At 48.1% G+C, this 243793-nt stretch overlaps 1 protein-coding gene and 1 pseudogene across 1 annotated transcript; one reads left to right on the forward strand and one right to left on the reverse strand.

Moving 5' to 3' along the window:
• The first annotated feature begins 44 nt into the window (after positions 1-44).
• On the forward strand, positions 45-6542 carry LOC142257688 (ephrin-A3-like; annotated as a pseudogene).
• An 87214-nt stretch (positions 6543-93756) lies between these two features.
• LOC142257689 (ephrin-A3-like) lies at positions 93757-228140 on the reverse strand. The gene is made up of 5 exons (XM_075329824.1): positions 228053-228140; positions 99219-99632; positions 98447-98512; positions 98271-98348; positions 93757-93994 (listed from the first exon to the last, which is right to left on the reverse strand). Exons 1-5 carry the CDS (start codon positions 228138-228140, stop codon positions 93873-93875), a joined length of 768 nt encoding a protein of 255 aa, XP_075185939.1. The 3' UTR covers positions 93757-93872.
• Between the last annotated feature and the right edge of the window lie 15653 nt (positions 228141-243793).

Raw genomic sequence — 243793 nt, forward strand, 5'->3', positions numbered from 1 at the left:
GTCAGAAGCTTTTCAGCAGACTCTATCTGGCTTCTGGTGTAAAGATGGTGTGGTGTTTGGGGATCAGGATATCCCGGGGGTCGGCTCCTGCGGGGAAGCTAAAGGGGTCCCTGCTCTGCGGGGTGGCTCGGCTGATGGGACTAATGGCTTTTTTTTTTTCGTTCCAGTTTGCGGCGCAATGACTACACGGTTCAGGTGAATGTTAACGACTACCTTGACATTTACTGCCCACATTATAACGATACGATGGCAGATCACCGGATGGAGCAGTATATCCTGTACATGGTGAATTATGAGGGCTACCACTCCTGCAACACCAGCCATGGCTTCAAGCGCTGGGAATGTAACCGGCCGCACTCCCCACACAGCCCCATCAAGTTCTCGGAGAAGTTTCAGCGGTACAGCGCCTTTTCTCTGGGGTACGAGTTCCACGCGGGACACAACTACTACTACATCTGTAGTATCTACAACTGAGAAGTGATCATTGGCGCTGCTCAAATAAACCCTATTTTCCTCTATTGTTCTCTGTCCGGTGGATGGACATCCCCGGTCCCCTTACAGGATCCCTCCTGCTGATACTCAGTTGAACCCTTCAGTTGTTCCTCCTGGTATTTTAGTCTTAATTTTTACATTGCACCCATTCTTATTGTTTTTTTTTCTTTTTCCAGCAACACCAACCCACAACCACCGGCACTCGTGCCTGAAGATGAAAGTGTCCGTGTGCAGCGCAACCAGTAAGTGTTTAAAACCTGGGACCTGGGGGGATGGTGATTGCTTACTGTTGTCAGGACTACGTCAGGCGCGTGGTAATGGTGTAGTCCTTCCCCCGCAGCGGCTCATTCTGGAGAGAAGCACGCTCCCACCCTGCCCCAATTCACGATAGGACCAGAGGTGAAGATTGAAGACCTAGGTGATTCTGCTCACCAGGGCTGTGGAGTTGGAGTCGTGGAGTCGGAGCTAATTTTGATGGAGTCGGAGCCGGAGTCGGAGCTAATTTTGATGGAGCCGAAGTCGCAGCTCATTTTGATGGAGTCGGAGTCGGTATAAAATGAACCGGCTCCGACTCCTAGAATATATAATAAATTGGGCACAGTAATGCAATGCAGAATGTGTTGAATATTTTTTCATAGGAATTTGGGAAAGTTATGAAATGTCCTATAAATGGCTGTTCTGTTCCTGATCTAAGGCTACATTCACACACAGCGTTTTTGCTGCGTTTTTTGAGGATACATTTGTCAGCTGCAAAAGCAGATCAGCTTTTTAAAAAACTGCATCACCTGAAAGGTTTTTGAGGATCCTCACAAAACGCTGTGTCTGAATGTCCTATCTTGTCACCCATTGCCTTTGCTGGGATGCCCAGAGTCACTGCATTTCACTCAATTATTTTGCCATCAATATTCGATGTTTGTAAAGAAGAAATAAATTGTTAGCAAGACACTGGCAGTAACAGATAGTAAAGCTCATCACAGCAGCCAGCTTCTCCAGGCCTTAGTGGAAAAAGTTCTGCAAGATTACCAACTCAAAAAAGAACAGGTTCTTGCTATTGTAAAGGACAATGGTTCAAACTTGATAAGTACAATTAAACTGATGAATGAGAGTAATGAACAACAGCTAGAAGAAAATTTAGGATTTAGTATGTGTGAGATGGAGCCACAGCGCTGCTCATGTAACGGAGGAACAAACAGATATTACAACAGAAGAACAGCAAAATGATACTTTAGGATTAGATGATCTTGTTGAAGCTGCTTCAAAACACTTTCCTATTCATCACATGCGCTGTGTTGTGCACACGCTGCAGCTGGCAATGAAAGAGTCTGCAAGACCGGGACCCCGGTTTCACACATCCGGCTTTTCACCGGTTTGGCGGATGCGGCGCACTCCAGTACAGTGTATACAGTACAGTGGCAGCGCGACAAACGCCGGTCACATGCTGTCATGTGACCCGGAAGTTGTGGTGTTGCCACTGTACTGTATCGTACTATACTGGCGTGCGCCGCATCCGCCAAACTGGTGAAAAGCCGGATGTGTGAAACTGGGCGGACATGCTGGAAATCTAATTGGAAAAGTGAGGAAGTTGGTTATTGCCGGCAGAACCCCTAAAATTGATTCCATCTTGAAGAAATGTGCTGGGAAAGGGGCAATTGTTGATCAAGCCACTCGGTGAGGCAGCACTTATTTAATGACTGAGCGATTGCTTGAACTAAAATCATTTCTTATAGATATGGTAAACCCTCAAGTAACCTTAAATGAAGGTCATTGGACACAGGTGGCTAAATTGAAGGAATTGCTTAATCACCCATTTACCGTGACTAAAAAATTACAAGCTGAGGATTGAACTCCTGGCATTTTCATATGGGAGTGGAAGAACTTGCTATTTTGCCTGTCCCAAAGAGGAGGTTTAATCGCAGATGGCATTTCTGCTTCAATGAAACGGAGAGATACACAGCTATTGGAAAATAAAATTCTTCTGACAGCTGTTTATGTGGACCCAAGTCTTCGTATACTGCTTGATGATCAACAGCTTACTAAAGGAAAAGAAGCTTTGAGTGAGGTAGCAGTTAGGATGAGCGGCTACAGGACTGCCAGGTGCAAGAGGACTTGGGTCCTGACAGTGCTACTGCTGCCATATCTTCATCCTCATCATAGTATCATAGTATCATAGTTTTTAAGGTTGAAGGGAGACTCTAAGTCCATCTAGTTCAACCTGTAGCCTAACATGTTGATCCAGAGGAAGACAAAAAAACCCCAATGTGGCAAACAAGTTCCAATGGGGAAAAAATTTCCTTCCTGACTCCACATCCGGCAATCAGACTAGTTCCCTGGATCAATACCCTGTCATAAAATCTAATATACATAACTGGTAATATTAAATTTTTCAAGAAAGGCGTCCAGGCTCTGCTTAAATGTTAGTAGTGAATCACTCATTACAACATCATGCGGCAGAGAGTTCCACAGTCTCACTGCTCGTACAGTAAAGAATCCTCGTCTGTGAATATGATTAAACCTTCTTTCCTCAAGACGTAGCGGATGCCCCCGTGTTCCAGTCGCAGGCCTAGGTGTAAAAAGATCTTTGGAAAGGTCTCTACTGTCCCCTCATATATTTATACATTGTGATTAGATCCCCCCTAAGCCTTCGTTTTTCCAAACTAAATAACCCCAAGTTTAATAACCTGTCTTGGTATTGCAGCCCACCCATTCCTCTAATAATCTTGGTCGCTCTTCTCTGCACCCTCTCCAGTTCAGCTATGTCCTTCTTATATATCGGTGACCAGAATTGTACACAGTATTCTAAGTGCGGTCGCACTAGTGACTTGTACAGAGGTAGAACTATATTTTTTTCATGAACACGTATACCTCTTTTAATACATCCCATTATTTTATTAGCCCTGGCAGCAGCTGCCTGACACTGTCCACTAAAGTGAAGTTTACCATCCACCCATACACCCAAGTCTTTTTCTGTGTCTGTTTTACCCAGTGTTCTACAATTAAGTACATAATCATAAATGTTATTTCCTCTACCCAAGTGCATGACCTTACATTTATCTACATTAAACTTCAATTGCCACTTCTCAGCCCAATCCTCCAATTTACATAAATCTCCCTGTAATATAAAATTATCCTCCTCTGTATTGATTACCCTGCAGAGTTTAGTATCATCTGCAAATATTGAAATTCTACTCCGCATGCCCCCAACAAGGTAATTTATAAATATGTTGAAAAGAAGCGGGCCCAATACTGACCCCTGTGGTACCCCACTATGAACTGAGACCCAGTCCAAGTACGTACCATTAATAACCACCCTTTGTTTCCTATCACTGAGCCAGTTTTTAACCCAGTTACACATATTTTCCCCTATCCCCATTATTCTCATTTTATGTACCAACCTTTTGTGTGACACCGTATCAAAAGCTTTTGAAAAGTCCATATACACAACATCCACTGCATTTCCCTGGTCCAGGCTTGAACTTACCTCTTCATAGAAGCTGATCAAATTAGTTTGACAGGATCGATCCCTCATAAACCCATGTTGATACTCTGTCATAAGGTTATTTTTCTTGAGATACTCCAGTATAGCATCTCTCAACAAACCCTCAAGGATTTTACCAACCGTAGAGGCTAAACTTACCGGCCTATAATTTCCCGGCTCAGTTTTTGTCCCCTTTTTGAATATTGGCACCACATTTGCTATGCGCCAGTCCTGCGGTACCGACCCTGTTATTAAGGAATCTGAGAAGATGAGGAGTTTAACTTTGAGAAGTATTTGGATGACATGAAGCAGCAAAGTGTTGCCGGAAGGAAAAAGATTTCCCTCCGTCTCCTATAGCAGCAGATTGGCCAGATTTCAGTAAAATGTTTCACTTGCTCTCAAAGAAATAGAAAAATTCAACTGTTCATCAAAACTGACTGTGCATGAGGCAATTCCTTTATACCCGGAAATTGTTAGAGATGTTGCCCATGTGGTTATTGCTTTGCCTCCAACCCAAGTTACTGTAGAGAGGATGTTCTCTAGCCTTAATAGGTCAGATCAGGTCATCTGTGAAGGAGGATCTGATGGAGGCAATTCTATGTCTTACAACAAATTCATAGACTACACAAATGTTATTTACTATGTTTTTGTTGAAAACTGTTTTTTGCCACCTACATAGTGTTATATATATATATATATATATCTATATATATATATATATATATAGATATATATATATAGATAATGCACTATGTAAGTGGCAAAAAACATTTTTCATCAAAAACATACTAAATATTTAGCATAATGCTCATATTTAAGTGAAAAATATATTGTAGTATAATGTGAACATCAGACATTTAATCATTTTTATGATACAATAATCAAGATATTTAGATAGAACATAAAATATATTTATTGTAATACAACTTTAGAACACAAACTAATAAATTGTAAATATGTAATATATATAATATATAATTATACAGTGTGTGTGTATATATATTACACAAGATATATATGTAGTCTACTGTATATTACATATTGTATTACATATTTACAATTTATTAGTTTTTTGTGTTCTAAAGTTGTATCCAATAAATATATTTTATGTTCTATTAAAATATCTTGATTATTGTATCATAAAAATTAAATGTCTGATGATCACATACACATGTTGATGTCCTACAATAAATTTTTCACCTAACTATAAGCAATATATGTAGGAGTCGGAGTGGTGGAGTCTGAGTCGGTGCAAGGGAAATTGAAGAGTCTGAGTCGAAGGTTTAGCTTACCGACTGCACAGCCCTGCTGCTCACTCGTGGTGCGCTGTCTCCCCCTGCAGGATGGTCGACTCATAGCAGTTTCTCACACTTCACATGCTGGTGTCCGGATCATATTCTACAGGAGGTGCCCATAGATGCAGATCGGTAGTTGATGACCCGCAGAGTGGTCTCGTGCCTCATCCATGACAGGCCATCACACCCATCAAATATGGTAGTCTGCAGGCACCTGCTACTTGTGCCCGATGTCGTCCCGAAAGATTCGGAAATTGCAGCCAAGTGTTTGACTGGATTAGTGATTGAGCTCTGACTACCCGGGACTAAGACACCAGCTTCATTGCTGCTGTTGGAACGTAGATTGGATTGTTCCTGGCCGGCCAGATAATCACACGAGTTGCTTCCCTTCATCGTGTTTAGCTGTTATTGCCGCCCGCACGACGGTGTCACAGGGCGACTCTGAGCTTAATGTTTTTGGGCTCCCGAAGACACTGCTGCTCCTGTCATAAATATAAACCTCCTTGGGTGTTGTGTAAGTAAACCCTTGTCTAATGTGCATCTTGTAGGCGGCCGCCATGTATATTGTGACCTACATACTGGACGGTCACCTCCATCTGCTGTCTCCTCTTGGCTTAAATGTACTTTTGTGTTCAAGGGACATGTTGTTCAGTCTCGCTAGTCCCCTCTGGTGTTTAAGTCCTCTGCAGACATCACATGGACGATCCCACTCGTCTACCTTCACTCTCCACCTTCCTACATCAATCACCTTTTTCACGCTCTACATCCCCTGACTGACTCGGCCCATGCCCTCCGCCTACCTCTGACTATGACCTCGACCCCTACCCTCCACCCATATCTCCTCGGACTGCAACCGGGGCCCTTGCCCTTTGCCCGCATCTTGGACTGGGACTCTGGCCCTTGCCCTTTGCCCGCATCTTGGACTGATACTCTGGTCCGTACCCTCTGGCCGCCTCTTGGACTGGGACTCTGGTCCGTGCCCTCTGCCCGCCTCTTGGACTGGGACTCTGGTCCGTGACCTCTGCCCGCCTCTTGGACTGGGACTCTGGTCCGTGCCCTCTGCCCGCCTCTTGGACTGCCACTTGAGCCCATTTCTGCTTTACTGTTGGACACCAGATCTTGCTTTCCTCCATTCACCTTTTCCCTCCTGTATTTCAGGTAACTTTAATCCAGAGATCCCCAAGTTGGAGAAGAGCATTAGTGGGACGAGCCCGTAGCGAGAACACTTACATTTGACGGTGGCCGTCTCTCTGCTCCTAATGACTCTCTTGGCGTCTTAGTTTTCTTGTTTCAGGCTGAACACCTCGGAGAAATGAATGCAATCTCCACATTCAGAACTCTGTAAGGACTGTGCAGGTTGGGGAGCGGCTGATGGGAGGAGGAGCAGCGTCCTTAGGCTATGTGCGCACACTGCGTCTTTTTGACGCTGCGTTTTTGTGCGTTTTTGGCCGCTAAAAACACACAAAAACGCTGCGTTTTGCTGCGTTTTTGATCTCTGCGTTTTGCTGCGTTTTTTTATCAGTGAACAAAAAAAAAAAGGTCTGATGTCATTTCCTTCTTCAATGTGTTCTTCATTCTCCACTAGTGTATGCAGAAGAGCAGACAGCTGCAGAACTACAAGGCTCAGCATGCTCCATCCAGGACTGAATGCTTGAGGGATTGAGGGAGAGTCAGGGGGAGCAGACCTACAAGGCTCAGCATCCTCCATCCAATAGTAAACAACAAAGAGCCAGCACCAATGTGCACTAAGGCATCAAATATTCCAAACTGCATTATAAAAATTTTTTTGAGATTTTTGGCAAAAAATTGCAATTTCTTGAGCTGCTTCGCCACGTCACGGCAAATCTCATTTGAAGCAGTCCTACACTAAAATATTTTTATAAAATGTGCCATGCGGCCTCACATATAAATAGCAGAACTGCTCTCAGCAGCACTCACCTGGTCTATTGCAGTCCCGTACCCATGACTGAGTCATGGCTGTGGGCGGGACAGGTCCAAGCAAATGCTGCATGAAGTATATATAGCCTGTGGACAAAGCCTGATGACCCAATGTGAACAGTCACCAAACGCCAAAATCTATACAGATGGAATACATCCCAAATTGGGGTGCATAGCAAGGTGGAGGTCAACCACCGACCAATTCAACAAAGAAACAACAAAGAGCCAGCACCAATGTGCACTAAGGCATCAAATATTCCAAACTGCATTATAAAAATTTTTTTGAGATTTTTGGCAAAAAATTGCAATTTCTTGAGCTGCTTCGCCACGTCACGGCAAATCTCATTTGAAGCAGTCCTACACTAAAATATTTTTATAAAATGTGCCATGCGGCCTCACATATAAATAGCAGAACTGCTCTCAGCAGCACTCACCTGGTCTATTGCAGTCCCGTACCCATGACTGAGTCATGGCTGTGGGCGGGACAGGTCCAAGCAAATGCTGCATGAAGTATATATAGCCACAGGCTATATATATACTTCATGCAGCATTTGCTTGGACCTGTCCCGCCCACAGCCATGACTCAGTCATGGGTACGGGACTGCAATAGACCAGGTGAGTGCTGCTGAGAGCAGTTCTGCTATTTATATGTGAGGCCGCATGGCACATTTTATAAAAATATTTTAGTGTAGGACTGCTTCAAATGAGATTTGCCGTGACGTGGCGAAGCAGCTCAAGAAATTGCAATTTTTTGCCAAAAATCTCAAAAAAAAAAAAAATTTTATAATGCAGTTTGGAATATTTGATGCCTTAGTGCACATTGGTGCTGGCGCTTTGTTGTTTCTTTGTTGAATTGGTCGGTGGTTGACCTCCACCTTGCTATGCACCCCAATTTGGGATGTATTCCATCTGTATAGATTTTGGCGTTTGGTGACTGTTCACATTGGGTCATCAGGCTTTGTCCACAGGCTATATATATACTTCATGCAGCATTTGCTTGGACCTGTCCCGCCCACAGCCATGACTCAGTCATGGGTACGGGACTGCAATAGACCAGGTGAGTGCTGCTGAGAGCAGTTCTGCTATTTATATGTGAGGCCGCATGGCACATTTTATAAAAATATTTTAGTGTAGGACTGCTTCAAATGAGATTTGCCGTGACGTGGCGAAGCAGCTCAAGAAATTGCAATTTTTTGCCAAAAATCTCAAAAAAAAAAATTTTTATAATGCAGTTTGGAATATTTGATGCCTTAGTGCACATTGGTGCTGGCGCTTTGTTGTTTCTTTGTTGAATTGGTCGGTGGTTGACCTCCACCTTGCTATGCACCCCAATTTGGGATGTATTCCATCTGTATAGATTTTGGCGTTTGGTGACTGTTCACATTGGGTCATCAGGCTTTGTCCACAGGCTATATATATACTTCATGCAGCATTTGCTTGGACCTGTCCCGCCCACAGCCATGACTCAGTCATGGGTACGGGACTGCAATAGACCAGGTGAGTGCTGCTGAGAGCAGTTCTGCTATTTATATGTGAGGCCGCATGGCACATTTTATAAAAATATTTTAGTGTAGGACTGCTTCAAATGATATTTGCCGTGACGTGGCGAAGCAGCTCAAGAAATTGCAATTTTTTGCCAAAAATCTCAAAAAAAAATTTTTATAATGCAGTTTGGAATATTTGATGCCTTAGTGCACATTGGTGCTGGCGCTTTGTTGTTTCTTTGTTGAATTGGTCGGTGGTTGACCTCCACCTTGCTATGCACCCCAATTTGGGATGTATTCCATCTGTATAGATTTTGGCGTTTGGTGACTGTTCACATTGGGTCATCAGGCTTTGTCCACAGGCTATATATATACTTCATGCAGCATTTGCTTGGACCTGTCCCGCCCACAGCCATGACTCAGTCATGGGTACGGGACTGCAATAGACCAGGTGAGTGCTGCTGAGAGCAGTTCTGCTATTTATATGTGAGGCCGCATGGCACATTTTATAAAAATATTTTAGTGTAGGACTGCTTCAAATGAGATTTGCCGTGACGTGGCGAAGCAGCTCAAGAAATTGCAATTTTTTGCCAAAAATCTCAAAAAAAAAATTTTTTATAATGCAGTTTGGAATATTTGATGCCTTAGTGCACATTGGTGCTGGCGCTTTGTTGTTTCTTTGTTGAATTGGTCGGTGGTTGACCTCCACCTTGCTATGCACCCCAATTTGGGATGTATTCCATCTGTATAGATTTTGGCGTTTGGTGACTGTTCACATTGGGTCATCAGGCTTTGTCCACAGGCTATATATATACTTCATGCAGCATTTGCTTGGACCTGTCCCGCCCACAGCCATGACTCAGTCATGGGTACGGGACTGCAATAGACCAGGTGAGTGCTGCTGAGAGCAGTTCTGCTATTTATATGTGAGGCCGCATGGCACATTTTATAAAAATATTTTAGTGTAGGACTGCTTCAAATGAGATTTGCCGTGACGTGGCGAAGCAGCTCAAGAAATTGCAATTTTTTGCCAAAAATCTCAAAAAAAAAATTTTTATAATGCAGTTTGGAATATTTGATGCCTTAGTGCACATTGGTGCTGGCGCTTTGTTGTTTCTTTGTTGAATTGGTCGGTGGTTGACCTCCACCTTGCTATGCACCCCAATTTGGGATGTATTCCATCTGTATAGATTTTGGCGTTTGGTGACTGTTCACATTGGGTCATCAGGCTTTGTCCACAGGCTATATATATACTTCATGCAGCATTTGCTTGGACCTGTCCCGCCCACAGCCATGACTCAGTCATGGGTACGGGACTGCAATAGACCAGGTGAGTGCTGCTGAGAGCAGTTCTGCTATTTATATGTGAGGCCGCATGGCACATTTTATAAAAATATTTTAGTGTAGGACTGCTTCAAATGAGATTTGCCGTGACGTGGCGAAGCAGCTCAAGAAATTGCAATTTTTTGCCAAAAATCTCAAAAAAAAAAAAAAAAAAATTTTTATAATGCAGTTTGGAATATTTGATGCCTTAGTGCACATTGGTGCTGGCGCTTTGTTGTTTCTTTGTTGAATTGGTCGGTGGTTGACCTCCACCTTGCTATGCACCCCAATTTGGGATGTATTCCATCTGTATAGATTTTGGCGTTTGGTGACTGTTCACATTGGGTCATCAGGCTTTGTCCACAGGCTATATATATACTTCATGCAGCATTTGCTTGGACCTGTCCCGCCCACAGCCATGACTCAGTCATGGGTACGGGACTGCAATAGACCAGGTGAGTGCTGCTGAGAGCAGTTCTGCTATTTATATGTGAGGCCGCATGGCACATTTTATAAAAATATTTTAGTGTAGGACTGCTTCAAATGAGATTTGCCGTGACGTGGCGAAGCAGCTCAAGAAATTGCAATTTTTTGCCAAAAATCTCAAAAAAAAAAAAAATTTTTATAATGCAGTTTGGAATATTTGATGCCTTAGTGCACATTGGTGCTGGCGCTTTGTTGTTTCTTTGTTGAATTGGTCGGTGGTTGACCTCCACCTTGCTATGCACCCCAATTTGGGATGTATTCCATCTGTATAGATTTTGGCGTTTGGTGACTGTTCACATTGGGTCATCAGGCTTTGTCCACAGGCTATATATATACTTCATGCAGCATTTGCTTGGACCTGTCCCGCCCACAGCCATGACTCAGTCATGGGTACGGGACTGCAATAGACCAGGTGAGTGCTGCTGAGAGCAGTTCTGCTATTTATATGTGAGGCCGCATGGCACATTTTATAAAAATATTTTAGTGTAGGACTGCTTCAAATGAGATTTGCCGTGACGTGGCGAAGCAGCTCAAGAAATTGCAATTTTTTGCCAAAAATCTCAAAAAAAAAAATTTTTATAATGCAGTTTGGAATATTTGATGCCTTAGTGCACATTGGTGCTGGCGCTTTGTTGTTTCTTTGTTGAATTGGTCGGTGGTTGACCTCCACCTTGCTATGCACCCCAATTTGGGATGTATTCCATCTGTATAGATTTTGGCGTTTGGTGACTGTTCACATTGGGTCATCAGGCTTTGTCCACAGGCTATATATATACTTCATGCAGCATTTGCTTGGACCTGTCCCGCCCACAGCCATGACTCAGTCATGGGTACGGGACTGCAATAGACCAGGTGAGTGCTGCTGAGAGCAGTTCTGCTATTTATATGTGAGGCCGCATGGCACATTTTATAAAAATATTTTAGTGTAGGACTGCTTCAAATGAGATTTGCCGTGACGTGGCGAAGCAGCTCAAGAAATTGCAATTTTTTGCCAAAAATCTCAAAAAAAAAAATTTTTATAATGCAGTTTGGAATATTTGATGCCTTAGTGCACATTGGTGCTGGCGCTTTGTTGTTTCTTTGTTGAATTGGTCGGTGGTTGACCTCCACCTTGCTATGCACCCCAATTTGGGATGTATTCCATCTGTATAGATTTTGGCGTTTGGTGACTGTTCACATTGGGTCATCAGGCTTTGTCCACAGGCTATATATATACTTCATGCAGCATTTGCTTGGACCTGTCCCGCCCACAGCCATGACTCAGTCATGGGTACGGGACTGCAATAGACCAGGTGAGTGCTGCTGAGAGCAGTTCTGCTATTTATATGTGAGGCCGCATGGCACATTTTATAAAAATATTTTAGTGTAGGACTGCTTCAAATGAGATTTGCCGTGACGTGGCGAAGCAGCTCAAGAAATTGCAATTTTTTGCCAAAAATCTCAAAAAAAACTTTTTATAATGCAGTTTGGAATATTTGATGCCTTAGTGCACATTGGTGCTGGCGCTTTGTTGTTTCTTTGTTGAATTGGTCGGTGGTTGACCTCCACCTTGCTATGCACCCCAATTTGGGATGTATTCCATCTGTATAGATTTTGGCGTTTGGTGACTGTTCACATTGGGTCATCAGGCTTTGTCCACAGGCTATATATATACTTCATGCAGCATTTGCTTGGACCTGTCCCGCCCACAGCCATGACTCAGTCATGGGTACGGGACTGCAATAGACCAGGTGAGTGCTGCTGAGAGCAGTTCTGCTATTTATATGTGAGGCCGCATGGCACATTTTATAAAAATATTTTAGTGTAGGACTGCTTCAAATGAGATTTGCCGTGACGTGGCGAAGCAGCTCAAGAAATTGCAATTTTTTGCCAAAAATCTCAAAAAAAAATTTTTATAATGCAGTTTGGAATATTTGATGCCTTAGTGCACATTGGTGCTGGCGCTTTGTTGTTTCTTTGTTGAATTGGTCGGTGGTTGACCTCCACCTTGCTATGCACCCCAATTTGGGATGTATTCCATCTGTATAGATTTTGGCGTTTGGTGACTGTTCACATTGGGTCATCAGGCTTTGTCCACAGGCTATATATATACTTCATGCAGCATTTGCTTGGACCTGTCCCGCCCACAGCCATGACTCAGTCATGGGTACGGGACTGCAATAGACCAGGTGAGTGCTGCTGAGAGCAGTTCTGCTATTTATATGTGAGGCCGCATGGCACATTTTATAAAAATATTTTAGTGTAGGACTGCTTCAAATGAGATTTGCCGTGACGTGGCGAAGCAGCTCAAGAAATTGCAATTTTTTGCCAAAAATCTCAAAAAAAAAATTTTTATAATGCAGTTTGGAATATTTGATGCCTTAGTGCACATTGGTGCTGGCGCTTTGTTGTTTCTTTGTTGAATTGGTCGGTGGTTGACCTCCACCTTGCTATGCACCCCAATTTGGGATGTATTCCATCTGTATAGATTTTGGCGTTTGGTGACTGTTCACATTGGGTCATCAGGCTTTGTCCACAGGCTATATATATACTTCATGCAGCATTTGCTTGGACCTGTCCCGCCCACAGCCATGACTCAGTCATGGGTACGGGACTGCAATAGACCAGGTGAGTGCTGCTGAGAGCAGTTCTGCTATTTATATGTGAGGCCGCATGGCACATTTTATAAAAATATTTTAGTGTAGGACTGCTTCAAATGAGATTTGCCGTGACGTGGCGAAGCAGCTCAAGAAATTGCAATTTTTTGCCAAAAATCTCAAAAAAAATTTTTATAATGCAGTTTGGAATATTTGATGCCTTAGTGCACATTGGTGCTGGCGCTTTGTTGTTTCTTTGTTGAATTGGTCGGTGGTTGACCTCCACCTTGCTATGCACCCCAATTTGGGATGTATTCCATCTGTATAGATTTTGGCGTTTGGTGACTGTTCACATTGGGTCATCAGGCTTTGTCCACAGGCTATATATATACTTCATGCAGCATTTGCTTGGACCTGTCCCGCCCACAGCCATGACTCAGTCATGGGTACGGGACTGCAATAGACCAGGTGAGTGCTGCTGAGAGCAGTTCTGCTATTTATATGTGAGGCCGCATGGCACATTTTATAAAAATATTTTAGTGTAGGACTGCTTCAAATGAGATTTGCCGTGACGTGGCGAAGCAGCTCAAGAAATTGCAATTTTTTGCCAAAAATCTCAAAAAAAAATTTTTATAATGCAGTTTGGAATATTTGATGCCTTAGTGCACATTGGTGCTGGCGCTTTGTTGTTTCTTTGTTGAATTGGTCGGTGGTTGACCTCCACCTTGCTATGCACCCCAATTTGGGATGTATTCCATCTGTATAGATTTTGGCGTTTGGTGACTGTTCACATTGGGTCATCAGGCTTTGTCCACAGGCTATATATATACTTCATGCAGCATTTGCTTGGACCTGTCCCGCCCACAGCCATGACTCAGTCATGGGTACGGGACTGCAATAGACCAGGTGAGTGCTGCTGAGAGCAGTTCTGCTATTTATATGTGAGGCCGCATGGCACATTTTATAAAAATATTTTAGTGTAGGACTGCTTCAAATGAGATTTGCCGTGACGTGGCGAAGCAGCTCAAGAAATTGCAATTTTTTGCCAAAAATCTCAAAAAAAATTTTTATAATGCAGTTTGGAATATTTGATGCCTTAGTGCACATTGGTGCTGGCGCTTTGTTGTTTCTCCATCCAATAGTGTATGCAGGAGAGCAGACAGCAGCTGTCGAACTACAAGGCTCAGCATCCTCCTTCCAGGACTGTATGCAGGATTTCTTTGCCCCCCCAAACAAAAAAAATGACGTGGGCTTCGCCATATTTTTGTATGCTAGCCGGGTACAGCAGGCAGGTACGGGCTGCCCCCAACCCCCAGCTGCCTATTTGTACCTGGCTGGGAACCAAAAATATAGGGAAGCCCTTTTTTTTAAATTATTTCATGAATTTCATGAAATAATTTTAAAAAAAAATGACGTGAGCTTCGTCCAATTTTTGAGTCCAGCCGGGTACAACTAGGCAGCTGGGGATTGGAATCCACAGTGCAGGGTGCCCATGCTTTCTGGGCACCCCCGCTGTGAATTGCAGTCCCGCAGCCACCCCATAAAATGGCGCTTTCATAGAAGCGCCATCTTCTGGCGCTGTATCCAACTCTTCCAGCTGCCCTGAAGCCGGGTGGCTAGCTAGGTAATAATGGAGTTAGGGCTAGCTGTATATTATCAGCTAGCCCTAAGCCCGAAATTCATGGTGTCACGCCAATATTAGACATGGCCACCATGAATTTCTAGTAAAGATAAAAAAAAACCACAACACAGAAAAATATTTTTATTAGAAATAAAACACAACACAATTAGTGACTCCATCTTTATTGAAATAAAGAACCCCCCTCCGCAGTAATCCTGGGACAGGGTCCCGCGCCGTCCAATCCGGATCCAATATCATCTGATCGGTTTGCTGGAAGGCAAAGCGATCAGATGATGTGTCAGGATCAAGTGCCTGAATCACATCACACATCAGCTGATTCTATAAAAGCCGATTATACAATCAGCTGATGCATCGGTGCAAAAAAAAATAATACTCACTTATGTCCTGATTACCGGCAGCTCCTGCAGTGATGGGGCGGGAGTCTGATCCCGTCCGATCGCTGCAGCAGCTGCCGGTAATCAGGGATGAAGTCTCCTGACGCATCCGCTGATACCGGCCGGGCGCCCGCGTCACCGCGATACTTACGATCAGCTGATGCGTCAGGTGACTGCATCAGGTGATCCATCGCCAGGTCCTGCATCCATCGGAGGTTTCCCGGCCGTCTGCACACAGCCGGAGCGGGGCTGGCGATACCGTGAGAGGAGCTGGGAGCGGGCATGGCACCGGGAAGCTGCAATCAGGTGAGTATAACTTTTTTTTTTTTTTTTCTACTTTTAACTTTTGTTTTCGCAGCCGCTTCCACCTCCTGCCCGAACATGGCGCCGCACGGCAGCATACATGCACAGGACGGGACGTGGAAGTGGCGGTGACGGTACCGAGAGGATTCACGCTTCTGCATTTACTGACAGAAGGAATCCTCTTCCTGTACATGTCACTTTACTACCCACCTCCTGCGTTTATAGCTGCGTTTTTGGTCTTAGAAACGCACCAAAACGCAGCTATTTGCGTTTCTCATTGCGTCTTTCAACATCCCATTGAACTCAATGGATGAAAAGCGCAGTGAAAAACGCGGGAATAAATGACATGCTGCGTTTTTGTGGCACCACAAAAACGCAGCTGAAAAAAAACAGATGTGTGCGGACAGCAAAAATGAAAACTCATAGACTTTGCTGGGGAAGCCAAGTCATGCAGTTTTCTGAGCAAAAACGCACCCGAAAAACGCGCAAAAACGCCGCGAAAAACGCACTGTGCGCACATAACCTTAATCTCATTTATTTTTATTTTTTTTTTAACAAAAATCTTTTTTTTTTTATTAAGGGTACTTTCACACTTGCGTTTATTTCCTTCCGTTACAATCCGCCCTTTTGGAAAACAGCGGAATCCGTTAACGGATTCCGCTGTTTCCCATAGACTTGTATAGGTGACGGATTGTACCAAAAGGACCTGCGTTGCTTCCGCTGGGCGACGCTCCGTTGCTTCCGCCCAGCGGGAGGAACGCAGCATGTAACTTTGTTTTGAGCAGCGGAATCCTCTGGATTTCACTGCGCATGCTCTTTTTTTTTTTTTTTTTAAATCAAACTTTATTTTGGCTCGCGGTGGCCGAACGTTCAGCTGAGCGCCCGGCCATCGGCAAGCGACAGCGCTCAGCTGAGCGACCGGCCGCCAGCATGCCCGGCCGCCGGCAAGTCACAGCGCTCAGCTGAGCGCCCGCCCGCCGGCATGCCCGGGCGCCGGCAAGTGACAGTGCTCAGCTGAGCGCCCGCCCGCCGGCATGCCCGGGCGCCGGCAAGTGACAGCGCTCAGCTGATCACCCGGCGGTCGGCTGCAGGGAGCGATCAGCTGATCACCCGGCGGCAGGCTACTGGGAGCGATCAGCTGATCACCCGGCGGCCGGCAAGTGACAGCGCTCAGCTGATCACCGGCGGTCGGCTGCAGGGAGCGATCAGCTGATCACCCGGCGGCCGGCTACTGGGAGCGATCAGCTGATCACCCGGCGGCCGGCTGCAGATCAGCTGATCGTTCACAATAGTCTGCCGCTGGTAAAACTGTAAAAAAAAAAAAAATCAAAACGGATTGCGTTGTTTTGCAGCATCCGTTGCATCCGCTGTGCCACTATATGCAACACATCCGTTGCATCCGTTACACAATGCAATGCAACGGATACCGTTCAACGCAAGTGTGAAACTAGCCTTAGACTGAACCTGCGGCACTAAAATCACAACCCTGACACTTGTGGACACTATCGAGGTCTTGTGATTTCTTGAATAATATCATTGAGCAGACAGGACCAAGGAGCTGCTGCCTAGAGCTTGTGATCCACAGGGCCCTGCTCTGCCCCGGCCCACAACATACAACTGGCGGCCACACCTATGGGCTGTTATTACTTGAGTGCTGTAACGCTCCCCGGGTCCTCTGCTCCACTTCCCGGCTCACCTGCCACGCTCCCCGCTCTCCAGCCTCCATCGCCCGCGCTTCCCTGGCCTCCTGGTCCCCGCTCCCGGCGCCCGTCGGCTTCCCAGCCCCAGCCCGGCTCTGCTGCGTCCTCCTCTCAGCTTCCTGCCCTGGCTTCTGGCACCCGGGCCGCGCGCATGCGCATTAGGGCGCGCGCGCGGTCACTGACCCTTTCTTAAAGGGCCAGTGTCCACTGACAGGAAATGAAGCACACAGGTACGGGGTATAAAGGGGTGCAATGTCCAAGGGGGCGGGGCCTGATCTTCGTGTTTCCCAAGCTAGGAGTCAGGTCTCCTTGTGTTCCTGTGAGATACTTACCTCTCTCTCTTCTAGAGCCGATCCTGCATTGCCATCCGGTCCTGCCGTATCCCGAACCCCGAACGCTGCCTATCTGCCATCCTGACAGTCTGCACCTTCTCTGTTCCCTGCGGTGACCCGTCATCTCGCTCCAACGGTTCCGGACCCCGCCTGACATCATCCCGGCTTCCGAACCTGAGCTCCGTCACCCGGACCACCATCAGTGACCCCGTGGTTCCAGGGACTTCTCCATTGTGCTCTTGTGCGCGGACTGTTCTGCTACCTATAGTGCTCCGGCTACCGGACTCCTTTCCCTCATCGGGGAGTTCGGCCCAGTGGATCCACCTTCTGGGTCTGCCCATCCACCTGGCCCTAACAGTAAGATCAGGCCATGGATCCCGCCGAAGCACTAGCGGCCTTGCATGAGGAATTCCAACGCCAGCGTGAAGTCCAGACCCGCATGCTGAACTTTATGACTTCCGTGGACGCCCGCTTGAACACGCTACAAGCATCGGTCACATCTTCAGCACCTCCGGCCTCCACTAGTCAATCCACGGCTCCCGCTCCCGTGGCAGCCTCCTCGGATGCTTCCAGACTTCGTTTGGCCTCACCACCCCGTTACGCCGGAGATCCCAAGACCTGCAGGGGGTTTATAAACCAATGCTCCCTCCATTTCACGCAGCTGCCGCATTTGTTTGCCTCCGACCAAGCCAAGGTCGCCTTCATAATGTCTCACCTAGAGGGCGAGGCACTGGCGTGGATGAACCCCTTGTGGGAGAAGGAGGACCCTATGACCAAGAACCTCCAGGAGTTCCTGCAGGCTTTTCGCGGCACCTTTGACGAGCCCGGACGCGCCTCCGCGTCTGCTTCATCTCTTTTCCGGTTACGTCAGGGAACTCTGACGGTGGATCAATACGCCATCCGTTTCCGCACCTTGGCTTCGGAACTCGGGTGGAATAACGAGGCCCTAACCGCCGCCTTCTGGGAAGGACTCTCGGGTCGAATCAAAGATGAGCTGGCTGGTCGTGACGTACCGTCCACCCTGGACGCCCTGATTACCCTAGCGACTCGAGTGGACATTCGCTTTCAGGAGCGGTCCAAAGAGGTGTCCCGTGAGAGACGCCCGGTACGGCATTCCTCTCCTCCGCAGAAGTCCGCCGTACTCCAGTCAACGGCATCTGATGTCTCCGTCCATGAGCCCATGCAGGTCGACCGTGTGCGACAGTCTGAACAACGTCGAGCAGAGCGGCTCGCCAAGGGTCTCTGCTTCTACTGCGGAGAGGGCACACACCTGCTACGCTCCTGTCCAGAAAGGCCGGGAAACTCCAAAGCCTAGGGTCGGTAGGAGAGGCCACCCTAGGTGCTGGGACTCTCTCAGACCCGGTTACATGGACTGTGCAAGTGACAACGGGAGAGACGCGGTTCACGGCTGAGGCGTACCTCGATTCTGGGGCAGCAGGCCACGGTGGACAAGTACCAGGTGCCTGTTACTCCGCTCGACAAACCCCTTGTGATTGCCTCTGTGGATGGGAGACCCCTCTCTGACACCATCTCCTGGATCACCAGGCCGGTTGAATTGCGTATCGGTGCTCTGCACACCGAGAACATCACTCTCTACGTCCTCCCACACATGTCACATCAAATCCTGCTGGGCCTTCCTTGGTTACGGACACACGAACCTTCAGTCAGCTGGGGCACTGGTGAAATCACTCGATGGGGCTCTTCTTGCCATGAGAACTGTCTGAAGACCATACAACCCATCGGGCGACCTCCGGTTCCAGAGTCCCTACCGGGACTACCCTCAGCCTATTGGTCCTTCGCGGACGTCTTTGATAAGAAGGAGTCAGAGGTACTTCCGCCACATCGTCCTTACGATTGTGCCATTGACCTGCTCCCGGGAACTACACCACCTCGAGGACGGATATATCCACTGTCTCCAGCCGAAACAAGGGCCATGTCTTCTTACATCACAGAGAGCCTGGCAAGGGGATTCATTCGGAGATCCTCCTCTCCTGCTGGAGCAGGCTTCTTCTTCGTAAAGAAGAAAGAGGGCGACTTACGCCCATGCATAGACTACCGGGGATTGAATCAAATCACCGTAAAAAACAAGTATCCCCTGCCGCTCATCCCCGAATTGTTTGATCGGCTCAGAGGAGCTCGCGTGTTCACCAAGTTGGATCTTCGGGGTGCCTACAACCTGGTCCGTATCCGCTCGGGGGACGAATGGAAGACCGCGTTTAACACTCGCGATGGGCACTATGAATACTGCGTGATGCCCTTCGGCCTGTGTAACGCACCAGCAGTCTTCCAAGAATTAGTGAACGACGTGTTCCGGGACCTTCTCTACGTCTGTGTGGTGGTATATCTGGATGACATCCTTGTCTTCTCTCCGGACCTTCAGACCCACCGAGAGAACGTTCAACTGGTTCTACAAAGACTGAGAGAGAATCGTCTGTACGCCAAGTACGAGAAGTGTGTCTTCGAACAGTCTTCTCTCCCCTTCCTGGGTTACATCATCTCCGATACCGGACTGCAGATGGATCCAAAGAAGGTCTCCTCCATTCTCAACTGGCCTCCTCCTTCTGGACTGAAGGCAATCCAACGCTTTCTGGGATTCGCCAACTATTACCGCCAGTTCATCCCTCATTTCTCTGCTCTGACTGCTCCTCTCTCCGCCTTGACCAAGAAGGGGGCTAATCCAAAAGACTGGTCACCTGCGGCCGACGCCGCGTTTGGCTCCCTAAAGCGGGCCTTTGCCTCCTCTCCTGTACTCCACCGACCGGAGTTAAACCGCCAGTTCACCTTGGAGGTGGATGCCTCCTCCTCGGGAGCCGGAGCAGTGCTCATGCAGAAGTCCTCCTCCGGGAAGATGGTGACTTGCGGTTTCTTCTCCAAGAGCTTCTCAGCGCCTGAACGCAATTACACCATCAGTGACCGAGAACTATTGGCAGTCAAACTGGCTCTGGAGGAATGGCGTTATCTTCTGGAAGGAGCAGTGTACCCCGTTATAATTTACACGGACCACAAGAACCTGGAATACCTGCGGTCTGCTCAGCGACTGAACCCACGGCAAGCCAGGTGGTCCTTATTCTTTGCCCGGTTCGATTTCCAGCTCCATTTCCGACCCGCGAACAAGAACGTACGCGCTGATGCCTTGTCTAGGTCTTTTATGCCCATGGAGCAGGAAGAGGAGACATCCCAACCCATCATCTGTCCAAGTAAGATTATTCCGGTGGCTCCTGTCACCCTGGCCCAGATACCGCCCGGGAAGACCTATGTCTCTGAGACTGACAGGCAAAAAGTGTTACACTGGGGCCATGCCTCGAAAACAGCCGGTCATGCTGGCCAGAAAAGAACTTGGAGTGCGATTGTACGTCATTATTGGTGGCCATCCCTTCGCACGGACGTCGCCTCTTTTGTCTCTGCCTGCTCCTCTTGTGCCAGGAACAAGACGCCCAAACACCTGCCATATGGCCGTCTTCTGCCTCTGCCTATACCCTCAGTTCCCTGGCAACACATTGCGATGGACTTTATTACGGACTTGCCATTGTCCTCCGGACACACAGTCATATGGGTCGTGGTGGATCGGTTCTCTAAAATGGACCATTTCGTCCCTATGGCTGGACTGCCCTCTGCCCAGGAACTCGCGGACGCCTATATACATCACATCTTCCGCTTGCATGGCTTTCCATCACACATTGTGTCCGACAGAGGAACTCAGTTTACCTCCCGCTTCTGCAGGGCTCTCTGCAAGCATCTGGGAGTAACCCTGGACTTTTCTTCAGCCTACCATCCTCAGTCGAACGGCCAATTGGAACGGGTCAATCAGATTTTGACCTCTTTCTTACGTCACTACGTCAACGCCCATCATGACGATTGGTCCACGCTTCTTCCTTGGGCTGAATTCTCCCATAATCACCACGTCAGTGAGTCCTCCTCCAGTTCTCCCTTCCATGTCGTCTACGGACTTCAGCCTTCGGTCCCATTGCCTGTATCCTCTTCCTCGGATGTCCCTGCTGCTGATGCGGTAGTCCGTGACTTTATAACCATTTGGGACTCAGTTAAGGCGTCCCTTGCACGTGCATCCCTGCGGATGAAGAGACACGCAGACAAGAGACGTCTGGATCCTCCGTGTTTCTCCCCCGGAGATCTCGTCTGGCTTGCTTCCAAGTACGTCCGATTGAAGTTACCATCTTACAAGCTGGGTCCTCGCTACATCGGACCGTTTAAAGTCCTCGGCAAGATCAATGAGGTCTCCTACAAACTGCAGCTCCCGGCCACGATGAGGATACCCAACTCCTTCCACGTCTCTCTGCTCAAGCCGGTTGTCCTTGGTCCCTTCTCCGCTGCTGCCAGTCCGGCTCCTCCTCCTATTGCTGATGACGACATCTATGCGGTAAGGGATATCGTGGCCATGAAGACCGTACGGGGTCGACAGTTCTTTCTGGTGGACTGGGCAGGGTATGGTCCTGAGGATAGGTCCTGGGAGCCCAGAGAGAATGTGGGTACTCCTCTGATCCGTGCCTTCCTGTCCCGGTTGCGGGGAGGGGGGCGTGGGGGGGGGGTACTGTCACGCTCCCCGGGTCCTCTGCTCCGCTTCCCGGCTCACCTGCCACGCTCCCCGCTCTCCAGCCTCCATCGCCCGCGCTTCCCAGGCCTCCTGGTCCCCGCTCCCGGCGCCCGTCGGCTTCCCAGCCCCAGCCCGGCTCTGCTGCGTCCTCCTCTCAGCTTCCTGCCCTGGCTTCTGGCACCCGGGCCGCGCGCATGCGCATTAGGGCGCGCGCGCGGTCACTGACCCTTTCTTAAAGGGCCAGTGTCCACTGACAGGAAATGAAGCACACAGGTACGGGGTATAAAGGGGTGCAATGTCCAAGGGGGCGGGGCCTGATCTTCGTGTTTCCCAAGCTAGGAGTCAGGTCTCCTTGTGTTCCTGTGAGATACTTACCTCTCTCTCTTCTAGAGCCGATCCTGCATTGCCATCCGGTCCTGCCGTATCCCGAACCCCGAACGCTGCCTATCTGCCATCCTGACAGTCCGCACCTTCTCTGTTCCCTGCGGTGACCCGTCATATCGCTCCAACGGTTCCGGACCCCGCCTGACATCATCCCGGCTTCCGAACCTGAGCTCCGTCACCCGGACCACCATCAGTGACCCCGTGGTTCCAGGGACTTCTCCATTGTGCTCTTGTGCGCGGACTGTTCTGCTACCTATAGTGCTCCGGCTACCGGACTCCTTTCCCTCATCGGGGAGTTCGAACCAGTGGATCCACCTTCTGGGTCTGCCCATCCACCTGGCCCTAACAAGTGCCTATGCCCGTTAGGTTCCTGCGAGGATAGGATGCACGCCGAGTGCAGGACCTTGGGGTGACAACAGACCATCGTTTTAGTGAGCCTTACAATCCCCTGAGTTGGTTTTTTCCATTCCTCCTGGACATGTTGCACTTTGGTTCTTTTCTGGATGTCCTTGTGATATCTTGCCCAGATTACCGCCAGCCTCATGGATTTTCCTGGCCAAGTGCATTGAGCACAGTAGCAGAACCCTTTACCAAATGTTTGGCTCTAACACTTTCTGGTGCCATATTGTGTACTTTTCCTTCCCAAGGTCCTCAGACACCTTATATCAATAAGCCAACCTGATTCAATGGATGATAAAACTGCAAAACACCGGAAGAGGTGGAAGTACCAAACCTGCAGTGATGGCCACTGTTCCTTCTGGATGTCCAGGCTCAGAATTAGGATTAGCTTCCAGGCTTCTGTGGGTCCAGGACTAGCAATGGACAGTCATTAAACCAATGTTCCCTATGTGAGATGTAGCAGAGCCTGGACGCAGCAGACAGAGCGCCCTCAGCTGGTCACAGCTCCACGACAACTGTCCCACAACTCTACAGAGATGAGAGGAAATTGCACTAAATTACCCCAGACCCCTCCACCGGGGACATCCACTGCTCGAAAGTCAATACCCTGGGAATTCTTGATGGACAGCTAGGGAACCAGCGCATCCGTAATACAGCAGGACCCCACTGTACAGAGCCGAACGGGGAGAGCAGCATGCAGGAGACAGAATGGCGTTGTAAATACATATCTATCTATATTTTATGTATACCATCCCTGTGATGACGTATACATTGTCCCTTCTGACTGAACTGTAAATTCAAATGTTGTCTTCTATGAAGGCAAGTCTCCACCTATGCAATGCACAGACACTTTGAGAATAAATATCAGACTGACCTTTTTATGAACGGCATCGGCTGTGATTTTCATATAATGCTGTAAACCTAGAAAATGAATAAAAGAATAAACCTGACTAGTCACTTGTACTTGCAGGGGAGGGTGAGGAACAAGGTGCAAGTACCAGCCCGACATCAACCCTGTCCTCACCCGTAGCTCAATGTTGGCTTATACCCAACACCTCAACGGTCTCCGCTCACCTCTCATCGGGAATACCCAATACTTCCCTGGTCCCCGCTCACCTCTCGTCGGAATACCCAACACCTCCACGGTGCCCGCTCGTCGGGAATACCCATCATGGCCACGGCTCTCGTCGGAAATACCAAACACCTTCACGGCCACGGCTCTCCTCTCGTCGGGAATACCCAACACTTCCACTGCTACGGCTCTCCTCTCGTCGGGAATACCCAACACCTCGACTGCCACCATGCCTCCACTGTATTCTTCTTGCCATATCCATGGTCCCCGTGTCCCTCTCGCCTAGAACACCCGACACATGCGAGGTCCCCCTGCTCCACTCGCCTAGAACACCCGACACATGCGAGGTCCCCCTGCTCCACTCGCCTAGAACACCCCACACATGCGAGGTCCCTCTGCTCATGTGCAATACATGACATCTATTATCCCAGCACCTTTGTTCGTCTAGGGTACACAACACTTCAATGGGAGCATGGATGGTTCTTGCACCCCTCTCACCTGCCATAACACTTAGGGTAAATCTATATATTGTGTTCCTTTTTCCTGTAATGACTTCTGGTGTAAATCTATGTATTCCTCTATCCTATAATGTCACAAATTTGAGGTAAACAGATGGTCCTCATGTTGCACTGCCTTTCACACCTGTACACAACCTCTGCCTGCGCTCTCGCTCCCAGGTCAGGAATTTCAATGCTGCCTCCTTCCACCCACAGTCTGGGAAAATCTGATGCCCTCACTTCTCTTAAAAAGCTGATAAACTGCGCCCTTCATTCACCTCAGTATGTTCGGGACCTGCATGATCTCTGTCTACTGCAGCAGTAGCTGAAGTGACCAGTAGAGGGCACCATGATCAGTCTACTGCAGGAGGTGTCACCAGCAGAGGGCACCATAATCTGTCTACTGCATACCGTGTTTCCCCGAAAATAAGACGTCCCCCGAAAATAAGACATAGCAGGAGTATTCAGGGATGCTTTAATATAAGACATCCCCTTAAAATAAGACATAGCTGAGGTCAATAATGAAGTGTCATGCAGCGGTGAAAGAGTTAAAGACACTGCAGGACACTTCATTATAGGCAGCGGACACCCCCAGAAGAGAGAAGAAAGAAGACCCCCGATCATACTCACAAGACGCCGACCGGGAGCAGGTGAGCGCATCAAGGTCCTGCAGCGGCGGAACACACACACACACGCACATAAGAACAGACACACACACATCAGATCACACTCACTCTCACACACACATCAGATCGCATCCACACACTCACAACATCCAGCGATATCGCTTGCTTCTCGGCGGCGATACTCTGCGTGCAGTGACCTTCCAAGACCTGCAGGAGGATCACATGGCCGGAAGCATGTGGTATCTCTGGATGTTGTGATTGTGTAAGCGTGTATGTGCGATATCGTCAATGTGTGTGTAAGTGTATGCGATCGGATGTGTGCGTGTATGCTGTCTGATGTGTGAGTGTGTGAGTGTATGCGATCGGATCGGTGAGTGTCGGCAGAGGAGCACGGCGTGCAGTACAGCTGCTGGGATCGTGGGGTGGGTGGGAAGAAGTGGGGTGGGTGGGTGTTTGTGTGTGAGTGAGTGTGACCTGATGTGTGTGTTTGTGAGATCTGATGTCAGCCAGACGCAGGGGAGCACAGCTGCAGAGAGATCACAGGGAGAAGTGTGTGTGTATGTGTGTGTGTGTGTGAGAGAGATCTGATGTCAGCCAGACGCAGGGGAGCACAGCTGCAGAGAGATCACAGGGAGAAGTGTGTGGGTGTGATCTGATGTCAGCCAGACGCAGGGGAGCACAGCTGCAGAGAGATCACAGGGAGAAGTGTGTGCGTGTGATATGATGTCTGGAGGGAGATCACAGGCAGAAGTGTGTGTGTGTGTGTGTGTGATCTGATGTCAGCCAGACGCAGGGGAGCACAGCTGCAGGGAGATCACAGGCAGAAGTGTGTGTGTGTGTGTGTGTGTGTGTGATCTGATGTCAGCCAGACGCAGGGGAGCACAGCTGCAGAGAGATTACAGGGAGAAGTGTGTGCGTGTGATCTGATGTCAGCCAGACGGAGGGGAGCACAGCTGCAGGGAGATCACAGGGAGAAGTGTGTGGGTGTGATCTGATGTCAGCCAGACGCAGGGGAGCACAGCTGCAGGGAGATCACAGGGAGAAGTGTGTGTGTGTGTGTGTGTGTGTGTGTGTGAGAGAGATCTGATGTCAGCCAGACGCAGGGGAGCACAGCTGCAGAGAGATCACAGGGAGAAGTGTGTGGGTGTGATCTGATGTCAGCCAGACGCAGGGGAGCACAGCTGCAGAGAGATCACAGGGAGAAGTGTGTGTGTGATCTGATGTCAGCCAGACGCAGGGGAGCACAGCTGCAGAGAGATCACAGGGAGAAGTGTGTGCGTGTGATCTGATGTCAGCCAGACGCAGGGGAGCACAGCTGCAGAGAGATCACAGGGAGAAGTGTGTGCGTGTGATCTGATGTCAGCCAGACGCAGGGGAGCACAGCTGCAGGGAGATCACAGGCAGAAGTGTGTGTGTGTGTGTGTGTGTGTGTGAGAGATCTGATGTCAGCCAGACGCAGGGGAGCACAGCTGCAGGGAGATCACAGGCAGAAGTGTGTGTGTGTGTGTGTGTGTGTGTGTGTGTGTGTGTGTGATCTGATGTCAGCCTGACGCAGGGGAGCACAGCTGCAGAGAGACCACAGGGAGAAGTGTGTGTGTGTGTGTGTGTGTGTGTGATCTGATGTCAGCCAGACGCAGGGGAGCACAGCTGCAGAGAGATCACAGGGAGAAAAGTGTGTGTGTGTGTGTGTGTGTGTGTGTGTGAGAGATCTGATGTCAGCCAGACGCAGGTGTGAGGAAAGAGTTAACCTTTTTCACTGCCTTAGAAAAATAATGGAAATTCATTCTCCCTGGCAATATCAAACCAGACTTATTTGCGTAATAAACTGTGAGACCAACCTCAAGGACGCAGAATGTTTTGACTTAGAGACGACTGAAAAACATCTTGTTAGGCTAGTTTCACACTACGTCTTTTTAACATCCGTTGAAAACGTTTTTTTAGCGAAAGTACGGATCCTGCTTTTACAGCAAATAACGTATGCAAACGCATATGTTATTTTGCAGGATCCTGCACTGGATGTTTAGGGGCGGGCATTGGAGTCATGTGATCGGGAGTGAGGGGAACTAGACTGGGAGCCGGCTTCTGACAGCTGCAGACGCTGGTAACCAAGGTAAACATCGGCCTTGGATACCCGATATTTATCTTGGTTACGAGTGTCTACAGCTGCTAGGAGCAGGGCTGTCTGCACACGTAACCAACGTAAACATCGGGTAACTAAGAGAAGTGGTTACGCGATATTTACCTTGGTTACGAGTGTCCGCAGCTCTCAGGTGGGGGAGAGGGAGGGAGGGAGGAAGGGGGAAAGACAGATAGAGAGAGAGAGGGTGAAGGAGGGAGGAGGAGAGAGAGACAGATCACGCGAGACTGGTTCTGGGCATGCTCAGTACTTTCTGGGCATGCTCAGTACAAAAGCAGGATCCTGTCTATCAGCACGCCAGCGTTCATCTGTGTTCGCGTGCGTTATAGTGCGGATCCGGTGACTTGCAGTATTTTGACGCAGCTCAAAAACGCTACAAGTAGCGTTTTTGAAACATGTTAAAAAACTGCAAGTCACCGGATCCGCACTATAACGCACGCAAACGCAGGTGAACGCAGGTGGACGCGAGTCCATTGCAAATGCATTGAAATGAAAGCGCATTTGCACTGGATCCGTACTTCCGCTAAAATAACGTTTTCAACGGATGTTAAAAAGACGTAGTGTGAAACCAGCCTTATTGGAGTATAAGTCATTATATTAATTTCTCTTGCTGGGAATATGCAATCCACGCCTTAATGAATGTAGATTAATGAATATGTATGTTGCATAGTTACGCCCTAATCAACTTTGTATAACTTTGAAATGTAAACAAAATAATACAGTCTTTCTATTCGGAGCCGCACGTCTCCTAGCCTTTACGTGTATAACGGTGTCTGCCTGTTTTCATTGAAGGCTAAAGGGAGGGCAGAGGGGGGTCACCGGTACCCTCTCTGCATTCGGACATCGCTGGCAATAGCTGTGACCGTTAGGTCAACCTAACATTATCTGGCGCCCGAAAAGCAGGGACCCGTGTTTCTAATCCCAGGACGCAGTGGACTGTCTTGCCATTCAGAGGAGGAGGTGACCAGACGTGGGGACCAGAAACACCTGGCCAGGTAAGAGTTGAAGCTTATTCTTCTCTTTATGCTCCCCACATCTGATCTCCCCTCTCCTCAACACGCAAAATGGTACACTGTGAGTAGATACTGGGTTATTGGCGGGTTTCCACTGAACTCTGAGAGAGCCTTGCCAGCAGATGTTTTCTGTGCCTTGTTTGGTTGTTTGTTTCTCTGTGTTTCTCTGCCTCTCCGTGTGTCGCGTGTCTGCTCTCCTGCTTTGCTTCTGTGCTGTTGTCTTTGCTGGTTGTTATAGATCCCATACATCAGTGAGTGTTGAAAGGGAATAGTGTACCTGCTCTGTCCAATGGATGTGATATTCACTGCCCTAGTGTTAGTGGGAATAGCCCTGTTTGCCATTGCTATCGGATATAGAGTGTATCTCTGTTACAAGAAGGGTAACCCAGCACCATTCAACATTCTCAGCCCCCTCTGAAGTTAGGACACCACCTTTCAGTAGGAATACAAAAGGAGTTAGTCTCTAGGTATCTCCAGGAAAGGTGGTTCTAGACCTCACCTTAGGTAGGAATACAAAAGGAGTTAGTCTCTGAGTATCTCCAGGATAGGTGGGTTTAGTCCAAAGGACGTTCAAGGGTCTAAAAGCTGAAGAAGATAGACGAAGAATGGGGCAAGGAATATCAAAAGACAGAAGAGCTGGATGCACCCTGCAACATCTCATTACGTGTTATCATGGCAAGAGGACAGCCAGTCAGTCCAAGGAAGTTTTTTTAAGACATTTGGATTGAAGGGGAAGGATCAATTGGACCCCAACAAATGGGACACAATAACAGCTACTAGAGCAGGAGTGATAGCAGATAAATCATGGACTGAACTAGTCAGAACTCTTTCTGACATGGCAAAAACAGCCCACGATCAAGGTTGGATATATCATGAAGAATCAGACACATGGGAAGAAGCTGGGAAGAAGGCTAGTAAGGAACAGCAGCTTCCTCCGTACCTGTCAGCTACTTCTGGAACAGCTCCAAAAATAGCAGGATCCCCAGGATGGACCTGCACAAACTGTAGCCAACAAAATCCGGACTGGAGTGAAAGATGTCTAGCCTGTGGAGCCCCACAGCACAAGCTACAAGCCACAGCACCAGTGCCTCTTTATTCCGTAGTGGAAAGAAGAGTCCTGATAAGACTCAATCTCTTCTGCGCCCAGGAGCAAAGAACTAAGGGCACAATGGGACCAGTGCATCAAGGTCCTGTGGAGAATGTCAGCTCATTTTACTACAGATTGATGCAGTCATTCGCGGATGAAGGGCTGGACTTACAAGCGGGTGCAATACATCGCCTGATGGTAAGAGCCTTCATGGATGGAATACATGCATCTCTGGCAGAAAGATTGAAAGCGTGCTGCCCAGAATGGAGAAACATGGAAGATATAGATCTTCTAGTCAACAAAGCAAGTGGCTTAGAAACCGACGCAAAGGATAAAAGGAGCAACAAGAAAGTTGTCATAGCAGCAGTGGACGGTCAGCCAGAAGGTACAAGAAGGAAGGCACCGACATGCTACTATTGTGGAGTCAGAGGACATGTGATCAGAGACTGTAGAAAGAAGAAGAGGGACACTCAAAACCAACCCGAGAGTCAGGAGGAGAAGACTGCCTGACTTGCGGCAGCACGGGATAGGGATGCCAGAGGTCCATTTATACACGTCCCCCTTCACATTGGCAACAAGGAAATAAGAGCTTTAGTGGACTCAGGAGCCTATCGCTCCGTACTCCCCAAGAATCTGGTGCCTGAAGGATCCATCTCCTCTGAAGCTACTGTAGTATCCGGAGTTGATGGACAAGCCCAGATAATCTCAATAATACATCCACTGAAGGTGAAACTGGGACCATACATGTTCGTGTCTAAATTCTTAGTGTCCCCCCTGGGTGGAGATGCCCTAGTGGGAGCAGATCTACTATCAAGACTGCAAGCTCAGATTGTCTACAATGAAGATGGATCTGCTATCCTGCAAATTCCAGAAGATATCCCAGAAGAAATCCTGTGCACTCTCCAGATGATAGAAGATCAACCAGAATCTGATGTTACACGTAAAGTAAACACGGATCCAATACTTCTACAAGTTCCTGCAAAACTCTGGTCCACATCAAAAACTGACCTCGGCACACTACCCGTGCCCATAGTAAAAGTTTCAGTCAAGCCTGGAATTACGCCACCGCAGCTGAGACAATCCCCCCTCCCGCTACCTCTCGTAGTACATCTACCAGTACGTGGATGATTTACTACTGTGCTGCCCTAGTGAAGACGAATGCTTACCTTTCTGGCAGAAGTAGGATGCAAAGCGAGCAGAGATAAATGCAGATGGTGGATTCCCAATGCGTCACTACTCATGCAACAGCTGTATGATTGCACAAAGAATGTTCCTTTTTCCCTTACAGAAGAAGCACGACAAAACTTTCAAAAGCTCAAGGAACTAGTGATTGATGCACCTGCTCTGGCACTACCAAACTATGATCTCACCTTTAATCTGTTCGTAGCAGAGCTTCAAGGATTTGCCGTAGGAGTACTCACCCAGAAGACGGACAAACATCACATAATCGGGTACTACTCCTCTCAACTTGACAACGTCACAAAAGCAGCACCAACCTGTGTCCGTGCTGTTACAGCAGTTTCAAACATACTGAAGAAAGCATCTGAAATCTCACTCGATTTCCCGACTACCATCCTTACCAGCCATGACATCTGTGCTGTTCTCAATCAAGTGCAGCTGAAACACCTCTCCATGGCAAGACAAGTCAGACTCCAGTGCACGCTGTTGCTACCCCCAAACAACATCTCATTTGCTCGAGTTACAAGTCTAAACCTTGCTGATCTGCTGATCTTTACAAGTTTAGAGGGGGGGACAGAAGAGAGGACAGAAGAGAGTGACAAACGTACCAGCGCACCATTTGATCATGATTGTCAGGAACTCATTGAACATGAGGCAAAGCCCCTGCACAATATTCAGGCAACACCGCTTACAAATCCAGACTTTGAACTTTTTGTGGATGGTAGCAGATACGCTGATGAAGCAGGCAAGTTCCACACCGGATTTGCAGTGGTGACTCTATATGCAGTCCTAGCCAAACAACCGCTACCTCCACGCATATCTGCTCAAGAAGCAGAACTTCTTGCTCTCATCTGGGCAATTGAGTTTCTGGAAGAACGAACAGCGAACATCTACACGGACTCAGCCTATGCACACGGCATTGTGCACGATTTTGGCACTATCTGGCAGACAAGAGGATTCCTCACAGCAACAGGAAATCCCATCAGGCATGGAGCCTCAGTGAAGAAAATAATGGAAGTAGCCTTGATACCAAAACAGCTAGCAATCATAAAGGTTGCTGCCCACACCAAGGCTCAAACACCCGAGGCAAGGGGAAATCGCTTGGCCGATCAAACAGCAAAACAAGCCGCCTTACTCCCTTTGAAGGAGACGGAAACAGTGTCAACGACGGAGGAAGAAATGCAGAACCTCTTTGAGACACAAGAAAACGCCTCTGAGGAAGAAAAGGCCGGATGGCGGGAGAAGGGGGCAGAAAAGGTGGAGGGGATTTGGCGCCTAAACGGACTTCCCGTCCTGCCACGCAGTTGGTTCCCTGCCATTTTCCAAGTACTCCACTACCCCACACACGGTAGCACAAAGTCAATCATGAACCAGATGCAACCATATTGGGTAGCCCCCGGCTTCAGACAATACGCCTCCCAGAGAATAAAGGATTGTCACATCTGTCAACAACACAATCCAGGCCAGCTAACTAAAACCCCGCAAAGACACATGCCAAAGACGTTTGCCCCATTTCAAAGAGTACAAATAGACTATATACAGTTGCCAAAACATGGCATCTACGAGTTTGTACTTGTCTGTGTAGACCTCTTCTCAGGATGGCCAGAGGCCTACCCTGTCAGCTCAGCCACGGCCCGAATTACAGCAAAGAAATTGGCCTGTGAGCTGGTGCCTCGGTTTGGACTCCCTGAAGTCATAGAGTCAGACCGAGGTACTCATTTCACTGGACAAGTTTTCCAGAACACCTGTGCCCTGTTAAGCATTCAGTCAGCCTTACACACGCCTTACCACCCACAGTCATCAGGGAAAGTGGAAAGGTTAAATGGGACTCTAAAGCTCAAACTAGCCAAGGCAGTGGAGGAGACTGGTAGACCATGGACAGAATGTCTCCCCATAGCTCTTTACTCTGTAAGGACCACCCCGCAGGGAAAGCACAGGCTCTCACCCTTTGAAATACTCTTTGGTAGTGCACCCAGATTAGGATGCTACTTCCCGCAGGAGTTACACCTGCAATGTGATAGCCTAACGTCTTATGTTGTTTCCCTGCAGAAGAGACTAACTGAAACCCACCAAAGGGTCTACTCTTCTCTACCTGATCCTGATGCCGTTCCAGGAACCCACTCTCTAAAGCCTGGTGACCGGGTCTACCTAAAGAAGCACGTGAGAAAGACCCTTGAGCCACGATTCGAAGGGCCTTTGACTGTCCAGCTGACCACTCCAACCTCCGTCAAACTTGAGGGGAGATCGATATGGGTCCATGCCAGCCACTGCAAGAAGGCCTAATACTGCTGATAAGTATTTCTATGTGTACTCCCTTTTTGGGGCCTTCTACACCACGGCAGAATTCATTTGAGACCCATCATGAAGTGTTGGCTGAAAACCTTGAGATCACAGACTGCTGGATATGTACACACGCACTTGTGACAGCCTCTTCCATGCGATACTTAGCCATACCAGTCCCAATAAACGAAGTGTTTCAATGGGGAGGCTGTTACAACAGACTATCAGTCAATGACACCAAGTGTTACTCTGTTTACTAGTTGCTTATGTAGTGTTCAAGTTGCTAATGGCTTTGTTTTCCCACTGCTTGAAGCAATGTAGATACAATGATTATTCAGCACCCGTATGAAATCACTAATATGCCTTTTTTCTCTTCTCTACTCTTTCCTCTAGAAATCACCTTGGCGTATCATGATGAGACTCCTATCGAGAGGCATGCAGGCAGTCCTGGGTGACGGATGTGAGACGACACTCCCTGAGCAACCCGCGACTCAGAAAGTATCTGGAGACTAGCCTGCTCGCTCTATAGTCCACAGCTTCTCGATGGCCCCCTGTCCATCAATCACGCCAATAGGGGGGATTGTGAGGAAAGAGTTAACCTTTTTCACTGTCTTAGAAAAATAATGGAAATTCATTCTCCCTGGCAATATCAAACCAGACTTATTTGCGTAATAAACTGTGAGACCAACCTCAAGGACACAATGTTTTGACTTAGAGACGACTGAAAAACATCTTGTTATTGGAGTATAAGTCATTATATTAATTTCTCTTGCTGGGAATATGCAATCCACGCCTTAATGAATGTAGATTAATGAATATGTATGTTGCATAGTTACGCCCTAATCAACTTTGTATAACTTTGAAATGTAAACAAAATAATACAGTCTTTCTATTCGGAGCCGCACGTCTCCTAGCCTTTACGTGTATAACGGTGTCTGCCTGTTTTCATTGAAGGCTAAAGGGAGGGCAGAGGGGGGTCACCGGTACCCTCTCTGCATTCGGACATCGCTGGCAATAGCTGTGACCGTTAGGTCAACCTAACACAGGGGAGCACAGCTGCAGAGAGATCACAGGGAGAAAAGTGTGTGTGTGTGTGTGTGTGTGTGTGAGAGATCTGATGTCAGCCAGACGCAGGGGAACACAGCTGCAGAGAGATCACAGGGAGAAAAGTGTATGTGTGTGTGTGTGTGATCTGATGTCAGCCAGACGCAGGGGAGCACAGCTGCAGGGAGATCAGGGAGAAGTGTGTGTGTGTGTGTGTGTGTGTGTGTGTGTGTGTGTGAGAGAGACCTGATGTCAGCCAGACGCAGGGGAGCACAGCTGCAGAGAGATCACAGGGAGAAGTGTGTGTGTGTGTGTGTGAGAGAGATCTGATGTCAGCCAGACGCAGGGGAGCACAGCTGCAGGGAGATCACAGGCAGAAGTGTGTGTGTGTGTGTGTGTGTGTGTGAGAGATCTGATGTCAGCCAGACGCAGGGGAACACAGCTGCAGAGAGATCACAGGGAGAAAAGTGTATGTGTGTGTGTGTGTGATCTGATGTCAGCCAGACGCAGGGGAGCACAGCTGCAGAGAGATCACAGGGAGAAGTGTGTGTGTGTGTGTGTGTGTGTGTGTGTGAGAGAGACCTGATGTCAGCCAGACGCAGGGGAGCACAGCTGCAGAGAGATCACAGGGAGAAGTGTGTGTGTGTGTGTGTGAGAGAGATCTGATGTCAGCCAGACGCAGGGGAGCACAGCTGCAGGGAGATCACAGGCAGAAGTGTGTGTGTGTGTGAGTGAGTGTGTGTGTGTGTGTGTGTGTGTGTGTGTGTGATCTGATGTCAGCCAGACGCAGGGGAGCACAGCTGCAGAGAGATCACAGGGAGAAAAGTGTGTGTGTGTGTGTTGTGAGAGATCTGATGTCAGTCAGACGCAGGGGAGCACAGCTGCAGAGAGATCACAGGGAGAAAAGTGTGTGTGTGTGTGTGTGGCGCCCCTGACCTGGTCAGGCACCACTGAGTACTGCACCCATGCTGGGGACAGTACAATACAGGTTATCCAGAAGGCTGACCGAGGTGTGACTACACAGGCGCATAGTGATCAGGTCTCACACATGTACCTTTGAGAGGACCCCTGGGGATCCCAGGAGGGGGCAAAGCCTTCACCTCCACTTGAGGAGTGGAGGGGGCGAAGCCTCCATCTCCACTCAAGGGGTGTGGTAGAGAGCCTGGTTGCTAGGTGGCGTAGGCAGGCACAAGGGGAAAAGAGGAGGAGGAGTAAAGAGTCTGAAGCAGAGTGTGGAGGAGTGAGGAGCATGGAAGTGGAGCTCAGACAGGAGCAGCAGTGCAGGTCCCACGAGTGAGCCAGTTTAGTGCAGCAGTCCAGGGAGAGCAGACGTCAGGAGCAGACCCCTGGGGCTGTTGCAGTCTAACAGCGTCCGCGCAGTGACTACCGACGGGGGAGAACGGTCACCTGGTAGTGCTGCCCGAACACCACACACAGCTGGAGAGAGAGCAGTGTAGTGGAAAGTAAGGAGACTGTCAGGGAGTACCAGGCCCAAACGGGCGGCAGATCCCGGTGCGGGGATAGATCCACCTTTCCTTGCTAAACCTGCCGGTGTGGGGCCCTCAAAGCCCACGCCACAACACCACAAAAGCCGCAGCCACGTAGCCACAGTTAGGGCCCATAGTTCACAGGAGGCAAGCAGCTGGAGTGATCTGGTCCAGGCGACAAGCAAACAGCAAACAAACGAGGGGAGCAGTTACTTCCCTGGGTGACCCCCATAGGGACTAAAAGTCGGGGTTACCACAAACCACAGAAGGGCTAAGGAAGGCGAGTCGGTAGCCACCCTCATCAGTCAGCCTGAAGGACACCTGGTTCCAGCCTGGTTCATCCCAGCTACGCCCGGGTTACTCACCCTGCCATCAACAGTGAGTAAAACCCCTGAAAGACATTCTGCTTGTGTGGAGTTATTCTGCGCCTTGTGGTTCTACACACCTACACAGGGCCCTGGGGCTTGCCTCACTCTCAGGAGGCTATTACAACTGGCTGCACCCACCATCAGCCCCAGGCATCCCTTAATCTGCAGTGGCGGTCCCCACTGACCGCAATTCTGAGAGTGGCGTCACGACAATCCTAAATAGAAGATCTCCTACCTGTGACGAGATCCAGCTGCGTGGAGTCCCTGAAGGTAATGCACCGACACAGCACTTGTGGGGCTTCACATCTGGCGTCACGAACAGGATAAGGACTAGACCTGTTCAGACAGGTGACCATGTGCCTGGGCGGTCCGCTTGAAAAATTGGAAGGCCGCCATATTGCCACCATGAAAAGCGCGCTGAAAAACAACAGCAGCCCGCGCTGGGAGAAGTTACCGCTCACGAAGAGGTGTGGCTACCCAGAGATCCCCTGCAGAGTCCTGACCTCGCAAGTGAAGAGAGCGGAGGCGTTCAGAGACGTCGGGACAGAAAGGGAGCCAGAAGCCTGCTGCTGGAAGAGGCAGAGCAGAAACTGAAGAGCCTGCTACTGGAGGCAGCGACGAGTCCACTGCTGGGAAATCGTGCAGAAGAAGGCGCAGAGGAAATGGCGTCTGAACGCAGAAACCCAGAACCAGGCTCCGCTGCCTGGTGGTATCGGGAGCTTGCCCAGTTCTGCGACCGACTGGAGACCCGGGTCGTGGAGCAGATCAGAGAGGAACGCATGGAGCTTCTGGAGATGGCTGCCGCGGTGCAGGCCTATGAGGAAAAAGCTGCGCGACGAGTGCCAGACCGAGCGGCGACGACTCAGACCCCGATGGTGCCACCGATGGGTGAGTCCAGTGTTGCCCCTGCCAGCGCGAGTGCCCCGACCCCTGCTGCCACGCCCGCGGTCCCTGAAGAGGCGCCCGGCGCGGCGACGCTGGACCAGGCCGCAGCAGCGATGCCCTGCCCGGCCCGCCAAGCCCAGGCCGCCGCAGCGATGCCCTGCCCGGCCCGCAAAGATCCGGCTGCCACCGCGACCCTCATCCACACCGCAGGCGAGGTGCTGAACCAGGCCGCAGCCACGCCAGGTGCGGCCCGCCAAGCTCCGATCGCTGCAGCGACGCCCAGCCCAGCCTGCACAGATTCCATCGCAGCTGCGACGCCAATTCAGGCCGCCGCAGCGATGCCCTGCCCGGCCCGCCAAGAACCGGCCACAGTAGCGATGCCCGCTAAGACTGCGACAGCGACGCTGATCCAGGCCGCCGCCATGCAGGGCGCGGCCCGCCAAGACCAGGCCGCCGCCATGTCGGGCGCGGCCCGCCAAGACCAGGCCGCCGCCATGTCAGGCGCGGCCCGCCAAGACAAGAATGTACCTCTGTTTACCCCGGCCTGCAAGGCCAGAGCAGACACCGCTCCCCAGTCTAAGGAAGTCCCTGCTAGGAGGTCCCTGATAGGAGAGGACCCCGAATACTGGAAGCTGAAGGCTGACCTAGAGGCCCAGTTCCCACAGGAGATGGTGGATCGGTACCTGCTCCCTCCGCACACCCCCAAGGCGACTTCTGCAGTAACCACGCCAAAGAGTCCTCCGCCAGGGCCTGCTGATGACCACCCATCCCCGGCGCTGCCACAACAGGAGTGCTCAGAAGAACTAAGGGGGAGGGGAGGCCAGGAAGCTGAGGAGCTGACCCCGGAGCCATCAGCAGTGGATCCATGCCCAGAGCCAGAGATGCTGCCGTATTCCCGCTGGGATGAAGAGGAAGATTTGTCCAGAAACCTCACCTGGGAGCCTGCAGGCAGTGAAGTAACAGCCCAGCAGAATCCAGCCCGTAGGACACGGCGCCGTAGCAGAACCAAGCTTTCCCCTGCACCGCAGTCTCCAGAGCAGAAAGACGAAGTCATGGCCAGAGACTTGGAAGAGAAACGGTTCCTGAGAAGGGCCAAATCCCAGGTTAGAGGTCCACTTTGTCGTGGTGTAGTAGAAGACTTCAGCTTGAAATCAGGATATGGCTTCATAGTAGCTCCTGGTATGAAGGAAGGCATCTTTGTTAACAGAAGAGACGTTAGAGCTCATTTGCCCAGAGGACATCCAGGAAGGAACCTACGGACAGGAGATTCAGTGGAATTCACCATGCACCAAGGAGAACGAGGATGGTATGCACTGGATGTTACACCATGTTCCAGCAATCCTTACAGTGAACCTGCTGTCTCAACAGAAAAAGAAACAGATACAGAAAAAGAAACAGATACAGAAGAAGAAAGGAAAGATAAAGGACCCACTGATGAGACTACCTCCGATGATGAGAGAAATGAAGAAAACAACAGGTGCCGCAGCCCTACAGGCCCAAGCCCTGGTAAGGAGGAATCTGCGTAAAGTAAAGAAAGAAGTACAGCAAGTTACAGTTTTGACCAGTTTGCAACGTTTATAAGTTTAAGCATGTGCCCACATGAACTAATGTGAGAAACCCATGAACCTTAAGGCTATGAACTGGCTATAGCCACAAACTCTCACAGTGTACATAGTTACCCCAGAGGTACCACCACCAGAGCCAGCCTGTTTAGGGGCTTGGCTCACCTGCAACCAGGGAGCACGTCCGTTTATGGGGCCTTGGCTCGCCTGCAACCAGGGAGCATGCCTGTTTATGGGGCCTGGCTCTCCACCACAAAGAGGGTACCTGGTCAGCACCAACTGTGGAGGCTGCCTCTACATCCTGCCAGAAGAGGCTGAAGGCGCGGCTCCACCAGGCCAGGTATACCCTGAAACCACCAGCCCATGAAAGCCGCCTCTACATCCTGCCAGAAGTGGCTGAAGGCGCGGCCAACGTGAGAGGGTTTTGGGTGGGTTAACGGACTTGTGGGTGGAGGGTGGTGATGTATGGTACCTGGTGGTTTTAAAAGTTTTACCATGTTTTACTGTTTTATGCATTTTAAAATGTTGTCTTGCAGCCCGAGGACGTGCTGGTGATAACTAAGGGGGAATGTGGCGCCCCTGACCTGGTCAGGCACCACTGAGTACTGCACCCATGCTGGGGACAGTACAATACAGGTAATCCAGAAGGCTGACCGAGGTGTGACTACACAGGCGCATAGTGATCAGGTCTCACACATGTACCTTTGAGAGGACCCCTGGGGATCCCAGGAGGGGGCAAAGCCTTCACCTCCACTTGAGGAGTGGAGGGGGCGAAGCCTCCATCTCCACTCAAGGGGTGTGGTAGAGAGCCTGGTTGCTAGGTGGCGTAGGCAGGCACAAGGGGAAAAGAGGAGGAGGAGTAAAGAGTCTGAAGCAGAGTGTGGAGGAGTGAGGAGCATGGAAGTGGAGCTCAGACAGGAGCAGCAGTGCAGGTCCCACGAGTGAGCCAGTTTAGTGCAGCAGTCCAGGGAGAGCAGACGTCAGGAGCAGACCCCTGGGGCTGTTGCAGTCTAACAGCGTCCGCGCAGTGACTACCGACGGGGGAGAACGGTCACCTGGTAGTGCTGCCCGAACACCACACACAGCTGGAGAGAGAGCAGTGTAGTGGAAAGTAAGGAGACTGTCAGGGAGTACCAGGCCCAAACGGGCGGCAGATCCCGGTGCGGGGATAGATCCACCTTTCCTTGCTAAACCTGCCGGTGTGGGGCCCTCAAAGCCCACGCCACAACACCACAAAATCCGCAGCCACGTAGCCACAGTTAGGGCCCATAGTTCACAGGAGGCAAGCAGCTGGAGTGATCTGGTCCAGGCGACAAGCAAACGGCAAACAAACGAGGGGAGCAGTTACTTCCCTGGGTGACCCCCATAGGGACTAAAAGTCGGGGTTACCACAAACCACAGAAGGGCTAAGGAAGGCGAGTCGGTAGCCACCCTCATCAGTCAGCCTGAAGGACACCTGGTTCCAGCCTGGTTCATCCCAGCTACGCCCGGGTTACTCACCCTGCCATCAACAGTGAGTAAAACCCCTGAAAGACATTCTGCTTGTGTGGAGTTATTCTGCGCCTTGTGGTTCTACACACCTACACAGGGCCCTGGGGCTTGCCTCACTCTCAGGAGGCTATTACAACTGGCTGCACCCACCATCAGCCCCAGGCATCCCTTAATCTGCAGTGGCGGTCCCCACTGACCGCAATTCTGAGAGTGGCGTCACGACAATCCTAAATAGAAGATCTCCTACCTGTGACGAGATCCAGCTGCGTGGAGACCCTGAAGGTAATGCACCGACACAGCACTTGTGGGGCTTCACATGTGTGTGTGTGTGTGTGAGAGATCTGATGTCAACCAGACGCAGGGGAACACAGCTGCAGAGAGATCACAGGGAGAAAAGTGTGTGTGTGTGTGTGTGAGAGATCTGATGTCAGCCAGACGCAGGGGAGCACAGCTGCAGAGAGATCACAGGGAGAAAAGTGTGTGGGTGTGTGTGAGAGAGATCTGATGTCAGCCAGACGCAGGGGAGCACAGCTGCAGGGAGGTGTGTGTGTGTGTGTGTGTGTGTGAGAGAGATCTGATGTCAGCCAGACGCAGGGGAGCACAGCTGCAGGGAGGTGTGTGTGTGTGTGTGTGTGTGTGTGTGTGTGAGAGATCGGATGTCAGCCAGACGCAGGGGAACACAGCTGCAGAGAGATCACAGGGAGAAAAGTGTGTGTGTGTGTGTGAGAGAGATCTGATGTCAGCCAGACGCAGGGGAGCACAGCTGCAAGGAGGTGTGTGTGTGTGTGTGTGTTCGTTCTGATGTCAGCCAGACGCAGGGGAGGCGTGCAGCATATCTGATGGGAGATCACAGAAGGATCTGGGAGCCATACAGACGCCCTGGGCTGGTAAGTATGATGATCCTGGGATGGGAGGGGTCTGCTTTATGTGGGGGATAAACTTACCCCCAACCATGTCTCCTCGAGAATAACACACCCCCCTGAAAATAAGACATAGTGCTTTTTTGAGGGCAAAAAAAAAATATAGGACAGTGTGTCTTATTTTCGGGGAAACGGTAGTAGCTAATATCACCAGCAGAGGGCACAGTTATCTGTCTACTGTAGCAGTAGCTGATATCACCAGCAGAGGGCACAATGATCTGTCTACTGTAGCAGTAGCTGATATCACCAGCAGAGGGCACAATGATCGGTCTACTGTAGCAGTAGGTGTCACCAGCAGGGCGCACCATTCTAGCTGATATCGCCAGCAGAGGGCAACATGATCTCAGTTTACTAGAGCAGGAGCTGTTGTTTCCAGAAGAGGGATCATGATTTTGGTCTACTGCAGCAATAGGTGTCACCAGTAGAGGGCACCATGAAATGTCTACTGCAGTCGTAGCTGAAGTCACCAGCAGAGGACACCTTGTCTCCTGAATCAGTACCTGTTGTAGCCAGCAGAGGGCATCATGCTCTAAGTCTGCTGCAGCAGTAGGTGTCACCAGCAGAGGTCACCAAAATATCAGTCTACTGCAGCAGTAGCTAAACTCACTGGAGAGGGCATCATAATCTTTCTACTGCAGCAGTAGCAGATCTCACTAGCAGAGGGCACTATATTATCAGTCAACTGCAGTCGTAGCTGAAGTCACTGGCAGAGGGCACCATGATGTCAGTCTACTGGAACAATAGATGTCACTAGCAGAGGGCACCATGATTGACGTCTGCTGAAGCAGTAGGTGTCACAAATAGAGGGCACCATGATATGTCTACTGTAGCAGTACCTGTTGTAGTGAAGAGGGCACCATGACCTTAGTTGTTCTTTGCTTACTGCAGCAATAGGTTTCACCAGCAGAGGGCACCATGATGTCTGTCTGTTCAAGCAGGAGGTATTACCAGCAGAGGGCATCATGATCAGTCTACTGCGGCAGTAGGTGTCACCAGCAGAGGGCACCATGATCTGTCTGCTGCAGCAGTAGGTGTCACCAGCAGAGGGCTTCATGATCTGCCTCCTGCAGCAATAGGTGTCACCAGCAGAGGGCACCATGATCTCAGTCTACTGTAGCAGTAGGTGTCACCATGCCAGTCAATGCAGCGTCACTAGCGTGTACGCGTCCCGGTTACAGACATGTCTAGTGCGCATGACCAGAAGTGTCGGGACTTTCAGGTCAGCGTTCACCACGGACACAGGTACGCATGTCACCGCTGGTGACGCTGCATCCTTTTTCTAAAGATCTCTTTATGCTACTAGATATGGGGACGATTAGACAGGGATTAGTAATATGCACAGAACTGGTCGTGGTTCTGGGTGCATATTGGACCTGACAGGTTCCCTTTTTAAAACACAAATTTATATTTTATTATATATTAGAATATATAAGTAAAAAAAAAGAAATTTTCATATTGTCAGTCCAAAACAAAATGTGCTTATTCCGTAGAACAGTTCCCCAAATAGCGACAGCCGCCACTATGGGAAAAAGCTCAAGCAAGGTTAAGTTGGAAACCCAGCCTAAGGCATGCCAGGAATCTGGCCATCGTTCAGCACACCACTGGTCATCAAAAATCACTCCAAAACCAAGTGACCCAGAGGCATCAGAGAAAAGGGATAGCTCCTCATTAGTTATTTCCTCCTCCTGAAAGCATGTATGACCGTTGTACTGAGAGATAAACTCAGTCCAAACAATCAAATCAGCGCGCAGCGGTGCCGAGATCTGAATCCGGTGGTGGGGGAGCCTGACACCCCTGGTGGCGAGGGCCAGGCGTCGAGAAAAAATACGTCCCATAGGCATGACACGGCATGCAAACACCAGAAGGCCCAGTAAAGATTGCATTTGGCATAAAGTAACGCTACGAACTGAACGAAAACCCTTGAGCAATGAAAGTAATGCAGAAACTTTGTCAGATGGGAGGCGAAAAATCATGGCCTCAGAATCGATTTCAATCCCCAAGAAGGATTGCGTTGAAACCGGATCAACTGTTTTTCCTTGTGATAAGGGGACGCCAAATTTTTCCATGAGCCGGCAGAAATTATCCAACAAAAATTGACAGTGTGAGGAATCACCTGGTCCTTCAAAAAGAAAATCATCCAAGTAGTGAGTGATGGAATGGGAGCCAGACTCCCATCTCACCACCCACTCCAAAAATGAACTGAAAAGTTCAAAATAATAGCAGGAAATCGAACAGCCCATGGGCAGGCACGTGTCGTAATAATAAGAGCCATCAACAAACCATCCCAGTAAATGGTGACAGTCGGGGTGAACGGGGAGGAGGCGAAAGGCCGACTCAATGTCAGATTTTGCCAACAACGCGCCCCTTCCGGCCTGTCGAACTAGCGAAACCGCTCTATCAAAAGACACGTAAGTCACGGTGGCATCCGCATCAGATATGCCATCATTCACTGATGATCCTTTGGGGTAGGACAAATGCTGAATCAGGCGAAATTTGCCCGGTTCCTTTTTGGGAACAACACCCAAAGGAGAAACCCTCAAGTTGAAAAAGGGGGGTGAAGAAAATGGGCCTCGAATCCTGCCTTCTGACAATTCGCTTTCCAACTTCTGTAGTAACACATCATGAAACTCAGTAGCCGATTTTAGGTTCTGAGCAAACGAGGGGTCCCTAAAAAAATTAAAAGGGATGAAAAAAACGAAAGTAAAACCAAAACGCAGCTGGGCCGCCGCCTCTTTATTGGGGTACTGGTCGAGCCACGGCCCCATCGCGAGGACGCTCACTGGCGTCCTTATCCGGCATGCTGGATGTTTTTGCAGGCAATTTTGCGGATGGACGGGTACACTTGGCTGCAGTATGAGGTCCACCTCAGGCGGAGCACTCGTGCTTGAATTTACAGAGGCCAAAGAAACGACAGTGGCCTTCATTGAATGACCAGCACGTGCCGGGTCTACGAACGGCCACTGAGCCGGAGCCGGCGGTGGTGCTAGGGGCCGCTGAATGAAAGGGCTGATAAGCCTTCTGGGCCAGCATCAGTCGCAGCCATGTGTCCGTGGCTTTGACCCCCCAGCCTAGCTGGGGTTGGAGGGCTAAACGACGACGAAAATCTTCGTCGTAACGCCACCAGGCAGATCCCCCGTGCGACTTGTAAGAATTGTATATGGTGTCGAGATAAATGAACATCTCGGAACAGCGCTCGGGGTGCTTCTGACCCATTACGCATCCCATAACACAAAATGCTTGCAGCCAGTTGTTAATAGACCTGGCTACTTTTGGCCTCCTTTCAAAAGGACGATCCGCCGATCGCCGCTCTTTATCAACTGTATGTTGATCGGTGGAAACCAAGGACCATATATCAATATAGTCATTGGCCCATATTTTTTGAACAGTCTCCTCGCTCAAGTGGGATCCCAAAGGGGTAACGCCGCAGAAGAAAGCGTCTCTGTGAATATCCGCTCGAGGAGGGGGGGGGAAGGAGGGAGGGGGGTGGGTCAGGTTGTTTTGAAATTTGAGTATTAAATGAAGGGTTAACTAGTATTTTTCCCCCCGCCGCAGGCTGTAAATTTGCTAAAAGTGCTTTAAGGGTGTAAAAACATTAAAATTAATACATCTAGTTATCAAATATTTTATAGTAGGACATATAAGTTCACAGTTCTGTTTATGTTGGAGGACATAGGTTATTAATTAAGTTTTTATAAGGAATAAGTATTAAAATATCCATATTGAATATACTTGAGTACTGACATGGAAGGATATATATAAATCTTCTAGAAGCTTCTAGAAGATTATGTCATATGGAACTATATTCAACTAAAACACCCTATATGGACTGAACAGTTGGTATATAACACACGATGGAGGGGGCTACTCGCTCGCTCCTGCACGTCGCCTGCTGTCAGAATGCTTCCAGGCTGCAAGATGAACACATGCTGACTTGCCATTCAGAACCCAAAGAGAGATGGGTGAAGATTTCCCATTGATCAGTATGGACTAAATGAACTCTCTTTGCGTAAGCTAACAAAGTATATTATTTTTCCTTTCTGTAACTGAACCCTGGCAACCATTTTTAAATAGATAAAATACATTTATTTTTTACATTTTTGAAGTCCTTTCTTTCATGCGCTTTTACGTATTTGAAGAAAAATATATTTAAGAGTATATTTTTAACAAAGGGCTGCTGACATACCCGCACCATCCCCCCATGCCCCAGAGTAGTGGTACTCACCAGCATCTTGAATAGGGGCGACATAAGGCTCCAGCGGTGGATCAACGAATTCCACGGGCTGTGAACGTGCTGTGGGAGGACCCGACTCCCTCTGCGGGTGATGGTGACGTCGGCGATGATGCCCATGAGGCACGACGGAGGTGTCAGAAGAATCTGATGAGGCGGAAGGAGAGCGCCACCTCGATGAGCGAGAGCGGCGGCTCCTCTGAGAGGACCTGGAACGGCGGGAATGGCTATGTGTTCCATGCGACCTAGCAGGGCGCTCGTATCGCTCGGGGGTGTGCGATGACGCAGATGAATGTGTTGCTGAGCGTTCGCGGCGGCCGCGGCGGCTACGACCGCGGGCCAGAGCTTCAGCATTCATCTGTTCCAGGGCAATCATGGGGGCCTGTGACGTGTGGACTAGTGGGAACAGATCAGATGGGGGGTGGGCAGACACAGCTGGCTGCACACCCGCAGATCCCTGCATCATGGGTGGCAAGACCAGCATCTGGTGTGTGCTGAAGGGCTTATTACTGCCCCAGCACATAAAGCAGGTTGGCTTGAAACAATATTTGCCTGCACTGTTTGTGAAGGCTGGGTGGGAGGGGGAGGAGGCAGTGGGGGCACAGCGTCTGCAGTCTCCTCTATGGATGAGGAGCTGCAGCTGTGATGTCCTCCCATAGTTGGTGGCAAGTGGAATAGTGGTGGTTCAGGGTGGGGGGGGTTAACAGCTGCCGACCGCGGGTCCGCGTTACCGGAGGGACAGAGTCGGCGTGCGGCAGCCGCGGTCAGGAGCTGGGAGGAAGTGGGCGAAGCTTGTCGCGAGGCGCGCGTACGAGTGCGCATGCCCCGTGACGTCACTGTGGATGGACTCAGGCGCTCCGGCGGGCGTGTACGCCGAGCGGATCGCCTGCCGCCAGAGATAACCGCCCGAGCCTCAGGAGGGAGAGGACGCATCTCAGCTAGGATGGAGGTAAGCCATGCGTCCCCTTCCCTCCCGATCCTGTCCCTGATCGCAGCGGCAAGCGCGTCGGCCATCTCTCACCAGAGGCTGCTGTGTCCGGGGTACCAGCAGCACAGCAGCTTCAAGGTCTCACGGATGAGGAGAGACCGAAACCAGGAAATAGGGGGATTTTATATGGGAAACTGGAGGAGGAGAAAACACTGGGATTGGACACGGACAAGGGGGCGGACGGTTCGGGCATGGGAAGGAGGAATTAACCCCTTCAGACCGGGCTCAGCAGTCAGGGTGCATCCAGCTCAATATTACTGATATGCCCCACAGATTCATATGTTCATGGCAGTAATGCAGATTCCATTTTTCACATATTCACTCTTGCATATAGCTATTGGATTTTTCAAGTCAGTATTCACACAGCAGTTTCTGCTATTTCATGTATTCCCCTTACATAGTCACTGGTGTGCATACCTTATCTCCCCATAGTGATGTTTTTTTAGGTTTTTGCACCCAGTTCAGACTTAGAATGGTGTTCCAAACGTTATTCCTATTTGTTAGTATTTTTTCGTTTGTGAACCCTCCCCAACCACACCTATTGCCAATCCATATCATACTGTCACGCTCTCCGGGTCCCCTGCTCTGCTCCCCGGCTCACCTGCCATGCTCCCCGGCTTCCCTGCTTCGCTCCCCGGCTCCTCTGTCAGACATCCCCCGCTCCACGGTCTCCAGCCTCCATCACCTGCTGTCCCCAGGCGGCCCGGTCCCCGCTCCCGGCGCCCGTCGGCAGCCCTGCTCCAGGCCGGCTCCCCTGCTTCCTATACACCGCTCCCTGCCCTGGCTTCTGGCATCCGGGCCTCGCGCATGCGCATTAGGGCGCGCGCGCGGTCATTGACTCTCTCTTAAAGGGCCAGCGTCCACTGACAGGAAATTGAACACACAGGTACAGGGTATAAAGGGGTTTAATGTCCAAGTGGGCGGGGCCTGTTCTTCGTGTTTCCTAAGCTAGGAGTCAGGTCTCCTTGTGTCTCTGTGATATACTTACCTATCTCTCTTCTAGAGCCGCTCCTGCCTCGCCATCCGGTCCTGCCGATTCCCGAACCCCGAACGCTGACTATCTGCCATCCCGTCAGTCCGTACCATCTCTGATCCCTGTGGTGACCCGTCCTCTCGCTCCATCGGTTCCGGACTCTGCCTGACAACATCTCGGCCTCCGAACCTGAGCTCCGTCACCCGGACTACCATCAGTGACTCCGTGGTCCCAAGGACTTCTCCATTCCACTCTTTTGCACGGACTGTCCTGCTACCCGTAGTGCTCCGGCTACCTGACCCCTTGCCTTCATTAAGGTGTTCGGCCCAGTGGATCCACCTCCTATGGCCCTAACAGTAAGAACAGGCCATGGATCCCGCCCAAGCACTAGCGGCCTTGCAGGAGGAACTCACACGCCAGCGTGAGACCCAGACCCGCATGCTGAACTTCATGTCTTCTGTGGACGCCCGCCTGAACACGCTGCAAGCGTCGGTCACATCTTCGGCATCTCGAGCTTCCACTGTACAATCCACGGCCACAGCTCCCGTGGCAGCCTCCTCGGATGCTTCCAGACTTCGTTTGGCCTCACCACCCCGGTACGCTGGAGATCCCAAGACCTGCAGGGGTTTCATCAATCAATGCTCTCTCCATTTCAAGCAACTGCCGCACTTGTTTGCCTCCGACCAAGCCAAGGTCGCGTTCATGATGTCCCATCTAGAGGGTGAGGCGCTGGCCTGGATGAACCCCTTGTGGGAGAAGGAGGATCCGGTGACCACCAACATCCAGGAGTTCCTGCAGGCATTTCGTGGCACCTTTGACGAGCCCGGACGCGCCTCCGCGTCTGCCTCATCTCTCCTCCGGCTACGTCAGGGGACTCTGACGGTGGGTCAATATGCCATCCGTTTTCGCACCTTAGCTTCGGAACTCGGGTGGAACAATGAGACTCTAACCGCCGCCTTCTGGGAAGGCCTCTCGGGTCGTATCAAAGATGAGCTGGCTGGTCGTGATGTGCCGTCCACCCTGGATGCCCTGATTGCCCTAGCGACTCGAGTGGATCTACGTTTTCAGGAACGATCCAAAGAGGTGGTCCGTGAGAGACGTCCGATACGGCATTCCTCTCCTCCGCAGAAGCCCGCCGTACTTCAGTCAACGTCATCTGGTGTCTCCGTCCACGAGCCCATGCAGATCGACCGTTTGCGGCAGTCTGAACAACGCCGAGCAGAACGGCTCGCCAAGGGTCTCTGCTTCTACTGCGGAGAGGGCACACACCTTCTACGCTCCTGTCCAGAGAGGCCGGGAAACTCCAAAGCCTAGGGTTGGTAGGAGAGGCCACCCTAGGTGCTGGGATTCTCTCAGACCCGGTTACGTGGACTGTTCAGGTGACAACTGGAGAGACGCGGTTCACGGCCGAGGCGTACCTCGATTCCGGGGCAGCAGGCAATTTCATCCAGCAGGCCACGGTGGACAAGTACCAGGTGCCTGTTACTCCACTCGACAAACCCCTAGTGATTGCCTCTGTGGATGGGAGACCCCTCTCTGACACCATCTCGTGGATCACCAAGCCGGTGGAACTGCGTATCGGTGCCCTGCACACCGAGAACATCGCTCTCTATGTCCTCCCACACATGTCCCATCAAATCCTGCTGGGACTCCCCTGGTTACGGACACACGAACCCTCAGTCAGCTGGGGTACTGGTGAAATCACCTGATGGGACTCCTCTTGCCACGAGAACTGTCTGAAGACTATTCAACCCATCCGACGACCTCCGGTTCCAGAGTCCCTACCGGGACTGCCCTCGGCCTATTGGTCCTTCGCGGACGTCTTTGATAAAAAGGAGTCAGAGGTACTGCCGCCACATCGTCCTTACGATTGTGCCATCGACCTGCTCCTGGAAACTACACCACCTCGAGGATGGATATATCCGCTGTCTCCTGCCGAAACAAGGGCCATGTCTACCTACATCACAGAGAACCTGGCAAGGGGATTCATTCGGAGATCCTCCTCTCCTGCTGGAGCAGGCTTCTTCTTCGTTAAGAAGAAAGAGGGCGACCTACGTCCATGCATTGACTACCGGGGATTGAACCAAATCACCGTGAAAAATAAATACCCCCTGCCGCTCATCCGCGAATTGTTTGATCGGCTTAGAGGAGCGCGTGTGTTTACCAAGTTGGATCTTCGGGGTGCCTACAACCTGGTCCGCATCCGCTCTGGGGACGAATGTAAGACCGCGTTCAATACTCGCGATGGGCACTATGAATACTGTGTGATGCCCTTCGGCCTGTGTAACGCACCAGCAGTCTTTCAGGAATTGGTGAACGACGTGTTCCGGGACCTTCTCTACATCTGTGTGGTGGTGTATCTAGATGACATCCTGGTCTTTTCTCCGGACCTCCAGACCCACAGAGAGAATGTGCAGCTGGTACTACGAAGACTGAGGGAAAATCGTCTGTACGCCAAGTACGAGAAGTGTGTCTTCGAGCAGTCTTCTCTTCCCTTCCTGGGTTACGTAATCTCCGATACCGGACTGCAGATGGATCCGGAGAAGGTCTCTTCCATTCTCAACTGGCCCCCTCCTTCTGGACTGAAGGCAATCCAACGCTTTCTGGGATTCGCTAACTATTACCGTCAGTTCATTCCTCACTTCTCGGCTCTGACTGCACCTCTCTCCGCCTTGACCAAGAAGGGGGCTAATCCAAAGGACTGGTCACCTGCGGCCGACGCCGCGTTTGGCTCTCTGAAGCAGGCATTTGCTTCCTCCCCTGTGCTCCACCGTCCGGAGTTAAACCGACAGTTCACCTTGGAGGTGGATGCCTCCTCCTCGGGAGCCGGAGCAGTGCTCATGCAGAAGTCCTCCTCCGGGAAGATGGTGACTTGTGTTTTTTTCTCCAAGAGCTTCTCAGCGCCTGAACGCAACTACACCATCGGTGACCGAGAGCTATTGGCAGTCAAACTGGCTCTGGAGGAATGGCGCTACCTTCTGGAGGGAGCAGTGTACCCTGTGATCATCTACACGGACCACAAGAACCTGGAATACCTGCGGTCCGCTCAGCGACTGAACCCACGGCAAGCCAGGTGGTCCTTGTTCTTTGCCAGGTTCGATTTCCAGCTCCATTTCCGACCTGCGGACAAGAATGTACGAGCAGATGCCTTGTCCAGGTCATTCATGCCCATGGAGCAGGAGGAGGAGACATCCCAGCCCTAACGTCTTATGTTGTTTCCCTGCAGAAGAGACTAACTGAAACCCACCAAAGGGTCTACTCTTCTCTACCTGATCCTGATGCCGTTCCAGGAACCCACTCTCTAAAGCCTGGTGACCGGGTCTACCTAAAGAAGCACGTGAGAAAGACCCTTGAGCCACGATTCGAAGGGCCTTTGACTGTCCAGCTGACCACTCCAACCTCCGTCAAACTTGAGGGGAGATCGATATGGGTCCATGCCAGCCACTGCAAGAAGGCCTAATACTGCTGATAAGTATTTCTATGTGTACTCCCTTTTTGGGGCCTTCTACACCACGGCAGAATTCATTTGAGACCCATCATGAAGTGTTGGCTGAAAACCTTGAGATCACAGACTGCTGGATATGTACACACGCACTTGTGACAGCCTCTTCCATGCGATACTTAGCCATACCAGTCCCAATAAACGAAGTGTTTCAATGGGGAGGCTGTTACAACAGACTATCAGTCAATGACACCAAGTGTTACTCTGTTTACTAGTTGCTTATGTAGTGTTCAAGTTGCTAATGGCTTTGTTTTCCCACTGCTTGAAGCAATGTAGATACAATGATTATTCAGCACCCGTATGAAATCACTAATATGCCTTTTTTCTCTTCTCTACTCTTTCCTCTAGAAATCACCTTGGCGTATCATGATGAGACTCCTATCGAGAGGCATGCAGGCAGTCCTGGGTGACGGATGTGAGACGACACTCCCTGAGCAACCCGCGACTCAGAAAGTATCTGGAGACTAGCCTGCTCGCTCTATAGTCCACAGCTTCTCGATGGCCCCCTGTCCATCAATCACGCCAATAGGGGGGATTGTGAGGAAAGAGTTAACCTTTTTCACTGTCTTAGAAAAATAATGGAAATTCATTCTCCCTGGCAATATCAAACCAGACTTATTTGCGTAATAAACTGTGAGACCAACCTCAAGGACACAATGTTTTGACTTAGAGACGACTGAAAAACATCTTGTTATTGGAGTATAAGTCATTATATTAATTTCTCTTGCTGGGAATATGCAATCCACGCCTTAATGAATGTAGATTAATGAATATGTATGTTGCATAGTTACGCCCTAATCAACTTTGTATAACTTTGAAATGTAAACAAAATAATACAGTCTTTCTATTCGGAGCCGCACGTCTCCTAGCCTTTACGTGTATAACGGTGTCTGCCTGTTTTCATTGAAGGCTAAAGGGAGGGCAGAGGGGGGTCACCGGTACCCTCTCTGCATTCGGACATCGCTGGCAATAGCTGTGACCGTTAGGTCAACCTAACACAGGGGAGCACAGCTGCAGAGAGATCACAGGGAGAAAAGTGTGTGTGTGTGTGTGTGTGTGTGTGAGAGATCTGATGTCAGCCAGACGCAGGGGAACACAGCTGCAGAGAGATCACAGGGAGAAAAGTGTATGTGTGTGTGTGTGTGATCTGATGTCAGCCAGACGCAGGGGAGCACAGCTGCAGGGAGATCAGGGAGAAGTGTGTGTGTGTGTGTGTGTGTGTGTGTGTGTGTGTGTGAGAGAGACCTGATGTCAGCCAGACGCAGGGGAGCACAGCTGCAGAGAGATCACAGGGAGAAGTGTGTGTGTGTGTGTGTGAGAGAGATCTGATGTCAGCCAGACGCAGGGGAGCACAGCTGCAGGGAGATCACAGGCAGAAGTGTGTGTGTGTGTGTGTGTGTGTGTGAGAGATCTGATGTCAGCCAGACGCAGGGGAACACAGCTGCAGAGAGATCACAGGGAGAAAAGTGTATGTGTGTGTGTGTGTGATCTGATGTCAGCCAGACGCAGGGGAGCACAGCTGCAGAGAGATCACAGGGAGAAGTGTGTGTGTGTGTGTGTGTGTGTGTGTGTGAGAGAGACCTGATGTCAGCCAGACGCAGGGGAGCACAGCTGCAGAGAGATCACAGGGAGAAGTGTGTGTGTGTGTGTGTGAGAGAGATCTGATGTCAGCCAGACGCAGGGGAGCACAGCTGCAGGGAGATCACAGGCAGAAGTGTGTGTGTGTGTGAGTGAGTGTGTGTGTGTGTGTGTGTGTGTGTGTGTGTGATCTGATGTCAGCCAGACGCAGGGGAGCACAGCTGCAGAGAGATCACAGGGAGAAAAGTGTGTGTGTGTGTGTGTGAGAGATCTGATGTCAGTCAGACGCAGGGGAGCACAGCTGCAGAGAGATCACAGGGAGAAAAGTGTGTGTGTGTGTGTGTGGCGCCCCTGACCTGGTCAGGCACCACTGAGTACTGCACCCATGCTGGGGACAGTACAATACAGGTTATCCAGAAGGCTGACCGAGGTGTGACTACACAGGCGCATAGTGATCAGGTCTCACACATGTACCTTTGAGAGGACCCCTGGGGATCCCAGGAGGGGGCAAAGCCTTCACCTCCACTTGAGGAGTGGAGGGGGCGAAGCCTCCATCTCCACTCAAGGGGTGTGGTAGAGAGCCTGGTTGCTAGGTGGCGTAGGCAGGCACAAGGGGAAAAGAGGAGGAGGAGTAAAGAGTCTGAAGCAGAGTGTGGAGGAGTGAGGAGCATGGAAGTGGAGCTCAGACAGGAGCAGCAGTGCAGGTCCCACGAGTGAGCCAGTTTAGTGCAGCAGTCCAGGGAGAGCAGACGTCAGGAGCAGACCCCTGGGGCTGTTGCAGTCTAACAGCGTCCGCGCAGTGACTACCGACGGGGGAGAACGGTCACCTGGTAGTGCTGCCCGAACACCACACACAGCTGGAGAGAGAGCAGTGTAGTGGAAAGTAAGGAGACTGTCAGGGAGTACCAGGCCCAAACGGGCGGCAGATCCCGGTGCGGGGATAGATCCACCTTTCCTTGCTAAACCTGCCGGTGTGGGGCCCTCAAAGCCCACGCCACAACACCACAAAAGCCGCAGCCACGTAGCCACAGTTAGGGCCCATAGTTCACAGGAGGCAAGCAGCTGGAGTGATCTGGTCCAGGCGACAAGCAAACAGCAAACAAACGAGGGGAGCAGTTACTTCCCTGGGTGACCCCCATAGGGACTAAAAGTCGGGGTTACCACAAACCACAGAAGGGCTAAGGAAGGCGAGTCGGTAGCCACCCTCATCAGTCAGCCTGAAGGACACCTGGTTCCAGCCTGGTTCATCCCAGCTACGCCCGGGTTACTCACCCTGCCATCAACAGTGAGTAAAACCCCTGAAAGACATTCTGCTTGTGTGGAGTTATTCTGCGCCTTGTGGTTCTACACACCTACACAGGGCCCTGGGGCTTGCCTCACTCTCAGGAGGCTATTACAACTGGCTGCACCCACCATCAGCCCCAGGCATCCCTTAATCTGCAGTGGCGGTCCCCACTGACCGCAATTCTGAGAGTGGCGTCACGACAATCCTAAATAGAAGATCTCCTACCTGTGACGAGATCCAGCTGCGTGGAGTCCCTGAAGGTAATGCACCGACACAGCACTTGTGGGGCTTCACATCTGGCGTCACGAACAGGATAAGGACTAGACCTGTTCAGACAGGTGACCATGTGCCTGGGCGGTCCGCTTGAAAAATTGGAAGCGCCGCCATATTGCCACCATGAAAAGCGCGCTGAAAAACAACAGCAGCCCGCGCTGGGAGAAGTTACCGCTCACGAAGAGGTGTGGCTACCCAGAGATCCCCTGCAGAGTCCTGACCTCGCAAGTGAAGAGAGCGGAGGCGTTCAGAGACGTCGGGACAGAAAGGGAGCCAGAAGCCTGCTGCTGGAAGAGGCAGAGCAGAAACTGAAGAGCCTGCTACTGGAGGCAGCGACGAGTCCACTGCTGGGAAATCGTGCAGAAGAAGGCGCAGAGGAAATGGCGTCTGAACGCAGAAACCCAGAACCAGGCTCCGCTGCCTGGTGGTATCGGGAGCTTGCCCAGTTCTGCGACCGACTGGAGACCCGGGTCGTGGAGCAGATCAGAGAGGAACGCATGGAGCTTCTGGAGATGGCTGCCGCGGTGCAGGCCTATGAGGAAAAAGCTGCGCGACGAGTGCCAGACCGAGCGGCGACGACTCAGACCCCGATGGTGCCACCGATGGGTGAGTCCAGTGTTGCCCCTGCCAGCGCGAGTGCCCCGACCCCTGCTGCCACGCCCGCGGTCCCTGAAGAGGCGCCCGGCGCGGCGACGCTGGACCAGGCCGCAGCAGCGATGCCCTGCCCGGCCCGCCAAGCCCAGGCCGCCGCAGCGATGCCCTGCCCGGCCCGCAAAGATCCGGCTGCCACCGCGACCCTCATCCACACCGCAGGCGAGGTGCTGAACCAGGCCGCAGCCACGCCAGGTGCGGCCCGCCAAGCTCCGATCGCTGCAGCGACGCCCAGCCCAGCCTGCACAGATTCCATCGCAGCTGCGACGCCAATTCAGGCCGCCGCAGCGATGCCCTGCCCGGCCCGCCAAGAACCGGCCACAGTAGCGATGCCCGCTAAGACTGCGACAGCGACGCTGATCCAGGCCGCCGCCATGCAGGGCGCGGCCCGCCAAGACCAGGCCGCCGCCATGTCGGGCGCGGCCCGCCAAGACCAGGCCGCCGCCATGTCAGGCGCGGCCCGCCAAGACAAGAATGTACCTCTGTTTACCCCGGCCTGCAAGGCCAGAGCAGACACCGCTCCCCAGTCTAAGGAAGTCCCTGCTAGGAGGTCCCTGATAGGAGAGGACCCCGAATACTGGAAGCTGAAGGCTGACCTAGAGGCCCAGTTCCCACAGGAGATGGTGGATCGGTACCTGCTCCCTCCGCACACCCCCAAGGCGACTTCTGCAGTAACCACGCCAAAGAGTCCTCCGCCAGGGCCTGCTGATGACCACCCATCCCCGGCGCTGCCACAACAGGAGTGCTCAGAAGAACTAAGGGGGAGGGGAGGCCAGGAAGCTGAGGAGCTGACCCCGGAGCCATCAGCAGTGGATCCATGCCCAGAGCCAGAGATGCTGCCGTATTCCCGCTGGGATGAAGAGGAAGATTTGTCCAGAAACCTCACCTGGGAGCCTGCAGGCAGTGAAGTAACAGCCCAGCAGAATCCAGCCCGTAGGACACGGCGCCGTAGCAGAACCAAGCTTTCCCCTGCACCGCAGTCTCCAGAGCAGAAAGACGAAGTCATGGCCAGAGACTTGGAAGAGAAACGGTTCCTGAGAAGGGCCAAATCCCAGGTTAGAGGTCCACTTTGTCGTGGTGTAGTAGAAGACTTCAGCTTGAAATCAGGATATGGCTTCATAGTAGCTCCTGGTATGAAGGAAGGCATCTTTGTTAACAGAAGAGACGTTAGAGCTCATTTGCCCAGAGGACATCCAGGAAGGAACCTACGGACAGGAGATTCAGTGGAATTCACCATGCACCAAGGAGAACGAGGATGGTATGCACTGGATGTTACACCATGTTCCAGCAATCCTTACAGTGAACCTGCTGTCTCAACAGAAAAAGAAACAGATACAGAAAAAGAAACAGATACAGAAGAAGAAAGGAAAGATAAAGGACCCACTGATGAGACTACCTCCGATGATGAGAGAAATGAAGAAAACAACAGGTGCCGCAGCCCTACAGGCCCAAGCCCTGGTAAGGAGGAATCTGCGTAAAGTAAAGAAAGAAGTACAGCAAGTTACAGTTTTGACCAGTTTGCAACGTTTATAAGTTTAAGCATGTGCCCACATGAACTAATGTGAGAAACCCATGAACCTTAAGGCTATGAACTGGCTATAGCCACAAACTCTCGCAGTGTACATAGTTACCCCAGAGGTACCACCACCAGAGCCAGCCTGTTTAGGGGCTTGGCTCACCTGCAACCAGGGAGCACGTCCGTTTATGGGGCCTTGGCTCGCCTGCAACCAGGGAGCATGCCTGTTTATGGGGCCTGGCTCTCCACCACAAAGAGGGTACCTGGTCAGCACCAACTGTGGAGGCTGCCTCTACATCCTGCCAGAAGAGGCTGAAGGCGCGGCTCCACCAGGCCAGGTATACCCTGAAACCACCAGCCCATGAAAGCCGCCTCTACATCCTGCCAGAAGTGGCTGAAGGCGCGGCCAACGTGAGAGGGTTTTGGGTGGGTTAACGGACTTGTGGGTGGAGGGTGGTGATGTATGGTACCTGGTGGTTTTAAAAGTTTTACCATGTTTTACTGTTTTATGCATTTTAAAATGTTGTCTTGCAGCCCGAGGACGTGCTGGTGATAACTAAGGGGGAATGTGGCGCCCCTGACCTGGTCAGGCACCACTGAGTACTGCACCCATGCTGGGGACAGTACAATACAGGTAATCCAGAAGGCTGACCGAGGTGTGACTACACAGGCGCATAGTGATCAGGTCTCACACATGTACCTTTGAGAGGACCCCTGGGGATCCCAGGAGGGGGCAAAGCCTTCACCTCCACTTGAGGAGTGGAGGGGGCGAAGCCTCCATCTCCACTCAAGGGGTGTGGTAGAGAGCCTGGTTGCTAGGTGGCGTAGGCAGGCACAAGGGGAAAAGAGGAGGAGGAGTAAAGAGTCTGAAGCAGAGTGTGGAGGAGTGAGGAGCATGGAAGTGGAGCTCAGACAGGAGCAGCAGTGCAGGTCCCACGAGTGAGCCAGTTTAGTGCAGCAGTCCAGGGAGAGCAGACGTCAGGAGCAGACCCCTGGGGCTGTTGCAGTCTAACAGCGTCCGCGCAGTGACTACCGACGGGGGAGAACGGTCACCTGGTAGTGCTGCCCGAACACCACACACAGCTGGAGAGAGAGCAGTGTAGTGGAAAGTAAGGAGACTGTCAGGGAGTACCAGGCCCAAACGGGCGGCAGATCCCGGTGCGGGGATAGATCCACCTTTCCTTGCTAAACCTGCCGGTGTGGGGCCCTCAAAGCCCACGCCACAACACCACAAAATCCGCAGCCACGTAGCCACAGTTAGGGCCCATAGTTCACAGGAGGCAAGCAGCTGGAGTGATCTGGTCCAGGCGACAAGCAAACGGCAAACAAACGAGGGGAGCAGTTACTTCCCTGGGTGACCCCCATAGGGACTAAAAGTCGGGGTTACCACAAACCACAGAAGGGCTAAGGAAGGCGAGTCGGTAGCCACCCTCATCAGTCAGCCTGAAGGACACCTGGTTCCAGCCTGGTTCATCCCAGCTACGCCCGGGTTACTCACCCTGCCATCAACAGTGAGTAAAACCCCTGAAAGACATTCTGCTTGTGTGGAGTTATTCTGCGCCTTGTGGTTCTACACACCTACACAGGGCCCTGGGGCTTGCCTCACTCTCAGGAGGCTATTACAACTGGCTGCACCCACCATCAGCCCCAGGCATCCCTTAATCTGCAGTGGCGGTCCCCACTGACCGCAATTCTGAGAGTGGCGTCACGACAATCCTAAATAGAAGATCTCCTACCTGTGACGAGATCCAGCTGCGTGGAGACCCTGAAGGTAATGCACCGACACAGCACTTGTGGGGCTTCACATGTGTGTGTGTGTGTGTGAGAGATCTGATGTCAACCAGACGCAGGGGAACACAGCTGCAGAGAGATCACAGGGAGAAAAGTGTGTGTGTGTGTGTGTGAGAGATCTGATGTCAGCCAGACGCAGGGGAGCACAGCTGCAGAGAGATCACAGGGAGAAAAGTGTGTGGGTGTGTGTGAGAGAGATCTGATGTCAGCCAGACGCAGGGGAGCACAGCTGCAGGGAGGTGTGTGTGTGTGTGTGTGTGTGTGTGTGAGAGATCGGATGTCAGCCAGACGCAGGGGAACACAGCTGCAGAGAGATCACAGGGAGAAAAGTGTGTGTGTGTGTGTGAGAGAGATCTGATGTCAGCCAGACGCAGGGGAGCACAGCTGCAAGGAGGTGTGTGTGTGTGTGTGTGTGTGTGTGTGTTCGTTCTGATGTCAGCCAGACGCAGGGGAGGCGTGCAGCATATCTGATGGGAGATCACAGAAGGATCTGGGAGCCATACAGACGCCCTGGGCTGGTAAGTATGATGATCCTGGGATGGGAGGGGTCTGCTTTATGTGGGGGATAAACTTACCCCCAACCATGTCTCCTCGAGAATAACACACCCCCCTGAAAATAAGACATAGTGCTTTTTTGAGGGCAAAAAAAAAATATAGGACAGTGTGTCTTATTTTCGGGGAAACGGTAGTAGCTAATATCACCAGCAGAGGGCACAGTTATCTGTCTACTGTAGCAGTAGCTGATATCACCAGCAGAGGGCACAATGATCTGTCTACTGTAGCAGTAGCTGATATCACCAGCAGAGGGCACAATGATCGGTCTACTGTAGCAGTAGGTGTCACCAGCAGGGCGCACCATTCTAGCTGATATCGCCAGCAGAGGGCAACATGATCTCAGTTTACTAGAGCAGGAGCTGTTGTTTCCAGAAGAGGGATCATGATTTTGGTCTACTGCAGCAATAGGTGTCACCAGTAGAGGGCACCATGAAATGTCTACTGCAGTCGTAGCTGAAGTCACCAGCAGAGGACACCTTGTCTCCTGAATCAGTACCTGTTGTAGCCAGCAGAGGGCATCATGCTCTAAGTCTGCTGCAGCAGTAGGTGTCACCAGCAGAGGTCACCAAAATATCAGTCTACTGCAGCAGTAGCTAAACTCACTGGAGAGGGCATCATAATCTTTCTACTGCAGCAGTAGCAGATCTCACTAGCAGAGGGCACTATATTATCAGTCAACTGCAGTCGTAGCTGAAGTCACTGGCAGAGGGCACCATGATGTCAGTCTACTGGAACAATAGATGTCACTAGCAGAGGGCACCATGATTGACGTCTGCTGAAGCAGTAGGTGTCACAAATAGAGGGCACCATGATATGTCTACTGTAGCAGTACCTGTTGTAGTGAAGAGGGCACCATGACCTTAGTTGTTCTTTGCTTACTGCAGCAATAGGTTTCACCAGCAGAGGGCACCATGATGTCTGTCTGTTCAAGCAGGAGGTATTACCAGCAGAGGGCATCATGATCAGTCTACTGCGGCAGTAGGTGTCACCAGCAGAGGGCACCATGATCTGTCTGCTGCAGCAGTAGGTGTCACCAGCAGAGGGCTTCATGATCTGCCTCCTGCAGCAATAGGTGTCACCAGCAGAGGGCACCATGATCTCAGTCTACTGTAGCAGTAGGTGTCACCATGCCAGTCAATGCAGCGTCACTAGCGTGTACGCGTCCCGGTTACAGACATGTCTAGTGCGCATGACCAGAAGTGTCGGGACTTTCAGGTCAGCGTTCACCACGGACACAGGTACGCATGTCACCGCTGGTGACGCTGCATCCTTTTTCTAAAGATCTCTTTATGCTACTAGATATGGGGACGATTAGACAGGGATTAGTAATATGCACAGAACTGGTCGTGGTTCTGGGTGCATATTGGACCTGACAGGTTCCCTTTTTAAAACACAAATTTATATTTTATTATATATTAGAATATATAAGTAAAAAAAAAGAAATTTTCATATTGTCAGTCCAAAACAAAATGTGCTTATTCCGTAGAACAGTTCCCCAAATAGCGACAGCCGCCACTATGGGAAAAAGCTCAAGCAAGGTTAAGTTGGAAACCCAGCCTAAGGCATGCCAGGAATCTGGCCATCGTTCAGCACACCACTGGTCATCAAAAATCACTCCAAAACCAAGTGACCCAGAGGCATCAGAGAAAAGGGATAGCTCCTCATTAGTTATTTCCTCCTCCTGAAAGCATGTATGACCGTTGTACTGAGAGATAAACTCAGTCCAAACAATCAAATCAGCGCGCAGCGGTGCCGAGATCTGAATCCGGTGGTGGGGGAGCCTGACACCCCTGGTGGCGAGGGCCAGGCGTCGAGAAAAAATACGTCCCATAGGCATGACACGGCATGCAAACACCAGAAGGCCCAGTAAAGATTGCATTTGGCATAAAGTAACGCTACGAACTGAACGAAAACCCTTGAGCAATGAAAGTAATGCAGAAACTTTGTCAGATGGGAGGCGAAAAATCATGGCCTCAGAATCGATTTCAATCCCCAAGAAGGATTGCGTTGAAACCGGATCAACTGTTTTTCCTTGTGATAAGGGGACGCCAAATTTTTCCATGAGCCGGCAGAAATTATCCAACAAAAATTGACAGTGTGAGGAATCACCTGGTCCTTCAAAAAGAAAATCATCCAAGTAGTGAGTGATGGAATGGGAGCCAGACTCCCATCTCACCACCCACTCCAAAAATGAACTGAAAAGTTCAAAATAATAGCAGGAAATCGAACAGCCCATGGGCAGGCACGTGTCGTAATAATAAGAGCCATCAACAAACCATCCCAGTAAATGGTGACAGTCGGGGTGAACGGGGAGGAGGCGAAAGGCCGACTCAATGTCAGATTTTGCCAACAACGCGCCCCTTCCGGCCTGTCGAACTAGCGAAACCGCTCTATCAAAAGACACGTAAGTCACGGTGGCATCCGCATCAGATATGCCATCATTCACTGATGATCCTTTGGGGTAGGACAAATGCTGAATCAGGCGAAATTTGCCCGGTTCCTTTTTGGGAACAACACCCAAAGGAGAAACCCTCAAGTTGAAAAAGGGGGGTGAAGAAAATGGGCCTCGAATCCTGCCTTCTGACAATTCGCTTTCCAACTTCTGTAGTAACACATCATGAAACTCAGTAGCCGATTTTAGGTTCTGAGCAAACGAGGGGTCCCTAAAAAAATTAAAAGGGATGAAAAAAACGAAAGTAAAACCAAAACGCAGCTGGGCCGCCGCCTCTTTATTGGGGTACTGGTCGAGCCACGGCCCCATCGCGAGGACGCTCACTGGCGTCCTTATCCGGCATGCTGGATGTTTTTGCAGGCAATTTTGCGGATGGACGGGTACACTTGGCTGCGGTATGAGGTCCACCTCAGGCGGAGCACTCGTGCTTGAATTTACAGAGGCCAAAGAAACGACAGTGGCCTTCATTGAATGACCAGCACGTGCCGGGTCTACGAACGGCCACTGAGCCGGAGCCGGCGGTGGTGCTAGGGGCCGCTGAATGAAAGGGCTGATAAGCCTTCTGGGCCAGCATCAGTCGCAGCCATGTGTCCGTGGCTTTGACCCCCCAGCCTAGCTGGGGTTGGAGGGCTAAACGACGACGAAAATCTTCGTCGTAACGCCACCAGGCAGATCCCCCGTGCGACTTGTAAGAATTGTATATGGTGTCGAGATAAATGAACATCTCGGAACAGCGCTCGGGGTGCTTCTGACCCATTACGCATCCCATAACACAAAATGCTTGCAGCCAGTTGTTAATAGACCTGGCTACTTTTGGCCTCCTTTCAAAAGGACGATCCGCCGATCGCCGCTCTTTATCAACTGTATGTTGATCGGTGGAAACCAAGGACCATATATCAATATAGTCATTGGCCCATATTTTTTGAACAGTCTCCTCGCTCAAGTGGGATCCCAAAGGGGTAACGCCGCAGAAGAAAGCGTCTCTGTGAATATCCGCTCGAGGAGGGGGGGGGAAGGAGGGAGGGGGGTGGGTCAGGTTGTTTTGAAATTTGAGTATTAAATGAAGGGTTAACTAGTATTTTTCCCCCCGCCGCAGGCTGTAAATTTGCTAAAAGTGCTTTAAGGGTGTAAAAACATTAAAATTAATACATCTAGTTATCAAATATTTTATAGTAGGACATATAAGTTCACAGTTCTGTTTATGTTGGAGGACATAGGTTATTAATTAAGTTTTTATAAGGAATAAGTATTAAAATATCCATATTGAATATACTTGAGTACTGACATGGAAGGATATATATAAATCTTCTAGAAGCTTCTAGAAGATTATGTCATATGGAACTATATTCAACTAAAACACCCTATATGGACTGAACAGTTGGTATATAACACACGATGGAGGGGGCTACTCGCTCGCTCCTGCACGTCGCCTGCTGTCAGAATGCTTCCAGGCTGCAAGATGAACACATGCTGACTTGCCATTCAGAACCCAAAGAGAGATGGGTGAAGATTTCCCATTGATCAGTATGGACTAAATGAACTCTCTTTGCGTAAGCTAACAAAGTATATTATTTTTCCTTTCTGTAACTGAACCCTGGCAACCATTTTTAAATAGATAAAATACATTTATTTTTTACATTTTTGAAGTCCTTTCTTTCATGCGCTTTTACGTATTTGAAGAAAAATATATTTAAGAGTATATTTTTAACAAAGGGCTGCTGACATACCCGCACCATCCCCCCATGCCCCAGAGTAGTGGTACTCACCAGCATCTTGAATAGGGGCGACATAAGGCTCCAGCGGTGGATCAACGAATTCCACGGGCTGTGAACGTGCTGTGGGAGGACCCGACTCCCTCTGCGGGTGATGGTGACGTCGGCGATGATGCCCATGAGGCACGACGGAGGTGTCAGAAGAATCTGATGAGGCGGAAGGAGAGCGCCACCTCGATGAGCGAGAGCGGCGGCTCCTCTGAGAGGACCTGGAACGGCGGGAATGGCTATGTGTTCCATGCGACCTAGCAGGGCGCTCGTATCGCTCGGGGGTGTGCGATGACGCAGATGAATGTGTTGCTGAGCGTTCGCGGCGGCCGCGGCGGCTACGACCGCGGGCCAGAGCTTCAGCATTCATCTGTTCCAGGGCAATCATGGGGGCCTGTGACGTGTGGACTAGTGGGAACAGATCAGATGGGGGGTGGGCAGACACAGCTGGCTGCACACCCGCAGATCCCTGCATCATGGGTGGCAAGACCAGCATCTGGTGTGTGCTGAAGGGCTTATTACTGCCCCAGCACATAAAGCAGGTTGGCTTGAAACAATATTTGCCTGCACTGTTTGTGAAGGCTGGGTGGGAGGGGGAGGAGGCAGTGGGGGCACAGCGTCTGCAGTCTCCTCTATGGATGAGGAGCTGCAGCTGTGATGTCCTCCCATAGTTGGTGGCAAGTGGAATAGTGGTGGTTCAGGGTGGGGGGGGTTAACAGCTGCCGACCGCGGGTCCGCGTTACCGGAGGGACAGAGTCGGCGTGCGGCAGCCGCGGTCAGGAGCTGGGAGGAAGTGGGCGAAGCTTGTCGCGAGGCGCGCGTACGAGTGCGCATGCCCCGTGACGTCACTGTGGATGGACTCAGGCGCTCCGGCGGGCGTGTACGCCGAGCGGATCGCCTGCCGCCAGAGATAACCGCCCGAGCCTCAGGAGGGAGAGGACGCATCTCAGCTAGGATGGAGGTAAGCCATGCGTCCCCTTCCCTCCCGATCCTGTCCCTGATCGCAGCGGCAAGCGCGTTGGCCATCTCTCACCAGAGGCTGCTGTGTCCGGGGTACCAGCAGCACAGCAGCTTCAAGGTCTCACGGATGAGGAGAGACCGAAACCAGGAAATAGGGGGATTTTATATGGGAAACTGGAGGAGGAGAAAACACTGGGATTGGACACGGACAAGGGGGCGGACGGTTCGGGCATGGGAAGGAGGAATTAACCCCTTCAGACCGGGCTCAGCAGTCAGGGTGCATCCAGCTCAATATTACTGATATGCCCCACAGATTCATATGTTCATGGCAGTAATGCAGATTCCATTTTTCACATATTCACTCTTGCATATAGCTATTGGATTTTTCAAGTCAGTATTCACACAGCAGTTTCTGCTATTTCATGTATTCCCCTTACATAGTCACTGGTGTGCATACCTTATCTCCCCATAGTGATGTTTTTTTAGGTTTTTGCACCCAGTTCAGACTTAGAATGGTGTTCCAAACGTTATTCCTATTTGTTAGTATTTTTTCGTTTGTGAACCCTCCCCAACCACACCTATTGCCAATCCATATCATACTGTCACGCTCTCCGGGTCCCCTGCTCTGCTCCCCGGCTCACCTGCCATGCTCCCCGGCTTCCCTGCTTCGCTCCCCGGCTCCTCTGTCAGACATCCCCCGCTCCACGGTCTCCAGCCTCCATCACCTGCTGTCCCCAGGCGGCCCGGTCCCCGCTCCCGGCGCCCGTCGGCAGCCCTGCTCCAGGCCGGCTCCCCTGCTTCCTATACACCGCTCCCTGCCCTGGCTTCTGGCATCTGGGCCTCGCGCATGCGCATTAGGGCGCGCGCGCGGTCATTGACTCTCTCTTAAAGGGCCAGCGTCCACTGACAGGAAATTGAACACACAGGTACAGGGTATAAAGGGGTTTAATGTCCAAGTGGGCGGGGCCTGTTCTTCGTGTTTCCTAAGCTAGGAGTCAGGTCTCCTTGTGTCTCTGTGATATACTTACCTATCTCTCTTCTAGAGCCGCTCCTGCCTCGCCATCCGGTCCTGCCGATTCCCGAACCCCGAACGCTGACTATCTGCCATCCCGTCAGTCCGTACCATCTCTGATCCCTGTGGTGACCCGTCCTCTCGCTCCATCGGTTCCGGACTCTGCCTGACAACATCTCGGCCTCCGAACCTGAGCTCCGTCACCCGGACTACCATCAGTGACTCCGTGGTCCCAAGGACTTCTCCATTCCACTCTTTTGCACGGACTGTCCTGCTACCCGTAGTGCTCCGGCTACCTGACCCCTTGCCTTCATTAAGGTGTTCGGCCCAGTGGATCCACCTCCTATGGCCCTAACAGTAAGAACAGGCCATGGATCCCGCCCAAGCACTAGCGGCCTTGCAGGAGGAACTCACACGCCAGCGTGAGACCCAGACCCGCATGCTGAACTTCATGTCTTCTGTGGACGCCCGCCTGAACACGCTGCAAGCGTCGGTCACATCTTCGGCATCTCGAGCTTCCACTGTACAATCCACGGCCACAGCTCCCGTGGCAGCCTCCTCGGATGCTTCCAGACTTCGTTTGGCCTCACCACCCCGGTACGCTGGAGATCCCAAGACCTGCAGGGGTTTCATCAATCAATGCTCTCTCCATTTCAAGCAACTGCCGCACTTGTTTGCCTCCGACCAAGCCAAGGTCGCGTTCATGATGTCCCATCTAGAGGGTGAGGCGCTGGCCTGGATGAACCCCTTGTGGGAGAAGGAGGATCCGGTGACCACCAACATCCAGGAGTTCCTGCAGGCATTTCGTGGCACCTTTGACGAGCCCGGACGCGCCTCCGCGTCTGCCTCATCTCTCCTCCGGCTACGTCAGGGGACTCTGACGGTGGGTCAATATGCCATCCGTTTTCGCACCTTAGCTTCGGAACTCGGGTGGAACAATGAGACTCTAACCGCCGCCTTCTGGGAAGGCCTCTCGGGTCGTATCAAAGATGAGCTGGCTGGTCGTGATGTGCCGTCCACCCTGGATGCCCTGATTGCCCTAGCGACTCGAGTGGATCTACGTTTTCAGAAACGATCCAAAGAGGTGGTCCGTGAGAGACGTCCGATACGGCATTCCTCTCCTCCGCAGAAGCCCGCCGTACTTCAGTCAACGTCATCTGGTGTCTCCGTCCACGAGCCCATGCAGATCGACCGTTTGCGGCAGTCTGAACAACGCCGAGCAGAACGGCTCGCCAAGGGTCTCTGCTTCTACTGCGGAGAGGGCACACACCTTCTACGCTCCTGTCCAGAGAGGCCGGGAAACTCCAAAGCCTAGGGTTGGTAGGAGAGGCCACCCTAGGTGCTGGGATTCTCTCAGACCCGGTTACGTGGACTGTTCAGGTGACAACTGGAGAGACGCGGTTCACGGCCGAGGCGTACCTCGATTCCGGGGCAGCAGGCAATTTCATCCAGCAGGCCACGGTGGACAAGTACCAGGTGCCTGTTACTCCACTCGACAAACCCCTAGTGATTGCCTCTGTGGATGGGAGACCCCTCTCTGACACCATCTCGTGGATCACCAAGCCGGTGGAACTGCGTATCGGTGCCCTGCACACCGAGAACATCGCTCTCTATGTCCTCCCACACATGTCCCATCAAATCCTGCTGGGACTCCCCTGGTTACGGACACACGAACCCTCAGTCAGCTGGGGTACTGGTGAAATCACCTGATGGGACTCCTCTTGCCACGAGAACTGTCTGAAGACTATTCAACCCATCCGACGACCTCCGGTTCCAGAGTCCCTACCGGGACTGCCCTCGGCCTATTGGTCCTTCGCGGACGTCTTTGATAAAAAGGAGTCAGAGGTACTGCCGCCACATCGTCCTTACGATTGTGCCATCGACCTGCTCCCGGAAACTACACCACCTCGAGGATGGATATATCCGCTGTCTCCTGCCGAAACAAGGGCCATGTCTACCTACATCACAGAGAACCTGGCAAGGGGATTCATTCGGAGATCCTCCTCTCCTGCTGGAGCAGGCTTCTTCTTCGTTAAGAAGAAAGAGGGCGACCTACGTCCATGCATTGACTACCGGGGATTGAACCAAATCACCGTGAAAAATAAATACCCCCTGCCGCTCATCCGCGAATTGTTTGATCGGCTTAGAGGAGCGCGTGTGTTTACCAAGTTGGATCTTCGGGGTGCCTACAACCTGGTCCGCATCCGCTCTGGGGACGAATGTAAGACCGCGTTCAATACTCGCGATGGGCACTATGAATACTGTGTGATGCCCTTCGGCCTGTGTAACGCACCAGCAGTCTTTCAGGAATTGGTGAACGACGTGTTCCGGGACCTTCTCTACATCTGTGTGGTGGTGTATCTAGATGACATCCTGGTCTTTTCTCCGGACCTCCAGACCCACAGAGAGAATGTGCAGCTGGTACTACGAAGACTGAGGGAAAATCGTCTGTACGCCAAGTACGAGAAGTGTGTCTTCGAGCAGTCTTCTCTTCCCTTCCTGGGTTACGTAATCTCCGATACCGGACTGCAGATGGATCCGGAGAAGGTCTCTTCCATTCTCAACTGGCCCCCTCCTTCTGGACTGAAGGCAATCCAACGCTTTCTGGGATTCGCTAACTATTACCGTCAGTTCATTCCTCACTTCTCGGCTCTGACTGCACCTCTCTCCGCCTTGACCAAGAAGGGGGCTAATCCAAAGGACTGGTCACCTGCGGCCGACGCCGCGTTTGGCTCTCTGAAGCGGGCATTTGCTTCCTCCCCTGTGCTCCACCGTCCGGAGTTAAACCGACAGTTCACCTTGGAGGTGGATGCCTCCTCCTCGGGAGCCGGAGCAGTGCTCATGCAGAAGTCCTCCTCCGGGAAGATGGTGACTTGTGTTTTTTTCTCCAAGAGCTTCTCAGCGCCTGAACGCAACTACACCATCGGTGACCGAGAGCTATTGGCAGTCAAACTGGCTCTGGAGGAATGGCGCTACCTTCTGGAGGGAGCAGTGTACCCTGTGATCATCTACACGGACCACAAGAACCTGGAATACCTGCGGTCCGCTCAGCGACTGAACCCACGGCAAGCCAGGTGGTCCTTGTTCTTTGCCAGGTTCGATTTCCAGCTCCATTTCCGACCTGCGGACAAGAATGTACGAGCAGATGCCTTGTCCAGGTCATTCATGCCCATGGAGCAGGAGGAGGAGACATCCCAGCCCATCATCTGCCCTAGTAAAATCATTCCGGTGGCCCCTGTCACCCTGGCCCAGATACCGCCTGGGAAGACCTATGTCTCTGAGACTGACAGGCAAAAAGTGTTGCACTGGGGCCATGCCTCGAATACAGCCGGCCATGCTGGTCAGAAAAGAACATGGAGTACGATTGTACGTCATTATTGGTGGCCATCCCTTCGTACGGACGTCGCTTCTTTTGTCTCAGCCTGCTCCTCTTGTGCCAGGAACAAGACGCCCAAACACCTGCCATATGGCCGTCTTCTGCCTCTGCCTATACCCTCAGTTCCGTGGCAACACATTGCAATGGACTTCATTACGGACTTGCCCCTGTCCTCCGGACACACAGTCATATGGGTCGTGGTGGATCGGTTCTCCAAAATGGCTCATTTCGTCCCTATGGCTGGACTGCCCTCTGCCCAGGAACTCGCTGACGCCTACATACAGCACATCTTCCGGTTGCATGGCTTTCCATCACACATTGTGTCCGACAGAGGAACTCAGTTCACCTCCCGCTTCTGGAGGGCTCTCTGCAAACATCTGGGAGTGACTCTGGACTTTTCTTCAGCCTACCATCCTCAGTCGAATGGCCAAGTGGAACGAGTCAATCAGATCTTGACCTCCTTCTTACGTCACTACGTCAACGCCCATCATGACGACTGGTCCACGCTTCTTCCTTGGGCTGAATTCTCCCATAACCACCACGTCAGTGAGTCCTCCTCCAGCTCTCCCTTCCATGTCGTTTACGGACTTCAGCCTTCCGTCCCATTACCTGTATCCTCTTCCTCGGATGTCCCTGCTGCTGATGCTGTAGCCCGTGACTTTGCAACAATTTGGGACTCTGTCAAGGCGTCTCTTGGACGTGTTTCCCTGTGGATGAAGAGACACGCAGACAAGAGGCGTTTGGATCCTCCGTGTTTCTCTCCAGGAGATCTCGTCTGGCTTGCTTCCAAGTATGTCCGATTGAAGCTACCTTCATACAAGCTGGGTCCTCGCTACATCGGGCCGTTTAAAGTCCTCTGCAGAATAAATGAGGTCTCCTACAAGCTGCAGCTCCCGGCCACGATGAGGATACCCAACTCATTCCACGTCTCCCTGCTCAAGCCGGTTGTCCTTGGTCCCTTCTCCGCTGCTGCCAGTTCGGCTCCTCCTCCTATCGCTGATGATGACATCTACGCGGTAAGGGATATTGTGGCCATGAAGACCGTACGGGGCCGACAGTTCTTCCTGGTGGACTGGGCAGGGTATGGTCCTGAGGATAGGTACTGGGAACCCCGGGAGAATGTGGGCACTCCCCTGATACGTGCCTTTCTGTCCCGGTTGCAGGGAGGGGGGCGTGGGGGGGTACTGTCACGCTCTCCGGGTCCCCTGCTCTGCTCCCCGGCTCACCTGCCACGCTCCCCGGCTTCCCTGCTTCGCTCCCGGCTCCTCTGTCAGACATCCCCCGCTCCACGGTCTCCAGCCTCCATCACCTGCTGTCCCCAGGCGGCCCGGTTCCCGCTCCCGGCGCCCGTCGGCAGCCCTGCTCCAGGCCGGCTCCCCTGCTTCCTATACACCGCTCCCTGCCCTGGCTTCTGGCACCCGGGCCTCGCGCATGCGCATTAGGGCGCACGCACGGTCATTGACCCTCTCTTAAAGGGCCAGCATCCACTGACAGGAAATTGAACACACAGGTACAGGGTATAAAGGGGTTTAATGTCCAAGTGGGCGGGGCCTGTTCTTCGTGTTTCCTAAGCTAGGAGTCAGGTCTCCTTGTGTCTCTGTGATATACTTACCTATCTCTCTTCTAGAGCCGCTCCTGCCTCGCCATCCGGTCCTGCCGATTCCCGAACCCCGAACGCTGACTATCTGCCATCCCGTCAGTCCGTACCATCTCTGATCCCTGTGGTGACCCGTCCTCTCGCTCCATCGGTTCCGGACTCTGCCTGACAACATCTCGGCCTCCGAACCTGAGCTCCGTCACCCGGACTACCATCAGTGACTCCGTGGTCCCAGGGACTTCTCCATTCCACTCTTTTGCACGGACTGTCCTGCTACCCGTAGTGCTCCGGCTACCGGACCCCTTGCCTTCATTAAGGTGTTCGGCCCAGTGGATCCACCTCCTGGGTCTGCCCGTCCACCTGGCCCTAACACATACGCATAAATAGCCTGGGTCTCAGCTTCCCATACACGGTAGGTTTTTTAACTGCATGAGAGGACACACACAAGCTAGGGACCCCAACATAGAGAAATACTTTGGCGTAGTGTTGGGGCTCTTCTGCATTGATCAATTCAGTAGCTAAATTTCTCTTGATTCATATGTTCATGGCAGTAATGCAGATTCCATTTTTCACATTTTCACTCTTGCATATAGCTATTGGATTTTTCAAGTCAGTATTCACACAGCAGTTTCTGCTATTTCATGTATTCCCCTTACATAGTCACTGGTGTGCATACCTTATCTCCCCATAGTGATCACGTTGGATGCTGAAAAAGCGTTTGATAATGTGCAGTGGCCATGGCTGGAAACAGTCCTAGATAATATGGGCTTCAGGGGAGCATTCATGACCAGCTGAGGGAGGATTCTCCGGTCATGATGTCTGTGTAACCAAACCCCCTTATCCTCTAAAATTAAACACACGGACTGCATGCGACTTGGTTCAAATGGCCACAGCAGCCTTTTTTATTGCCTATTGTTTTACAGACTAGTACCTTAGGGACGCCGTCCAACGGGCGACCCAAAACAACCACATAACGGTAACAATAGACAATAACATTTACAATACCCCCCGGGGTAGGCCCAGTCCACTACTACTACTCCCCCTGTCCCCGGCCGCAACACACCGACCCAGAGACGAGGTGCCAATCACCCACGGATTGACCCCCACACTTTGGCAGAACCCCGTGCCTGCCACATCCCGGAAACCGAGAGCCACCATACCAAGACAATGACTCCCGGTCCAGCCACCAATCACTTCCAAACCTCTGGACCAGACCTACCCCCACCGCTACTGTGACAAAAGGTATCCCAACTACCCAAAAACATCTCCCACATGACAACACAAAGGGAGGGTGGGCGGGGATCGTTCGGCGTCCGGAAACAGAAGAGGAGGTAACTCCTTCCTCTCCCAGCTAACCCTTTCCCTGCTCCTCCTCTTCCTCCCCGGCTAAAACCATCCCCCAAAGCCATATTAGGCATATACCACTGTCCCTATTAACCCATCACTCCCTACCTCCCCCTTGGTCATGTCGCCCCTCCCCCCAAGTGGGTCCGTGGCTTTCTTGACCAGCTGAGGGAGGATTCTCCGGTCATGATGTCTGTGTAACCAAACCCCCTTATCCTCTAAAATTAAACACACGGACTGCATGCGACTTGGTTCAAATGGCCACAGCAGCCTTTTTTATTGCCTATTGTTTTACAGACTAGTACCTTAGGGACGCCGTCCAACGGGCGACCCAAAACAACCACATAACGGTAACAATAGACAATAACATTTACAATACCCCCCGGGGTAGGCCCAGTCCACTACTACTACTCCCCCTGTCCCCGGCCGCAACACACCGACCCAGAGACGAGGTGCCAATCACCCACGGATTGACCCCCACACTTTGGCAGAACCCCGTGCCTGCCACATCCCGGAAACCGAGAGCCACCATACCAAGACAATGACTCCCGGTCCAGCCACCAATCACTTCCAAACCTCTGGACCAGACCTACCCCCACCGCCACAGGACAGACCACGTGACACCTTACGTGGCCTGGACCCGCCACACACCAAAAGCACGCTCCACACCATCCTGCAGACCCAACGCCCATAAATCCAGACCGACCTCGTTGAGGTGCACACCATCACCCCTCCGAAATCGCCAATCAGCCGGCTCCAAATCCCTGTGCCGTACCACAATCCCACCATTCCTGGTCACAAACCTAGCCACTACCCTATTCACCTGGGCCCTGGCCTTATTAACCTTCTCCACCGACCGAGCCCCTCTCCATGCCAACCTGGTCACTATGTCAGACCATACGACCAGCAAACCAGGATACCGCTTCCACAACTGCAGTAAATCAATCTTTATGTCTCGGATCAAATCCCGCGACGCCCTGGCACCAAGATCATTACCCCCCACATGCAATACCAGCACATCCGGGGGCCGCTCAACTTTACAATGGAAACGAAATTCCGGGACCACCCTGCCCCACTCCATGCCCCGAACTCCGATCCATCGAACAGTCGCCTGCGCACGATCCAAACCCAGCTGTCGACCATTCGGGCGGACCTCCGCCCGACGGGCACCCCAAAATACGAAGGAGTGCCCCAAGATCCAGATCAGGCACTTCCCTATAACAAATAAAACAAAACGAAAATATCAAAACCAATAACAGCACAACCACCAACACATCAAAAAACACCCCTTTCCTCAAACCTTCCGCACGTAACCAAAGTCCCATGATGCTACAACAACTGCGGTCTCACATACCGCCGAAAACAAGAAGATTCCCATCTACCAATACGCTTTACCACCTCATCTCCAAGCCCCCAACGGGCTGCCTCCGTTGCTGCACCAATTCGGAATGAATGCGACCCGAATTCCTCCGGGCGCTCCCCCGCGTTACGTAGACTTAGCCGCAGCACCGCCACAAACTGAAACCTCGACAAAAACGACCCATTCAAATGCCGCAACAACGGGCCAGGTAAGCCTCCCCTCACGGCCATAAATCTCTCGACTAAACGCACAGGGCACAATTCCTCTCCTGGAACCGCATATAACACCACCAATCTACCACGGCCCAGCTGATCCATTTTTGACCGGCGAATCCGGCACTCCACCTGACTACTGCTCACTTGCACGTCCTCAAACATCAAACCACCACCCGTCACCCTGGACGGGCTCACCAGCTCGCCTATCCGGAACGCCCCATAAAAAGCGAGACCGAAAGCCGTTGTAAATAGAACCGTCTCGTACACAGACTCACAAATGCCGCTCAGGCCACCCACCATCCGTCTCAACAAACCAAACGATACAGGGCGCCTCTTGTCCCTCTCCCGTACGCCACGGCGAAAGCCCCGCAAAGCCTGACGAACCCGAAAATCCTGTGAAACATCACGCTCCCCTCTCATTTTTAACCAAAATGCCACTGCCGACACCCGATGTGCCACAGCCGATGCCGATCGCCCGGCTGAAAAATCCGTACTCACCAATGACAACAAAGCCACCAAGTAATCCACGCTTTCCCCACCAAACATCAGACGCAACAACTCCTCCCATTCAGCCCACACCTTAGCATACCGGCACCAAGTCACCTCGGTCACCGAGTTCCGAATCAAGTCTGAGATCACCGCCTCACCAGATGCCACAAATCCTCGGGGCACTCCACTCCAACTTCGTCCGCCCACGGCAACAGCGCCCGAAACCTGCTGAACTGAAAACGAGACAAAGCATCAGCCACCTCGTTGTCAACACCCGGAACGTGCCTTGCCACTACCTGCACATTCAACTGCAGACATCTCAACACTAAATGCCGCAAATACACCACCACCGGCTCCGACTTAGCAGACAAGTTGTTAATCGCGTGCACCACCGCCTGGTTATCACAATGAAAACACACTTTCCGTCCGGCAAAGTGCGACCCCCATAGCTCCACTGCCACTACAATGGGGAATAGCTCTAACAGAGCCAAATTCCTAACCAAGCCGCTCTCCCGCCACGCCTGTGGCCACTGCCCGACACACCAATGACCTCTGAAGACAGCCCCAAACCCGGCCGACCCCGCCGCATCCGTAAACAGCTGCAACGCCCCGTTAGACGCCACCCTCTCCATCACCAGCGTCCGGCCGTTGAAATGCTGCAAAAATTGATCCCATACTTCCAAATCGTCCCTGATCGCCTTTGTGATCCGCACAAAATGCGCCGGCAACCGTACCCCGGCCGTCGCCGTCGCCAAACGCCTCGCAAACACTCTCCCCATTGGCACAATTCTGCAAGCAAAATTCAATTTTCCAAGCAAAGACTGCACCGCCTTAAGCCGCACCTTCTTCGCCGCTTTTACCCCTGACACTGCGGACCTCAAATCACGGACCTTCTCCGCCGGCAACCTGCATTCCATAGCAATGGTGTCAATTTCAATTCCCAGAAAACACATCACCGGCGCCGGGCCTTCCGTCTTATCCGGCGCCAAAGGAATCCCGAAACTGGCCGCAACTTTTTGCAACGCAAATAGCAAACCCGCACAAACCATCGAACCCGCCGGCCCGACACACAGGAAATCATCCAAGTAATGAATGATGGACGTAAGCCCGGACACGTCCCGAACCACCCACTCAACAAACGAACTAAATGCCTCAAAGTACGAACACGAAATGGAACAGCCCATTGGCAAACAACGATCAACATAATAACTGCCATCCCACCAGCAACCCAACAAATGCTGACTATCTGGATGAACCGGTAACAACCGAAACGCTGCTTCCACATCCGCCTTTGCCATCAATGCACCCCGCCCCGCCGCCCTAACCAGGTCCAACGCCTTATCGAACGACACATAATATACCGCCGACAACTCCGGCGCAATGCCATCATTCACCGATAACCCTTCCGGGTAAGACAAATGATGAATCAGCCGAAATTTATTCCGCTCCTTCTTTGGTACCACCCCCAACGGTGACACCACCAAATTCCCGCACGGCGGGGCGACATAAGGGCCGCCCATCCTGCCCAAAGCCACCTCCCTTTCCAGCTTCTCATCCACCACTTCCGGGTGATCCCGAGCGGAACGCAAATTACGATACGGCGGAACCGATGCATTAACAACCGACGGAATATGAAAACCATCCGAAAAACCAGAACTTAACAACGCCGCCGCCTCCTTGTCCGGATACCTATTTAAAAACGGAACCATCACTTCTACCTTCACCGGCGTCGTCCCTCTTACCAGCCCCATCACCAGCCTTTCCTTTTCCTTTTTTAAAACATTTGGACAAGCTATGTCCCCCCCCACATCCGGAGCATTCATGCTTAAAACGGCACGCCGCTCCAAACCTGCACTGCCCTTCATTGTACTGCCAACACAAACCTTTCTTGAAACTTGCCGGGGACCCGGCCCCCCCCGAACCCCCGGCGCCCCCCCGAAAGGGCTGAGCCGGTGCCGACATCAATCGCATCCATAAGGAAATATCCTTATGGTCCCAACGCATATCTGGCCGCAATGCCTTCCGCTGCCTAAATTGCTCGTCGTAGCGCAGCCACGCCAGTCCGCCATAAACTCGATAAGCCTCCCCTATCGCATCCATGTAGCCGAACAAAGCCGAACAATGCTCCGGCTCCTTCTCCCCGACCACGCTCGCCAAAATCGCAAATGCCTGTAGCCAGTTGGCAAAAGTCCGAGGAATAAGCCTATAACGGCGCTTTTCCTCCTCGTCCTTCTCCTTTTTGGAATCACTCGGCTTAACCCTATCCAAATTAAATTTCTCCAGGGGAAGCAGAGAAAATATCTCCACATATTCCCCTTTCCAAATTTTTTCCCGCACCTCCTTCTTTAAATGGGCCCCCAGCGGGCCCTCAAAACAAACATAAACTTCGCTTTTAGCCCTATCATCTAAGCGCACCACCTCATCCTCCTTCTCCTTTTCCTTCTCCTTTTCCTTCTCCTTTTCCTTCTCCTTTCCCCCCCCCGTCTCACTCCCCCCTTCGCCCCCCCCTCTACTCGCACCCGCTCCGTCACCCCCCGTCGCCGCCGAGGCCCCTAAACCGGCTGCACCCACCCACGCCGCCACCGGCGCCTGGGCCCCCTCCCCCCCCGCTCCCGAAGCCGCCGCCAGCCCCTGCAACAGCCCCAACAATTGACTCCACACTGCGAAACCAGCGGGCGCTGCCGTAGCCGCAGCCGCCCCCCCCCCCGAAGCCCCCCGCCAGCGCAGCCCCTGCCGCCTCCGCGGCCGTCTCACCCGACCGCCGCTCGGCGTCTCCCGAGACCGCCGCCTCGCTGTCCTCCGTCTGTCGTCCATCCGACTCCTCCGAACCGAAAGCCTCTTCCCCCTCCTCGCCGCTGGCCTCATCTTCCATCCGACATCCGGGGGGCGCCGCCGCAGCACCCCCCCCACCACGGCCGCCAGACAGGGCCGCCGCGTGGGCAGAGTCATCCCCGCTCCATCTCTTGCCCCGGGGTGACAACCCAGGAGACCGTCCTGTCCCCCGCGCCGGCACCCCGGGCCTCGACCTCTTGCGCCCGCCCCCCTGCCGACTGCAAGGGGCCTCTGGGCGCGGACGACCAGACGCCCGGCTCCGGATCTCAGCCGTCGTCGCCTCTGGCCCTCCTGGGCTATTGCAGGCCTCCATCCGCCGAGCCCTCCCGCTCCCACGGGAGACTGCCACATCCGGGGGCTGCACAGCGGTACTGAGTGACCCGGCGGTTGCCGCAGGGCTCCCGCCGTCACTCCTTCTCTCAGCCGCACCGGGGTCAGGCACCGCAGACCCCCCCCCCGGCGCCGGACCTACCGCCACGTGCAGCCCCGCGGTCCCCCCGCCGACTGCAGGGGGATCTGCTGGCCTCTCTCCTGCGCCGAGCGCGCTCCCGGCCTGGAGCCGCTGCAGTCTCAGTAACTCCAGCCCGGAGGCCGGGACCGGAAGCAGGCCCCGTGCTGGCCACTCCCACCTCCCGACCGCCGCGGCTGGAACGAAGATTCCTCCCGCCGGCCTCTGCAGCAGCCAGACGCTGCTGCTGCGCTGCACTCTGCGGAGGGTCCCTGGAGGGGCTCTTACATCTCCTCCTCGCCCCCCCCGCGCCCGGGGAATACCTGCGGGGGGGCCGCGACTGGCGCCCGCCGCTGCTGGGGGGACGAGGGGCAAGCGCCGACGGGTTAACCCCGGCAGCCCTGATGTGGGTCTGCACTGCCAGGGGCCCGTGCGCTGCGACCGCTGCCTGAATCAGACGCTGGAGCTCCTGAAGATCTGCCATGGAGGTGCACGTGCAGATCGTTCGGCGTCCGGAAACAGAAGAGGAGGTAACTCCTTCCTCTCCCAGCTAACCCTTTCCCTGCTCCTCCTCTTCCTCCCCGGCTAAAACCATCCCCCAAAGCCATATTAGGCATATACCACTGTCCCTATTAACCCATCACTCCCTACCTCCCCCTTGGTCATGTCGCCCCTCCCCCCAAGTGGGTCCGTGGCTTTCTGAACATTTATAGGTATACTATATGCAAACCCTCAGGCAAGAGTGGCGACACCCAGATTTTTGTCACGACCCTTCTCTTTGACCAAAGGGACGAGACAGGGGTGCCCGCTGTCTCCTCTCTTGTTCAATCTAGCCATTGAGCCATTATCAAAACTGATCAATGGAGGAGATTGCTTTGAGGGCATAAACATCGGAACGGAAAAAGTACATTCAGCTCTGTTCGCGGACGATATCATATTATTCATGAATAGACCACACAATGACCTTTTAAAAACAATACAACAGATAGAGAGATTTGGGTCTATGGCAGGTTTTAAATTGAACAAGACAAAATGTGAAATACTGTTTCTGAATGAGCGAACCATGTCATCCCTGAAAACCTATGGAATAGGGGATAACATATGTGGGATACCGATAGCAAAAACCCACCTTAAATACCTGGGGATCCAGATGGGACGCCAGCCTGCCTCCATTTATGAATTAAACTTCAAACCGGTGATACAGAAGATAGAACGAGAGCTAAAGATGTGGGAGGGGCTGCCGCTATCCCTGCTAGGTATAAGATGTGGGAGGGGCTGCCGCTATCCCTGCTAGGTATAAGATGTGGGAGGGGCTGCCGCTATCCCTGCTAGGTATAAGATGTGGGAGGGGCTGCCGCTATCCCTGCTAGGTATAAGATGTGGGAGGGGCTGCCGCTATCCCTGCTAGGTATAAGATGTGGGAGGGGCTGCCGCTATCCCTGCTAGGTATAAGATGTGGGATGGGCTGCCGCTATCCCTGCTAGGTATAAGATGTGGGAGGGGCTGCCGCTATCCCTGCTAGGTATAAGATGTGGGAGGGGCTGCCGCTATCCCTGCTAGGTATAAGATGTGGGAGGGGCTGCCGCTATCCCTGCTAGGTATAAGATGTGGGAGGGGCTGCCGCTATCCCTGCTAGGTATAAGATGTGGGAGGGGCTGCCGCTATCTCTGCTAGGTATAAGATGTGGGAGGGGCTGCCGCTATCCCTGCTAGGTATAAGATGTGGGAGGGGCTGCCGCTATCCCTGCTAGGTATAAGATGTGGGAGGGGCTGCCGCTATCCCTGCTAGGTATAAGATGTGGGAGGGGCTGCCGCTATCCCTGCTAGGTATAAGATGTGGGAGGGGCTGCCGCTATCCCTGCTAGGTATAAGATGTGGGAGGGGCTGCCGCTATCCCTGCTAGGTATAAGATGTGGGAGGGGCTGCCGCTATCCCTGCTAGGTATAAGATGTGGGAGGGGCTGCCGCTATCCCTGCTAGGTATAAGATGTGGGAGGGGCTGCCGCTATCCCTGCTAGGTATAAGATGTGGGAGGGGCTGCCGCTATCCCTGCTAGGTATAAGATGTGGGAGGGGCTGCCGCTATCCCTGCTAGGTAGAAACCACCTCTTAAAAATGATGAAGTTTCTCGAAGCTGCTATACCCAATGCAGACTATCCCTATATTATTAAATCATGCGGATGTAAATAGACTGAACAAAGCATTTACAAGCTTCCTATGGAAGAGAAAAAGACCAAGAATTAGGGCGGAAAAACTAATGCTACCACTGGAAGAGGAATCAAGATGCCAAATGTGAGAGGCTACAACCTTGCATGCTTGATGAGGCACGTAATAGACTGGCTGAGGAAGACAAATAGCTATTCTAACATAAAATTGGAAAGTGAGTACTGTAGACCATGGGACTTGGGGGCAATATTACACACGTCATTGGCCAATATTCCGAGGAAAATTAAGCACTCCCTGGTATGTAGAGATACGATAATGGCGTGGAAAACAGTGAGGAAAAAGTTTAACCTGTCCTGGCGAATCTCCAAATACCTAAATATCTGGAATTTTCCGGAATTCCCAGCAGGGAGGGAAAACAAACTATTTCTAGAATGGAGAAATAAGGGGATCGGTGGGGTGAGGGATCTGCTCCATGAAACTGAACATAGGTGGTTGACCCTTGAGGAGTTGGTGAACAGGTACGGGCTTTCTCCATTCCAAATCATACAATACAAACAGGTGGAAAAGGGAATAATGGGACTATTGAGGGATGTTAGAAAAGAACAGGTAATGAATGAAATGGACCAATTTATAATGAAGGATAAACAGGAGATTACTATCTCCTCCCTGTACAAAGATCTGAGAACAGCACTGGTACCACTGCACTCGGACCAGGTCTGGGGAGCATGGGCACGACAACTAAAAGATACAGAGGCAGGGGAAAAGATACAGCAGGGATGGATGAGGATGAGGAAGGAGGTGATTAATGAGGGCTGGAGGGACACACAGTTTAGATTAATGCACAGAGCAATTTATGGTTTTAACATCCCCACCAAGCAGACGATGAATAAAATAGAACATTGCCCCAAATGTAAGCAGCCGAAAACGGACTTATACCACGGGATTTGGCAGTGCTCAGAAAGTCAGAAATTTTGGGGAAAAATGAAGACACTTATAGAAAAAGTATGGGAAGTGGAAATGGAACTAGACTCATTGTTATGGATTTTCCACCACAGGACTAAAGAAAAGGAAGGAGGAGGAGATACACGGGGGACCACGATTCCAAGACTCCTCCATAATATTGCTATGATAGGGAAAAAGGCCCTACTACGCAGATGGCTCGAGGAATCTGCTCCATCAGAGGAGGAGGTGGTCAATCAGATTAAAAAGCTGCTCAATATTGAACAGTTGGAAGCCGAAAGAAATAAGGACGAACTAACGGGAAACTTTTTTAAAAAATGGAAGAGATTTATAGTACAACAGTATGGAGTTGCAGAAATACGGAAAGTGGTATCTCCTTTCACTAATACGGAATCTACTGGGAGACTTGCAAGGCACATTGGGAAAGCTGAAAATACACACGCAGTAGAGACACGACAGTAGGGCAAGACGAGGGTTTCAGAGATATAGGGCTTCAAACGGGAATCAGAATATAGAGGAGCTGTGTGCTCTTTCGCGACTTATACCTGGTGTTCTGTGTATTAAAAATGTTGGGGGGGATAAAGTGGGAATAAAAGAGGGTGGGTTAAGACAAGGGTGGGTAAATTGGTAAGGTGAATTTTATTCTTGTTCAAATGTTAGATATATTGTAATGATTCTGAAAACTGCAATAAAATTTGTGTTTTAAAAAGGGAACCTGTCAGGTCCAATATGCACCCAGAACCACGACCAGTTCTGTGCATATTACTATTCCCTGTCTAATCGTCCCCATATCTAGTAGCATAAAGAGATCTTTAGAAAAAGGATGCAGCGTCACCAGCGGTGACATGCGTACCTGTGTCCGTGGTGAACGCTGACCTGAAAGTCCCGACACTTCTGGTCATGCGCACTAGACATGTCTGTAACCGGGACACGTACACGCCAGTGACGCTGCATTGACTGGCATGGTGACACCTACTGCTACAGTAGACTGAGATCATGGTGCCCTCTGCTGGTGACACCTATTGCTGCAGGAGGCAGATCATGAAGCCCTCTGCTGGTGACACCTACTGCCGCAGTAGACTGATCATGGTGCCCTCTGCTGGTGACACCTACTGCTGCAGCAGACAGATCATGGTGCCCTCTGCTGGTGACACCTACTGCCGCAGTAGACTGATCATGATGCCCTCTGCTGGTAATACCTCCTGCTTGAACAGACAGACATCATGGTGCCCTCTGCTGGTGAAACCTATTGCTGCAGTAAGCAAAGAACAACTAAGGTCATGGTGCCCTCTTCACTACAACAGGTACTGCTACAGTAGACATATCATGGTGCCCTCTATTTGTGACACCTACTGCTTCAGCAGACGTCAATCATGGTGCCCTCTGCTAGTGACATCTATTGTTCCAGTAGACTGACATCATGGTGCCCTCTGCCAGTGACTTCAGCTACGACTGCAGTTGACTGATAATATAGTGCCCTCTGCTAGTGAGATCTGCTACTGCTGCAGTAGAAAGATTATGATGCCCTCTCCAGTGAGTTTAGCTACTGCTGCAGTAGACTGATATTTTGGTGACCTCTGCTGGTGACACCTACTGCTGCAGCAGACTTAGAGCATGATGCCCTCTGCTGGCTACAACAGGTACTGATTCAGGAGACAAGGTGTCCTCTGCTGGTGACTTCAGCTACGACTGCAGTAGACATTTCATGGTGCCCTCTACTGGTGACACCTACTGCTGCAGTAGACCAAAATCATGATCCCTCTTCTGGAAACAACAGCTCCTGCTCCAGTAAACTGAGATCATGTTGCCCTCTGCTGGCGATATCAGCTAGAATGGTGCGCCCTGCTGGTGACACCTACTGCTATTGTAGACAAAAAGCATGATGCCCCCAACTGATGACACCTGCATCTGCTGCGGTCGTATACAGATTATGGTGGGGACATAATCTACTGCTACAATAGACAGCTCATAGTGCCCTCTGCTGGATAAATCAGCTACTGCTGCAGTGGACAGATCATGGTGCCCTCTGCTTGTCACACCTTCTGCTACAGTAGACAGATCATTGTGCCCTCTACTGGTGATATTAGCTACTGATGCAATATACAGATCATTGTGCACTCTACTGCTGCAGTAAACAGAAATAGCGCCCTCTGCTGTTCAATGGGACCCGGTGGAAAATGTAGCCCTTCAGCTCCCTCCAGCCTTCCCACGCTCTACTATACATTTTTCCCTCAGCACCCGGCTTTTCCATGCTCTTGCTATAAATCGTTCCCTCAGTACCCAGCTTACCCATGATCTGCTATACATCTTTTCCCTCAGCACCCAGCTTTCCCATGATCTGCTATACATCTTTCCCTCAGCACCCAGCTTTCCCATGCTCTGATATACACTGTTTCATCAGTGCCCAGTTTTCCCTTGATATGAGAGCATGGGAAAGCTTTTTTTTCCTCAGCAACTTGCCCATGTTTGAATCTTTGTTCCCCATCCTCTTATATATGTCCCTATCAGACTACATGGCCCCCATCCTGGTACATATGATCCCCATCACGCCGCATGCAGAAAAAAAAAATAATAATTACCAATTACCCCGTTTTCCCGAAAATAAGACACTGTCTTACATTTTTTTTTAGCCCCAAAAAACCCACTGTCTTATTTTCAGGGGGTGTCTTATTCTTGAGGAGACATGGTTGGGGGTAAGTTTATCCCCCACAAAGATCAGACTTCCCCTTCCCAGGATCGTCATACTTACCAGCCCTGGTTGTCTGTGTGGTTCCCAGCAGGTATGCTGCACGCCTCCCCTGCATCTGGCCGAGACACACACACACACACACATCAGATCGCACACTCATATAGACATGTCAGATTCCATATCACTCCTCCCTGTGATCTCTGTGCAGCACGTTGTCCTCCCATGCATCTGAATGACAGAGACACACACACACACACACACACACATCAGATCGCACACTCATATAGACACGTCAGATTCCATATCACTCCTCCCTGTGATCTCTGTGCAGCACGTTGTCCTCCCATGCATCTGAATGACAGTGACACACACACACACATCAGATCGCACACTCATATAGACACGTCAGATTCCATATCACTCCTCCCTGTGATCTCTGTGCAGCACGTTGTCCTCCCATGCATCTGAATGACAGAGACACACACACACACATCAGATCGCACACTCATATAGACACGTCAGATTCCATATCACTCCTCCCTGTGATCTCTGTGCAGCACGTTGTCCTCCCCTGCATCTGAATGACAGAGACACACACACACACACATCAGATCGCACACTCATATAGACACGTCAGATTCCATATCACTCCTCCCTGTGATCTCTGTGCAGCACGTTGTCCTCCCATGCATCTGAATGACAGAGACACACACACACACATCAGATCGCACACTCATATAGACACGTCAGATTCCATATCACCATACCTCCCAACCGTCCCGGATACAGCGGGACAGTCCCTCTTCTGAGCCTTTGATCCCGGGTCCCGCCCGTGAGGCTGTTTGTCCCGGGCTCCACCCACCCACTGTAGCCCCGCCTCGCTGTTTCTCCCTTCTATTCATTACAGAGTCGAGCGCGCACCTTGAAACTCCTGTGACTGCTGCTGAGGTATGAATCACCCCCTGCAGCAGAGCCGACCCCCCCTGCAGCAGAGCCGCCCCCCTGCAGCAGAGCCGACCCCCCCTCCCCCAGAGCGGACATCCCCAGCCCGGAGCCTGCGTTTCTCTGCAGCTGTTCTCTGACTCCCCGTGTGCGGCTTCTCACTGCTGCAGACACACGGAGAGTCAGGAAGCTGAGGAGACCGTGCAATCAGCACTTCTCTCTCCTGCAGATAGCACTGGCAATAACCTATGCAGAGTGACATCTGCAGGCTTCTATTAGCTTACCGATCAGTGGTCTCCTGCCTGTGGAGCTGCTGGGTCCTAGCTTCCCAACAGCTTCAGCTCTGCTTTATCCTGGCTCCCCTACCAGTTAAAGGGAAACTGTCAGCAGAAATTTCACAATGAAAGTAATAGATTCCCCTCTGCAGCTCCTGGGCTGCTTCTAGAAAGGTTCCTGTTGTTATTGTGCCCCCTTTGAGACCTACAAAAATACTTTATGAAGTCTTACCTTTTTGTATGCAAATGTGTTTTTATGGTCACGGGGGCGGGCTGTCTGGCGTCCGTTATTCCCCCTCCTGCCGCTTTACGCAGTCCCCCATTGCTCATTTACATACACAAGGACGCCTTCCTCATGTAACTGTCCTCCCGAAGTTTTGCGCATGTGAACGCTTTTTCAGGTGATTGCGCAGGCGCGAGATTATGGGCGGCGCTGTGATTGTCATCAGCAGCATTAACCAAGTACCCGCCCATAATCTCGTGCCCGCACTTTTCCCTCTGACTCCACCGTTATGCGCAAGTGCTGGCCATATGAACCATGTTACCTATTACTGCTTGCACGAGATTATGGGCGGGTACTTGGATGACGCTGCTGATGACAATCACAGCGCCGCCCATAATCTCGCGCCCATGGTAATAGGTAACGTGGTTCATATGGCCAGTGCTTGCGCATAACGGTGGAGGCAGAGTGAGAAGCGCGGGCAGGAGATTATGGGTGGGTACTTGGATGACGCTGCTGATGACAATCACAGCGCCGCCCATAATCTCGCGCCTGCGCAATCACCTCAAAAGCGTTCACACTTTGCACAGTGCTCAGTCCCGCGAGAGTGGCACTGGGCATGCACAAAACTTCAGGAGGACAGTTACATGAGGAAGGCGTCCTCATGTATGGAAATGAGCAATGGGGGACGGCGTACAGCGGCAGGAGGGGGAATAACGGACGCCAGGCAGCCCGCCCCCGTGACCATAAAAACAGATTTGCATACAAAAAGGTAAGACTTCATAAAGTATTTTTTTAGGTCTCAAAGGGGGCACAATAGCAACAGGAACCTTTCCAGAATGCAGCCCAGGAGCTGCAGAGGGGAATCTTTTATTTTTTTTGCTAAATTTCTGGTGACAGTTTCCCTTTAAAGGGAACCTATCAGGTGCAATCTGCACTCAGAGCCAGGAGCAGTCCTGGGTGTATATTGCTAATCCCTCCCTAACCGTCCCCTGTATACACTAGCATAGATAAAGGCATCTATAGAAAAAGTATTTTTAAAGATCTTATATCTTATGCTAATTAGCGCGGGGACTAGTCCCAAGGGCGTTACTTCACTTGGCTAGTCGGCTCATATAGCGTGTTAGTACTCACACAGGGGCGTAATAACATGCTAACATGCTATGCGAGCCGACTAGCCAAGTGAAGTAACGCCCTTGTGACTAGTCCCCGCGCTCATTAGCATAAGATATAAGATCTTTAAAAATATTTGTTCCTGATCTCTTTATCTATGCTAGTGTATACAGGGACGGTTAGGCAGGGATTAGCAATATACACCCAGAACTGCTCCTGGCTCTGAGTGCATATTGCACCTGACAGGTTCACTTTAAAGGGAACCTGTCACCAGATTTGGGGCCTATAAGCTGCGGCCACCACCAGTGGGATCTTATATACACATTCTAACATGCTGCATACCTCCCAACCGTCCCGGATACAGCGGGACTTTCACGCTTTACGTTATTTGTCCCGTTGCCACGGGCGGGACGGCCGGCTCCCCGGGCTCCGCCCACCCACTCTCTCTCCGCCTCCCTGCTTTTCCCTCCTACCATCCTAGTAGACGTGGCATAGAGAGGAGCGCTGCCTGTGCTGCTCCTGGTACAGTAAACTAATCTCCCCAGCGCTGATTTCCCTCCCTCCCCCCTCATCCCCGGCCGGAGCCTGTCTGTGCGGTCGGCCCGCCACCTGTCTGTGCGGGCGCCCCCCCTGCCACCTGTCTGTGCGGGCGCCCCCCTGCCGCCTGTCTGTGCGGGCGCCCCCCGCCGCCTGTCTGTGCGGGTGCCCCCCGCCGCCTGTCTGTGCGGGGCGCCCCCCGCCGCCTGTCTGTGCGGGCGCCCCCCTGCCGCCTGTCTGTGCGGGCACCCCCCTGCCGCCTGTCTGTGCGGGGCGCCCCCCTGCCGCCTGTCTGTGCGGGGGCCCCCCGCCGCCTGTCTGTGCGGGCGCCCCCCGCCGCCTGTCTGTGCGGGCGCCCCCCGCCGCCTGTCTGTGCGGGCGCCCCCCCGCCGCCTGTCTGTGCGGGCGCCCCCCTGCCGCCTGTCTGTGCGGGCGCCCCCCCTGCCGCCTGTCTGTGCGGGCGCCCCCCTGCCGCCTGTCTGTGCGGGCGCCCCCCTGCCGCCTGTCTGTGCGGGCGCCCCCCTGCCGCCTGTCTGTGCGGGCGCCCCCCCGCCGCCTGTCTGTGCGGGCGCCCCCCCTGCCGCCTGTCTGTGCGGGCGCCCCCCTGCCGCCTGTCTGTGCGGGCGCCCCCCTGCCGCCTGTCTGTGCGGGCGCCCCCCTGCCGCCTGTCTGTGCGGGCGCCCCCCCTGCCGCCTGTCTGTGCGGGCGCCCCCCGCCGCCTGTGTGTGCGGGCGGCCGGCCGCCTGTCTGTGAAAACGACCGGCTGCCTCTCTGTTTGGGCCGCCTCTTTGTGTGGTCGGCCCACGCCTCTCTGTGCGGCGGCCCGCCACCTGTCTGTGCGGGCGGCCCGCCGCCTGTCTGTGAAGGCGGGTGGCCGGCCGCCTGTCTGTGAAGGCGACCGGCCGCCTCACTGTGCGGGCGACCGGCCGCCTCACTGTGGCTGCCTGCGTGTCCGTGCTGGAGGCCCGCCGGCTGCCTGCGTGTCCGTGCTGGAGGCCCGCCGGCTGCCTGCGTGTCCGTGCTGGAGGCCCGCCGGCTGCCTGCGTGTCCGTGCTGAATGGGTGTGGATGAGGAGTGGATATGGGCGTGACTGTGAAATGGGTGTGGTTAGGGGGCGTGGCCTAAAAATTTACGCGCGCCGCAAACTTTGTCCCTCTTTTCCTTCTTTAAAAGTTGGGAGGTATGCATATCACTCCTCCCTGTGATCTCTGTGCAGCACGTTATCCTCCCATGCATCTGAATGACAGAGACACACACACACACACATCAGATCGCACACTCATATAGACACGTCAGATTCCATATCACTCCTCCCTGTGATCTCTGTGCAGCACGTTGTCCTCCCATGCATCTGAATGACAGAGACACACACACACACACACATCAGATCGCACACTCATATAGACACGTCAGATTCCATATCACTCCTCCCTGTGATCTCTGTGCAGCACGTTGTCCTCCCATGCATCTGAATGACAGAGACACACACACACACATCAGATCGCACACTCATATAGACACGTCAGATTCCATATCACTCCTCCCTGTGATCTCTGTGCAGCACGTTGTCCTCCCATGCATCTGAATGACAGAGACACACACACACACACACATCAGATCGCACACTCATATAGACACGTCAGATTCCATATCACTCCTCCCTGTGATCTCTGTGCAGCACGTTGTCCTCCCATGCATCTGAATGACAGACAGACACACACACACAGACAAAACCAGATTTCACATCATTCCTCCCTGTGATCTCCGGTGGGGCTCCAGGCAGTTGTGCAGCACGCCGTCCTCCTCTGCCTCTTGCCGACACGCACACGAGACAGCATAAACTCACACATCCGATCGCATACACACACTCACGAAATCGCACATACCAGTACAATTGCGCGCACACACAACATCCAGAGATACCACGTGCTTCTGGCCATGTGATGCAAGGTTCTGGAAGCTCACTGCACAGTGTTGCAGGTCCTTACGCGCCGAGAAGCAAACGATATCGCGAGTACATGGATGCGATCTGTAGTAAGTGTATGTGATCTGATGTGTATGTTCCACCGCAGGACCTTGATGCGCTCCCCTGCTCCCAATCGGCATCTGGTGAGTATGATCGGGGGGGGGGGTCTTCACTCTTCTTTCTTTAGTGGGTGTCCGCTGTCTTTAATGAAGTGTCTTGCAGGATTCTTTAACTTTTTTTTTTACTGCTGCACGGACACTTCATTATTGCACCGCGGCTAAGTCTTATCTTCAGGGGATGTCTTATATTTAAGCCTCCCTGAAAACTCCTGCTAGGCCTTATTGTCGAAAGAGGTCTTATTTTCGGGGAAACACGGTATATTCACCTCCCCTAGATCTCCTCCTTTAATAATGGCATGCTTGGGAACTGACTTCAGTGTGTTCGTGGCGCAGCACATGACGTCACTTGCACCTGCATCAGCTGTTGGCACATTCACTTCCCCACACGCCTGGGATTATGGGTGTGCAGAGCAGTGAAATCGTTCTCTTCAATAGCAGCAGACGATCGCCCCGCAGCTGCAGGAAGCCGGCGACTTGGTGATCACATATGCGGCTAGTAAATAAAATGAATATTCACTGTTCTACACGCCCATAATACCGCCCACCTCAGCTTCAGTGAAAAGATGTGGGCGGGATTAAGGGCGTGGAGAGCAGTGAATATTCATCTTCTTAAGCAGTCGGCATACATGTTCGCCTCAACACCGCCGCAGTTTACAGCGTAGGGACCCGATGGGCCCGGAGATACACATCCAGCTGAAGCAGGCGTTGAGGTCGGCGGGACCTCTGCACTCCTAGGCTCAAATCACAATCCCTGCAACCATGATCATTCCACCCGTCTGCTGGTTACACCTACAGTAAACTCAAATCATGGTCTCTCTGCTGGTGACAAACTACTGCTGCACTAGACTCGGATCATTGTGCCCTCTACTGGTGATACCTACTGCTACAGCATGGTGCCCTCTGCTGGTGACAACTACAACAGTAGACTGAGATCATGGTGCCCTCTGCTGATGACATAAGCTATTGCTGCAGTAGACAAATCATGGTGCCCTCTGCTGGTGACATCAGCTATTGCTATTCCTGCAGTAGACAAATCATGGTGCCCTCTGCTGGTGACACTTCGTGCTACAGCAGACTGAGATCACGGTGCCCTCTACTTGTGACATCAGCTACTGCTGCAGACTGAAATCATGGTGCCCTCTGCTGGTGACACTTCATGCTACAGCAGACAGATCACGGTGCCCTCTGCTGATGACATCAGCTACTGCTGCAGTAGACAAATTCATGGTGCCTTCTGCTGGTGACATCAGCTATTGCTACAGTAGACAGATAACTGTGCCCTCTGCTGGTGATATTAGCTACTACCGTTTCCCCGAAAATAAGACACACTGTCCTATATTTTTTTTTTGCCCTCAAAAAAGCACTATGTCTTATTTTCAGGGGGGTGTCTTATTCTCGAGGAGACATGGTTGGGGGTAAGTTAATCCCCCACAAAAAGCAGACCCCTCCCATCCCAGGATCGTCATACTTACCAGCCCAGGGCATCTGTATGGCTCCCAGATCCTTCTGTGATCTCCCATCAGATATGCTGCACGCCTCCCCTGCGTCTGGCTGACATCAGAACGAACACACACACACACACACACACACACACACCTCCCTGCAGCTGTGCTCCCGTGCGTCTGGCTGACATCAGATCTCGCTCACACACACACACACACACACACACACACACACACCTCCCTGCAGCTATGCTCCCCTGCGTCTGGCTGACATCAGATCTCTCTCACACACACACACACACACTTCTCCCTGTGATCTCTCTGCAGCTGTGCTCCCGTGCGTCTGGCTGACATCAGATCTCGCTCACACACACACACACACACACACACACACACACACACCTCCCTGCAGCTATGCTCCCCTGCGTCTGGCTGACATCAGATCTCTCTCACACACACACACACACACTTTTCTCCCTGTGATCTCCCTGCAGCTGTGCTCCCCTGCGTCTGGCTGACATCAGATCACACGCACACACTTCTCCCTGTGATCTCCCTGCAGCTGTGCTCCCCTGCGTCTGGCTGACATCAGATCACACCCACACACTTCTCCCTGTGATCTCTCTGCAGCTGTGCTCCCCTGCGTCTGGCTGACATCAGATCTCTCTCACACACACACACACACACACTTTTCTCCCTGTGATCTCCCTGCAGCTGTGCTCCCCTGCGTCTGGCTGACATCAGATCACACGCACACACTTCTGCCTGTGATCTCTCTGCAGCTGTGCTCCCCTGCGTCTGGCTGACATCAGATCACACCCACACACTTCTCCCTGTGATCTCCCTGCAGCTGTGCTCCCCTGCGTCTGGCTGACATCAGATCACACGCACACACTTCTGCCTGTGATCTCCCTGCAGCTGTGCTCCCCTGCGTCTGGCTGACATCAGATCTCGCTCTCACACACACACACACACTTTTCTCCCTGTGATCTCTCTGCAGCTGTGCTCCCCTGCGTCTGGCTGACATCAGATCTCGCTCACACACACACACACACTTTTCTCCCTGTGATCTCCCTGCAGCTGTGCTCCCCTGCGTCTGGCTGACATCAGATCACACCCACACACTTCTCCCTGTGATCTCTCTGCAGCTGTGCTCCCCTGCGTCTGGCTGACATCAGATCACACGCACACACTTCTGCCTGTGATCTCCCTGCAGCTGTGCTCCCCTGCGTCTGGCTGACATCAGATCACACGCACACACTTCTCCCTGTGATCTCTCTGCAGCAGTGCTCCCCTGCGTCTGGCTGACATCAGATCTCTCTCACACACACACACACACACACACACACACACACACACACACACACACACACTTCTCCCTGTGATCTCCCTGCAGCTGTGCTCCCCTGCGTCTGGCTGACATCAGATCTCTCTCACACACACACACACACACACACACACACACACACACACACACACTTCTCCCTGTGATCTCCCTGCAGCTGTGCTCCCCTGCGTCTGGCTGACATCAGATCACACCCACACACTTCTCCCTGTGATCTCTCTGCAGCTGTGCTCCCCTGCGTCTGGCTGACATCAGATCTCTCACACACACACACACACACACACACACACACACACTTCTCCCTGTGATCTCTCTGCAGCTGTGCTCCCCTGCGTCTGGCTGACATCAGATCACACACACACACACACACACACACACACACTTCTGCCTGTGATCTCCCTGCAGCTGTGCTCCCCTGCGTCTGGCTGACATCAGATCACACACACACACACACACACACACACACACTTCTGCCTGTGATCTCCCTCCAGACATCATATCACACGCACACACTTCTCCCTGTGATCTCTCTGCAGCTGTGCTCCCCTGCGTCTGGCTGACATCAGATCTCTCTCACACACACACACACACACACACACACTTCTCCCTGTGATCTCTCTGCAGCTGTGCTCCCCTGCGTCTGGCTGACATCAGATCTCACAAACACACACATCAGGTCACACTCACTCACACACAAACACACACCCACCCCACTTCTTCCCACCCACCCCACGATCCCAGCAGCTGTACTGCACGCCGTGCTCCTCTGCCGACACTCACCGATCCGATCGCATACACTCACACACTCACACATCAGACAGCATACACGCACACATCCGATCGCATACACTTACACACACATTGACGATATCGCACATACACGCTTACACAATCACAACATCCAGAGATACCACATGCTTCCGGCCATGTGATCCTCCTGCAGGTCCTGGAAGGTCACTGCACGCAGAGTATCGCCGCCGAGAAGCAAGCGATATCGCTGGATGTTGTGAGTGTGTGGATGCGATCTGATGTGTGTGTGAGAGTGAGTGTGATCTGATGTGTGTGTGTCTGTTCTTATGTGCGTGTGCGTGTGTGTTCCGCCGCTGCAGGACCTTGATGCGCTCACCTGCTCCCGGTCGGCGTCTTGTGAGTATGATCGGGGGTCTTCTTTCTTCTGTCTTCTCTCTTCTGGGGGTGTCCGCTGCCTATAATGAAGTGTCCTGCAGTGTCTTTAACTCTTTCACCGCTGCATGACACTTGATTATTGACCTCAGCTATGTTTTATTTTCAGGGGATGTCTTATATTAAAGCATCCCTGAATACTCCTGCTATGTCTTATTTTCGGGGGACGTCTTATTTTCGGGGAAACACGGTATGCAGTAGACAGATTATGGTGCCCTCTGCTGGTGACACCTCCTGCAGTAGACTGATCATGGTGCCCTCTACTGGTCACTTCAGCTACGGCTGCAGTAGACAGAGATCATGCAGGTCCCGAACATACTGAGGTGAATGAAGGGCGCAGTTTATCAGCTTTTTAAGAGAAGTGAGGGCATCAGATTTTCCCAGACTGTGGGTGGAAGGAGGCAGCATTGAAATTCCTGACCTGGGAGCGAGAGCGCAGGCAGAGGTTGTGTACAGGTGTGAAAGGCAGTGCAACATGAGGACCATCTGTTTACCTCAAATTTGTGATATTATAGGATAGAGGAATACATAGATTTACACCAGAAGTCATTACAGGAAAAAGGAACACAATATATAGATTTACCCTAAGTGTTATGGCAGGTGAGAGGGGTGCAAGAACCATCCATGCTCCCATTGAAGTGTTGTGTACCCTAGACGAACAAAGGTGCTGGGATAATAGATGTCATGTATTGCACATGAGCAGAGGGACCTCGCATGTGTGGGGTGTTCTAGGCGAGTGGAGCAGGGGGACCTCGCATGTGTGGGGTGTTCTAGGCGAGTGGAGCAGGGGGACCTCGCATGTGTCGGGTGTTCTAGGCGAGAGGGACACGGGGACCATGGATATGGCAAGAAGAATACAGTGGAGGCATGGTGGCAGTCGAGGTGTTGGGTATTCCCGACTAGAGGAGAGCCGTAGCAGTGGAGGTGTTGGTTATTCCCGACGAGAGGAGAGCCGTGGCCGTGAAGGTGTTTGGTATTTCCGACGAGAGCCGTGGCCATGATGGGTATTCCCGACGAGCGGGCACCGTGGAGGTGTTGGGTATTCCGACAAGAGGTGAGCGGGGACCAGGGAAGTATTGGGTATTCCCGATGAGAGGTGAGCGGAGACCGTTGAGGTGTTGGGTATAAGCCAACATTGAGCCACGGGTGAGGACAGGGTTGATGTCGGGCTGGTACTTGCACCTTGTTCCTCACCCTCCCCTGCAAGTACAAGTGACTAGTCAGGTTTATTCTTTTATTCATTTTCTAGGTTTACAGCATTATATGAAAATCACAGCCGATGCCGTTCATAAAAAGGTCAGTCTGATATTTATTCTCAAACTGTCTGTGCATTGCATAGGTGGAAACTTGCCTTCATAGAAGACAACATTTGAATTTACAGTTCAGTCAGAAGGGACAATGTATACGTCATCACAGGGATGGTATACTTAAAATATAGATAGATATGTATTTACAATGCCATTCTGTCTCCTGCATGCTGCTCTCCCCGTTCGGCTCTGTACAGTGGGGTCCTGCTGTATTACGGATGCGCTGGTTCCCCAGCTGTCCATCAAGAATTCCCAGGGTATTGACTATCGAGCAGTGGATGTCCCCGGTGGAGGGGTCTGGGGTAATTTAGTGCAATTTCCTCTCATCTCTGTAGAGTTGTGGGACAGTTGTCGTGGAGCTGTGACCAGCTGAGGGCGCTCTGTCTGCTGCGTCCAGGCTCTGCTACATCTCACATAGGGAACATTGGTTTAATGACTGTCCATTGCTAGTCCTGGACCCACAGAAGCCTGGAAGCTAATCCTAATTCTGAGCCTGGACATCCAGAAGGAGCAGTGGCCATCACTGCAGGTCTGGTACTTCCACCTCTTCCGGTGTTTTGCAGTTTTATCGTCCATTGAATCAGGTTGGCTTATTGATATAAGGTGTCTGAGGACCTTGGGAAGGAAAAGTACACAATATGGCACCAGAAAGTGTTAGAGCCAAACATTTGGTAAAGGGTTCTGCTACTGTGCTCAATGCACTTGGCCAGGAAAATCCATGAGGCTGGCGGTAATCTGGGCAAGATATCACAAGGGCATCCAGAAAAGAACCAAAGTGCAACATGTCCAGGAGGAATGGAAAAAACCAACTCAGGGGATTGTAAGGCTGACTAAAACGATGGTCTGTTGTCAGCCCAAGGTCCTGCACTCGGCGTGCATCCTATCCTCGCAGGAACCTAACGGGCATAGGCACTCAAGTAATAACAGCCCATAGGTGTGGCCGCCAGTTGTATGTTGTGGGCCGGGGCAGAGCAGGGCCCTGTGGATCACAAGCTCTAGGCAGCAGCTCCTTGGTCCTGTCTGCTCAATGATATTATTCAAGAAATCACAAGACCTCGATAGTGTCCACTAGTGTCAGGGTTGTGATTTTAGTGCCGCAGGTTCAGTCTAAGGCTAGTTTCACACTTGCGTTGAACGGTATCCGTTGCATTGCGTTGTGTAACGGATGCAACGGATGTGTTGCATATAGTGGCACAACGGATGCAACGGATGCTGCAAAACAACGCAATTCGTTTTGATTTTTTTTTTTTTTTTTTACAGTTTTACCAGCGGCAGACTATTGTGAACGATCAGCTGATCTGCAGCTGGCCGCCGGGTGATCAGCTGATCGCTCCCAGTAGCCGGCCGCCGGGTGATCAGCTGATCGCTCCCTGCAGCCGACCGCCGGTGATCAGCTGAGCGCTGTCACTTGCCGGCCGCCGGGTGATCAGCTGATCGCTCCCAGTAGCCGGCCGCCGGGTGATCAGCTGATCGCTCCCTGCAGCCGACCGCCGGGTGATCAGCTGATCGCTCCCTGCAGCCGACCGCCGGTGATCAGCTGAGCGCTGTCACTTGCCGGCAGCCGGGTGATCAGCTGATCGCTCCCAGTAGCCGGCCGCCGGGTGATCAGCTGATCGCTCCCTGCAGCCGACCGCCGGGCGCTCAATGCCTAACGGGCATAGGCACTAAAGTAATAACAGCCCATAGGTGTGGCCGCCAGTTGTATGTTGTGGGCCGGGGCAGAAAAGGGCCCTGTGGATCACAAGCTCTAGGCAGCAGCTCCTTGGTCCTGTCTGCTCAATGATATTATTCAAGAAATCACAAGACCTCGATAGTGTCCACTAGTGTCAGGGTTGTGATTTTAGTGCCGCAGGTTCAGTCTTAATAAAAAAAAAAAGATTTTTGTTAAAAAAAAAAAAAAAAAAAATGAGATTAAGGACGCTGCTCCTCCTCCCATCAGCCGCTCCCCAACCTGCACAGTCCTTACAGAGTTCTGAATGTGGAGATTGCATTCATTTCTCCGAGGTCTTCAGCCTGAAACAAGAAAACTAAGACGCCAAGAGAGTCATTAGGAGCAGAGAGACGGCCACCGTCAAATGTAAGTGTTCTCGCTTCGGGCTCGTCCCACTAATGCTCTTCTCCAACTTGGGGATCTCTGGATTAAAGTTACCTGAAATACAGGAGGGAAAAGGTGAATGGAGGAAAGCAAGATCTGGTGTCCAACAGTAAAGCAGAAATGGGCTCAAGTGGCAGTCCAAGAGGCGGGCAGAGGGCACGGACCAGAGTCCCAGTCCAAGAGGCGGGCAGAGGGCATGGACCAGAGTCCCAGTCCAAGAGGCGGGCAGAGGGCACGGACCAGAGTCCCAGTCCAATGAGCGGGGGCAGAGGGCACGGACCAGAGTCCCAGTCCAATGGGCAGGCAGAGGGCACGGACCAGAGTCCCAGTCCAATGGGCGGGCAGAGGGCACGGACCAGAGTCCCAGTCCAATGGGCGGGCAGAGGGCACAGACCAGAGTCCCAGTCCAGTGGGCGGACGGAGGGCACGGACCAGGTTCCCAGTCCAAGAGGCGGGCGGAGGGCACGGACCAGGTTCCCAGTCCAAGAGGTGGGCAGAGGGCACGGACCAGGTTCCCAGTCCAAGAGGCGGGCAGAGGGCACGGACCAGAGTCCCAGTCCAAGAGGCGGGCAGAGGGCACGGACCAGAGTCCCAGTCCAAGAGGTGGGCAGAGGGCACGGACCAGAGTCCCAGTCCAAGAGGCGGGCAGAGGGCACGGACCAGAGTCCCAGTCCAAGAGGCGGGCAGAGGGCACGGACCAGAGTCCCAGTCCAAGAGGCGGGCAGAGGGCACGGACCAGAGTCCCAGTCCAAGATGCGGGCAAAGGGCAAGGGCCAGAGTCCCAGTCCAAGATGCGGGCAAAGGGCAAGAGCCCCGGTTGCAGTCCGAGATATGGGTGGAGGGTAGGGGTCGAGGTCATAGTCAGAGGTAGGCGGAGGGCAGGGGCCGAGGTCAGTCAGGGGATGTAGAGCGTGAAAAAGGTGATTGATGTAGGAAGGTGGAGAGTGAAGGTAGACGAGTGGGATCGTCCATGTGATGTCTGCAGAGGACTTAAACACCAGAGGGGACTAGCGAGACTGAACAACATGTCCCTTGAACACAAAAGTACATTTAAGCCAAGAGGAGACAGCAGATGGAGGTGACCGTCCAGTATGTAGGTCACAATATACATGGCGGCCGCCTACAAGATGCACATTAGACAAGGGTTTACTTACACAACACCCAAGGAGGTTTATATTTATGACAGGAGCAGCAGTGCCTTCGGGAGCCCAAAAACATTAAGCTCAGAGTCGCCCTGTGACACCGTCCTGCGGGCGGCAATAACAGCTAAACACGATGAAGGGAAGCAGCTCGTGTGATGATCTGGACGGCCAGGAACAATCCAATCTACATTCCAACAGCAGCAATGAAGCTGGTGTCTTAGTCCCGGGTAGTCAGAGCTCAATCACTAATCCAGTCAAACACTTGGCTGCAATTTCCGAATCTTTCGGGACGACACCGGGCACAAGTAGCAGGTGCCTGCAGACTACCATATTTGATGGGTGTGATGGCCTGTCATGGATGAGGCACGAGACCACTCTGCGGGTCATCAACTACCGATCTGCATCTATGGGCACCTCCTGTAGAATATGATCCGGACACCAGCATGTGAGGAAGTGTGAGAAACTGCTATGAGTCGACCATCCTGCATGAGCAGCAGGGCTGTGGAGTCGGTAAGCTAAACCTTCGACTCAGACTCTTCAATTTCCCTTGCACCGACTCAGACTCCACCACTCCGACTCCTACATATATTGCTTATAGTTAGGTGAAAAATTTATTGTAGGACATCAACATGTGTATGTGATCATCAGACATTTAATTTTTATGATACAATAATCAAGATATTTTAATAGAACATAAAATATATTTATTGGATACAACTTTAGAACACAAAAAACTAATAAATTGTAAATATGTAATACAATATGTAATATACAGTAGACTACATATATATCTTGTGTAATATATATACACACACACTGTATAATTATATATTATATATATTACATATTTACAATTTATTAGTTTGTGTTCTAAAGTTGTATTACAATAAATATATTTTATGTTCTATCTAAATATCTTGATTATTGTATCATAAAAATGATTAAATGTCTGATGTTCACATTATACTACAATATATTTTTCACTTAAATATGAGCATTATGTTAAATATTTAGTATGTTTTTGATGAAAAATGTTTTTTGTCACTTACATAGTGCATTACCTATATATATATATATATATATTTATATATATATATATATATATATATATATATATATATATGTATATATATATAAATATATATATATATATAAAACACTATGTAGGTGGCAAAAAACAGTTTTCAACAAAAACATAGTAAATAACATTTGTGTAGTCTATGAATTTGTTGTAAGACATAGAATTGCCTCCATCAGATCCTCCTTCACAGATGACCTGATCTGACCTAATATTAAGACTAGAGAACATCCTCTCTACAGTAACTTGGGTTGGAGGCAAAGCAATAACCACATGGGCAACATCTCTAACAATTTCCGGGTATAAAGGAATTGCCTCATGCACAGTCAGTTTTGATGAACGGTTGAATTTTTCTATTTCTTTGAGAGCAAGTGAAACATTTTACTGAAATCTGGTCAATCTGCTGCTATAGGAGACGGAGGGAAATCTTTTTCCTTGCGGCAACACTTTGCTGCTTCATGTCATCCAAATACTTCTCAAAGTTAAACTCCTCATCTGATGAGGATGAAGATATGGCAGCAGTAGCACTGTCAGGACCCAAGTCCTCTTGCGCCTGGCAGTCCTGTAGCCGCTCATCCTAACTGCTACCTCACTCAAAGCTTCTTTTCCTTTAGTAAGCTGTTGATCATCAAGCAGTATACGAAGACTTGGGTCCACATAAACAGCTGTCAGAAGAATTTTATTTTCCAATAGCTGTGTATCTCTCCATTTCATTGAAGCAGAAATGCCATCTGCGATTAAACCTCCTCTTTGGGACAGGCAAAATAGCAAGTTCTTCCACTCCCATATGAAAATGCCAGGAGTTAAATCCTCAGCTTGTAATTTTTTAGTCACGGTAAATGGGTGATTAAGCAATTCCTTCAATTTAGCCACCTGTGTCCAATGACCTTCATTTAAGGTTACTTGAGGGTTTACCATATCTATAAGAAATGATTTTAGTTCAAGCAATCGCTCAGTCATTAAATAAGTACTTCCTCACCGAGTGGCTTGATCAACAATTGCCCCTTTCCCAGCATATTTCTTCAAGATGGAATCAATTTTAGGGGTTCTGGCGGCAATAACCAACTTCCTCACTTTTCCAATTAGATTTCCAGCATGTCCGCCCAGTTTCACACATCCGGCTTTTCACCAGTTTGGCGGATGCGGCGCACGCCAGTATAGTACGATACAGTACAGTGGAAACACCACAACTTCCGGGTCACATGACAGCAGTTTTGAAGCAGCTTCAACAAGATCATCTAATCCTAAAGTATCATTTTGCTGTTCTTCTGTTGTAATATCTGTTTGTTCCTCCGTTACATGAGCAGCGCTGTGGCTCCATCTCACACATACTAAATCCTAAATTTTCTTCTAGCTGTTGTTCATTACTCTCATTCATCAGTTTAATTGTACTTATCAAGTTTGAAGCATTGTCCTTTACAATAGCAAGAACCTGTTCTTTTTTGAGTTGGTAATCTTGCAGAACTTTTTCCACTAAGGCCTGGAGAAGCTGGCTGCTGTGATGAGCTTTACTATCTGTTACTGCCAGTGTCTTGCTAACAATTTCTTTCTTCTTTACAAACATCGAATATTGATGGCAAAATAATTGAGTGAAATGCAGTGACTCTGGGCATCCAGCAAAGGCAATGGGTGACAAGATAGGACATTCAGACACAGCGTTTTGTGAGGATCCTCACAAAGAATGAGCAGTCAGCTTGTGTGGCCTTTTTCTAATGCTTTTTTATGAGCTCAAAAACCTTTCAGGTGATGCAGTTTTTTAAAAAGCTGATCTGCTTTTGCAGCTGACAAATGTATCCTCAAAAAACGCAGCAAAAACGCTGTGTGTGAATGTAGCCTTAGATCAGGAACAGAACAGCCATTTATAGGACATTTCATAACTTTCCCAAATTCCTATGAAAAAATATTCAACACATTCTGCATTGCACTACTGTGCCCAATTTATTATATATTCTAGGAGTCGGAGCCGGTTCATTTTATACCGACTCCGACTCCATCAAAATGAGCTGCGACTTCGGCTCCATCAAAATTAGCTCCGACTCCGGCTCCGACTCCATCAAAATTAGCTCCGACTCCACGACTCCAACTCCACAGCCCTGGTGAGCAGACTCACCTAGGTCTTCAATCTTCACCTCTGGTCCTATCGTGAATTGGGGCAGGGTGGGAGCGTGCTTCTCTCCAGAATGAGCCGCTGCGGGGGAAGGACGACACCATTACCACGCGCCTGACGTAGTCCTGACAACAGTAAGCAATCACCATCCCCCCAGGTCCCAGGTTTTAAACACTTACTGGTTGCGCAGAACACGGACACTTTCATCTTCAGGCACGAGTGCCGGTGGTTGTGGGTTGGTGTTGCTGGAAAAAGAAAAAAAAACAAAAAACAATAAGAATGGGTGCAATGTAAAAATTAAGACTAAAATACCAGGAGGAACAACTGAAGGGTTCAACTGATTATCAGCAGGAGGGATCCTGTAAGGGGACCGGGGATGTCCATCCACCGGACGACAGATGACTGTAGCGGGAGCCTCCACCTGCCTGCTGTGATTAGTGCCCCCTCACATGTGACTTGGGAGTGAGGCCATCCCCCTTACATCCGGCAGAATTTGGGGTGCGAGGAGCCCATACATCAGCCGGACAGATCCCACAATCCGGTGTGAGCCTTCGCTCTGGGGTAGATGGATGGCAGTGATCACTCGCAGACTCAGAGGCAGCGGCTCCTCCTGTGTCAGTGAGCGACATCCACTGCACTGATCACATGTGCAATTCTATATTTTGACCACTAGGGTGAGATATGCACCAGTCTTATTACACCGCTGTATACAGGCATCCGTATTACAGGACAGTGCAGGCATGCAATACATGGTGCACAAACCCAGAGTCAGATGACACGTCCTCCATCTAACAAACGCAAGGTAAGACGCTCCCCTGTCGGAGGCTGCAGGCGGCTCACCACTGGGCTAAAATGTAACACCTTGGTTCTGTTCCTGGGACACTGAGATCTTCAGCGCGCTTGCTGAATGTACTTGATGGCCCCAATGCGGCTCTACTCTCCGGTACTCACAGATGTAGTAGTAGTTGTGTCCCGCGTGGAACTCGTACCCCAGAGAAAAGGCGCTGTACCGCTGAAACTTCTCCGAGAACTTGATAGGGCTGTGCGGGGAGTGCGGCCGGTTACATTCCCAGGGCTTGAAGCCATGGCTGGTGTTGCAGGAGTGGTAGCCCTCATAATTCACCATGTACAGGATATACTGCTCCATCCGGTGATCCGCCATCGTATCGTTATAATGTGGGCAGTAAATGTCAAGGTAGTCGTTAACATTCACCTGAACCGTGTAGTCATTGCGTCGCAAACTGGAAGGAAAAAAAAAAAAGACATTAGTCCCATCAGCCGAGCCACCCCGCAGAGCAGGGACCCCTTCATCCTCCCCGCAGGAGCCGACCCCCGGGATATCCTGATCCCCAAACACCACACCATCTTTACACCAGAAGCCAGATAGGGTCTGCTGAAAAGCTTCTGACAGGCCGCCTCTGGTCACGTGTGTCCGTCAATACATCGCACGCACGGCTGAGCTGTAATTTGGATTTTTTCTCTAATCTCTGCTCTCAAGGCTGAGAATTAATTAGGAAATATTGAGCTGGACAAAAGCACTTAGTGATGGTCACGCTCCCCCTGTAACACACACCCAGACAGTGCCAGAGCAAAGAAACCGGATAATATAGAGCCTCGATCACATAAAGAAGAGACATGTGATGATTATATAGAGCCGCGATCACATGAGGAACAGACGTGTGAGGATTATGTAGAGCCGCGATCACATGAAGAACAGACGTGTGATGATTATATAGAGCCGCGATCACATGAAGAAGAGACGTGTGAGGATTATACAGAGCCGCGATCACATGAAGAACAGACGTGTGAGGATTATATAGAGCCGCGATCACATGAAGAAGAGACATGTGATGATTATATAGAGCCGCGATCACATGAAGAAGAGACATGTGATGATTATATAGAGCCGCGATCACATGAAGAACAGACGTGTGAGGATTATACAGAGCCGCGATCACATGAAGAGACGCGTGATGATTATATAGAGCCGCGATCATTTGAAGAAGAGACGCGTGAGGATTATATAGAGCCGCGATCACATGAAGAACAGACGTGTGAGGATTATGTAGAGCCGCGATCACATGAAGAACAGACGTGTGATGATTATATAGAGCCGCGATCACATGAAGAAGAGACGTGTGAGGATTATACAGAGCCGCGATCACATGAAGAACAGACGTGTGAGGATTATATAGAGCCGCGATCACATGAAGAAGAGACATGTGATGATTATATAGAGCCGCGATCACATGAAGAAGAGACATGTGATGATTATATAGAGCCGCGATCACATGAAGAACAGACGTGTGAGGATTATACAGAGCCGCGATCACATGAAGAGACGCGTGATGATTATATAGAGCCGCGATCATTTGAAGAAGAGACGCGTGAGGATTATATAGAGCCGCGATCACATGAAGAACAGACGTGTGAGGATTATATAGAGCCACGATCACATGAAGAAGAGATGTGTGAGGATTATATAGAGCCGCGATAACATGAAGAGACATGTGAGGATTATATAGAGCCACGATCACATGAAGAAGAGACGTGTGAGGATTATATAGAGCCGCGATCACATGAAGAGACATGTGAGGATTATATAGAGCCGTGATCACATGAAGAGACGTGAGGATTATATAGAGCCGCAATCACATGAAGAACAGACGTGTGAGGATTATATAGAGCCACGATCACATGAAGAAGAGACGTGTGAGGATTATATAGAGCTGCGATCACATGAAGAAGAGACGTGTGAGGATTATATAGAGCCACGATCACATGAAGAAGAGACGTGTGAGGATTATATAGAGCCGCGATCACATGAAGAAGAGACATGTGAGGATTATATAGAGCTGCGATCACATGAAGAACAGACGTGAGGATTATATAGAGCCGCGATCACATGAAGAACAGACGTGTGAGGATTATATAGAGCTACGATCACATGAAGAAGAGACGCGTGAGGATTATATAGAGCCGCGATAACATGAAGAGACGCGTGATGATTCTATAGAGCCGCGATCACATGAAGAACAGACGTGTGAGGATTATATAGAGCCGCGATAACATGAAGAGACATGTGAGGATTATATAGAGCCACGATCACATGAAGAAGAGACGTGTGAGGATTATATAGAGCCGCGATCACATGAAGAACAGACGTGAGGATTATATAGAGCCGCGATCACATGAAGAACAGACGAGAGGATTATATAGAGCTGCGATCACATGAAGAAGAGACGTGTGAGGATTATATAGAGCCGCAATCACATGAAGAAGAGATGTGTGAGGCTTTTATAGAGCCACGATCACATGAAGAACAGACGAATGAGGATTATATAGAGCCGCGATCACATGAAGAACAGACGTGTGAGGATTATATAGAGCCGCGATCACATGAAAAACAGACTTGTGAGGATTATATAGAGCCGCGATCACATGAAGAAGAGACGCGTGATGATTATATAGAGCCGCGATCACATGAAGAGACGCGTGATGATTATACAGAGCCGCGATCACATGAAGAAGAGACATGTGAGGATTATATAGAGCCGCGATCACATGAAGAAGAGACGTGTGAGGATTATATAGAGCCGCGATCACATGAAGAGACGCGTGATGATTATATAGAGCCGCGATCACATGAAGAAGAGACATGTGAGGATTATATAGAGCCACGATCACATGAAGAACAGACATGTGAGGATTATATAGAGCCACGATCACATGAAGAAGAGACGTGTGAGGATTATATAGAGCCGCGATCACATGAAGAACAGACGTGAGGATTATATAGAGCCGCGATCACATGAAGAAGAGACGTGTGAGGATTATATAGAGCCGCGATCACATGAAGAACAGACATGTGAGGATTATATAGAGCCACGATCACATGAAGAAGAGACGTGTGAGGATTATATAGAGCCGCGATCACATGAAGAAGAGACATGTGAGGATTATATAGAGCCGCGATCACATGAAGAAGAGACGCATGAGGATTATATAGAGCCGCGATCACATGAAGAAGAGACGTGTGAGGATTATATAGAGCCACGATCACATGAAGAACAGACGTGTGAGGATTATATAGAGCCACGATCACATGAAGAACAGACGTGTGAGGATTATATAGAGCCGCGATCACATGAAGAACAGACATGTGAGGATTATATAGAGCCGCGATAACATGAAGAGACGTGTGAGGATTATATAGAGCCGCGATCACATGAAGAAGAGACGTGTGAGGATTATATAGAGCCGCGATCACATGAAGAAGAGACGTGTGAGGATTATATAGAGCCGCGATCACATGAAGAAGAGACGTGTGAGGATTATATAGAGCCGCGATCACATGAAGAAGAGACGTGTGAGGATTATATAGAGCCGCGATCACATGAAGAACAGACGTGAGGATTATATAGAGCTGTGATCACATGAAGAACAGACGTGAGGATTATATAGAGCCGCGATCACATGAAGAACAAACGTGTGAGGATTATATAGAGCCGCGATCACATGAAGAACAGACGTGTGAGGATTATATAGAGCCGCGATCACATGAAGAACAAACGTGTGAGGATTATATAGAGCCGCGATCACATGAAGAACAGACGTATGAGGATTATATAGAGGCGCGATCACATGAAGAACAGACGTGTGAGGATTATATAGAGCCGCGATCACATGAAGAACAGACTTGTGAGGATTATATAGAGCCGCGATCACATGAAGAAGAGACGCATAAGGTTATATAGAGCCGCAATCACATGAAGAAGAGACGCGTGATGATTATATAGAGCCGCGATCACATGAAGAGACGCGTGATGATTATACAGAGCCGCGATCACATGAAGAAGAGACATGTGAGGATTATATAGAGCCGCGATCACATGAAGAAGAGACGTGTGAGGATTATATAGAGCCGCGATCACATGAAGAGACGCGTGATGATTATATAGAGCCGCGATCACATGAAGAAGAGACATGTGAGGATTATATAGAGCCGCGATCACATGAAGAATAGACGTGAGGATTATATAGAGCCGCGATCATATGAAGAAGAGACGTGTGAGGATTATATAGAGCCGCGATCACATGAAGAACAGACATGTGAGGATTATATAGAGCCACGATCACATGAAGAAGAGACGTGTGAGGATTATATAGAGCTGCGATCACATGAAGAAGAGACATGTGAGGATTATATAGAGCCGCGATCACATGAAGAAGAGACGCATGAGGATTATATAGAGCCGCGATCACATGAAGAAGAGACGTGTGAGGATTATATAGAGCCACGATCACATGAAGAACAGACGTGTGAGGATTATATAGAGCCACGATCACATGAAGAACAGACGTGTGAGGATTATATAGAGCCGCGATCACATGAAGAACAGACATGTGAGGATTATATAGAGCCGCGATAACATGAAGAGACGTGTGAGGATTATATAGAGGCGCGATCACATGAAGAAGAGACGTGTGAGGATTATATAGAGCCGCGATCACATGAAGAAGAGACATGTGAGGATTATATAGAGCCGCGATCACATGAAGAACAGACGTGAGGATTATATAGAGCTGTGATCACATGAAGAACAGACGTGAGGATTATATAGAGCCGCGATCACATGAAGAACAAACGTGTGAGGATTATATAGAGCCGCGATCACATGAAGAACAAACGTGTGAGGATTATATAGAGACGCGATCACATGAAGAACAGACGTGTGAGGATTATATAGAGCCGCGATCACATGAAGAACAGACGTGAGGATTATATAGAGCCGCGATCACATGAAGAACAAACGTGTGAGGATTATATAGAGACGCGATCACATGAAGAACAGACTTGAGGATTATATAGAGCCGCGATCACATGAAGGAGAGACGTGTGAGGATTATATAGAGCCGCGATCACATGAAGAACAGACGTGAGGATTATATAGAGCCGCGATCACATGAAGAGACGTGTGAAAATTATATAGAGCCACGATCACATGAAGAACAGACGTGTGAGGATTATATAGAGCCGCGATCACATGAAGAACAGACGTGAGGATTTTATAGAGCCGCGATCACATGAAGAACAGACGTGAGGATTATATAGAGCCACGATCACATGAAGAACAGACGTGTGAGGATTATATAGAGCCGCGATCACATGAAGGACAGACGTGTGAGGATTATATAGAGCCGCGATCACATGAAGAACAGACGTGTGAGGATTATATAGAGCCGCGATCACATAAAGAAGAGACGTGTGAGGATTATATAGAGCCGCGATCACATGAAGAACAGACGTGAGGATTATATAGAGCCACGATCACATGAAGAACAGACGTGAGGATTATATAGAGCCGCGATCACATGAAGAACAGACGTGAGGATTATATAGAGCCGCGATCACATGAAGAAGAGACGTGTGAGGATTATATAGAGCCGCGATCACATGAACAGACGTGAGGATTATATAGAGCCGCGATCACATGAAGAACAGACGTGTGAGGATTATATAGAGCCGCGATCACATGAAGAACAGACGTGTGAGGATTATATAGAGCCGCGATCACATGAAGAACAGACGTGTGAGGATTATATAGAGCCGCGATCACATGAAGAAGAGACGCATGAGGATTATATAGAGCCGCGATAACATGAAGAACAGACGTGTGAGGATTATATAGAGCCGCGATCACATGAAGAACAGACGTGTGAGGATTATATAGAGCCGCGATCACATGAAGAACAGACGTGAGGATTATATAGAGCCGCGATCACATGAAGAAGAGACATGTGAGGATTATATAGAGCCGCGATCACATGAACAGACGTGAGGATTATATAGAGCCGCGATAACATGAAGAAGAGAGGCGTGAGGATTATATAGAGCCGCGATAACATGAAGAGACGTGTGAGGATTATATAGAGCCGCGATCACATGAAGAAGAGACGTGTGAGGATTATATAGAGCCGCGATCACATGAAGAAGAGACGTGTGAGGATTATATAGAGCCGCGATCACATGAAGGACAGACGTGAGGATTATATAGAGCCGCGATCACATGAAGAAGAGACGTGTGAGGATTATATAGAGCCGCGATCACATGAAGAACAGACGTGAGGATTATATAGAGCCGCGATCACATGAAGAACAGACGTCTGAGGATTATATAGCGCCGCGATCACATGAAGAACAGACGTGAGGATTATATAGAGCCGCGATCACATGAAGAAGAGACGCATGAGGATTATATAGAGCCACGATCACATGAAGAAGAGACGCATGAGGATTTTATAGAGCCGCGATCACATGAACAGACGTGAGGATTATATAGAGCCGCGATCACATGAAGAACAGACATGTGAGGATTATATAGAGCCACGATCACATGAAGAAGAGACGTGTGAGGATTATATAGAGCCGCGATCACATGAAGAAGAGACGTGTGAGGATTATATAGAGACGCGATCACATGAAGAAGAGACGTGTGAGGATTATATAGAGCCGCGATCACATGAAGAACAGACGTGAGGATTATATAGAGCCGCGATCACATGAAGAACAGACGTCTGAGGATTATATAGAGCCGCGATCACATGAAGAACAGACGTGAGGATTATAAAGAGCCGCGATCACATGAAGAAGAGACGCATGAGGATTATATAGAGCCACGATCACATGAAGAAGAGACGCATGAGGATTATATAGAGCCGCGATCACATAAAGAAAAGACATGTGAGGATTATATAGAGCCGCAATCACATGAAGGACAGACGTGTGAGGATTATATAGAGCCGCGATCACATGAAGAGACATGTGAGGATTATATAGAGCCAAGATCACATGAAGAACAGACGTGAGGATGATATAGAGCCGCGATCACATGAAGAACAGACGTGAGGATTATATAGAGCCGCGATAACATGAAGAGACGTGTGAGGATTATATAGAGCCGCGATCACATGAAGAAGAGACGTGTGAGGATTATATAGAGCCGCGATCACATGAAGAAGAGACGTGTGAGGATTATATAGAGCCGCGATCACATGAAGGACAGACGTGAGGATTATATAGAGCCGCGATCACATGAAGAAGAGACGTGTGAGGATTATATAGAGCCGCGATCACATGAAGAACAGACGTGAGGATTATATAGAGCCGCGATCACATGAAGAACAGACGTCTGAGGATTATATAGAGCCGCGATAACATGAAGAGACGTGTGAGGATTATATAGAGCCGCGATCACATGAAGAAGAGACGTGTGAGGATTATATAGAGCCGCGATCACATGAAGAAGAGACGTGTGAGGATTATATAGAGCCGCGATCACATGAAGGACAGACTTGTGAGGATTATATAGAGCCGCGATCACATGAAGAAGAGACGCATAAGGTTATATAGAGCCGCAATCACATGAAGAAGAGACGCGTGATGATTATATAGAGCCGCGATCACATGAAGAGACGCGTGATGATTATACAGAGCCGCGATCACATGAAGAAGAGACATGTGAGGATTATATAGAGCCGCGATCACATGAAGAAGAGACGTGTGAGGATTATATAGAGCCGCGATCACATGAAGAGACGCGTGATGATTATATAGAGCCGCGATCACATGAAGAAGAGACATGTGAGGATTATATAGAGCCGCGATCACATGAAGAATAGACGTGAGGATTATATAGAGCCGCGATCATATGAAGAAGAGACGTGTGAGGATTATATAGAGCCGCGATCACATGAAGAACAGACATGTGAGGATTATATAGAGCCACGATCACATGAAGAAGAGACGTGTGAGGATTATATAGAGCCGCGATCACATGAAGAAGAGACATGTGAGGATTATATAGAGCCGCGATCACATGAAGAAGAGACGCATGAGGATTATATAGAGCCGCGATCACATGAAGAAGAGACGTGTGAGGATTATATAGAGCCACGATCACATGAAGAACAGACGTGTGAGGATTATATAGAGCCACGATCACATGAAGAACAGACGTGTGAGGATTATATAGAGCCGCGATCACATGAAGAACAGACATGTGAGGATTATATAGAGCCGCGATAACATGAAGAGACGTGTGAGGATTATATAGAGCCGCGATCACATGAAGAAGAGACGTGTGAGGATTATATAGAGCCGCGATCACATGAAGAAGAGACATGTGAGGATTATATAGAGCCGCGATCACATGAAGAACAGACGTGAGGATTATATAGAGCTGTGATCACATGAAGAACAGACGTGAGGATTATATAGAGCCGCGATCACATGAAGAACAAACGTGTGATTATTATATAGAGCCGCGATCACATGAAGAACAAACGTGTGAGGATTATATAGAGACGCGATCACATGAAGAACAGACGTGTGAGGATTATATAGAGCCGCGATCACATGAAGAACAGACGTGAGGATTATATAGAGCCGCGATCACATGAAGAACAAACGTGTGAGGATTATATAGAGACGCGATCACATGAAGAACAGACTTGAGGATTATATAGAGCCGCGATCACATGAAGGAGAGACGTGTGAGGATTATATAGAGCCGCGATCACATGAAGAACAGACGTGAGGATTATATAGAGCCGCGATCACATGAAGAACAGACGTGTGAGGATTATATAGAGCCGCGATCACATGAAGAACAGACGTGAGGATTTTATAGAGCCGCGATCACATGAAGAACAGACGTGAGGATTATATAGAGCCACGATCACATGAAGAACAGACGTGTGAGGATTATATAGAGCCGCGATCACATGAAGGACAGACGTGTGAGGATTATATAGAGCCGCGATCACATGAAGAACAGACGTGTGAGGATTATATAGAGCCGCGATCACATAAAGAAGAGACGTGTGAGGATTATATAGAGCCACGATCACATGAAGAACAGACGTGAGGATTATATAGAGCCACGATCACATGAAGAACAGACGTGAGGATTATATAGAGCCGCGATCACATGAAGAACAGACGTGAGGATTATATAGAGCCGCGATCACATGAAGAAGAGACGTGTGAGGATTATATAGAGCCGCGATCACATGAACAGACGTGAGGATTATATAGAGCCGCGATCACATGAAGAACAGACGTGTGAGGATTATATAGAGCCGCGATCACATGAAGAACAGACGTGTGAGGATTATATAGAGCCGCGATCACATGAAGAAGAGACGCATGAGGATTATATAGAGCCGCGATAACATGAAGAACAGACGTGTGAGGATTATATAGAGCCGCGATCACATGAAGAACAGACGTGTGAAGATTATATAGAGCCGCGATCACATGAAGAACAGACGTGAGGATTATATAGAGCCGCGATCACATGAAGAAGAGACATGTGAGGATTATATAGAGCCGCGATCACATGAACAGACGTGAGGATTATATAGAGCCGCGATAACATGAAGAAGAGAGGCGTGAGGATTATATAGAGCCGCGATAACATGAAGAGACGTGTGAGGATTATATAGAGCCGCGATCACATGAAGAAGAGACGTGTGAGGATTATATAGAGCCGCGATCACATGAAGAAGAGACGTGTGAGGATTATATAGAGCCGCGATCACATGAAGGACAGACGTGAGGATTATATAGAGCCGCGATCACATGAAGAAGAGACGTGTGAGGATTATATAGAGCCGCGATCACATGAAGAACAGACGTGAGGATTATATAGAGCCGCGATCACATGAAGAACAGACGTCTGAGGATTATATAGCGCCGCGATCACATGAAGAACAGACGTGAGGATTATATAGAGCCGCGATCACATGAAGAAGAGACGCATGAGGATTATATAGAGCCACGATCACATGAAGAAGAGACGCATGAGGATTTTATAGAGCCGCGATCACATGAACAGACGTGAGGATTATATAGAGCCGCGATCACATGAAGAACAGACATGTGAGGATTATATAGAGCCACGATCACATGAAGAAGAGACGTGTGAGGATTATATAGAGCCGCGATCACATGAAGAACAGACGTGAGGATTATATAGAGCCGCGATCACATGAAGAAGAGACGCATAAGGTTATATAGAGCCGCAATCACATGAAGAAGAGACGCGTGATGATTATATAGAGCCGCGATCACATGAAGAGACGCGTGATGATTATACAGAGCCGCGATCACATGAAGAAGAGACATGTGAGGATTATATAGAGCCGCGATCACATGAAGAAGAGACGTGTGAGGATTATATAGAGCCGCGATCACATGAAGAGACGCGTGATGATTATATAGAGCCGCGATCACATGAAGAAGAGACGTGTGAGGATTATATAGAGCCGCGATCACATGAAGAAGAGACGTGTGATGATTATATAGAGCCGCGATCACATGAAGAACAGACGTGTGAGGATTATATAGAGCCGCGATCACATGAAGAATAGACGTGAGGATTATATAGAGCCGCGATCATATGAAGAAGAGACGTGTGAGGATTATATAGAGCCGCGATCACATGAAGAACAGACATGTGAGGATTATATAGAGCCACGATCACATGAAGAAGAGACGTGTGAGGATTATATAGAGCCGCGATCACATGAAGAAGAGACATGTGAGGATTATATAGAGCCGCGATCACATGAAGAAGAGACGCATGAGGATTACATAGAGCCGCGATCACATGAAGAAGAGACGTGTGAGGATTATATAGAGCCACGATCACATGAAGAACAGACGTGTGAGGATTATATAGAGCCACGATCACATGAAGAACAGACGTGTGAGGATTATATAGAGCCGCGATCACATGAAGAACAGACATGTGAGGATTATATAGAGCCGCGATAACATGAAGAGACGTGTGAGGATTATATAGAGCCGCGATCACATGAAGAAGAGACGTGTGAGGATTATATAGAGCCGCGATCACATGAAGAAGAGACATGTGAGGATTATATAGAGCCGCGATCACATGAAGAACAGACGTGAGGATTATATAGAGCTGTGATCACATGAAGAACAGACGTGAGGATTATATAGAGCCGCGATCACATGAAGAACAAACGTGTGATTATTATATAGAGCCGCGATCACATGAAGAACAAACGTGTGAGGATTATATAGAGACGCGATCACATGAAGAACAGACGTGTGAGGATTATATAGAGCCGCGATCACATGAAGAACAGACGTGAGGATTATATAGAGCCGCGATCACATGAAGAACAAACGTGTGAGGATTATATAGAGACGCGATCACATGAAGAACAGACTTGAGGATTATATAGAGCCGCGATCACATGAAGGAGAGACGTGTGAGGATTATATAGAGCCGCGATCACATGAAGAACAGACGTGAGGATTATATAGAGCCGCGATCACATGAAGAACAGACGTGTGAGGATTATATAGAGCCGCGATCACATGAAGAACAGACGTGAGGATTTTATAGAGCCGCGATCACATGAAGAACAGACGTGAGGATTATATAGAGCCACGATCACATGAAGAACAGACGTGTGAGGATTATATAGAGCCGCGATCACATGAAGGACAGACGTGTGAGGATTATATAGAGCCGCGATCACATGAAGAACAGACGTGTGAGGATTATATAGAGCCGCGATCACATAAAGAAGAGACGTGTGAGGATTATATAGAGCCGCGATCACATGAAGAACAGACGTGAGGATTATATAGAGCGACGATCACATGAAGAACAGACGTGAGGATTATATAGAGCCGCGATCACATGAAGAACAGACGTGAGGATTATATAGAGCCGCGATCACATGAAGAAGAGACGTGTGAGGATTATATAGAGCCGCGATCACATGAACAGACGTGAGGATTATATAGAGCCGCGATCACATGAAGAACAGACGTGTGAGGATTATATAGAGCCGCGATCACATGAAGAACAGACGTGTGAGGATTATATAGAGCCGCGATCACATGAAGAAGAGACGCATGAGGATTATATAGAGCCGCGATAACATGAAGAACAGACGTGTGAGGATTATATAGAGCCGCGATCACATGAAGAACAGACGTGTGAAGATTATATAGAGCCGCGATCACATGAAGAACAGACGTGAGGATTATATAGAGCCGCGATCACATGAAGAAGAGACATGTGAGGATTATATAGAGCCGCGATCACATGAACAGACGTGAGGATTATATAGAGCCGCGATAACATGAAGAAGAGAGGCGTGAGGATTATATAGAGCCGCGATAACATGAAGAGACGTGTGAGGATTATATAGAGCCGCGATCACATGAAGAAGAGACGTGTGAGGATTATATAGAGCCGCGATCACATGAAGAAGAGACGTGTGAGGATTATATAGAGCCGCGATCACATGAAGGACAGACGTGAGGATTATATAGAGCCGCGATCACATGAAGAAGAGACGTGTGAGGATTATATAGAGCCGCGATCACATGAAGAACAGACGTGAGGATTATATAGAGCCGCGATCACATGAAGAACAGACGTGAGGATTATATAGAGCCACGATCACATGAAGAAGAGACGCATGAGGATTATATAGAGCCACGATCACATGAAGAAGAGACGCATGAGGATTATATAGAGCCACGATCACATGAAGAAGAGACGCATGAGGATTTTATAGAGCCGCGATCACATGAAGAGACGCATGAGGATTATATAGAGCCGCGATCACATGAAGAACAGACGTCTGAGGATTATATAGAGCCGCGATCACATGAAGAACAGACGTGAGGATTATATAGAGCCGCGATCACATGAAGAACAGACGTGTGAGGATTATATAGAGCCACGATCACATGAAGAGACGTGTGAGGATTATATAGAGCCGGGATCACATGAAGAAGAGACGTGTGAGGATTATATAGAGCCGCGATCACATGAAGAAGAGACGCATGAGGATTATATAGAGCCACGATCACATGAAGAAGAGACGCATGAGGATTATATAGAGCCGCGATCACATGAAGAACAGACGTGAGGATTATATAGAGCCGCGATCACATAAAGAAAAGACATGTGAGGATTATATAGAGCCGCAATCACATGAAGGACAGACGTGTGAGGATTATATAGAGCCGCGATCACATGAAGAGACATGTGAGGATTATATAGAGCCAAGATCACATGAAGAACAGACGTGAGGATTATATAGAGCCGCGATCACATGAAGAACAGACGTGAGGATTATATAGAGCCGCGATAACATGAAGAGACGTGTGAGGATTATATAGAGCCGCGATCACATGAAGAAGAGACGTGTGAGGATTATATAGAGCCGCGATCACATGAAGAAGAGACGTGTGAGGATTATATAGAGCCGCGATCACATGAAGGACAGACGTGAGGATTATATAGAGCCGCGATCACATGAAGAAGAGACGTGTGAGGATTATATAGAGCCGCGATCACATGAAGAACAGACGTGAGGATTATATAGAGCCGCGATCACATGAAGAACAGACGTCTGAGGATTATATAGAGCCGCGATAACATGAAGAGACGTGTGAGGATTATATAGAGCCGCGATCACATGAAGAAGAGACGTGTGAGGATTATATAGAGCCGCGATCACATGAAGAAGAGACGTGTGAGGATTATATAGAGCCGCGATCACATGAAGGACAGACGTGAGGATTATATAGAGCCACGATCACATGAAGGACAGACGTGAGGATTATATAGAGCCGCGATCACATGAAGGACAGACGTGAGGATTATATAGAGCCGCGATCACATGAAGAAGAGACGTGTGAGGATTATATAGAGCCGCGATCACATGAAGAACAGACGTGAGGATTATATAGAGCCGCGATAACATGAAGAACAGACGTCTGAGGATTATATAGAGCCGCGATCACATGAAGAACAGACGTCTGAGGATTATATAGAGCCGCGATCACATGAAGAACAGACGTGAGGATTATATAGAGCCGCGATCACATGAAGAAGAGACGCATGAGGATTATATAGAGCCACGATCACATGAAGAAGAGACGCATGAGGATTATATAGAGCCGCGATCACATGAAGAACAGACGTGAGGATTATATAGAGCCGCGATCACATGAAGAACAGACATGTGAGGATTATATAGAGCCGCAATCACATGAAGAACAGACTTGAGGATTATATAGAGGCTCGATCACATGAAGAACAGACGTGAGGATTATATAGAGCCGCGATCACATGAAGAAGAGACGTGTGAGGATTATATAGAGCCGCGATCACATGAAGGACAGACGTGAGGATTATATAGAGCCGCGATCACATGAAGAAGAGACGTGTGAGGATTATATAGAGCCGCGATCACATGAAGAACAGACGTGAGGATTATATAGAGCCGCGATAACATGAAGAACAGACGTCTGAGGATTATATAGAGCCGCGATCACATGAAGAACAGACGTCTGAGGATTATATAGAGCCGCGATCACATGAAGAACAGACGTGAGGATTATATAGAGCCGCGATCACATGAAGAAGAGACGCATGAGGATTATATAGAGCCACGATCACATGAAGAAGAGACGCATGAGGATTATATAGAGCCGCGATCACATGAAGAACAGACGTGAGGATTATATAGAGCCGCGATCACATGAAGAACAGACATGTGAGGATTATATAGAGCCGCAATCACATAAAGAACAGACTTGAGGATTATATAGAGCCGCGATCACATGAAGAACAGACGTGAGGATTATATAGAGCCGCGATCACATGAAGAACAGACGTGTGAGGATTATATAGAGCCGCGATAACATTAAGGACAGACGTGAGGATTATATAGAGCCGCGATCACATGAAGGACAGACGTGTGAGGATTATATAGAGCCGCGATCACATGAAGAACAGACGTGTGAGGATTATATAGAGCCACAATCACATGAAGAACAGACGTGAGGATTATATAGAGCCGCGATCACATGAAGAACAGACGTGAGGATTATATAGAGCCGCGATCACATGAAGAAGAGACGTGTGAGGATTATATAGAGCCACGATCACATGAAGAATAGACGTGTGAGGATTATATAGAGCCGCGATAACATGAAGAAGAGACTTGTGAGGATTATATAGAGCCGCGATAACATGAATAGACGTGTGAGGATTATATAGAGCCGCGGTTACATGAAGAAGAGACGTGTGAGGATTATATAGAGCCGCGATCACATGAACAGACGTGAGGATTATATAGAGCCGTGATCACATGAAGAACAGACGTGTGAGGATTATATAGAGCCGCGATCACATGAAGAACAGACGTGTGAGGATTATATAGAGCCGCGATCACATGAAGAAGAGACGCATGAGGATTATATAGAGCCGCGATAACATGAAGAACAGACGTGTGAGGATTATATAGAGCCGCGATCACATGAAGAACAGACGTGTGAGGATTATATAGAGCCGCGATCACATGAAGAACAGACTTGAGGATTATATAGAGCCGCGATCACATGAAGAAGAGACATGTGAGGATTATATAGAGCCGCGATCACATGAACAGACGTGAGGATTATATAGAGCCGCGATAACATGAAGAAGAGATGCGTGAGGATTATATAGAGCCGCGATAACATGAAGAGACGTGTGAGGATTATATAGAGCCGCGATCACATGAAGAAGAGACGTGTGAGGATTATATAGAGCCGCGATCACATGAAGAAGAGACGTGTGAGGATTATATAGAGCCGCGATCACATGAAGGACAGACGTGAGGATTATATAGAGCCGCGATCACATGAAGAAGAGACGTGTGAGGATTATATAGAGCCGCGATCACATGAAGAACAAACGTGAGGATTATATAGAGCCGCGATCACATGAAGAACAGACGTCTGAGGGTTATATAGAGCCGCGATCACATGAAGAACAGACGTGAGGATTATATAGAGCCGCGATCACATGAAGAAGAGACGCATGAGGATTATATAGAGCCACGATCACATGAAGAAGAGACGCATGAGGATTATATAGAGCCGCGATCACATGAAGAACAGACGTGAGGATTATATAGAGCCGCGATCACATAAAGAACAGACATGTGAGGATTATATAGAGCCGCAATCACATGAAGGACAGACGTGTGAGGATTATATAGAGCCGCGATCACATGAAGAGACATGTGAGGATTATATAGAGCCAAGATCACATGAAGAACAGACGTGAGGATTATATAGAGCCGCGATCACATGAAGAACAGACGTGAGGATTATATAGAGCCGCGATAACATGAAGAGACGTGTGAGGATTATATAGAGCCGCGATCACATGAAGAAGAGACGTGTGAGGATTATATAGAGCCGCGATCACATGAAGAAGAGACGTGTGAGGATTATATAGAGCCGCGATCACATGAAGGACAGACGTGAGGATTATATAGAGCCGCGATCACATGAAGAAGAGACGTGTGAGGATTATATAGAGCCGCGATCATATGAAGAACAGACGTGAGGATTATATAGAGCCGCGATCACATGAAGAACAGACGTCTGAGGATTATATAGAGCCGCGATAACATGAAGAGACGTGTGAGGATTATATAGAGCCGCGATCACATGAAGAAGAGACGTGTGAGGATTATTTAGAGCCGCGATCACATGAAGAAGAGACGTGTGAGGATTATATAGAGCCGCGATCACATGAAGGACAGACGTGAGGATTATATAGAGCCGCGATCACATGAAGAAGAGACGTGTGAGGATTATATAGAGCCGCGATCACATGAAGAACAGACGTGAGGATTATATAGAGCCGCGATCACATGAAGAACAGACGTCTGAGGATTATATAGAGCCGCGATCACATGAAGAACAGACGTGAGGATTATATAGAGCCGCGATCACATGAAGAAGAGACGCATGAGGATTATATAGAGCCACGATCACATGAAGAAGAGACGCATGAGGATTATATAGAGCCGCGATCACATGAAGAACAGACGTGAGGATTATATAGAGCCGCGATCACATGAAGAACAGACATGTGAGGATTATATAGAGCCGCAATCACATGAAGAACAGACTTGAGGATTATATAGAGCCGCGATCACATGAAGAACAGACGTGAGGATTATATAGAGCCGCGATCACATGAAGAACAGACGTGTGAGGATTATATAGAGCCGCGATAACATTAAGGACAGACGTGAGGATTATATAGAGCCGCGATCACATGAAGGACAGACGTGTGAGGATTATATAGAGCCGCGATCACATGAAGAGACATGTGAGGATTATATAGAGCCACAATCACATGAAGAACAGACGTGAGGATTATATAGAGCCGCGATCACATGAAGAACAGACGTGAGGATTATATAGAGCCGCGATCACATGAAGAAGAGACGTGTGAGGATTATATAGAGCCACGATCACATGAAGAACAGACGTGTGAGGATTATATAGAGCCGCGATAACATGAAGAAGAGACTTGTGAGGATTATATAGAGCCGCGATAACATGAATAGACGTGTGAGGATTATATAGAGCCGCGGTTACATGAAGAAGAGACGTGTGAGGATTATATAGAGCCGCAATCACATGAAGAAGAGACGTGTGAGGATTATATAGAGCCGCAATCACATGAAGAAGAGACGCATGAGGATTATATAGAGCCGCGATAACATGAAGAAGAGACTTGTGAGGATTATATAGAGCCGCGATAACATGAACAGACGTCTGAGGATTATATAGAGCCGCGATCACATGAAGAACAGACGTGAGGATTATATAGAGCCGCGATCACATGAAGAAGAGACGCATGAGGATTATATAGAGCCACGATCACATGAAGAAGAGACGCATGAGGATTATATAGAGCCGCGATCACATGAAGAACAGACGTGAGGATTATATAGAGCCGCGATCACATAAAGAACAGACATGTGAGTATTATATAGAGCCGCAATCACATGAAGGACAGACGTGTGAGGATTATATAGAGCCGCGATCACATGAAGAGACATGTGAGGATTATATAGAGCCAAGATCACATGAAGAACAGACGTGAGGATTATATAGAGCCGCGATCACATGAAGAACAGACGTGAGGATTATATAGAGCCGCGATAACATGAAGAGACGTGTGAGGATTATATAGAGCCGCGATCACATGAAGAAGAGACGTGTGAGGATTATATAGAGCCGCGATCACATGAAGAAGAGACGTGTGAGGATTATATAGAGCCGCGATCACATGAAGGACAGACGTGAGGATTATATAGAGCCGCGATCACATGAAGAAGAGACGTGTGAGGATTATATAGAGCCGCGATCATATGAAGAACAGACGTGAGGATTATATAGAGCCGCGATCACATGAAGAACAGACGTCTGAGGATTATATAGAGCCGCGATAACATGAAGAGACGTGTGAGGATTATATAGAGCCGCGATCACATGAAGAAGAGACGTGTGAGGATTATTTAGAGCCGCGATCACATGAAGAAGAGACGTGTGAGGATTATATAGAGCCGCGATCACATGAAGGACAGACGTGAGGATTATATAGAGCCGCGATCACATGAAGAAGAGACGTGTGAGGATTATATAGAGCCGCGATCACATGAAGAACAGACGTGAGGATTATATAGAGCCGCGATCACATGAAGAACAGACGTCTGAGGATTATATAGAGCCGCGATCACATGAAGAACAGACGTGAGGATTATATAGAGCCGCGATCACATGAAGAAGAGACGCATGAGGATTATATAGAGCCACGATCACATGAAGAAGAGACGCATGAGGATTATATAGAGCCGCGATCACATGAAGAACAGACGTGAGGATTATATAGAGCCGCGATCACATGAAGAACAGACATGTGAGGATTATATAGAGCCGCAATCACATGAAGAACAGACTTGAGGATTATATAGAGCCGCGATCACATGAAGAACAGACGTGAGGATTATATAGAGCCGCGATCACATGAAGAACAGACGTGTGAGGATTATATAGAGCCGCGATAACATTAAGGACAGACGTGAGGATTATATAGAGCCGCGATCACATGAAGGACAGACGTGTGAGGATTATATAGAGCCGCGATCACATGAAGAGACATGTGAGGATTATATAGAGCCACAATCACATGAAGAACAGACGTGAGGATTATATAGAGCCGCGATCACATGAAGAACAGACGTGAGGATTATATAGAGCCGCGATCACATGAAGAAGAGACGTGTGAGGATTATATAGAGCCACGATCACATGAAGAACAGACGTGTGAGGATTATATAGAGCCGCGATAACATGAAGAAGAGACTTGTGAGGATTATATAGAGCCGCGATAACATGAATAGACGTGTGAGGATTATATAGAGCCGCGGTTACATGAAGAAGAGACGTGTGAGGATTATATAGAGCCGCAATCACATGAAGAAGAGACGTGTGAGGATTATATAGAGCCGCAATCACATGAAGAAGAGACATGTGAGGATTATATAGAGCCGCGATCACATGAAGAACAGACGTGTGAGGATTATATAGAGCCACGATCACATGAAGAACAGACGTGTGAGGATTATATAGAGCCGCGATCACATGAAGAACAGACATGTGAGGATTATATAGAGCCGCGATAACATGAAGAGACGTGTGAGGATTATATAGAGCCGCGATCACATGAAGAAGAGACGTGTGAGGATTATATAGAGCCGCGATCACATGAAGAAGAGACATGTGAGGATTATATAGAGCTGTGATCACATGAAGAACAGACGTGAGGATTATATAGAGCCGCGATCACATGAAGAACAAACGTGTGAGGATTATATAGAGCCGCGATCACATGAAGAACAGACGTGTGAGGATTATATAGAGCCGCGATCACATGAAGAACAAACGTGTGAGGATTATATAGAGACGCGATCACATGAAGAACAGACGTGTGAGGATTATATAGAGCCGCGATCACATGAAGAAGAGACGTGAGAGGATTATATAGAGCCGCGATCACATGAAGAACAGACTTGTGAGGATTATATAGAGCCGCGATCACATGAAGAACAGACGTGTGAGGATTATATAGAGCCGCAATCACATGAAGAAAAGACGCGTGATGATTATATAGAGCCGCGATCACATGAAGAGACGCGTGATGATTATACAGAGCCGCGATCACATGAAGAAGAGACATGTGAGGATTATATAGAGCCGCGATCACATGAAGAAGAGACGTGTGAGGATTATATAGAGCCGCGATCACATGAAGAGACGCGTGATGATTATATAGAGCCTCGATCACATGAAGAAGAGACATGTGAGGATTATATAGAGCCGCGGTCATATGAAGAAGAGACGTGTGAGGATTATATAGAGCCGCGATCACATGAAGAACAGACATGTGAGGATTATATAGAGCCACGATCACATGAAGAAGAGACGTGTGAGGATTATATAGAGCCGCGATCACATGAAGAAGAGACATGTGAGGATTATATAGAGCCGCGATCACATGAAGAAGAGACGCATGAGGATTATATAGAGCCGCGATCACATGAAGAAGAGACATATGAGGATTATATAGAGCCACGATCACATGAAGAAGAGACGTGTGAGGATTATATAGAGCCACGATCACATGAAGAACAGACGTGTGAGGATTATATAGAGCCGCGATCACATGAAGAACAGACATGTGAGGATTATATAGAGCCGCGATAACATGAAGAGACGTGTGAGGATTATATAGAGCCGCGATCACATGAAGAAGAGACGTGTGAGGATTATATAGAGCCGCGATCACATGAAGAAGAGACATGTGAGGATTATATAGAGCCGCGATCACATGAAGAACAGACGTGAGGATTATATAGAGCTGTGATCACATGAAGAACAGACGTGAGGATTAGATAGAGCCGCGATCACATGAAGAACAAACGTGTGAGGATTATATAGAGCCGCGATCACATGAAGAACAGACGTGTGAGGATTATATAGAGCCGCGTTCACATGAAGAACAAACGTGTGAGGATTATATAGAGACGCGATCACATGAAGAACAGACGTGTGAGGATTATATAGAGCCGCGATCACATGAAGAACAGACGTGAGGATTATATAGAGCCGCGATCACATGAAGAACAAACGTGTGAGGATTATATAAAGACGCGATCACATGAAGAACAGACTTGAGGATTATATAGAGCCGCGATCACATGAAGGAGAGACGTGTGAGGATTATATAGAGCCGCGATCACATGAAGAACAGACGTGAGGATTATATAGAGCCGCGATCACATGAAGAGACGTGTGAAAATTATATAGAGCCGCGATCACATGAAGAACAGACGTGTGAGGATTATATAGAGCCGCGATCACATGAAGAACAGACGTGAGGATTTTATAGAGCCGCGATCACATGAAGAACAGACGTGAGGATTATATAGAGCCACGATCACATGAAGAACAGACGTGAGAGGATTATATAGAGCCGCGATCACATGAAGGACAGACGTGTGAGGATTATATAGAGCCGCGATCACATGAAGAACAGACGTGTGAGGATTATATAGAGCCGCGATCACATAAAGAAGAGACGTGTGAGGATTATATAGAGCCGCGATCACATGAAGAACAGACTTGAGGATTATATAGAGCCACGATCACATGAAGAACAGACGTGAGGATTATATAGAGCCGCGATCACATGAAGAACAGACGTGAGGATTATATAGAGCCGCGATCACATGAAGAAGAGACGTGTGAGGATTATATAGAGCCGCGATCACATGAACAGACATGAGGATTATATAGAGCCACGATCACATGAAGAACAGACGTGTGAGGATTATATAGAGCCGCGATCACATGAAGAACAGACGTGTGAGGATTATATAGAGCCGCGTTCACATGAAGAAGAGACGCATGAGGATTATATAAAGCCGCGATAACATGAAGAACAGACGTGAGGATTATATAGAGCCGCGATCACATGAAGAACAGACGTGTGAGGATTATATAGAGCCGCGATCACATGAAGAACAGACGTGTGAGGATTATATAGAGCCGCGATCACATGAAGAACAGACGTGAGGATTATATAGAGCCGCGCTCACATGAAGAAGAGACATGTGAGGATTATATAGAGCCGCGATCACATGAACAGACGTGAGGATTATATAGAGCCGCGATAACATGAAGAAGAGACGCGTGAGGATTATATAGAGCCGCGATAACATGAAAAGACGTGTGAGGATTATATAGAGCCGCGATCACATGAAGAAGAGACGTGTGAGGATTATATAGAGCCGCGATCACATGAAGAAGAGACGTGTGAGGATTATATAGAGCCGCAATCACATGAAGAACAGACGTGAGGATTATATAGAGCCGCGATCACATGAAGAACAGACGTCTGAGGATTATATAGAGCCGCGATCACATGAAGAACAGACGTGAGGATTATATAGAGCCGCGATCACATGAAGAAGAGACGCATGGGGATTATATAGAGCCACGATCACATGAAGAAGAGACGCATGAGGATTATATAGAGCCGCGATCACATGGAGAACAGACGTGAGGATTATATAGAGCCGCGATCACATGAAGAACAGACATGTGAGGATTATATAGAGCCGCAATCACATGAAGAACAGACTTGAGGATTATATAGAGCCGCGATCACATGAAGAACAGACGTGAGGATTATATAGAGCCGCAATCACATGAAGAACAGACGTGTGAGGATTATATAGAGCCGCGATAACATTAAGGACAGACGTGAGGATTATATGGAGCCGCGATCACATGAAGGACAGACGTGTAAGGATTATATAGAGCCGCGATCACATGAAGAGACATGTGAGGATTATATAGAGCCACGATCACATGAAGAACAGACGAGAGGATTATATAGAGCCGCGATCACATGAAGAACAGACGTGAGGATTATATAGAGCCGCGATAACATGAAGAGACGTGTGAGGATTATATAGAGCCGCGATCACATGAAGAAGAGACGTGTGAGGATTATATAGAGCCGCGATCACATGAAGAAGAGACGTGTGAGGATTATATAGAGCCGCGATCACATGAAGGACAGACGTGAGGATTATATAGAGCCGCGATCACATGAAGAAGAGACGTGTGAGGATTATATAGAGCCGCGATCACATGAAGAACAGACGTGAGGATTATATAGAGCCGCGATCACATGAAGAACAGACGTCTGAGGATTATATAGAGCCGCGATCACATGAAGAACAGACGTGAGGATTATATAGAGCCGCGATCACATGAAGAAGAGACGCATGAGGATTATATAGAGCCACGATCACATGAAGAAGAGACGCATGAGGATTATATAGAGCCGCGATCACATGAAGAACAGACGTGAGGATTATATAGAGCCGCGATCACATGAAGAACAGACATGTGAGGATTATATAGAGCCGCAATCACATGAAGAACAGACTTGAGGATTATATAGAGCCGCGATCACATGAAGAACAGACGTGAGGATTATATAGAGCCGCGATCAAATGAAGAACAGACGTGTGAGGATTATATAGAGCCGCGATAACATTAAGGACAGACGTGAGGATTATATAGAGCCGCGATTACATGAAGGACAGACGTGTGAGGATTATATAGAGCCGCGATCACATGAAGAGACATGTGAGGATTATATAGCGCCACGATCACATGAAGAACAGACGTGAGGATTATATAGAGCCGCGATCACATGAAGAAGAGACGTCTGAGGATTATATAGAGCCGCAATCACATGAAGAACAGACGTGAGGATTATATAGAGCCGCGATCACATGAAGAACAGACGTCTGAGGATTATATAGAGCCGCGATCACATGAAGAACAGACGTGAGGATTATATAGAGCCGCGATCACATGAAGAAGAGACGCATGAGGATTATATAGAGCCACGATCACATGAAGAAGAGACGCATGAGGATTATATAGAGCCGCGAGCACATGAAGAACAGACGTGAGGATTATATAGAGCCGCGATCACATGAAGAACAGACATGTGAGGATTATATAGAGCCGCAATCACATGAAGAACAGACTTGAGGATTATATAGAGCCGCGATCACATGAAGAACAGACGTGAGGATTATATAGAGCCGCAATCACATGAAGAACAGACGTGTGAGGATTATATAGAGCCGCGATAACATTAAGGACAGACGTGAGGATTATATAGAGCCGCGATCACATGAAGGACAGACGTGTAAGGATTATATAGAGCCGCGATCACATGAAGAGACATGTGAGGATTATATAGAGCCACGATCACATGAAGAACAGACGTGAGGATTATATAGAGCCGCGATCACATGAAGAACAGACGTGAGGATTATATAGAGCCGCGATAATATGAAGAGACGTGTAAGGATTATATAGAGCCGCGATCACATGAAGAAGAGACGTGTGAGGATTATATAGAGCCGCGATCACATGAAGAAGAGACGTGTGAGGATTATATAGAGCCGCGATCACATGAAGAAGAGACGCATGAGGATTATATAGAGCCGCGATCACATGAAGAAGAGACGTGAGGATTATATAGAGCCGCGATCACATGAAGAACAGACATGTGAGGATTATATAGAGCCGCAATCACATGAAGAACAGACATGTGAGGATTATATAGAGCCGCAATCACATGAAGAACAGACTTGAGGATTATATAGAGCCGCGATCACATGAAGAACAGACGTGAGGATTATATAGAGCCGCGATCACATGAAGAACAGACGTGTGAGGATTATATAGAGCCGCGATAACATTAAGGACAGACGTGAGGATTATATAGAGCCGCGATCACATGAAGGACAGACGTGTGAGGATTATATAGAGCCGCGATCACATGAAGAGACATGTGAGGATTATATAGAGCCACGATCACATGAAGAACAGACGTGAGGATTATATAGAGCCGCGATCACATGAAGAAGAGACGTGTGAGGATTATATAGAGCCGCAATCACATGAAGAACAGACGTGAGGATTATATAGAGCCGCGATCACATGAAGAACAGACGTCTGAGGATTATATAGAGCCGCGATCACATGAAGAACAGACGTGAGGATTATATAGAGCCGCGATCACATGAAGAAGAGACACATGATGATTATATAGAGCCACGATCACATGAAGAAGAGACATGTGAGGATTATATAGAGCCACGATCACATGAAGAACAGACGTGAGGATTATATAGAGCCGCGATCACATGAAGAACAGACGTGAGGATTATATAGAGCCGCGATAACATGAAGAGACGTGTGAGGATTATATAGAGCCGCAATCACATGAAGAAGAGACGTGTGAGGATTATATAGAGCCGCGATCACATGAAGAAGAGACGTGTGAGGATTATATAGAGCCGCGATCACATGAAGGACAGACGTGAGGATTATATAGAGCCGCGATCACATGAAGAAGAGACGTGTGAGGATTATATAGAGCCGCGATCACATGAAGAACAGACGTGAGGATTATATAGAGCCGCGATCACATGAAGAACAGACGTCTGAGGATTATATAGAGCCGCGATCACATGAAGAACAGACGTGAGGATTATATAGAGCCGCGATCACATGAAGAAGAGATGCATGAGGATTATATAGAGCCACGATCACATGAAGAAGAGACGCATGAGGATTATATAGAGCCGCGATCACATAAAGAACAGACGTGAGGATTATATAGAGCCGCGATCACATGAAGAACAGACATGTGAGGATTATATAGAGCCGCAATCACATGAAGAACAGACTTCAGGATTATATAGAGCCGCGATCACATGAAGAACAGACGTGAGGATTATATAGAGCCGCGATCACATGAAGAACAGACGTGTGAGGATTATATAGAGCCGCGATAACATTAAGGACAGACGTGAGGATTATATAGAGCCGCGATCACATGAAGGACAGACGTGTGAGGATTATATAGAGCCGCGATCACATGAAGAGACATGTGAGGATTATATAGAGCCACGATCACATGAAGAACAGACGTGAGGATTATATAGAGCCGCGATCACATGAAGAAGAGACGTGTGAGGATTATATAGAGCCGCAATCACATGAAGAACAGACGTGAGGATTATATAGAGCCGCGATCACATGAAGAACAGACGTCTGAGGATTATATAGAGCCGCGATCACATGAAGAACAGACGTGAGGATTATATAGAGCCGCGATCACATGAAGAAGAGACGCATGAGGATTATATAGAGCCATGATCACATGAAGAAGAGACGCATGAGGATTATATAGAGCCGCGATCACATGAAGAACAGACGTGAGGATTATATAGAGCCGCGATCACATGAAGAACAGACATGTGAGGATTATATAGAGCCGCAATCACATGAAGAACAGACTTGAGGATTATATAGAGCCGCGATCACATGAAGAACAGACGTGAGGATTATATAGAGCCGCAATCACATGAAGAACAGACGTGTGAGGATTATATAGAGCCGCGATAACATTAAGGACAGACGTGAGGATTATATGGAGCCGCGATCACATGAAGGACAGACGTGTAAGGATTATATAGAGCCGCGATCACATGAAGAGACATGTGAGGATTATATAGAGCCACGATCACATGAAGAACAGACGTGAGGATTATATAGAGCCGCGATCACATGAAGAACAGACGTGAGGATTATATAGAGCCGCGATAACATGAAGAGACGTGTGAGGATTATATAGAGCCGCAATCACATGAAGAAGAGGCGTGTGAGGATTATATAGAGCCGCGATCACATGAAGAAGAGACGTGTGAGGATTATATAGAGCCGCGATCACATGAAGGACAGACGTGAGGATTATATAGAGCCGCGATCACATGAAGAAGAGACGTGTGAGGATTATATAGAGCCGCGATCACATGAAGAACAGACGTGAGGATTATATAGAGCCGCGATCACATGAAGAACAGACGTCTGAGGATTATATAGAGCCGCGATCACATGAAGAACAGACGTGAGGATTATATAGAGCCGCGATCACATGAAGAAGAGACGCATGAGGATTATATAGAGCCACGATCACATGAAGAAGAGACGCATGAGGATTATATAGAGCCGCGATCACATGAAGAACAGACATGAGGATTATATAGAGCCGCGATCACATGAAGAACAGACATGTGAGGATTATATAGAGCCGCAATCACATGAAGTACAGACTTGAGGATTATATAGAGCCGCGATCACATGAAGAACAGACGTGAGGATTATATAGAGCCGCGATCACATGAAGAACAGACATGTGAGGATTATATAGAGCCACGATAACATTAAGGACAGACGTGAGGATTATATAGAGCCGCGATCACATGAAGGACAGACGTGTGAGGATTATATAGAGCCGCGATCACATGAAGAGACATGTGAGGATTATATAGAGCCACGATCACATGAAGAACAGACGTGAGGATTATATAGAGCCGCGATCACATGAAGAACAGACGTGAGGATTATGTAGAGCCGCGATCACATGAAGAAGAGACGTGTGAGGATTATATAGAGCCACGATCACATGAAGAACAGACATGTGAGGATTATATAGAGCCGCGATAACATGAAGAAGAGACGCGTGAGGATTATATAGAGCCGCGATAACATGAATAGACGTGTGAGGATTATATAGAGCCGCGGTTACATGAAGAAGAGACGTGTGAGGATTATATAGAGCCGCAATCACATGAAGAAGAGGCGTGTGAGGATTATATAGAGCCGCAGTCACATGAAGAAGAGACATGTGAGGATTATATAGAGCCACGATCACATGAAGAACAGACGTGTGAGGATTATATAGAGCCGCAATCACATGAAGAAGAGACATGTGAGGATTATATAGAGCCGCGATCACATGAAGAACAGACGAGAGGAAGATATAGAGCCGCGATCACATGAAGAACAGACGTGAGGATTATATAGAGCTGCGATCACATGAAGAAGAGACGTGTGAGGATTATATAGAGCCACGATCACATGAAGAAGAGACGTGTAAGGATTATATAGAGCCGCGATCACATGAAGAAGAGACATGTGAGGATTATATAGAGCCGCGATCACATGAAGAACAGACGTGTGAGGATTATATAGAGCCACGATCACATGAAGAACAGACGCGTGAGGATTATATAGAGCCGCGATAACATGAAGAGACGTGTGAGGATTATATAGAGCCGCGATAACATGAAGAGACGTGTGAGGATTATATAGAGCCGCGATCACATGAAGAAGAGACGTGTGAGGATTATATAGAGCCGCGATCACATGAAGAACAGACGTGAGGATTATATAGAGCCACGATCACATGAAGAACAGACGTGAGGATTATATAGAGCCACGATCACATGAAGAACAGACGCGTGAGGATTATATAGAGCCGCGATAACATGAAGAGACGTGTGAGGATTATATAGAGCCGCGATCACATGAAGAAGAGACGTGTGAGGATTATATAGAGCCGCGATCACATGAAGAACAGACGTGAGGATTTTATAGAGCCGCGATCACATGAAGAACAGACGTGAGGATTATATAGAGCCACGATCACATGAAGAACAGACGTGAGGATTATATAGAGCCGCGATCACATGAAGTACAGACGTGAGGATTCTATAGAGCCACGATCACATGAAGAACAGACGTGAGGATTATATAGAGCCGCGATCACATGAAGAACAGGCGTGTGAGGATTATATAGAGCCGCGATCACATGAAGGACAGACGTGTGAGGATTATATAGAGCCGCGATCACATGAAGAACAGACGTGTGAGGATTATATAGAGCCGCGATCACATAAAGAAGAGACGTGTGAGGATTATATAGAGCCGCGATCACATGAAGAACAGACGTGAGGATTATATAGAGCCACGATCACATGAAGAACAGACGTGAGGATTATATAGAGCCGCGATCACATGAAGAACAGACGTGAGGATTATATATAGCCGCGATCACATGAAGAAGAGACGTGTGAGGATTATATAGAGCCGCGATCACATGAAGAACAGACGTGTGAGGATTATATAGAGCCGCGATCACATGAAGAACAGACGTGTGAGGATTATATAGAGCCGCGATCACATGAAGAAGAGACGCATGAGGATTATATAGAGCCGCGATAACATGAAGAACAGACGTGTGAGGATTATATAGAGCCGCGATCACATGAAGAACAGACGTGTGAGGATTATATAGAGCCGCGATCACATGAAGAACAGACGTGAGGATTATATAGAGCCGCGATCACATGAAGAAGAGACATGTGAGGATTATATAGAGCCGCGATCACATGAACAGACGTGAGGATTATATAGAGCCGCGATAACATGAAGAAGAGACGCGTGAGGATTATATAGAGCCGCGATAACATGAAGAGACGTGTGAGGATTATATAGAGCCGCGATCACATGAAGAACAGACGTGAGGATTATGTAGAGCCGCGATCACATGAAGAAGAGACGTGTGAGGATTATATACAGCCACGATCACATGAAGAACAGACGTGTGAGGATTATATAGAGCCGCGATAACATGAAGAAGAGACGCGTGAGGATTATATAGAGCCGCGATAACATGAATAGACGTGTGAGGATTATATAGAGCCGCGGTTACATGAAGAAGAGACGTGTGAGGATTATATAGAGCCGCAATCACATGAAGAAGAGACGTGTGAGGATTATATAGAGCCGCAGTCACATGAAGAAGAGACATGTGAGGATTATATAGAGCCGCGATCACATGAAGAACAGACGTGTGAGGATTATATAGAGCCGCAATCACATGAAGAAGAGACATGTGAGGATTATATAAAGCCGCGATCACATGAAGAACAGACGTGAGGATTATATAGAGCCGCGATCACATGAAGAAGAGACGTGTGAGGATTATATAGAGCCACGATCACATGAAGAAGAGACGTGTAAGGATTATATAGAGCCGCGATCACATGAAGAAGAGACATGTGAGGATTATATAGAGCCGCGATCACATGAAGAACAGACGTGTGAGGATTATATAGAGCCACGATCACATGAAGAACAGACGCGTGAGGATTATATAGAGCCGCGATAACATGAAGAGACGTGTGAGGATTATATAGAGCCGCGATCACATGAAGAAGAGACGTGTGAGGATTATATAGAGCCGCGATCACATGAAGAACAGACGTGAGGATTATATAGAGCCACGATCACATGAAGAACAGACGCGTGAGGATTATATAGAGCCGCGATAACATGAAGAGACGTGTGAGGATTATATAGAGCCGCGATCACATGAAGAAGAGACGTGTGAGGATTATATAGAGCCGCGATCACATGAAGAACAGACGTGAGGATTTTATAGAGCCGGGATCACATGAAGAACAGACGTGAGGATTATATAGAGCCACGATCACATGAAGAACAGACGTGAGGATTATATAGAGCCGCGATCACATGAAGAACAGACGTGAGGATTATATAGAGCCGCGATCACATGAAGAAGAGACGTGTGAGGATTATATAGAGCCGCGATCACATGAACAGACGTGGGGATTATATAGAGCCGCGATCACATGAAGAACAGACGTGTGAGGATTATATAGAGCCGCGATCACATGAAGAACAGACGTGTGAGGATTATATAGAGCCGCGATCACATGAAGAAGAGACGCATGAGGATTATATAGAGCCGCGATAACATGAAGAACAGACGTGTGAGGATTATATAGAGCCGCGATCACATGAAGAACAGACGTGTGAGGATTATATAGAGCCGCGATCACATGAAGAACAGACGTGAGGATTATATAGAGCCACGATCACATGAAGAACAGACGTGAAGATTATATAGAGCCGCGATCACATGAAGAACAGACGTGAGGATTATATAGAGCCGCGATCACATGAAGAAGAGACGTGTGAGGATTATATAGAGCCGCGATCACATGAACAGACGTGGGGATTATATAGAGCCGCGATCACATGAAGAACAGACGTGTGAGGATTATATAGAGCCGCGATCACATGAAGAACAGACGTGTGAGGATTATATAGAGCCGCGATCACATGAAGAAGAGACGCATGAGGATTATATAGAGCCGCGATAACATGAAGAACAGACGTGAGGATTATATAGAGCCGCGATCACATGAAGAACAGACGTGTGAGGATTATATAGAGCCGCGATCACATGAAGAACAGACGTGAGGATTATATAGAGCCGCGATAACATGAAGAGACGTGTGAGGATTATATAGAGCCGCAATCACATGAAGAAGAGACGTGTGAGGATTATATAGAGCCGCGATCACATGAAGAAGAGACGTGTGAGGATTATATAGAGCCGCGATCACATGAAGGACAGACGTGAGGATTATATAGAGCCGCGATCACATGAAGAAGAGACGTGTGAGGATTATATAGAGCCGCGATCACATGAAGAACAGACGTGAGGATTATATAGAGCCGCGATCACATGAAGAACAGACGTCTGAGGATTATATAGAGCCGCGATCACATGAAGAACAGACGTGAGGATTATATAGAGCCGCGATCACATGAAGAAGAGATGCATGAGGATTATATAGAGCCACGATCACATGAAGAAGAGACGCATGAGGATTATATAGAGCCGCGATCACATAAAGAACAGACGTGAGGATTATATAGAGCCGCGATCACATGAAGAACAGACATGTGAGGATTATATAGAGCCGCAATCACATGAAGAACAGACTTCAGGATTATATAGAGCCGCGATCACATGAAGAACAGACGTGAGGATTATATAGAGCCGCGATCACATGAAGAACAGACGTGTGAGGATTATATAGAGCCGCGATAACATTAAGGACAGACGTGAGGATTATATAGAGCCGCGATCACATGAAGGACAGACGTGTGAGGATTATATAGAGCCGCGATCACATGAAGAGACATGTGAGGATTATATAGAGCCACGATCACATGAAGAACAGACGTGAGGATTATATAGAGCCGCGATCACATGAAGAAGAGACGTGTGAGGATTATATAGAGCCGCAATCACATGAAGAACAGACGTGAGGATTATATAGAGCCGCGATCACATGAAGAACAGACGTCTGAGGATTATATAGAGCCGCGATCACATGAAGAACAGACGTGAGGATTATATAGAGCCATGATCACATGAAGAAGAGACGCATGAGGATTATATAGAGCCGCGATCACATGAAGAACAGACGTGAGGATTATATAGAGCCGCGATCACATGAAGAACAGACATGTGAGGATTATATAGAGCCGCAATCACATGAAGAACAGACTTGAGGATTATATAGAGCCGCGATCACATGAAGAACAGACGTGAGGATTATATAGAGCCGCAATCACATGAAGAACAGACGTGTGAGGATTATATAGAGCCGCGATCACATGAAGAACAGACGTGAGGATTATATGGAGCCGCGATCACATGAAGGACAGACGTGTAAGGATTATATAGAGCCGCGATCACATGAAGAGACATGTGAGGATTATATAGAGCCACGATCACATGAAGAACAGACGTGAGGATTATATAGAGCCGCGATCACATGAAGAACAGACGTGAGGATTATATAGAGCCGCGATAACATGAAGAGACGTGTGAGGATTATATAGAGCCGCAATCACATGAAGAAGAGGCGTGTGAGGATTATATAGAGCCGCGATCACATGAAGAAGAGACGTGTGAGGATTATATAGAGCCGCGATAACATGAATAGACGTGTGAGGATTATATAGAGCCGCGGTTACATGAAGAAGAGACGTGTGAGGATTATATAGAGCCGCAATCACATGAAGAAGAGACGTGTGAGGATTATATAGAGCCGCAGTCACATGAAGAAGAGACATGTGAGGATTATATAGAGCCGCGATCACATGAAGAACAGACGTGTGAGGATTATATAGAGCCGCAATCACATGAAGAAGAGACATGTGAGGATTATATAAAGCCGCGATCACATGAAGAACAGACGTGAGGATTATATAGAGCCGCGATCACATGAAGAAGAGACGTGTGAGGATTATATAGAGCCACGATCACATGAAGAAGAGACGTGTAAGGATTATATAGAGCCGCGATCACATGAAGAAGAGACATGTGAGGATTATATAGAGCCGCGATCACATGAAGAACAGACGTGTGAGGATTATATAGAGCCACGATCACATGAAGAACAGACGCGTGAGGATTATATAGAGCCGCGATAACATGAAGAGACGTGTGAGGATTATATAGAGCCGCGATCACATGAAGAAGAGACGTGTGAGGATTATATAGAGCCGCGATCACATGAAGAACAGACGTGAGGATTATATAGAGCCACGATCACATGAAGAACAGACGCGTGAGGATTATATAGAGCCGCGATAACATGAAGAGACGTGTGAGGATTATATAGAGCCGCGATCACATGAAGAAGAGACGTGTGAGGATTATATAGAGCCGCGATCACATGAAGAACAGACGTGAGGATTTTATAGAGCCGGGATCACATGAAGAACAGACGTGAGGATTATATAGAGCCACGATCACATGAAGAACAGACGTGAGGATTATATAGAGCCGCGATCACATGAAGAACAGACGTGAGGATTATATAGAGCCGCGATCACATGAAGAAGAGACGTGTGAGGATTATATAGAGCCGCGATCACATGAACAGACGTGGGGATTATATAGAGCCGCGATCACATGAAGAACAGACGTGTGAGGATTATATAGAGCCGCGATCACATGAAGAACAGACGTGTGAGGATTATATAGAGCCGCGATCACATGAAGAAGAGACGCATGAGGATTATATAGAGCCGCGATAACATGAAGAACAGACGTGTGAGGATTATATAGAGCCGCGATCACATGAAGAACAGACGTGTGAGGATTATATAGAGCCGCGATCACATGAAGAACAGACGTGAGGATTATATAGAGCCACGATCACATGAAGAACAGACGTGAAGATTATATAGAGCCGCGATCACATGAAGAACAGACGTGAGGATTATATAGAGCCGCGATCACATGAAGAAGAGACGTGTGAGGATTATATAGAGCCGCGATCACATGAACAGACGTGGGGATTATATAGAGCCGCGATCACATGAAGAACAGACGTGTGAGGATTATATAGAGCCGCGATCACATGAAGAACAGACGTGTGAGGATTATATAGAGCCGCGATCACATGAAGAAGAGACGCATGAGGATTATATAGAGCCGCGATAACATGAAGAACAGACGTGAGGATTATATAGAGCCGCGATCACATGAAGAACAGACGTGTGAGGATTATATAGAGCCGCGATCACATGAAGAACAGACGTGAGGATTATATAGAGCCGCGATAACATGAAGAGACGTGTGAGGATTATATAGAGCCGCAATCACATGAAGAAGAGACGTGTGAGGATTATATAGAGCCGCGATCACATGAAGAAGAGACGTGTGAGGATTATATAGAGCCGCGATCACATGAAGGACAGACGTGAGGATTATATAGAGCCGCGATCACATGAAGAAGAGACGTGTGAGGATTATATAGAGCCGCGATCACATGAAGAACAGACGTGAGGATTATATAGAGCCGCGATCACATGAAGAACAGACGTCTGAGGATTATATAGAGCCGCGATCACATGAAGAACAGACGTGAGGATTATATAGAGCCGCGATCACATGAAGAAGAGATGCATGAGGATTATATAGAGCCACGATCACATGAAGAAGAGACGCATGAGGATTATATAGAGCCGCGATCACATAAAGAACAGACGTGAGGATTATATAGAGCCGCGATCACATGAAGAACAGACATGTGAGGATTATATAGAGCCGCAATCACATGAAGAACAGACTTCAGGATTATATAGAGCCGCGATCACATGAAGAACAGACGTGAGGATTATATAGAGCCGCGATCACATGAAGAACAGACGTGTGAGGATTATATAGAGCCGCGATAACATTAAGGACAGACGTGAGGATTATATAGAGCCGCGATCACATGAAGGACAGACGTGTGAGGATTATATAGAGCCGCGATCACATGAAGAGACATGTGAGGATTATATAGAGCCACGATCACATGAAGAACAGACGTGAGGATTATATAGAGCCGCGATCACATGAAGAAGAGACGTGTGAGGATTATATAGAGCCGCAATCACATGAAGAACAGACGTGAGGATTATATAGAGCCGCGATCACATGAAGAACAGACGTCTGAGGATTATATAGAGCCGCGATCACATGAAGAACAGACGTGAGGATTATATAGAGCCGCGATCACATGAAGAAGAGACGCATGAGGATTATATAGAGCCATGATCACATGAAGAAGAGACGCATGAGGATTATATAGAGCCGCGATCACATGAAGAACAGACGTGAGGATTATATAGAGCCGCGATCACATGAAGAACAGACATGTGAGGATTATATAGAGCCGCAATCACATGAAGAACAGACTTGAGGATTATATAGAGCCGCGATCACATGAAGAACAGACGTGAGGATTATATAGAGCCGCAATCACATGAAGAACAGACGTGTGAGGATTATATAGAGCCGCGATAACATTAAGGACAGACGTGAGGATTATATGGAGCCGCGATCACATGAAGGACAGACGTGTAAGGATTATATAGAGCCGCGATCACATGAAGAGACATGTGAGGATTATATAGAGCCACGATCACATGAAGAACAGACGTGAGGATTATATAGAGCCGCGATCACATGAAGAACAGACGTGAGGATTATATAGAGCCGCGATAACATGAAGAGACGTGTGAGGATTATATAGAGCCGCAATCACATGAAGAAGAGGCGTGTGAGGATTATATAGAGCCGCGATCACATGAAGAAGAGACGTGTGAGGATTATATAGAGCCGCGATCACATGAAGGACAGACGTGAGGATTATATAGAGCCGCGATCACATGAAGAAGAGACGTGTGAGGATTATATAGAGCCGCGATCACATGAAGAACAGACGTGAGGATTATATAGAGCCGCGATCACATGAAGAACAGACGTCTGAGGATTATATAGAGCCGCGATCACATGAAGAACAGACGTGAGGATTATATAGAGCCGCGATCACATGAAGAAGAGACGCATGAGGATTATATAGAGCCACGATCACATGAAGAAGAGACGCATGAGGATTATATAGAGCCGCGATCACATGAAGAACAGACATGAGGATTATATAGAGCCGCGATCACATGAAGAACAGACATGTGAGGATTATATAGAGCCGCAATCACATGAAGTACAGACTTGAGGATTATATAGAGCCGCGATCACATGAAGAACAGACGTGAGGATTATATAGAGCCGCGATCACATGAAGAACAGACATGTGAGGATTATATAGAGCCACGATAACATTAAGGACAGACGTGAGGATTATATAGAGCCGTGATCACATGAAGGACAGACGTGTGAGGATTATATAGAGCCGCGATCACATGAAGAGACATGTGAGGATTATATAGAGCCACGATCACATGAAGAACAGACGTGAGGATTATATAGAGCCGCGATCACATGAAGAACAGACGTGAGGATTATGTAGAGCCGCGATCACATGAAGAAGAGACGTGTGAGGATTATATAGAGCCACGATCACATGAAGAACAGACATGTGAGGATTATATAGAGCCGCGATAACATGAAGAAGAGACGCGTGAGGATTATATAGAGCCGCGATAACATGAATAGACGTGTGAGGATTATATAGAGCCGCGGTTACATGAAGAAGAGACGTGTGAGGATTATATAGAGCCGCAATCACATGAAGAAGAGGCGTGTGAGGATTATATAGAGCCGCAGTCACATGAAGAAGAGACATGTGAGGATTATATAGAGCCACGATCACATGAAGAACAGACGTGTGAGGATTATATAGAGCCGCAATCACATGAAGAAGAGACATGTGAGGATTATATAGAGCCGCGATCACATGAAGAACAGACGTGAGGAAGATATAGAGCCGCGATCACATGAAGAACAGACGTGAGGATTATATAGAGCTGCGATCACATGAAGAAGAGACGTGTGAGGATTATATAGAGCCACGATCACATGAAGAAGAGACGTGTAAGGATTATATGGAGCCGCGATCACATGAAGAACAGACATGAGGATTATATAGAGCCGCGATCACATGAAGAACAGACATGTGGATTATATAGAGCCGCGATCACATGAAGAACAGACATGTGAGGATTATATAGAGCCGCGATCACATGAAGAACAGACATGTGAGGATTATATAGAGCCGCAATCACATGAAGTACAGACTTGAGGATTATATAGAGCCGCGATCACATGAAGAACAGACGTGAGGATTATATAGAGCCGCGATCACATGAAGAACAGACATGTGAGGATTATATAGAGCCACGATAACATTAAGGACAGACGTGAGGATTATATAGAGCCGCGATCACATGAAGGACAGACGTGTGAGGATTATATAGAGCCGCGATCACATGAAGAGACATGTGAGGATTATATAGAGCCACGATCACATGAAGAACAGACGTGAGGATTATATAGAGCCGCGATCACATGAAGAACAGACGTGAGGATTATGTAGAGCCGCGATCACATGAAGAAGAGACGTGTGAGGATTATATAGAGCCACGATCACATGAAGAACAGACATGTGAGGATTATATAGAGCCGCGATAACATGAAGAAGAGACGCGTGAGGATTATATAGAGCCGCGATAACATGAATAGACGTGTGAGGATTATATAGAGCCGCGGTTACATGAAGAAGAGACGTGTGAGGATTATATAGAGCCGCAATCACATGAAGAAGAGGCGTGTGAGGATTATATAGAGCCGCAGTCACATGAAGAAGAGACATGTGAGGATTATATAGAGCCACGATCACATGAAGAACAGACGTGTGAGGATTATATAGAGCCGCAATCACATGAAGAAGAGACATGTGAGGATTATATAGAGCCGCGATCACATGAAGAACAGACGTGAGGAAGATATAGAGCCGCGATCACATGAAGAACAGACGTGAGGATTATATAGAGCTGCGATCACATGAAGAAGAGACGTGTGAGGATTATATAGAGCCACGATCACATGAAGAAGAGACGTGTAAGGATTATATGGAGCCGCGATCACATGAAGAAGAGACATGTGAGGATTATATAGAGCCGCGATCACATGAAGAACAGACGTGTGAGGATTATATAGAGCCACGATCACATGAAGAACAGACGCGTGAGGATTATATAGAGCCGCGATAACATGAAGAGACGTGTGAGGATTATATAGAGCCGCGATAACATGAAGAGACGTGTGAGGATTATATAGAGCCGCGATCACATGAAGAAGAGACGTGTGAGGATTATATAGAGCCGCGATCACATGAAGAACAGACGTGAGGATTATATAGAGCCACGATCACATGAAGAACAGACGTGAGGATTATATAGAGCCACGATCACATGAAGAACAGACGCGTGAGGATTATATAGAGCCGCGATAACATGAAGAGACGTGTGAGGATTATATAGAGCCGCGATCACATGAAGAAGAGACGTGTGAGGATTATATAGAGCCACGATCACATGAAGAACAGACATGTGAGGATTATATAGAGCCGCGATAACATGAAGAAGAGACGCGTGAGGATTATATAGAGCCGCGATAACATGAATAGACGTGTGAGGATTATATAGAGCCGCGGTTACATGAAGAAGAGACGTGTGAGGATTATATAGAGCCGCAATCACATGAAGAAGAGGCGTGTGAGGATTATATAGAGCCGCAGTCACATGAAGAAGAGACATGTGAGGATTATATAGAGCCACGATCACATGAAGAACAGACGTGTGAGGATTATATAGAGCCGCAATCACATGAAGAAGAGACATGTGAGGATTATATAGAGCCGCGATCACATGAAGAACAGACGTGAGGAAGATATAGAGCCGCGATCACATGAAGAACAGACGTGAGGATTATATAGAGCTGCGATCACATGAAGAAGAGACGTGTGAGGATTATATAGAGCCACGATCACATGAAGAAGAGACGTGTAAGGATTATATGGAGCCGCGATCACATGAAGAAGAGACATGTGAGGATTATATAGAGCCGCGATCACATGAAGAACAGACGTGTGAGGATTATATAGAGCCACGATCACATGAAGAACAGACGCGTGAGGATTATATAGAGCCGCGATAACATGAAGAGACGTGTGAGGATTATATAGAGCCGCGATAACATGAAGAGACGTGTGAGGATTATATAGAGCCGCGATCACATGAAGAAGAGACGTGTGAGGATTATATAGAGCCGCGATCACATGAAGAACAGACGTGAGGATTATATAGAGCCACGATCACATGAAGAACAGACGTGAGGATTATATAGAGCCACGATCACATGAAGAACAGACGCGTGAGGATTATATAGAGCCGCGATAACATGAAGAGACGTGTGAGGATTATATAGAGCCGCGATCACATGAAGAAGAGACGTGTGAGGATTATATAGAGCCGCGATCACATGAAGAACAGACGTGAGGATTTTATAGAGCCGCGATCACATGAAGAACAGACGTGAGGATTATATAGAGCCACGATCACATGAAGAACAGACGTGAGGATTATATAGAGCCGCGATCACATGAAGTACAGACGTGAGGATTCTATAGAGCCACGATCACATGAAGAACAGACGTGAGGATTATATAGAGCCGCGATCACATGAAGAACAGGCGTGTGAGGATTATATAGAGCCGCGATCACATGAAGGACAGACGTGTGAGGATTATATAGAGCCGCGATCACATGAAGAACAGACGTGTGAGGATTATATAGAGCCGCGATCACATAAAGAAGAGACGTGTGAGGATTATATAGAGCCGCGATCACATGAAGAACAGACGTGAGGATTATATAGAGCCACGATCACATGAAGAACAGACGTGAGGATTATATAGAGCCGCGATCACATGAAGAACAGACGTGAGGATTATATAGAGCCGCGATCACATGAAGAAGAGACGTGTGAGGATTATATAGAGCCGCGATCACATGAAGAACAGACGTGTGAGGATTATATAGAGCCGCGATCACATGAAGAACAGACGTGTGAGGATTATATAGAGCCGCGATCACATGAAGAAGAGACGCATGAGGATTATATAGAGCCGCGATAACATGAAGAACAGACGTGTGAGGATTATATAGAGCCGCGATCACATGAAGAACAGACGTGTGAGGATTATATAGAGCCGCGATCACATGAAGAACAGACGTGAGGATTATATAGAGCCGCGATCACATGAAGAAGAGACATGTGAGGATTATATAGAGCCGCGATCACATGAACAGACGTGAGGATTATATAGAGCCGCGATAACATGAAGAAGAGACGCGTGAGGATTATATAGAGCCGCGATAACATGAAGAGACGTGTGAGGATTATATAGAGCCGCGATCACATGAAGAACAGACGTGAGGATTATGTAGAGCCGCGATCACATGAAGAAGAGACGTGTGAGGATTATATACAGCCACGATCACATGAAGAACAGACGTGTGAGGATTATATAGAGCCGCGATAACATGAAGAAGAGACGCGTGAGGATTATATAGAGCCGCGATAACATGAATAGACGTGTGAGGATTATATAGAGCCGCGGTTACATGAAGAAGAGACGTGTGAGGATTATATAGAGCCGCAATCACATGAAGAAGAGACGTGTGAGGATTATATAGAGCCGCAGTCACATGAAGAAGAGACATGTGAGGATTATATAGAGCCGCGATCACATGAAGAACAGACGTGTGAGGATTATATAGAGCCGCAATCACATGAAGAAGAGACATGTGAGGATTATATAAAGCCGCGATCACATGAAGAACAGACGTGAGGATTATATAGAGCCGCGATCACATGAAGAAGAGACGTGTGAGGATTATATAGAGCCACGATCACATGAAGAAGAGACGTGTAAGGATTATATAGAGCCGCGATCACATGAAGAAGAGACATGTGAGGATTATATAGAGCCGCGATCACATGAAGAACAGACGTGTGAGGATTATATAGAGCCACGATCACATGAAGAACAGACGCGTGAGGATTATATAGAGCCGCGATAACATGAAGAGACGTGTGAGGATTATATAGAGCCGCGATCACATGAAGAAGAGACGTGTGAGGATTATATAGAGCCGCGATCACATGAAGAACAGACGTGAGGATTATATAGAGCCACGATCACATGAAGAACAGACGCGTGAGGATTATATAGAGCCGCGATAACATGAAGAGACGTGTGAGGATTATATAGAGCCGCGATCACATGAAGAAGAGACGTGTGAGGATTATATAGAGCCGCGATCACATGAAGAACAGACGTGAGGATTTTATAGAGCCGGGATCACATGAAGAACAGACGTGAGGATTATATAGAGCCACGATCACATGAAGAACAGACGTGAGGATTATATAGAGCCGCGATCACATGAAGAACAGACGTGAGGATTATATAGAGCCGCGATCACATGAAGAAGAGACGTGTGAGGATTATATAGAGCCGCGATCACATGAACAGACGTGGGGATTATATAGAGCCGCGATCACATGAAGAACAGACGTGTGAGGATTATATAGAGCCGCGATCACATGAAGAACAGACGTGTGAGGATTATATAGAGCCGCGATCACATGAAGAAGAGACGCATGAGGATTATATAGAGCCGCGATAACATGAAGAACAGACGTGTGAGGATTATATAGAGCCGCGATCACATGAAGAACAGACGTGTGAGGATTATATAGAGCCGCGATCACATGAAGAACAGACGTGAGGATTATATAGAGCCACGATCACATGAAGAACAGACGTGAAGATTATATAGAGCCGCGATCACATGAAGAACAGACGTGAGGATTATATAGAGCCGCGATCACATGAAGAAGAGACGTGTGAGGATTATATAGAGCCGCGATCACATGAACAGACGTGGGGATTATATAGAGCCGCGATCACATGAAGAACAGACGTGTGAGGATTATATAGAGCCGCGATCACATGAAGAACAGACGTGTGAGGATTATATAGAGCCGCGATCACATGAAGAAGAGACGCATGAGGATTATATAGAGCCGCGATAACATGAAGAACAGACGTGAGGATTATATAGAGCCGCGATCACATGAAGAACAGACGTGTGAGGATTATATAGAGCCGCGATCACATGAAGAACAGACGTGAGGATTATATAGAGCCGCGATCACATGAAGAAGAGACATGTGAGGATTATATAGAGCCGCGATCACATGAACAGACATGAGGATTATATAGAGCCGCGATAACATGAAGAAGAGACGCGTGAGGATTATATAGAGCCGCGATAACATGAAGAGACGTGTGAGGATTATATAGAGCCGCGATCACATGAAGAAGAGACGTGTGAGGATTATATAGAGCCGCGATCACATGAAGAACAGACGTGAGGATTATATAGAGCTGCGATCACATGAAGAACAGACGTGAGGATTATGTAGAGCCGCGATCACATGAAGAAGAGACGTGTGAGGATTATATAGAGCCACGATCACATGAAGAACAGACGTGTGAGGATTATATAGAGCCGCGATAACATGAAGAAGAGACGCGTGAGGATTATATAGAGCCGCGATAACATGAATAGACGTGTGAGGATTATATAGAGCCGCGGTTACATGAAGAAGAGACGTGTGAGGATTATATAGAGCCGCAATCACATGAAGAAGAGACGTGTGAGGATTATATAGAGCCGCAGTCACATGAAGAAGAGACATGTGAGGATTATATAGAGCCGCGATCACATGAAGAACAGACGTGAGGATTATATAGAGCCGCGATCACATGAAGAACAGACGTGAGGATTATATAGAGCCGCGATCACATGAAGAAGAGACGTGTGAGGATTATATAGAGCCGCGATCACATGAAGAACAGACGTGAGGATTATATAGAGCCGCGATCACATGAAGAAGAGACGTGTAAGGATTATATAGAGCCGCGATCACATGAAGAAGAGACATGTGAGGATTATATAGAGCCGCGATCACATGAAGAACAGACGTGTGAGGATTATATAGAGCCACGATCACATGAAGAAGAGACGCATGAGGATTATATAGAGCCGCGATAACATGAAGAGACGTGTGAGGATTATATAGAGCCGCGATCACATGAAGAAGAGACGTGTGAGGATTATATAGAGCCGCGATCACATGAAGAACAGACGTGAGGATTATATAGAGCCACGATCACATGAAGAACAGACGTGAGGATTATATAGAGCCACGATCACATGAAGAACAGACGCGTGAGGATTATATAGAGCCGCGATAACATGAAGAGACGTGTGAGGATTATATAGAGCCGCGATCACATGAAGAAGAGACGTGTGAGGATTATATAGAGCCGCGATCACATGAAGAACAGACGTGAGGATTTTATAGAGCCGCGATCACATGAAGAACAGACGTGAGGATTATATAGAGCCACGATCACATGAAGAACAGACGTGAGGATTATATAGAGCCGCGATCACATGAAGAACAGACGTGAGGATTCTATAGAGCCACGATCACATGAAGAACAGACGTGAGGATTATATAGAGCCGCGATCACATGAAGAACAGACGTGAGGATTATATAGAGCCACGATCACATGAAGAACAGACGTGAGGATTATATAGAGCCGCGATCACATGAAGAACAGACGTGAGGATTATATAGAGCCGCGATCACATGAAGAAGAGACGTGTGAGGATTATATAGAGCCGCGATCACATGAACAGACGTGGGGATTATATAGAGCCGCGATCACATGAAGAACAGACGTGTGAGGATTATATAGAGCCGCGATCACATGAAGAACAGACGTGTGAGGATTATATAGAGCCGCGATCACATGAAGAAGAGACGCATGAGGATTATATAGAGCCGCGATAACATGAAGAACAGACGTGTGAGGATTATATAGAGCCGCGATCACATGAAGAACAGACGTGTGAGGATTATATAGAGCCGCGATCACATGAAGAACAGACGTGAGGATTATATAGAGCCGCGATCACATGAAGAAGAGACATGTGAGGATTATATAGAGCCGCGATCACATGAACAGATGTGAGGATTATATAGAGCCGCGATAACATGAAGAAGAGACGCGTGAGGATTATATAGAGCCGCGATAACATGAAGAGACGTGTGAGGATTATATAGAGCCGCGATCACATGAAGAAGAGACGTGTGAGGATTATATAGAGCCGCGATCACATGAAGAAGAGACGTGTGAGGATTATATAGAGCCGCGATCACATGAAGGACAGACGTGAGGATTATATAGAGCCGCGATCACATGAAGAAGAGACGTGTGAGGATTATATAGAGCCGCGATCACATGAAGAACAGACGTGAGGATTATATAGAGCTGCGATCACATGAAGAACAGACGTCTGAGGATAATATAGAGCCGCGATCACATGAAGAACAGACGTGAGGATTATATAGATCCGCGATCACATGAAGAAGAGACGCATGAGGATTATATAGAGCCACGATCACATGAAGAAGAGACGCATGAGGATTATATAGAGCCGCGATCACATGAAGAACAGAAGTGAGGATTATATAGAGCCGCGATCACATGAAGAACAGACATGTGAGGATTATATAGAGCCGCAATCACATGAAGAACAGACTTGAGGATTATATAGAGCCGCGATCACATGAAGAACAGACGTGAGGATTATATAGAGCCGCGATCACATGAAGAACAGAAGTGTGAGGATTATATAGAGCCGCGATAACATTAAGGACAGACGTGAGGATTATATAGAGCCTCGATCACATGAAGGACAGACGTGTGAGGATTATATAGAGCCGCGATCACATGAAGAGACATGTGAGGATTATATAGAGCCACGTTCACATGAAGAACAGACGTGAGGATTATATAGAGCCGCGATCACATGAAGAACAGACGTGAGGATTATTTAGAGCCGCGATAACATGAAAAGACGTGTGAGGATTATATAGAGCCGCGATCACATGAAGAAGAGACGTGTGAGGATTATATAGAGCCGCGATCACATGAAGAAGAGACGTGTGAGGATTATATAGAGCCACGATCACATGAATAACAGACGTGAGGATTATATAGAGCCGCGATCACATGAAGAAGAGACGTGTGAGGATTATATAGAGCCGCGATCACATGAATAACAGACGTGAGGATTATATAGAGCCGCGATCACATGAAGAACAGACGTCTGAGGATTATATAGAGCCGCGATCACATGAAGAACAGACGTGAGGATTATATAGAGCCGCGATCACATGAAGAACAGACGTGAGGATTATTTAGAGCCGCGATAACATGAAAAGACGTGTGAGGATTATATAGAGCCGCGATCACATGAAGAAGAGACGTGTGAGGATTATATAGAGCCGCGATCACATGAAGAAGAGACGTGTGAGGATTATATAGAGCCGCGATCACATGAAGGACAGACGTGAGGATTATATAGAGCCGCGATCACATGAAGAAGAGACGTGTGAGGATTATATAGAGCCGCGATCACATGAATAACAGACGTGAGGATTATATAGAGCCGCGATCACATGAAGAACAGACGTCTGAGGATTATATAGAGCCGCGATCACATGAAGAACAGACGTGAGGATTATATAGAGCCGCGATCACATGAAGAAGAGACGCATGAGGATTATATAGAGCCACGATCACATGAAGAAGAGACGCATGAGGATTATATAGAGCCGCGATCACATGAAGAACAGACGTGAGGATTATATAGAGCCGCGATCACATGAAGAACAGACGTGTGAGGATTATATAGAGCCGCGATAATATTAAGGACAGACGTGAGGATTATATAGAGCCGCGATCACATGAAGGACAGACGTGTGAGGGTTATATAGAGCCGCGATCACATGAAGAGACATGTGAGGATTATATAGAGCCACGATCACATGAAGAACAGACGTGAGGATTATATAGAGCCGCGATCACATGAAGAACAGACGTGAGGATTATATAGAGCCGCAATCACATGAAGAAGAGACGTGTGAGGATTATATAGAGCCGCGATAACATGAAGAAGAGATGCGTGAGGATTATATAGAGCCGCGATAACATGAATAGACGTGTGAGGATTATATAGAGCCGCGGTTACATGAAGAAGAGACGTGTGAGGATTATATAGAGCCGCAATCACATGAAGAAGAGACGTGTGAGGATTATATAGAGCCGCAATCACATGAAGAAGAGACATGTGAGGATTATATAGAGCCGCGATCACATGAAGAACAGACGTGTGAGGATTATATAGAGCCGCAATCACATGAAGAAGAGACATGTGAGGATTCTATAGAGCCGCGATCACATGAAGAACAGACGTGAGGATTATATACAGCCGCGATCACATGAAGAACAGACGTGAGGATTATATAGAGCCGCGATCACATGAAGAAGAGACGTGTGAGGATTATATAGAGCCACGATCACATGAAGAAGAGATGTGTAAGGATTATATAGAGCCGCGATCACATGAAGAAGAGACATGTGAGGATTATATAGAGCCGCGATCACATGAAGAAGAGACGTGTGAGGATTATATAGAGCCACGATCACATGAAGAACAGACGCGTGAGGATTATATAGAGCCGCGATCACATGAAGAAGAGACATGTGAGGATTATATAGAGCCGCGATCACATGAAGAAGAGACATGTGAGGATTATATAGAGCCGCGATCACATGAAGAAGAGACGTGTGAGGATTATATAGAGCCGCGATCACATGAAGAAGAGACGTGTGAGGATTATATAGAGCCGCGATCACATGAAGGACAGACGTGAGGATTATATAGAGCCGCGATCACATGAAGAAGAGACGTGTGAGGATTATATAGAGCCGCGATCACATGAATAACAGACGTGAGGATTATATAGAGCCGCGATCACATGAAGAACAGACGTCTGAGGATTATATAGAGCCGCGATCACATGAAGAACAGACGTGAGGATTATATAGAGCCGCGATCACATGAAGAAGAGACGCATGAGGATTATATAGAGCCACGATCACATGAAGAAGAGACGCATGAGGATTATATAGAGCCGCGATCACATGAAGAACAGACGTGAGGATTATATAGAGCCGCGATCACATGAAGAACAGACGTGTGAGGATTATATAGAGCCGCGATAATATTAAGGACAGACGTGAGGATTATATAGAGCCGCGATCACATGAAGGACAGACGTGTGAGGGTTATATAGAGCCGCGATCACATGAAGAGACATGTGAGGATTATATAGAGCCACGATCACATGAAGAACAGACGTGAGGATTATATAGAGCCGCGATCACATGAAGAACAGACGTGAGGATTATATAGAGCCGCAATCACATGAAGAAGAGACGTGTGAGGATTATATAGAGCCGCGATAACATGAAGAAGAGATGCGTGAGGATTATATAGAGCCGCGATAACATGAATAGACGTGTGAGGATTATATAGAGCCGCGGTTACATGAAGAAGAGACGTGTGAGGATTATATAGAGCCGCAATCACATGAAGAAGAGACGTGTGAGGATTATATAGAGCCGCAATCACATGAAGAAGAGACGTGTGAAGATGATATAGAGCCGCGATCACATGAAGAAGAGACGTGTGAGGATTATATAGAGCCGCGATCACATGAAGAAGAGACGTGTGAGGATTATATAGAGCCGCGATCACATGAAGAAGAGACGTGTGAGGATTATATAGAGCCGCGATCACATGAAGAAGAGACGTGTGAGGATTATATAGAGCCGCGATCACATGAAGAAGAGACGTGTGAGGATTATATAGAGCCGCGATCACATGAAGAACAGACGTGTGAGGATTATATAGAGCCGCAATCACATGAAGAAGAGACATGTGAGGATTCTATAGAGCCGCGATCACATGAAGAACAGACGTGAGGATTATATAGAGCCGCGATCACATGAAGAACAGACGTGAGGATTATATAGAGCCGCGATCACATGAAGAAGAGACGTGTGAGGATTATATAGAGCCACGATCACATGAAGAAGAGATGTGTAAGGATTATATAGAGCCGCGATCACATGAAGAAGAGACATGTGAGGATTATATAGAGCCGCGATCACATGAAGAAGAGACGTGTGAGGATTATATAGAGCCACGATCACATGAAGAACAGACGCGTGAGGATTATATAGAGCCGCGATCACATGAAGAACAGACGTGTGAGGATTATATAGAGCCGCGATCACATGAAGAACAGACGTGAGGATTATATAGAGCCGCGATCACATGAAGAACAGACGTGAGGATTATATAGAGCCACGATCACATGAAGAACAGACGTGAGGATTATATAGAGCCGCGATCACATGAAGAACAGACGTGAGGATTATATAGAGCCACGATCACATGAAGAACAGACGTGAGGATTATATAGAGCCGCGATCACATGAAGAACAGACGTGAGGATTATATAAGGCCGCGATCACATGAAGAAGAGACGCATGAGGATTATATAGAGCCGCGATCACATGAAGAAGAGACGTGTGAGGATTATATAGAGCCATGATCACATGAAGAACAGACGTGTGAGGATTATATAGAGCCGCGATAACATGAAGAAGAGACGCGTGAGGATTATATAGAGCCGCGATAACATGAAGAGACGTGTGAGGATTATATAGAGCCGCGATCACATGAAGAAGAGACGTGTGAGGATTATATAGAGCCGCGATCACATGAAGGACAGACGTGATGATTATATAGAGCCGCGATCACATGAAGAACAGACGTGTGAGGATTATATAGAGCCGCGATCACATGAAGAAGAGACGTGTGAGGATTATATAAGGCCGCGATCACATGAAGAAGAGACGCATGACGATTATATAGAGCCGCGATCACATGAAGAAGAGACGTGTGAGGATTATATAGAGCCATGATCACATGAAGAACAGACGTGTGAGGATTATATAGAGCCGCGATAACATGAAGAAGAGACGCGTGAGGATTATATGGAGCCGCGATAACATGAAGAGACGTGTGAGGATTATATAGAGCCGCGATCACATGAAGAAGAGACGTGTGAGGATTATATAGAGCCGCGATCACATGAAGAAGAGACATGTGAGGATTATATAGAGCCGCGATCACATGAAGTACAGACGTGAGGATTACATAGAGCCGCAATCACATGAAGAAGAGACGTGAGGATTACATAGAGCCGCAATCACATGAAGAAGAGACGTGAGGATTATATAGAGCCACGATCACATGAAGAACAGACGTGAGGATTATATAGAGCCGCGATCACATGAAGAACAGACGTGAGGATTCTATAGAGCCACGATCACATGAAGAACAGACGTGAGGATTATATAGAGCCGCGATCACATGAAGAACAGACGTGTGAGGATTATATAGAGCCGCGATCACATGAAGGACAGACGTGTGAGGATTATATAGAGCCGCGATCACATGAAGGACAGACGTGTGAGGATTATATAGAGCCGCGATCACATGAAGAACAGACGTGAGGATTATATAGAGCCGCGATCACATGAAGAACAGACGTGTGAGGATTATATAGAGCCGCGATCACATGAAGGACAGACGTGTGAGGATTATATAGAGCCGCGATCACATAAAGAAGAGACGTGTGAGGATTATATAGAGCAGCGATCACATGAAGAACAGACGTGAGGATTATATAGAGCCACGATCACATGAAGAACAGACGTGAGGATTATATAGAGCCGCGATCACATGAAGAACAGACGTGAGGATTATATAGAGCCGCGATCACATGAAGAAGAGACGTGTGAGGATTATATAGAGCCGCGATCACATGAAGAACAGACGCGTGAGGATTATATAGAGCCGCGATCACATGAAGAACAGACGTGTGAGGATTATATAGAGCCGCGATCACATGAAGAACAGACGTGTGAGGATTATATAGAGCCGCGATCACATGAAGAACAGACGTGTGAGGATTATATAGAGCCGCGATCACATGAAGAAGAGACGCATGAGGATTATATAGAGCCGCGATCACATGAAGAACAGACGTGATGATTATATAGAGCCGCGATCACATGAAGAACAGACGTGAGGATTATATAGAGCCGAGATCACATCAAGAACAGACGTGTGAGGATTATATAGAGCCGCGATCACATGAAGGAGAGACGTGTGAGGATTATATAGAGCCGCGATCACATGAAGAGACGTGTGAGGATTATATAGAGCCACGATCACATGAAGAACAGACGTGTGAGGATTATATAGAGCCGCGATCACATGAAGAACAGACGTGAGGATTATATAGAGCCGCGATCACATGAAGAACAGACGTGAGGATTATATAGAGCCACAATCACATGAAGAACAGACGTGAGAATTATATAGAGCCGCGATCACATGAAGAACAGACGTGAGGATTATATAGAGCCGCGATCACATGAAGAAGAGACGTGTGAGGATTATATAGAGCCGCGATCACATGAAGAAGAGACGTGTGAGGATTATATAGAGCCGCGATCACATGAAGAAGAGATGTGTGAGGATTATATAGAGCCGGGATCACATGAAGAACAGACGTGTGAGGATTATATAGAGCCGCGATCACTTGAAGGATAGACGTGTGAGGATTATATAGAGCTGCGATCACATGAAGAACAGACGTGAGGATTATATAGAGCCGCGATTACATGAAGAACAGACGTGTGAGGATTATATAGAGCCACGATCACATGAAGAACAGACGTGTGAGGATTATATAGAGCCGCGATCACATGAAGAACAGACGTGAGAGGATTATATAGAGCCGCGATCACATGAAGAAGAGACGCATGAGGATTATATAGAGCCGCGATAACATGAAGAACAGACGTGTGAGGATTATATAGAGCCGCGATCACATGAAGAACAGACGTGTGAGGATTATATAGAGCCGCGATCACATGAAGAACAGACGTGAGGATTATATAGAGCCGCGATCACATGAAGAAGAGACATGTGAGGATTATATAGAGCCGCGATCACATGAACAGACGTGAGGATTATATAGAGCCGCGATCACATGAAGAAGAGACGTGAGGATTATATAGAGCCACGATCACATGAAGAACAGACGTGTGAGGATTATATAGAGCCGCGATAACATGAAGAAGAGACGCGTGAGGATTATATAGAGCCGCGATAACATGAAGAGACGTGTGAGGATTATATAGAGCCGCGATCACATGAAGAAGAGACGTGTGAGGATTATATAGAGCCGCGATCACATGAAGGACAGACGTGAGGATTATATAGAGCCGCGATCACATGAAGAAGAGACGTGTGAGGATTATATAGAGCCGCGATCACATGAAGAACAGACGTGAGGATTATATAGAGCCGCGATCACATGAAGAACAGACGTGTGAGGATTATATAGAGCCGCGATCACATGAAGAACAGACGTGAGGATTATATAGAGCCGCGATCACATGAAGAAGAGACGCATGAGGATTATATAGAGCCACGATCACATGAAGAAGAGACGCATGAGGATTATATAGAGCCGCGATCACATGAAGAACAGACGTGAGGATTATATAGAGCCGCGATCACATGAAGAACAGACGTGTGAGGATTATATAGAGCTGCGATCACATGAAGAACAGACTTGAGGATTATATAGAGCCGCGATCACATGAAGAACAGACGTGTGAGGATTATATAGAGCCGCGATCACATGAAGAACAGACGTGAGGATTATATAGAGCCGCGATCACATGAAGAACAGACGTGTGAGGATTATATAGAGCCGCGATCACATGAAGGACAGACGTGTGAGGATTATATAGAGCCGCGATCACATGAAGAACAGACTTGAGGATTATATAGAGCCGCGATCACATGAAGAGACGTGAGGATTATATAGAGCCACGATCACATGAAGAACAGACGTGTGAGGATTACATAGAGCCGCGATCACATGAAGAACAGACGTGAGGATTATATAGAGCCGTCATCACATGAAGAACAGACGTGTGAGGATTATATAGAGCCGCGATCACATGAAGGACAGACGTGAGGATTATATAGAGCCGCGATCACATGAAGAGACGTGAGGATTATATAGAGCCACGATCACATGAAGAACAGACGTGTGAGGATTATATAGAGCTGCGATCACATGAAGAACAGACGTGTGAGGATTATATAGAGCCGCGATCACATGAAGAACAGACGTGTGAGGATTATATAGAGCCGCGATCACATGAAGTACAGACGTGAGGATTACATAGAGCCGCAATCACATGAAGAAGAGACGTGAGGATTACATAGAGCCGCAATCACATGAAGAAGAGACGTGAGGATTATATAGAGCCACGATCACATGAAGAACAGACGTGAGGATTATATAGAGCCGCGATCACATGAAGAACAGACGTGAGGATTATATAGAGCCGCGATCACATGAAGAACAGACGTGTGAGGATTATATAGAGCCGCGATCACATGAAGGACAGACGTGTGAGGATTATATAGAGCCGCGATCACATGAAGAACAGACGTGTGAGGATTATATAGAGCCGCGATCACATAAAGAAGAGACGTGTGAGGATTATATAGAGCCGCGATCACATGAAGAACAGACGTGAGGATTATATAGAGCCACGATCACATGAAGAACAGACATGTGAGGATTATATAGAGCAGCGATCACATGAAGAACAGACGTGAGGATTATATAGAGCCGCGATCACATGAAGAAGAGACGTGTGAGGATTATATAGAGCCGCGATCACATGAACAGACGTGAGGATTATATAGAGCCGCGATCACATGAAGAACAGACGTGTGAGGATTATATAGAGCCGCGATCACATGAAGAACAGACGTGTGAGGATTATATAGAGCCGCGATCACATGAAGAAGAGACGCATGAGGATTATATAGAGCCGCGATAACATGAAGAACAGACGTGTGAGGATTATATAGAGCCGCGATCACATGAAGAACAGACGTGTGAGGATTATATAGAGCCGCGATCACATGAAGAACAGACGTGAGGATTATATAGAGCCGCGATCACATGAAGAAGAGACATGTGAGGATTATATAGAGCCGCGATCACATGAACAGACGTGAGGATTATATAGAGCCGCGATAACATGAAGAAGAGACGCGTGAGGATTATATAGAGCCGCGATAACATGAAGAGACGTGTGAGGATTATATAGAGCCGCGATCACATGAAGAAGAGACGTGTGAGGATTATATAGAGCCGCGATCACATGAAGAAGAGACGTGTGAGGATTATATAGAGCCGCGATCACATGAAGGACAGACGTGAGGATTATATAGAGCCGCGATCACATGAAGAAGAGACGTGTGAGGATTATATAGAGCCGCGATCACATGAAGAACAGACGTGAGGATTATATAGAGCCGCGATCACATGAAGAACAGACGTCTGAGGATTATATAGAGCCGCGATCACATGAAGAACAGACGTGAGGATTATATAGAGCCGCGATCACATGAAGAAGAGACGCATGAGGATTATATAGAGCCACGATCACATGAAGAAGAGACGCATGAGGATTATATAGAGCCGCGATCACATGAAGAACAGACGTGAGGATTATATAGAGCCGCGATCACATGAAGAACAGACATGTGAGGATTATATAGAGCCGCAATCACATGACGAACAGACTTGAGGATTATATAGAGCCGCGATCACATGAAGAACAGACGTGAGGATTATATAGAGCCGCGATCACATGAAGAACAGACGTGTGAGGATTATATAGAGCCGCGATAACATTAAGGACAGACGTGAGGATTATATAGAGCCGCGATCACATGAAGGACAGACGTGTGAGGATTATATAGAGCCGCGATCACATGAAGAGACATGTGAGGATTATATAGAGCCACGATCACATGAAGAACAGACGTGAGGATTATATAGAGCCGCGATCACATGAAGAACAGAGGTGAGGATTATTTAGAGCCGCGATAACATGAAGAGACGTGTGAGGATCATATAGAGCCGCGATCACATGAAGAAGAGACGTGTGAGGATTATATAGAGCCGCGATCACATGAAGAAGAGACGTGTGAGGATTATATAGAGCCGCGATCACATGAAGGACAGACGTGAGGATTATATAGAGCCGCGATCACATGAAGAAGAGACGTGTGAGGATTATATAGAGCCGCGATCACATGAATAACAGACGTGAGGATTATATAGAGCCGCGATCACATGAAGAACAGACGTCTGAGGATTATATAGAGCCGCGATCACATGAAGAACAGACGTGAGGATTATATAGAGCCGCGATCACATGAAGAAGAGACGCATGAGGATTATATAGAGCCGCGATCACATGAAGAACAGACGTGTGAGGATTATATAGAGCCGCGATCACATGAAGAAGAGACGTGTGAGGATTATATAGAGCCGCGATCACATGAAGGACAGACGTGAGGATTATATAGAGCCGCAATCACATGAAGAAGAGACGTGAGGATTACATAGAGCTGCAATCACATGAAGAAGAGACGTGAGGATTATATAGAGCCACGATCACATGAAGAACAGACGTGAGGATTATATAGAGCCGCGATCACATGAAGAACAGACGTGAGGATTCTATAGAGCCACGATCACATGAAGAACAGACGTGAGGATTATATAGAGCCGCGATCACATGAAGAACAGACGTGTGAGGATTATATAGAGCCGCGATCACATGAAGGACAGACGTGTGAGGATTATATAGAGCCGCGATCACATGAAGAACAGACGTGTGAGGATTATATAGAGCCGCGATCACATAAAGAAGAGACGTGTGAGGATTATATAGAGCCGCGATCACATGAAGAACAGACGTGAGGATTATATAGAGCCACGATCACATGAAGAACAGACGTGAGGATTATATAGAGCCGCGATCACATGAAGAACAGACTTGAGGATTATATAGAGCCGCGATCACATGAAGAAGAGACGTGTGAGGATTATATAGAGCCGCGATCACATGAACAGACGTGAGGATTATATAGAGCCGCGATCACATGAAGAACAGACGTGTGAGGATTATATAGAGCCGCGATCACATGAAGAACAGACGTGTGAGGATTATATAGAGCCGCGATCACATGAAGAAGAGACGCATGAGGATTATATAGAGCCGCGATAACATGAAGAACAGACGTGTGAGGATTATATAGAGCCGCGATCACATGAAGAACAGACGTGTGAGGATTATATAGAGCCGCGATCACATGAAGAACAGACTTGAGGATTATATAGAGCCGCGATCACATGCAGAAGAGACATGTGAGGATTATATAGAGCCGCGATCACATGAACAGACGTGAGGATTATATAGAGCCGCGATAACATGAAGAAGAGACGCGTGAGGATTATATAGAGCCGCGATAACATGAAGACACGTGTGAGGATTATATAGAGCCGCGATCACATGAAGAAGAGACGTGTGAGGATTATATAGAGCCGCGATCACATGAAGAAGAGACGTGTGAGGATTATATAGAGCCGCGATCACATGAAGGACAGACGTGAGGATTATATAGAGCCGCGATCACATGAAGAAGAGACGTGTGAGGATTATATAGAGCCGCGATCACATGAAGAACAGACGTGAGGATTATATAGAGCCGCGATCACATGAAGAACAGACGTCTGAGGATTATATAGAGCCGCGATCACATGATGAACAGACGTGAGGATTATATAGAGCCGCGATCACATGAAGAAGAGACGCATGAGGATTATATAGAGCCGCGATCACATGAAGAAGAGACGCATGAGGATTATATAGAGCCGCGATCACATGAAGAACAGACGTGAGGATTATATAGAGCCGCGATCACATAAAGAACAGACATGTGAGGATTATATAGAGCCGCAATCACATGAAGGACAGACGTGTGAGGATTATATAGAGCCGCGATCACATGAAGAGACATGTGAGGATTATATAGAGCCAAGATCACATGAAGAACAGACGTGAGGATTATATAGAGGCGCGATCACATGAAGAACAGACGTGAGGATTATATAGAGCCGCGATAACATGAAGAGACGTGTGAGGATTATATAGAGCCGCGATCACATGAAGAAGAGACGTGTGAGGATTATATAGAGCCGCGATCACATAAAGAAGAGACGTGTGAGGATTATATAGAGCCGCGATCACATGAAGGACAGATGTGAGGATTATATAGAGCCGCGATCACATGAAGAAGAGACGTGTGAGGATTATATAGAGCCGCGATCACATGAAGAACAGACGTGAGGATTATATAGAGCCGCGATCACATGAAGAACAGACGTCTGAGGATTATATAGAGCCGCGATAACATGAAGAGACGTGTGAGGATTATATAGAGCCGCGATCACATGAAGAAGAGACGTGTGAGGATTATATAGAGCCGCGATCACATGAAGAAGAGAAGTGTGAGGATTATATAGAGCCGCGATCACATGAAGGACAGACGTGAGGATTATATAGAGCCGCGATCACATGAAGAAGAGACGTGTGAGGATTATATAGAGCCGCGATCACATGAAGAACAGACGTGAGGATTATATAGAGCCGCAATCACATGAAGAACAGACGTCTGAGGATTATATAGAGCCGCGATCACATGAAGAACAGACGTGAGGATTATATAGAGCCGCGATCACATGAAGAAGAGACGCATGAGGATTATATAGAGCCACGATCACATGAAGAAGAGACGCATGAGGATTATATAGAGCCGCGATCACATGAAGAACAGACGTGAGGATTATATAGAGCCGCGATCACATGAAGAACAGACATGTGAGGATTATATAGAGCCGCAATCACATGAAGAACAGACTTGAGGATTATATAGAGCCGCGATCACATGAAGAACAGACGTGAGGATTATATAGAGCCGCGATCACATGAAGAACAGACGTGTGAGGATTATATAGAGCCGCGATAACATTAAGGACAGACGTGAGGATTATATAGAGCCGCGATCACATGAAGGACAGACGTGTGAGGATTATATAGAGCCGCGATCACATGAAGAGACATGTGAGGATTATATAGAGCCACAATCACATGAAGAACAGACGTGAGGATTATATAGAGCTGCGATCACATGAAGAACAGACGTGAGGATTATATAGAGCCGCGATCACATGAAGAAGAGACGTGTGAGGATTATATAGAGCCACGATCACATGAAGAACAGACGTGTGAGGATTATATAGAGCCGCGATAACATGAAGAAGAGACTTGTGAGGATTATATAGAGCCGCGATAACATGAATAGACGTGTGAGGATTATATAGAGCCGCGGTTAAATGAAGAAGAGACGTGTGAGGATTATATAGAGCCGCAATCACATGAAGAAGAGACGTGTGAGGATTATATAGAGCCGCGATAACATGAAGAAGAGACGCGTGAGGATTATATAGAGCCGCAATCACATGAAGAAGAGACATGTGAGGATTATATAGAGCCGCGATCACATGAAGAACAGACGTGTGAGGATTATATAGAGCCACGATCACATGAAGAACAGACGTGTGAGGATTATATAGAGCCGCGATCACATGAAGAACAGACATGTGATGATTATATAGAGCCGCGATAACATGAAGAGACGTGTGAGGATTATATAGAGCCACGATCACATGAAGAAGAGACGTGTGAGGATTATATAGAGCCGCGATCACATGAAGAAGAGACATGTGAGGATTATATAGAGCCGCGATCACATGAAGAACAGACGTGAGGATTATATAGAGCTGTGATCACATGAAGAACAGACGTGAGGATTATATAGAGCCGCGATCACATGAAGAACAAACGTGTGAGGATTATATAGAGCCGCGATCACATGAAGAACAGACGTGTGAGGATTATATAGAACCGCGATCACATGAAGAACAAACGTGTGAGGATTATATAGAGACGCGATCACATGAAGAACAGACGTGTGAGGATTATATAGAGCCACGATCACATGAAGAACAGACGTATGAGAATTATATAGAGCCGCGATCACATGAAGAACAGACGTGTGAGGATTATATAGAGCCGCGATCACATGAAGAAGAGACGCATGAGGATTATATAGAGCCGCAATCACATGAAGAAGAGACGCGTGATGATTATATAGAGCCGCGATCACATGAAGAGACGCGTGATGATTATACAGAGCCGCGATCACATGAAGAAGAGACATGTGAGGATTATATAGAGCCGCGATCACATGAAGAAGAGACGTGTGAGGATTATATAGAGCCGCGATCACATGAAGAGACGCGTGATGATTATATAGAGCCGCGATCACATGAAGAAGAGACATGTGAGGATTATATAGAGCCGCGATCACATGAAGAACAGACGTGAGGATTATATAGAGCCGCGATCATATGAAGAAGAGACGTGTGAGGATTATATAGAGCCGCGATCACATGAAGAACAGACATGTGAGGATTATATAGAGCCACGATCACATGAAGAAGAGACATGTGAGGATTATATAGAGCCGCGATCACAAGAAGAAGAGACGCATGAGGATTATATAGAGCCACGATCACATGAAGAACAGACGTGTGAGGATTATATAGAGCCGCGATCACATGAAGAAGAGACATGTGAGGATTATATAGAGCCGCGATCACATGAAGAAGAGACGCATGAGGATTATATAGAGCCGCGATCACATGAAGAAGAGACGTGTGAGGATTATATAGAGCCACGATCACATGAAGAACAGACGTGTGAGGATTATATAGAGCCACGATCACATGAAGAACAGACGTGTGAGGATTATATAGAGCCGCGATCACATGAAGAACAGACATGTGAGGATTATATAGAGCCGCGATAACATGAAGAGACGTGTGAGGATTATATAGAGCCGCGATCACATGAAGAAGAGACGTGTGAGGATTATATAGAGCCGCGATCACATGAAGAAGAGACATGTGAGGATTATATAGAGCCGCGATCACATGAAGAACAGACGTGAGGATTATATAGAGCTGTGATCACATGAAGAACAGACGTGAGGATTATATAGAGCCGCGATCACATGAAGAACAAACGTGTGAGGATTATATAGAGCCGCGATCACATGAAGAACAGACGTGTGAGGATTATATAGAGCCGCGATCACATGAAGAACAAACGTGTGAGGATTATATAGAGACGCGATCACATGAAGAACAGACGTGTGAGGATTATATAGAGCCGCGATCACATGAAGAACAGACGTGAGGATTATATAGAGCCGCGATCACATGAAGAACAAACGTGTGAGGATTATATAGAGCCGCGATCACATGAAGAACAGACTTGAGGATTATATAGAGCCGCGATCACATGAAGGAGAGACGTGTGAGGATTATATAGAGCCGCGATCACATGAAGAACAGACGTGAGGATTATATAGAGCCGCGATCACATGAAGAGACGTGTGAAAATTATATAGAGCCGCGATCACATGAAGAACAAACGTGAGGATTATATAGAGCCGCGATCACATGAAGAACAGACGTGAGGATTATATAGAGCCGCGATCACATGAAGAACAGACTTGAGGATTATATAGAGCCACGATCACATGAAGAACAGACGTGAGGATTATATAGAGCCGCGATCACATGAAGAACAGACGTGAGGATTATATAGAGCCGCGATCACATGAAGAAGAGACGTGTGAGGATTATATAGATCCGCGATCACATGAACAGACGTGAGGATTATATAGAGCCGCGATCACATGAAGAACAGACGTGTGAGGATTATATAGAGCCGCGATCACATGAAGAACAGACGTGTGAGGATTATATAGAGCCGCGATCACATGAAGAAGAGACGCATGAGGATTATATAGAGCCGCGATAACATGAAGAACAGACGTGTGAGGATTATATAGAGCCGCGATCACATGAAGAACAGACGTGTGAGGATTATATAGAGCCGCGATCACATGAAGAACAGACGTGAGGATTATATAGAGCCGCGATCACATGAAGAAGAAACATGTGAGGATTATATAGAGCCGCGATCACATGAACAGACGTGAGGATTATATAGAGCCGCGATAACATGAAGAAGAGACGCGTGAGGATTATATAGAGCCGCGATAACATGAAGAGACGTGTGAGGATTATATAGAGCCGCGATCACATGAAGAAGAGACGTGTGAGGATTATATAGAGCCGCGATCACATGAAGAAGAGACGTGTGAGGATTATATAGAGCCGCAATCACATGAAGAACAGACGTGAGGATTATATAGAGCCGCGATCACATGAAGAACAGACGTCTGAGGATTATATAGAGCCGCGATCACATGAAGAACAGACGTGAGGATTATATAGAGCCGCGATCACATGAAGAAGAGACGCATGAGGATTATATAGAGCCACGATCACATGAAGAAGAGACGCATGAGGATTATATAGAGCCGCGATCACATGAAGAACAGACGTGAGGATTATATAGAGCCGCGATCACATGAAGAACAGACATGTGAGGATTATATAGAGCCGCAATCACATGAAGAACAGACTTGAGGATTATATAGAGCCGCGATCACATGAAGAACAGACGTGAGGATTATATAGAGCCGCAATCACATGAAGAACAGACGTGTGAGGATTATATAGAGCCGCGATAACATTAAGGACAGACGTGAGGATTATATGGAGCCGCGATCACATGAAGGACAGACGTGTAAGGATTATATAGAGCCGCGATCACATGAAGAGACATGTGAGGATTATATAGAGCCATGATCACATGAAGAACAGACGTGAGGATTATATAGAGCCGCGATCACATGAAGAACAGACGTGAGGATTATATAGAGCCGCGATAACATGAAGAGACGTGTGAGGATTATATAGAGCCGCGATCACATGAAGAAGAGACGTGTGAGGATTATATAGAGCCGCGATCACATGAAGAAGAGACGTGTGAGGATTATATAGAGCCGCGATCACATGAAGGACAGACGTGAGGATTATATAGAGCCGCGATCACATGAAGAAGAGACGTGTGAGGATTATATAGAGCCGCGATCACATGAAGAACAGACGTGAGGATTATATAGAGCCGCGATCACATGAAGAACAGACGTCTGAGGATTATATAGAGCCGCGATCACATGAAGAACAGACGTGAGGATTATATAGAGCCGCGATCACATGAAGAAGAGACGCATGAGGATTATATAGAGCCACGATCACATGAAGAAGAGACGCATGAGGATTATATAGAGCCGCGATCACATGAAGAACAGACGTGAGGATTATATAGAGCCGCGATCACATGAAGAACAGACATGTGAGGATTATATAGAGCCGCAATCACATGAAGAACAGACTTGAGGATTATATAGAGCCGCGATCACATGAAGAACAGACGTGAGGATTATATAGAGCCGCGATCACATGAAGAACAGACGTGTGAGGATTATATAGAGCCGCGATAACATTAAGGACAGACGTGAGGATTATATAGAGCCGCGATCACATGAAGGACAGACGTGTGAGGATTATATAGAGCCGCGATCACATGATGAGACATGTGAGGATTATATAGAGCCACGATCACATGAAGAACAGACGTGAGGATTATATAGAGCCGCGATCACATGAAGAAGAGACGTGTGAGGATTATATAGAGCTGCAATCACATGAAGAACAGACGTGAGGATTATATAGAGCCGCGATCACATGAAGACCAGACGTCTGAGGATTATATAGAGCCGCGATCACATGAATAACAGACGTGAGGATTATATAGAGCCGCGATCACATGAAGAACAGACGTGAGGATTATATAGAGCCGCGATCACATGAAGAACAGACGTGAGGATTATATAGAGCCGCGATCACATGAAGAACAGACGTGAGGATTATATAGAGCCGCGATCACATGAAGAACAGACGCATGAGGATTATATAGAGCCACGATCACATGAAGAAGAGACGCATGAGGATTATATAGAGCCGCGATCACATGAAGAACAGACGTGAGGATTATATAGAGCCACGATCACATGAAGAAGAGACGTGTGAGGATTATATAGAGCCACGATCACATGAAGAAGAGACGCATGAGGATTATATAGAGCCACGATCACATGAAGAAGAGACGTGTGAGGATTATATAGAGCCGCGATCACATGAAGAAGAGACGCATGAGGATTATATAGAGCCACGATCATATGAAGAAGAGACGCATGAGGATTATATAGAGCCGCGATCACATGAAGAACAGACGTGAGGATTATATAGAGCCGCGATCACATGAAGAACAGACATGTGAGGATTATATAGAGCCGCAATCACATGAAGAACAGACTTGAGGATTATATAGAGCCGCGATCACATGAAGAACAGACGTGAGGATTATATAGAGCCGCGATCACATGAAGAACAGACGTGAGGATTATATAGAGCCGCGATCACATGAAGAACAGACGTGAGGATTATATAGAGCCGCGATCACATGAAGAACAGACGTGAGGATTATATAGAGCCGCGATCACATGAAGAACAGACGTGAGGATTATATAGAGCCGCGATCACATGAAGAATAGACGTGAGGATTATATAGAGCCGCGATCACATGAAGAACAGACGTGAGGATTATATAGAGCCGCGATCACATGAAGAACAGACATGTGAGGATTATATAGAGCCGCAATCACATGAAGAACAGACTTGAGGATTATATAGAGCCGCGATCACATGAAGAACAGACGTGAGGATTACATAGAGCCGCAATCACATGAAGAACAGACGTGTGAGGATTATATAGAGCCGCGATAACATTAAGGACAGACGTGAGGATTATATGAAGCCGCGATCACATGAAGGACAGACGTGTAAGGATTATATAGAGCCGCGATCACATGAAGAGACATGTGAGGATTATATAGAGCCACGATCACATGAAGAACAGACGTGAGGATTATATAGAGCCGCGATCACATGAAGAACAGACGTGAGGATTATGTAGAGCCGCGATAACATGAAGAGACGTGTGAGGATTATATAGAGCCGCGATCACATGAAGAAGAGACGTGTGAGGATTATATAGAGCCGCGATCACATGAAGAAGAGACGTGTGAGGATTATATAGAGCCGCGATCACATGAAGAACAGACGTGAGGATTATATAGAGCCGCGATCACATGAAGAAGAGACGTGTGAGGATTATATAGAGCCGCGATCACATGAAGAACAGACGTGAGGATTATATAGAGCCGCGATCACATGAAGAACAGACGTCTGAGGATTATATAGAGCCGCGATCACATGAAGAACAGACGTGAGGATTATATAGAGCCGCGATCACATGAAGAAGAGACGCATGAGGATTATATAGAGCCACGATCACATGAAGAAAAGACGCATGAGGATTATATAGAGCCGCGATCACATGAAGAACAGACGTGAGGATTATATAGAGCCGCGATCACATGAAGAACAGACATGTGAGGATTATATAGAGCCGCAATCACATGAAGAACAGACTTGAGGATTATATAGAGCCGCGATCACATGAAGAACAGACGTGAGGATTATATAGAGCCGCGATCACATGAAGAACAGACGTGTGAGGATTATATAGAGCCGCGATAACATTAAGGACAGACGTGAGGATTATATAGAGCCGCGATCACATGAAGGACAGACGTGTGAGGATTATATAGAGCCGCGATCACATGAAGAACAGACGTGAGGATTATATAGAGCCGCGATCACATGAAGAACAGACGTGAGGATTATATAGAGCCGCGATCACATGAAGAACAGACGTGAGGATTATATAGAGCCGCGATCACATGAAGAACAGACGCATGAGGATTATATAGAGCCGCGATCACATGAAGAACAGACGTGAGGATTATATAGAGCCGCGATAACATGAAGAAGAGACGCATGAGGATTATATAGAGCCGCGATCACATGAAGAACAGACGTGAGGATTATATAGAGCCACGATCACATGAAGAAGAGACGCATGAGGATTATATAGAGCCACGATCACATGAAGAAGAGACGCATGAGGATTATATAGAGCCGCGATCACATGAAGAAGAGACGCATGAGGATTATATAGAGCCGCGATCACATGAAGAACAGACGTGAGGATTATATAGAGCCACGATCACATGAAGAAGAGACGCATGAGGATTATATAGAGCCACGATCACATGAAGAAGAGACGCATGAGGATTATATAGAGCCACGATCACATGAAGAAGAGACGTGTGAGGATTATATAGAGCCGCGATCACATGAAGAAGAGACGCATGAGGATTATATAGAGCCACGATCATATGAAGAAGAGACGCATGAGGATTATATAGAGCCGCGATCACATGAAGAACAGACGTGAGGATTATATAGAGCCGCGATCACATGAAGAACAGACATGTGAGGATTATATAGAGCCGCAATCACATGAAGAACAGACTTGAGGATTATATAGAGCCGCGATCACATGAAGAACAGACGTGAGGATTATATAGAGCCGCGATCACATGAAGAACAGACGTGAGGATTATATAGAGCCGCGATCACATGAAGAACAGACGTGAGGATTATATAGAGCCGCGATCACATGAAGAACAGACGTGAGGATTATATAGAGCCGCGATCACATGAAGAATAGACGTGAGGATTATATAGAGCCGCGATCACATGAAGAACAGACGTGAGGATTATATAGAGCCGCGATCACATGAAGAACAGACATGTGAGGATTATATAGAGCCGCAATCACATGAAGAACAGACTTGAGGATTATATAGAGCCGCGATCACATGAAGAACAGACGTGAGGATTACATAGAGCCGCAATCACATGAAGAACAGACGTGTGAGGATTATATAGAGCCGCGATAACATTAAGGACAGACGTGAGGATTATATGAAGCCGCGATCACATGAAGGACAGACGTGTAAGGATTATATAGAGCCGCGATCACATGAAGAGACATGTGAGGATTATATAGAGCCACGATCACATGAAGAACAGACGTGAGGATTATATAGAGCCGCGATCACATGAAGAACAGACGTGAGGATTATGTAGAGCCGCGATAACATGAAGAGACGTGTGAGGATTATATAGAGCCGCGATCACATGAAGAAGAGACGTGTGAGGATTATATAGAGCCGCGATCACATGAACAAGAGACGTGTGAGGATTATATAGAGCCGCGATCACATGAAGAACAGACGTGAGGATTATATAGAGCCGCGATCACATGAAGAAGAGACGTGTGAGGATTATATAGAGCCGCGATCACATGAAGAACAGACGTGAGGATTATATAGAGCCGCGATCACATGAAGAACAGACGTGAGGATTATATAGAGCCGCGATCACATGAAGAAGAGACGCATGAGGATTATATAGAGCCACGATCACATGAAGAAAAGACGCATGAGGATTATATAGAGCCGCGATCACATGAAGAACAGACGTGAGGATTATATAGAGCCGCGATCACATGAAGAACAGACATGTGAGGATTATATAGAGCCGCAATCACATGAAGAACAGACTTGAGGATTATATAGAGCCGCGATCACATGAAGAACAGACGTGAGGATTATATAGAGCCGCGATCACATGAAGAACAGACGTGTGAGGATTATATAGAGCCGCGATAACATTAAGGACAGACGTGAGGATTATATAGAGCCGCGATCACATGAAGGACAGACGTGTGAGGATTATATAGAGCCGCGATCACATGAAGAGACATGTGAGGATTATATAGAGCCACGATCACATGAAGAACAGACGTGAGGATTATATAGAGCCGCGATCACATGAAGAAGAGACGTGTGAGGATTATATAGAGCCGCAATCACATGAAGAACAGACGTGAGGATTATATAGAGCCGCGATCACATGAAGAACAGACGTCTGAGGATTATATAGAGCCGCGATCACATGAAGAACAGACGTGAGGATTATATAGAGCCGCGATCACATGAAGAAGAGACGCATGAGGATTATATAGAGCCACGATCACATGAAGAAGAGACGCATGAGGATTATATAGAGCCGCGATCACATGAAGAACAGACGTGAGGATTATATAGAGCCGCGATCACATGAAGAACAGACATGTGAGGATTATATAGAGCCGCAATCACATGAAGAACAGACTTGAGGATTATATAGAGCCGCGATCACATGAAGAACAGACGTGAGGATTATATAGAGCCGCGATCACATGAAGAACAGACGTGTGAGGATTATATAGAGCCGCGATAACATTAAGGACAGACGTGAGGATTATATAGAGCCGCGATCACATGAAGGACAGACGTGTGAGGATTATATAGAGCCGCGATCACATGAAGAAGAGACGCATGAGGATTATATAGAGCCACGATCACATGAAGAACAGACGTGAGGATTATATAGAGCCGCGATCACTTGAAGAAGAGACGTGTGAGGATTATATAGAGCCGCAATCACATGAAGAACAGACGTGAGGATTATATAGAGCCGCGATCACATGAAGAACAGACGTGAGTATTATATAGAGCCGCGATCACATGAAGAAGAGACATGTGAGGATTATATAGAGCCACGATCACATGAAGAACAGACGTGAGGATTATATAGAGCCGCGATCACATGAAGAACAGACGTGAGGATTATATAGAGCCGCGATAACATGAAGAGACGTGTGAGGATTATATAGAGCCGCGATCACATGAAGAAGAGACGTGTGAGGATTATATAGAGCCGCGATCACATGAAGAAGAGACGTGTGAGGATTATATAGAGCCGCGATCACATGAAGAACAGACGTGAGGATTATATAGAGCCGCGATAACATGAAGAGACGTGTGAGGATTATATAGAGCCGCGATCACATGAAGAAGAGACGTGTGAGGATTATATAGAGCCGCGATCACATGAAGAAGAGACGTGTGAGGATTATATAGAGCCGCGATCACATGAAGGACAGACGTGAGGATTATATAGAGCCGCGATTACATGAAGAAGAGACGTGTGAGGATTATATAGAGCCGCGATCACATGAAGAACAGACGTGAGGATTATATAGAGCCGCGATCACATGAAGAACAGACGTCTGAGGATTATATAGAGCCGCGATCACATGAAGAAGAGACGCATGAGGATTATATAGAGCCACGATCACATGAAGAAGGGACGCATGAGGATTATATAGAGCCGCGATCACATGAAGAACAGATGTGAGGATTATATAGAGCCGCGATCACATGAAGAACAGACATGTGAGGATTATATAGAGCCGCAATCACATGAAGAACAGACTTGAGGATTATATAGAGCCGCGATCACATGAAGAACAGACGTGAGGATTATATAGAGCCGCGATCACATGAAGAACAGACGTGTGAGGATTATATAGAGCCGCGATAACATTAAGGACAGACGTGAGGATTATATAGAGCCGCGATCACATGAAGGACAGACGTGTGAGGATTATATAGAGCCGCGATCACATGAAGAGACATGTGAGGATTATATAGAGCCACGATCACATGAAGAACAGACGTGAGGATTATATAGAGCCGCGATCACATGAAGAACAGACGTGAGGATTATGTAGAGCCGCGATCACATGAAGAAGAGACGCATGAGGATTATATAGAGCCACGATCACATGAAGAAGAGACGTGTGAGGATTATATAGAGCCGCGATCACATGAAGAAGAGACGCATGAGGATTATATAGAGCCACGATCATATGAAGAAGAGACGCATGAGGATTATATAGAGCCGCGATCACATGAAGAACAGACGTGAGGATTATATAGAGCCGCGATCACATGAAGAACAGACATGTGAGGATTATATAGAGCCGCAATCACATGAAGAACAGACTTGAGGATTATATAGAGCCGCGATCACATGAAGAACAGACGTGAGGATTATATAGAGCCGCGATCACATGAAGAACAGACGTGAGGATTATATAGAGCCGCGATCACATGAAGAACAGACGTGAGGATTATATAGAGCCGCGATCACATGAAGAACAGACGTGAGGATTATATAGAGCCGCGATCACATGAAGAATAGACGTGAGGATTATATAGAGCCGCGATCACATGAAGAACAGACGTGAGGATTATATAGAGCCGCGATCACATGAAGAACAGACATGTGAGGATTATATAGAGCCGCAATCACATGAAGAACAGACTTGAGGATTATATAGAGCCGCGATCACATGAAGAACAGACGTGAGGATTACATAGAGCCGCAATCACATGAAGAACAGACGTGTGAGGATTATATAGAGCCGCGATAACATTAAGGACAGACGTGAGGATTATATGAAGCCGCGATCACATGAAGGACAGACGTGTAAGGATTATATAGAGCCGCGATCACATGAAGAGACATGTGAGGATTATATAGAGCCACGATCACATGAAGAACAGACGTGAGGATTATATAGAGCCGCGATCACATGAAGAACAGACGTGAGGATTATGTAGAGCCGCGATAACATGAAGAGACGTGTGAGGATTATATAGAGCCGCGATCACATGAAGAACAGACGTGTGAGGATTATATAGAGCCGCGATCACATGAACAAGAGACGTGTGAGGATTATATAGAGCCGCGATCACATGAAGAACAGACGTGAGGATTATATAGAGCCGCGATCACATGAAGAAGAGACGTGTGAGGATTATATAGAGCCGCGATCACATGAAGAACAGACGTGAGGATTATATAGAGCTGTGATCACATGAAGAACAGACGTGAGGATTATATAGAGCCGCGATCACATGAAGAAGAGACGCATGAGGATTATATAGAGCCACGATCACATGAAGAAAAGACGCATGAGGATTATATAGAGCCGCGATCACATGAAGAACAGACGTGAGGATTATATAGAGCCGCGATCACATGAAGAACAGACATGTGAGGATTATATAGAGCAGCAATCACATGAAGAACAGACTTGAGGATTATATAGAGCCGCGATCACATGAAGAACAGACGTGAGGATTATATAGAGCCGCGATCACATGAAGAACAGACGTGTGAGGATTATATAGAGCCGCGATAACATTAAGGACAGACGTGAGGATTATATAGAGCCGCGATCACATGAAGGACAGACGTGTGAGGATTATATAGAGCCGCGATCACATGAAGAGACATGTGAGGATTATATAGAGCCACGATCACATGAAGAACAGACGTGAGGATTATATAGAGCCGCGATCACATGAAGAAGAGACGTGTGAGGATTATATAGAGCCGCAATCACATGAAGAACAGACGTGAGGATTATATAGAGCCGCGATCACATGAAGAACAGACGTCTGAGGATTATATAGAGCCGCGATCACATGAAGAACAGACGTGAGGATTATATAGAGCCGCGATCACATGAAGAAGAGACGCATGAGGATTATATAGAGCCACGATCACATGAAGAAGAGACGCATGAGGATTATATAGAGCCGCGATCACATGAAGAACAGACGTGAGGATTATATAGAGCCGCGATCACATGAAGAACAGACATGTGAGGATTATATAGAGCCGCAATCACATGAAGAACAGACTTGAGGATTATATAGAGCCGCGATCACATGAAGAACAGACGTGAGGATTATATAGAGCCGCGATCACATGAAGAACAGACGTGTGAGGATTATATAGAGCCGCGATAACATTAAGGACAGACGTGAGGATTATATAGAGCCGCGATCACATGAAGGACAGACGTGTGAGGATTATATAGAGCCGCGATCACATGAAGAAGAGACGCATGAGGATTATATAGAGCCACGATCACATGAAGAACAGACGTGAGGATTATATAGAGCCGCGATCACTTGAAGAAGAGACGTGTGAGGATTATATAGAGCCGCAATCACATGAAGAACAGACGTGAGGATTATATAGAGCCGCGATCACATGAAGAACAGACGTGAGTATTATATAGAGCCGCGATCACATGAAGAAGAGACATGTGAGGATTATATAGAGCCACGATCACATGAAGAACAGACGTGAGGATTATATAGAGCCGCGATCACATGAAGAACAGACGTGAGGATTATATAGAGCCGCGATAACATGAAGAGACGTGTGAGGATTATATAGAGCCGCGATCACATGAAGAAGAGACGTGTGAGGATTATATAGAGCCGCGATCACATGAAGAAGAGACGTGTGAGGATTATATAGAGCCGCGATCACATGAAGAACAGACGTGAGGATTATATAGAGCCGCGATCACATGAAGAAGAGACGTGTGAGGATTATATAGAGCCGCGATCACATGAAGAAGAGACGTGTGAGGATTATATAGAGCCGCGATCACATGAAGAAGAGACGTGTGAGGATTATATAGAGCCGCGATCACATGAAGGACAGACGTGAGGATTATATAGAGCCGCGATTACATGAAGAAGAGACGTGTGAGGATTATATAGAGCCGCGATCACATGAAGAACAGACGTGAGGATTATATAGAGCCGCGATCACATGAAGAACAGACGTCTGAGGATTATATAGAGCCGCGATCACATGAAGAAGAGACGCATGAGGATTATATAGAGCCACGATCACATGAAGAAGGGACGCATGAGGATTATATAGAGCCGCGATCACATGAAGAACAGATGTGAGGATTATATAGAGCCGCGATCACATGAAGAACAGACATGTGAGGATTATATAGAGCCGCAATCACATGAAGAACAGACTTGAGGATTATATAGAGCCGCGATCACATGAAGAACAGACGTGAGGATTATATAGAGCCGCGATCACATGAAGAACAGACGTGTGAGGATTATATAGAGCCGCGATAACATTAAGGACAGACGTGAGGATTATATAGAGCCGCGATCACATGAAGGACAGACGTGTGAGGATTATATAGAGCCGCGATCACATGAAGAGACATGTGAGGATTATATAGAGCCACGATCACATGAAGAACAGACGTGAGGATTATATAGAGCCGCGATCACATGAAGAACAGACGTGAGGATTATGTAGAGCCGCGATCACATGAAGAAGAGACGTGTGAGGATTATATAGAGCCACGATCACATGAAGAACAGACGTGTGAGGATTATATAGAGCCGCGATAACATGAAGAAGAGACGCGTGAGGATTATATAGAGCCGCGATAACATGAATAGACGTGTGAGGATTATATAGAGCCGCGGTTACATGAAGAAGAGACGTGTGAGGATTATATAGAGCCGCAATCACATGAAGAAGAGACGTGTTAGGATTATATAGAGCCGCAGTCACATGAAGAAGAGACATGTGAGGATTATATAGAGCCGCGATCACATGAAGAACAGACGTGTGAGGATTATATAGAGCCGCAATCACATGAAGAAGAGACATGTGAGGATTATATAGAGCCGCGATCACATGAAGAACAGACGTGAGGATTATATAGAGCCGCGATCACATGAAGAACAGACGTGAGGATTATATAGAGCCGCGATCACATGAAGAAGAGACGTGTGAGGATTATATAGAGCCACGATCACATGAAGAAGAGACGTGTAACGATTATATAGAGCCGCGATCACATGAAGAAGAGACATGTGAGGATTATATAGAGCCGCGATCACATGAAGAACAGACGTGTGAGGATTATATAGAGCCACGATCACATGAAGAACAGACGCGTGAGGATTATATAGAGCCGCGATAACATGAAGAGACGTGTGAGGATTATATAGAGCTGCGATCACATGAAGAAGAGACGTGTGAGGATTATATAGAGCCGCGATCACATGAAGAACAGACTTGAGGATTATATAGAGCCACGATCACATGAAGAACAGACGTGAGGATTATATAGAGCCACGATCACATGAAGAACAGACGCGTGAGGATTATATAGAGCCGCGATAACATGAAGAGACGTGTGAGGATTATATAGAGCCGCGATCACATGAAGAAGAGACGTGTGAGGATTATATAGAGCCGCGATCACATGAAGAACAGACGTGAGGATTTTATAGAGCCGCGATCACATGAAGAACAGACGTGAGGATTATATAGAGCCACGATCACATGAAGAACAGACGTGAGGATTATATAGAGCCGCGATCACATGAAGAACAGACGTGAGGATTCTATAGAGCCACGGTCACATGAAGAACAGACGTGAGGATTATATAGAGCCGCGATCACATGAATAACAGACGTGAGGATTATATAGAGCCGCGATCACATGAAGAACAGACGTCTGAGGATTATATAGAGCCGCGATCACATGAAGAACAGTCGTGAGGATTATATAGAGCCGCGATCACATGAAGAACAGACGTCTGAGGATTATATAGAGCCGCGATCACATGAAGAACAGACGTGAGGATTATATAGAGCCGCGATCACATGAGGAAGACACGCATGAGGATTATATAGAGCCACGATCACATGAAGAAGAGACGCATGAGGATTATATAGAGCCGCGATCACATGAAGAACAGACGTGAGGATTATATAGAGCCGCGATCACATGAAGAACAGACGTGTGAGGATTATATAGAGCCGCGATAACATTAAGGACAGACGTGAGGATTATATAGAGCCGCGATCACATGAAGGACAGACGTGTGAGGATTATATAGAGCCGCGATCACATGAAGAGACATGTGAGGATTATATAGAGCCACGATCACATGAAGAACAGACGTGAGGATTATATAGAGCCGCGATCACATGAAGAAGAGACGTGTGAGGATTATATAGAGCCGCGATCACATGAAGAACAGACGTCTGAGGATTATATAGAGCCGCGATCACATGAAGAACAGACGTGAGGATTATATAGAGCCGCGATCACATGAAGAAGAGACGTATGAGGATTATATAGAGCCACGATCACATGAAGAAGAGACATGTGAGGATTATATAGAGCCACGATCACATGAAGAACAGACGTGAGGATTATATAGAGCCGCGATCACATGAAGAACAGACGTGAGGATTATATAGAGCCGCGATAACATGAAGAGACGCATGAGGATTATATAGAGCCACGATCACATGAAGAAGAGACGCATGAGGATTATATAGAGCCGCGATCACATGAAGAACAGACGTGAGGATTATATAGAGCCGCGATCACATGAAGAACAGACGTGTGAGGATTATATAGAGCCGCAATAACATTAAGGACAGACGTGAGGATTATATAGAGCCGCGATCACATGAAGGACAGACGTGTGAGGATTATATAGAGCCGCGATCACATGAAGAGACATGTGAGGATTATATAGAGCCACGATCACATGAAGAACAGACGTGAGGATTATATAGAGCCGCGATCACATGAAGAAGAGACGTGTGAGGATTATATAGAGCCGCAATCACATGAAGAACAGACGTGAGGATTATATAGAGCCGCGATCACATGAAGAACAGACGTCTGAGGATTATATAGAGCCGCGATCACATGAAGAACAGACGTGAGGATTATATAGAGCCGCGATCACATGAAGAAGAGACGTATGAGGATTATATAGAGCCACGATCACATGAAGAAGAGACATGTGAGGATTATATAGAGCCACGATCACATGAAGAACAGACGTGAGGATTATATAGAGCCGCGATCACATGAAGAACAGACGTGAGGATTATATAGAGCCGCGATAACATGAAGAGACGTGTGAGGATTATATAGAGCCGCGATCACATGAAGAAGAGACGTGTGAGGATTATATAGAGCCGCGATCACATGAAGAAGAGACGTGTGAGGATTATATAGAGCCGCGATCACATGAAGGACAGACGTGAGGATTATATAGAGCCGCGATCACATGAAGAAGAGACGTGTGAGGATTATATAGAGCCGCGATCACATGAAGAACAGACGTGAGGATTATATAGAGCCGCGATCACATGAAGAACAGACGTCTGAGGATTATATAGAGCCGCGATCACATGAAGAACAGACGTGAGGATTATATAGAGCCGCGATCACATGAAGAAGAGACGCATGAGGATTATATAGAGCCACGATCACATGAAGAAGAGACGCATGAGGATTATATAGAGCCGCGATCACATGAAGAACAGACGTGAGGATTATATAGAGCCGCGATCACATGAAGAACAGACATGTGAGGATTATATAGAGCCGCAATCACATGAAGAACAGACTTGAGGATTATATAGAGCCGCGATCACATGAAGAACAGACGTGAGGATTATATAGAGCCGCGATCACATGAAGAACAGACGTGTGAGGATTATATAGAGCCGCGATAACATTAAGGACAGACGTGAGGATTATATAGAGCCGCGATGACATGAAGGACAGACGTGTGAGGATTATATAGAGCCGCGATCACATGAAGAGACATGTGAGGATTATATAGAGCCACGATCACATGAAGAACAGACGTGAGGATTATATAGAGCCGCGATCACATGAAGAAGAGACGTGTGAGGATTATATAGAGCCGCAATCACATGAAGAACAGACGTGAGGATTATATAGAGCCGCGATCACATGAAGAACAGACGTCTGAGGATTATATAGAGCCGCGATCACATGAAGAACAGACGTGAGGATTATATAGAGCCGTGATCACATGAAGAAGAGACGCATGAGGATTATATAGAGCCACGATCACATGAAGAACAGACGTGTGAGGATTATATAGAGCCGCGATCACATGAAGAAGAGACGTGTGAGGATTATATAGAGCCGCGATCACATGAAGAAGAGACGTGTGAGGATTATATAGAGCCGCGATCACATGAAGAAGAGACGCATGAGGATTATATAGAGCCGCGATCACATGAAGAAGAGACGTGAGGATTATATAGAGCCGCGATCACATGAAGAACAGACATGTGAGGATTATATAGAGCCGCAATCACATGAAGAACAGACTTGAGGATTATATAGAGCCGCGATCACATGAAGAACAGACGTGAGGATTATATAGAGCCGCAATCACATGAAGAACAGACGTGTGAGGATTATATAGAGCCGCGATAACATTAAGGACAGACGTGAGGATTATATGGAGCCGCGATCACATGAAGGACAGACGTGTAAGGATTATATAGAGCCACGATCACATGAAGAGACATGTGAGGATTATATAGAGCCACGATCACATGAAGAACAGACGTGAGGATTATATAGAGCCGCGATCACATGAAGAACAGACGTGAGGATTATATAGAGCCGCGATAACATGAAGAGACGTGTGAGGATTATATAGAGCCGCGATCACATGAAGAAGAGACGTGTGAGGATTATATAGAGCCGCGATCACATGAAGAAGAGACGTGTGAGGATTATATAGAGCCGCGATCACATGAAGAAGAGACGCATGAGGATTATATAGAGCCGCGATCACATGAAGAAGAGACGTGAGGATTATATAGAGCCGCGATCACATGAAGAACAGACATGTGAGGATTATATAGAGCCGCAATCACATGAAGAACAGACTTGAGGATTATATAGAGCCGCGATCACATGAAGAACAGACGTGAGGATTATATAGAGCCGCAATCACATGAAGAACAGACGTGTGAGGATTATATAGAGCCGCGATAACATTAAGGACAGACGTGAGGATTATATGGAGCCGCGATCACATGAAGGACAGACGTGTAAGGATTATATAGAGCCGCGATCACATGAAGAGACATGTGAGGATTATATAGAGCCACGATCACATGAAGAACAGACGTGAGGATTATATAGAGCCGCGATCACATGAAGAACAGACGTGAGGATTATATAGAGCCGCGATAACATGAAGAGACGTGTGAGGATTATATAGAGCCGCGATCACATGAAGAAGAGACGTGTGAGGATTATATAGAGCCGCGATCACATGAAGAAGAGACGTGTGAGGATTATATAGAGCCGCGATCACATGAAGGACAGACGTGAGGATTATATAGAGCCGCGATCACATGAAGAAGAGACGTGTGAGGATTATATAGAGCCGCGATCACATGAAGAACAGACGTGAGGATTATATAGAGCCGCGATCACATGAAGAACAGACGTCTGAGGATTATATAGAGCCGCGATCACATGAAGAACAGACGTGAGGATTATATAGAGCCGCGATCACATGAAGAAGAGACGCATGAGGATTATATAGAGCCACGATCACATGAAGAAGAGACGCATGAGGATTATATAGAGCCGCGATCACATGAAGAACAGACGTGAGGATTATATAGAGCCGCGATCACATGAAGAACAGACATGTGAGGATTATATAGAGCCGCAATCACATGAAGAACAGACTTGAGGATTATATAGAGCCGCGATCACATGAAGAACAGACGTGAGGATTATATAGAGCCGCGATCACATGAAGAACAGACGTGTGAGGATTATATAGAGCCGCGATAACATTAAGGACAGACGTGAGGATTATATAGAGCCGCGATCACATGAAGGACAGACGTGTGAGGATTATATAGAGCCGCGATCACATGAAGAGACATGTGAGGATTATATAGAGCCACGATCACATGAAGAACAGACGTGAGGATTATATAGAGCCGCGATCACATGAAGAACAGACGTGAGGATTATGTAGAGCCGCGATCACATGAAGAAGAGACGTGTGAGGATTATATAGAGCCACGATCACATGAAGAACAGACGTGTGAGGATTATATAGAGCCGCGATAACATGAAGAAGAGACGCGTGAGGATTATATAGAGCCGCGATAACATGAATAGACGTGTGAGGATTATATAGAGCCGCGGTTACATGAAGAAGAGACGTGTGAGGATTATATAGAGCCGCAATCAGATGAAGAAGAGACGTGTGAGGATTATATAGAGCCGCAGTCACATGAAGAAGAGACATGTGAGGATTATATAGAGCCGAGATCACATGAAGAACAGACGTGTGAGGATTATATAGAGCCGCAATCACATGAAGAAGAGACATGTGAGGATTATATAGAGCCGCGATCACATGAAGAACAGACGTGAGGATTATATAGAGCCGCGATCACATGAAGAACAGACGTGAGAATTATATAGAGCCGCGATCACATGAAGAAGAGACGTGTGAGGATTATATAGAGCCACGATCACATGAAGAAGAGACGTGTAAGGATTATATAGAGCCGCGATCACATGAAGAAGAGACATGTGAGGATTATATAGAGCCGCGATCACATGAAGAACAGACGTGTGAGGATTATATAGAGCCACGATCACATGAAGAACAGACGCGTGAGGATTATATAGAGCCGCGATAACATGAAGAGACGTGTGAGGATTATATAGAGCCGCGATCACATGAAGAAGAGACGTGTGAGGATTATATAGAGCCGCGATCACATGAAGAACAGACGTGAGGATTATATAGAGCCACGATCACATGAAGAACAGACGCGTGAGGATTATATAGAGCCGCGATAACATGAAGAGACGTGAGAGGATTATATAGAGCCGCGATCACATGAAGAAGAGACGTGTGAGGATTATATAGAGCCGCGATCACATGAAGAACAGACGTGAGGATTTTATAGAGCCGCGATCACATGAAGAACAGACGTGAGGATTATATAGAGCCACGATCACATGAAGAACAGACGTGAGGATTATATAGAGCCGCGATCACATGAAGAACAGACGTGAGGATTCTATAGAGCCACGATCACATGAAGAACAGACGTGAGGATTATATAGAGCCGCGATCACATGAAGAACAGACGTGTGAGGATTATATAGAGCCGCGATCACATGAAGGACAGACGTGTGAGGATTATATAGAGCCGCGATCACATGAAGAACAGACTTGTGAGGATTATATAGAGCCGCGATCACATAAAGAAGAGACGTGTGAGGATTATATAGAGCCGCGATCACATGAAGAACAGACGTGAGGATTATATAGAGCCACGATCACATGAAGAACAGACGTGAGGATTATATAGAGCCGCGATCACATGAAGAACAGACGTGAGGATTATATAGAGCCGCGATCACATGAAGAAGAGACGTGTGAGGATTATATAGAGCCGCGATCACATGAACAGACGTGGGGATTATATAGAGCCGCGATCACATGAAGAACAGACGTGTGAGGATTATATAGAGCCGCGATCACATGAAGATCAGACGTGTGAGGATTATATAGAGCCGCGATCACATGAAGAAGAGACGCATGAGGATTATATAGAGCCGCGATAACATGAAGAACAGACGTGTGAGGATTATATAGAGCCGCGATCACATGAAGAACAGACGTGTGAGGATTATATAGAGCCGCGATCACATGAAGAACAGACGTGAGGATTATATAGAGCCGCGATCACATGAAGAAGAGACATGTGAGGATTATATAGAGCCGCGATCACATGAACAGACGTGAGGATTATATAGAGCCGCGATAACATGAAGAAGAGACGCGTGAGGATTATATAGAGCCGCGATAACATGAAGAGACGTGTGAGGATTATATAGAGCCGCGATCACATGAAGAAGAGACGTGTGAGGATTATATAGAGCCGCGATCACATGAAGAAGAGACGTGTGTGATTATATAGAGCCGCGATCACATGAAGGACAGACGTGAGGATTATATAGAGCCGCGATCACATGAAGAAGAGACGTGTGAGGATTATATAGAGCCGCGATCACATGAAGAACAGACGTGAGGATTATATAGAGCTGCGATCACATGAAGAACAGACGTCTGAGGATTATATAGAGCCGCGATCACATGAAGAACAGACGTGAGGATTATATAGAGCCGCGATCACATGAAGAAGAGACGCATGAGGATTATATAGAGCCATGATCACATGAAGAAGAGACGCATGAGGATTATATAGAGCCGCGATCACATGAAGAACAGACGTGAGGATTATATAGAGCCGCGATCACATGAAGAACAGACATGTGAGGATTATATAGAGCCGCAATCACATGAAGAACAGACTTGAGGATTATATAGAGCCGCGATCACATGAAGAACAGACGTGAGGATTATATAGAGCCGCGATCACATGAAGAACAGAAGTGTGAGGATTATATAGAGCCGCGATAACATTAAGGACAGACGTGAGGATTATATAGAGCCGCGATCACATGAAGGACAGACGTGTGAGGATTATATAGAGCCGCGATCACATGAAGAGACATGTGAGGATTATATAGAGCCACGATCACATGAAGAACAGACGTGAGGATTATATAGAGCCGCGATCACATGAAGAACAGACGTGAGGATTATTTAGAGCCGCGATAACATGAAGAGACGTGTGAGGATTATATAGAGCCGCGATCACATGAAGAAGAGACGTGTGAGGATTATATAGAGCCGCGATCACATGAAGAAGAGACGTGTGAGGATTATATAGAGCCGCGATCACATGAAGGACAGACGTGAGGATTATATAGAGCCGCGATCACATGAAGAAGAGACGTGTGAGGATTATATAGAGCCGCGATCACATGAATAACAGACGTGAGGATTACATAGAGCCGCGATCACATGAAGAACAGACGTCTGAGGATTATATAGAGCCGCGATCACATGAAGAACAGACGTGAGGATTATATAGAGCCGCGATCACATGAAGAAGAGACGCATGAGGATTATATAGAGCCACGATCACATGAAGAAGAGACGCATGAGGATTATATAGAGCCGCGATCACATGAAGAACAGACGTGAGGATTATATAGAGCCGCGATCACATGAAGAACAGACGTGTGAGGATTATATAGAGCCGCGATAATATTAAGGACAGACGTGAGGATTATATAGAGCCGCGATTACATGAAGGACAGACGTGTGAGGGTTATATAGAGCCGCGATCACATGAAGAGACATGTGAGGATTATATAGAGCCGCGATCACATGAAGAACAGACGTGAGGATTATATAGAGCCGCGATCACATGAAGAACAGACGTGAGGATTATATAGAGCCGCAATCACATGAAGAAGAGACGTGTGAGGATTATATAGAGCAACGATCACATGAAGAACAGACGTGTGAGGATTATATAGAGCCGCGATAACATGAAGAAGAGACGCGTGAGGATTATATAGAGCCGCAATAACATGAATAGACGTGTGAGGATTATATAGAGCCGCGGTTACATGAAGAAGAGACGTGTGAGGATTATATAGAGCCGCAATCACATGAAGAAGAGACGTGTGAGGATTATATAGAGCCGCAATCACATGAAGAAGAGACATGTGAGGATTATATAGAGCCGCGATCACATGAAGAACAGACGTGTGAGGATTATATAGAGCCGCAATCACATGAAGAAGAGACATGTGAGGATTATATAGAGCCGCGATCACATGAAGAACAGACGTGAGGATTATATAGAGCCGCGATCACATGAAGAACAGATGTGAGGATTATATAGAGCCGCGATCACATGAAGAAGAGACGTGTGAGGATTATATAGAGCCACGATCACATGAAGAAGAGACGTGTAAGGATTATATAGAGCCGCGATCACATGAAGAAGAGACATGTGAGGATTATATAGAGCCGCGATCACATGAAGAACAGACGTGTGAGGATTATATAGAGCCACGATCACATGAAGAACAGACGCGTGAGGATTATATAGAGCCGCGATAACATGAAGAGACGTGTGAGGATTATATAGAGCCGCGATCACATGAAGAAGAGACGTGTGAGGATTATATAGAGCCGCGATCACATGAAGAACAGACGTGAGGATTTTATAGAGCCGCGATCACATGAAGAACAGACGTGAGGATTATATAGAGCCACGATCACATGAAGAACAGACGTGAGGATTATATAGAGCCGCGATCACATGAAGAACAGACGTGTGAGGATTATATAGAGCCGCGATCACATGAAGAACAGACGTGAGGATTCTATAGAGCCACGATCACATGAAGAACAGACGTGAGGATTATATAGAGCCGCGATCACATGAAGAACAGACGTGTGAGGATTATATAGAGCCGCGATCACATGAAGGACAGACGTGTGAGGATTATATAGAGCCGCGATCACATGAAGAACAGACGTGAGGATTATATAGAGCCACGATCACATGAAGAACAGACGTGAGGATTATATAGAGCCACGATCACATGAAGAACAGACGTGAGGATTATATAGAGCCGCGATCACATGAAGAACAGACATGTGAGGATTATAAAGAGCCGCGATCACATGAAGAACAGACGTGAGGATTCTATAGAGCCACGATCACATGAAGAACAGACGTGAGGATTATATAGAGCCGCGATCACATGAAGAACAGACGTGTGAGAATTATATAGAGCCGCGATCACATGAAGGACAGACGTGTGAGGATTATATAGAGCCGCGATCACATGAAGAACAGACGTGTGAGGATTATATAGAGCCGCGATCACATAAAGAAGAGACGTGTGAGGATTATATAGAGCCGCGATCACATGAAGAACAGACGTGAGGATTATATAGAGCCACGATCACATGAAGAACAGACGTGAGGATTATATAGAGCCGCGATCACATGAAGAACAGACGTGAGGATTATATAGAGCCGCGATCACATGAAGAAGAGACGTGTGAGGATTATATAGAGCCGCGATCACATGAACAGACGTGGGGATTATATAGAGCCGCGATCACATGAAGAACAGACGTGTGAGGATTATATAGAGCCGCGATCACATGAAGAACAGACGTGTGAGGATTATATAGAGCCGCGATCACATGAAGAAGAGACGCATGAGGATTATATAGAGCCGCGATAACATGAAGAACAGACGTGTGAGGATTATATAGAGCCGCGATCACATGAAGAACAGACGTGTGAGGATTATATAGAGCCGCGATCACATGAAGAACAGACGTGAGGATTATATAGAGCCGCGATCACATGAAGAAGAGACATGTGAGGATTATATAGAGCCGCGATCACATGAACAGACGTGAGGATTATATAGAGCCGCGATAACATGAAGAAGAGACGCGTGAGGATTATATAGAGCCGCGATAACATGAAGAGACGTGTGAGGATTATATAGAGCCGCGATCACATGAAGAAGAGACGTGTGAGGATTATATAGAGCCGCGATCACATGAAGAAGAGACGTGTGAGGATTATATAGAGCCGCGATCACATGAAGGACAGACGTGAGGATTATATAGAGCCGCGATCACATGAATAAGAGACGTGTGAGGATTATATAGAGCCGCGATCACATGAAGAACAGACGTGAGGATTATATAGAGCTGTGATCACATGAAGAACAGACGTCTGAGGATTATATAGAGCCGCGATCACATGAAGAACAGACGTGAGGATTATATAGAGCCGCGATCACATGAAGAAGAGACGTGTGAGGATTATATATAGCCGCGATCACATGAAGAACAGACGTGTGAGGATTATATAGAGCCATGATCACATGAAGAAGAGACGCATGAGGATTATATAGAGCCGCGATCACATGAAGAACAGACGTGAGGATTATATAGAGCCGCGATCACATGAAGAACAGACATGTGAGGATTATATAGAGCCGCAATCACATGAAGAACAGACTTGAGGATTATATAGAGCCGCGATCACATGAAGAACAGACGTGAGGATTATATAGAGCCGCGATCACATGAAGAACAGAAGTGTGAGGATTATATAGAGCCGCGATAACATTAAGGACAGACGTGAGGATTATATAGAGCCGCGATCACATGAAGGACAGACGTGTGAGGATTATATAGAGCCGCGATCACATGAAGAGACATGTGAGGATTATATAGAGCCACGATCACATGAAGAACAGACGTGAGGATTATATAGAGCCGCGATCACATGAAGAACAGACGTGAGGATTATTTAGAGCCGCGATAACATGAAGAGACGTGTGAGGATTATATAGAGCCGCGATCACATGAAGAAGAGACGTGTGAGGATTATATAGAGCCGCGATCACATGAAGAAGAGACGTGTGAGGATTATATAGAGCCGCGATCACATGAAGGACAGACGTGAGGATTATATAGAGCCGCGATCACATGAAGAAGAGACGTGTGAGGATTATATAGAGCCGCGATCACATGAATAACAGACGTGAGGATTATATAGAGCCGCGATCACATGAAGAACAGACGTCTGAGGATTATATAGAGCCGCGATCACATGAAGAACAGACGTGAGGATTATATAGAGCCGCGATCACATGAAGAAGAGACGCATGAGGATTATATAGAGCCACGATCACATGAAGAAGAGACGCATGAGGATTATATAGAGCCGCGATCACATGAAGAACAGACGTGAGGATTATATAGAGCCGCGATCACATGAAGAACAGACGTGTGAGGATTATATAGAGCCGCGATAATATTAAGGACAGACGTGAGGATTATATAGAGCCGCGATTACATGAAGGACAGACGTGTGAGGGTTATATAGAGCCGCGATCACATGAAGAGACATGTGAGGATTATATAGAGCCACGATCACATGAAGAACAGACGTGAGGATTATATAGAGCCGCGATCACATGAAGAACAGACGTGAGGATTATATAGAGCCGCAATCACATGAAGAAGAGACGTGTGAGGATTATATAGAGCCACGATCACATGAAGAACAGACGTGTGAGGATTATATAGAGCCGCGATAACATGAAGAAGAGACGCGTGAGGATTATATAGAGCCGCAATAACATGAATAGACGTGTGAGGATTATATAGAGCCGCGGTTACATGAAGAAGAGACGTGTGAGGATTATATAGAGCCGCAATCACATGAAGAAGAGACGTGTGAGGATTATATAGAGCCGCAATCACATGAAGAAGAGACATGTGAGGATTATATAGAGCCGCGATCACATGAAGAACAGACGTGTGAGGATTATATAGAGCCGCAATCACATGAAGAAGAGACATGTGAGGATTATATAGAGCCGCGATCACATGAAGAACAGACGTGAGGATTATATAGAGCCGCGATCACATGAAGAACAGATGTGAGGATTATATAGAGCCGCGATCACATGAAGAAGAGACGTGTGAGGATTATATAGAGCCACGATCACATGAAGAAGAGACATGTGAGGATTATATAGAGCCGCGATCACATGAAGAACAGACGTGTGAGGATTATATAGAGCCACGATCACATGAAGAACAGACGCGTGAGGATTATATAGAGCCGCGATAACATGAAGAGACGTGTGAGGATTATATAGAGCCGCGATCACATGAAGAAGAGACGTGTGAGGATTATATAGAGCCGCGATCACATGAAGAACAGACGTGAGGATTTTATAGAGCCGCGATCACATGAAGAACAGACGTGAGGATTATATAGAGCCACGATCACATGAAGAACAGACGTGAGGATTATATAGAGCCGCGATCACATGAAGAACAGACGTGTGAGGATTATATAGAGCCGCGATCACATGAAGAACAGACGTGAGGATTCTATAGAGCCACGATCACATGAAGAACAGACGTGAGGATTATATAGAGCCGCGATCACATGAAGAACAGACGTGTGAGGATTATATAGAGCCGCGATCACATGAAGGACAGACGTGTGAGGATTATATAGAGCCGCGATCACATGAAGAACAGACGTGAGGATTATATAGAGCCACGATCACATGAAGAACAGACGTGAGGATTATATAGAGCCACGATCACATGAAGAACAGACGTGAGGATTATATAGAGCCGCGATCACATGAAGAACAGACATGTGAGGATTATAAAGAGCCGCGATCACATGAAGAACAGACGTGAGGATTCTATAGAGCCACGATCACATGAAGAACAGACGTGAGGATTATATAGAGCCGCGATCACATGAAGAACAGACGTGTGAGGATTATATAGAGCCGCGATCACATGAAGGACAGACGTGTGAGGATTATATAGAGCCGCGATCACATGAAGAACAGACGTGTGAGGATTATATAGAGCCGCGATCACATAAAGAAGAGACGTGTGAGGATTATATAGAGCCGCGATCACATGAAGAACAGACGTGAGGATTATATAGAGCCACGATCACATGAAGAACAGACGTGAGGATTATATAGAGCCGCGATCACATGAAGAACAGACGTGAGGATTATATAGAGCCGCGATCACATGAAGAAGAGACGTGTGAGGATTATATAGAGCCGCGATCACATGAACAGACGTGGGGATTATATAGAGCCGCGATCACATGAAGAACAGACGTGTGAGGATTATATAGAGCCGCGATCACATGAAGAACAGACGTGTGAGGATTATATAGAGCCGCGATCACATGAAGAAGAGACGCATGAGGATTATATAGAGCCGCGATAACATGAAGAACAGACGTGTGAGGATTATATAGAGCCGCGATCACATGAAGAACAGACGTGTGAGGATTATATAGAGCCGCGATCACATGAAGAACAGACGTGAGGATTATATAGAGCCGCGATCACATGAAGAAGAGACATGTGAGGATTATATAGAGCCGCGATCACATGAACAGACGTGAGGATTATATAGAGCCGCGATAACATGAAGAAGAGACGCGTGAGGATTATATAGAGCCGCGATAACATGAAGAGACGTGTGAGGATTATATAGAGCCGCGATCACATGAAGAAGAGACGTGTGAGGATTATATAGAGCCGCGATCACATGAAGAAGAGACGTGTGAGGATTATATAGAGCCGCGATCACATGAAGGACAGACGTGAGGATTATATAGAGCCGCGATCACATGAAGAAGAGACGTGTGAGGATTATATAGAGCCGCGATCACATGAAGAACAGACGTGAGGATTATATAGAGCTGCGATCACATGAAGAACAGACGTCTGAGGATTATATAGAGCCGCGATCACATGAAGAACAGACTTGAGGATTATATAGAGCCGCGATCACATGAAGAAGAGACGTGTGAGGATTATATATAGCCGCGATCACATGAAGAACAGACGTGTGAGGATTATATAGAGCCATGATCACATGAAGAAGAGACGCATGAGGATTATATAGAGCCGCGATCACATGAAGAACAGACGTGAGGATTATATAGAGCCGCGATCACATGAAGAACAGACATGTGAGGATTATATAGAGCCGCAATCACATGAAGAACAGACTTGAGGATTATATAGAGCCGCGATCACATGAAGAACAGACGTGAGGATTATATAGAGCCGCGATCACATGAAGAACAGAAGTGTGAGGATTATATAGAGCCGCGATAACATTAAGGACAGACGTGAGGATTATATAGAGCCGCGATCACATGAAGGACAGACGTGTGAGGATTATATAGAGCCGCGATCACATGAAGAGACATGTGAGGATTATTTAGAGCCGCGATAACATGAAGAGACGTGTGAGGATTATATAGAGCCGCGATCACATGAAGAAGAGACGTTTGAGGATTATATAGAGCCGCGATCACATGAAGAAGAGACGTGTGAGGATTATATAGAGCCGCGATCACATGAAGGACAGACGTGAGGATTATATAGAGCCGCGATCACATGAAGAAGAGACGTGTGAGGATTATATAGAGCCGCGATCACATGAATAACAGACGTGAGGATTATATAGAGCCGCGATCACATGAAGGACAGACGTGTGAGGATTATATAGAGCCGCGATCACATGAAGAACAGACGTGAGGATTATATAGAGCCACGATCACATGAAGAACAGACGTGAGGATTATATAGAGCCACGATCACATGAAGAACAGACGTGAGGATTATATAGAGCCGCGATCACATGAAGAACAGACATGTGAGGATTATAAAGAGCCGCGATCACATGAAGAACAGACGTGAGGATTCTATAGAGCCACGATCACATGAAGAACAGACGTGAGGATTATATAGAGCCGCGATCACATGAAGAACAGACGTGTGAGGATTATATAGAGCCGCGATCACATGAAGGACAGACGTGTGAGGATTATATAGAGCCGCGATCACATGAAGAACAGACGTGTGAGGATTATATAGAGCCGCGATCACATAAAGAAGAGACGTGTGAGGATTATATAGAGCCGCGATCACATGAAGAACAGACGTGAGGATTATATAGAGCCACGATCACATGAAGAACAGACGTGAGGATTATATAGAGCCGCGATCACATGAAGAACAGACGTGAGGATTATATAGAGCCGCGATCACATGAAGAAGAGACGTGTGAGGATTATATAGAGCCGCGATCACATGAACAGACGTGGGGATTATATAGAGCCGCGATCACATGAAGAACAGACGTGTGAGGATTATATAGAGCCGCGATCACATGAAGAACAGACGTGTGAGGATTATATAGAGCCGCGATCACATGAAGAAGAGACGCATGAGGATTATATAGAGCCGCGATAACATGAAGAACAGACGTGTGAGGATTATATAGAGCCGCGATCACATGAAGAACAGACGTGTGAGGATTATATAGAGCCGCGATCACATGAAGAACAGACGTGAGGATTATATAGAGCCGCGATCACATGAAGAAGAGACATGTGAGGATTATATAGAGCCGCGATCACATGAACAGACGTGAGGATTATATAGAGCCGCGATAACATGAAGAAGAGACGCGTGAGGATTATATAGAGCCGCGATAACATGAAGAGACGTGTGAGGATTATATAGAGCCGCGATCACATGAAGAAGAGACGTGTGAGGATTATATAGAGCCGCGATCACATGAAGAAGAGACGTGTGAGGATTATATAGAGCCGCGATCACATGAAGGACAGACGTGAGGATTATATAGAGCCGCGATCACATGAAGAAGAGACGTGTGAGGATTATATAGAGCCGCGATCACATGAAGAACAGACGTGAGGATTATATAGAGCTGCGATCACATGAAGAACAGACGTCTGAGGATTATATAGAGCCGCGATCACATGAAGAACAGACGTGAGGATTATATAGAGCCGCGATCACATGAAGAAGAGACGTGTGAGGATTATATATAGCCGCGATCACATGAAGAACAGACGTGTGAGGATTATATAGAGCCATGATCACATGAAGAAGAGACGCATGAGGATTATATAGAGCCGCGATCACATGAAGAACAGACGTGAGGATTATATAGAGCCGCGATCACATGAAGAACAGACATGTGAGGATTATATAGAGCCGCAATCACATGAAGAACAGACTTGAGGATTATATAGAGCCGCGATCACATGAAGAACAGACGTGAGGATTATATAGAGCCGCGATCACATGAAGAACAGAAGTGTGAGGATTATATAGAGCCGCGATAACATTAAGGACAGACGTGAGGATTATATAGAGCCGCGATCACATGAAGGACAGACGTGTGAGGATTATATAGAGCCGCGATCACATGAAGAGACATGTGAGGATTATATAGAGCCACGATCACATGAAGAACAGACGTGAGGATTATATAGAGCCGCGATCACATGAAGAACAGACGTGAGGATTATTTAGAGCCGCGATAACATGAAGAGACGTGTGAGGATTATATAGAGCCGCGATCACATGAAGAAGAGACGTGTGAGGATTATATAGAGCCGCGATCACATGAAGAAGAGACGTGTGAGGATTATATAGAGCCGCGATCACATGAAGGACAGACGTGAGGATTATATAGAGCCGCGATCACATGAAGAAGAGACGTGTGAGGATTATATAGAGCCGCGATCACATGAATAACAGACGTGAGGATTATATAGAGCCGCGATCACATGAAGAACAGACGTCTGAGGATTATATAGAGCCGCGATCACATGAAGAACAGACGTGAGGATTATATAGAGCCGCGATCACATGAAGAAGAGACGCATGAGGATTATATAGAGCCACGATCACATGAAGAAGAGACGCATGAGGATTATATAGAGCCGCGATCACATGAAGAACAGACGTGAGGATTATATAGAGCCGCGATCACATGAAGAACAGACGTGTGAGGATTATATAGAGCCGCGATAATATTAAGGACAGACGTGAGGATTATATAGAGCCGCGATCACATGAAGGACAGACGTGTGAGCGTTATATAGAGCCGCAATCACATGAAGAGACATGTGAGGATTATATAGAGCCGCGATCACATGAAGAACAGACGTGAGGATTATATAGAGCCGCAATCACATGAAGAAGAGACGTGTGAGGATTATATAGAGCCACGATCACATGAAGAACAGACGTGTGAGGATTATATAGAGCCGCGATAACATGAAGAAGAGACGCGTGAGGATTATATAGAGCCGCAATAACATGAATAGACGTGTGAGGATTATATAGAGCCGCGGTTACATGAAGAAGAGACGTGTGAGGATTATATAGAGCCGCAATCACATGAAGAAGAGACGTGTGAGGATTATATAGAGCCGCAATCACATGAAGAAGAGACATGTGAGGATTATATAGAGCCGCGATCACATGAAGAACAGACGTGTGAGGATTATATAGAGCCGCAATCACATGAAGAAGAGACATGTGAGGATTATATAGAGCCGAGATCACATGAAGAAGAGACGTGTGAGGATTATATAGAGCCACGATCACATGAAGAACAGACGCGTGAGGATTATATAGAGCCGCGATAACATGAAGAGACGTGTGAGGATTATATAGAGCCGCGATCACATGAAGAAGAGACGTGTGACGATTATATAGAGCCGCGATCACATGAAGAAGAGACATGTGAGGATTATATAGAGCCGCGATCACATGAAGAACAGACGTGAGGATTATATAGAGCCGCGATCACATGAAGAACAGACGTGTGAGGATTATATAGAGCCGCGATCACATGAAGAAGAGACGCATGAGGATTATATAGAGCCGCGATAACATGAAGAACAGACGTGTGAGGATTATATAGAGCCGCGATCACATGAAGAACAGACGTGTGAGGATTATATAGAGCCGCGATCACATGAAGAACAGACGTGAGGATTATATAGAGCCGCGATCACATGAAGAAGAGACATGTGAGGATTATATAGAGCCGCGATCACATGAACAGACGTGAGGATTATATAGAGCCGCGATAACATGAAGAAGAGACGCGTGAGGATTATATAGAGCCGCGATAACATGAAGAGACGTGTGAGGATTATATAGAGCCGCGATCACATGAAGAAGAGACGTGTGAGGATTATATAGAGCCGCGATCACATGAAGAAGAGACGTGTGAGGATTATATAGAGCCGCGATCACATGAAGGACAGACGTGAGGATTATATAGAGCCGCGATCACATGAAGAAGAGACGTGTGAGGATTATATAGAGCCGCGATCACATGAAGAACAGACGTGAGGATTATATAGAGCTGCGATCACATGAAGAACAGACGTCTGAGGATTATATAGAGCCGCGATCACATGAAGAACAGACGTGAGGATTATATAGAGCCGCGATCACATGAAGAAGAGACGTGTGAGGATTATATATAGCCGCGATCACATGAAGAACAGACGTGTGAGGATTATATAGAGCCATGATCACATGAAGAAGAGACGCATGAGGATTATATAGAGCCGCGATCACATGAAGAACAGACGTGAGGATTATATAGAGCCGCGATCACATGAAGAACAGACATGTGAGGATTATATAGAGCCGCAATCACATGAAGAACAGACTTGAGGATTATATAGAGCCGCGATCACATGAAGAACAGACGTGAGGATTATATAGAGCCGCGATCACATGAAGAACAGAAGTGTGAGGATTATATAGAGCCGCGATAACATTAAGGACAGACGTGAGGATTATATAGAGCCGCGATCACATGAAGGACAGACGTGTGAGGATTATATAGAGCCGCGATCACATGAAGAGACATGTGAGGATTATATAGAGCCACGATCACATGAAGAACAGACGTGAGGATTATATAGAGCCGCGATCACATGAAGAACAGACGTGAGGATTATTTAGAGCCGCGATAACATGAAGAGACGTGTGAGGATTATATAGAGCCGCGATCACATGAAGAAGAGACGTGTGAGGATTATATAGAGCCGCGATCACATGAAGAAGAGACATGTGAGGATTATATAGAGCCGCGATCACATGAATAACAGACGTGAGGATTATATAGAGCCGCGATCACATGAAGAACAGACGTCTGAGGATTATATAGAGCCGCGATCACATGAAGAACAGACGTGAGGATTATATAGAGCCGCGATCACATGAAGAAGAGACGCATGAGGATTATATAGAGCCACGATCACATGAAGAAGAGACGCATGAGGATTATATAGAGCCGCGATCACATGAAGAACAGACGTGAGGATTATATAGAGCCGCGATCACATGAAGAACAGACGTGTGAGGATTATATAGAGCCGCGATAATATTAAGGACAGACGTGAGGATTATATAGAGCCGCGATCACATGAAGGACAGACGTGTGAGGGTTATATAGAGCCGCAATCACATGAAGAACAGACGTGAGGATTATATAGAGCCGCAATCACATGAAGAACAGACGTGAGGATTATATAGAGCCGCAATCACATGAAGAAGAGACGTGTGAGGATTATATAGAGCCACGATCACATGAAGAACAGACGTGTGAGGATTATATAGAGCCGCGATAACATGAAGAAGAGACGCGTGAGGATTATATAGAGCCGCAATAACATGAATAGACGTGTGAGGATTATATAGAGCCGCGGTTACATGAAGAAGAGACGTGTGAGGATTATATAGAGCCGCAATCACATGAAGAAGAGACATGTGAGGATTATATAGAGCCGAGATCACATGAAGAAGAGACGTGTGAGGATTATATAGAGCCACGATCACATGAAGAACAGACGCGTGAGGATTATATAGAGCCGCGATAACATGAAGAGACGTGTGAGGATTATATAGAGCCGCGATCACATGAAGAAGAGACGTGTGAGGATTATATAGAGCCGCGATCACATGAAGAAGAGACATGTGAGGATTATATAGAGCCGCGATCACATGAAGAACAGACGTGAGGATTATATAGAGCCGCGATCACATGAAGAACAGACGTGAGGATTATATAGAGCCGCGATCACATGAAGAACAGACGTGTGAGGATTATATAGAGCCGCGATCACATGAAGAACAGACTTGAGGATTATATAAAGCCGCGATCACATGAAGGAGAGACGTGTGAGGATTATATAGAGCCGCGATCACATGAAGAGACGTGTGAGGATTATATAGAGCCACGATCACATGAAGAACAGACGTGTGAGGATTATATAGAGCCGCGATCACATGAAGAACAGACGTGAGGATTATATAGAGCCGCGATCACATGAAGAAAAGACGTGAGGATTATATAGAGCCACGATCACATGAAGAACAGACGTGAGGATTATATAGAGCCGCGATCACATGAAGAACAGACGTGTGAGGATTATATAGAGCCACGATCACATGAAGAACAGACGTGTGAGGATTATATAGAGCCGCGATCACATGAAGAACAGACGTGTGAGGATTATATAGAGCCGCGATCACATGAAGAAGAGACGCATGAGGATTATATAGAGCCGCGATAACATGAAGAACAGACGTGTGAGGATTATATAGAGCCGAGATCACATGAAGAACAGACGTGTGAGGATTATATAGAGCCACGATCACATGAAGAACAGACGTGAGGATTATATAGAGCCGCGATCACATGAAGAAGAGACATGTGAGGATTCTATAGAGCCGCGATCACATGAACAGACGTGAGGATTATATAGAGCCGCGATCACATGAAGAAGAGACATGAGGATTATATAGAGCCACGATCACATGAAGAACAGACGTGTGAGGATTATATAGAGCCGCGATAACATGAAGAAGAGACGCGTGAGGATTATATAGAGCCGCGATAACATGAAGAGACGTGTGAGGATTATATAGAGCCGCGATCACATGAAGAAGAGACGTGTGAGGATTATATAGAGCCGCGATCACATGAAGGACAGACGTGAGGATTATATAGAGCCGCGATCACATGAAGAACAGACGTGTGAGGATTATATAGAGCCGCGATCACATGAAGAAGAGACGTGTGAGGATTATATAAGGCCGCGATCACATGAAGAAGAGACGCATGAGGATTATATAGAGCCGCGATCACATGAAGAAGAGACGTGTGAGGATTATATAGAGCCATGATCACATGAAGAACAGACGTGTGAGGATTATATAGAGCCGCGATAACATGAAGAAGAGACGCGTGAGGATTATATGGAGCCGCGATAACATGAAGAGACGTGTGAGGATTATATAGAGCCGCGATCACATGAAGAAGAGACGTGTGAGGATTATATAGAGCCGCGATCACATGAAGAAGAGACATGTGAGGATTATATAGAGCCGCGATCACATGAAGAACAGACGTGAGGATTATATAGAGCCGCGATCACATGGAGAACAGACGTGATGATTATATAGAGCCGAGATCACATCAAGAACAGACGTGTGAGGATTATATAGAGCCGCGATCACATGAAGAACAGACTTGAGGATTATATAGAGCCGCGATCACATGAAGGAGAAACGTGTGAGGATTATATAGAGCCGCGATCACATGAAGAGACGTGTGAGGATTATATAGAGCCACGATCACATGAAGAACAGACGTGTGAGGATTATATAGAGCCGCGATCACATGAAGAACAGACGTGAGGATTATATAGAGCCGCGATCACATGAAGAACAGACGTGAGGATTATATAGAGCCACAATCACATGAAGAACAGACGTGAGGATTATATAGAGCCGCGATCACATGAAGAACAGACGTGAGGATTATATAGAGCCACGATCACATGAAGAAGAGATGTGTGAGGATTATATAGAGCCGGGATCACATGAAGAACAGACGTGTGAGGATTATATAGAGCCGCGATCACATGAAGGATAGACGTGTGAGGATTATATAGAGCTGCGATCACATGAAGAACAGACGTGAGGATTATATAGAGCCGCGATTACATGAAGAACAGACGTGTGAGGATTATATAGAGCCACGATCACATGAAGAACAGACGTGTGAGGATTATATAGAGCCGCGATCACATGAAGAACAGACGTGTGAGGATTATATAGAGCCGCGATCACATGAAGAAGAGACGCATGAGGATTATATAGAGCCGCGATAACATGAAGAACAGACGTGTGAGGATTATATAGAGCCGCGATCACATGAAGAACAGACGTGTGAGGATTATATAGAGCCGCGATCACATGAAGAACAGACGTGTGAGGATTATATAGAGCCGCGATCACATGAAGAACAGACGTGAGGATTATATAGAGCCGCGATCACATGAAGAAGAGACATGTGAGGATTATATAGAGCCGCGATCACATGAACAGACGTGAGGATTATATAGAGCCTCGATCACATGAAGAAGAGACGTGAGGATTATATAGAGCCACGATCACATGAAGAACAGACGTGTGAGGATTATATAGAGCCGCGATAACATGAAGAAGAGACGAGTGAGGATTATATAGAGCCGCGATAACATGAAGAGACGTGTGAGGATTATATAGAGCCGCGATCACATGAAGAAGAGACGTGTGAAGATTATATAGAGCCGCGATCACATGAAGGACAGACGTGAGGATTATATAGAGCCGCGATCACATGCAGAAGAGACGTGTGAGGATTATATAGAGCCGCGATCACATGAAGAACAGACGTGAGGATTATATAGAGCCGCGATCACATGAAGAACAGACGTGTGAGGATTATATAGAGCCGCGATCACATGAAGAACAGACGTGAGGATTATATAGAGCCGCGATCACATGAAGAAGAGACGCATGAGGATTATATAGAGCCACGATCACATGAAGAAGAGACGCATGAGGATTATATAGAGCCGCGATCACATGAAGAACAGACGTGAGGATTATATAGAGCCGCGATCACATGAAGAACAGACGTGTGAGGATTATATAGAGCTGCGATCACATGAAGAACAGACTTGAGGATTATATAGAGCCGCGATCACATGAAGAACAGACGTGAGGATTATATAGAGCCGAGATCACATGAAGAACAGACGTGTGAGGATTATATAGAGCCGCGATCACATGAAGGACAGACGTGAGGATTATATAGAGCCGCGATCACATGAAGGACAGACGTGTGAGGATTATATAGAGCCGCGATCACATGAAGAACAGACTTGAGGATTATATAGAGCCGCGATCACATGAAGAGACGTGAGGATTATATAGAGCCACGATCACATAAAGAACAGACGTGTGAGGATTATATAAAGCCGCGATCACATGAAGAACAGACGTGAGGATTATATAGAGCCGTCATCACATGAAGAACAGACGTGTGAGGATTATATAGAGCCGCGATCACATGAAGAGACGTGAGGATTATATAGAGCCACGATCACATGAAGAACAGACGTGTGAGGATTATATAGAGCCGCGATCACATGAAGAACAGACGTGAGGATTCTATAGAGCCACGATCACATGAAGAACAGACGTGAGGATTATATAGAGCCGCGATCACATGAAGAACAGACGTGTGAGGATTATATAGAGCCGCGATCACATGAAGGACAGACGTGTGAGGATTATATAGAGCCGCGATCACATGAAGGACAGACGTGAGGATTATATAGAGCCACGATCACATAAAGAAGAGACGTGTGAGGATTATATAGAGCCGCGATCACATGAAGAACAGACGTGAGGATTATATAGAGCCACGATCACATGAAGAACAGACGTGAGGATTATATAGAGCCGCGATCACATGAAGAACAGACGTGAGGATTATATAGAGCCTCGATCACATGAAGAAGAGACGTGTGAGGATTATATAGAGCCTCGATCACATAAAGAAGAGACGTGTGAGGATTATATAGAGCCGCGATCACATGAAGAACAGACGTGAGGATTATATAGAGCCACGATCACATGAAGAACAGACGTGAGGATTATATAGAGCCGCGATCACATGAAGAACAGACGTGAGGATTATATAGAGCCTCGATCACATGAAGAAGAGACGTGTGAGGATTATATAGAGCCTCGATCACATGAACAGATGTGAGGATTATATAGAGCCGCGATCACATGAAGAACAGACGTGTGAGGATTATATAGAGCCGCGATCACATGAAGAACAGACGTGTGAGGATTATATAGAGCCGCGATCACATGAAGAAGAGACGCATGAGGATTATATAGAGCCGCGATAACATGAAGAACAGACGTCTGAGGATTATATAGAGCCGCGATCACATGAAGAACAGACGTGTGAGGATTATATAGAGCCGCGATCACATGATGAACAGACGTGAGGATTATATAGAGCCGCGATCACATGAAGAAGAGACATGTGAGGATTATATAGAGCCGCGATCACATGAACAGACGTGAGGATTATATAGAGCCGCGATAACATGAAGAAGAGACGCGTGAGGATTATATAGAGCCGCGATAACATGAAGAGACGTGTGAGGATTATATAGAGCCGCGATCACATGAAGAAGAGACGTGTGAGGATTATATAGAGCCGCGATCACATGAAGAAGAGACGTGTGAGGATTATATAGAGCCGCGATCACATGAAGGACAGACGTGAGGATTATATAGAGTCGCGATCACATGAAGAAGAGACGTGTGAGGATTATATAGAGCCGCGATCACATGAAGAACAGACGTGAGGATTATATAGAGCCAAGATCACATGAAGAACAGACGTCTGAGGATTATATAGAGCCGCGATCACATGAAGAACAGACGTGAGGATTATATAGAGCCGCGATCACATGAAGAAGAGACGCATGAGGATTATATAGAGCCACGATCACATGAAGAAGAGACGCATGAGGATTATATAGAGCCGCGATCACATGAAGAACAGACGTGAGGATTATATAGAGCCGCGATCACATGAAGAACAGACATGTGAGGATTATATAGAGCCGCAATCACATGAAGAACAGACTTGAGGATTATATAGAGCCGCGATCACATGAAGAACAGACGTGAGGATTATATAGAGCCGCGATCACATGAAGAACAGACGTGTGAGGATTATATAGAGCCGCGATAACATTAAGGACAGACGTGAGGATTATATAGAGCCGCGATCACATGAAGGACAGACGTGTGAGGATTATATAGAGCCGCGATCACATGAAGAGACATGTGAGGATTATATAGAGCCACGATCACATGAAGAACAGAGGTGAGGATTATTTAGAGCCGCGATAACATGAAGAGACGTGTGAGGATTATATAGAGCCGCGATCACATGAAGAAGAGACGTGTGAGGATTATATAGAGCCGCGATCACATGAAGAAGAGACGTGTGAGGATTATATAGAGCCGCGATCACATGAAGGACAGACGTGAGGATTATATAGAGCCGCGATCACATGAAGAAGAGACGTGTGAGGATTATATAGAGCCGCGATCACATGAATAACAGACGTGAGGATTATATAGAGCCGCGATCACATGAAGAACAGACGTCTGAGGATTATATAGAGCCGCGATCACATGAAGAACAGACGTGAGGATTATATAGAGCCGCGATCACATGAAGAAGAGACGCATGAGGATTATATAGAGCCGCGATCACATGAAGAACAGACGTGTGAGGATTATATAGAGCCGCGATCACATGAAGTACAGACGTGAGGATTACATAGAGCCGCAATCACATGAAGAAGAGACGTGAGGATTACATAGAGCCGCAATCACATGAAGAAGAGACGTGAGGATTATATAGAGCCGCGATCACATGAAGAACAGACGTGAGGATTATATAGAGCCGCGATCACATGAAGAACAGACGTCTGAGGATTATATAGAGCCGCGATCACATGAAGAACAGACGTGAGGATTATATAGAGCCGCGATCACATGAAGAAGAGACGCATGAGGATTATATAGAGCCGCGATCACATGAAGAACAGACGTGTGAGGATTATATAGAGCCGCGATCACATGAAGTACAGACGTGAGGATTACATAGAGCCGCAATCACATGAAGAAGAGACGTGAGGATTACATAGAGCCGCAATCACATGAAGAAGAGACGTGAGGATTATATAGAGCCACGATCACATGAAGAACAGACGTGAGGATTCTATAGAGCCACGATCACATGAAGAACAGACGTGAGGATTATATAGAGCCGCGATCACATGAAGAACAGACGTGTGAGGATTATATAGAGCCGCGATCACATGAAGGACAGACGTGTGAGGATTATATAGAGCCGCGATCACATGAAGAACAGACGTGTGAGGATTATATAGAGCCGCGATCACATGAAGAACAGACGTGTGAGGATTATATAGAGCCGCGATCACATGAAGAACAGACTTGAGGATTATATAGAGCCGCGATCACATGAAGGAGAGACGTGTGAGGATTATATAGAGCCGCGATCACATGAAGAGACGTGTGAGGATTATATAGCGCCACGATCACATGAAGAACAGACGTGTGAGGATTATATAGAGCCGCGATCACATGAAGAACAGACGTGAGGATTATATAGAGCCGCGATCACATGAAGAACAGACGTGAGGATTATATAGAGCCACGATCACATGAAGAACAGACGTGAGGATTATATAGAGCCGCGATCACATGAAGAACAGACGTGAGGATTATATAGAGCCACGATCACATGAAGAAGTGACGTGTGAGGATTATATAGAGCCGGGATCACATGAAGAACAGACGTGTGAGGATTATATAGAGCCGCGATCACATGAAGGACAGACGTGTGAGGATTATCTAGAGCTGCGATCACATGAAGAACAGACGTGAGGATTATATAGAGCCGCGATCACATGAAGAACAGACGTGTGAGGATTATATAGAGCCACGATCACATGAAGAACAGACGTGTGAGGATTATATAGAGCCGCGATCACATGAAGAACAGACGTGTGAGGATTATATAGAGCCGCGATCACATGAAGAAGAGACGCATGAGGATTATATAGAGCCGCGATAACATGAAGAACAGACGTGTGAGGATTATATAGAGCCGAGATCACATGAAGAACAGACGTGTGAGGATTATATAGAGCCGCGATCACATAAAGAACAGACGTGAGGATTATATAGAGCCGCGATCACATGAAGAAGAGACATGTGAGGATTCTATAGAGCCGCGATCACATGAACAGACGTGAGGATTATATAGAGCCGCGATCACATGAAGAAGAGACATGAGGATTATATAGAGCCACGATCACATGAAGAACAGACGTGTGAGGATTATATAGAGCCGCGATAACATGAAGAAGAGACGCGTGAGGATTATATAGAGCCGCGATAACATGAAGAGACGTGTGAGGATTATATAGAGCCGCGATCACATGAAGAAGAGACGTGTGAGGATTATATAGAACCGCGATCACATGAAGGACAGACGTGAGGATTATATAGAGCCGCGATCACATGAAGAACAGACGTGTGAGGATTATATAGAGCCGCGATCACATGAAGAAGAGACGTGTGAGGATTATATAAGGCCGCGATCACATGAAGAAGAGACGCATGAGGATTATATAGAGCCGCGATCACATGAAGAAGAGACGTGTGAGGATTATATAGAGCCATGATCACATGAAGAACAGACGTGTGAGGATTATATAGAGCCGCGATAACATGAAGAAGAGACGCGTGAGGATTATATGGAGCCGCGATAACATGAAGAGACGTGTGAGGATTATATAGAGCCGCGATCACATGAAGAAGAGACGTGTGAGGATTATATAGAGCTGCGATCACATGAAGAAGAGACATGTGAGGATTATAAAGAGCCGCGATCACATGAAGAACAGACGTGAGGATTATATAGAGCCGCGATCACATGAAGAACAGACGTGATGATTATATAGAGCCGAGATCACATCAAGAACAGACGTGTGAGGATTATATAGAGCCGCGATCACATGAAGAACAGACTTGAGGATTATATAGAGCCGCGATCACATGAAGGAGAGACGTGTGAGGATTATATAGAGCCGCGATCACATGAAGAGACGTGTGAGGATTATATAGAGCCACGATCACATGAAGAACAGACGTGTGAGGATTATATAGAGCTGCGATCACATGAAGAAGAGACATGTGAGGATTATATAGAGCCGCGATCACATGAAGAACAGACGTGAGGATTATATAGAGCCGCGATCACATGAAGAACAGACGTGAGGATTATATAGAGCCACAATCACATGAAGAACAGACGTGAGGATTATATAGAGCCGCGATCACATGAAGAACAGACGTGAGGATTATATAGAGCCACGATCACGTGAAGAAGAGATGTGTGAGGATTATATAGAGCCGGGATCACATGAAGAACAGACGTGTGAGGATTATATAGAGCCGCGATCACATGAAGGATAGACGTGTGAGGATTATATAGAGCTGCGATCACATGAAGAACAGACGTGAGGAATATATAGAGCCGCGATTACATGAAGAACAGACGTGTGAGGATTATATAGAGCCACGATCACATGAAGGACAGACGTGAGGATTATATAGAGCCGCGATCACATGAAGAACAGACGTGTGAGGATTATATAGAGCCGCGATCACATGAAGAACAGACGTGTGAGGATTATATAGAGCCGCGATCACATGAAGAAGAGACGCATGAGGATTATATAGAGCCGCGATAACATGAAGAACAGACGTGTGAGGATTATATAGAGCCGCGATCACATGAAGAACAGACGTGTGAGGATTATATAGAGCCGCGATCACATGAAGAACAGACGTGAGGATTATATAGAGCCGCGATCACATGAAGAAGAGACATGTGAGGATTATATAGAGCCGCGATCACATGAACAGACGTGAGGATTATATAGAGCCGCGATCACATGAAGAAGAGACGTGAGGATTATATAGAGCCACGATCACATGAAGAACAGACGTGTGAGGATTATATAGAGCCGCGATAACATGAAGAAGAGACGCGTGAGGATTATATAGAGCCGCGATAACATGAAGAGACGTGTGAGGATTATATAGAGCCGCGATCACATGAAGAAGAGACGTGTGAGGATTATATAGAGCCGCGATCACATGAAGGACAGACGTGAGGATTGTATAGAGCCGCGATCACATGAAGAAGAGACGTGTGAGGATTATATAGAGCCGCGATCACATGAAGAACAGACATGAGGATTATATAGAGCCGCGATCACATGAAGAACAGACGTGTGAGGATTATAAAGAGCCGCGATCACATGAAGAACAGACGTGAGGATTATATAGAGCCGCGATCACATGAAGAACAGACGTGATGATTATATAGAGCCGAGATCACATCAAGAACAGACGTGTGAGGATTATATAGAGCCGCGATCACATGAAGAACAGACTTGAGGATTATATAGAGCCGCGATCACATGAAGGAGAGACGTGTGAGGATTATATAGAGCCGCGATCACATGAAGAGACGTGTGAGGATTATATAGAGCCACGATCACATGAAGAACAGACGTGTGAGGATTATATAGAGCTGCGATCACATGAAGAAGAGACATGTGAGGATTATATAGAGCCGCGATCACATGAAGAACAGACGTGAGGATTATATAGAGCCGCGATCACATGAAGAACAGACGTGAGGATTATATAGAGCCACAATCACATGAAGAACAGACGTGAGGATTATATAGAGCCGCGATCACATGAAGAACAGACGTGAGGATTATATAGAGCCACGATCACGTGAAGAAGAGATGTGTGAGGATTATATAGAGCCGGGATCACATGAAGAACAGACGTGTGAGGATTATATAGAGCCGCGATCACATGAAGGATAGACGTGTGAGGATTATATAGAGCTGCGATCACATGAAGAACAGACGTGAGGAATATATAGAGCCGCGATTACATGAAGAACAGACGTGTGAGGATTATATAGAGCCACGATCACATGAAGGACAGACGTGAGGATTATATAGAGCCGCGATCACATGAAGAACAGACGTGTGAGGATTATATAGAGCCGCGATCACATGAAGAACAGACGTGTGAGGATTATATAGAGCCGCGATCACATGAAGAAGAGACGCATGAGGATTATATAGAGCCGCGATAACATGAAGAACAGACGTGTGAGGATTATATAGAGCCGCGATCACATGAAGAACAGACGTGTGAGGATTATATAGAGCCGCGATCACATGAAGAACAGACGTGAGGATTATATAGAGCCGCGATCACATGAAGAAGAGACATGTGAGGATTATATAGAGCCGCGATCACATGAACAGACGTGAGGATTATATAGAGCCGCGATCACATGAAGAAGAGACGTGAGGATTATATAGAGCCACGATCACATGAAGAACAGACGTGTGAGGATTATATAGAGCCGCGATAACATGAAGAAGAGACGCGTGAGGATTATATAGAGCCGCGATAACATGAAGAGACGTGTGAGGATTATATAGAGCCGCGATCACATGAAGAAGAGACGTGTGAGGATTATATAGAGCCGCGATCACATGAAGGACAGACGTGAGGATTGTATAGAGCCGCGATCACATGAAGAAGAGACGTGTGAGGATTATATAGAGCCGCGATCACATGAAGAACAGACATGAGGATTATATAGAGCCGCGATCACATGAAGAACAGACGTGTGAGGATTATATAGAGCCGCGATCACATGAAGAACAGACGTGAGGATTATATAGAGCCGCGATCACATGAAGAAGAGACGCATGAGGATTATATAGAGCCACGATCACATGAAGAAGAGACGCATGAGGATTATATAGAGCCGCGATCACATGAAGAACAGACGTGAGGATTATATAGAGCCGCGATCACATGAAGAACAGACGTGTGAGGATTATATAGAGCTGCGATCACATGAAGAACAGACTTGAGGATTATATAGAGCCGCGATCACATGAAGAACAGACGTGAGGATTATATAGAGCCGCGATCACATGAAGAACAGACGTGTGAGGATTATATAGAGCCGCGATCACATGAAGGACAGACGTGAGGATTATATAGAGCCGCGATCACATGAAGGACAGACGTGTGAGGATTATATAGAGCCGCGATCACATGAAGAACAGACTTGAGGATTATATAGAGCCGCGATCACATGAAGAGACGTGAGGATTATATAGAGCCACGATCACATGAAGAACAGACGTGTGAGGATTATATAGAGCCGCGATCACATGAAGAACAGACGTGAGGATTATATAGAGCCGTCATCACATGAAGAACAGACGTGTGAGGATTATATAGAGCCGCGATCACATGAAGGACAGACGTGAGGATTATATAGAGCCGCGATCACATGAAGAGACGTGAGGATTATATAGAGCCACGATCACATGAAGAACAGACGTGTGAGGATTATATAGAGCCGCGATCACATGAAGAACAGACGTGTGAGGATTATATAGAGCCGCGATCACATGAAGTACAGACGTGAGGATTACATAGAGCCGCAATCACATGAAGAAGAGACGTGAGGATTACATAGAGCCGCAATCACATGAAGAAGAGACGTGAGGATTATATAGAGCCACGATCACATGAAGAACAGACGTGAGGATTATATAGAGCCGCGATCACATGAAGAACAGACGTGAGGATTCTATAGAGCCACGATCACATGAAGAACAGACGTGAGGATTATATAGAGCCGCGATCACATGAAGAACAGACGTGTGAGGATTATATAGAGCCGCGATCACATGAAGGACAGACGTGTGAGGATTATATAGAGCCGCGATCACATGAAGAACAGACGTGTGAGGATTATATAGAGCCGCGATCACATAAAGAAGAGACGTGTGAGGATTATATAGAGCCGCGATCACATGAAGAACAGACGTGAGGATTATATAGAGCCACGATCACATGAAGAACAGACGTGAGGATTATATAGAGCCGCGATCACATGAAGAACAGACGTGAGGATTATATAGAGCCGCGATCACATGAAGAAGAGACGTGTGAGGATTATATAGAGCCGCGATCACATGAACAGACGTGAGGATTATATAGAGCCGCGATCACATGAAGAACAGACGTGTGAGGATTATATAGAGCCGCGATCACATGAAGAACAGACGTGTGAGGATTATATAGAGCCGCGATCACATGAAGAAGAGACGCATGAGGATTATATAGAGCCGCGATAACATGAAGAACAGACGTGTGAGGATTATATAGAGCCGCGATCACATGAAGAACAGACGTGTGAGGATTATATAGAGCCGCGATCACATGAAGAACAGACGTGAGGATTATATAGAGCCGCGATCACATGAAGAAGAGACATGTGAGGATTATATAGAGCCGCGATCACATGAACAGACGTGAGGATTATATAGAGCCGCGATAACATGAAGAAGAGACGCGTGAGGATTATATAGAGCCGCGATAACATGAAGAGACGTGTGAGGATTATATAGAGCCGCGATCACATGAAGAAGAGACGTGTGAGGATTATATAGAGCCGCGATCACATGAAGAAGAGACGTGTGAGGATTATATAGAGCCGCGATCACATGAAGGAAAGACGTGAGGATTATATAGAGCCGCGATCACATGAAGAAGAGACGTGTGAGGATTATATAGAGCCGCGATCACATGAAGAACAGACGTGAGGATTATATAGAGCCGCGATCACATGAAGAACAGACGTCTGAGGATTATATAGAGCCGCGATCACATGAAGAACAGACGTGAGGATTATATAGAGCCGCGATCACATGAAGAAGAGACGCATGAGGATTATATAGAGCCACGATCACATGAAGAAGAGACGTGTGAGGATTATATAGAGCCGCGATCACATGAAGGACAGACGTGAGGATTATATAGAGCCGCGATCACATGAAGAACAGACATGTGAGGATTATATAGAGCCGCAATCACATGAAGAACAGACTTGAGGATTATAAAGAGCCGCGATCACATGAAGAACAGACGTGAGGATTATATAGAGCCGCGATCAAATGAAGAACAGACGTGTGAGGATTATATAGAGCCGCGATAACATTAAGGACAGACGTGAGGATTATATAGAGCCGCGATCACATGAAGAACAGACGTGAGGATTATATAGAGCCGCGATCACATGAAGAACAGACATGTGAGGATTATATAGAGCCGCAATCACATGAAGAACAGACTTGAGGATTATATAGAGCCGCGATCACATGAAGAACAGACGTGAGGATTATATAGAGCCGCGATCAAATGAAGAACAGACGTGTGAGGATTATATAGAGCCGCGATAACATTAAGGACAGACGTGAGGATTATATAGAGCCGCGATCACATGAAGGACAGACGTGTGAGGATTATATAGAGCCGCGATCACATGAAGAGACATGTGAGGATTATATAGAGCCACGATCACATGAAGAACAGACGTGAGGATTATATAGAGCCGCGATCACATGAAGAACAGAGGTGAGGATTATTTAGAGCCGCGATAACATGAAGAGACGTGTGAGGATTATATAGAGCCGCGATCACATGAAGAAGAGACGTGTGAGGATTATATAGAGCCGCGATCACATGAAGAAGAGACGTGTGAGGATTATATAGAGCCGCGATCACATGAAGGACAGACGTGAGGATTATATAGAGCCGCGATCACATGAAGAAGAGACGTGTGAGGATTATATAGAGCCGCGATCACATGAATAACAGACGTGAGGATTATATAGAGCCGCGATCACATGAAGAACAGACGTCTGAGGATTATATAGAGCCGCGATCACATGAAGAACAGACGTGAGGATTATATAGAGCCGCGATCACATGAAGAAGAGACGCATGAGGATTATATAGAGCCGCGATCACATGAAGAACAGACGTGTGAGGATTATATAGAGCCGCGATCACATGAAGTACAGACGTGAGGATTACATAGAGCCGCAATCACATGAAGAAGAGACGTGAGGATTACATAGAGCCGCAATCACATGAAGAAGAGACGTGAGGATTATATAGAGCCACGATCACATGAAGAACAGACGTGAGGATTATATAGAGCCGCGATCACATGAAGAACAGACGTGAGGATTCTATAGAGCCACGATCACATGAAAAACAGACGTGAGGATTATATAGAGCCGCGATCACATGAAGAACAGACGTGTGAGGATTATATAGAGCCGCGATCACATGAAGGACAGACGTGTGAGGATTATATAGAGCCGCGATCACATGAAGAACAGACGTGTGAGGATTATATAGAGCCGCGATCACATAAAGAAGAGACGTGTGAGGATTATATAGAGCCGCGATCACATGAAGAACAGACGTGAGGATTATATAGAGCCGCGATCACATGAAGAACAGACGTGAGGATTATATAGAGCCGCGATCACATGAAGAAGAGACGTGTGAGGATTATATAGAGCCGCGATCACATGAACAGACGTGAGGATTATATAGAGCCGCGATCACATGAAGAACAGACGTGTGAGGATTATATAGAGCCGCGATCACATGAAGAACAGACGTGTGAGGATTATATAGAGCCGCGATCACATGAAGAAGAGACGCATGAGGATTATATAGAGCCGCGATAACATGAAGAACAGACGTGTGAGGATTATATAGAGCCGCGATCACATGAAGAACAGACGTGTGAGGATTATATAGAGCCGCGATCACATGAAGAAGAGACATGTGAGGATTATATAGAGCCGCGATCACATGAACAGACGTGAGGATTATATAGAGCCGCGATAACATGAAGAAGAGACGCGTGAGGATTATATAGAGCCGCGATAACATGAAGAGACGTGTGAGGATTATATAGAGCCGCGATCACATGAAGAAGAGACGTGTGAGGATTATATAGAGCCGCGATCACATGAAGGACAGACGTGAGGATTATATAGAGCCGCGATCACATGAAGAAGAGACGTGTGAGGATTATATAGAGCCGCGATCACATGAAGAACAGACGTGAGGATTATATAGAGCCGCGATCACATGAAGAAGAGACGTGTGAGGATTATATAGAGCCGCGATCACATGAAGAACAGACGTGAGGATTATATAGAGCCGCGATCACATGAAGAACAGACGTCTGAGGATTATATAGAGCCGCGATCACATGAAGAACAGACGTGAGGATTATATAGAGCCGCGATCACATGAAGAAGAGACGCATGAGGATTATATAGAGCCACGATCACATGAAGAAGAGACGCATGAGGATTATATAGAGCCGCGATCACATGAAGAACAGACGTGAGGATTATATAGAGCCGCGATCACATAGAGAACAGACATGTGAGGATTATATAGAGCCACAATCACATGAAGAACAGACTTGAGGATTATATAGAGCCGCGATCACATGAAGAACAGACGTGAGGATTATATAGAGCCGCGATCACATGAAGAACAGACGTGTGAGGATTATATAGAGCCGCGATAACATTAAGGACAGACGTGAGGATTATATAGAGCCGCGATCACATGAAGGACAGACGTGTGAGGATTATATAGAGCCGCGATCACATGAAGAACAGACGTGTGAGGATTATATAGAGCCGCGATAACATTAAGGACAGACGTAAGGATTATATAGAGCCGCGATCACATGAAGGACAGACGTGTGAGGATTATATAGAGCCACGATCACATGAAGAACAGACGTGAGGATTATATAGAGCCGCGATCACATGAAGAACAGAGGTGAGGATTATTTAGAGCCGCGATAACATGAAGAGACGTGTGAGGATTATATAGAGCCGCGATCACATGAAGAAGAGACGTGTGAGGATTATATAGAGCCGCGATCACATGAAGAAGAGACGTGTGAGGATTATCTAGAGCCGCGATCACATGAAGGACAGACGTGAGGATTATATAGAGCCGCGATCACATGAAGAAGAGACGTGTGAGGATTATATAGAGCCGCGATCACATGAAAAACAGACGTGAGGATTATATAGAGCCGCGATCACATGAAGAACAGACGTCTGAGGATTATATAGAGCCGCGATCACATGAAGAAGAGACGCATGAGGATTATATAGAGCCACGATCACATGAAGAAGAGACGCATGAGGATTATATAGAGCCGCGATCACATGAAGAACAGACGTGAGGATTATATAGAGCCGCGATCACATGAAGAACAGACGTGTGAGGATTATATAGAGCCGCGATAATATTAAGGACAGACGTGAGGATTATATAGAGCCGCGATCACATGAAGGACAGACGTGTGAGGATTATATAGAGCCGCGATCACATGAAGAGACATGTGAGGATTATATAGAGCCACGATCACATGAAGAACAGACGTGAGGATTATATAGAGCCGCGATCACATGAAGAACAGACGTGAGGATTATATAGAGCCGCAATCACATGAAGAAGAGACGTGTGAGGATTATATAGAGCCACGATCACATGAAGAACAGACGTGTGAGGATTATATAGAGCCGCGATAACATGAAGAAGAGACGCGTGAGGATTATATAGAGCCGCGATCACATGAAGAAGAGACGTGAGGATTATATAGAGCCGCGATAACATGACTAGACGTGTGAGGATTATATAGAGCCGCGGTTACATGAAGAAGAGACGTGTGAGGATTATATAGAGCCGCAATCACATGAAGAAGAGACGTGTGAGGATTATATAGAGCCGCAATCACATGAAGAAGAGACATGTGAGGATTATATAGAGCCGCGATCACATGAAGAACAGACGTGTGAGGATTATATAGAGCCGCAATCACATGAAGAAGAGACATGTGAGGATTATATAGAGCCGCGATCACATGAAGAACAGACGTGAGGATTATATAGAGCCGCGATCACATGAAGAACAGACGTGAGGATTATATAGAGCCGCGATCACATGAAGAAGAGACGTGTGAGGATTATATAGAGCCGCGATCACATGAAGAAGAGATGTGTTAGGATTATATAGAGCCGCGATCACATGAAGAAGAGACATGTGAGGATTATATAGAGCCGCGATCACATGAAGAAGAGACGTGTGAGGATTATATAGAGCCACGATCACATGAAGAACAGACGCGTGAGGATTATATAGAGCCGCGATCACATGAAGAAGAGACGTGTGAGGATTATATAGAGCCACGATCACATGAAGAAGAGATGTGTAAGGATTATATAGAGCCGCGATCACATGAAGAAGAGACATGTGAGGATTATATAGAGCCGCGATCACATGAAGAAGAGACGTGTGAGGATTATATAGAGCCACGATCACATGAAGAACAGACGCGTGAGGATTATATAGAGCCGCGATAACATGAAGAGACGTGTGAGGATTATATAGAGCCGCGATCACATGAAGAAGAGACGTGTGAGGATTATATAGAGCCGCTATCACATGAAGAAGAGACATGTGAGGATTATATAGAGCCGCGATCACATGAAGAACAGACGTGAGGATTATATAGAGCCGCGATCACATGAAGAACAGACGTGAGGATTATATAGAGCCGCGATCACATGAAGAACAGACGTGTGAGGATTATATAGAGCCGCGATCACATGAAGAACAGACTTGAGGATTATATAGAGCCGCGATCACATGAAGGAGAGACGTGTGAGGATTATATAGAGCCGCGATCACATGAAGAGACGTGTGAGGATTATATAGAGCCACGATCACATGAAGAACAGACGTGTGAGGATTATATAGAGCCGCGATCACATGAAGAACAGACGTGAGGATTATATAGAGCCGCGATCACATGAAGAACAGACTTGAGGATTATATAGAGCCACGATCACATGAAGAACAGACGTGAGGATTATATAGAGCCGCGATCACATGAAGAACAGACGTGTGAGGATTATATAGAGCCACGATCACATGAAGAACAGACGTGTGAGGATTATATAGAGCCGCGATCACATGAAGAACAGACGTGTGAGGATTATATAGAGCCGCGATCACATGAAGAAGAGACGCATGAGGATTATATAGAGCCGCGATAACATGAAGAACAGACGTGTGAGGATTATATAGAGCCGAGATCACATGAAGAACAGACGTGTGAGGATTATATAGAGCCGCGATCACATGAAGAACAGACGTGAGGATTATATAGAGCCGCGATCACATGAAGAAGAGACATGTGAGGATTCTATAGAGCCGCGATCACATGAAGAACAGACAGGTGAGGATTATATAGAGCCGCGATCACATGAAGAAGAGACATGAGGATTATATAGAGCCACGATCACATGAAGAACAGACGTGTGAGGATTATATAGAGCCGCGATAACATGAAGAAGAGACGCGTGAGGATTATATAGAGCCGCGATAACATGAAGAGACGTGTGAGGATTATATAGAGCCGCGATCTCATGAAGAAGAGACGTGTGAGGATTATATAGAGCCGCGATCACATGAAGGACAGACGTGAGGATTATATAGAGCCGCGATCACATGAAGAACAGACGTGAGGATTATATAGAGCCGCGATCACATGAAGAAGAGACGTGTGAGGATTATATAAGGCCGCGATCACATGAAGAAGAGACGCATGAGGATTATATAGAGCCGCGATCACATGAATAAGAGACGTGTGAGGATTATATAGAGCCATGATCACATGAAGAACAGACGTGTGAGGATTATATAGAGCCGCGATAACATGAAGAAGAGACGCGTGAGGATTATATGGAGCCGCGATAACATGAAGAGACGTGTGAGGATTATATAGAGCCGCGATCACATGAAGAACAGACGTGTGAGGATTATATAGAGCCGCGATCACATGAAGAAGAGACATGTGAGGATTATATAGAGCCGCGATCACATGAAGAAGAGACGTGTGAGGATTATATAGAGCCGCGATCACATGAAGAAGAGACATGTGAGGATTATATAGAGCCGCGATCACATGAAGGACAGACGTGAGGATTATATAGAGCCGCGATCACATGAAGAAGAGACGTGTGAGGATTATATAGAGCCGCGATCACATGAAGAAGAGACGTGAGGATTATATAGAGCCGCGATCACATGAAGAACAGACGTGATGATTATATAGAGCCGAGATCACATCAAGAACAGACGTGTGAGGATTATATAGAGCCGCGATCACATGAAGAACAGACTTGAGGATTATATAGAGCCGCGATCACATGAAGGAGAGACGTGTGAGGATTATATAGAGCCGCGATCACATGAAGAGACGTGTGAGGATTATATAGAGCCACGATCACATGAAGAACAGACGTGTGAGGATTATATAGAGCCGCGATCACATGAAGAACAGACGTGAGGATTATATAGAGCCGCGATCACATGAAGAACAGACGTGAGGATTATATAGAGCCACAATCACATGAAGAACAGACGTGAGGATTATATAGAGCCGCGATCACATGAAGAACAGACGTGAGGATTATATAGAGCCACGATCACATGAAGAAGAGATGTGTGAGGATTATATAGAGCCGGGATCACATGAAGAACAGACGTGTGAGGATTATATAGAGCCGCGATCACATGAAGGACAGACGTGAGGATTATATAGAGCCGCGATCACATGAAGAAGAGACGTGTGAGGATTATATAGAGCCGCGATCACATGAAGAACAGACGTGAGGATTATATAGAGCCGCGATCACATGAAGAACAGACGTCTGAGGATTATATAGAGCCGCGATCACATGAAGAACAGACGTGAGGATTATATAGAGCCGCGATCACATGAAGAAGAGACGCATGAGGATTATATAGAGTCACGATCACATGAAGAAGAGACGCATGAGGATTATATAGAGCCGCGATCACATGAAGAACAGACGTGAGGATTATATAGAGCCGCGATCACATGAAGAACAGACATGTGAGGATTATATAGAGCCGCAATCACATGAAGAACAGACTTGAGGATTATATAGAGCCGCGATCACATGAAGAACAGACGTGAGGATTATATAGAGCCGCGATCAAATGAAGAACAGACGTGTGAGGATTATATAGAGCCGCGATAACATTAAGGACAGACGTGAGGATTATATAGAGCCGCGATCACATGAAGGACAGACGTGTGAGGATTATATAGAGCCGCGATCACATGAAGAGACATGTGAGGATTATATAGAGCCACGATCACATGAAGAACAGACGTGAGGATTATATAGAGCCGCGATCACATGAAGAACAGACGTGAGGATTATATAGAGCCGCGATCACATGAAGAAGAGACGCATGAGGATTATATAGAGCCGCGATAACATGAAGAGACGTGTGAGGATTATATAGAGCCGCGATCACATGAAGAAGAGACGTGTGAGGATTATATAGAGCCGCGATCACATGAAGAAGAGACGTGTGAGGATTATATAGAGCCGCGATCACATGAAGGACAGACGTGAGGATTATATAGAGCCGCGATCACATGAAGAAGAGACGTGTGAGGATTATATAGAGCCGCGATCACATGAATAACAGACGTGAGGATTATATAGAGCCGCGATCACATGAAGAACAGACGTCTGAGGATTATATAGAGCCGAGATCATATGAAGAACAGACGTGAGGATTATATAGAGCCGCGATCACATGAAGAAGAGACGCATGAGGATTATATAGAGCCGCGATCACATGAAGAACAGACGTGTGAGGATTATATAGAGCCGCGATCACATGAAGTACAGACGTGAGGATTACATAGAGCCGCAATCACATGAAGAAGAGACGTGAGGATTACATAGAGTCGCAATCACATGAAGAAGAGACGTGAGGATTATATAGAGCCACGATCACATGAAGAACAGACGTGAGGATTATATAGAGCCGCGATCACATGAAGAACAGACGTGAGGATTCTATAGAGCCACGATCACATGAAGAACAGACGTGAGGATTATATAGAGCCGCGATCACATGAAGAACAGACGTGTGAGGATTATATAGAGCCGCGATCACATGAAGGACAGACGTGTGAGGATTATATAGAGCCGCGATCACATGAAGAACAGACGTGTGAGGATTATATAGAGCCGCGATCACATAAAGAAGAGACGTGTGAGGATTATATAGAGCCGCGATCACATGAAGAACAGACGTGAGGATTATATAGAGCCACGATCACATGAAGAACAGACGTGAGGATTATATAGAGCCGCGATCACATGAAGAACAGACGTGAGGATTATATAGAGCCGCGATCACATGAAGAAGAGACGTGTGAGGATTATATAGAGCCGCGATCACATGAACAGACGTGAGGATTATATAGAGCCGCGATCACATGAAGAACAGACGTGTGAGGATTATATAGAGCCGCGATCACATGAAGAACAGACGTGTGAGGATTATATAGAGCCGCGATCACATGAAGAAGAGACGCATGAGGATTATATAGAGCCGCGATAACATGAAGAACAGACGTGTGAGGATTATATAGAGCCGCGATCACATGAAGAACAGACGTGTGAGGATTATATAGAGCCGCGATCACATGAAGAAGAGACATGTGAGGATTATATAGAGCCGCGATCACATGAACAGACGTGAGGATTATATAGAGCCGCGATAACATGAAGAAGAGACGCGTGAGGATTATATAGAGCCGCGATAACATGAAGAGACGTGTGAGGATTATATAGAGCCGCGATCACATGAAGAAGAGACGTGTGAGGATTATATAGAGCCGCGATCACATGAAGGACAGACGTGAGGATTATATAGAGCCGCGATCACATGAAGAAGAGACGTGTGAGGATTATATAGAGCCGCGATCACATGAAGAACAGACGTGAGGATTATATAGAGCCGCGATCACATGAAGAAGAGACGTGTGAGGATTATATAGAGCCGCGATCACATGAAGAACAGACGTGAGGATTATATAGAGCCGCGATCACATGAAGAACAGACGTCTGAGGATTATATAGAGCCGCGATCACATGAAGAACAGACGTGAGGATTATATAGAGCCGCGATCACATGAAGAAGAGACGCATGAGGATTATATAGAGCCACGATCACATGAAGAAGAGACGCATGAGGATTATATAGAGCCGCGATCACATGAAGAACAGACGTGAGGATTATATAGAGCCGCGATCACATAAAGAACAGACATGTGAGGATTATATAGAGCCGCAATCACATGAAGAACAGACTTGAGGATTATATAGAGCCGCGATCACATGAAGAACAGACGTGAGGATTATATAGAGCCGCGATCACATGAAGAACAGACGTGTGAGGATTATATAGAGCCGCGATAACATTAAGGACAGACGTGAGGATTATATAGAGCCGCGATCACATGAAGGACAGACGTGTGAGGATTATATAGAGCCACGATCACATGAAGAACAGACGTGAGGATTATATAGAGCCGCGATCACATGAAGAACAGAGGTGAGGATTATTTAGAGCCGCGATAACATGAAGAGACGTGTGAGGATTATATAGAGCCGCGATCACATGAAGAAGAGACGTGTGAGGATTATATAGAGCCGCGATCACATGAAGAAGAGACGTGTGAGGATTATATAGAGCCGCGATCACATGAAGGACAGACGTGAGGATTATATAGAGCCGCGATCACATGAAGAAGAGACGTGTGAGGATTATATAGAGCCGCGATCACATGAATAACAGACGTGAGGATTATATAGAGCCGCGATCACATGAAGAACAGACGTCTGAGGATTATATAGAGCCGCGATCACATGAAGAACAGACGTGAGGATTATATAGAGCCGCGATCACATGAAGAAGAGACGCATGAGGATTATATAGAGCCACGATCACATGAAGAAGAGACGCATGAGGATTATATAGAGCCGCGATCACATGAAGAACAGACGTGAGGATTATATAGAGCCGCGATCACATGAAGAACAGACGTGTGAGGATTATATAGAGCCGCGATAATATTAAGGACAGACGTGAGGATTATATAGAGCCGCGATCACATGAAGGACAGACGTGTGAGGATTATATAGAGCCGCGATCACATGAAGAGACATGTGAGGATTATATAGAGCCGCGATCACATGAAGAACAGACGTGAGGATTATATAGAGCCGCGATCACATGAAGAACAGACGTGAGGATTATATAGAGCCGCAATCACATGAAGAAGAGACGTGTGAGGATTATATAGAGCCACGATCACATGAAGAACAGACGTGTGAGGATTATATAGAGCCGCGATAACATGAAGAAGAGACGCGTGAGGATTATATAGAGCCGCGATAACATGAATAGACGTGTGAGGATTATATAGAGCCGCGGTTACATGAAGAAGAGACGTGTGAGGATTATATAGAGCCGCAATCACATGAAGAAGAGACGTGTGAGGATTATATAGAGCCGCAATCACATGAAGAAGAGACATGTGAGGATTATATAGAGCCGCGATCACATGAAGAACAGACGTGTGAGGATTATATAGAGCCGCAATCACATGAAGAAGAGACATGTGAGGATTATATAGAGCCGCGATCACATGAAGAACAGACGTGAGGATTATATAGAGCCGCGATCACATGAAGAACAGACGTGAGGATTATATAGAGCCACGATCACATGAAGAACAGACGTGAGGATTATATAGAGCCGCGATCACATGAAGAACAGACGTGAGGATTATATAGAGCCGCAATCACATGAAGAAGAGACGTGTGAGGATTATATAGAGCCACGATCACATGAAGAACAGACGTGTGAGGATTATATAGAGCCGCGATAACATGAAGAAGAGACGCGTGAGGATTATATAGAGCCGCGATAACATGAATAGACGTGTGAGGATTATATAGAGCCGCGGTTACATGAAGAAGAGACGTGTGAGGATTATATAGAGCCGCGATCACATGAAGAAGAGACGTGTGAGGATTATATAGAGCCGCAATCACATGAAGAAGAGACATGTGAGGATTATATAGAGCCGCGATCACATGAAGAACAGACGTGTGAGGATTATATAGAGCCGCAATCACATGAAGAAGAGACATGTGAGGATTATATAGAGCCGCGATCACATGAAGAACAGACGTGAGGATTATATAGAGCCGCGATCACATGAAGAACAGACGTGAGGATTATATAGAGCCGCGATCACATGAAGAAGAGACGTGTGAGGATTATATAGAGCCGCGATCACATGAAGAAGAGATGTGTAAGGATTATATAGAGCCGCGATCACATGAAGAAGAGACATGTGAGGATTATATAGAGCCGCGATCACATGAAGAAGAGACGTGTGAGGATTATATAGAGCCACGATCACATGAAGAACAGACGCGTGAGGATTATATAGAGCCGCGATCACATGAAGGACAGACGTGAGGATTATATAGAGCCGCGATCACATGAAGAACAGACGTGTGAGGATTATATAGAGCCGCGATCACATGAAGAAGAGACATGTGAGGATTATATAGAGCCGCGATCACATGAAGAACAGACGTGAGGATTATATAGAGCCGCGATCACATGAAGAAGAGACGTGTGAGGATTATATAGAGCCACGATCACATGAAGAAGAGATGTGTAAGGATTATATAGAGCCACGATCACATGAAGAACAGACGTGTGAGGATTATATAGAGCCGCGATCACATGAAGAAGAGACGTGTGAGGATTATATAGAGCCACGATCACATGAAGAAGAGATGTGTAAGGATTATATAGAGCCGCGATCACATGAAGAAGAGACATGTGAGGATTATATAGAGCCGCGATCACATGAAGAAGAGACGTGTGAGGATTATATAGAGCCACGATCACATGAAGAACAGACGCGTGAGGATTATATAGAGCCGCGATAACATGAAGAGACGTGTGAGGATTATATAGAGCCGCGATCACATGAAGAAGAGACGTGTGAGGATTATATAGAGCCGCGATCACATGAAGAAGAGACATGTGAGGATTATATAGAGCCGCGATCACATGAAGAACAGACGTGAGGATTATATAGAGCCGCGATCACATGAAGAACAGACAAGAGGATTATATAGAGCCGCGATCACATGAAGAACAGACGTGTGAGGATTATATAGAGCCGCGATCACATGAAGAACAGACTTGAGGATTATATAGAGCCGCGATCACATGAAGGAGAGACGTGTGAGGATTATATAGAGCCGCGATCACATGAAGAGACGTGTGAGGATTATATAGAGCCACGATCACATGAAGAACAGACGTGTGAGGATTATATAGAGCCGCGATCACATGAAGAACAGACGTGAGGATTATATAGAGCCGCGATCACATGAAGAACAGACGTGAGGATTATATAGAGCCACGATCACATGAAGAACAGACGTGAGGATTATATAGAGCCGCGATCACATGAAGAACAGACGTGTGAGGATTATATAGAGCCACGATCACATGAAGAACAGACGTGTGAGGATTATATAGAGCCGCGATCACATGAAGAACAGACGTGTGAGGATTATATAGAGCCGCGATCACATGAAGAAGAGACGCATGAGGATTATATAGAGCTGCGATAACATGAAGAACAGACGTGTGAGGATTATATAGAGCCGAGATCACATGAAGAACAGACGTGTGAGGATTATATAGAGCCGCGATCACATGAAGAACAGACGTGAGGATTATATAGAGCCGCGATCACATGAAGAAGAGACATGTGAGGATTCTATAGAGCCGCGATCACATGAAGAACAGACGTGTGAGGATTATATAGAGCCGCGATCACATGAAGAAGAGACATGAGGATTATATAGAGCCACGATCACATGAAGAACAGACGTGTGAGGATTATATAGAGCCGCGATAACATGAAGAAGAGACGCGTGAGGATTATATAGAGCCGCGATAACATGAAGAGACGTGTGAGGATTATATAGAGCCGCGATCTCATGAAGAAGAGATGTGTGAGGATTATATAGAGCCGCGATCACATGAAGGACAGACGTGAGGATTATATAGAGCCGCGATCACATGAAGAACAGACGTGAGGATTATATAGAGCCGCGATCACATGAAGAAGAGACGTGTGAGGATTATATAAGGCCGCGATCACATGAAGAAGAGACGCATGAGGATTATATAGAGCCGCGATCACATGAAGAAGAGACGTGTGAGGATTATATAGAGCCATGATCACATGAAGAACAGACGTGTGAGGATTATATAGAGCCGCGATAACATGAAGAAGAGACGCGTGAGGATTATATGGAGCCGCGATAACATGAAGAGACATGTGAGGATTATATAGAGCCGCGATCACATGAAGAAGAGACGTGTGAGGATTATATAGAGCCGCGATCACATGAAGAAGAGACATGTGAGGATTATATAGAGCCGCGATCACATGAAGGACAGACGTGAGGATTATATAGAGCCGCGATCACATGAAGAAGAGACGTGTGAGGATTATATAGAGCCGCGATCACATGAAGAAGAGACGTGAGGATTATATAGAGCCGCGATCACATGAAGAACAGACGTGATGATTATATAGAGCCGAGATCACATCAAGAACAGACGTGTGAGGATTATATAGAGCCGCGATCACATGAAGAACAGACTTGAGGATTATATAGAGCCGCGATCACATGAAGGAGAGACGTGTGAGGATTATATAGAGCCGCGATCACATGAAGAGACGTGTGAGGATTATATAGAGCCACGATCACATGAAGAACAGACGTGTGAGGATTATATAGAGCCGCGATCACATGAAGAACAGACGTGAGGATTATATAGAGCCGCGATCACATGAAGAACAGACGTGAGGATTATATAGAGCCACAATCACATGAAGAACAGACGTGAGGATTATATAGAGCCGCGATCACATGAAGAACAGACGTGAGGATTATATAGAGCCACGATCACATGAAGAAGAGATGTGTGAGGATTATATAGAGCCGCGATCACATGAAGGATAGACGTGTGAGGATTATATAGAGCTGCGATCACATGAAGAACAGACGTGAGGATTATATAGAGCCGCGATTACATGAAGAACAGACGTGTGAGGATTATATAGAGCCACGATCACATGAAGAACAGACGTGTGAGGATTATATAGAGCCGCGATCACATGAAGAGACGTGTGAGGATTATATAGAGCCGCGATCACATGAAGAAGAGACGCATGAGGATTATATAGAGCCGCGATAACATGAAGAACAGACGTGTGAGGATTATATAGAGCCGCGATCACATGAAGAACAGACGTGTGAGGATTATATAGAGCCGCGATCACATGAAGAACAGACGTGAGGATTATATAGAGCCGCGATCACATGAAGAAGAGACATGTGAGGATTATATAGAGCCGCGATCACATGAACAGACGTGAGGATTATATAGAGCCGCGATCACATGAAGAAGAGACGTGAGGATTATATAGAGCCACGATCACATGAAGAACAGACGTGTGAGGATTATATAGAGCCGCGATAACATGAAGAAGAGACGCGTGAGGATTATATAGAGCCGCGATAACATGAAGAGACGTGTGAGGATTATATAGAGCCGCGATCACATGAAGAAGAGACATGTGAGGATTATATAGAGCCGCGATCACATGAAGGACAGACGTGAGGATTATATAGAGCCGCGATCACATGAAGAAGAGACGTGTGAGGATTATATAGAGCCGCGATCACATGAAGAACAGACGTGAGGATTATATAGAGCCGCGATCACATGAAGAACAGACGTGTGAGGATTATATAGAGCCGCGATCACATGAAGAACAGACGTGAGGATTATATAGAGCCGCGATCACATGAAGAAGAGACGCATGAGGATTATATAGAGCCATGATCACATGAAGAAGAGACGCATGAGGATTATATAGAGCCGCGATCACATGAAGAACAGACGTGAGGATTATATAGAGCCACGATCACATGAAGAACAGACGTGTGAGGATTATATAGAGCTGCAATCACATGAAGAACAGACTTGAGGATTATATAGAGCCGCGATCACATGAAGAACAGACGTGTGAGGATTATATAGAGCCGCGATCACATGAAGGACAGACGTGAGGATTATATAGAGCCGCGATCACATGAAGGACAGACGTGTGAGGATTATATAGAGCCGCGATCACATGAAGAACAGACTTGAGGATTATATAGAGCCGCGATCACATGAAGAGACGTGAGGATTATATAGAGCCACGATCACATGAAGAACAGACGTGTGAGGATTATATAGAGCCGCGATCACATGAAGAACAGACGTGAGGATTATATAGAGCCGTCATCACATGAAGAACAGACGTGTGAGGATTATATAGAGCCGCGATCACATGAAGGACAGACGTGAGGAATATATAGAGCCGCGATCACATGAAGAGACGTGAGGATTATATAGAGCCACGATCACATGAAGAACAGACGTGTGAGGATTATATAGAGCTGCGATCACATGAAGAACAGACGTGTGAGGATTATATAGAGCCGCGATCACATGAAGAACAGACGTGTGAGGATTATATAGAGCCGCGATCACATGAAGTACAGACGTGAGGATTACATAGAGCCGCAATCACATGAAGAAGAGACGTGAGGATTACATAGAGCCGCAATCACATGAAGAAGAGACGTGAGGATTATATAGAGCCGCGATCACATGAAGAACAGACGTGAGGATTATATAGAGCCGCGATCACATTAGGAGACGCGTGAGGATTATATAGAGCCGCGATCACATGAAGAACAGACGTGAGGATTATATAGAGCTGCAATCACATTAGGAGACGCGTGAGGATTATATAGAGCCGCGATCACATGAAGAACAGACGTGTGAGGATTATATAAAGCCGCGATCACATGAAGAACAGACTTGAGGATTATATATAGCCGCGATCACATGAAGGAGAGACGTGTGAGGATTATATAGAGCCGCGATCACATGAAGAGACGTGTGAGGATTATATAGAGCCACGATCACATGAAGAACAGACGTGTGAGGATTATATAGAGCCGCGATCACATGAAGAACAGACGTGAGGATTATATAGAGCCGCGATCACATGAAGAACAGACGTGAGGATTATATAGAGCCACGATCACATGAAGAACAGACGTGAGGATTATATAGAGCCGCAATCACATGAAGAAGAGATGTGAGGATTATATAGAGCCGCGATCACATGAAGAACAGACGTGAGGATTATATAGAGCCGCGATCACATGAAGAACAGACGTGGGAGGATTATATAGAGCCACGATCACATGAAGAACAGACGTGTGAGGATTATATAGAGCCGCGATCACATGAAGAAGAGACGCATGAGGATTATATAGAGCCGCGATAACATGAAGAACAGACGTGAGGATTATATAGAGCCGCGATCACATGAAGAGATGTGAGGAGAAACCAGTCTATCAACACCAGGACCAGCGCCTAATACAACCCCCCATCATCAGCCCCCACACAGCGCTCCTGCCCTAATATACCCCCAACCCACATCATCAGCCCCCTCACAGCGCTCCTGCCCTAATACACCCCCAACCCCCATCATCAGCCCCCACACAGCGCTCCTGCCCTAATATACCCCCAACCCCCATCATCAGCCCCCACACAGCGCTCCTGCCCTAATACACCCCCAACCCCCATCATCAGCCCCCTCACAGCGCTCCTGCCCTAATACACCCCCACCCCATCATCAGCCCCCACACAGCGCTGCTGCCCTAATACACCAACCCCCCATCAGCCCCCACACAGCGCTCCTGCCCTAATACACCAACCCCCCCATCAGCCCCCACACAGCGCTCCTGCCCTAATACACCCCATCCCCATCAGCCCCCACACAACGCTCCTGCCCTAATACACGCCCACCCCCATCATCAGCCCTCACACAGCGCTCCTGCCCTAATACACCCCCACCCCCATCATCAGCCCCCACACAGCGCTCCTGCCCTAATACACCAACCCCCATCATCAACCCCCACACAGCGCTCCTGCCCTAATACACCCCCACCCCCATCATCAGCCCCCACACAGCGCTCCTGCCCTAATACACCCCCACCCCCATCATCAGCCCCCACACAGCGCTCCTGCCCTAATACACCAACCCCCCATCATCAGCCCCCACACAGCGCTTCTGCCCTAATACACCCCCATCACCAGCCCCCACACAGAGCTCCTGCCCTAATACACCCCCATCATCAGCCCCAACACAGCGCTCCTGCCCTAAAACACCCCCACACAGCGCTCCTGCCCTAAAACATCACCACCCCCCATCATCAACCCCCACACAGCGCTCCTGCCCTAATACACCACCACCCCCCATCAGCCCCCACACAGCGCTCCTGCCCTAATACACCACCCCCCATCATCAGCCCCCACACAGCGCTCCTGCCCTAATACACCACCCCATCATCAGCCCCCACACAGCGCTCCTGCCCTAATACACCCCCATCATCAGCCCCCACACGCCGCTCCTGCCCTAATACACCACCATCCCCCATCATCAGCCCCCACAGGGCGCTCCTGCCCTAATGCACCACCATCCCCCATTATCAGCCCCCACAGGGCGCTCCTGCCCTAATATACCACCACCACCCCATCATCAGCCCCACACAGCGCTCCTGCCCTAATACACCCCCACCCCCATCATCAGCCCCCACACGGCGCTCCTGCCCTAATACACCACCACCCCCCATCATCAGCCCCCACACGGCGCTCCTGCCCTAATATACCACCACCCCCATCATCAGCCCCCACACGGCGCTCCTGCCCTAATACACCCCCACCCCCATCATCAGCCCCCACACAGCGCTCCTGCCCTAATACACCACCACCCCCATCAGCCCCACACAGCGCTCCTGCCCTAATACACCCCCACCCCCCATCAGCCCCACACAGCGCTCCTGCCCTAATACACCCCCACCCCCCATCATCAGCCCCCACACAGCGCTCCTGCCCTAATACACCCCCAACCCCATCAGCCTCAACACAACGCTCCAGCCCTAATACACCCCCACCCCCATCATCAGCCCCCACACGGCGCTCCTGGCCTAATACACCCCCACCCCCCCATCAGCCCCCACACAGCACTCATGCCCCAATACACCCCCATGCAGCGATCTTGCCCTAATACACCCCCACCCCCCCATCATTAGCCCCCACACAGCGCTCTTGCCCTAATACACCCCCACCCCCCCATCATTAGCCCCCACACAGCGCTCTTGCCCTAATACACCACCACCCCTATCATCAGCCCCCACACGGCGGGGGGGATTGAGATGGAGGAGGAGATGGGGATATATACAAAGAGGAGGATGAGGAGGAGGAGAGTACAGGGATATGTACGAGGAAGAGGAGGATAGGAGGGGGATCTCTACGGGCCGCTGGAGAGGATGAGGGATCTTTATGAGGGTGGAGGAGACGAAGGAGGGGGAGCTATATGGGGCAGCGACGAAGAGAAATCTATACAGGGGCAAAGGAGAGAGGGGGATTTATACAGTGGAGATGGGGAGCTGTGCAGGGCAGTGGAGGATCCGTGCGGGAGAAGCAGAAAGGAGAGGAGGGGGAAGCGTGCGGGGCCCGAGGAGAGGGCAACCTGCATAGGGGCGGAGCAGAGGGCAACCTGCATAGGGGCGGAGCAGAGGGCCACCTGCATAGGGGCGGAGCAGAGGGCAACCTGTATAGGGGCGGAGCAGAGGGCAACCTGTATAGGGGCGGAGCAGAGGGCAACCTGCATAGGGGCGGAGGAGAGGGCAACCTGCATAGGGGCGGAGCAGAGGGCAACCTGCATAGGGGCGGAGCAGAGGGCAACCTGCATAGGGGCGGAGCAGAGGGCAACCTGCATAGGGGCGGAGCAGAGGGCAACCTGCATAGGGGGCGGAGCAGACGGCAACCTGCAAAGGGGGCGGAGCAGAGGGCAACCTGCATAGGGGCGGAGCAGAGGGCAACCTGCATAGGGGGCGGAGCAGAGGGCAACCTGCATAGGGGGCGGAGCAGAGGGCAACCTGCATAGGGGCGGAGCAGAGGGCAACCTGCATGGGCGCGGAGCAGAGGGCAAACTGCATAGGGGCGGAGCAGAGGGCAACCTGCATAGGGGCGGAGCAGAGGGCAACCTACATAGGGGCGGAGCAGAGGGCAACCTGCATAGGGGCGGAGCAGAGGGCAACCTGCATAGGGGCGGAGCAGAGGGCAACCTGCATAGGGGAGGAGCAGAGGGCAACCTGAATAGGGGCGGAGCAGAGGGCAACCTGCATAGGGGCGGAGCAGAGGGCAACCTGCATAGGGGCGGAGCAGAGGGCAACCTGCATAGGGGCGGAGCAAAGGGCAACCTGCATAGGGGCGGAGGAGAGGGCAACCTGCATAGGGGCTGAGGAGAGGACAACCTGCATAGGGGCGGAGGAGAGGGCAACCTGCATAGGGGCGGAGGAGAGGACAACCTGCATAGGGGCGGAGGAGAGTGCAACCTGCATAGGGGCGGAGCAGAGGGCAACCTGCATAGGGGCGGAGCAAAGGGCAACCTGCATAGGGGCGGAGGAGAGGGCAACCTGCATAGGGGCTGAGGAGAGGACAACCTGCATAGGGGCAGAGGAGAGGGCAACCTGCATAGGGGCGGAGGAGAGGGCAACCTGCATAGGGGCGGAGCAGAGGGCAACCTGCATAGGGGCGGAGCAGAGGGCAACCTGCATAGGGGCGGAGGAGAGGACAACCTGCATAGGGGCGGAGCAGAGGGCAACCTGCATGGGGGCGGAGCAGAGGGCAAACTGCATAGGGGCGGAGCAGAGGGCAACCTGCATAGGGGCTGAGGAGAGGACAACCTGCATAGGGGCGGAGGAGAGGGCAACCTGCATAGGGGCGGAGCAGAGGGCAACCTGCATGGGGACGGAGCAGAGGGCAAACTGCATAGGGGCGGAGCAGAGGGCAACCTGCATAGGGGCAGAGCAGAGGGCAACCTGCATAGGGGCGGAGCAGAGGGCAACCTGCATAGGGGCGGAGCAGAGGGCAACCTGCATAGGGGCGGAGCAGAGGGCAACCTGCATAGGGGCGGAGCAGAGGGCAACCTGAATAGGGGCGGAGCAAAGGGCAACCTGCATAGGGGCGGAGCAGAGGGCAACCTGCATAGGGGCGGAGCAGAGGGCAACCTGCATAGGAGCGGAGCAAAGGGCAACCTGCATAGGGGCGGAGGAGAGGGCAACCTGCATAGGGGCTGAGGAGAGGACAACCTGCATAGGGGCGGAGGAGAGGGCAACCTGCATAGGGGCGGAGGAGAGGACAACCTGCATAGGGGCGGAGGAGAGGTCAACCTGCATAGGGGCGGAGGAGAGGGCAACCTGTATAGGGGCGGAGGAGAGGACAACCTGCATAGGGGCGGAGCAGAGGGCAACCTGCATAGGGGCGGAGCAGAGGGCAACCTGCATAGGGGCGGAGCAAAGGGCAACCTGCATAGGGGCGGAGGAGAGGGCAACCTGCATAGGGGCTGAGGAGAGGACAACCTGCATAGGGGCGGAGGAGAGGGCAACCTGCATAGGGGCGGAGGAGAGGACAACCTGCATAGGGGCGGAGGAGAGTGCAACCTGCATAGGGGCGGAGCAGAGGGCAACCTGCATAGGGGCGGAGCAAAGGGCAACCTGCATAGGGGCGGAGGAGAGGGCAACCTGCATAGGGGCTGAGGAGAGGACAACCTGCATAGGGGCAGAGGAGAGGGCAACCTGCATAGGGGCGGAGGAGAGGGCAACCTGCATAGGGGCGGAGCAGAGGGCAACCTGCATAGGGGCGGAGCAGAGGGCAACCTGCATAGGGGCGGAGGAGAGGACAACCTGCATAGGGGCGGAGCAGAGGGCAACCTGCATGGGGGCGGAGCAGAGGGCAAACTGCATAGGGGCGGAGCAGAGGGCAACCTGCATAGGGGCTGAGGAGAGGACAACCTGCATAGGGGCGGAGGAGAGGGCAACCTGCATAGGGGCGGAGCAGAGGGCAACCTGCATGGGGACGGAGCAGAGGGCAAACTGCATAGGGGCGGAGCAGAGGGCAACCTGCATAGGGGCAGAGCAGAGGGCAACCTGCATAGGGGCGGAGCAGAGGGCAACCTGCATAGGGGCGGAGCAGAGGGCAACCTGCATAGGGGCGGAGCAGAGGGCAACCTGCATAGGGGCGGAGCAGAGGGCAACCTGAATAGGGGCGGAGCAAAGGGCAACCTGCATAGGGGCGGAGCAGAGGGCAACCTGCATAGGGGCGGAGCAGAGGGCAACCTGCATAGGAGCGGAGCAAAGGGCAACCTGCATAGGGGCGGAGGAGAGGGCAACCTGCATAGGGGCTGAGGAGAGGACAACCTGCATAGGGGCGGAGGAGAGGGCAACCTGCATAGGGGCGGAGGAGAGGACAACCTGCATAGGGGCGGAGGAGAGGTCAACCTGCATAGGGGCGGAGGAGAGGGCAACCTGTATAGGGGCGGAGGAGAGGACAACCTGCATAGGGGCGGAGCAGAGGTCAACCTGTATGGGGCGGAGCAGAGGTCAACCTGTATAGGGGCGGAGCAGAGGTCAACCTGTATAGGGGCGGAGGAGAGCACAACCTGTATAGGGGCGGAGGAGAGGACAACCTGTATAGGGGCGGAGGAGAGGACAACCTGTATAGGGGCGGAGGAGAGGACAACCTGTATAGGGGCGGAGGAGAGGACAACCTGTATAGGGGCGGAGGAGAGGACAACCTGTATAGGTGCGGAGGAGAGGACAACCTGTATAGGGGCGGAGGAGAGGACAACCTGTATAGGGGCGGAGGAGAGGACAACCTGTATAGGGGCGGAGGAGAGGACAACCTGTATAGGGGCGGAGGAGAGGACAACCTGTATAGGGGCGGAGGAGAGGACAACCTGTATAGGGGCGGAGGAGAGGACAACCTGCATAGGGGCGGAGGAGAGGACAACCTGTATAGGGGCGGAGGAGAGGACAACCTGTATAGGGGCGGAGGAGAGGACAACCTGTATAGGGGCGGAGGAGAGGACAACCTGTATAGGGGCGGAGGAGAGGACAACCTGTATAGGGGCGGAGGAGAGGACAACCTGCATAGGGGCGGAAGAAGGGCAACCTGTATAGGGGCGGAGGAGAGGACAACCTGCATAGGGGCGGAGGAGAGGACAACCTGTATAGGGGCGGAGGAGAGGACAACCTGCATAGGGGCGGAGGAGAGGACAACCTGTATAGGGGCGGAGGAGAGGACAACCTGTATAGGGGCGGAGGAGAGGACAACCTGTATAGGGGCGGAGGAGAGGACAACCTGCATAAGGGCGGAGGAGAGGACAACCTGCATATGGGCGGAGGAGAGGACAACCTGCATAGGGGCGGAGGAGAGGACAACCTGCATAGGGGCGGAGGAGAGGACAACCTGCATAGGGGCGGAGGAGAGGACAACCTGCATAGGGGCGGAGGAGAGGACAACCTGCATAGGGGCGGAGGAGAGGACAACCTGTATAGGGGCGGAGGAGAGGACAACCTGTTTTAGGCCACGCCCCCTAACCACACCCATTTCACAGTCACGCCCATATCCACTCCCCATCCACACCAAACCAATTTTTTCCCCCTCTAATGGTGCAGGAGACGTCCGGTCACTGCGGGGTCTCTGTATACTGTATATATGACCCCTGTAATGATACAGGAGACGTCCGATCACTGCGGGGTCTCTGTATACTGTATATGTGACCCCTGTAATGGTGCAGGAGACGTCCGGTCACTGCGGGGTCTCTGTATACTGTATATGTGACCCCTGTAATGGTGCAGGAGACGTCCGGTCACTGCGGGGTCTCTGTATACTGTATATGTGACCCCTGTAATGGTGCAGGAGACGTCCGGTCACTGCGGGGTCTCTGTATACTGTATATGTGACCCCTGTAATGGTGCAGGAGACGTCCGGTCACTGCGGGGTCTCTGTATACTGTATATGTGACCCCTGTAATGGTGCAGGAGACGTCCGGTCACTGCGGGGTCTCTGTATACTGTATATGTGACCCCTGTAATGGTGCAGGAGACGTCCGGTCACTGCGGGGTCTCTGTATACTGTATATGTGACCCCTGTAATGGTGCAGGAGACGTCCGGTCACTGCGGGGTCTCTGTATACTGTATATGTGACCCCTGTAATGGTGCAGGAGACGTCCGGTCACTGCGGGGTCTCTGTATACTGTATATGTGCCCCAGTAATGGTGCAGGAGACGTCCGGTCACTGCGGGGTCTCTGTATACTGTATATGTGACCCCTGTAATGGTGCAGGAGACGTCCGGTCACTGCGGGGTCTCTGTATACTGTATATGTGACCCCTGTAATGGTGCAGGAGACGTCCCGTCACTGCGGGGTCTCTGTATACTGTATATGTGCCCCAGTAATGGTGCAGGAGACGTCCGGTCACTGCGGGGTCTCTGTATACTGTATATGTGACCCCTGTAATGGTGCAGGAGACGTCCGGTCACTGCGGGGTCTCTGTATACTGTATATGTGACCCCTGTAATGGTGTAGCAGGAGTATACTTTGGGGGTTTGCTTTTTTTTGGTTTTGCTTGTTTCTCTCGTACATTTGACCCCTTCATGTAAGGTCTTATGTTGTGGGCTTGCGGTGAGATCAGTGTCCGCCTCCTTGTCTTCCTCGCCCACGGTTTCCATGATGGGATGTTATTATGGGTGTCATGGATCTGTGTGAATAACCTGCTGTCCATTCGCTGACAACTTGTGAGCGTAGGGTGGGCAATTAATTCCAGAGAAAACCTCATGTAATGTTGCGGCTGTGCCCATAGGTCACTCCACACGTATGCGCGGTCATCCATTTTTGCACTGCGGTCACTCATGGTAGCATAAAGCCCACTATAACCACTTAACTTACCATTAATAAAGAATAAATACTCAGACACATGACATTTGGATAAAAATGGCCGTGGTGTTTTATTATTGGTAACTTGATAAATTAAATTCACCATATTATTGAAATTCAATAACCATAAAATTCCATAAATACCACCATAAAGTACCATTAACCACTTATAAAACCACAATCCACCCAACATAGTTGGGCGATTTTTTCCCAAACGGCCGAGTATTAACAATACGAGGCCCCCCCAAACACCGCAGCCATTTTTCTATCATATTCTGGATACCCACATTAAAAATGTCCAGACCAACGTCAGAGAGATGTACCCCATCAGACCTGTACAGGCCAACCGTAAAACCTTCCAGATCACTATGGCGATATGAGAAGTCGCCCAAACTAACAAAAAATTTTGCCATGTCGCGATTGACACGTTTCCTTATTTTTTCCAAAAAGGCAAGCTGGCCATTCCAAACCAGTCTCGGAACAATTTCAGAAAAAATCAATGCTGAATAAGGAAAAAGATTCTTTAATAACGCAAAATCTCTGCGGAAATTAAATAACAAGTCCAAAGTCTTAATTTTACCCAAGTCATTCCCTCCAATGTGTAAAATTATAAGGTCAGGATACGGATGAGTCAACAGCATACCTTTTAAGGTGCCAAGTAAATTAGAAAATTTCAGACCCCTTATACCGTACCAAAAAACATTTATCAGTTCATACTGAAAAGATAAGTTTTCTGTGTAACTTCTACAAGCCGCTCTCCTCTGCGCCCAGTGTATAAACGAATGGCCTACAAGCCAAATCACCATTGGGCCTAGAATTGGAGAGAGACAGAATAAATTAATTATAATAAATTCGGGCGTATATACAACTGATAGCGTTTTGACGCCCATCTGCCAATTTTACCAATTCTTTTTCCCGAGAGGCCAGCTCTTGCTGCCTCGGTTGCCGCCCCGATCCGAAAAGAATGTGATGAGAAGTTGGAGCTATCTAGCTGCAACTTAACCATACATTTTTTTAATATTGCATTAAATTGAAACTTAGTGGCAGGCGAACCGTCTACATGTAAAAACAACAAACCCGGGGTATCCCCCCGTACAGTAAGCCATTTACATAAATTGGTGACGGGGCATATACATGAATCCCATAAAGGACGCAACTTCACAGAACACCCTTTACCAAGTTGATCCATTTTGGACCTACTAATAAATAACACCGCACAAGAGTCAGATACATAAACATCCTTTCTATATAAACCCGAGGTGTCGTACCGACTATGGGACAACAACTCACTAATTCTGAGTGCTGCGAAGAAACAAAGCACAAAAGCTGCACGAAATAAACATAACTCAAAATTGTTAAAACAAACTTCACTCAACATAAACCATAATCTTTCTAAGAGATTCACGGATATAGGCCTGCGGCGATCAGGCACAACACAACCTTTTTTACAACCCTTTAGCGCCTGCCGAACCACAAATAAGCTTAATAGAGACTCCTCACCATATAATTTTAAGAAAAAAGAAATTCCACAAAATGTTTTATACAAAAAATTATAACGATAACCTAAACAAACATAAAAATTCAAAAAACCAAGTGCTGTCGACACATCACACTTGCGGGGAACCAGATTCCTGGAATCACAAAATTGATTCCATGCCAACCAAGCAGCCGAGTATGCCTTCCAAGTCCCTGGTGCAATAGAATTTTTAATGGAATCTGCTACTAATCCAAAATTGCCTCCCACAACTGGGACGGGCATGCAGTCAAAAGGGATCCATCTTTCCTGAACTCTTCCTGAATTCCACTAACCGCTGAGAAGAGAGGTAAAAAACGGAAGCATTATTGCACTCAGGAGCAAAACGAGCCTTCAACCAAATATTCCACTTCAGACACAATAGAACCAATCTGCGCAACACACCACCCAGAAACCTACACTTCACCACCAAGGTGTTCAAAGCAAAAACCAAACCTTGACAATGCGATATGAGTATAATCCTCCTATTCGCTAGTTCCTTACCCCAAATATGCACTGAAACAAAAACCGGAAAAAGCTCCAATAACACCTGCTTCTCCAGCAAACCTTCCGACAACCAAGATGAAGGCCATGAAGAAAAGCACCAGTGTGTACGAAAAATCGTACCGAACCCCACTTCCTTAGACACCCCTGTAAACCAAAGGAGATCCTGAGACAACATAAAATCCTGTTGAACGCAGCTAATCCCGTTGAAACTTTCTAAAAATTCATACCAAATTCTTAAATCCTTCCTCATCTCACACGAAATTCTAATGTGTGAACCTGAACACCTAACACCCTTAGTTGCATCATACAAACGTCTGGAAAACACTCTCCCCATTGGCAGAATTCTTAATGCAAAGTTCAAACCACCCAGCAGAGATTGGAGCTCTCGCAGGGTACACTTTTTCTTCACTAAAAAACTCGCGATACAGCCTTTTAACTTCGTAATCTTCTGGCCAGGGAGCCTCAATTCCATTTTTTGTGAATCCAAAACAATCCCTAAAAACTCAAGCTCCGTACAAGGGAAAACTGTTTTATCCTGAGCTAACGGCACCCCAAAAAACTTCATCAAACCCAAAAATTTATTTAGCAATTGCAAACAACGTCCTGACCTACCAACAAAAAGGAAATCGTCCAAATAATGTAACATACCCCCCTCTGGAAACCCCTCCTGAACTGACCAATGCAAAAACGTGGAAAAGGACTCAAAATAATAACATGATAAAGAAAAACCCATAGGGAGGCACCTGTCAAAATAAAAAGAGCCCTCAAAACAAAAACCCAAAGAATTAAAACCCAAGGGGTTAATTGGCAGAAGCCGGAAGGCAGACTTGATATCAGATTTGGCCAGGAAACAATCCGGGCCAAACTTCCGTAGCAAATCCATAGCCTCATCAAAGGATGTGTAACTCACCGAAGATGCATTAGGATCAATAGCATCATTCAGTGAGCTACCTGCTGGATAAGACAGGTGATGTATGATCCTAAAAGAATTAACCTCCTTCTTGGGGACAACCCCCAAAGGTGATATCCTAAAATTTGTAAACGGAGGAAATTCAAAAGGACCAGACACCCTGCCTAACAACAGCTCTTTTTCAATATGTGCCCTGACTACCTCCTTATGGCTATCAACTGATTGTAAATTCCTAGTTACATTACAACCTATACCTTCAAAAGAAGGTACAGGAAAACCTGCCTGAAACCCACTACGAACCAGAGCTGCCTTCGGCCTGTCTGGAAAACGGTCTAGCCACGGGAGCATTCCTTCCAGGCTCACTGGAGTCTGAGCCTTTGAAAAACTGCTCCCTAACACCAGATGGCTGTACCGTGGACTGACCATGCTTTTTAAAACATTTAAACAAGGGGTGAGCCCCGCCACAAAACGAGCACTCATGGCGAAAGCGACAGGTACCCTGCCACTTGCACGAGGACTCATTGAATGCAAAGCACACCCCCCTTTTTGAATTGACATTCACCTGCTGTCTGTGAGGGTTCTGTCGCTGAGGCAGCATTAAATTCAGCCATAACCCGACATCCTTAACACCCCACTTGACAGCAGGGTGAACCGCCAACTTCTGCCTGAAAGACTCATCGTAATTCAGCCACGCTAAGCCACCGAAATTACGATAAGCCTCCAGAATACAATCTTGGTGCTGAAACAAACCACTACACAATTTAGGAAACTTCTCCCCAAGAACTGCAGCATAAATGGAGAAAGCCTGTAACCATGAATAAAATGATTTAAAATTTTTCTTTCGTTCTGACTCAACCTCTTGTTTTCCATCCGGTTTCTCCACTTTATGCTGCAGTTCCCTAGCAACCGGTAACAGAGAAAAGATCTCTACATAATCTTGTCTCCAAATCTTTTCCTTAAGAGAAGCACTGAGATGAAAACCCAAAGGGGAAACATCACATGTCAGTGCTTCCTTTAAATGAGACTCTGCCACCCCAGGGAACCTGTCCTGAATAGAAACTTCAGCAACAGGTGCCTGGGGTAGCACTACATGGCCCCCAAGCATTTCAGACAAAGTCCTAATGACCATGTCCTTTACACAATTAACATTGGGTGCTCCAGCAAGGGGGCTCTCACCATGTCCTCCGCTCCCGGGTCCATCCAACGCGCTGTACTGGGGTTGACGACCTCCGCTCGCTGCGACGTCCTCTTCGGATTCTTCTGTCGAGCTCCAGACCTGCGTCGCCGCCGCCAAAGCCCCAGCTGAGCTCTTTTGCAATGGGGCTGGCGGCGCGTACAGGCCCGTGAGCGACCCAGGATCTCCGCTATACCCGGCCACAACAGCCGGAGCGGAACTCCCGACGGCGACTTCCGGGATAATCGCCCGCCGAGCCTTCTGGGAGTCGCGCCCTGATGACGCGGCCAAATCTCGTCGGCTTCTTGGGCGGTCTCGCGATGCTCCGGACCCTCCTCTCGCCGGAACTCCCGCCTCTCGCGATGTCTCCGGCGTCTTCCTCCCATCGCCGCGCCGACCGCGAGCAGATGCCGACCTCTTCCTCCCTCCGCCGGACCGCTGAGAACATGATGCAGGCGGTGAGTAGACGTCGCTCTTCATCCTCTTCTTCCGCAGGGATCTCCGGACGTCTTCTCCTTCTCCGGGCCGCAGAAGTTCTTCCCTCCGCGCAGGAACGCCGGCGAGATCCGAAGCTGGATCCAGGACCGCTTCGGCGGCTTCGTTCACCGGCGCCAGACACCTCTTCAGCCACTCCTCGCCGTCCGCTGCGCCGACCCGAGCCATCATCTTCTCCAGGAGGGACTCCATCTGGATTCTTCTTTCTTCACAGCTGGAAACTGACACAGCTGGCTCACAGCTGGCTCCTTATAAAGGCAAGTCTCCTGCATATTTACCTCCGTCCACCAATGACAGACTTTAAAATTGGCGCGCAGCAGGCTGACCAATCACACAGCCTGCTCGCGTTACTCACAGGGGGCAGATTAACCCCATAAATTCCCATCATAACAACTTCCATTACCACCACGCAGCAGGCTGACCAATCACAGCAGCCTGCTCGTGTTACCACATGAAGGGAATTAACCCTTCATTCCCCATACTGAATTTGGCACCGCTCAATGCCACAACTTAAACTTGAAACGCCTATAAACATACTGTCAGGGGGCCCATGCCACCATGTAATCACCAGGCTATACGCTGCTGGTGATTATACATTACCTCAGTGTCTTTACTTGTAATCGAGTGACGTGCCGCCATCTTGCAGTGTGGTAATGGCCGCCTTCCGTCCTGCCAGCCGTTCCTGCAGGTGAAGTAGGCACAAGGTGATCTGTTAGAAGCTGATATTGGCAGGTTTCCGCAGCAGATTTCAGGGTTTCTGGTCAGTGGCCGCTTGTATTACTATGGAGATTGTCACTTTCATGCATGGCTTCCTCCCGCAGATAGATGACCATCTCCCGGCGCCCCTTGTGCATTCAGCGGGACAATAGAAAGGAGAGAACAGATTGAGGCCAGAGCCTGTCACTTATATCACTGGGAAGCATAGCCGCTAATGAGAGCTCTCCGGGGTGGACAGGCTGCCCTTATGCCGGGATAGTCTGAGGCCCTGCACATACTGCCATTAGGCCTCATTGTGGGGTCAATTTACTGAGGAGCTGTTCTGCTGGTGACCCTGGGTCGTTCTGCTATGCCCATAATCCTGCTACATCAGGGCTGGGGAAGTCAGGAGGACAGTGGTTAAGGAGCCCAGGAGCGTGCATTTTCTACAGAAGACGGTGGAGACCACTGTGCGCCCAGTATCTCCATGTTCCCCAGGTCTACATGGGGGGCAGCACAATGCCTTATACTAGGTGTAATTTCAGTTGGCCTTCACAGGGGATCATACACAGAGTTTTCCACTCCTGTCCGTGGGCATCATGCCGGCCCGTGGCAGTACGCTGGCTGGGGTCTTTCATGGCACGGTCTGATTTCCCACCTTTGGAGCTTCTTCTTGTGTCCTCACATCTCTGCTCACGTTAGTGCTGACTGTCCCTTGTAATGTGCGTTCTCTGTAGCTGGAGATCAGCGGTTGTCTGTGGTTTGTATTTGGTCTATCTGCTCCTGGTAGAGGCTGCCTCTCAGATGTGGCTGTGTCCTCACATCTCTGCTGACGTTAGTGCTGACTGTCCCTTGTAATGTGAGTTCTCTGTAGCTGGAGATCAGCGGTTGTCTGTGGTTTGTATTTGGTGTATTGGCTCCTGGTAGAGGCCGCCTCTCAGATGTGGCTGTGTCCTCACATCTCTGCTCAAGTTAGTGCTGACTGTCCCTTGTAATGTGCGTTCTCTGTAGCTGGAGATCAGCGGTTGTCCGTGGTTTGTATTTGGTGTATTGGCTCCTGGTAGAGGCCGCCTCTCAGATGTGGCTGTATCCTCACGTCTCTGCTCACGTTAGTGCTGACTGTCCCTTGTAATGTGCGTTCTCTGTAGCTGGAGATCAGCGGTTGTCCGTGGTTTGTATTTGGTGTATTGGCTCCTGGTAGAGGCCGCCTCTCAGATGTGGCTGTATCCTCACATCTCTGCTCACGTTAGTGCTGACTGTCTCTTGTGATGTGCGTTCTCTGTAGCTGGAGATCAGCGGTTGTCCGTAGTTTGTATTTGGTGTATCTGCTCCTGGTAGAGGCCGCCTCTCAGATGTGGCTGTATCCTCACATCTCTGCTCACGATAGTGCTGACTGTCCCTTGTGATGTGCGTTCTCTGTAGCTGGAGATCAGTGGTTGTCTTTGGTTTGTATTTGGTGTATCTGCTCCTGGTAGAAGCTGCCTCTCAGATGTGGCTGTGTCCTCACATCTCTGCTCACGTTAGTGCTGACTGTCCCTTGTAATGTGCGTTCTCTGTAGCTGGAGATCAGCGGTTGTCTGTGGTTTGTATTTGGTGTATTGGCTCCTGGTAGAGGCCGCCTCTCAGATGTGGCTGTATCCTCACGTCTCTGCTCACGTTAGTGCTGACTGTCCCTTGTGATGTGCGTTCTCTGTAGCTGGAGATCAGCGGTTGTCTGTGGTTTGTATTTGATGTATCGGCTCCTGGTAGAGGCTGCCTCTCAGATGTGGCTGTGTCCTCATGTCTCTGCTCACGTTAGTGCTGACTGTCCCTTGTGATGTGCGTTCTCTGTAGCTGGAGATCAGCGGTTGTCTGTGGTTTGTATTTGGTGTATTGGCTCCTGGTAGAGGCCGCCTCTCAGATGTGGCTGTGTCCTCATGTCTCTGCTGACGTTAGTGTTGACTGTCCCTTGTAATGTGCGTTCTCTGTAGCTGGAGATCAGCGGTTGTCCGTGGTTTGTATTTGGTGTATTGGCTCCTGGTAGGGGCCGCCTCTCAGATGTGGCTGTGTCCTCACATCTCTGCTCACGTTAGTGCTGACTGTCTCTTGTGATGTGCGTTCTCTGTAGCTGGAGATCAGCGGTTGTCCGTAGTTTGTATTTGGTGTATCTGCTCCTGGTAGAGGCCGCCTCTCAGATGTGGCTGTATCCTCACATCTCTGCTCACGATAGTGCTGACTGTCCCTTGTGATGTGCGTTCTCTGTAGCTGGAGATCAGTGGTTGTCTTTGGTTTGTATTTGGTGTATCTGCTCCTGGTAGAAGCTGCCTCTCAGATGTGGCTGTGTCCTCACATCTCTGCTCACGTTAGTGCTGACTGTCCCTTGTAATGTGCGTTCTCTGTAGCTGGAGATCAGCGGTTGTCTGTGGTTTGTATTTGGTGTATTGGCTCCTGGTAGAGGCCGCCTCTCAGATGTGGCTGTATCCTCACGTCTCTGCTCACGTTAGTGCTGATTGTCCCTTGTGATGTGCGTTCTCTGTAGCTGGAGATCAGCGGTTGTCTGTGGTTTGTATTTGATGTATCGGCTCCTGGTAAAGGCTGCCTCTCAGATGTGGCTGTGTCCTCATGTCTCTGCTCACGTTAGTGCTGACTGTCCCTTGTGATGTGCGTTCCCTGTAGCTGGAGATCAGCGGTTGTCTGTGGTTTGTATTTGGTGTATTGGCTCCTGGTAGAGGCCGCCTCTCAGATGTGGCTGTGTCCTCATGTCTTTGCTGACGTTAGTGTTGACTGTCCCTTGTAATGTGCGTTCTCTGTAGCTGGAGATCAGCGGTTGTCCGTGGTTTGTATTTGGTGTATTGGCTCCTGGTAGAGGCCGCCTCTCAGATGTGGCTGTGTCCTCACATCTCTGCTCACGTTAGTGCTGACTGTCCCTTGTGATGTGCGTTCTCTGTAGCTGGAGATCAGCGGTTGTCTTTGGTTTTTTATTTGGTGTATTGGCTCCTGGTAGAGGCCGCCTCTCAGATGTGGCTGTGTCCTCACATCTCTCCTGACGTTAGTGCGGACTGTCCCTTGTAATGTGCGTTCTCTGTAGCTGGAGATCAGCGGTTGTCTGTGGTTTGTATTTGGTGTATCGGCTCCTGGTAGAGGCCGCCTCTCAGATGTGGCTGTGTCCTCACATCTCTGCTGACGTTAGTGCGGACTGTCCCTTGTAATGTGCGTTCTCTGTAGCTGGAGATCAGCAGTTGTCTGTGGTTTGTGTTTGGTGTATTGGCTCCTGGTAGAGGCCGCCTCTCAGATGTGGCTGTGTCCTCACATCTCTGCTCACGTTAGTGCTGACTGTCCCTTGTGATGTGCGTTCTCTGTAGCTGGAGATCAGCGGTTGTCTGTGGTTTGTATTTGGTCTATCGGCTCCTGGTAGAGGCCACCTCTCAGATGTGGCTGTGTCCTCACGTCTCTGCTGACGTTAGTGCTGACTGTCCCTTGTGATGTGCGTTCTCTGTAGCTGGAGATCAGTGGTTGTCTTTGGTTTGTATTTGGTGTATCTGCTCCTGGTAGAGGCCGCCTCTCAGATGTGGCTGTGTCCTCACATCTCTGCTGACGTTAGTGCGGACTGTCCCTTGTAATGTGCGTTCTCTGTAGCTGGAGATCAGCGGTTGTCTGTGGTTTGTATTTGGTGTATCGGCTCCTGGTAGAGGCCGCCTCTCAGATGTGGCTGTGTCCTCACATCTCTGCTGACGTTAGTGCTGCAGGTCCCTTGTAATGTGCGTTCTCTGTAGCTGGAGATCAGCGGTTGTCTGTGCTTTGTATTTGGTGTATCGGCTCCTGGTAGAGGCCACCTCTCAGATGTGGCTGTGTCCTCACATCTCTGCTGACGTTAGTGCGGACTGTCCCTTGTAATGTGCGTTCTCTGTAGCTGGAGATCAGCGGTTGTCTGTGGTTTGTATTTGGTGTGTCGGCTCCTGGTAGAGGCCGCCTCTCAGATGTGGCTGTGTCCTCACATCTCTGCTGACGTTAGTGCGGACTGTCCCTTGTAATGTGCGTTCTCTGTAGCTGGAGATCAGCGGTTGTCTGTGGTTTGTATTTGGTGTATCGGCTCCTGGTAGAGGCCGCCTCTCAGATGTGGCTGTGTCCTCATGTCTCTGCTGACGTTAGTGCGGACTGTCCCTTGTGATGTGCGTTCTCTGTAGCTGGAGATCAGCGGTTGTCTGTGGTTTGTATTTGGTGTATCGGCTCCTGGTAGAGGCCGCCTCTCAGATGTGGCTGTGTCCTCACGTCTCTGCTGACGTTAGTGCGGACTGTCCCTTGTGATGTGCGTTTTCTGTAGCTGGAGATCAGCGGTTGTCTGTGGTTTGTATTTGGTGTATTTGCTCCTGGTAGAGGCCACCTCTCAGATGTGGCTATATCCTCACGTCTCTGCTCACGTTAGTGTTGACTGTCCCTTGTAATTTGCGTTCTCTGTAGCTGGAGCTCAGCAGTTGTCCGTGGTTTGTATTTGGTGTATTGGCTCCTGGTAGAGGCCGCCTCTCAGATGTGGCTGTGTCCTCACATCTCTGCTCACGTTAGTGCTGACTGTCCCTTGTGATGTGCGTTCTCTGTAGCTGGAGATCAGCGGTTGTCTTTGGTTTTTTATTTGGTGTATCGGCTCCTGGTAGAGGCCGCCTCTCAGATGTGGCTGTGTCCTCACGTCTCTGCTGATGTTAGTGCGGACTGTCCCTTGTGATGTGCGTTCTCTGTAGCTGGAGATCAGCGGTTGTCTTTGGTTTGTATTTGGTGTATCGGCTCCTGGTAGAGGCCGCCTCTCAGATGTGGCTGTGTCCTCACATCTCTGCTGACGTTAGTGCGGACTGTCCCTTGTGATGTGCGTTTTCTGTAGCTGGAGATCAACGGTTGTCTGTGGTTTGAATTTGGTGTATCGGCTCCTGGTAGAGGCCGCCTCTCAGATGTGGCTGTATCCTCACGTCTCTGCTGATGTTAGTGCGGACTGTCCCTTGTAATGTGCGTTCTCTGTAGCTGGAGATCAGCGGTTGTCTGTGGTTTGTATTTGGTGTATCGGCTCCTGGTAGAGGCTGCCTCTCAGATGTGGCTGTAGTCCTTTGTGTTGTTCTGCCCAGTGCTTTCTCTGCTCTTGTCCTGGAGGCTGGAGCTGGTGATCGCAGCACTGATTGTGATGCTGATCACAATTTTCTGCCTCCGGGACCACGTGACGTCCGATCGATCGCATCTGACACTTGGACAATAGTTTTTTCTATTGTCTCCTGGACGAAGCACGGTTAAGTGCGAAACGCGCGTCAGTGTGTCTGTGGGAGGTCGTGGCAGCCTAATTTTTGGACTTTGGTAATGTTATGTTGCATTAAGTAATTTATGTCACTGCAAACCATACCCTTGCTACTACTTATACATTATTTAATGGTTATTATTAAGGAAAGGTTTGCAGTCATTAATGATTTTTGAAACAGAATAGCATTTCATACCATCCATATATGGTTTTCCATTTATAATAGTATAACAAGTGCCCGGCGATCCCCATTATTCCATCCGTCCCTCTTGGGCTGATCCATTATTGTTATGTGGTTTTAACGATTATTGTTAATAAAGATGATGTGTTATTTATTATATGGCCTGCATTTTCCTTTTTGGTGTTTATATTGAATCTATGCAATAAGAGGCCTCATATGGTTGTTGTGGTTATTGGTGTAGTTGGCAATAGTTTTTTCTGTAAAATAGATTCCCCTCATCTGCAGGAGGCGGCTGCACGCTGTTCTACAAGCGGCAGCCATTAGCGTGTACCCAGGAAGCTGCGAAGATCTCTCCTTGGTGACGTGTGACCTCTACATAGTCGTACGTCACAGGCAGGAGGAATGGGGGGGCTCTGTGCCGGCTCGACCTTACATTGCTCCAGGAATCTTCTGTTACTGCCTGTGTACCCAATATATGACGGCTGTGATGTGTCTTCCCTGCACCCGCGAACACGAGTGTCGTGTAGCAGATAAGCCGCCTGTTCTCTGTCCTTGGTGGGGAGGGCAGGCGTTGGGGGGTCAGCAGTGTTGGCATACCTCCCAACCGTCCCGGATACAGCGGGACTGTACCGGATTTCAGCGGGTGTCCCGGTGTCACGATCGTGAGGCTTTTTGTCCCGCCCGTGGCTCCGTCCACCCGCTCTCTCCCAGTCTGACTTTCTCCCCCTCCTAATGCACATGAGCAGAGCAGAGCCGAGCGCTGCTTCACTGCTCTGGCTCTGTGCTGCCGCTGTTATGGGTGGGCGGCAGCAGCACTCTGGCTGCCGGCACTTTAAATCTGCAGCTCAGCGTGCACTCACTGCTCACTGCTGGGCTGTTTGTGTACGGAAGTGCATCTGTGGGCGGAGCTACCGAGCAACATGCTGAGCTCTGTCCACAGATAAAGAGATTGCAGGATGAGGAGCTGAACACCAAGGAACGCTGTAACCCCCCCCCCCCCCTACCCAAAGCTATATGCCTCCAGTCACCCCCTCACCACATCTGTATGCCCCCCCACCAAATTTGTATGCCCCCCACCAGATCTATATGCCCCCCAGCACACCCCAGCTCTGTATGCCTCCAGCCCCCTCCCACCAGATATGTATGCCCCAGCAGCCCTCTCCTCACCAGAGCTATATGCCTCCAGCCACCCCCCTCACCAGATTTGTATGTCCCCCAGCCCCCACACCAGATTTGTATACCCCTCAGTCACCCCACCAGATCTATATACCCCCCAGGCACTCCCCAGCTCTGTATGCCTCCAGCCCCCTCCCACCAGATATGTATGCCCCAGCAGCCCTCTCCTCACCAGAGCTATATGCCTCCAGCCACCCCCCTCACCAGATTTGTATGTCCCCCAGCCCCCACACCAGATTTGTATACCCCTCAGTCACCCCACCAGATCTATATACCCCCCAGCACTCCCCAGCTCTGTATGCCTCCAGCCCCCTCCCACCAGATATGTATGCCCCAGCAGCCCTCTCCTCACCAGATCTATATACCCCCCAGCACTCCCCAGCTCTGTATGCCTCCAGCCCCCTCCCACCAGATATTTATGCCCCAGCAGCCCTCTCCTCACCAGAGCTATATCATACCTCCCAACCGTCCCGGATACAGCGGGACTATCACGCTTTGCATTGTTTGTCCCGTTGCCACGGACGGGACGGCCGTCTCCCGGGCTCCGCCCACCCACTCTCTCCCCGCCTCCCTGCTTTTCCCTCCTACCATCCTAACACGTGACGTGGCATAACAGAGAGGAGCGCGCTGCCCGAAACTAGTCTCTGTCTGCTCTGTGCTGCTGCTAAGGTATGTAAACATAATCTCCCCAGCACTGATTCCCCTCCCTCCCCCCCCCCCCCCGGCCGGAGCCTCTCTGTGCGGTCGGCCGGCCGCCTCTCTGTGCGGTCGGCCGGCCGCCTCTCTGTGCAGGCGCCCTCCGCCGCCTGTCTGTGCGGTCGGCCCGCCGCCTCTCTGTGCGGTCGGCCCGCCGCCTCTCTGTGCGGTCGGCCCGCCTCCTGTCTGTACGGGCGGCCCGCCGCCTGTCTGTGCGGGCGCCCCCCGCCGCCTGTCTGTGCGGGCGCCCCCCGCCGCCTGTCTGTGCGGGCGCCCTCCGCCGACTGTGCGGGCGCCCCCCGCCGCCTGTCTGTGCGGGCGGCCCGCCGCCTGTCTGTGAAGGCGGGCGGCCGACCTCACTGTGGCTGCCTGCGTCTCCGTGCTGGAGGCCCGCCGGCTGCCTGCGTCTCCGTGCTGGAGGCCCGCCGGCTGCCTGCGTCTCCGTGCTGCAAGCCCGCCGGCTGCCTGCGTCTCCGTGCTGGATGCCCGCCGGCTGCCTGCGTCTCCGTGCTGCAAGCCCGCCGGCTGCCTGCGTCTCCGTGCTTGGGGCCCGCCGGCTGCCTGCCTCTCCGTGCTGGAGGCTCGCCGGCTGCCTGCACGTCCATGCTGGAGGCCCGCCGGCTGCCTGCACGTCCATGCTGGAGGCCCGCCGGCTGCCTGCGCGTCCATGCTGGAGGCCCGCCGGCTGCCTGCGCGTCCATGCTGGAGGCCCGCCGGCTGCCTGCGCGTCCATGCTGGAGGCCCGCCGGCTGCCTGCGCGTCCATGCTGGAGGCCCGCCGGCTGCCTGCGCGTCCATGCTGGAGGCCCGCCGGCTGCCTGCGCGTCCATGCTGGAGGCCCGCCGGCTGCCTGCGCGTCCATGCTGGAGGCCCGCCGGCTGCCTGCGCGTCCATGCTGGAGGCCCGCCGGCTGCCTGCGCGTCCATGCTGGAGGCCCGCGTGCCTGCGTGTGAGATGGTGAAACAGCTCCCATTGTTCATGGACAGAAATATGTACCTGGTTAAAGATGTGCATGGCAAGACCCTGTATCACCTCACAAGCATAGTTTAGACCAGACCTGGGCAAGGGGCGGCCCGCGGGCCACATCCGGCCCGCCTGCTCTCTGTGACCGGCCCGCCCGTCTTCAGCCGGTGCAGTGGAGCCGGGCTGCAGCGTGCCGAGCAGGGAGAGATCCTGTGCAGGTCCGCACAGTCAGTGCAGGCAGCGGAACGCAGGAGTCTTTCCTCTGTTCCCTGCCGGCACTAATTGTCAGTGACACACGCGCGCGCTCTGACGTTGTCAGTACTGCGCTGCGTGTGTCATTTCAAAAGTTCCCGCCCGCCCTGCAGGAGAAGGAGCAGCACAGCAGACGGAATAATTCATCTTGCAGGACCTGCGATGATGTCACGCCCATGTGACTGTGTGGGAGGAGACACAGGAGGCCGGGCAGAAAGCAAGATACTGAATCCTGAAGGAGATGTGGACACATGATGACTGGTAATGAGAAAAGAGGGGACATGAGGGGGAGGGGGGTGCAGGGTGAGTGCATATGTGGGAAGATGGAGCTGCAGGGTGAGTGGCATATGAGGGCTGCAGACTGACAGAAGGATGTGAAGGGGTGCAGAGTGTTTGAGAGGGGTAAGTTGGGGTACAGGCAGGGTGAGATATGTGGGCATGGTGTGTGACATATGGGGGTGTAGTGTGTGTGACATGGGGGTGCAGGCTGTATGGGGTGTAGTGTGTGTGACATATTGGGGTTTAGTATATTACAGGTGTGCTATATGAAGGTGTATATAGTGGTGTAGTATATGGGGGTATAGTGATGTAGTATATTACAGGTGTGCTATATGGAGGTGTATATAGTGGTGTAGTATATGGGGGTATAGTGATGTAGTATATTACAGGTGTGCTATATGAAGGTGTATATAGTGGTGTAGTATATGGGGGTATAGTGATGTAGTATATTACAGGTGTGCTATATGGAGGTGTATATAGTGGTGTAGTATATGGGGGTATAGTGATGTAGTATATTACAGGTGTGCTATATGGAGGTGTATATAGTGGTGTAGTATATGGGGGTATAGTGATGTAGTATATTACAGGTGTGCTATATGGAGGTGTATATAGTGGTGTAGTATATGGGGGTATAGTGATGTAGTATATTACAGGTGTGCTATATGGAGGTGTATATAGTGGTGTAGTATATGGGGGTATAGTGATGTAGTATATTACAGGTGTGCTATATGGAGGTGTATATAGTGGTGTAGTATATGGGGGTATAGTGATGTAGTATATTACAGGTGTGCTATATGGAGGTGTATATAGTGGTGTAGTATATGGGGATATAGTGATGTAGTATATTACAGGTGTGCTATATGGAGGTGTATATAGTGGTGTAGTATATGGGGGTATAGTGATGTAGTATATTACAGGTGTGCTATATGAAGGTGTATATAGTGGTGTAGTATATGGGGGTATAGTGATGTAGTATATTACAGGTGTGCTATATGGAGGTGTATATAGTGGTGTAGTATATGGGGGTATAGTGATGTAGTATATTACAGGTGTGCTATATGAAGGTGTATATAGTGGTGTAGTATATGGGGGTATAGTGATGTAGTATATTACAGGTGTGCTATATGAAGGTGTATATAGTGGTGTAGTATATGGGGGTATAGTGATGTAGTATATTACAGGTGTGCTATATGGAGGTGTATATAGTGGTGTAGTATATGGGGGTATAGTGATGTAGTATATTACAGGTGTGCTATATGGAGGTGTATATAGTGGTGTAGTATATGGGGGTATAGTGATGTAGTATATTACAGGTGTGCTCTATGGAGGTGTAGTATATTACAGGTGTACTATATG

This window comes from Anomaloglossus baeobatrachus, chromosome 12 (assembly GCF_048569485.1).
Source record: "Anomaloglossus baeobatrachus isolate aAnoBae1 chromosome 12, aAnoBae1.hap1, whole genome shotgun sequence".
In the NCBI taxonomy this organism is placed as follows: domain Eukaryota; kingdom Metazoa; phylum Chordata; class Amphibia; order Anura; family Aromobatidae; genus Anomaloglossus; species Anomaloglossus baeobatrachus.

Coding starts and splice junctions, on each gene's coding strand:
- LOC142257689 (XM_075329824.1), bottom strand. CDS start 228,140: ATGGAAACCGTGGGCGAGGAAGACAAGGAGGCGGACACTGATCTCACC. Junction 98,349..98,446: donor GTCCGTGTTCTGCGCAACCA/GTAAGTGTTTAA, acceptor CTTCCCCCGCAG/CGGCTCATTCTGGAGAGAAG. Junction 93,995..98,270: donor GGTGAAGATTGAAGACCTAG/GTGAGTCTGCTC, acceptor CCTGTATTTCAG/GTAACTTTAATCCAGAGATC.